The sequence below is a fragment of the Schistocerca nitens genome, chromosome 3 (genome assembly GCF_023898315.1).
Source record: "Schistocerca nitens isolate TAMUIC-IGC-003100 chromosome 3, iqSchNite1.1, whole genome shotgun sequence".
Lineage (NCBI taxonomy): Eukaryota > Metazoa > Arthropoda > Insecta > Orthoptera > Acrididae > Schistocerca > Schistocerca nitens.
This window is the reverse complement of record NC_064616.1, coordinates 609212634-609500991: the sequence shown is the minus strand read 5'-3', so window position 1 is coordinate 609500991 and position 288358 is coordinate 609212634. Positions and strand designations below refer to the sequence as shown.

At 42.4% G+C, this 288358-nt stretch overlaps 1 protein-coding gene and 1 pseudogene across 3 annotated transcripts; both read left to right on the top strand.

The window, feature by feature from the left end:
• Nucleotides 1–113649: 113649 nt before the first annotated feature.
• On the top strand, nucleotides 113650–283311 carry LOC126248546 (lysosomal-associated transmembrane protein 4B-like). 3 transcript variants are annotated; one of them, XM_049949609.1, is made up of 6 exons: nucleotides 113650–113778; nucleotides 245104–245268; nucleotides 251296–251449; nucleotides 265692–265777; nucleotides 274952–275108; nucleotides 279197–283311. In XM_049949609.1, the coding sequence occupies exons 2-6, from the start codon at nucleotides 245170–245172 to the stop codon at nucleotides 279397–279399; spliced, it is 699 nt and encodes a 232-aa protein (XP_049805566.1). In that variant the 5' UTR covers nucleotides 113650–113778; nucleotides 245104–245169; the 3' UTR covers nucleotides 279400–283311. The 3 variants fall into 3 exon arrangements, with proteins under 3 accessions (XP_049805566.1, XP_049805565.1, XP_049805567.1); XM_049949608.1 differs by having other exon boundaries at nucleotides 113733–113809; XM_049949610.1 differs by lacking the exon at nucleotides 245104–245268 and having other exon boundaries at nucleotides 113733–113809.
• LOC126249892 (5S ribosomal RNA) lies at nucleotides 155039–155156 on the top strand (annotated as a pseudogene).
• Nucleotides 283312–288358: the final 5047 nt, after the last annotated feature.

The window sequence follows — 288358 nt, the reverse complement described above, 5'->3', positions numbered from 1 at the left end:
ATGTTGGTTTCGCGGGAGGCATGCCAGAGATAAATCCCTGCAGCCACACTATCCTCTGTGTCCTTGGTGGCTCTGATGGATAGAGTGTCTGCCATGTAAGCAGGAGATCCCAGGTTCGAGTCCCGGTCGGGGCACACATTTTCATCTGTCCCCGCTGATGTATGTCAATGCCTGTAAGCAGCTAAGGGTGTTCATTTCATTGTAAACTTAACTCTCATTACCTATCAGACAAAATTATCACTTGGAAAAACTATTATCTCCCAGTATTTCCATCAATTTGCTTAAGATTCTAGCCTGAAGGGTGATATACACATGAATCTTGCTTACTCTTTCCACACACTATGTTTAAAGCTGTAATTCCCTAATGTTAGTAGAGGCTGTACCATGACATTTCTATGGGTAGATAGTTATCTCCATATACTGATTGCACAGTACACAAACACTCCTATAAGGGGCATTCAAAAAGAAATGAACCGGAGACATAATTACAGAAACCAGTACCTGTACGTTAGAAATATTGACCCTGGCTGTTGAGACACTTATCCCACTGTGACACAAGGCAGTGAATAGCTGTCTCATAAAGTTCCTGGGGCTGTGACATTAAAAGGTTCCACACATACAATTGGAAATTGTCATCCAAGGTGAATCGTTTCCCCCTCAAAGCCTTTTTAGAGGGACCAAAAATGATTCACTTCCTGCAGCACAGGACAACAGTGAATGCCCAGCATTACTAACAAAGTTTCGCCACCCTTCGCCAAGTGATCAACTCAAAATGACCAGGCAATCTCACCCGTGTGGTCATTCTGCTCCATGACAATGCAAAGCCTTATATGGCTGACACAGTTGCGGCACTCCTGAAGAAATTGAAATGGGAAGTTCTTGGCCACCCTCCATACAGTCTGGACCTCTCTTATACCGTTTTTGGTGCCCTTAAAAGGGCTCTGAGAGCCAAACAATTCACCTCAGGCGATGATGTCCAGCTGTATGTGCGGTACTGGTTAACATCACAACCCCAGGAATTTTATGAGACAGCCATTCCCTGCCTTGTGTCACAGTGGGACAAGTGGATCAACAGCCACACTCAATACTTTTAACATACAAGTACTGGTTTTTGTAATTGTGCCTCCAGCTTGTTTCTTTCTGAATGCCCCTTCAATGATACCACAATATACCCTACTTGCCTGCAGGACCTACTTTTGGTTCGGTGCACATTATAGTAAGTTCCTCCATATCAGGCAATGTTGAACATCTACGAGCAGTAAAAACCCAACCACATATTTCACAGTCTTTCAAATAAATAGTGCAGACACTGACATTGCTTTAACACATGGCCTACTGATGTAACACTTAAGTTGATGCATTGTTGTTTTAATCAACACAGGTTTCTTGTCTGAAACTGGGCCATGGGCTGACTGTCTCAGGACCAAAAATCGGGCCCATATATATCATCATAATAATAGGCACTGAAACTACACACTATCTGATGTTTAATTTACAGAAATTACAATTAAAACTTAACTCATTAATACATCAAAAAATTGTATATTTTTAACAGTTTCTTCTACTACAAGAGTTAGGCCAAATTATTTGCTTAAATGTTGAAATTAAAAGATATAGTTAGCTATCTTCAACTTTCATGTGATTTTATACAGCAGCATACTTTACCTTTTTTAAGATATTCCTAAATTAAAGTATGCTGCTGTACAAAATCACATGAAAGTTGAAGACAGAATGTTTGTGATTATCGCCACATAATGAATCCAACACAGAACGTTGAACCCCCTACTTGCTTGTAGGCCTTACTTCTGGTTCAGTGCAAATTACAGTAAGTTCCTCCTCTCCTTTTATGGGATAAACTTTGTTACCCACACCACCATTCAACATCTTACTAGAATTAGAAATGACACTGGTTATTACTACTGTCATTTACATTACCCTTACCTGTTATTAAAGCACATTTATATACACGTGGCTCTTCATCACTACCCACTCTAGCGTGAGCCAAAACTGGATCATTATCTGGTTTAAATGGTTTGATCCAGAATTAAAGTCATCTCCTCCATTTCTTTTACTTGAATTTCTCCTACCATTTCCGTGCCCATTCTGGCTATCCTCCAACCAACCGTTCCCTGAATTTCTACTATAATTACTTCTGTTCATCTTATTGACCTGAAATTCTCTCCATGATTGATTATTGTCATCAAAATTCCTCCTACAATCTTCCACTTATGGCTTCACCCTCTCCACTTTATCAACATAAATCAAGAAATCACTAATATTACCCCTAGGGGCAGGTACAAGCAATTCTCTAACTTTCTAAGACAACTTAATTTCTAAACCCATAATTCTTGATTCACTACCTAGCTATTTGTCCAAATATTACACTTTGTTTATCTAAAGCTGACAGAAACCTTTCACAGTACCCTTCCCAGGGTCAAATCTCTCTCCTCCCCAAAATTCACTCAAAATTCTCTGCTGCTTCTCTTTGCACCAATATTCATCTAAAAATGCTTTCTCAAAGCTGTTCCACAAAGTACAGTTATCAGCTACCTGAGCTGCCCATCCATATGATCCCCTTTCAAAAGATCTCTCACAAAAGACATTTTCTCTTTGTCATTCCATGGTTCAGGCAAATCATTAAATTTCCTAATGAAATCTAGTGGATGAACTTCCCCATATGATTCAAAATTATTTAATTTCTTCTTACAACTAACAAATGAAGGACTGTTTGGGACACTAGATACTCTATGCTTTAGATTTTGTACCTTTTCCATCTTTTTCTCTGTTTCAGTCAATTTTGAATCTACATTTTTATTTACCTTTACCAATTTTTCCTCTGCCACTACTGCACACTTGGTTTCTACCTCCATTTCTAAATCATTTTTAATCTGATCGATTTGGTTCTCAAGTTTAACCCTATTTTCAGCACAATATTTCCTGACAGCTTTGACTTTATCTTCACACTGTTTTTCAGAAGCCTCCACCCTCCTGCTATAGTCATCACAAAGTTTATTTCTTTCTTCTACACATTTAATGTTCATTAATGTTAATTTCTCATTAGTATTCTGTACTACTTTCTTTACTTTTCATCACAATCTTTCCCTACTGCCTCAACCGTCTTACTTAATTCTGAAAGACTAGAGCTAACTACCTTAATTTCCATTTTAATTTCTTTCTTCAATTCACCTTTTAGTTAGTCATGTCAGTTTTAATACTACTAATGTCTTCTTTCATACTATTTTACACCCTACTAATGTCTTCTTTCATACACATACTACTCAAACTACTCATAATTTGCATTAACATCACTTCCACTTTTCCGTCTGCCATAGACTTTTTCACTTGCTGACTTTCGCTACTAGATTCCTGCTCCTTAACCTAAATGATCTCACCCACTTCAGTACTGTTTTCGTCCATTTCGCTCACATCACCATACAATGTATATGACACTTGTATTATTCCATTTACAATAGGACTTTTGTCCCCATCATTCAGAGTTACATTCATGCCGGATTTATAGCCACTATCATCTACAGAACCAGTCCCCATTATGTCTTTGTGTTCATTTAAAAACTTAACCTCCACAGCTTCGTTATCAACTTTCCCATCACTTCCCTGTTGTTCATTCTCATCCATCACACTGTCATGTTCATAAAGGCCACTCGTTATGTATCACTTAATACAAAACAACCTTTGCTATGAAATTACCTTATTTTTATTCACTTGTCTCCTGTTGCTCTGCTGCTGCTGCTGCTGCGGTTGTCATCTCAATTCGTTGTCTGCACGGCTGCTGCAAGTTGTAATTCTCTCGGCGAGCATCTTGTTTATCCTTGTCAGCTGTGCCCACCTGCATGCTGATTGGCTGCTCCTGTATTCTATGGCTGCTTCCATAGAACCTGCTCGCTGATTGGCTCCTGTCATACTGTGGCCATGAAACCCAAGCATTGATTGTCTGTTGCATCACTGTACTGTAAACCGCCCTTGAGTTCACTGTTCAAAATTCGCGAGTCGTAGTTTAGCACACCCACATGCAATATTCCGCACCTGGGGCACTATATGTAATGTTTGCCTGCTTCATTTCTTCATTGTTGATGTACTGCATTGCTATAATGGCTGAAAAATGGGGGTAGAAGTTGAACACTGACTACTTTAAATGATGTAGCTGACGGGTGCACATTTGCATTTCATAGTTCGTTACTTTGACTGTTCATGAACCCCCAATAATACAGAGTTATATCGCCAGTGCACTATTTTTTTAACTTTCAAAAAGCCTCAATAATAGTTTGCAGGCAAATATCAACATACTGGTACAATAGTTTAATGTTGAACATCTACGAGCAGTAAAAAACCAACCACATATTTCACAGTCTTTTAAATAAATTGTACAGACACTGTCATTGCTTTAACACATGGCCTATTGTTGTAGCACTTAAGTTGATGCACTGTTGTTGTTCTCATCAACACAGGTTTCTTGTCTGAAACATGGACCGACTGTCTCGGGACCAAAAATCAGGCCCTTATATACCATCATAATAATAGGCACTGAAACTACACACTATTTGATGTTTAATTTACAGAAATTACAATTAAAACTTAACTCATTAATATATCAAAAAATTGTATCTTTTTAACAGTTTCTTCTACTACAAGAGTTAGGCTGAATTATTTGTTTAAACAATGAAATTAAAAGATATAGTTATGCAGGCAATGCTTTTGACAAAATTAATAATTACCTTGGAATTAATTAAGGCCTGGCTTTGCTAACATGTTTCTGAATAGAGCCAAATCAATCCTTTAATAATACTATTAGTTGTTCCTCCAAATGTTTATAATTATTATAGAACCTATATTTGTCTATAAGTCAACAATAGAATTTAAGTTATGAAACAATTACTGATTTCACCCTATAACAAAAGATACTAACTAGTCAAAATAAATTTGAAAATCAATTACATACATAAAACTAAACACAAAATTAGATCTGGTGGTATATTCTTTAATACGGGGGGGCCAACCTTTCTCTCTCATGAAAATGCAGATTGTACATATGTATTTTAATGGTAATTAGTTCAAAAGTGAAAAAATGAATTTTAAGGAGGCAGGTGGCAAAACAAGAGGGGAATTAAAAATATCCCAGCTTCCTTCATCACATGCTACACTTTATCTCTTCAGTATTTCTTTCAGCTACATCTCTTCCACTTTCCGAGCAACATGAATTTTGTCATTAAAAAATAAATAAAAAATAAAAAGAAAGGGAGAATGTTCTCTGCTTGGGACAATTTTCTCTTGTTTAATTCATATGAAATCACAGAATGTAATTCTTGTTGAGCAGCTTCCCTGACTCTTTTACTCAAGCTGAGAACATTCTCAGGTGAAGTATATTCTCTGACTCAGTCTATTCATGTGAACCTAAGAATGTTCTCCATAATTCCAAGAATAAAGTACATTCTCATTTTATTCATATGGCCCAAGATATTCTCCTTCTTCCTCATCTTTTTTTACGAGATATCTCTCCTTCAAGAGTGTTCTGCCGTTGTTTGTACTTGTTTTCATTCCACATTTGGTGGCTGAGATATATTGTTTTTTCCCGCATTTTACTGTGTTTAGGATGCCTTTTTCATTTTGCAGATAATGTCATTATTAACAGTCTCATCTTTCCATGGGAGTCCTAGCATTCTCATGTACAACTTTACCTCAAATGCTTCCAGTCCTTTGTCCTTTGCCTGTCGTATCACTCAAAGTTTAAGTATCACAAAACTCTCTCTCTCTCTCTCTCTTTCTCTCTCTCTCTCTCCTCTCTTCTCTTCTCTTCTCTTCTCTTCTCTTCTCTTCCCCCTCCCCACCCCCCCCCCCCCCCACACACACTAAATTGATGAAGTTTCCAGAGCAGTAACAACTTAATGCTCTATAGGCACTGTCAACAACAAATTATAAGCAATTAGTGTTTCTTCTAAGTTAGAACCTGCTGCTTTCACATTCATTTATCAAATTTCTGAAAACATTTTACACAAGAAAAGTTGCTTTGCCATACACTTCCACACAAACATTAGTGTTAATGAATACCACAAAACCATAGGTTGCTTACCTTATCTTTACCATAATCCAGTGGTAGCCTGAAATTCAATTTCCTGTCATATTTGCTTTATTCTTTAAGTAGACCCTTCTTCTGTGTATGTATTTAAGTCGTGTCATCTTGAAATACTGCAATATTTATGTGCGTAGACTTTTGACAAAACTAAGTAATGTAATTTCCAGTTTTTCCAGTTGCTGAAGTTATGCATCAAATGAAGGTATCCTGTATTTTTCCTGTTGCCTGTATGATCATTGTAAGTTGTGTACTTGGTATATAGAATTTTCACCTGTTTTTACTGTCACAAAGCAAAACCTATCTCAACTGTGTCTGGGCCCATAACCTGTAGTAATGAATAGGAATTAGACTTTAAGTATGCTGAAGAAAAAATGATAGCTTGTCTGACAGGTAATGACATTTATTCAAATGTGCTTCACGAAGCACATCTGCTCAACTCATCAATGGAAAAACAATAGACTGAGCAAATACAGGATGCATCTGAAAAGTCTGGAGGTGGGACTTGGTGATACCAATATGACCTGGAGACCAAGACAGTCAGTGAAATGGTCTTCATCATCTTCCCCACCTACAAAAAAAGCTGACTGACACAATCCAAGATTAAAATGATTTTGATTGCCAATTTTCACAGGAAGGGCTTGACCCATCATTAATTTCTACACAAATGTCAGACTGTCAATGCAGAACATTACAAGGGCATTTTGAAATGGTTGCTGCAATACATCCACCAGATTCAGCCAGAACTGTCTCAGAGTGGACAGTGGAATTTCTTCCACAACAAACCCCATCTGCACACTAGTATCTGCATGCTCAACTTTTTCGCTAAATACAAAGTGACTGTGCCTCAACACCCTCCTTATTCTCCTGATATGGTGCTAGTGGACTTCTTTTCATTTCCCTGCCTTAAATTAGCCATGAAAGGCTTACACTTTGGAGATGTTGTAAATATCCAACAACCTATGACCACAGTGTTTCAGGTGATTGCACAAGAAGCATATGCTTTGAGTTTCCAACAGATTCACACCTTATGTCAGAAGTTTGTTGTAGCTAATGGTGATTACTTTGAAGGCCAGTAAAGGTATCTTGTTTGTAACACTTACTTCCTTTATCTTCTGAGGCCATTCAGCAAACGTTTTGGACACACCTTATATACTACACAAAAAATAGATACATTCATCACTGACATCAGATATTACTTTTTTATTAACTGTTTCTCATTTCAACAGAATTCTTCTGATGAAAGGCAATTTACATGGTTAACTGCCAACAGCATTAATTGTGATTAAATCAATGTCCTCTCCCTGTGATTTCCAATGCACACATTGGAGCTTTGAAAAATTCATGAATATGAAAGAACACTCATTATGTACATTCTATCAAAACAGAAGTGGTTTCACAAATAAAGAGGATTGACTTCCAATATCGAAAGGAAAATGAAAAGGCAATTTCCATACCAGCAAATGTATTATTATTATCCCTAAGAAATAATTAAAAGTGAACAGATGCATCTAGAAGGAATAAAGCAATGTCATACTGTTGTAACAGAATAAAAAATGAAAGATAAATGACAATAAATGCCAAATTGGTTTGAAGTACTGGGGCTCTACAGTTTAGTGAGTATTCCATTAAACAGGTGACAACAATGTATGTGGACACATGCAGACTGTTAATAGTGACAGTCTACAGACCATGAACTGCAAATATCAGTTTCATCAAGCAGTTATTGAAAGTGTAAATAAGGTTATGCAGACATATCTGCATGGTCTTTATTTATAGATACTTTAGTAGTAAGTGCCTATCTGATAGTATTGATGAAGAAGACATAGATTTTTTTTGATATCCATCTTTGGATTATTTCTCACAGTGAAATTTCCAAGAAAGATTGATGGTCATAGCAAAAAATTCACAAAAAAATGTTGTTTTAGATTCAAATACTAATCGTGATTTATATGGAAAAGAAATAGTAAGACCATAATGGTGAAGTTTGATGATGAAACATGCCAAGAAGTTAATTTTAGACTGTAGAAAACAATGTACAGCAGATATAATCATTTAAGATAAAGATACTTTTTTTTACTATATCTTCATCATTTACCAGCCATGGCTGGACAGAGTGCGTCACAAATACAATGTTTATCAACTAACATTTATACAACACCATATACAAAATTTATATTAAAAATAAAAGAAAATATTTATGCAGTGCACAAAAACACATAGAACATAGCGAGAATGAAATATAACTAAACAGGAAAGTAAAACTTCATAGCAGCAAATGAAAATACCATAAAGCAAAATGTCACACACACAAAGTTTCATTTTGGTAAAATATGTACTTTAAGTAAAACACAAAATTAAATGTGTAGTTAACATAAGAAGAAGATTAAATTTAGGCAAAATTATATATAAAACATAACAATATTTATTATTTTGGCCATTCAGTAGAACCGCTGTTGAAAAACTCTTCCAATGAATATAGTGGATGTTGGTTCAAGTCCTGAGCAATTTCTTTCCGAAATAATTCAGGTGGCAGGGATTTCACTTCTGGAGGCAGTTGATTGTACATTTTTAGGGCGACTGTTGGAAAGCTGTCTTGTGTACTTGATAGGCGACACCTTGGCATTTCAATGTTCCTCTTACAGCGAGTGTCATGATTATGTATTTCTTGTCTTATGCTAAAATTCCCTTGATTTTCTTTTATATATATGAGGCAGAAAAACACATACTGGTTAAAGACAGTCATTATGCCTAGCTTGGTGAAAATAGGCTTACAGTGGTCCAGTCTTTTGCTAGAGGATTTGATCCTGATCGCTTTTTTTTGTAATAGCAACACATCTTTGCTGCCTGAGGAGTGTCCCCACAACAACAGTCCATAGCTAATGTGGCTGTGGAAGAGTGCATGGTAGACTATTGTGAGAAACTGGTCAGTTATTACCCTCTTCAGCTTCCTCAGGAGGTATATCACACGAGAAAGTTTGGTGCATACATATGCAGTGTGATCATTCATGGAGAGTTTGCTGTCAATCTTGAAGCCCAGTAGTCTGACAGTCTCCATGTTTTCTTGGTCTTCAATGTTGGTTAGACTGCATATCAAATGTTGGGTTTTTTCTTCATTGATCTTCATTTTGTTTATTACGAACCATTCTTTTATTTCTTCAAACATCAAATTTGATGCACCAAGAGCTTCTGCGGCTGTATGTCCTTTGGCAATAAGGGTAGCGTCATCTGCAAACTGCAACATTTGACTATTACAGCTCATATCATTGACATATATGAGGAATAGGAGAGGTTCTAAGACTGATCCTTGGGGCACTCCATGTTCCAGTTTTTGTTCAAGAGAAGTTGCTCCATGCACTGATACTACCTGCTTTCGGTTTTCCAAATAAGATTGGAGTGTTGATAGAACAACACCTCCTACACCATAACATCTTAACTTGGCTGTTAGTGTTGTGTGTGAGATGCAGTCAAAGGCTTTGCTGAGGTCACAGAGTGTCAGTGCCACACTCTCTCTCTCTCTCTCTCTCTCTCTCTCTTCAAAACTCTGTCAAATTGTTTTTAATAAGTCCAGTGTGGCTGTCACTGTTGATCTCCCTTTGCGGAATCCGTGCTGTGTGTTTTGGAATAAGTTGTTTTCCTCAAAGTAATTCAGTACCTGGCCGTGCATCACAGACTCAGTAACTTTGGCTAGTACTGGTACCACTGAGATTGGTCTGAAGCTGGACACCTCACAAGGATCCCCCTTCTTATATATTGGTACTATGCGCGCCAGTTTAAGGAAGTCTGGGAAGACACCAGAAGATAGACATTTGTTTATTGCTATGGCTAGTGGCTGAGCTAATTCTGCAATAATTTTCTTTAGCAGTGTGCAGGACATGCCATAGATGTCTACACTTTCTGAGTGTTTGTAGGAGTTAACAATTTTTATCATGTCTTCAGTGTGTACTTCCTTCCAGTTTTGAATACTGCAACTGTCTGCATTTCTTATGTTTGCAGTTGGATCTAGGTCAGAGTGTGGAATTTCACTCACTGTCTTTTCCACTATTCTGACAAAATATTCATTGAAGTTATCAGGGCTACACGAATTTAAGCAGGAGGTAGTCTTCTTTCTGTTCTCATTTACAAGATTCCAGGCAGCTTTACAAGGATTTTGGGCCTCTTTGATGTATGTATCATTTTATTTCTTTTTTGCTTCCTCTACTGCCTTCCTATAAGCTTTTTTGGCTTTTAGGTAGTTGCGGTGATGTAATTCTTTAGCTGGAATGTCTAAAGCTGATTTCATTCGGTCCTTGCACATTGTTACAATACACTTCAATTTATTGAGCTCGGCGGTGTACCATTGTTTCACATTGATAACTTTCTGCCTGCCTTGTGATTTGTCCAGAGGGTTCTTCACTGGTCTTACCGGAAACATGTCATCAAATATTGCTTTTAAGGTTTGTAACAGACATAAGAAAGAATCACTGCCTACTAACTCTGCAATTTTCTGCTGCCAGTTTATACAAGATAGAGCTGCTTTGAGATCATTTAGTCTCTCTTCTTTAACAAATCTTCTTTTGAATGTGTAATTTGAATGCCATGTGCTTATCTGCGGTTTGCTCCTCATACTGGTTTCCATTACTAGTGCACAGTGATCTGCTATCATAGGTTCAACTACACTGAGTTTATAATCCCAGATATTGAGGTTGGTGATTATGGTGTCCAGGCATGCACCACCCCTTGTTGGGAGCTTATTTGCAATAAACAACCCATAACTGGTAATTAATCTCATAAAGACCCTCTCTCTGGCATCTCCACCACCTATGTGTATATTAAAATCTCCTCACAGTGCGATTTTTGACTTTAGGTGTGTTAGGTAACACAAACAGTTCTCCATATGTCCAATAAAATTCTCAAAGTCGCCATCTGGTGAATGGTACACAGAAACAACAACTAAATCAATATTTGTTAATAACAGTGCAGCTAATTCAAGATCAAAATCCACACAAAAAGTGTTTAAATCAATTTCCTTGATGCTATGATCTCTGTTGGCATACACAGAGACCCCACTGTGGGTTGCAGTTCTTCGAAACCAAGCACTGGCCATGTCTAAGTATTCAACAGATTTATAGAAATCAGCTTCTGCTTCAGCTAGCCAGTTCACAAATACATAAAACATCTGGTTTAATTTCTTCTATAAAAAAATTATAGGAGATCCATTTTGGTTCTTATGCACTGCACATTTACACTTGCAATGATTATAGGCATATTGTTTTCAGTACTAGAAACATTCTTGTGCAGTGATCCTTGATCCTTGTTTTTAACTTCATAATCTATTTTATTGGCATAATGGATGGTCTCCGGAACAAAAAACGCTTAATTGCAACATTTTTGGGCCATACAGCAGTGTCCATTAGCTTGTCTTTTAGATGAAAGTCTACACCAATCTTAAAACTACTATACAGGAAGAACACTGGGAGAACATTTACAAATCAGAGATTGTTGATGAAAATTTATCTATCATTGAACATGTGGCAATGCTCTCCCTAATGTTCACACCTGGCACTCATTTTCTCTAGTGGATGGTGCAAATGCTTCAGCAGAGATGCATGTGCATGCACCAAATATTACATGTGCATGAGCACCCTGGCAACATGGATTGTCTCCCAAGTCACCTCTTAGCTGTAGGATGGTTTTTCCAGGCTAAGTGCAGCCAGAATCCTTTTCCCCACATATGGCACTCTTCCTGTTGGACATTGAGTAAGTGAGATTAGCCACTGCTACTGAGTGATAAGTAGACTTTAATTGCACAACTCCAGAACTTAATGGCTTGCATCACAGTGCTACCAGGTAAGTGTATGAGCAGCCAGAAAACCATGTACCGGCAAGTTCATCTTGTCTGTCTACATGGCATGAGCATTGCAGGCTGCTCATATAATCAGTGAGAACCAGTCAGCCCACCCACCTTAAATGTAATTTGGAACCTGCAGCCCCTCTTCCTCTACAGTTATTCCAGGTGTGACTCCAGGAATCACTTCTCGACAGGTGTTCCAAGACCCACTAAATCATGCAGTTTGTGTGCCCATGAGAGCCTGTTCATGAGTCCTCACTTATTTTAAACAAGTCACCTACTCATGTGCATGTGACCTGCAATCGTGTGAAGTGACATCATTGTATTAACCCTTGCACATGAACTTGTAGTTAGATTCATTCACTATCTAATGTACTTATGGTTGAACATTGTACCCTTTTCATTTGTGTAAAAGTAAATTCACATAGAGATGACCCACCTGAAACTGAGGGATTGAAATGTTGTATATAGTTGTTTTAGTGTCTAATGTGTAGACACAAGTCATTGAGAGCAGTCTCAAGCTATGTGCCAGTTTTGTTCTCTGTCCTGTGAGGGTGTACTTGTAACTGTGCCTTTGTTTTGGTTCATTAATGATTTTGATTCAAGCGGGACATGGTAGCTCAACCACTGTACGTGTGTCTTCACCCACATTTCATATAATCTCTTGTCAACATCATGGTTGGCATGCCAGTATGTTAATTCATTATATATCAATCATAGCAGATACATCTTATCCAATAAATTTCATTCGTATGTCCGTACATTTAAGTTGTTTTTCCTCCTTCCACAGCACACACACATACCCTTCAGAAATCTGCTTGTAGGATATTTCCAGCTGTACTGGCAAGTATAAAACTAATTTCTACAAACATATTACTTCAGCACTTTGAATCTGGCTTTTTGCTCCTAAAATTGACAAGGTGGAATGAAACAGAATTGGGGACAAGGAATGGATAAAAGGTGGGCTTAATGTGTCTTCTTTGCAGGGGCATAGATAAGGGAGAGGATGAGGGGCTCCTCCAAATCACTCCACACCACCAAGAGCCATTTTTTAAGCAGGTTTAAAGCTGCTCACATTAAAATACAGAATTTATTAGTTGCAATGAATATGGCATGAAATACTGACTGTTAAACACTTCAGTGACAGACTGCAAAGTTTGGCAGCAGAGAGATGTGGTGCAATATCTATAGAGGTGCATCCACTTCAATTGAGTCACACCACATAACAACAACCGAGTTTCACACTATGCTGGTACATCAAAGAAAATGGTCAATTCATACATGGCTCAGTTTGGATGGCATTTCTCATTTTCCATTGTTACTGGCACACACATGGGCACACTGGGACATTGCTATGCACCTGCAAATACTCTATTCAATTCTGCATAGTTCTACACTGCTCTGGATCATTCTGTACTGCTCTGTGCCATACATCCATTCATGGCACAACACAGAGCATCTAGTGTAGATGTCAATTTCTAAGTTGAGCTTCGGCTCCCTACGTGTTATCGGTACACTTCATGTCAATTTCTTATGTTTATAACTGCTGCTGACTTCAATGTTCTGACAGCTGTAACACTATAGTAATGCAGAAAATTATCAGAGTAATGAGTGTGTTTGTACATGAACAACTTTATGATTTATGCTTTCACATAAACTTGTTAATTCTGTAAGCAATTTGCACAACAGCTGCTGACTATTTGTGTGTACACATGCTTAAAGTTGCATCATGTTATAGCAGCCTTCTGTCCCACCTCAATGTGATAACAAAATTCTCATCCATGCTTTCTCCACACCTCACATTACTCTAAGATCAAAGTTTTGTCACACCGAGGAAGTTGCTTTCTTTGGCTGCCAGAGAAGTTATTGAGAAACTATGGAAGTAGTACAGCATCTGATGGTCTCTGGAAGTGCCTTACCAGCAAACATGGCAATTCTTTTAGCAATAGAGGACATAAAAGTACCAAAAATAAATAATGTATTTTACTGCATCAATTGAATTAAGTTCATAATTGTGCTCCATATAAATCACACACCACTTGAGATTATAGACAGCCTCCTCAAGAGAAAGAAGAAAGTGGATAGGTCAGTGTAAGAGTATGCTTATTATTTCCTGGTATCTTTCTTTTTTTACTTTTAATTATCTGATGTCATGATTTATCTATTTATTCATCTGAAGAATAATATACGTTGTAAGGATGTCACCAATTCCTTGCACAATGCTTCTTTTACTTAGTCCTAAATGTTGCAGAAACACTAATCTTCAGGCTGACAAATGATCTGCCCCTTCATTCTCATGCAAAGTGCTTTCTCACTAGGTCAGCTATACTGTGAAAGAAAGCATTTGAAGTGGCCTGTCGAATAACATGAAGTTTATAGATGAGAAATACTCGTTACTTACATCAACACCAGTAGGCATTGGAATTTTTCTAGTAGAGTGCTTTTATCTCCATTCATTTGTATCTATAATGATTGAATCCTGTCATGTCACCAAGTCATTCTTAAGAACCACTGAACAGCTGTGACATGTCCTGCGCTCGCCATCAAAGAAATATACAAGCTCACTGCAACTGTTGATGGGGTGCCACAGGGCTCATTCCAGCAGAACAGCTTTCTGAGTATGGTCTTCCTTGTCAAGCAATTAGCAAGAAACCATCATCTACCACCTCACTGGCAGTCCATGACTTGTGTGTGCAACATGCATCAAACTGCTGACAAGTTGCACTTACCAACAAGGTTTGCCACTGGCATATTATCTTGGCTCAGTGTGGACTCAGTTTAGCTTGTATGAAATTGAGTGTATTGAGTTTTTGGCTCACTAGGAACTTGTTGAGTGTCAGGGTCAAGTAGTTATGGGCATCCTATAAATTTTCTACAGATATATTTAAACAAGATTGTGTTCTTTATTTTTAAGGGTATTTTCTATTCGCTACTGACTAGTGGTCAAAAGTTCCATATTAATTAATGTAGCCATTTCAATGGCAGTAGTGGTGTTTTTTGCTATGTCCATCTGTGATAACTGGTAGCCATCCTTATTGCTAATGTTTTGAGTATTGCATGTTTTGGTTGTTCTTATTTAGAACATACTGTGTTTCTTGAAACCTCTGTTGAGACAGCATTTTTTTTTTTAATTTTTTAAGATCATCTGGATTTAAAATCATAGTGCTTGTAATGTAATGGTTTTAAGAAGACAAATGTAAATGAGATCATAGATCTGAGATTTTTAATGTGTTTCAGATGTGGCATTGACAACTGGCTACTGTGAGAATTAAATCTGATATACGTCTGTGAAAGTCATTCTGTTCTGTATTTTCTTTTAATGGCCATGTTTCGAGGACACTAAAAGCCATGTGTTATATTGTGTGGTCAACTGGCAGGGAGCTCTTGATTTTGATTTGTCAGTTCAGATTTTATGTGATTAAAAAAAATGTTTCTTGAATGTTGTTCTACACCTCACAAGTCGGCCGCAGTGGCCAAGTGGTTCTAGGAGCTTCAGTCCGGAACCGTGTGACTGCTACGGTCGCAGGTTCAAATCATGCCTCAGGCATGGATGTGTGTGATGTCCTTAGGTTGGTTAGGTTTACGTAGTTCTAAGTTCTAGAGGACTGATGACCTCAGATGTTAAGTCCCATAGTGCTCAGAGCCATTTGAACCATACCCCACCCAACCCAGCACCACCACTCCTACCACCATAGTGTCAGCATTTTCAGTTGATGCAACCCTTTGTCCCAATACTAAATATTGAAAATTTAAACAGTTTATGACAGTTCAGCTGCTGATATTAATGATATTATGTGATACTTATCTGAATGAGTATTTAGTACTTCAACAGAACTGAATACCACCCCCCCCCCCCTTCCAAGAAGGATCTATGCCCCTGCTTCTGCCTAATTCAGAGGATCAGCTCCAAACTAAGAACTGACACTTTGTGACCTTAAACATTGCAACATACTTCAGTCTGTTAACAAAACATGCAAAAAATACACACTGAAGACAGCAATTAACACTTCAAGAATAACAGTAAATAATCTGGAGCACTGTTAAATAATATTCAAATAAAAAACACTGAGGAAATTTAGTTCTGTTTTGCAGATGACAACTTTGGCAGAGACATTGCAATCACTGACCACCTGTTCCAGAAGTTAGTTCCTCACTGAGGCAGCAAATGTTGCACCCACTAACCAGCAACAGTATAAAGATGCATTAGATTTATTCCAGCTGCCACTGTTTGCAAATACCAGTAGACATTGGTTTATGAAATACAACACCTGAGAACATTATAAATGAAATTGTTGCTTAACATTATTTTGGTTATGGTAATTTTTCAATCATAACATTATAATCTTGTGCTAACTTGTTAGTACTGCCATTCTTCAGGTGATCTTTGTCATTAGTCAATTGTGCAAGGGATATTTTGTAATGAATATGCAGTAGTGACACCCATCTATAAAAATGGAAATAAGAACACCACCTTTAATTTCAAATCCACATCACCCCCTCAAGTGTTTTCAAAATATTTTTAAAAATTGGTCTGCAATAGGTAATAGGTCAGTGGGAATGCAACAAACTAATTGCCTCTCAGTTTCACATACAAAGAGGGTTTTCTACAGAGACATTCATATATAATCTCACAAATCAAGTCCTGGTAGAGCATAACATCAATAACTATCATGTTTGTAGATTGTGTGACCTTACCAATGCCTGTGATTGCAGGAACTGTTGCGGCACAAAACTATGACATACTTACAGTGCCTATTGTTGGAGTTTCCTCACTGCTGACAAAATCATCAAAGTACTGCCCACTAATGATGGCCATGCAGCAATGCTACATGTAGAGCACAGAATCATTGTTGTGTCAGTCTTTCTATGCAACACCACAACAGCAGTAGCACAATAAAACAGCCACTGAGGCCCTATTTACAGTATATGCACCTATTCAACCACCAAGGCCTTGTCTAGTCAAGTCATTTGACCGTCATACAGATGGTCCATACATTCAGTATCCACTAAGCAATGATTCACTCACTCATTCATTCATTCATTTATTCATTAACTGCAACTCATAAATTGAGGTCCATAGTTCAGAGTTGCCCCTGCTGCCCTAAGGCCCTAAGTAACTGCTAATTACAGTCATAATCTGTAATGAAAATGGGTGGCACTCAGCAACAAGGCCATGACTGCCAGCTACCACTGCTGCTGCTCTGTCATCAACAGCTGACATCTCAGGCCACTTCTCAGAAATTTCTTTCTCAAGATAAGGCCTATGTTTTACACTAGCAGACTTCTTTTGGCAAGTAATGTACTTGTAGTTTTGCATAAAGACTAAGCAGCCCACTTGGGTGCTATTATCATTTTCGTCCTCTATATGCATCTTTGACATCCTCATTTCATTCTTTATTGCCTCCCACTGTGTGATAACTTCAGCCAGTGCTAGGCTGAACATAATTGGTAGCCATTTCCTTCCTCACTTCCAGGAATACCTCCCATTTTTTCTGGTTCTTCTTGTTACTCCAGTCTCTCCATGCTCTCCTGCAGTTCTATACTACTTCCTTACAGTCACTGTTCCAACAGTCACTGGTCAGCCAGAACATTATGATCATCTACTTAATAGCCAGTATGTCCAAATTTAGCATGGATAACAGCAGTGACATGTCATGGCATGGAAGCAATGAAGCCTTGATTGATCACTGGAGGGAGCTAGCACCACATCTGCATACACAAGTCACCTAATTCCTGTAAATTTCGAGGAGAGGGTGATGAACTCTGTTGCCATGTTCAATCACATTCCAGATGCTTTTGATTGGGTTCAGATCTGGCGAGTGGGGTGCAGCACATCAACTGGAATTTGCCACCGTTTTCCTTGAACCACTCCTTCAAATCCCAGCCTTGTGATAGGGTGCATTATGTTGCTGAAAAATGTCACTGCCATTGGGAACCATGATCGTCATGAAGGGGTGTACATGGTCTGAAACCAGTGTACAATATTCCTTGGCTGTTATGGTGCCTTGCATGAGCTCCAGTGGACCCACAGATGCCTATGTGAATGTTCTCTAGAGCATAATGAAGCTTCCACCAGCTTGTCTCTGGCCTGCAGTGAAGGTGTCACGAACCTGTTCCTCTGTAAGATGATGTATTTGTGCCCTCCAATTGATATGATGAAGAAGTTAGCAAGATTCATCAGACCATGCAACACTCTGCCTCTGTGCCAGTATCCAGTGCCCATGGTCATGTGCCCATTTCAGTCATAGCTGCCAATGTCGTTGGCAGTGGAGGCGCATCGTTAGGAGTGTCTGGTGCACTGTGTGTTCATATATACTTGTACTCTGCCCAGCATTAAAATCTGATGTTAGTTTCAGCACAGTATCTGCCCAACCCCATGATGTCTGTATGTGATTTCATCTTGGTTTCACCAAGTCTTGAGGTCACTCACCACAGTACAAGACATGCACTTTCTGAAATGCTCTTTCTGAGCTTCTGGGCCATCACAATCTGCACTTGATCAAACTCAGATAGATCGCATGCCTCTCCGATTCTACACATGGACAGCATAGTCACTGATATTACATGCACTGTGCATGTGTCAACTAGCAGTCATACCTCACCAGCTGACACTGCTATCACCTGGATGGTTTTATATATAATATAGGTCAGTGGTCATAATATTCTGGTTGATCAGTGTAAAAGCTTATTTTTCTTTTCTTCCTTTCATGGTAGTTTAACTTTTAGTTTGGTTTTCTAGTTAGTCTGTTCAACCTGTGACTATATGCTCCTGTTTCGAATCCAATCGTTTTTTATTTTTGTGATTTAGTAGTATAATTCTATTCTTGTATTTCCTGACCTTGGTATTCATTGTATATTAAGTGATTATCTGGTTGATTACTTAATGGCCAATCTGGAATTCAGCAATACTGGTGTATGTCTTTTTCTTATTTGGCTTTCTCTGAAGTGTGTTATCATCAGTGTGTTGTCCTCAGTCTCATTTTCTTACTTTTTCATTCCAATCTGTAGATTACAATTGCTTGTGAGTGCCTGTACTTGCCTTTCTGGTATGCTTCTCAGTATATCATGACCTACCAGTAAATCCTGTCACTTTTGAGTCATTTCTGTTGTGGTGTCACCGCTAGACACCACACTTGCTAGGTGGTAACTTAAATCGGCCGCGGTCCTGTAGTACATGTCGGACCCGCGTGTCGCCACTGTGTATTCGCAAACGTAGCGCCACCACAGGGCAGGTCACAAGACACGGACTTGACCTCGCCCCAGTTGTACGGACGACATAGCTTGCGACCTGACGTATCAAGTCATTCTCTCATTTGCCGAGAGACAGATTAAATAGCCTTCAGCTAGTCCATCGCTACTACCTAGCAAGGCGCCATGTGTATCATTGCTAATTGCTTACTACTATGCAAGAGATGTATTTCAACAAGAACAAGACTACATTAAAGTTAAGTATATTAAAATCTCTCTTCTTTTCTTTATAGTTTTCATCCAGTCTCCTGTTTCAGAATTTACGCCCGTCTGCGTTAGTTTCGCGTGCACCTAGCCACTCATTGTGTCGAGACCTTAGGGAATCGACACAACATCTGTCCTTACTGTTAGTCAGAATAATGTGTCTGTTTACTATTGTCTACATTGTGTCGCTAGTCTGGGTAGTCAATGTTGATATTCTTTCTGACCTAATTTTCATTTCAGTTACACCACCTTCTTATCCCTTGAGTACTACAAATCTTTTACTGAAGCACATAAATATGCACCTTTTTTCCCTCTCTTTGCTTTCTGGTTTTCCTTTCAGCACTATGAAGCCTTCCAGCTTCACTGAAACTTTACTTCTTTGTCTAGCATCTTGCACTGTTTGTATTCCAATACTTCTCACTTTAATACGTTCAAGTTGTTTGTTGTCTATTTAAGTTTAACAGTCCTGGTTATTGTCTGTATTTTTATTGTCCCTTTAATCACTTTTGAATATTGTTGAATTTGATGAACAGAGAATTCCCCCACTCTCTTCCAACCACCACCCCACTCACACTGGGGTAACCTCAGTTTGATTTGTGCCATACATTCAATGAACAAAAAGAATGTTTGTTGGAACAACAACTATATGACTGTGGTCATTGAATTCAGAGCTCCAGTGGTGTGGAGGAACAGGTGTCTTTTCTAGCCACCCCTAACCTGGAACATAGATGCTCTGTTACATATTTCAGTATCTTTTCTGCCTTCAAGACATTTGACTGGATTTAAAATGGAATACTAAACAGGGGCTCTTACTAGGTATTATCATTTGGAATCAGATGGACCAAGTTTTTTGCATTTATTTTTTCAATGGCACCGTTATATTTGAAGTAAATTACTGAAATCCTGTTCTTCCTGTAATGCATCAACTGAGTCACTTTCGTAATTCATACTGTAATTGTCATTGTGAGCTTAATTACGCTTTTATTAGGTCCCTTTCTAAGAAAGGTATTAAAATAGATAATGTAATTATTCAATATTTTAACTTCTGATTCTTTTTTCTGAGTTACTCTAGAAGATTATGTTTTAAAGAACATATGCATCCATCTGCCTGAATAGAATATTCTGTCAGTTTTAATTTAATATGTGCATATATCTGGCTAAACAGAACATTCTGCCAGTCATAATTCTTATTTCAAAAGTGTCTCTCCATAGATTCTGCAAAGTTTAAATTCACTAATCCGATTGTATTTGAATGTGCTACTGGTAATCAGGTGCAGATCAATGGCTCAGTTGCCGCCCCCCCCCCCCCCCCACTGTTTCTCTCCTTCCTTCCTCCAAATATCATTTACTATCAGCGCGACAGATAAGGGCCCAGGTTCGAGTCCTGGCTGGGTCAGAGATTTTCTCCACTTAGGGACAGGGTGTTGTATTGTCCTAATCATCATCATTTCCTCCCCATTGATTCACAAGTCACCGAAGTGGCAAAAACAAATCGAAAGATTTGCACCCGGCGAACGGTCTACCCGACGGGAGGCCCTAGTCACATGAAAACATCATCATCATTTACTATCACCTTAACATTTAATGTGCCACAGGGTTTTTAACTATAATTACAGTGAAATATATAAAATGTTTTAAGGTAATTGTAATAATCTGATGACTTTTTTACATCATTGGCAGCCACACTGGTTTTGTTTTAATTTCTTGTGTAATGGGTGGGGGTTCATGAGCCCCATGACCCCCTCTTGGATCCATGCCTGAAGGCAGTATTCTTTTTTAAAAAGACCTTAAGTATCATTTTACCAGATGACTGCTTTTTATCTTTCCTAATTAACAGATTACTGAGAGTTTTATTAAGTATCAGTAGCAATGTGCATAATGAATAAGCATCTTTGGAGAGGAGAAAAAGCACTTATCATGCACTGTGAGGATTGATATTAAGTACATTTATATTCTTCTTACAAATAAGTGATACCACAACATGTATCCAAGAAGTGCAGTGGTTCTCTTAACTGAAGTTGCAAGCATTACAATCAGCTAGAGATAACTAAATTTTTTAAAAAAAGTTACATACAATGAGAAGATGTAGAGATATATGTCACATTATCATCAATTATCATCCTCTTAAACTTTTGAGTACATAAATGAAGTGTACCAAAGATATAAAAATGTTCATATGTTTATCTGCTTTTACTATTTTTCATTCATTAATATCTTACAGTAAACGCTGTGGGGTAGTTCTCCTTGAAGGAAGAAAGTATTCATTACTCAGAAATATATTTAATAATAAAGTGTCTATGTCCTGGGCTGTTATGTATAATACTTTAGAAATCTGGACTTACTGACAATGCACAATGAAAACATTGATCCTAAATGCAGTTTTTGTCAATGCTATATCAAAGTAAAAAAAAAAGCTGAAACTTTCATCAATATAATATTCCAAGGAAAATTTACTTAGGTCATACAATGCTCCGACTATGCATGACTCAGAAATAAATGAAACAATTAAGCATCAAAATATTAGTCCATTCTTCAAGTGACCTGAAGAATTTAACAGATAACAACATTAATTGTTATTAAATTGCAATCAAATCTTTTTAAAAACAGTTTATTATCACAAACCATAATTACATATAATTTCAACAGGACATTGTCAGTTTCAGCAATTATCAACCATCTTCAGATTATAAGAAGGAAGCAGTAGTTCGCTCTGAAGTACTTTGAGAAATGAAATGATAATTAAATAGACACCCTAGCTGCAAACAGGCGTTGATATACTTCACTGGGGACATGTTGAAAATGGGTGCCCCGACCGGGACTCGAACCCGGGATCGGCTGCTTACATGGCAGACGCTCTATACATCTGAGCCACCGAGGGCACAGAGGATAGTGCGACTGCAGGGACTTATCCCTTGCACGCTCCCTGTGAGATCCACATTCCCAACATGTCCACACCACTACATTCGCAGTGCGCCTAATAGATGTTTGCCCATCATACTCATTACTCGTGGCAGATTAATCTACCAAGTCCCGTACGAGTTTGGGCATAGCGTGTGCGTTCACACAAGAAGGTCAATGGCCAGGAAGCCATATTTTAACTATATATGACGGTAGTATCTGTTCCTGAAAGAACACATACCGTAGATGACCATGCAGCTTTGCTAGAAATGAAATGATAATTAAATAGACACCCTAGCTGCAAACAGGCATTGATATACTTCACTGGGGACATGTTGAAAATGTGTGCCCCGACCGGGACTCGAACCCGGGATCTCCTGCTTACATGGCAGACGCTCCATCCATCTGAGCCACTGAGGGCACAGAGGATAGTGCGACTGCAGTGACTTATCCCTTGCATGCTCCCTGTGAGATCCACATTCCCAACATGTCCACACCACTACATTCGCAGTGCGCCTAATAGATGTTTGCCCATCATACTCATTACTCATGGCAGATTAATCTACCAAGTCCCATACAAGTTCGGGCATAGCGTGTGCGTTCACACAAGAAGGTCAATGGCCGGGAAGCCATATTTTAACTATATATCACGGTAGTATCTGTTCCCGAAAGAACACATACCATAGATGACCATGCAGCTTTGCTAGAAATGAAATGATAATTAAATAGACACCCTAGCTGCAAACAGGCGGCGTTGATATACTTCACTGGGGACATGTTGAAAATGGGTGCCCCGACCGGGACTCGAACCCGGGATCGGCTGCTTACATGGCAGACGCTCTATACATCTGAGCCACCGAGGGCACAGAGGATAGTGCGACTGCAGGGACTTATCCCTTGCACGCTCCCTGTGAGATCCACATTCCCAACATGTCCACACCACTACATTCGCAGTGCGCCTAATAGATGTTTGCCCATCATACTCATTACTCGTGGCAGATTAATCTACCAAGTCCCGTACGAGTTTGGGCATAGCGTGTGCGTTCACACAAGAAGGTCAATGGCCCTCGGTGGCTCAGATGGATAGAGGGTCTGCCATGTAAGCAGGAGATCCGGGTTCGAGTCCCGGTCGGGGCACACATTTTCAACATGTCCCCAGTGAAGTATATCAATGCCTGTTTGCAGCTAGGGTGTCTATTTAATTATCATTTCATTTCTAGCAAAGCTGCATGGTCATCTATGGTATGTGTTCTTTCGGGAACAGATACTACCGTCATATATAGTTAAAATATGGCTTCCCGGCCATTGACCTTCTTGTGTAAATGCACACGCTATGCCCGAACTTGTATGGGACTTGGTAGATTAATCTGCCATGAGTAATGAGTATGATGGGCAAACATCTATTAGGCGCACTGTGAATGTAGTGGTGTGGACATGTTGGGAATGTGGATCTCATGGGGAGCGTGCAAGGGATAAGTCCCTGCAGTCGCACTATCCTCTGTGCCCTCGGTGGCTCAGATGGATGGAGCGTCTGCCATGTAAGCAGGAGATCCCGGGTTCGAGTCCTGGTCGGGGCACACATTTTCAACATGTCCCCAGTGAAGTATATCAACGCCTGTTTGCAGCTAGGGTGTCTATTTAATTATCATTTCATTTCTAGCAAAGCTGCATGGTCATTTACGGTATGTGTTCTTTCGGGAACAGATACTACCGTTATATATACTTTGAGAAAATCACATTCTCATGGCCATTTTTAAAAGTATTTCAACAACTGAAGCTTCCATCACAAATGAGATGACATTCTTTCCAAAACAATCATACCTGTTTAATAACTTTTACTTCACAAAAGAATTTCTTACCAGGCAGTATTAAACTGTTTCTAGGTATTAGGTAAAATAAAAAAATGCCACAATAACTTAGCAAAACATAAACCAGTAATGGCTCTTCTACAGATAGCTATCAGCAACGAAACCCCACAAATACCCTTACCTTTGTTGTTGACAGTATTTCAAGAGAAATATTGAAATACTTTTATAAATGTGTAAGTCCAGTCTTATGTAACATAGTTGATACATCTCTGCAAGAAGGAATTTTCCCTTATATACTAAAGCTGACTGCAGTGATACCATTCTTTAAAAATGGTGATGAAGGTAATGACACCCACTATCACTCAGCCTCCATTTTAACTATCGTTTCAAAAATTTTCAAAAATTTCATGCACAGAACGACTGTTGATCATCTAAACTTCCACAAGATCCTCAATAAAATCCAATTTGGGTTTCATGCTGATCTTTCTATTGAACAAGCAAATATTCTCTTTTAACAGTCAGGTTTTGGAAGCCATTAACAAAAAAACGTCACAAACAGGTATTTTTTGCAATCTTTCAAAATCCTTTGATTGTGTAAACCATCAAATTATTTTGAAAAAGGCAAATATTATGGTTTATTAGGTTCTGTCAATTTGTGGCTTCAGTCATATCTAAAGGATTAAAGCAGATTTTAATGTCGAAGGGCTTATCTGGAGAACATGTATCATCTGAGTGGGGCACCTTAAGTTGTGGGGTGCCACAAGGCTCTTTCTTATTTTCATTAATGACCTCCCACTTTATTCCAATACAAATAGTATATTTACCCTTTTCACAGATGATACCACAATTGTTGTTGACAAATTATCAGATAATATTCTTCAGCAAATTGTGAAGAAAGTTTTCACTGAAATATTAAACTGGTTTTCTTCAAATGGTCTCTCACTCAGTGCAAATAAAACCCATTATATGAGGTTCCATACACTATAAAGAAACCTTCAAGAAATTGACATAAAGTGTTGAGATCAGTCAATACAGAAAGATGAGAATACGAAACTCCTGGGTGCTTATACAGACAGCAAATAATTGGTCGACATACCTTCCTCATGTTTCAAAAAGACTTAGTTCAGTAACATTTGCTGTGCAGATTATTGCATCAGTGGCTGAAGCAGATAACATTAAGACTTCCTGCTTTAACTACATTCATTCATTAATGTCATATGCAATTATATTCTGGAGGAATCAACTTCTCGCAAAAATAAATAAATAAATAAATAGATAAATAAATAAATAAATTACTGCACAAAAAAGCCATTGGAACAATGAATGGTGGTCACCATAGACATTCTGCCAGGTACTTAATTCAAAGGATGAGGACTTTTACCACTGCTTCACAGTATACTTTCTCCTTGTTGGCTTTTGTCTGTAATAACTTTTCTCTCTACAAAAACAACAGCAAATATTGAGTACAAAATAAGAACCAAAATTAGTCTGCATATTGAACTAAAAAGTCTTAACTGAGTTAAAAAGGGAGTTTATTATTCCAGCAATTAGCTGTTTAGTGCACTCTTATCACATATTAAATATCTTCATAATCAACTGTGCAAATTCAAACAAACTCTCAAAGAGAACCTCTCAGAGAAACATTTTTATATGGTCAATGAATTTCTGAGACAAAATGAATATCACTGCTAAACTTACAATTACTTTAGAACTATACTTGATTAATTTTGTGCCAGTACATAAAAACTAAACATGGTTGTAATGCTCTACTTGACAATCAGTGTAAACTACAATGTCTTTGTGATATTTTTCATCTTTTTTGTCACTGCTAGTGTTATAAATGTTCTGGAACTAGTTTTGATTAATGTTGTGTTAGAAATTCTGTTTTAAACACAATTGTGTTGCTCCACTCAAGAGGAGCATATGTGTCATCATTATTGTCATTTTAAGCATATGTTAAGTTTGATATGTTACCATTCTAATACTTTTTGGGCACTATCATAGCCAAGGGAAAATTGTGTTTTTTTATTCATATAATCAATTGTTGGAATATTTAGCATAACTTTGCTCCCTGTATATATTACTCATACTCCCACAGTAAAACATTATTTCCCATTAATTCAGCATGTGTTCTGTAACTAATATTTTATTTACACTATATCATTATTATCATATAAGTTATATTTCAAGTCTGTACAATATGACACTTTCCATATCCTTGTGATTCACTAACTATCTGGATCTATTGAACATAAAATAAATAAATAAAAAATAAATAAATTGACACAACAGTTCTATGCAACAGAACCACAGTATAAACCACAAGAACTGAGAAACTGGTACACACCACACCTGCGCAAACTTAGGTAAGAAATTATGGTGCACTATGACAGACTGCAACAGAATCAAGCTGAGATGGAAGCTTACTCAACAGTGACAAGGGTTTAGAGATCACAAACTAGAACAAAAACTAGAACAGCCAAGACGAAAGCCAATGACAGTTACATATTCAATTTGACAAATTAGTGTAAAGCAGCATGGAAAGTTATCAGAACAAATATAAGCTCTGAAAAGAAAAAGCACTGCAACATTCCAATCCAACCAATCACCTTAAATGCACACTTTACCAGTTCTGGCTCAAAAATCTCACTGAAGATGCAAATAATGCTGTAGTTTTACTTCCAGCTCTAGATAGTAAGCAACGTGACAACTTCTGATGGACTCATGTGTCCTACAGCAAAGCAATTGCCAAACTTAGTAATACAAAAGGAGAAGACTTTTCTGGACTTTCAAATCATCTAATAAAAAATATAAAGAAAGAAATTCTACTGCCAGTAACCAAAATCATCAACCAAATACTACATGAAAGAATCTTCTGAGATTGTCCAAAAATTATTATTCTAACACCTATCTGCAAGAAAGGTGATAAAGTATCCTCTCATAACTATCATCTCATTTCACTCATACCAATCACATCAAAAATTATACAACATTGTATGCACAAATGAATGAACCAGCACTTCAAGCAAAAGTGTCTACTTAGCTCCTCACAATATGGTTTCAGGCCTCATCTTCCCACTGCCAAAGCAGTTGAGACTATCATTACATAAATATATGACTATTTTGAGACTAAGAAAACAACCTGTGCAGCTCTTCTAGATTTGAGGAAAGCTTTTAACACCCTCTCCTATAGTATACTTATAAAAAAGCTCCAGTACAATGGAGTTGGAGAGGATGCTCTTCACCTTACTGATTCATACCTAAGCAGCAGAAAGCAGATAGTAACTATAAAACAAACAAAGGTCAGATCCATTACCTGTTATAAAAGGTGTTCCACGGGGCTCAGTACTGGGATAATTCCTTTTCACTGTATATATAAACGACTTACCCTCATTTTTCCCTTGTCAGGCAGAACTGTATGCAGATGATACAACTCTAATCACACAAGTTGATGATTCAGAGGAAATGTGACATAATGTAAATATAGCAATAGACTGACACACTAACAGGTTCCAGGTAAATTATTTACAAATTAATAACAAGAAAATTGAAGACATTGTTTTCAATTGAAGTGTCTCCAATGAACATCAGAAAACAATCAAACTATTAGGGTTCCAAATATATCAGAAACTCAGGTGAGCAAGTTATGCAGAAAAATTGTGCTCAAAACTTTCTTGAGTAATTTACTTGCTGTGCAAACTAAGAAATAATGTAAGCGAAACCCTATTAGTATAAGGGGCATTGAAAAACAAATGTGCCAGATGCATAATTACAGAAAACTGGACCTGAATCTTAGAAGTATTGACCCTGGCTGTTGAGACACTTGTCCCACTGTGACAAAAGGTGGTGAATGGCTGTTTCATAAAATTCCTGGGGCTGCGATGTTAACCAGTTCTGCACTAACAGCTGGACATTGTCATCCACATGAGTGCGGGAGGGATTATGCTGACATTCTTCTTTGACCAAAATGGCCCCCTTCTGATTCACTTCCTGCTGCATGGGACAACAGTGAATGCCCAGCATTACTCACAAACCTTGACCACCCTTCACCAAGTGATCAAATTAAAACCACCAGGCAATCTCACCCATGGGGTCATTCTGCTCCATGACAATGCAAAGCCTCATATGGCCAGCACAGTCACAGCACTCCTTCAGAAATTCAAATGGGAGGTTCTTGGCCACCCTCCGTACAGTCTGGACCTCTCTTCCTGTGATTACACCATTTTTGGTGCCCCTAAAAAGGCTCTGAGGGGCAAACGATTCACCTCAGATGATGATGTCCAGTTGTATGTGCGGTACTGGTTAACATCACAGCCCCAAGACTTTTGTGAGAAAGCCATTCACCACCTTGTGCCACAGTGGGACAAGGGTCTTAATGGCCGGGATCAATACTGCTAACATACAGGTACTATTTTCTGTAATTATGCCTCTGGCTCGTTTCTTTTTGAAAACCCCTTTTTTTGAATTTTGGATTTTTCAACTCCCACCTTACCTATTGAACTCTTCTGTGGGGTAATTGCCCTAGATCAAAAACTGTATTCATGTGGCAAGAAGAGGTTACCAGATGTATAGCAGCACTGACTCCAGGAGAATCCTGTAAAAATCACTTCAGAGAGCTCAATATTATGACAGTCCCAAGCCTCTATATGTGTAGTTGCCTTAAACGGAGTAGTTAAACGGAGAACGCATGTTTGTTGCCCTGCTTTTTTATATTCAGGTCCAGGAACTGTAAACAATTGTCAGTTTCATACTCCACGGTAAATTCTATTTTATTATATGCGTCGTTGAACTTTTTTACTACTTCCTCAATGTCCTCACGGGAACCATCGACAAGTAACAGAGTGTCGTCTACATAACGTTTGTAATAAACAATTTTATCCATAATGTTATCGTCAGAATTTAGAACTTTATCTTCAAGATCATTGATAAAAATGTCTGCCACAGTTCCTGAAATACTGGACCCCATGGCCAACCCATCGTCCTGAATATAAAATTTTTTATTAAACGTAAAATAATTAAAACTTGTAATGAGCTGTAGGAGTTCAATGAATTCAATTGTCTCTTGCGTTGAAATTTTACCGTATTTAAGGAAATTTCTCTTAATGATTTCTATAGTCTCCGTTTATAGAAAACAAACTACGACTGATGCCGTGATCCCGAATGATTCATGCCATCCGCAGGCTTATAAAGAAGCTGCTTTCCGTAGTCTCGCGCATAGGGCAGTCAATATACCTATGAGTGAAATAGATAGGGAGACTGAAATTAATACCGTTAAGAGAATAGCGATGAGTAACGGTTACAAAATAGATATGGTTAAAAAACTGTTACGGAAAAGTAATAAGCACAAAAAGAATAAACATGATGGAGAGAAAGTGAAAATTATCACGATGCCATACTACGGAAAAGTCTCACAAAAGATAGCAAATATTTTTAAGCCATATGTCAAAATAGCTTTTCAGACTAATAACCTAGTGAGGTATAGCCTTAAGCATGATATTGGCAAGAAGAGAAATAAGTTTGAAAGATCGGGAGTTTATAAGATTCAGTGCAGAACTTGTGATGTAAAATGTATAGGGCAGACAGGAAGATAATTCGCGATCCGGTACAAAGAACATAAAGATGCGTTCAGGTTAGGAAATTATGACAAATCAGCTGTTGCGAACCATATATATGAAACAGGCCATCCCCTTAATAGCATAGAAGACAACGTAGAAATATTGCATGTAGAAAAGAAAGGGAGGAAACTTGATTTACTAGAGGAATTCGAGATAGCTATCCACGAAAAGAAACAAAGCAATATTCTAAATGCACAAGATAATTTTAAAGAAATGAGATTTTTTAGCGGGTTTTTAGAATTATTTTAGGGCAGATATGCGACTTTAAACTTGTAGCATGTCACTGACGGAGTTGCGAGAGGCTAACGATGGCAGACCAATGCAATAAGGAAATCAGGCGCCCAATAGCATAGAGTTACCGTCAAGCACACAGCTGTAACCATGCCACAACACCTAGGCACGTCAGTCCACAACAGCTCCCAAGCCGGCGCAGTGCGACAGCATATCTGGTAGCTATGGGACGGCCATTGACTTGTGTCAACAACTTCAATGTAAGACGAGGACCCACAGTCCAATATACTTTTAATTCTGTTTTACTCTATGGACTTCCCAACTATTTGTGATGGTATTTTGTCTTTTTAGTCCGTTTAATTTTATGACATAGACTTTACAACCTGATGATGAGAGCATTGTCTCTTGAAACGCGTTGTTAAAATATATGTATAAGAATCGTGGTTGAATGCTAACAGTGATAACCAGTATAATGACAACTGCTACCTCGACTCCATAATGGATTATATTAAAATTAGAGAACTGGCATCTGAGGCTGGCTGCAGAACCATTCTACTGCTGCTATCCCACATTTTGCGTAGGGACCTTGAAGATAATATTCAAGGAATTAGTGGTTGTGCAGAAGCTTTTACACAGTGGTTTTCCCTTACTCTGTTTGCATGTGGAATAGGAGAGGAAATAACCAGTAGTGGTACAAGGTACCACCATATGGTGATTTGCTTAGTATGTATGAAGATGTGTATGTACATGTACTTTTTATCCTAATTATTCACTTTAGATTCGAGTTGTTTTTATTCATCCCAGAAATCTTGCTGCGTTCACACTTAGACACAAAAGACAAAGAAATGTACAACGTGGAATGTATCATGTTTAAACCAACCATTTAACATGCTACAGCCATGCTTCATTATTTTGTTATGACAACAAAAGAATCATCATTGCAACATGAATTTGCACATATTTGTCATTTTTCCATTTGGTAAAGTATTTCATACTCTTATTAGTACAGACATGTTTTCTGCAACTCTGAATATGTGGGGCAATGATTTGCCCTTACAGTTAGTTAGTTCAGTAAATACTAGGATCTGAGGATATCCTAAATTCATTACTATGCAAAAACATATATGGCATGTTGAAGCTGAAGCTTAAAAATCAGCAATGAAGTGAGTTTTGTAGACTGATTATTCCTGATTCAGTGAAAGTCATTAGTTTATCATAAGTTTCCATTGCACAAAAGTTATTAATTAATTATGATACAACTTCAAGACACTGTCCCTTTTTACACTTCGTCTTGTTTCTGAAACCCATTTTGATATTACTGAAGCCCAAAATTTTCTGAGCATAGTGATGTTCTTAGATTTCCCATATTTTGAATCTCATATAATTTCTTTTCCTTATTTTGCTTAATGTGACTTCTGCATAACCATAATCTTTGATGCAGCCTCAATATAAATGTTTTGTTCATTATTTCTGTTCATTTGTGTCACTGTAATTAATCTATGGATGTAATTTAGAAAATAATGTTTTTTGAAAGAACGGAAATGATCCAGCTTCACTTGTAATACTTGTTCATGCATAGGGTACTTAAGTTTGTAAACATGTAAAACATGGAGAGAAGTCCATTTTGCAATAAAACTGTCTTGGATGGATTAGAAAAGTTTGGTTTGGTGGTTGAACTGTTAGCCTCCTTTGTTGCAAGAGTTAATCAGCAGCTATCATGCATAGTGTTCACATCTTATGTGCTGAATGAGTGAAGAAGAGCAGCCAGATTATTCAGTATAGCCTCGCATGTGAAAGAAATTTGGCTCATTATTCATGGCATACATTGATTAGCTCTGCGCTATGTAAATTCAACGCTAAGAAGAGAATTTTCATAGCTTGTTATACAGCAAGAGTCATGGATATATTTACCATATTTTTAAGTAGCTACAGGAGATTGTCACAGCCACTGCCTTCATCTCAAATATCCTGTTGAGTACTGTAAAATGTAATGTAAAATAGCTGAATGGTCAGCGTGATGAACTGCCGTCCTAAGGGTCCCAGGTTTGATTCCCATCTGGGTCGGGAATTTTCTCCACCCAGGGACTGGGTGTTGTGTTGTCTTCATCATCATTTCATCCCCATCTGGCACGCAGGTCGCCCAATATGGTGTCGAATGTAATAAGACCTGCACCTGCCCCATACAGGGCCTCCAGGCCAATGATGCCAAACACTCATTTCCAGTTCCACTGTAAAATATCATGGATCAGTTATTTGGTTTCTGATCCAAATAATAATGTTGTTTTGCTTAAACTTTGTGTTGCAGATCAATATTTTATCCATAGTCATTTACCTACACAGGTTCCTATTCCAGGTGCTATGATATTTCCCAGTATCCTATTTTACTGAAATGAAACTTAATTATTTTCTACAACAAAACTTAATAATTTTTGCAGAGTAGTAAATTTCATAATTAACCAGTGACCTTATTTTTCAGAGGACTCCATGTGTCTTTTTTCCTATAAAAGGAAAGTTATAGTCTCATCAAAGTACAATTGCAAAGAGATGATCTAAAGGTTTTGCTTATATGTTGTTCTTATTGTACTCCCATTACAGTAGTACAGTTACATGAATAAAACTGGGATAATTCAGAATAGTTTACTTACTAATAAACTTGATAGGCCAGCACAAGGAATAATTATTGGGCAGATTTTTAAATAACAGTATTAACATTTTTGTGTGTATATAATTAAAAGTGTTTCTCATATTGTGTATTAACTGAAGTGTTCAGCCTAGAGCTGAGTCTACTGATAGGTTAGTTTCTGGGCTGTTGAGCCAGATGTAAATTTCATATTATAACTATGGCATTAGTGAAGTACACTTGCCAATTTTGTAACATTTGTGTCCCACAATAAGCAACTGCCTACAATTATTTTAACTACACTACAACCAGGTATCACATGCCCCATTTGGACTAAATAATATAAGGAAGTGAATGCTCCTTGGGAATATGAATGATAATAATAAGAACAAATAATATAATTACCATGCCTGAAAACCATTTCAGTGATAGCATTTTTCTTTAATTACACTGGTAAATGACCCTCCTGTTCAAGTGAGTAGTGTTCAATGGTTAGTAAACATTTACCCATAATGATTATTAGATTTCTGCTTTAATATATGAACAGTAAGTGTTACCCAGAACCAGTTATTGCAAAAACAGTCCATATTCCTTCTGTATAGTTCATGTCAAACCACTAATACTTTGCTCACCAAATTGTGCTACTGCCTCATATCTCTTATGCAAAACAGAATTTCAGGATAAGCTTAAGTCAATCTGAATAGTTAACTTCCTTTATGAACTGTCCCAGTACTTGATACAACTTTGTCTAACTAGGCTGGTGGCCATTCTCTTTTACTTAGTTGCAGTTTACTTATAACTAATAGAATCTTGGTTCAAATATTGTTTGTTCTGCCATTGCCACGTTTCAATAGTAATCTTTTGAGATATGAAAAGTAGTCTGATTCCTTTCCATTACAAACAGTCATGGTTAAATAACATTCCTCCCATAAGAGTAGCATCAGTGGAGAATTTTTAATTTAGTAAAACCAGTATGTTATGTGGTGATACCACAAAGTGAGCACAATGTTAATTCTGCACATTCAGCAGTGTCAACAAACACTGCCACACCTCTGGCAACTTCATGCAGCAACTCAAGATAGGATCATCAGCTATGTAATGCTCCCACCATTCTCGTTGACATACTGAAATTATGTTTCATTAAATCCAAAACCATTTTTGGATCACATGTTGTCAGAGATGATATGGAGAAATTTCATCGTATAGTAGCTCACTTAAATAAAATTCAAACTGTGTGAGCTGAAGCACTGATGCAAATTAAGAGTTATGCAGCATTAAAAGACAAACAACTGACAACTCACAGTAAATTGGTGACAGATAGTTAGTGGACAAGTCCCCCAGACAGTTGTTCATGACACTGAGAAGCACACAGTTCTGCCATGAGACGCTCAGTAGCTCAGTACGGGCTTTTGTTAAAGTTTTGAGAACATACCTTCACCGAAGAGTCAAGCAGTATATTGCTCCCTCCTACGTATATCTCACGAAGAGACCATGAGGATAAAATCAGAGAGATTAGAGCCCACACAGAAGCATATCGACAATCCTTCTTTCCACGAACAATACGAGACTGGAATAGAAGGGAGAATCGATAGAGGTACTCAGGGTATCCCCCGCCACACACCGTTAGGTGGCTTGCAGAGTATGTATGTAGATGTAGATGTAGATAGTTGCTGCCTGAGAATTCTATTCACATGTTGTGGCTTAAACAGCTGCCACCTAACATTCAGACAATTTTAACAGCAGATAATTTTAAAGTTTTCTTGCTGCTAAGGCTGAAGCTATTGCAAAAAGCCTGCAAGACAGTGTTTTCAGTACAGAGGCACAGCCATGCAGGATAGTCTCTCAGTCTGACTCGTCTTGTCACAGTCCGCGCAGCTCCCTCTGTTGGAGGTTCTTGTCCTCCCTCAGTCATGGGTGTTTGTGTGTCGTCCTTAGCATAAGTTAGTTTAAGTTCGATTAAGTAGTGTGTAAGCTTAGGGACCGATGACCTCAGCAGTTTGGTCCCATAAGACCTTACCACAAATTTCCAATTTCCTACAAAGGCACACAGAAACATAATGGATGGACCTGGTATGTGCATGATGGAAGAGTGGCAGCACACTGGTCCTTAACCTTGGTAAACACTACAGTTCACATACCAACACCAGATGAGCTGACATGCAGCATGCATGAGCTGAGTGCACAGTTAAAAGCACTGAAATACTCGCAAAACGAAGCAGCAAGAGCATGTCACAATTGGTGCAACAAAACTTTCTGTCAAGAACAGGATGTCAAGGAACAGGAAGATGGCATTAACTGGTGCTGGTACCATCAAAAACTCAGATTGGCACACAAATGTGCAGCATCTTGCCAACTCCCAGACCTGACAGATGACAGCTAAGATTTGCCAGTGACCATTATAGACACTGACATAGACACCACCCTTCCTTCTCACCAATCATAACTACTGTACCAAATTCAAAGGACACATTTGTTCATGTACACACCCACAGAGTTCAACCAGTTGTTCCTCACAAGAAGACATCCACATATAATTTTTCACACTGACCTCTTCTCTTTGCTCAAGTCATCACAGCAGAAGAGACAGATGCTACACTGTCATCTACATTTGGTCAAAATAAGCCATCAGCATTTGGTGGCCTTGCAACATCAACAGGCACTTCAGGGGGTGAGTTGTTTGGCCAGTCAAAGCCTAGTTTCTTTTCATGGCCTGCATTGACTGGAAACACCCTCTTCAGTTCAGGGTTTGAAAGACCAGCTGCTAATACTGGAGCTGCCATGGTGAAGATTACTCCTGTCACTCGTTCAGATACCATGATGAAAAGTGGAAAAATCCATACTATAAACATGAGACACTATTGTATTACTTTTAATAAGGAGTTATGAAGACATGATTGCTACAATGGCCACAAAACTTCAATTGGTAGGCAACTCACGGAGAAACAGATTCACATATGTTCCAGGGGGCAGTTCCTGCCTGCTATTTCTGACAGACAATATACTGATAACCAAATTCCTGGTGGATATGGGATCACACCTCAGTGTGCTACCTTGACACAGTTCCAATGTAGAGGATACAGCTACTCCACAAGTATTAAGGGCAGCTAACACCTAGTCCATTTAAATGTATGTAAGAAAATGCAGGGAGCTGGATCTCAATATGCACAAGATTTTTCAGTGGTGCTTCATAATAGCAGATGTCATGGTCCCAATTATAGGAGCTAATTTCCTCCACAACTTCCACCTCACTGTTGATATCAATAACAAGAGACTTTTGTTGTTAGCCAAGTGGCATCAATGCAGGTAAACCTTCCTTTTAACAACATTTTACAAGATTTTGTAGAGTTCACATCCTCCTCAAAGGCACTGAGGACATGCAAATATGACATCATACACCATACTAGGACATTTTCCAGCTTGCCAGTAGCAGCAATGTGATGCTGGTTCACACCTGAGAAGTTTTTAGCAGCCCAAGAAGAAAATAAAATGTATAATACATGCTGGCATAATGGGACCTTGCATAGTTGGTGGGTGTTACTGCTCCACACAGTTTTAACAAAATACAGTATGTGGTGTTTGTGACATGACTGTAGAGCACACAATGGAAGGACAGTGCCAGGCAGATACCCTCTTTTGCATGTAGCGTACTCAATAATGCAATTGCAAATGCTCAGATATTTAATTTCATTGACTATGAGACACCTTCCTCACAAATATTGATCACTCCAGCAGATGTCAAGTAAACAGCCATCATTACCCTGTTCAGCACTGATACACAGGACTTAGTTTGAAGAATGTGACACAAACCTGGCTATGATCCATTCACCAAGTTATTAGGGGCTTGAAATTCCTGCTCTGTTACATGGATGATATTGTGTCATTGATAGGTTGTATCGACCATGATTAACACCATCTTTGGACTCTTATTGCTCTGCTGAGCCTCCATGTTAGTTTTTAGTTCTGTTCTGTATCTCAAGCTGTGTACACATTTATGACTAACTATGAAATATATCTATATTTCGAATTTAATGTGGGTAGTTATTGCATTCAACCAGTAATCATATCTCAGTCCCATACTGGTGACCCCAAAGTTTATGCAACTCGCCATTGCTTCGGTCAAGCTTGCCAATAACATGGTGCCTGGCTGCAGTATGGCACCTCCTACCTCAGATCAGTAGGCCTTCCAAGATACACCAAAGCTGCAGAACAACTGAGAGAAAATTTGGAATACATTTCACATAAATTTTCTCAGCATGTTATAGTCTTAGGTGTAGATTTCAATTTACCAGATATAGACTGGGACACTCAGATGTTTAGGACGGGTGGTAGGGACAGAGCACCGAGTGACATTATACTGAGTGCACTATCCGAAAATTACCTCGAGCAATTAAACAGAGAACCGACTCGTGGAGATAACATCTTGGACCTACTGATAACAAACAGACCCGAACTTTTCGACTCTGTATGTGCAAAACAGGGAATTAGTGATCATAAGGCCGTTGCAGCATGCCTGAATATGGAAGTTAATAGGAATATAAAAAAAGGGAGGAAGGTTTATCTGTTTAGCAAGAGTAGGCTAATAGAAGGCAGATTTCAGACTACCTAACAGATCAAAACGAAAATTTCTGTTCCGACACTGACAATATTGAGTGTTTATGGAAAAAGTTCAAGGCAATCGTAAAATGCGTTTTAGACAGGTACGTGCCGAGTAAAACTGTGAGGGACGGGAAAAACCCACCGTGGTTCAACAACGAAGTTAGGAAACTACTGCGAAAGCAAAGAGAGCTTCACTCCAAGTTTAAACGCAGCCAAAATCACTCAGACAAACAGAAGCTAAACGGTGTCAAAGCGTAAGGAGGGCTATGCGTGAAGCGTTCAGTGAATTCGAAAGTAAAATTCTATGTACCGACTTGGCAGAAAATCCTAGGAAGTTTTGGTCTTACGTTAAATCAGTAAGTGGCTCGAAACAGCATATCCAGACACTCCGGGATGATGATGGCATTGAAACAGAGGATGACACGCGTAAAGCTGAAATACTAAACACCTTTTTCCAAAGCTGTTTCACAGAGGAAGACCGCACTACAGTTCCTTCTCTAAATCCTCGCTCAAACGAAAAAATGGCTGACATCGTAATAAGTGTCCAAGGAATAGAAAAGCAACTGGAATCACTCAACAGAGGAAAGTCCACTGGACCTGACGGGATACCAATTCGATTCTACACTGAGTACGCGAAAGAACTTCTAACAGCCGTGTACCGCAAGTCTCTAGAGGAACGGAAGGTTCCAAATGATTGGAAAAGAGCACAGGTAGTCGCAGTCTTCAAGAAGGGTCGTCGAGCAGATGCGCAAAACTATATACCTATATCTCTGACGTCGATCTGTTGTAGAAATTTAGAACATATTTTTTGCTCGAGTATCATGTCGTTTTTGGAAACCCAGAATCTACTGTGTAGGAATCAACATGGATTCCGGAAACAGCGATCGTGTGAGACCCAACTCGCTTTATTTGTTCATGAGACCCAGAAAATAGTAGATACAGGCTCCCAGGTAGATGCTATTTTTCTTGACTTCCGGAAGGCGTTCGATACAGTTCCGCACTGTCGCCTGATAAACAAAGTAAGAGCCTACGGAATATCAGACCAGCTGTGTAGCTGGATTGAAGAGTTTTTAGCAAACAGAACACAGCATGTTGTTCTCAAGGAGAGACGTCTACAGACGTTAAAGTAACCTCTGGCGTGCCACAGGGGAGTGTTATGGGACCATTGCTTTTCACAATATATATAAATGACGTAGTAGATAGTGTCGGAAGTTCGATGCGGCTTTTCGCGGATGATGCTGTAGTATACAGAGAAGTTGCAGCATTAGAAAATTGTAGCGAAATGCAGGAAGATCTGCAGCGGATAGGCACTTGGTGCAGGGAGTGGCAACTGTCACTTAACATAGACAAATGTAATGTATTGCGAATACATAGAAAGAAGGATCCTTTATTGTATGATTATATGATAGCGGAACAAACACTGGTAGCAGTTACTTCTGTAAAATATCTGGGAGTATGCGTGCGGAACGATTTGAAGTGGGATGATCATATAAAATTAATTGTTGGTAAGGCGGGTACCAGGTTGAGATTCATTGGGAGAGTGCTTAGAAAATGTAGTCCATCAACAAAGGAGGTAGCTTACAAAACACTCGTTCGACCTATACTTGAGTATTGCTCATCAGTGTGGGAACCGTACCAGATCGGGTTGACGGAGGAGATAGAGAAGATCCAAAGAAGAGCGGCGCGTTTCGTCACAGGGTTATTTGGTAACCGTGATAGCGTTACGGAGATGTTTAATAAACTCAAGTGGCAGACTCTGCAAGAGAGGCGCTCTGCATTGCGGTGTAGCTTGCTCGCCAGGTTTCGAGAGGGTCCGTTTCTGGATGAGGTATCTAATATATTGCTTCCCCCTACTTATACCTCCCGAGGAGATCACGAATGTAAAATTAGAGAGATTAGAGCGCGCACGGAGGCTTTCAGACAGTCGTTATTCCCGCGAACCATACGCGACTGGAAAAGGAAAGGGAGGTAATGACAGTGGCACGTAAAGTGCCCTCCGCCACACATCGTTCGGTGGCTTGCGGAGTATAAATGTAGATGTAGATGCCTTCGTCTGCCCCCCCCCCCCCGCCCCTCCCGCCGCCGGCCGTCTGCCGAAGCTGACCCCTTATATGAGGACAATGAACCACCCCGTATCATAGTTTGTGCTTGTGAAGCATCTATTCAAGTTACATCATGTGTCCGACGACAACTCTAAATTCCTATGTCTCATCACACACCACCATGATCACTCGGAGTTAATTTGTGATCACTCATCTTGCCACCACCTCCACTGAAGTACGAGTTTGCAAAGGAAACAATATTGGACCAACTCGCCTGCTCACCACAAGAATTAGTCATCAAGATCTTGTACGAGGAGCACCTGGGGGACCGAACTCTATCACAACTCTGACGCCGCCTTCGATTACTTGTGATTGAACATACGATGCCAGATGTTACTCTGTGGGTGGTATGGTCGACCAAGTTACCTACCGACCTACAGATTCACCTGCTACCACACTCCTTCGAGTCAATCGGCTTTCGTCATCGCATCGCAGACCAGCTGTATGCACTGCTACGGCAACACCAACCAGCACACCACTCACCAATGGTTGGCACAGCTGCTCCTGTTTAACGGCCATCTGGGGGCAGAGGCAGCACTCGCTCCACCTTCACGCTCTCTACACCGCCTGGCAGTATCCGCTCACTCTCTCCTCCATCTGAGCACTCAAGAATTGCTCGCATACCATATGTGCCAGTGTACATCCTAGAACAAATCACTGAGGACAAGCCTCCTCCACTGCCGCAGTCGCCACCACCACCACATCCGGCTCATCCATATTGTTGGTACCACAAGATTTTCGGCGATGATGCCAAGAAGTGTTGATTACCTTGCTAGCACCCAAACGCCTACGGCAGGATCTAGAAGATGCCAAGTCCTGCAGGGAATCTCACAGGCGTTCTCACACATTGCACTCCATCCACTCGCCCACCTGGTCGAGCAGCAGTTTATACGTGATTGACATATCATCATGGCTCATCTACCTAGTCGACACAGGTGCTGACGTGTCTATCATGCCCACATCATTGGTTCCTCCCACCTTTTCACCGACGAGGTCACTTCTACGAGCTATCAACGTTACAAAACTCAGGCTCTGTCAAAGTTACAGTGCGCCTATCTCCTTCTCTGTGTTTTCTGTGGACTTTCTACATCGCCGACATCAATGATCCAGTTCTCGGTATGGATTTTTTGTCACATTACAAACTCTCTCTGAATGTGGTTCAAGGCTCAATGCAACATCATCCCACTAAAACTCAGATATTGTGCTCCCGCACTTATGTTCCACGTTCTGTTTCTCTTGTGACATGTGAGTTAGTACATGAGTGCTCTGCCCTCACGGGTGACATTTTGACCTGTGTCACTAACCTACTGTCAGAATACGACTCGGCGGCACAACTCCGCCAGGAAAACGACGAGCTGCAAAAACGAATAGCGCACACTTACAATGAGCTCGTCATGGCTCGTACCTCTCTGCTGAAACTGCAGTCCACAGTGCCACCACCTAATCGTGTTTCTCCAGCAGACACCAGCTTGGACACTCAGCAGGTTAGTCCAAAAACATTAACTGTGTGTGACGATTCGCGTCTGGTAGACACCGCACCCACGACGCTCGCCACGTTCAGTGCCATGTGTTTCAAACCCTGCTTCTAATGACAGTCGCGCGCGCGATACGACCACGCCCAACACGCAGGCACCCGCCCCGCATGTTGATAAACATTCACCTTCTTTCACGCGCCAGCCATGTGATTTGGCGGCCATCGCTGTTCCCCGCGCGATGCCAACGCATCTCTCGCCCTCGCCGGTTACCCAAGGCAAGGCTGATAACAGACAGTCGCTGCACGTCCCGACCCGCTCCGCACTGCCCCCGCAGTCGACCTCTTCAATCAAGCGCACGCCGCGCTCACGTAATAGGCATGTGACTTATGTGCTGCCTTTTCCCACTCACGCTAACGTTTACACCTTGTCTCGCCCCAATCGTCCAAAAACTTCACGTCAGAACGTTGATCAGGCTCGTGTGCAGTTCTCAGTTTCTTCCGTCACTGACGGAACAACACGCCAGATATTTACCACTGCTGGCCCTCCTATTAGGCACAAGGTTAGACGCCTCAACCTCATTAAGTTGCACCTTGCCCAGCAGCAAATTAACGAACTTTTGGAGGCAAGAATCCTGCAACTGTCGGACAGAAACTGGTCTTCATCAATCCACTTTGTCACCAAACACGACGGTTCTTTCTGAATGTGCGGCGACTGCAGACACTTACACGCTCATACTGTCATGGACAATTACGCAGTGCTGAAGATAAACGATTTCACTCATATGTTATCGGGCGCCACAATATTCAGTGTTATTGACTGTAAACGTGCCTATCACCAGATTCCCGTAGCACCGGAAGACATTGCAAAGACAGCTATTATCATGCCGCTCGGTTTGTTACAATACAACTTCATGCCGTTCGGCCTAAAAAATTCGGTACAAACATGGCAACGTTTCATCGACTCAATCTTCCGACAGTTCGAGTTTTTAGCTTTTCATATCTGGATGACATACTAATTTTCAGCAACTCCTCTGAGGAACACGAAAATATTTTATCCAAGGACCTCCAGACCTTTAACTTCAACGGCGTCGAGGTCAACAAGGCCAAATTCCAATTGTACCTGTCTTCTGTCACATTTTTGTGTTACACCGTCTCCACAAACGGAATACAGCCTCCCAAATTCCGAGTGCAGACCATCATGTCACTGCCACCTCCGGCTCCTTACAAAGAACTCCGACATTTCTTGGGTACAATCAATTACTACCGTCAGCATCTGCCTTCTGCCGCCTCCGTGCAGGCCCCTCTGGCAGACTCACTGTTGGGCAAACAGACTTCAGGCCTTAAACCAGTTCGCTGGATTGAACCTATGCTAGAGGCCTTCGAGACTCTAAAACCTTCCTTAGCTCAGGCCATGACACTCGCCCATCCCGACCCGTCGGGCGAGTTGTTCATCAGTATGGACACCAGATACATCGTGGTAGGGGCAGTTCTACAGCAGCGCAAAGGTGACATGGTTTCTTCCCTTCATTCCTTCTCTAAAAATGGTTCAAATGGCTCTGAGGACTATGGGACTTAACTTCTATGGTCATCAGTCCCCTAGAACTTAGAACTACTTAAACCTAACTAACCTAAGGACATCACACACATCCATGCCCGGGGCAGGATTCGAACCTGCGACCGCAGCGGTCGCGCTGTTCCAGACTGTAGCGTCTTTAACCGCTTGGCCAACCCGGCCGACATTCCTTCTCTAAAAAACTGTCTACAGCTCAGAAGAAATATTCCGCTTTTGATAGGGAACTTCTGGCGGTCTATGAAGCCATCAAACACTTTCGCTCCGATGTTGAGGGGCATTTCTTTCTTCATCCTTACTGATCAGAAACCACTAGCAGACACTTTCTGCAACCCTCCCGAGGACCCACCCCTCGGTGTTTCCACCACTTTGATTTAGTCTCTCAATTCACAACAGACTTTCGCTACATCAAAGGCACAGAAAACATCCCCGCTGATTTTTTTCTTGTGGATCAATGCTGTCTCACGCATCATCAACTTTGTTGTAACTGCGACCAGGACGGTCGCGGTGTAGCAATGACGGAAGGCTTGGCGGGACCCGTGGACAGGCCCACGAACAACAACACAATGGAAGAGGACGGACACAACCAATGAAGGACAGAACGAATACAACAAGACCGAACAACAGAGTCACAAGGAAACAAACACATCCACTCGAACATGAACCAGGATGTAAGCAGTCTAGCGCAAAGCGAGGTGTAAAGCGACGTAAGCGAGATCAGACTGACTGGCTGATCAAGAGGCCAGTGCTCAAGTTCGCTATCGGGGGAGCCGCTATTGGCCACTGGGACCACATGTTCCACTGTGGCACCCCCACAAGAAAAGCGGGCCACGAGGCGTGCGCCGCCACAGCTTATGGTGCAGAGACCTCTATGGGTCTTCGACGTCCATGACGTCTGGCGCAGATTCAAATTCCACGGCGCACGGTATCAGATCCCTCCGCCATGAAACTTGCCCGTAGGGACGGAAACGCCCCGGACGGTGCCGAGGTGGGCGGCAGTGGGAAGAGGAACTGGGCGTATCAGCTGCTAGTGGTGGGGAGGAAGGGATAACCGAGGTATCCATGACACCCGATCCAGAGTCTAGGGTGGGGGAGGGAGCCGTCGATCCACCCGGAGGCGGAGAGGGCCGGCGGCAGGCCTGTGGGGAGACGGCAACCAGGGGCTGGGACGGTGACTCGAGGACCACATCCATACCCGAAGGAGGTAGGGAAAGAGGCAGTGGCGCAAGGCCCGAGGCAGCACGAGGGCGGAGCTGATTATGATGGCGCCACTCCAACCCTTTCGACATCTGCACCAACGTAACACGCCGCCCACGGGCCGCGAAAACCGTGGCGGGTGTCCAATCTGCCTTGTGCCCATACTCACGGGCCCACACGGCCGTGCCAGGGGCATATTGCTGCGAGGGCTGGGAGTGGGGCTGGGAGGAGGACGGCATCAGCAAATGGAGCAGGGGCTGCGGCTGTCGCCCATGAAGGAGCTCTGCTGGACTGTGACCGAAATTGGCGTAGTGCAACAGGTGCTCAAAAACAGGGTGAGGGCCGACGTGGTTGGAGATGTGTCGACCGCCTTAGTCAACTGGTGTTTAAAAGTGGTGACAAGCCTCTCCATCACGTCATTGGGCAAAGGGTGAAATGTGGGGCTACGGATATGCTTGATACCGTTGGCCTGACAGAAGTCGTGGAAGGAGGATCCTGTGAATTGGGGACCATTATCAGAGACCAACGTGTGGGGCAGGCCCTCAATGGCTGGCGCCGAAGAGACACCAAAGGGAAGGCGCTTGTACTTATACAATCTGAAAGGCGTGTTGATAACCATGATGTTCTCAGATTCAGCATCCAATGGCAACTGGTGGTATGCCTCGGCCAGGTCGATCTTGGAAAAATACTCTCCCCCGGCAAGCTTGGCAAGAAGGTCTTCCTGTCGGGGAATGGGGTAAGTGTCAACGAGGACTGAGCATTGACTGTAGCGCCGAAGTCCCCACACAGCCGAAGGGACCCATTGGTATTCCGTATGACCACCAGTGGTGTCGCCCATGCACTATAGGTTACAGGTTCCAGCACGCCAGTGGCCTTGAGCCGATCAAGTTCCTGCTTGACCGCTGGCTGTAAGGCCACCGGAAGGGGCCCGGAAAAAGCGAGGCTGTGCATCCGGCCGGAGGGTGATGTGCGCCTGAAACCCAGAGGCACAGCCGAGATCCGGTGCAAACAACGACGCAAAAGCGGAGCACAGATCGTCCAAGTCCTGAAAGGGAACAGCCGTGGAAACGACCTTAACTTCGTCGGAAATTGAAAAGCCAAACAGTTGAAACGCATCCAGGCCAAAAATATTGGAAGCGGACGGATGGTCGACGACAGAGAGGTTAAGGAGCCGCGGAACATGCTTGTAATGTCGCCTGGACGACGAACTGCCCATGAAGAGGAATGGAACCGTCTCCGTAGGCGACCATACGACGAGAGGGAGGCGACAACGCAGGAGAGCCCAGCGGTGTATATGTCGCCATATTAATCAGGGAGACGATGGCCCCAGTGTTGTCCTGAAAACTGACATCCTCTGTGAAAATGCGGATCGTGAGGAAAAGCTTCCGCGGTGATGGGTCATCCTGTGGAAAATAATAAACTTGCTTAAAAGCAAAAACTCACATGGAATTGATGGCATTTCCAGCAAAATACTAAAAGCTTGTTCTCAACAGATAAGTAAGATTCTCAGCCACCTGTGTAATAGCTCTCTGGAACAGGGCATTTTCCCTGATAGACTGAAATATGCTATTGTTATACCTTTGCATAAAAAGGGGGATAGATCTGATGTCAACAATTACCGTCCAATCTCCCTTCTAACAGCTTTATCCAAAATTTTTGAGAAAGTAATGTATTCAAGAGTAGCTTCACATATCTGTAAAAATGAAGTACTAACAAAATGTCAGTTTGGTTTTCAGAAAGGTTTTTCAACAGAAAATGCCATATATGCTTTCACCAGTAAAATTTTGAATGATCTGAATAACCGAACACCACCCATTGGGATTTTTTGTGATCTCTCAAAGGCTTTTGATTGTGTAAATCATGAAATTCTGCTAGACAAGCTCAAGTATTGTGGCATGAGTGGGACAGTGCACAAATGGTTTAATTCGTACCTAACTGGAAGAGTGCAGAAAGTTGAAATAAGTAGTTCTCGTAACATGCAAAGATCAGCACATTCCTCAAACTGGGGAACTATCAAGAATGGGGTTCCACAAGGGTCAGTCTTGGGTCCTTTGTTGTTCTTATTATATATTAATGACTTGCCATTCTATATTCATGAAGAGGCAAAGTTAGTTCTCTTTGCTGATGATACAAGTATAGTAATCACACCTGACAAACAAGAATTAACTGATGAAATTGTCAATACTGTCTTTCAGAAAATTACTAAGTGGTTCCGTGTAAACGGACTCTCACTGAATTTTGATAAGACACAGTACATACAGTTCCGTACAGTGAATGGTATGACGCCATTAATAAATATAGACCTTAATCAGAAGCATATAGCTAAGGTAGAATATTCCAAATTTTTAGGTGTGTCCATTGATGAGAGATTAAATTGGAAGAAACACATTGATGATCTGCTGAAACGTTTGAGTTCAGCTACTTATGCAATAAGGGTCATTGCAAATTTTGGTGATAAACATCTTAGTAAATTAGCTTACTACGCCTATTTTCACTCATTGCTTTCATATGGCATCATATTTTGGGGTAATTCATCACTGAGGAATAAAGTATTTATTGCACAAAAGCGTGTAATCAGAATAATAGCTGGAGTCCACCCAAGATCATCCTGCAGACATTTATTTAAGGATCTAGGGATATTCACAGTAGCTTCTCAGTATATATACTCTCTTATGAAATTTGTTATTAACAACCAAACCCAATTCAAAAGTAATAGCAGTGTGCATAACTACAATACTAGGAGAAAGGATGATCTTCACTATTCAAGATTAAATCTAACTTTGGCACAGAAAGGGGTGAATTATACTGGCACTAAAGTCTTTGGTCACTTACCAAATAGTATCAAAAGTCTGACAGATAACCAACAAGTATTTAAGAAGAAATTAAAAGAATTTCTGAATGACAACTCCTTCTACTCCATAGAGGAATTTTTAGATATAAATTAAGAAAAAAAAGAAAAAAATATTAAAAAAATAAAAATAAAAAATAAAGAAAAACAAAAAACACAAAAAAAAAAATAAAGTTGTTATATTAACTTAAGTATGTTGTTAAATTAACCTAATTATGTCATGTATTGGAAAATTCGACTCGTTCCACATCATTACGAAATATCGTATTCATGATCCATGTAACTAGTATTAATCTAATCTAATCTAATCTAATCTAATCTAATCTAATCGATTGCAAAGCATGGCCTGTATCTTGAGGCCCAGGAGGGGCAGGACGGGATCGAGTCGAGCGACTACGACAAACCGATCGGATGTGGCCCTCCTTGTTACACAGCGTGCACGTTTTCCAGTGGAAGGGACAGTCAGCCCGCAAATGGGCAGTAAAGCACTGTGGGCAAGACGGAAGGGGACCGCGCGACCGGCGGCAAGGGGTGACCGAAGGCGCCGACGCCATAGAGACGTCAGAACACGAAGAGTCCCGACGGCGCTGGCCCCTGTCGGCTGGGCCACGGCGACGTCGCGAAGGCGGAACCCGCTGGGGGGCCGCGATCGCTACCACCTGCGGTCGTGCCATAAGACGCTCGTTAGCCGCTTGAGCAATTTCAAAGGAGTGGGCAATGCGGAGAATGTCTTCCAAGGAGGGGTTGTCGAGTTTCAATGCCGCAGTACGGACCTCAGGGTTGGGAGCTAGCTTAACCACCACATCCTGGATCAGGGAGTCTGCGTACAAAGCCTTACACTGCTGATTGGCACATGTAAAATCGCATAGACGGCTGAGACCCTGTAAGTCTGTGACCCTGGAACGATACAATTGACCAGGCTGTTTATGGTACTGGTGGAACTCCAGCCGAGAGGCGACTACATGGTAGTGTTGGGAATAATAGTTTGTCAGCAAAAGGCAGATCTCCTGGAAAGAGAGAGCCACAGGATCGGACAATAGTGCCAACTTGCAGAGAAGAAAGAACGTGTCCGGAGAGGCCCAAGACAAAAACAATGACCACTGCAAGGAGTCGTCTGTGACTTGAAAAGCCGTGAAATGTTGTTTCAGCCTATGTATGTAGTTTTCCCAGTCTTCTTTAGCGTCATTAAAGGGTGGAAACGACGGCGGACGCGGGAAAGCATCAGACACCCAAGGACCCTGAACTTGGTGCGGTAACACGTCCCGGGCATCGACTTTGTCCATTAGCAACTGCAGCGACATTTGGAAGATGTCTAACTAAAGCTGCTGCTGCTGCATGAGGTGCTGCTGTTGCTCCAGCAGACAGACCAACTTCACCTCCATACCAAGAACGACCACCGTTTACCTCATCACCAAAATGTTGTAACTGCGACCAGGACAGTTGCGGGGTAGCAATGATGGAAGGCGCGGCGGGACCCGCGGAGAGGCCCGTGAACAACCACAAGGGAAGAGGACGGGCACGACCAACAAAGGACAGAACGAATACAACAAGACCAAACAACAGAGTCACAAGGAAACAAACACGTCCACTCGAACACGAACCAGGATGTAAGCAGTCTAGCGCAAAGCGAGGTGTAAACCGACATAAGCGAGATCAGCCTGACTGGCTGAGCGACAGGCCGGCACTTAAGTACGCTATCGGGGGCACCGCTATTGGCCACTGGGACCACGTGTTCCACTGTGGCGCCCCCACACTAAAAGTAGGCCAGGAGGTGTGTGCTGCCACAGTTTACGGTGCAGAGACCTCTATGGGTCTTTGACGTCCATGACGTCTGGCGCGGATTCAAATTCCGTGGCACGTGGTACCAGAAATGTATCCAACCTGGCTGCTCTCCAGACCTCTGATGAAGAATCTCGAGCTCTCCTCACGGATCCTCTAACTTCTCTTGTGTTTACCAAAGCCAAGTTCGCCGGTGGTTTGGACAAGGTGTGGTGTGATTCTTCTACCAGCCCACATTGCATGGGCAAGGCTTCAACCCCTTGCATAACGTCGCTCACCCTGGTGTCCGCGCCACCACATGGCTTGTATCCGAGCGTTTTAATTGTAAAAATATTTAACGGGACTGTCAGACCTGATCATGCAGATGTTTCTGCTGTCAGTGCAACAATATTGGCCACCACACCTCCCCTCGACTAGGCAAGTTCAGCATTCTGCAAGGAAGATTTCGTCATGTACATATCGACCTTATCGGTCCACTACCACTGTCGGAGGGCCACAGATATATTCTCTCCACAATTGACCACATGTCTCACTGGGTGGAATCTGTTCCTTTACCCAACATCACTGATTAAACCGTGGCCAAGGGTTATGTCTCCTTATGGATTGCCAGGTTTGGTTGCCCGACCACCATCACCACCGACCAAGATCAACAGATTGAGTCTGCCCTGTTCACCATTTTATGTAACCCTCAAAACTGCTCTCAGGTGCCATGACTGCCTCTGGTCGAAGGCACTTTGTTAATCCGTTATTTTGCAATATTACAAATAATATTTCAGGTTTAAAAATCTGCTAGGAGCTAGTAATATTAGGTAAGAAAGCTTATTTTGAAAAATGAAGAAACTGCAAGACAGCTGCTTAATCCACAGTGTTTTATTGTGTACACAACTGGGTTTAGAACACTTAAAGTTCCACCATCTGGTATAAATTGTAATAATAAAAACATCCTGTTACACATGAATTGGAGGGGATCTTAGAGTGTGAAATATCAGATAAGGAACTGTGTTGCTAAATTCCTAAATTAAAATAAATTAAAAAGAGAGCACAGGACGTTACTTACAAGTAAAATCACTTAATCATCTGAGGTCATCCTCATCTCAATGTTGTCTGTCAAAAGGATAAAAGGTGCCTAGGAAAATCTGAGAAAAATTGACATGATTACTGGACATCAAAAGTTACTAAAATAACAAAACATGTAAAATGCAATAAAACGTGGGATGCTCAGAATGATTAAAATTTATTTTGTATTTAATTTTTTAGCGTAAGAATGTTGAATTTTGAGAGTTGAAAAATCCACAAATTAAGCCGTACAAGACAGACACATCCTATTTTACTTTCACCATAACACATAATAGAATGGCAACATTATCTTGAACAGTCTGGAACCATGCTATAAATGGCTCTACGTGCTCACAGCATTGTGTAAAATGTTAACTGATAATACATATTGCCACTGAGAAACGATAATTAAAAACAATAAATGTCCACAAATAAATTTGGTACCCTTAATAAGCTGACAATTATTGATACAGAAACCCACACTGGATGTCACAATTACAAACATTAGCTCCAATTATAAGTAATTTTTTTCAGCAAACTTGACATAATTTATCATAAAGCGCACTGCTATACTGTTATGAAAATGGTTAAATTTCTGGAAGAGATACACCTGTATATGCAAACAAATTGTTTCTCTTGGGTACATAAACTTAGGCACGACGTTCATTATCCCCCCAGGGGGCTCACCACTCTTTGGCTGGTTCGTGCTTGGCTACCACGGGGCTCCAGCCTTTGCCCCATTTTTTCCCTTCCATGCTGCATGTCTATCCTCTTGCCGTTCTTTTACCCCTCCATTGGGAAACATGTCTGGGGTGTTATTGGAAATGCTCTGCATTGAAACTTCCTGGCAGATTAATACTGTGTGCCACATCGAGACTCAAACTCGGGACCTTTGCATTTCACAGGCAAGTGCTCTACCAACTGAGCTACCCAAGCATGACTCATGACCCATCCTCACAGCTTCAGTTCTTCCAACACATCATCTCCTACCTTCCAAACTTCACAGAAGCTCTTCTGCTAACATTGCGGAACTAACACTCCTGGAAAAAAGGATGTTGCGGAGACATGGCTTAGCCACAGCCTGGGAGATGTTTCCAGAATGAGATTTTCACTCTGCAGTGGAGTGTGTGCTGATATGAAACTTCCTGGCAGACTAAAACTGTGTGCTGGACCAAGACTCAAACTTGGGACTTTTGCAGAAGAGCTTCTGTGAAGTTTGGAAGGTAGAAAACGAGGTACTGTTGGAAGTAAAGCTGTGAGGACAGGTTGTGAGTTGTGCTTAGGTAGCTCAGATGGTAGAGCACTTGCCTGGTAAATGCAAAGGTCTTGAGTTTGAGTCTCGGTCTGGCACACAGTTTTAATCTGCCAGGAAGTTTCATCTTCTGAAACATTAGAAAATGTTCCATACCCCAGGTATAGCTCTCCCCCTCTCACAACCTACTGTATCGGCACTCTTGGACACAGGAGTAGTTAAATGCATTCCATAAACTTCAGGACTAGCAGCTCATGCCATGTTTTTTACACACCCTCATCATGATGTACCATTAAATTAATGGTAGACTGCAGCTAGATTGTCATCAGGGTAGCATTGCAGCAACAGGTCAGAGGAACATGGCAACCACTGGTATTTTTTTACAAATGCTCACTCAGTCACAGCAGAACTGGAATGCAATAGATAGGTAAGTGTACATGATATACAGTTGTACAACACTTAAGAATCTCAGTGGAATTTCACCTCTACACTGATCACACACCATTAATAGCAATTTTTTTACAGAAGTTATGGACCATGGCTTGCCAGGACAGTGTTGGCATGCAGAATACATCTCGTAGTTCACCACTGATGTGAGACAAATCAGTGGCAAACACAATGTTGTGTTGGATTTCTTCTTATGCCACTGGACTAGCACGCATGTTCCCAAAGTAAAAGTAACATTGCGGTGTGATATGGTTCACAATGTGTAGCACCCATACATACCACAAGTGTCTGGACATCAGGTATTTCAAGGCCCTCCGTAGCATAGTGCATCATGGAGTCTAGGTGACAGTCACGGGAATCACCAAGAAATTAATTTGGTTAGGCATCACTAAGTATTGATGTGAGTGGGTGCAATCCTGTGAGAACTGTCAATGTTGCAAAATTGGCAGGCATACCTTGGCACTGTTAGGTAACATCGACCAACTGATGGTGTGTTTTATGAATGTGCATGTGTCTAGTAGTACTGCTACCAAGTGCCAGCCAGCACAGCTACTTCTTGAACATTATAGATGGATTCATGAGCCATTCCCATCATAGACATGGCATCAGAAACAGTGGCCACATCCCTCATCATGAACTGGATCACTAGATTTGGGGTGCCCCAAACCATAACAACTGATTGTGGAAGGCAATTTCAGTCTCAGTTGTTCCATGAGCTCCTACGTCAATGGGGTTGCAATGATATCAGAACCACCAGCTACTATTCTCCTAGCAACGGAATGACAGAAAGGTTCCAAGGAAATGACCCGTTGCACCGAATCACTGCTGCTAGTGCAGTTAGACCTAAGAACAGCAGTTAAAGAGGACCTGCACTCCTCTACAGTACAATTGGAGTGTGGTGAACAATTATATCATTCAAGCTCATCTCTACAAAGCCACAACATCTTCCAACTGCAGGGGCCACATAAAAGATCAAACAGTATCTACAAAGGAGGATGGCACAAATACAGCCCATGGCACTGCAGATTCTTGGAGATAAAACTGTCTTCATTCACACAGAACTTCAGACATCATCATAAGTCTGGCTGAGAGATGACGCCATACAGCCTACCATAAGGTCAGCATACACCATACACTAGAAGTTTCTCCAGAGAGCTATACACGCCTTCAAAATAGAATGGTTGAGCAAAAAAGAGACAGTGCCAAGTGAACACCACAAACTGGCATACATAGAGGAGTGAAATATGTTTAGTCACCTACAGTCACAATGTCAGTACCCACTGGCAGGGAAGGTACACATCACTTGCCTCTAACATGTTCTCAGACTCAGAAGAACAGGATGAAGTTTCAGCCACTCCACCAAATCGGTGCAGGCTGGAGACACTATCACCACCATGATCAATGGTGTTCACATGAGCCACAAGAATGATAAAACACCAGTTTCTATATCTACATCTACATCTACATAGACAATCTGCAAGCCACTGTACGGTGTGTAGCAGAGGGTACCCTGTACCATTGCTTGTCATTTTTCTTCCTGTTCCACTCGAAAAAAGAGCAAGGAAAAAAATGACCATCTGTAGGCATCTGTATGAGCCCTAATTTCTTGTATCTTCATGGTCCTTATGCATGATGTATGTTGGTGGCAGTAGGATCATTTCGCAGGCAGCTCCAACTGCCAGTTCTCTAAATTTTCTCAATAGTGTTTCTCAAAAAGAACCATCGTCTTCCCTCCAGAGATTCTCATTTGAGTTCCCAAAACATTTCCATAACACTTATGTGTTGTTTGAACCTACAGGCAACAAATCTAGCAGTCCACCCCTGAACTGCTTCAATGTCCTTCCATACCTAGTGCTCCCAGTTTCAAACCAGCAGGGGAGGAATTGTAGTGACCTTGACAGTTAACACACTGGTTGGGAACAATGAAGTCTGATTATATGTGTGATGATATTTTTAATCTTTCAGTTCCTTTCCTTGTTTTGCTAACTAAGAACTATGTTTCTGTCAGATGTTGGAAAGTATAAATTCGCTGTACAAAAAATGTATGATGTTCTGGCTACTCTCAAACTACTGTTTGTAGATGGCTTAGGTGTAGGAATACCAGAATTATGTGCCACTGATCTCATAGCATTGACAAAGCAATCTGGGATATTTTAACTTCCCCTCTTTTGCTGCCATCTGCCTCCTTAAAATTCATTTTTTTTCATTTTTGACTAATTACCATTAACATACATGAGTATAATGTGCATTTTCATAAAAGAGAAAGGTTTGCCCTCAGTTTTAATTAATATAACACCAGGTCTAATTTTGTGCTAAGTTTTAAGTATGTAATTGATTTTCTAATTTCCTAATTAGTATCTTTTGTTATAGGTAGGGTGAAATTATTAATTGTTTCGTAACTTAAATTCTACTGTTGACATATAAACAAATAAAAATCCTGTAATAATTATACACATTATGAGGGACAACTAATAGTATTTCTAAAGGATCTGTTTGGCTCTATTCGAAAACATGTTAGCAAAGTAATTAACAGTTTTGTCAAAAGTATTGTTTGCATAATTATATTTATTAATTTCATGATTTAAACAAATAATACGTTTTAACCCTTGTAGTAGACGAAACTGTTAAAAATACACAATTTTTCAGTGTATGCAGTTAATTTAATGAATTAGGTTTTAATTGTAATTTCTGTAAATTAAACATCAAACATTGTATAGTTTCAGTGTTTATTATTGTAAGGATATATAAGGGCCCAATTTTTGGTCACACGACAGTCAGTCCATGGCCGAGTTTCAGACGATGAACACGTATTGGTTAGACCAACAATAATGCATCAACGTAACTGTGAAATAAGTGTAATACAAATAGGCAATGTGTAAAAACAATGACAGTGTCTGTTCAGTATGTACCTTATTATCCCCAAAACACTGTGAAATGTGTGGTTAGGTTTTTACTGCTTGTAGATATTCAACAGTAAACTATTGTAGCAGTATGTGGATGTTTGCCTGCAAACTATTAATAAGGCTTATCGAAAGTTAAACAATAGTGCACTGGCCATATAACTGTGTATTACTGGGGGTGTTGTGAACAATTAAAGTAAAGAACTGTGAAATGCATCTGTGCACCTGTCAGCTATATCATTTATGTATTCAGTGTCAAACTTCCAACCCCCAATTTTTCAGCCAGTATAGCAATGCAGTACATCAACACCGAAGACTAGCAATGAGATAATAAAGCAGGCAAACGTCACAAGCAGATGGCACGTTTGGCTACATAATTCCTTTTTTGTTCTTTGCTTTAAAACCCTTCACATTGCATGTACAAAGTAACAGTCAGGACTGTGATTTTGAAGTTCACGCCACACCACTGGTATTCCAAAACTAAATGAGTATTTCCTCCCTTTGTCCAGTTTTCTATATCTTCAGCACTAATGCTGCACACAATATGAGGATCCCCAAGTCCTTGACTGATCTCCTGGTTTGATTCTGAAGTACGTCTTGTAAGCTTGTGTTAAAAATGAGGATATGATTTTTTTCCATGCATCTTCACAATAAAGCTACCAGACATACAGATAAATGAATTTGGATTATTTACATAATTCATCATTTCCATTATTGTATACTGAATTACATATGATAAAGATAACAAAATAGCAGTATTTATATGTTAATTTCTTGCTTAGTAGAGCAAGATGAATTCACAATACAAAATGGTGTAAACAGCTTACGGTGGGCTATAATATGCCTCAAAACAGTCAGTTAGTTCATGTAAGTAGATTTACTCCAATAGATGACATTTTTGTAATGACATAATGATTTGTGCTTATACAAAATACACTATGTGATTAAGAGTAGCTGGACACCTGGCTGAAAATGACTTACCAGTTTGTTGCACCCTCCATCATTAATGCTGGAATTCAGTATAGTGTTGACCCACCATTAGCCTTGATGACAGATCCATGTTCACAGGCATACATTCAGTCAGGTGGTGGATAGTTTCTTGTGGAATGACAGCCCATTCTTCATGGAGTGCTGCAGTGAGGAGTAGTATTGGTGTTGGTCAGTGAGGCCTGGCACAAAGGCTGCATTCCAAAACATCCCAAATCTGTTCTATGGGATTCAGGTCAGGAATCTGTGCAGGCCAGTCCATAACATCGATATTACTGTCGTGTAACCACTCTGCCACAGGTCATGCATTATGAACAGGTGCTCACTCATATTGAAAGATGCAGTAGCCATTTCCGAATTACTCTTCAACAGTGGGAAGCAAGAAGGTGCTTAATACATCAGTGTAGGCCTGTGCTGTCATATTGTCATGCAAAACAACAAGGGGTGCAAGACCCATCCATGAAAAACATGAACACACCATACAACACTGCCTCTGAATTTTACTGTTGGCACTACACACGCTGGCAGATGACGTTCACCAGGCATTCGCCATACCCACACTCTGCCATCAGTTTGCCACATTGTGCACAATGATTCACCACTCCACACAATGTTTCTCCACTGTTCAATCATCCAATGTTTACGTTTCCTACATCAAGTGAGGTGTCGTTTGGCATTTACTGGTGTGATGTGCGGCTTATGAGCAGCCACTCAACCATGAAATCCAAGTTTTCTCACCTCCTGCCTAACTGTCATAGTACTTGCAGTGGAGCCTGATGCAGTTTGGAATTCCTGTGTGATGGTCTGGATAGATGTTTGCTTATTGCACACCCTCTTCAACTGTCAGCAGTCTCTGTCAGTCCACAGACAAGGTTGACCTGTACGCTATTGTGCTGTACATGTCCTTTCACATTTCCACTTCACTATCACATTGGAAACAGTAGACCTAGGGATGTTAAGGAGTGTGGAAATCTCACATACAGACATATGACACAAGTGACATCCAATCAGGTGATCACATTTGAGGTCCGTGAGTTCCACATAGTGCCCCATCCTGCTCTCTCACGATTTCTAATGACTACTGAGGTTACTGATATGGAGCACCTGGCAGTATGTGGCAGCACAATGCACCTAGTATGAGAAACATATGTTTTTGTGGGTGTCTGAATACTTTTGATCACATAGTGTAGTCAAATAAATAAAAATCGGAGATATTAATTCTGTATGAAGTGGCATGCGATACAATTCTATTGGCTTCTTTTTCTGTGACATCACATGTAAATTACTATAAAAAGACCTCAAAACCTAAAACAGTCAAATTACTGTAGACCTATGTTATATGTTTGGTGAAGCAGAAATGTTACCATCTCCAATAATTTCAAACATATTCAAAATAACTTACACTTATTATTTCAGTTTGACTTTTAAGTATTTAGTGGTTATTCTGAAAATGATATAAATATTGTGCAGAGTAAGAGGAGAAGATATGAAAGTATAAAACTTTATTACTTGAAAAGGTAATAAAATTGAAAAAAGAGTTTAATCTTTTATGAAGTTATGATTTAACAAACATTTATGCTGCTTTCATGATGTACCAATTAAGTAGGAAGAAATCATCATGAAGAAAGGTGTCACAGAAGAACACCACTTATGGAACATAGTACTTTATAGAGAAATTCATAAGATACTATAAAGTACACTTTTTGTATAGCACCGAACACATTCACTGGACAATGGTAATACAGATTACAGAATAGACTGAACATTCATTTGCAATCACTTAAATAATAGTGTTTCTTTGGTGGCTCACCAGAGGACACTAGGGGCCCACTCACATGGCCTCTATAAGCAAGTCTGTGAGCTGTATGGACGGCTGATCTCTGAAATCACACACACGATGAGTGAAGGTACAGCACCCCTCCCTTGCATGGGTGGGAAAGCCACACACATAAAAATACCAGGCACAGAAAAATACATGGTTGAACCATGTCATTTGCCATGGTTCCTGTTTTTCCCTTGGTTTACTCCTGTTTGGAGTTTCTGCACTTTCCTAGAGAGCCTCCGTGAGCGCACTGCTAGGGCCTGCTGGGAGTAGGTGCTGTGTGCCATGCTAAGGGTGAACGAGGCAGTTGAGATGAGTGTTTGACCCTGGACAACCGTTCTGCAGCGGGAGCTTGGTCCCTCTATGCTAAGTCTGGATGGGCCCAAAAACCCAGGGCGTGAGGACACAAGAGGCCGTAAATCTGAGGACAACGTTTGGTTTCCATTCATTGACTGGGGAAGCTATGAAGTCCGTCTGTGGCTGTGAATAACCTCCAGAACGTGGTTTCATCACTGAAAGTAAGATTTTTCATCTAGTTAGTAGAACCGTTGTCGTCTGGTGGGGCCAAGGTCCCGGTGTTGTGGGAGCTATTAATAACTGTGTGGAAACGTTTCTCTGCTTTGAGTCTGTGATCAGAAATTGCATTTCGTGTGTGTCACTACCCCCTTGCATGATTGTACATTTGAATGCCATGCTGAATTAAGGCACGTGTCCTAAAGAAACAAAAAAAAGGAAAAATTTTTTGGCTGTGCACCTTCTGCAAGCCGTTGTTTTCCCACGGACAGCGTAGGTCACTCTTTGCATAAGCATGTTTTAAAATGTTAAATAACCTTGTACTGTCTGGTGGAGGGATAGAGCCAATTTTATGGATGTCTGAAATGCGAGATTATGTTAATGTTTGCCAATATCTGTTCGCCTTTCTTGGGCATTATGGTGGAGTAGATAATTAACCTCTTATTTCATTCTCCTGGAACATTGAGTGGCAATAGACACTCGGGCAACTCTTACCCCAGCGTGACTTGGGAAAGAGGATGGCTCCACCAGGAGGAGGAAACATTTACCCGAACTGGAAAGGGAACTCATCTAACATGAGCCACTAGGTTGGACAAAGACTAGTTGGCGATTTTTAATCATTAACCAAAGCTTGCTGGCCAGTGGACAAAAATTACAGAGGCAAAGGTAGCTTTATTTGTCCTCACAAGAATTGATAACTTCTGCAAATGAGATTCTGGCAGAACTACCACCGTAGATCAATACAGGACTTCGGAGCTGAGGAGAGCAAGTCAACAATAGTCTCTACCCAATAGGCCCAACATTTCAGACATCAGTCATGGCTAGGCAGATTAGCAAATAGAAACTCTAGCACTACCTTAAATATAATTAAATAGAGCACTTAAATGCCACAGGGACAAAACTCCTTAACACAAGAATATATACACAATAACAACGACTAAACTGGTTGGGAGAATAGTTTATTGATTGACCCCATAGAAAGAGTACATCAGTGGTACAGACAAAATGCCTGGTACACAAAAAACACATGGTACAGAAAAATGTATGGTGCAGAAAAAAAGCACTCGCACATGAGAAACTCTGGTGCCAAAAAAGAACTGGTAAAGGAAAAGCACTGGCACCAAAAAAGAACTGGTAACCAAAGAGTACTCGTACTGAAAAAACACCAGTTCAGAGAAAAAAATGTTCTGATCTCAAAAGGCACTGAGCTTATGAGTCACGGAAAACAGCAATGATTGTGCTGATGTCCATTTCATCACCTGACAACAGTGGCTGCTGCAGCATGTGGTAGGCAGGCACTGGCAAGTAGTGACAGAAGTGATGAGGGGGCAGTCTGGTGCACTGTCCCTCCTCTTGTGAGAGGCCATAGCGCAGGACTGGGGATGGCATCTCCACTGCGATGTCCTCATCGATGTCTGCGGTTGGCACCTGAGGCAGCAGTGGAGGCATCGAAAATGACAGCTGCACAGGAATCAGCAACATAGGTGGCAGCAGCTGCAGATCAGGTGCAGAGGGGTCTGCACCAGTGATGGCAATCAAGGAGTGGGGGTGGAGGCTGGAACCCCAGACAGTGATCTACCAGGCAAAGATCCCTGCTCCGGTGTGAACTGGATCATCTTCAATGCAGGAACAGGCAGTAGCGGCGATGGGGGTGGGGGAGGCAATTGGCACCCTGGAATAGATCCCACCACGCACAGTCACAGCTTGTCGAAGTGACAGGATGTCTACCCACCAGGTGTGCAGATGTTGCTCAGGTATCGATGCCAGAGATGCTTGATGATGACAGGAACTCATTTCAGCCTGTGGCCATGAGCCTCGACAGGCGCACCTGACCAGAAAGAGTAAACAGCAGTTTCTGATCCAAGATTAAAGATAACATGAAATGGGATTGCTAAAGTCTCCTTTTCAGTCTGAGAATAATGCTGCTGAGCAGGAGTTAAAGTCTTAGAAACATACACAATGGTTTGTTCTGACCCGTCCATATATTTGTGCACTAACACCATGCAAAGACTGTGTTGACAGGCATCTATAGCCAAAACGAGATGCTGACCTATCTGAAAAGTGCCCAGACATGATGCAGATTGAAACCTATATTTAAGGAAAGTGAATGCTAGGTAACAATCTGGGGACCAGAAAAAAGGCACATTTTTATGCAAAAGTGCATGCATGGACTGAGCAACAGTGGATGCATCCAGTAAAAACTTATGGTAGTATGCAACATTACCTAGAAAAGCCTGCAGTTCCTTAATGAAGGTCAGCTGTGGCAAAGCCACAGTTGCATCAACGTGGTGATGCAACAGCTTTACCACTGTGTGAGAAACATCAAAACCTAGGTACTCAGTTGATGACTGAAACAACTGATACTTGGCAAGGTTGAACTTGTTACCTGCAGGTTGCAAAACAGAAAACAATGATCGGAGATTGCTAGGGTTGTCTTCAGTGGAAGAACCCAAAACAATGATATTGTCAATGTAATTGATGTAGCCAGGTGCAGAGGCTGTCAGCTGTTCAGAAAATGCAGAAAAATTGCGAGTGTGCTAGCAATGCCAAAAGGCAAGTGTTGATACTGGTATAGGTGGAAAGGAGTATTGACAGTGAGAAGACACCTAGTGGCTCATCCAAGGGGAGCTGGACGTACACTTCCAACAAATCGATCTTGGAAAAGTAGTGGTTCCCTGACAATTTTGTGAGCAACTTGTAAGGGTGGGGCAAAGGGTATGTTCCTGTCAAGGGCTGTACATTAATTGTGACACTGAAGTCACCGCAGAGGTGAAGCTTACCTGTCAGCTTCCTAATGATGACCAGTGGTGTAGCTCATTCACTGGGAGAAATAGACTAAGTGACATCAGATGGTCCAATTCGGCCTTGACAGCATTGTGCAATGTGACAGGCACCTGTCAAAAAAAAAAAAAAAAAAAGGGTAGGGAGAGTGGACTCTTTCATGGTAATGTTAGCGTGAGAACTGGTAGCACGGCAGAGCCTCGGGGAAAACAGAGATGAAAATTCAGAGCAGAGGGACTCTAGTTGCTGATACAGAACTTGATCTGACACTAAATTTACCTCATTGGCAATGGAGAAACTGAAAGCATCTAATCTGACCAGGTCAGCAGTAAGGGAATAATCCACAACAAGGAAGGTGAGAGGGCAAACAACAGATTTGTGAGAGACATGCTGTGGAGAACTGACCTAGGATCAGAATCTGTTGTTTAGTGTAGCTAACCAACTTCCATGAAACCTGTCTTAGGGCTGGGTAGCCCAAGTCCACATATGTTTGTGTGTTTACTAAAGTCACTGGTGTTACTGTGTCCACTTGCATTTTTAGCAGTATATTAAACACACACAAGTCAATCAACATTTTTTTAGGGGAAACAGTCATTGTACAAATACATTTTATGTCCATCAGTATTACTGTGTCTGCCATGTTTGAATGCAATGTGGCCTTTCTTTCAACACTTGTTGCAAACCCCACAATGCTTAGGGCAAGACAGTAGGGGGCACACAGCCACTATTATGATGCATCCTGTCGCTGCAGTGGCCGTAACTGACACTGCCCCGTGCAACGCTGAGTGGAAGGTTTTACTGCTGCAACAGCTTCCCCATCATTCTGAACACTTGCAGCATGCTAAACATGGGCTGACTGCATAACTTCCAACTCCTCCCCCTACCCAACAATCAGTTTGCCAGTGATAGTTCAAAGGACTGTCCTATATTGAGGACATCCATAAGCATCAGATTCTCACACTAAAGTGCTTTTTCACAGACTTCTATAGATGGGGCCAGATGAATAATAACATCATGCACCATGTGATCAGCATAGGATTCATGATGGACACTAGTGAGAAATTTAGAATGACTGCTCAACCCATGTAATTCTGCAGCCCAGGCTTTGTAAGATTGGTTTGGGCATTTCTGACAACAGCAAAATTCTACATGCATCACAGTGACATGTGTTCTGTCACAGTAATAAATTGAAAGAAGGCTGGGCAGTTCATTGACTGATAAGCAGACCAGTTCTTGCAAAGGCACAAGTTGACACAACAACTGATAAATGTGCGGTGAAACCCAGTAAGGAAAGAAAGCCCTACATGGGTTTGCATAGTTTGCATGAAAAACCTGGAAATGTTGGCGTAAACATGTACCATAGGAGTCCCAATCTTCAGCCAATTTGTATTATGCCATAAAGGGCATTGGTTTAATGGATGGGTGAGTAGCATGCCACAAACGCACAGATGTTACTTGATTTAGAATGGTGACAAGAGCCTGCTGTTGCTATGTGAAAGCTTGATGCTGGGCAATGATAAATTGGAGTATTTCTTCCACTGAGACATTCATCAGGTAAATTAGCACTGAAATTAACACACAGAGAAAACATAACCCTCACTCTTCATCATGTTTGCTACACCAAGAACATAGGTGAATTATGGAATGTAGTATTTTATAAAGAAAAACATAAGTCACAATGAAGTACAGGTTGTGTGTAGCACTGAACATATTGACTGGACAACAGTAATACAGGTTACAGAGTAGGTCGAGCTCTCACTTGGGATCACTTAAATAATACTTTCTTTGGTGGCTCACAAGAGTGTGCCAGGGGGCTGACCCAGGTGGCCTCTATAAGTAGGCCTGTGAACTATATGGATGTGCCATCTCTAAAATCACACATCGTGAGTGAAGGTACAGCATATGGTGAATTATTAAGATATAATAAGAATTATTTTGAAATGAAATGATGATAACATTCTGTTAGGGTCACTTGCTACTAATGATTGTCATGATTGTGTAACTGATGAAATGATAAATATTTTGAATTGTTATGAGCAGTAATAATGTATTGTGAAAAGTAAGGTAACAAAGTTGTGACTGTGATACTGCTCCTGTTGTGTCTAGGAATCTTACATACTCAGTTCATTAGACAAACAATCCAACAACTCGTATTAATGAGTTTTATTACAATACTTAACTTTGATCTGAGAATTCTTGTAGTCCTTTATACACGATCATCCACAAGTGCAATTATGCAGATGTGTTGCAAACAAAGGGTGGCATACAAAATAATCAGTCTTCTTCAGAATAGACAAACAAAAGTAACACTTCTGGTCCTAGTGACTGCTGCTAATAAAAAATGTATCAACTGAACTTCAGTGACTGCTGATCTCTAACTGTGTTACATAGAGATTGCTAATGAAGAGGCTACAATACATCGGCTAACAAAGTGGCTAAAATTGGAGCTGCTACTGAAGTGGGCTGCCACTACTCAGGTGTGGCACTTATGTCGTCCTCACCTAGGGGCCACTGCTGTTACATTGTCGTCCTGGAGGTAGGTCAGCCAGTGTGCAATTGGCTGACCTCTTCTCACAACCTTCTCTTCTCTGTCATTCCTGACTGGCATGTCAGCACTGACTTTATGCCATAACAGCTCCCATGAAATGTACTATATCATAAGAAGCTGTTAAGGATGAATAAAACAGTTTTTGGATGGTGAAAATTACAGTCATGTCTGAAGCACTTTGTAAACTGAGTTATGAGGGAGACAAGTGAAGTAATAACAATTAAATACTAACCAACAAATCTGTTTATGAAATGGGATAATACTGCAGAAAAAAACACACACACAACATATTTTACCATGAAAAACACATATTTTGATAGGAATGGTTGACCCAAATTAACAGACAATTGGAAAAAAGAAAATGAAAGCCATGATTGTAAGAAATACAGAGAATACTATTTAAGAGTACAAAAAATGTAATACTTTACCATCACGTATTTCAGTACTATTTTACAGCTTACTTTTATTTATTATAAGAATAGATTATACTCTAATATGACAATTGTATGTAAGTTCTGATAGAATAAAAATACTGTAGGAGTAAAGAAGACCACTTACCAAGAAGGAGAAGTAGTGAATCGCTGACAAACACACACAAAAACGAAATAAAACTTGTTAGTTTTGGAGTAATCTTCTTTTGAGGTATTGTAAAATACACACACACACACAGAGAGAGAGAGAGAGAGAGAGAGAGAGAGAGGGGGGGGGGAAGGGGGAGAGACATATCCCACTATGCCCATACATCAGCTGGATGTACACAGCCAGTGATGCATCTCAGTAGGTACATGGGTGACAGAGCCAAGGGGGTGCAGCTTACACTGAAGGTGGTGTAAAGAAGTGAACTGGGAGGGGGTGATAGGATGGAGGGTGGAAAACTGTTGGATGGAGGGTGTGGGAACAGTAGGTTACCAGGGTCTAAGACCAAGATGGTTAGAGGAGTGGAGGACGTGCTGAATGGATAAGGCCCATCTGTGTAGCAGAGAGAAGGTGGTGGTGGAGGGAAGAACCAAGATGGGGTTTGGGTTTTGAAATAGCCACTGAAATTGAGCATTTTATGTTCAGCAGTATGTTGTTCTTAGTAATAGTTTTGCAGTAGCCATGCATCCCAGTGGACAGCTGATTGATTGGTTTTCATACTGACATAAAAAGCTGTGCAGTGTTTGCAGTAAAGTTGGTATATGACATGGCTGCTTTTACAGTTCACCCAGCCTCTGATGGGTTAGGATAAGCCTGTGACAAGATTGAAGTACAATGTGCTGGGTGGGTGGTATGGACAGCCCAATGGCAAGGAGTTGGGAGTGGGAGTGACATATGGACAGATTATGATGTTTTGTCGGTGGTAAGGATGATGGGACATCACTTTAGGAGGAATAGGAAGGATCTTTGGCAGAATGTTCCTCATTTCATCACATGATGTTACATAATCAAAGCTCTGGCAAAGAATATGGTTCAGTTGTTTCAGTCCAGGATGACATTGTTTGATAAAGGGGGGCACTCCTTTGTAGCTGATTCTTGGGGATGATGGGAGGACTGAGAGTATGTAAGGATATGAAACGGGAAATACATTTGCAGACTAGGTTTGGTTGGTAGTGCCTGTCTCTGAAGCGCTTTTTGAGACCTTCAGCATACTGCACAGGGGATTTTTTGTCACTGTATTTTTGGAGAAAAGTGAATAATGAGCACTACTGAGTATGGTGTTGCTTCATAGAATTGAATGATGTAGATGAGAGCTAAGAGATGACCACAGTGATCTAGGAAATGGAGACAGATTAAAGGAAACCAGGAAAAAAATGAATGAGTTATCAATTGTGGAGTAGAGACAGTGTGGCCAAAACTTGTCATCCTCATTTTTAATTATTGCTGTTATTGTAGCTGAAGTGATGAATAGTATTATTAGTCACTGTTTCTGTTAGATAGAACTTAAATGTGTATCACCATTATTACCATACCATTTATATCTATCAAACTGACAAAAGAGATATGTTAACTATTTTGTATATGTACATGACTAGATATGGCATGATTTGACCGTGTTTAAATAATTCTGTCATGTATTAAACAACTGATTAGCTTTTATGATTCTCAGAATATAATAATTTAATAATTACTAGCATTTGTGCTAAAATATATTGTATTAATTATTATTATTATTATTATTGTCATTGTTATTATTATTAATGTTTTGTAATTTCATACTACTAGTTTTCATTACTTAATTTGATGTAATTAAATATTATTCACAACATAGTTTTCCCTACTTCACAGGACAACCAAGACAACAGCACTTTACCACAATATTTGTAACTGATAATGATGCACCCATGCTGAACTGTGTTTGCCCTATGTCAATACCTTTAATCTGTAAGATCTCATACCTTCTTGCACTGATGTATGCATACTCTGGCAAAATATTATGCGTAAGTTTAATACATGATATTCTGGGTGAGTGCCTAATGTACCAGAGCAAAACTCATTTAGTTTAACACACATTCCTTAAGATCAGTGAAGTATATGATCCAAAATCATTATATAAAAATCTGTCACAACAGACATTAATATTTTGTCTTTCATAATTTCGATGTTACATAGGTTTCTGACTGCTATCACACCAATTAGCAACATGTTACTGTATAACAAATTTGATGCATGGTGGTATTTCAAAGTTTATCAAAGAAACAAATAATTTAGAATATGAAGTGATAGATGTAAGTTTTCTTCGTATAGAAGCAGTCTTTGAAGTTTTAGCAATACTGATACCAAGTCAAGGACTAACAGCTGTATCAGTGTACCATTCCCCTAGTAATAATGAAGAATTATTCATAGAAAATCTTGAAAAACTAATAATAATGCTCTCAAAATGTAAAAACTGTAGAGTTCTGATATTTGGTGATAATAACTTACATATTAGGTATAAGTCCAAACATGTAAAGTGCCTATTAGACACATTAAGCTCACTAAACTTTCAGGCTCGGGGCATTCTTAGCTAATATAATATGCCACTTACAGTCAAATAAAATTGAATTTGGTATTATAAAGCTTTGGATATCAGATCATGCAAGATTGTGGCTTAGACAACCTCTAAACAACAATTCAGACAGTTGTTAAGCTGAACTATGAAGAGTAGTAAGATCAATCAATGAACACAAATTGAATCCACAGTATTAATGTTCCACAACAATATTTATGTAGTAGTTGGTTATAAACTGGCTTTCAGCTTCTCAGGCCATCATTGTTGTTGTTGTTGTGGACTTCAGTCCACAGACTGGGTACTTCATGTTTGAGTAACGACTGCAACCTACATCCTTCTGAGTCTGCTTAGTATATTCATTTCTTGGTTTACCTCTATAATTTTTACCCTCCACACTTCCCTCCAGTACTAAATTGGTGATCCCTTGATGCCTCAGGATGTGTCCGGTCAGTCAATCCCTTCTTCTAGTCAAGTTGTGACACAAATTTCCCTTCTCCCCGATTCTATTCAGTACCTCCCCATTAGTTACATGAACTACCCATCTAATCTTCAGCATTCTTCTGTAGCACCACATTTCAAAAGATTCAATTCTCTTTTTGTCTAAACTATTTATTGTCCATGTTTTGCTTCCATACATGGCTACACTCCATACAAACACTTTCAGAAATGACTTCCTGACATTTAAATCTATGCTCAATGTTAACAAATTTCTCTTCTTCAGAAACACTTTCCTTGCCATAACCAGTCAACATTTTATATCCTCTCTACTTCAATGATCATCGGTTATTTTACTTCCCAAACACCAAAACCCATCTACTATTTTAAGTGTCTCATTTCCTAATATAATTCCTTCAGCATCACCTGATTTAATTTGACTATATTCCACTATCCTTGTTTTACTCTTGTTGATGTTCATCTTATATCTCCTTTCAAGACACTGTCCATTCCATTCAACTGCTCTTCCAAGTCCTTTGCTGTCTCTGACAGAATTACAATGTTGTTGGCAACCCTCAGAGTTTTTATTTCTTCTCCCTGGATTTTAATTCATACTCCAAATTTTTCTTTTGTGCCCATTACTGCTTGCTCAATATACAGATTGAATAACATCGGGGATAGGCTACAATTCCACAACCACTGCTTCCCTTCCCTCAAGTCTTATAACTGCCATCCAGTTCTTGTACAAATTGTAAATAGCCTTTTGCTCCCTGTATTTTACCCCTGTCACCTTCGGAATTTGAAAGAGCGTATTCCAGTCAACATTGTCAAAAACTTTCTCTAAGTCTACAAATGCTAGAAATGTAGGTTTGCCTTTCCTTAATCTATCTTCTAAGATAAGTCATAGGGTCCGTATTGCCTCGTGTATTCCAATATTTCTATCAAATTCAAACTGATCTTCCGTGAGGTCAGCTTCTACCATTTTTCCATTCATCTGTAAAGAATTCATGTTAGTATTTTGCAGCTGTGACTTATTAAACTGACAGATCAGTAATTTTCACACCTATCAGCACGTGCTTTCTTTGGGATTGGAATTATTATATTCTTCTTGAATTCTGAGAGTATTTCACCCATCTCATACATCTTGCTCCCCAGATGGTAGAGTTTTATCATGGCTGGCTCTCCATAGGCTATCAGTGGTTCTAATGGAATGTGTCTATTCCCAGCACCTTGTATCGGCTTAGGTTTTTCAGTTCTCTGTCAAATTCTTCGTGCAGTATCATATCTCCCATTTCATCTTCATCAACATCCTCTTCTATTTCCATAATATTGCCCTCAATTACATCGCCCTTGTATAGACTTTCTATATACTCCTTCCATCTTTCTGCTTTTCTTTCTTTGCTTAGGACTGGTCTCCCAGCTGCGCTCTTGATATTCATACAAGTGGTTCTCTTTTCTCCAAAAGGCTCATTAATTTTCTTGTAAGCAGTATCTACCTTACCCCTAGTGATATATGCCTCTACATCCTTTCATTTGTCCTCTAGCCATCCCTGCTTAGCCATTTTGCACTCCCTGTCGATATCATTTTTGAAACGTTTGCATTCCTTTTTGCCTGCTTCATTTACTGTATTTTTATATTTTATCTTTTTGTCAATTAAGTTCAATGTCTCTTCTGTTACCCAAGAATTTTTACTAGTCCTCGCCTTTATACCTCCTTCATCTTCTGCTGCCTTTTCTATTTCATGTTTCAAAGCTACCCATTTTTTCTCTACCGTATTTCTTTCCTCTGTTCTTGTCAATTGTTCCCTAATGCTCTCTCTGAAACTCTCTACAACTTCTGGTTTCGTCAGTTTATCCAGGTCAATCTCCTTAAATTACTACCTTTCTGTAGTGTCTTCAGTTTTAATCTGCACTTCATATGCAATAAATTGTGGTGAGAGTCCACATCTGCCCCTGGAAATGTCTTACAATTTAAAACCTGGCTCATGAATCTTTGCCTTACCATTATGTCATCTATGTGAAACCTTTCAGTGTCTTCAGGCCTCCTCCATGTATACAACCTTCTCTCATGACTCTTGAACCAACTGTCAGCTATGATTAGGTTATGCTCTGTGCAAAATTCTACCAGGCAGCTTCCTCTTTCATTCCTTACCCCTAGCCCATATTCACCGACTACATTTCCTTCTCTTCCCTTTCCTACTATCAAATTCCAGTCCGCCATGAGTATTAAATTTTTGTCTCCCTTAACTATGTGAATAATTTCTTTGATTGCATAATACATGTCTGCAATCATCTGAGGAGATAGTTGGCATATAAACTTTTACTACTGTGGTAGGCATTGGCTTTGTGTCTATCTTGGCTATAATAATGTGTTCACTATGCTGTTCATAGTAGCTTATCTGTGTTCCTATTTTTTTACTCTTTATTAAACCAACTCTTGCATTACCACTATTTGATTTTGTTTTTATAGCCCTGTATTCACCTGGCCAGAAGTCTTGTTCCTCCTGCCACCAAACTTCACGAATTCCCACTATATCTAACTGTAACCAATCCATTTCCCTTTTTAAATTTTCTGACATACCTGCCTGATTAAGGGATCTAACTATCCACACTCCGATCTGTAGAACGCCAGTTTTCGTTTTCTGATAATGACGTCCTCCTGAGTAGTCCCTGCCCGGAGATCTGAATGGGGGACTATTTTACCCCTGGAATATTTTACCCAAGAGGATAATAATAATAATGGCGTGTGACGAGGGCCTTCCATCAGGTAGACCACTCGCCTGGTGCAAGTCTTTCGATTTGACGCCACTTCGGTGACTTACACGTCCATGGGGATGAAATGATGATGATTAGGACAACACAACACACAGTCTCTGAGCGGAGAAAATCTCTGGCCCAGCCGGGAATCAAATCCGGGCCCTTAGGATTGACAGTCTGTCGTGCTGACCACTCAGCTACTGGGGGCGGACACCCAAGAGGATTCCATCATCATTTAACCATACAGTACAGCTGCATGCCCTCGGGAAAAATTATGGCTGTAGTTTCCCCTTGCAGTACCAGCACAGCAAGGCTGTTTTGATTTATGTTACAAGGCCCGATCAGTCAATCATCCAGACAGTTGCCCCTGCAACTACTGAAAAGGCTGTCGCCCCTCTTCAGGAACCACACATTTGTCTGGCTTCTCAACAGATACCCCTCCATTGTAGTTTTACCTATGGTATGGCTATCTGTATCGCTAAGGCATGCAAGCCTCCCCACCAGCAGCGAGGTCCATGGTTCATGGGGAGAGGCCATTGTTAGATAATTTAATACTAAACAGATATTCCTCACAACTTTAGTGAGGATTCATAACTGCACAAAAATTTTTGTACAAAGACCATTGTACAAATATACGTGACATTTTATGACTATAACAATACTAAATACAAGCGTAATACAATACCTGAAAAGACTCTGAACAAATAAATCCTATATTACACTATGTTCAAATAGTAAAAATATATGAATGTATAAGCCAGAAAAGTTGTACAAGTGGGTAATGGCACAAAAGGTGAATGTGATGGATAGACACCCACATTCTATAGTCTTCTTTCTCCCCACTCTTTTTGATCCATCCATCACATTCACCAGTTGTGCTATAACTGACTCGACAACATTTTTGGCTTATACAGTCATATAGTTTTAATATTTGAATATACTGTAATATAAGTTACTTGTTCAGGGTCTCTTTAGATATTAATTACGTTTGTATTTTGTACTGACATAGTCATAAAATGTAACATACTTTTGTACAGCTATGAATCCTCAATGAAACTGTGATGACTATTTGTTTGGTGTTAAGTTATCTGACAGTGGCCTAAGAAGCCGAAACAGGTTTATAACAAACTATTAAATAAATATTGTTGTGGAACATTAATAATGTGTATTCAAGTTATTAATATATCTACATTCCTCCAAGAACAGGTGGAATATTCCATAAATATAAATTGAATCAGTTAAAAACCAATCTAATCACATAAATTGGGATTCATGATATGTCTGCCAGTGAATCAACATAGAAATTTTTAGAATTATTAGTAGAAAACCTCGACTCATGTTATCCCAAATATCACAAAAAACACAGAAAGAAGAACTGGAGTAATAAAGCTCAAGAACTGATAAACTGGTACATGCCACACCTGCAGAAACTTAGAGAACAAATGACGGTGCACTATGACAGATTGCAACACAGTCAAGCTGAGAAGGAGTATTAAACAGCAAAGAGAAGGGTGTATAGATCAGAAATTAGAGCGGCCTAGAGGAAAGTCATTGACAATTACATACTCAGTTCAATAAATAAGTGTAAAACATTCCAATTTAACCACACACCTTAGATGCACACTTTACCAGTTCTGGTTCAAAAAAAAGAAAAACTCACTGAAGATGCAAATAAAGCTGTAGTTTTGTTTCCAGCTCTAGATAGTAAGCAACATGACAATTTCTGCTGGTCTTGTGTATCGGTATCCTATAGACAGGTTAGTGAAGCAACTGCCAAATTTTGCAACACAAAAGCAGAAGATTTCTATGGACTTTCAAATTATGTAAAAAACATATATAAAGAATGAAATTCTGCTGCCACTAATTAAAATCATCAACCAAATGCTACATGAAGGACTGTTCCCATATTGCCTAAAAATTACTGTTGTAACACTTATGCATAAGAAAGATGATAAAACATCCCCTTAACACTATTGTCTCATCTCCATCATATGGATCATATCATACATTACAGAATATTGTTTGCACAAACAAATGAACCAGCACCTCAAGCAAAATAATCTACTTAGCTCCTCACAATATGGTTCCAGACCTGCTTTTTCTATTGTCAAAGCAGTTGAAACTATCATCACAAAAATATATGATTCTTTTGAGACTAAGTGAGAGGAAATAGAAATCAGATTGTAACTATAAACAAACAAAGGTCAGACTCATTACCTGTTACAAAAGGAGTTACACAGGGCTCAATACTGAGTCCATGCCTGCTCATTGTATATGTAAATGACTTAACCTCATTCTTGCCATGTCAGGCTGTATTGTACACAGATGTTACAACTCTAATCACATAAGCTGACATTTTAGAGGAGCTGTGACATAATGTAAATATAGCAATGGACCAATGCACTAACTGGTTCCAGGCTACTTATCTACAAATTAAAAATAATAAAACTGAAGACACTGTTTTCAATTTAAGTGTCTCCGACAAAGATTAAAAAAGTAATCAAACTGTTAGGTTTTGAGATAGATCAGAAACTCTGCTGGGCTAGTCACACAGAAAAATTGTGTTCTAAACTTACTCAGATAATTTATCTGCTGTACAAACTGAGAAAAAAATGTAAGCAACATCCTACTAGTATATGCACATTTTGCATTTTTCCGCTCCCACCTTACCTATGGTATTCTTTTATGGGATAAATGACCTGGCTCTAAAATTGCATTCAAGTGGCAAAAAAAGGGTATCGGATGAATAGCGACACTTACCCCAACAGAATTTTGCAAAGATCACTTCAAATAGCTCAATACTATGAGGATCCCTAGCCTCTGCATGTATAGTTGCCTTCTTAGTGTTAAGGAAAAATTAAATAATTTCAACATTAGGATGTCTGTATATGGACACAACAAAAGAATTGGGCTAGCTAAGGTTCACAACAGCCGCAAATATCTAGGCCTCAGATTTTTCAATAGACTCCCAAAAGCTGCCCATTCTGTTCCCTATAACACATTCAAGAACGTTGTAGCAGAGTTGTTTAAGAAGGAAGCATACTACTCCATAAAAGAGTATGAGGAATCAGATTTAAGTGACATGAAGTCCTGACTACTGTCGTACTAAGATGTAATAAATTACTAGTTACAGGTTTCCTATATATATATAATCTTCACATTATATGTAACAATGTATCACGAAATTTTTATGTACTTCATGTCTAGATCTACATCTACATCCATACTCCGCAAGCCACCTGACGGTGTGTGGCGGAGGGTACCCTGAGTACCTCTATTGGTTCTCCCTTCTATTCCAGTCTCGTATTGTTCGTGGAAAGAAGGATTGTCGGTATGCTTCTGTGTGGGCTCTAATCTCTCTGATTTTATCCTCATGGTCTCTTCGTGAGATATACGTAGGAAGGAGCAATATACTGCTTGACTCTTCGGTGAAGGTATGTTCTCGAAACATTAACAAAAGCCCGTACCGAGCTACTGAGTGTCTCTCCCACAGAGTCTTCCACTGGAGTTTATCTATCATCTCTGTAACTCTTTTGCGATTACTAAATGATCCTGTAATGAAGCGCGCTGCTCTCCGTTGGATCTTCTCTATCTCTTCTATCAACCCTATCTGGTACGGATCCCACACTGCTGAGCAGTATTCAAGCAGTGAGCGAACAAGCGTACTGTAACCTACTTCCTTTGTTTTCGGATTGCATTTCCTTAGGATTCTTCCAATGAATCTCAGTCTGGCATCTGCTTTACCGACGATCAACTTTATATGATCATTCCATTTTAAATCACTCCTAATGCGTACTCCCAGATAGTTTATGGAATTAACTTCCAGTTGCTGACCTGCTACTTTGTAGCTGAATGATAAGGGATCTATCTTTCTATGTACTCACAGCACATTACACTAGTCTACATTGAGATTCAATTGCCATTCCCTGCACCATGCGTCAATACGCTGCAGATCCTCCTGCATTTCAGTACAATTTTCCATTGTTACAACCTCTCGATACACCACAGCATCACCTGCAAAAACCCTCAGTGAACTTCCGATGTCATCCACAAGGTCATTTATGTATACTGTGAATAGCAACGGTCCTATGACACTACCCTGCGGCACACCTGAAATCACTCTTACTTCGGAAGACTTCTCTCCATTGAGAATGACATGCTGCATTCTGTTATCTAGGAACTCTTCAATCCAATCACACAATTGGTCTGATAGTCCATATGCTCTTACTTTGTTCATTAAACGACTGTGGGGAACTGTATCGAACGCCTTGCGGAAGTCAAGAAACACAGCATCTACCTGTGAACAGCAAACAGAACACAGCATGTTGTTATCAATGGAGAGACGTCTACAGACGTTAAAGTAACCTCTGTCGTGCCACAGGGGAGTGTTATGGGACCATTGCTTTTCACAATATATATAAATGACCTAGTAGATAGTGTCGGAAGTTCCATGTGGCTTTTCGCGGATGATGCTGTAGTATACAGAGAAGTTGCAGCGTTAGAAAATTGTAGCGAAATGCAGGAAGATCTGCAGCAGATAGGCACTTGGTGCAGGGAGTGGCAACTGTCTCGACAAATGTAATGTATTGCGAATACATAGAAAGAAGGATCCTTTATTGTATGATTATATGATAGCGGAACAAACACTGGTAGCAGTTACTTCTGTAAAATATCTGGGAGTATGCGTGCGGAACGATTTGAAGTGGAATGATCATATAAAATTAATTGTTGGTAAGGCGGGTACCAGGTTGAGATTCATTGGGAGAGTGCTTAGAAAATGTAGTCCATCAACAAAGGAGGTGGCCTACAAAACACTCGTTCGACCTATACTTGAGTATTGCTCATCAGTGTGGGATCCGTACCAGATCAGGTTGACGGAGGAGATAGAGAAGATCCAAAGAAGAGCGGCGCATTTTAGTCACAGGGTTATTTGGTAACCGTGATAGCGTTACAGAGATGTTTAATACACTCAAGTGGCAGACTCTGCAAGAGAGGTGCTCTGCATCGCGGTGTAGCTTTCTCGCCAGGTTTCGAGAGGGTGCGTTTCTGGATGAGGTATCGAATATATTGCTTCCCCCTACTTATACCTCCCGAGGAGATCACGAATGTAAAATTAGAGAGATTAGAGCACGCACGGAGGCTTTCAGACAGTCGTTCTTCCCGCGAACCATACGCGACTGGAACAGGAAAGGGAGGTAATGACAGTGGCACGTAAAGTGCCCTCCGCCACACACCGTTGGGTGGCTTGCGGAGTATAAATGTAGATGTAGATGTAGATGAACCCGTGTCAATGGCCCTCTGTGTCTCGTGGCTGAATAGCGCGAGCTGGCTTTCGCACGACCGTCTTTTTCGAAACCCATGCTGATTCCTACAAAGTAGATTTCTAGTCTCCAGAAAAGTCATTATACTCTAACATAATACGTGTTCCAAAATTCTACAACTGATCGATGTTAGAGATATAGGTCTATAGTTCTGCACATCTGTTCTATGTCCCTTCTCGAAAATGGGGATGACCTGTGCCCTTTTCCAATCCTTTGGAACGCTACGCTCTTCTAGAGACCTACGGTACACCGCTGCAAGAAGGGGGGCAAGTTCCTTCGCGTACTCTGTATAAAATCGAACTGGTATCCCATCAGGTCCAGCGGCCTTTCCTCTTTTGAGCGGTTTTAATTGTTTCTCTATCTTCGTATGTAAATAATTGCACAAATGACATGTAACATGTTCAAAGTTGAATAATTACAATTCTAATTCTAAAAAAGTGTGTTATAGGATATAATAACTGTATTATTTATGTAAAACTGCTACTCAGATTGTTCTGGATGACAACACAATAACACAAAACTGGATAAGAAATGTGGATGATGTACTTATTAAAAAAATTGACTACAATAACTTGTTCAACCTATTTTTCAAGATTTTATGAGACTGTTAGTATTAAAAATAACAATGTCATTAAAAATTAAGGTAATTTCTTTTGGAATTAATTGTTTTGTAAACCCACATTCTAAAAATTTATGTAAAAGAACGTAAGTAAACAAAATTTTGTTTTCGTAAAACTTGTCCCTATTTTTTTGTAAAATCTATTTTAGTACCTGAATCTTTGTGTATGTGAATCTTTTAATTATAAGTTCAGTTTCATAATGATTTGTACCACACCATGTAAAATGATAATTGCTATGTGCTTGCATAAAGAATGGCAGCAGCAGTTGCAGGGTGATCTATTTGATTTTAGTCCATTGTTTAGTTAATTTTAGTCCACTGTTAGCCTCTAGCGTGGAGTGGTATTTTCTGTGACCTTTATTATGAGAAATATAGATATTATAATGGATAAAAAACTGATTTGTTCATTTGATGAAGTGCATGGAGAAGACCCCGTATCCAGGAAACCCCATGCATGAAACAGATATTTATCACTCTATCGTTGACTTAGCAGCAGACAGATGAATATGAGTTTTGTAACATTCCGTTACAATTCCACTGAAATTTGTAATAAGCTTCATTAATTATCTAAAACTAAATGCAAATTATTGATGTTTAAGTCAGTTCTAAGTACCATTTGTAGCAGTTATGTTACCAGCTATACTGTGTGATTCAATCAGTCTCTTCCATTACAGCACTAAAATTGAGCACTCCTTGGAAGACTTTCCAATCAGTTATAAAGATGTTGAAGCAGCATACAGTGTGACCCACTCATGCAGCAGGTCGTCCAGCATGTCTGTATTGGATGGCCCACCCGACCGGCCTACACTGCTTCTTCATTCTATGATATGAACTTCAAATTCATCATGACATCCCACACTTAATGCAAGAAGATGACAGTTGCTGGGTGGTTGGGCCAACATATTCATAGCAATAGGTGTTGCAGCTGCTCCATCAGTCTCATTGGGGGACCAATCAGATGAAGTAGATTTCCTGCTGTTCCTGCTGTTATATCTACTGTCACACTTTAGTGGCTATTTGTTATGGTTAGTTCATCACGCAACAGTTTTCCAAGCACATCAGTCAGCCCCTCCACAGTTTTGCTCTCCATGGTCTGTAACTGCTTAGCCATGGGATCACATCCACACAGATTTTTCAGATTCCTTCCTTAGGACTATGTGGTTTATTGTGGTAGACTCCTTTTCTCATTTCTGTGGTATCATCATGCAGGCAACATCATCACTGATGGTGGGGTCCCCTTCAAAATAATTGTTGCCAGAAAAATAGTGCCCCACACATTGGTTAGAACTGACTGGAAAGTCTTCCAAGGATTGCCCCATTTTGGTGCTGTAATTTAAGGGACTGAGTTCCAGTTCCACTTATTGAACAACACATTACAGCTGGTAACACTACTGCTACAAATGGTACTTAGAATTCATTTAAAAATCAATAATTTGTATTTTGCTTTAGATAATTTATGAAGCTTATTACAAATTTCAGTGAAATTGTAACAGAGCATTACATAACTTGATTACAGGCAATGGACATCAGCTCATGTCACGCAAGTTCCAGTGATTCTACATTTGCAGTGACATTAGTCATTCAATGACTCCCCTTTCCATAGAGCTTCTAATGACTTACCATAACATTTCATTAACACTTTTTAAGCACAAATGGTAAGAGCTATATGGTCAGCTAAACCAGACTCAGGTTTTACCTTTTTAGGTACTTACAGCTCTGAGTTCAAACATGATTTTAGCATAGCAGAATTATTGCATGGATGTCATCATCATACACCACTTGATCACCTGAGTGAGATGAAGAGGATGCAAAACCACTGGGTGGAACTCACATTAGATCCAGGGGTCCACTGTAGCACAACAGGAATGACAATTTTGGTAGAAACTGTGCATGGGATACTATGCAGTCGCCACAACCAGCTTGAGTTGCTGCACCCTGGCGAGATGGCTCCACCATGCAGAGGGTCACCTCAACTGTGAAAATCCCTGCACCAGGCCCTATGACAGTCTCGGTGTAAAAGAGCAAGTTAATCAGCCGTGATTGAGCATTAAGAGGTTAACAAGTACAAAAAATTTGATAAAAAGAGAGGTAGAAACTTAACACTTAACATATACTTACTACTACGTGTAAGTATTGAAGCAGAAGCATAGTGTTTGACTTAAGTACTTGACTGCCTAGTGCATGGAAAAGGTTGAAGAAAATACATGTAGTAGCTGTGAATGGATGTGTACTGGAAATTAGTATACCTGAATTAATGTTAAACGTAACTACATACAATATCTGCAAAGTACAAACATTCCTGCAACACTTTATACCATAAGCAACACCATTACAGTTTCAGCACTTCTGTCATTGTCATTATTTAAATAAACTGTTTAGTTAATAGAAAATCAGTTTCACATAAAAGCAGAAGCATTGAGTTGTTGACAGACACTCAAAGAAAGAAAGAAAACTTACTCTATTTCAGAGTAATCCTTTACTGGGCTAGAGTAAAATAAACACAGAAAACGCACACATTACACACACCTATGTCCATATGTAGTGTCAGCTGTACATGCAATCCCAGAGCTGCATTTCAGCAGATGGATGGGGTGAGGTGGAGATTGTATCAGGTGGGATGGGTAGAGGGAGAGAGATGCAGAAGACAGGGAGATGGGTTGATGGTGGATTGTTAGTGGCTCACAGGGAGGCAGTTGTGTTGCTGGCTGTTAATGTGAGAGGGATGGGTTGCTGGTGCACATGCTGGACATGTGATGCATAAGCACCCAAGCTCCTGGTGAGTGGTGCACACTAAAGGTGACAGGGGGAGATGATTTGGGAGGGGGTGATAGGATGGAGGAGGGAAAATTGTTGGTTGGAGGGTGCGGGAGCAGTGGGTTGCCAGAGATTGAGGTCTGGATGGTTATGGGAGCAGAGGAAGCATTGCAAGAAAGTTGTCATTGAAACTGAATGTGTTATGCCCAGCTGCATGTTGTGAAACTGGATGGTCAAATTTGTTCTTGGCAACAGTTTGACTTCCTTTCTTTCAGGAGTGCTAGCTCTGCAAGGTTCACAGGAGAGCTTCTGTAAAGTTTGGAAGGTAGGTGATGAGGTACTGGCAGAAGTAAGGCTGTGAGAACGGAGCGTGAGTTGTGCTTGGGTAGCTCAGTTGGTAGAGTACTTGCCTGTGAAAGGCAAAGGTCCTGAGTTCGAGTCTCGGTCTGGCACACAGTTTTAATCTGCCATGAATTTTCATATCAGTGTACACACCACTGCAGAGTGAAAATCTCATTCTGGAGTTTGACTTCAGCCATTCATCATGATGGACAGCTGATTGGTAGACATTATGACATAGAAAGCAGTGCAGTGTTTGCAGCAGAGCTGGTATGTGATACGGCTGCTTCCACAGTGCCAACCTGTGTATGGGCAATCTAGATTGAAATTTTTGTGGCCTCCAAAATCTACCAAAGCTAGTCTGGTTCAGTTACATTGATGACATCTTCATGATCTGGACTCAAGGCCAAGGCATTCCTTGAGGACCTGCACACCTTCTCTCTGATCCATTTCAGCTGGTCCTCCTCAAACCAACTTTCCACCTTCCTGTAATCAAAGCCCTGGTGAGGGAAATGATTCAGTTGTTCCATTTCAGAGTGATATTGGCAGATAACTGAGAGTGGGGAGGGGTTAGTCCTTTGTAGCTGATTCTTGAGGATGGTGGGAGGACTGGGGGTATTTAAGGATGCAGCACAGGATATCTGTTTGCTGACTGGGTTTGGGGAGTAGGGACTGTCACTGGGCAAGGGAGTTCTTATCACTCAAGGTATAGTGTCCACATGTGGACAGGGATTAGTACCTCCATTTTGACAACTGTCATCCCTTCCACAACAAAAAATCCTTCCCACACAACCTGTCCACATGTGGACACTATACCTTCAGTGATAAGAACTCCCTTGCCCAGTGACAGTCACTACTCCCCAAACCCAATCAGCAAACGGATATCCTGTGCTGCATCCTTAAATATCCCCAGTCCTCCCACCAACCCCAAGAATCAGCTACAAAGGACTAACCCCTCCCCCCTCTCAGTCATCAGCCAATATCACTCTGAAATGGAACAACTGAATCATTTCCTTCAGGAGGAGGAGGAGGAGATTAGTGTTTAACGTCCCGTCGACAACGAGGTCATTAGAGACGGAGCGCAAGCTCGGGTGAGGGAAGGATGGGGAAGGAAATCGGCCGTGCCCTTTCAAAGGAACCATCCCGGCATTTGCCTGAAGCGATTTAGGGAAATCACGGAAAACCTAAATCAGGATGGCCGGAGACGGGATTGAACCGTCGTCCTCCCGAATGAGAGTCCAGTGTGCCAATCACTGCGCCACCTCGCTCGGTCATTTCCTTCACCAGGGCTTTGATTATCTAACACCATGTCTTCAAAGGACGGAAATCTTTACCCGGGATCCTTCAGACATATCTAAAAGTGGTGTTCCATCACCCACTCCTCCTACACAACATCTTAATCCGTCCATGTGTCACTCCCACTCACAAAACCTGTCCAATCCACCCAGCTAGCATTTCATACTTCAGACCTCTATCACACACCATCAGAGGCCGAATGACCTGTGAAAGGTGCCATGTCATGTATTAACTCTGCTGCAAACACTACAGAAATTTTTATGTTGGATGACAACCATCCTGCCGTCTAACAGGAAGAAAGGGCATTTCCAGACTGTTGCTAAGAACAACATGCTGCTTGATTTCAGTGGTTTCTTCACAACCTGGGCCATCTGGATCCTTTCCTGCACTACCAGCTTCTCTGTACTACACAGATGGGAGTTATCTATACAACGTATTGTCTGCTTCTCTACCTATCTTGGCCTCAATTTCCAGTAACTCACTGTCTCTACACCCTCCACCCAATAGTTTCCCTCTCTTCCACCCTATCACCCCAGACCAATTTACTTCTCCATGTCACTTTCAGTGTGAGATGCTCCCCACTGGCTCTAAAACATGTACACCTGCCAAAATACAGCACTGGCAATGTGCATCCAACCAAAGCAGTGACTTAGGTATGTGTGTGTGTGTGTGTGGGTGGGTAGGTGGGTGTGTGGGTGAGTGGGTGGGTGGGCGGGTGGGTGGGTGGCTGATTGGGTGGGTGGGCACACGTGCATGTGTGTGTGTGTGTGTGTGTGTGTGTGTGTGTGTGTGTGTGTGTGTGTGTGTGTGTGTGTGTGTTCTGAATGTATTTTAATCTAGCTTGAAAGAGATTACTCTTAAAGTTAGCAAGTTTTCTTTCTTGCTGGTGTGTGCCTGTCAATGATTCCTTTACTCATAAAGTATTTACATTTTACCAGAACTTTCCTGCAGCTTTCATATATGAGTATAATGTATTCATAAAATAAAGAACTAAGTGCTACTATGTACAAGTCATCATATTAAGCTGTAAAACAGTATTAAAATAGATGATAACAAAATATTACATTACTTTTTGTACTCTTATATAGCATTCTCTACAGCTCTTACAATGGTGGCCTTCATTTTCTTTTCCCTAATCGATTGGTTCATGGATCAAATATGTTTATTATTGCAACACTGTACATTTATCCCATTTTATAGCCAGATTGGTTAATTAGTATGTAATTATTATCATTTCATTTGTCTTTCCTCAGAACTCAGTATGCAAAGTGCATCAGATATGACTGTAATTTTCACCATTCAAAAAGCTGTTTTATCCACAACTTAGCATCTCATAGCCGCATGTATCAATTCTACTGCATTTCATGAGAGTAATAATTTCATTACCTTACTTCCTAGAATACATCACTACTGCTCATAACAATTCACAATAACTTCTCAAAGGATTACACATTTTTTTCCATTTCACCATCTGTTGAACTAATATGGTTTTATACTTTTATATTATCCATTCTTACTCGACTTGCACTTTACAACATTTTCTCAAGTATCCCTAACAGAATTTTTTCATCATTGTACATGTTCTTGATCTAAACAAAATTTACATCATTTTCTCAATATACACTAAATACTTGAAAGTTAAAGTGAAATAATAAGTCCAAGATGTTTTGTGCACGTTTAAAATCAATGGAGCTGATAACATTTCTGATTCACCATACATATAACATAGGTCTACGGTGATTGACTGTTTTAGATTTTGAAGTTTTTTATAGTAAATTACATATTTTGATTCTAAAAATGAAGCCCATGTAGTCATATCACATGCCATTTCTTTCAAAATTAATATCTTCAATTTTTATTTATTTGACTATCCATTGTCAGCATTAATCATTACATCATTACAACAATGTTGTCTATTGGAATAAATCTACTTACAAAAACCTGTTGATTGTTTTAAGGCATATTACAGCACATTGTAAGCTGTTTACATCATTTTGTATTGTGAATTCATCTATACAGGCCGTAACAGCCGGTCTGTAAAAAAGGAAACTAACATCTAAACTATCATTTTGTTATCTTTATCATATGTAATTCAGTATAGTAATGGAAATGAGGAATTGTGTGAATAATCCAAATACATTTTGTTATATTTTTGGTAGTTTTATTGTGAAGACACACAGGGAAAAAGTGTAGTCTCATTTGTAACAAAAGCTTACAAGGCATACTTTTGAATCAAACTAGGAGATCAGTCGAGGACTTGAGCTCCTCATACTGTGTGCAGTGTTTGTGTTTAAAGCATAGAAAATTGGACAAAGGGAAGAAACACTCACTTGGATTTGGAATATCAATGGTATGGTGTGAACATCAAAATCAGTCTTGACTGTTACTTTTGTATACGCAGTGTGAAGGGCTAATGCAAAGAACAAAAAAGGAACTGTATACTCAAACTTTCGAATTGCAATGAGACCAGTGGCACATAGTTCTGGTATTCCTACACCTAAGCCATCTACAGACAGTAGTGTGAGAATAGTCAGAACTTCATATATTCATTGTGCTGTGAATTTATACCTCATGGCATGTGACACAAACATAGTTTTGTATTTAGCACAGCCGGCTGGTATGGCCGAGCGGTTCTAGGCACTTCAGTCTGGAACCGCGCGACCACTATGGTCGCAGGTTCGAATCCTGCCTCGGGCATGGAAGTGTGTGATGTCCTTAGGTTAGTTAGGTTTAAGTAGTTCTAAGTTCTAGGGGACTGATGACCTCAGATGTTAAGTCCCATAGTGCTCAGAGCCATTTGAACCATATTTAGCACAGCAAGACAAAGAACTGAAAGACTAAAGATATCACCACAGATAGAATCAGACTTCATTGTTCACAAGCGGTGTTTCAACTGGCAAGGTCACTACAATCCCCCTATCCTCCCCTACTCGTATTTTACCATTCTGAAGACTTGTATGATCCCTGCTGGCCACAGTGCTGATGGTGTCTGCAGCCTCCACGAATTTGGTGGAGTCACCTAAACTTCATCCCATTCCAAGCCAGTGGGTATTGACACTGTGACCACAGGTGGCTGAAACATACTTTGTTCTTCTGTATAGGTGTTCAATTGACACCATCTCTGCTTTATAATTCCATTCTATTTTGATGGTGTATGATGGCCTTCCCCCCATGAACCATGGACCTTGCCGTTGGTGGGGAGGCTTGCGTGCCTCAGCGATACAGATGGCCGTACCGTAGGTGCAACCACAACGGAGGGGTATCTGTTGAGAGGCCAGACAAACATGTGGTTCCTGAAGAGGGGCAGCAGCCTTTTCAGTAGTTGCAAGGGCAACAGTCTGGATGATTGACTGATCTGGCCTTGTAACATTAACCAAAACGGCCTTGCTGTGCTGGTACTGCGAACGGCTGAAAGCAAGGGGAAACTACAGCCGTAATTTTTCCCGAGGACATGCAGCTTTACTGTATGATTAAATGATGATGGCGTCCTCTTGGGTAAAATATTCCGGAGGTAAAATAGTCCCCCATTCGGATCTCCGGGCAGGGACTACTCAAGAGGACGTCGTTATCAGGAGAAAGAAAACTGGCATTCTACGGATCGGAGCGTGGAATGTCAGATCTCTTAATCGGGCAGGTAGGTTAGAAAATTTAAAAAGGGAAATGGATAGGTTAAAGTTAGATATAGTCGGAATTAGTGAAGTTCGGTGGCAGGAGCAACAAGACTTTTGGTCAGGTGATTACAGGGTTATAAATACAAAATCAAATAGGGGTAATGCAGGAGTAGGTTTAATAATGAATAAAAAAATAGGAGTGCGGGTTAGCTACTACAAACAGCATAGTGAACGTATTATTGTGGCCAAGATAGACACAAAGCCCATGCCTACTACAGTAGTACAAGTTTATATGCCAACTAGCTCTGCAGATGATGAAGAAATTGATGAAATGTATGACGAGATAAGAGAAATTATTCAGGTAGTGAAGGGAGACGAAAATTTAATAGTCATGGGTGACTGGAATTCGTCAGTAGGAAAAGGGAGAGAAGGAAACATAGTAGGTGAATATGGATTGGGGGGAAGAAATGAAAGAGGAAGCCGCCTTGTAGAATTTTGCACAGAGCATAACTTAATCATAGCTAACACTTGGTTCAAGAATCATAAAAGAAGGTTGTATACCTGGAAAAATCCTGGAGACACTAATAGGTATCAGATAGATTATATAATGGTAAGACAGAGATTTAGGAACCAGGTTTTAAATTGTAAGACATTTCCAGGGGCAGATGTGGATTCTGACCACAATCTATTGGTTATGAACTGCAGATTGAAACTGAAGAAACTGGAAAAAGGTGGGAATTCAAGGAGATGGGACCTGGATAAACTGAAAGAACCAGAGGTTGTAGAGAGTTTCAGGGAGAGCATAAGGACACAATTGACAGGAATGGGGGAAAGAAATACAGTAGAAGAAGAATGGGTAGCTCTGAGGGATGAAGTAGTGAAGGCAGCAGAGGATCAAGTAGGTAAAAAGACGAGGGCTAATAGAAATCCTTGGGTAAGAGAAGAAATATTGAATTTAATTGATGAAAGGAGAAAATATAAAAATGCAGTAAATGAAGCAGGCAAAAGGGAATACAAACGTCTCAAAAATGAGATCGACAGAAAGTGCAAAATGGCTAAGCAGGGATGGCTAGAGGACAAATGTAAGGATGTAGAGGCTTGTCTCACTAGGGGTAAGATAGATACTGCCTACAGGAAAATTAAAGAGACCTTTGGAGAGAAGAGAACCACTTGTATGAATATCAAGAGCTCAGATGGCAACCCAGTTCTAAGCAAAGAAGGGAAGGCAGAAAGGTGGAAGGAGTATATAGAGGGTTTATACAAGGGCGATGTACTTGAGGACAATATTATGGAAATGGAAGAGGATGTAGATGAAGATGAAATGGGAGATAAGACACTGCGTGAAGAGTTTGACAGAGCACTGAAAGACCTGAGTCGAAACAAGGCCCCGGGAGTAGACAACATTCCATTAGAACTACTGATGGCCTTGGGAGAGCCAGTCCTGACAAAACTCTACCATCTGGTGAGCAAGATGTATGAGACAGGCGAAATACCCACAGACTTCAAGAAGAATATAATAATTCCAATCCCAAAGAAAGCAGGTGTTGACAGATGTGAAAATTACCGAACTATCAGTTTAATAAGTCACAGCTGCAAAATACTAACGCAAATTCTTTACAGACGAATGGAAAAACTGGTAGAAGCAGACCTCGGGGAAGATCAGTTTGGATTCCGTAGAAATGTTGGAACACGTGAGGCAATACTAACCTTACGACTTATCTTAGAAGAAAGATTAAGAAAAGGCAAACCTACGTTTCTAGCATTTGTAGACTTAGAGAAAGCTTTTGACAATGTTAACTGGAATACTCTCTTTCAAATTCTGAAGGTGGCAGGGGTAAAATACAGGGAGCGAAAGGCTATTTACAATTTGTACAGAAACCAGATGGCAGTTATAAGAGTCGAGGGGCATGAAAGGGAAGCAGTGGTTGGGAAAGGAGTGAGACAGGGTTGTAGCCTCTCCCCGATGTTATTCAATCTGTATATTGAGCAAGCAGTAAAGGAAACAAAAGAAAAATTCGGAGTAGGTATTAAAATTCATGGAGAAGAAGTAAAAACTTTGAGGTTCGCCGATGACATTGTAATTCTGTCAGAGACAGCAAAGGACTTGGAAGAGCAGTTGAACGGAATGGACAGTGTCTTGAAAGGAGGATATAAGATGAACATCAACAAAAGCAAAACGAGGATAATGGAATGTAGTCAAATAAAATCGGGTGATGCTGAGGGGATTAGATTAGGAAATGAGACACTTAAAGTAGTAAAGGAGTTTTGCTATTTAGGGAGTAAAATAACTGATGATGGTCGAAGTAGAGAGGATATAAAATGTAGACTGGCAATGGCAAGGAAATCGTTTCTGAAGAAGAGAAATTTGTTAACATCGAGTATAGATTTAAGTGTCAGGAAGTCGTTTCTGAAAGTATTTGTATGGAGTGTAGCCATGTATGGAAGTGAAACATGGATGATAACCAGTTTGGACAAGAAGAGAATAGAAGCTTTCGAAATGTGGTGCTACAGAAGAATGCTGAAGATAAGGTGGGTAGATCACGTAACTAATGAGGAGGTATTGAATAGGATTGGGGAGAAGAGAAGTTTGTGGCACAACTTGACTAGAAGAAGGGATCGGTTGGTAGGACATGTTTTGAGGCATCAAGGGATCACAAATTTAGCATTGGAGGGCAGCGTGGAGGGTAAAAATCGTAGAGGGAGACCAAGAGATCAATACACTAAGCAGATTTAGAAGGATGTAGGTTGCAGTAGGGACTGGGAGATGAAGAAGCTTGCACAGGATAGAGTAGCATGGAGAGCTGCATCAAACCAGTCTCAGGACTGAAGACCACAACAACAACAACAACATGATGGCCTTAAGGGAGGTTGTATGCTACATCTCTCAGGCAGACTTTTGATACTGTCTGAATTTCTCTGTGTACAAAGACAGTTTTATCTTCATGAGTTTGTAGTCCCATGGGACATTCTTGTGCCATCCTTCTTTGAAGTTGTTGGCTGAGTTCCACCATGGCCTCTGTTTCATTGGAAGATGCTGCGCCTTTGTAAAGATGGGTTTGACAGGAAGTTATAATTGTTACCCATTCTCTGGTTGTGATGCAGAGCAGTGTAACACTAGCAGTAGTCATTCAGTCTACTGTTCATCACTGCACATTCAAGCCACTTTAATGGTTCTGTTGCTATGGTTTTGTTGCTAGCAGGACGATAGCCGGTGGTTCTGATATGGATGCAACTGCATTGATGTAGGAGCTCATGGAAGAACTGAGACTCAGATTGCCTCCAGTGTTATAGTTTGGGGCACATCAAATTTCATGGCCCTGTTCATGATGAGGGATCTGGCCACTGTTTCTGCTGCCATGTATGTGATGAAAATGGCTGGCAAATTTATGTATGATTGTCAATAAGTAACTGTGCTGGCCATAGCTTGGTATCAATCTTATCAGGTCCACATGCACATGCATAAAATGCACTGTTATTGTGTCAATGGTATCTAACAGTGCCAAGATGTGCCTGCCAGTCTCACTCCACTGGCAGTTCTCAGAGGATTGCGCCCACAGACTGCAATACTTTTTGATGCCCAGCCAAGTTACCTTCTTGGTGACCAACTTGACTGTCACTGTGACACCAGGGTGCACTATGTTATGGAAGGTCTTGAATATCCAATGTCGAAACACTTGTAGTATATATGAGTCCCGCATGTTGTGGATCTTGTCACACAACTTCTCTTAAGTTGAATGTGGAATTTTACTGCTCAAGGAGTTGTTGCTGATTGCTGTCTGCCTGTTGCTGCCCTGCAGTTTGTTTCCACAGAGCACATTGCATGCTACTCCAGCAGCATGAGAAGAAGTCAGCCAATACATTGTGTTTGCCAGTGGCTGGCCTCGTGTTGCTGATGAACTGTGAGATGTAAAATAAATAAAATAAATAAATAAAATAAAAACATGTAAATGGTGTGTGATCAGTGTAGATAGTGAAGTGCTTTCCTTACGTTCAGCCTCTGAAGTCTTATACCTCCATGTAGATCATGTGCAGTTCTCTGTCTATCCCATTCAACTTTTTCTGTGCCGAGTGAGCATTTGTGAAAAAAATGCCAGTGGTTGCCATATTCCTCTGACCTGATGCTGCAATGCTGCCCCAATGACAGTCTGGCTGGTGTCTACCATTAATGCTAATGGTGTAAGGAGCACTGCCTGAGCTGCATAGTCCTTGAGTTTATGGAATGCATCTAACTGCTTTTGTATTCTCTGGTGCGCCCACAATAGTTCTTATGTGGGGCTACACCTAGGGTATTGAGTATTTGTAATATTTCGAAAGATGGATAGTGACTTGTAAATAGCCATAGACAAGATCAAGATTTGACTATGTAAAAAACCTGCATAATACCTACTTTTACTTGAAAGAAAAACACCTGACTATACTATTTTAATTTTTTTATTTTTCCTTTCCCTGAGAGCTGGGGTTGTGTGTGGGGGGGGGGGGGGGGGGGGGGGGGCAGGCCACGCCCCCCCCCCCCTTGCCCCCAGGTGTGGACACATTTGCTGTGTCCACTTCACTTTTCGACTTATAGACGCACACTGAAGCGCCAAAGAAATTCGTATAGGCGTGTTTTTTCAAATACAGAGATGTGTAAACAGGCACAATATGGCACTGCAGTCAGCAATTCATGTATAAGAGAACAAGTGTCTGGCACACTGGCACATTTGATTGATTGGTTACTGCTTCTACAATGGCAGGTTATCAAGATTTAATTGAGTCTGAATGCGGTGTTATAGTCAGCACATGAACGATGGGACACAGCATCTCCAAGATAGTGATGAAGTGGGGATTTTCTCATACAACCATTTCACGAGTGTACCGTGAATATATTGAATCTGGTAAAACATCAAATCTCTGACATTACTGCGGCTGGAAAGACATTCTGCAAGAACAGTACCAACCACGGCTGAAGAGAATCAATCAACATGACAGAAGTGCACCCTTCTGCAAATTGCTGCAGATTTCAATGCTGGATCATCAACAAGTGTCAGAGTATGAACCATTCAACAAAACATCATTGATATGGGCTTTCAGAGCTGAAGGTCCATTCATGTACCCTTGATGTCTGCGTGACACAAAGCTTTTTGCCTCTCCTGGGCCTGTCAACACCAACATTGGACTGTTGATGACTGGAAACATATTGTGTTATCAGACGAGTCTTGTTTCAAATTGTATCTAGTGGATGGACCTGTATGGGTCTGGAGACAACCTCATGAATCCATGGATCCTGCATGTCAGCAGGAGACTGTTTAAGATGCTGGAGGCTCTGTAATGGTGTAGGGCACATGCAATTGGAGTGATATGGGACCCGTAATATGTCTAGATATGACTCTGACAGGTGACATGTACGTAAGCATCCTGGCTGATCACCTGCATCCATTCACGTCCATTGTGTATTCTGACAGACTTGAGCAATTCCATCACAACAATGGGACACCCCACACGTCCAGAATTGCTACGGAGTGGCTCCAGAAACACTCTTCTGAGTTTCAGCTCTTCCACTGGCCACCAAATCCCCAGACATGAACATTATACCATATCTGGAATGCCTTGCTACGTGCTGTTCAAAAGAGATCTCCACCCCTTCGTACTCTTACCGATTTCTGGACAGCCTTGCAGGATTCATGGAGTCAATTCCCTCCAGCACTACTTCAGACATTAGTCGAGTCTATGCCATGTCATGTTACAGCACTTCTGCGTGTACTTGCGGGGGCCCTACATGATATTAGGCTGGTGTACCAGTTGCTTTGGCTCTTCAGTGCATATGTAGCTTTTAAGATGTCTGTTAGTGGTGCTTGTAGTTCCATGGCTTTTGGCAAGTGTTGATGGTTGTAGTTTAAGTTTCCTAAGAAATTTCTTATTTTCTTGTAGGTTTATAGAACAGGCATGTTTTGAATGGTTGACAGTCTCTCTGACAGTGGAAAATACATGCTGCTGACACTCTGAAACCAAGAAAGTCAACTTCCTCTTTGCATAGACAGCATTTGCGTCTCTTTATGACTATTCTGTACTGCCAGAGTTGTGTGATGTGCAGTTCTTGTTTTTCCTGTGAGGTGGAGAATGTTAAGATGTCATCCATGTAATAGAGCTTAAATTCCAAGCCTCTGATAACTTGGTGGATGAATCACTACCAGGTTTGCATTACTTTCTTCAAACCATAAAGCATGTATCAATACTCAGACAGGCCAAACGGAGTGTGATGGCTGTTTGCTTGTCATCTTCTGGGTGACCGGTATTTGTGAGTAACCTTTTTCACTATCAGTGACATTAAATGTCTCGGTATTTGCAGTTGCATTATTAAAGTCTGAAACCTTGTCTTAAAGTCAAATACATCCCTATCTCTAGCTGCTTAGTTTAGTGCATCACCCCACATTCAACCCATGTGCTCAGCTCCTCCTAGAAGAATCCCATCGACTCTGCCAATCTTTCCTCCACATCAGAGAGCAAACCACTCTAACACGTCACCGGCAATTGCAGTGACACATCTGTCATCCCCTACAGGGAAATAAACACTGTGATTGGCAAAAAAAAAAAAACATGAGGAAAACTCTGTGACACACTTTCCATAAATTCAGTTAAATATTTGAAAGAATTCCATAGTTTCATTGAATAATTTCTCTTTGCATTATCACCTCCTCCATAACAACCAATTTTTGCCATATGATATCACCAAAGTATCTTTGTCACATGCACTGAAGATACACTCACTTTTCCTAATGATCGAAAATTCAATCATTCTAGCCTCCAGTTTCCACCAACATCAATTTACTCCTTGCTTCCAATATAGGCATGGAACACCACCAACCAAATTAAATACATAAACTACAGGACAAGAAGTTAAAATGATACCTCCCACAGTGCCTGGTCCATGACTCTACTAGTTGCTGCCAACGTGAAAAAAGCCCTTTCCTTCCTGCCAACAGTCCTTTGCCATGCTGTACAATGACATCCTGTACACAGTTTTATATCCTTCTATCAAATCTCACAGTGAATTCTCATCTTATGGACTCATTAGCCAAAATCCCTTCTTCACTTATGTTGCGATATCCGTGACTCAAACCCAGAGGTCTGGTCCAGAACACAGATTTAATCTGCCAGGAGGTTTCAAAACACTGTACATTCCACCGGAGAGTGAGATATTCACCGATTCATCTATCTTCAGCCAATGCAGCTACAAACATCTAGTACCTACATAAAAGAGCCAATGCGTTCCTGGATCACGCCTCTTTCCCAGCGCCCACAGTCGACATAAACCCTGAAAAGAACATGATCGCGTGGTGCAAAGTGATAATTAGGGACCATTGGCGGCGCCGGATGCTGCAGTGTGCGTACCAAGTGTAGCAGCATCCGATGAAGGCGATCATGTAGATGTTTTGCCGTTGATGGTCCGTCTCGTGGGTGGGATCGATAGGACACGAGAAAGAGTTGCAGCGCCTGTTCGCGTGTGTAGGTGGTGCGAAACTTGGCCATGTGTTGTTTGAAAGTACGTACGAATTGTTCTGCTTCTCCGTTGGATTGCAGGTGAAACGGAGCTCTTTTTAGGTGACGAATGCCATTTCGTTCACAAAACTGTTCATCTCACGTGAAGTGAACTGTGGTACGTTGTCCGACACACTTGGCAAACCTTCTATGCAAAGTATGGAAGACAACACTCGAATGGTACTACGTGATGTGGTAGAGGCCATAGGCACTGCAAATGAGAACTTGCTAAAAGAGTCTACCACTATGAGCCAACGAGTGTTCCAAAATGGTCCTTCAAAGTCTATATGCACTCGTTGCCATGGCGATTGAGTATTAGGCTACGCTGAGAATGTCTGTGGCGGAGCGGATTGGTTTTCAGCGCATTCCCGACACTGTGACGTCTTTTCAATGTCGACGTCCATGCCGTGCCAAATACAGTGCCGGCGCCCTAACTGTTTAGTGCTAACAATTCCCACATGTCCTTGGTGGAGCAATCGCAACACACCCTTATGCAACACTCTGGGAATAAGCACACAAAATTGTCCATTGTCATTTGCAACTAGAATCACACCCTGTATAACTGAAAGGTTATTCCGACGTGCAAAATACCGGCGCAAAGCTGAATTCTGGATACCGTTCAATGAGCGAGGCCAAGACGTGCGAATGTAATGCAACAAAATCTTGAGATCTGGGTCTGCTTCCGTGGCCTGTGCAATTTTTTTGTGGTGCAAGGGGAAAAGAGTCCAGGAATTCAAAGTCCTGCGCATCGATTTGGCAACAAGATGCGGCAGATGCATCACAATCAGAGTCTGGGCTAATCGGAAGACGAGATAGGGCGTCTGCATTTCCATGTTTTGCCGTATGTCTGTACACAATTTCATACTGATACTGCGAAAGCAACAAAGCCCGGCGTTGCAGATTTTGAGCAGTGCGTGTAGGAACCGGCTTTGACGGATAAAACAAAGACTGCAAAGGCTTGTGATCTGTCACTAAGAAAAACGTGCGACCGTTATGTTCCTCTGGTGTACGCCCTGAGGAAACACGTTCCGTGATTCTTCACCCAAAGGAATGTACAAGTAAGCATCACGCAAATCTATCTTAGAAATGTAATGTCCTGTACCAAGACCGTCCACGAGTTCCTCAGGGCGAGGTAATGAACAAGTGACAACTATTGTCTGAGGGTTGACTTTAAACTTGTAGTCAACACAAATGCGAACGCCACCAGAAGGCTTAGGCAACAAGATGAGAGGACTTGCCCACTGACTAGCTTGAGTGGGCGCAATTATAGCATTATCTTGCAATTCTTTCAATTCACTAGCTACTTTGTCTCTTAATGCAATTGGAACGGGGCAGTCCCGGAAAAACTTAAGCTGTGCATTGTCTTTCAATGTAACATGCGCTACAAAGTTATTAGCTTTTCCCACTTCTTCTGAAAACAGTTAAGGAAATTCTTTAAGCAAGCTAGCCACACTGTATTTTGGTGCAAAAGCCGATGCTAAAGTCCATTGTCTTGGATGCTAAGGCCAAACAAATCAATGGCATCTAATCCGAATATGTTCTCAATGTCTCTTAATTTCAACACAGTAAAATTAACTTTCCTAGTGTAAGATTTGTAAGTGGCAGGCAAACTACACTGTCCAAGCATTGGAATTTCCTGTCAGTTGTAAGCAGTGAGGTGCTTGCTAGATTTAGAAAGGCGTGATGAGCCTAATTGTTCGTACGTGGCACGATTAAGCAAAGTTACTGAGGCACCTGTGTCTAACTGAAAGTTCACACGACGGCCAGCAATTCCTAATGAGACAAAGAGTTTGTTAGAATGTCGTTGCACAGCGCTAGGGCGAGAAGAAGGCACAACCTTAATGTTACTTTCGTCAGAACCTGTTGTAGGTTTGGAAAACACACCGTTCACTGTTCGTGCGTGAGCCTGTTTTTTCTAGGAGCGGGTGAAATTGGCGTTTTGGTGCCGTTGCAAACAAACTGCTGGGACATGGCCTTTTTTTTCCTCACGTGTAACACGTTGAATTACGAGATGGGCAATCCTGTCTTTTATGCAGTCCGGAACCGCGAGACTGCTACGGTCGCAGGTTCGAATCCTGCCTCGGGCATGGGTGTGTGTGATGTCCTTAGGTTAGTTAGGTTTAAGTAGTTCTAAGTTCTAGGGGACTTATGACCTAAGATGTTGAGTCCCATAGTGCTCAGAGCCATTTGAACCATTTGTCTTTTATGGCGAGAAAAACATCGAGATCAACACTTCATTATATTCGCGGGCCAGTTTACATGTCTACGTGGCTGTCCGCGCGGTTGTGTACGCGCTCGTTGTTGTGGCTGCTTGGGGAGGTAGCGCACAAGGGGCGCTTGACCCAACAAATCGGGACCTGGTCAAACTTGGCCGATATGTCACCCAAATCATGTTCCTCTACGATTTTCGAGACTTGGGGAAGCGATGGATCAGAGTACTTTAGGATCTGTTCCCGTATTCTACTATCTGGAGCGTTGAACGTTATCGCATCGTGGATCCTGAGATCACTGTAAAAGTTGCCACAACTATACTTAAATTTACACTTCCTAGTCATGCCCGTTAATTCTGTGTACTGCTGTACGGCTGTTACGGCATTTTCTGCGGGCGAAAGAACTGATATCTAGCTGGTCGTAGTATTGAGTTAATGCAGCGATTACTTTTTCATAGTTGAGATCGTCAGAATACGCAGTTGGGAATTGTTTTTGTATTAACGTGAACACTGGGGACCCTACAATCGAAAGGAAGTATTTTAACTGTACAGTATCTTGAACACGATCAACTTGACAATGTGCTTGGAACTGAGTCAGGTGTTTGAGCCATTCCTCTTCTGTGTCCTTGAATTGCCGGAACGTTGGTATGCTGGTCGGCGGCACTTGTTGAGATGGTTGGTTGGTCGGTTGTGCGACCGACGCAGCTTGTGTAGCCAGTAGTTGTACCGTCGTCAATGGGGTAGTAATTTGTTGGTTCCGCAACTGAAAACCTTGTGTTAGATCCATCACATGGGCCGTCTGCGACTGAGGCGCGGTGGCAGGGGGTGGAAAATTCATGGTTTACACAAACACGTTATAACAAAAAGCAAGCAAAGCCTCTGAAAATTGGATTTTGATTAGTTCTGCGGCTCTGCTCCTGGAATACATGCAAAAACACAACAACAAATTAGCAAACACTTGGACATGAGCACCCATGCAAACTAAAACACAAGAGAAGCAAGCAAAATCTTCGGCCAAGTTCATTATCTTCAATCGGCACTGAATTATCCTTGGTGCCACTGTTGTGTCCTGTACCCTAGGAAACAAGGGAGAGGATGGCCGGTATCCTCTGTCTACAGCACAAATACACAAGTGGATTAAGACGGTCAGCAGCGGCTTCCTAAATACTGTCAGCGGCGGCTACCTAAATACCTCCTGTCGAGAGGGCGTTGGCGGCGTGTCGCTTCTACATCTACATCTACGTTTATACTCCGCAAGCCACCCAACGGTGTGTGGCGGAGGGCACTTTACGTGCCACTGTCATTACCTCCCTTTCCTGTTCCAGTCGCGTATGGTTCGCGGGAAGAACGACTGTCTGAAAGCCTCCGTGCGCGCTCGAATCTCTCTGATTTTACATTCGTGATCTCCTCGGGAGGTATAAGTAGGGGGAAGCAATATATTCGATACCTCATCCAGAAACGCACCCTCTCGAAACCTGGCGAGCAAGCTACACCGCGATGCAGAGCGCCTCTCTTGCAGAGTCTGCCACTTGAGTTTGTTAAACATCTCCGTAACGCTATTACGCTTACCAAATAACCCTGTGACGAAACGCGCCGCTCTTCTGTGGATCTTCTCTATCTCCTCCGTCAACCCGATCTGGTACGGATCCCACACTGATGTGCAATACTCAAGTATAGGTCGAACGAGTGTTTTGTAAGCCACCTCCTTTCTTGATGGACTACATTTTCTAAGGACTCTCCCAATGAATCTCAACCTGGTACCCGCCTTACCAACAATTAATTTTATATGATCATTCCACTTCAAATCGTTCCGCACGCATACTCCCAGATATTTTACAAAAGAAACTGCTACCAGTGTTTGTTCCGCTGTCATATAATCTTACAATAAAGGATCCTTCTTTCTATGTATTCGCAATACATTACATTTGTCTATGTTAAGGGTCAGTTGCCACTCCCTGCACCAAGTGCCTATCCGCTGCAGATCTTCCTGCATTTCGCTACAATTTTCTAATGCTGCAACTTCTCTGTATACTACAGCATCATCCGCGAAAAGCCGCATAGAACTTCCGACACTATCTACTACGTCATTTATATATATTGTGAAAAGCAATGGTCCCATAACACTCCCCTGTGGCACGCCAGAGGTTACTTTAACGTCTGTAGACGTCTCTCCATTGAGAACAACATGCTGTGTTCTGTTTGCTAAAAACTCTTCAATCCAGCCACACAGCTGGTCTGATATTCCATAGGCTCTTACTTTGTTTATCAGGCGACAGTGCGGAACTGTATCGAACGCCTTCCGGAAGTCAAGAAAAATAGCATCTACCTGGGAGCCTGTAACTAATATTTTCTGGGTCTCATGAACAAATAAAGCGAGTTGGGTCTCACACGATCGCTGTTTCCGGAATCCATGTTGATTCCTACATAGTAGATTCTGGATTTCCAAAAACGACATGATACTCGAGCAAAAAACGTGTTCTAAAATTCTACAACAGATCAACGTCAGAGATATAGGTCTATAGTTTTGCGCATCTGCTCGATGACCCTTCTTGAAGACTGCGACTACCTGTGCTCTTTTCCAATCATTTGGAACCTTCCGTTCAAATGGTTCAAATGGCTCTGAGCACTATGGGACTCAACTGCTGAGGTCATTATTCCCCTAGAACTTAGAACTAGTTCAACCTAACTAACCTAAGGACATCACAAACATCCATGCCCGAGGCAGGATTCGAACCTGCGACCGTAGCGGTCTTGCGGTTCCAGATTGCAGCGCCTTTAACCGCACGGCCACTTCGGCCGGCTGAACCTTCCGTTCCTCTAGAGACTTGCGGTACACGGCTGTTAGAAGGGGGGCAAGTTCTTTCGCGTACTCTGTGTAGAATCGAATTGGTATCCCGTCAGGTCCAGTGGACTTTCCTCTGTTGAGTGATTCCAGATGCTTTTCTATTCCTTGGACACTTATTTCGATGTCAGCCATTTTTTCGTTTGTGCGAGGATTTAGAGAAGGAACTGCAGTGCGGTCTTCCTCTGTGAAACATCTTTGGAAAAAGGTGTTTAGTATTTCAGCTTTACGCGTGTCATCCTCTGTTTCAATGCCATCATCATCCCGGAGTGTCTGGATATGCTGCTTCGAGCCACTTACTGATTTAACGTAAGACCAGAACTTCCTAGGATTTTCTGTCAAGTCGGTACATAGAATTTTACTTTCGAATTCACTGAACGCTTCACGCATAGCCCTCCTTACGCTAACTCTGACATCGTTTAGCTTCTGTTTGTCTGAGAGGTTTTGGCTGCGTTTAAACTTGGTGTGAAGCTCTCTTTGCTTTCGCAGTAGTTTCCTAACTTTGTTGTTGTACCACGGTGGGTTTCTCCCATCCCTCACAATTTTACTCGGCACGTACCTGTCTAAAACACATTTTACGATTGCCTTGAACTTTTTCCATAAACACTCAACATTGTCAGTGTCGGAACAGAAATTTTCGTTTTGATCTTTTAGGTAGTATGAAATCTGCCTTCTATTACTCTTGCTAAACAGATAAACCTTCCTCCCTTTTTTTATACTCCTATTAACTTCCATATTCAGGGATACTGCAACGGCCTTATGATCACTGATTCCCTGTTCTGCACATACAGAGTCGAAAAGTTCGGGTCTGTTTGTTATCAGTAGGTCCAAGATGTTATCTCCACGAGTCGGTTCTCTGTTTAATTGCTCGAGGTAATTTTCGGATAGTGCACTCAGTATAATGTCACTCGATGCTCTGTCCCTACCACCCGTCCTAAACATCTGAGTGTCCCAGTTGTAACGGAACATATTAAAGGCTTTACTTTAATGAAGTATGCGATCCCTTACAAATTCAACCAGTTTAATGAGTATTTATGAATATAGAAAAGTTATTGTGTATGTTAACAATGATTGCATAACATGTCTCCATAAACAGTCAACCCATTAAATTATACTGAATAACTGACCCACACAAAAGTTAATATCACTTGATCACTGATACAGCAAATGTCATCATGTAAAAACACTAAGTTCATCTTAAATAATTAATATGAAGTACGAAAAATAGTGGCCAACATAGGTATTTTGGATCTCCTTAAATAAAAATCACCCAGTGAAACCTATTTGTTCACTAGGAGCGTTTTCACTCAGTATTCACGTAATCAATCCTATTTTAGACGAAAACCAATGTAATTCTTAATAATTCATGTTACTTACTTATTTATGCAAATTAGAGAAGTCAATTGACAAACTTCTAAAAAACGACCTTTTTGTAACAAAGAATTATTCTGTCAAGTCAACAAATCTGTCTGTCATTTTAATAACATGTTAAATTATGTCACTCGATGCAAATTAATAACTTTTCTGCACAAATTATGATAACAGATGTACATGTGACTTATAAACTATATCTCTTTTAGTAGTTCTTTGACAGTGTTATAAATACAGGCAGTCGGAGGCAGTCAGGGGCAGTCGGAATGTCACTTTGGTGAAGTGTGTTTCTGTGTTATTGTTTGGGATGGAAAAACAATGCAAAGAACATGTAAAGGAAGTACTACTTTGTGTTGTGTTATGGTCTTTGGTGGACAGTGGAATTAAGATGGCCACCAAAGTAATAAATATTTGATGTTTACATATGTGTTGGTTTCGTTTGTTCTTTATCATCAAAAGCACATGAAAAACACGGGACCTCATGTTTTTAACCCTAGACAACCAGATTTAGAGCCAGCATCAGCATCGAGACACAGCAGCGATCCAGCAAGCAGCAGCGATTACTACAATTCATTGTAATGGCGCCAACCTAACATCAAGTGCTAACAAGCTCCGTAAATGGGAGTGAAATAGTGCGATTACAGCAACTAGAGATATCAATGACTAGGCGGACCTTTACAAAAGTGGGGGCTCGTCCGGGATCTTTAAGTCCATCGATGATAATAGTGCAGCGATAAATTTCGTAAGTGCTTAGCATTCCAAAAAAGTTTATTTGTGCAGTGTGACAACAGTGAAAATATGTCAAAAATAAATAAATAAATAAAGTGTGTTTGTGCGACTACGAAAAACTCATCACACCGCTCGGAAGATTAACGTCTGGATTATGTCAATGGAATTTATCAATCAAGACTTCAGCTTCGATAAAACCGAATATAAGTGAAGAAAGCCAACAAGAACACTGATCACGACATCATAGCATAGCTACATAAAGCAAGGTATTTTGTTGTTGTCATTTAAAATAATTAATTGTTAACATGTCTCTACCTGAGAGTGATGAGATCGTAGGAAATGTGAAAATTGAACCAGGGGATGGTGAACAATTAAACTTAACAGAGTGGCTAGCAGTGTTTGCAACTCAAATAAGCTCGCAACTTAAACAATCAAGTGAACAAGTACGTTTGGATTTTAAACATTCAAGTGAATAAGTAAGTATGAAACTTAAAGAAAACACAGATAGACTGGATAAGTTAAGTTTGGATTTTGATCTATTAAGTACTCATCTCAATGAGAAGTGTGAGGAAATTAAAACTACCCTCAGTAAGGACACTAGGGAGCAGCTGATATACTTCAGAAAAGAATTTCAAGATAAAGTTGAAAGCTTAAATGAAAACATACAAGCTAACACAGACAGCATTGCTGTCATCTACAACAGAGTAGATACTGAAGCTAAAAGATTAGATCAGAGAATAGACAAAACATCAGAAAACCTTAAACAAGAATACAACCTGTATACCACTAATGTAGATACAAAAGTAGAAAATATACACACTAAATATACACAATTGGAAGATGCATTGATGTCAAAACAAATGTTTTACAATCAAAATACAATGTATGGACACATCCAAGTGAAATGCTTTCCTGGTGAAAATCTGCACCCTATTGACTTTATTCACCAATGTAAAGATATGTTTGTTGTAGGAATGTCAGATAACATAAAAATTAAGTTAGTTAAACGGTTTCTAGAAGGGGAGGCCCTATCCTGGGCAAATGAGAATAATGATTCTTGGAATACTTTTGAAGAGTTTGAAGCTAAATTTATTTGCAAATTTTAGTCACAATCCATACAAGCCAGATTAAAGTCAGAATTTCTAAATGGACCAGTGTATAGAGGGAAAGTAGGGGGAATGCAAAAATTTTGCAGAGATCAGTTGAAAAAAACTTGCTCACTTGAATAACTCTTTTGATATTATGACACAAATTGATGTTTTAAAAAGAAGATTACCAGAGAGACTGCAGTGGGAATTGGTCCATGGACCAGACGATTCAATGGAAGAGTTCCTGAAATTTGTAGATAGATTAGATAGGGCCTTGGAAAGAGAAAGTAACCAAAGTTTTGGCTCTGGCAACAACCAGTATGGGGGGTGGAACAGGAATGTAAATAGAGATTATTATGGGAGGAGAAACTTTGAAAATTCTGGAAATAATGCTCCAAATAGGGGAGATAGGAGATATGAAAATGATTTCAGAAACAATACACAGGAGGGAGGATGGAGGAGAGATAACAGGAATGATAGAAATAGGTATTGGGGAAGAGAACCAGATAGAAGGGGGTTTCTTGAAACTAGTGAACAAAATGACAACTACAAGCAGACAGACCGAGGGAACCAGCCGGGAAACGGTGGACAGTCCCACTAGATGTCCGTAGTTTTGGGGCTAGACAATATTATGACAGGACAACACATAACCGAAACTGGAAAAGGAGAGGATACAATGTAAAGAGTAAATACCATGAAAATACTGATGTTGTTAGAATGAATAAATTAGAATTTAATAAAAGGTTTTGGGATACTATGAGTATAAGTGATACAGTTAATAAAAACAGTATTCAAGCACAGGTAGTTAGTGAAAGTGCAGAAGTTGAAGGTATTGCAGAGTTCCATAGTTGGGCTGAAAAAGATACTGGTGTTAATAACAAGTCAGACACACCACAAGTAGAATCTATTTTGGGGGTTTATTTGATAAGAAGGGGGATGACGAAGTGTTTAATGGAGCCAAAGACTCAATTGCTGAGATTCAGATACATAGGGGGGAAACTGAAGATGGGGTTGTTGTGGAGAAGGAGGAAGAAGTAATAGAGGGACATTTAAATAATGATCCTAAATCAAGTGATGTTATTGATGAGAGTGTGGAGGAAGAAATAAAAGTATTTGTAGAATTGAAAAGTGATGATGTGGTAAAGGTAAGTGATGTGACAAACATGGTTAATAATGAGGTTAATTTAAGAGAAATGCAGACTAGGGAATGTGTATCTGAGGACAAGCTATTGCCTATTGGGAACTATGAAACATTAATCTATGAGAATGGTAATAATAATAATATTAAAGAAAATATAAAGGGATTGAATGTAAATGTGTGTTTTCAAGAAAAAGGGGAAAAGTTTTTAGAAGTTTTGTGGAACAACTATGGGAACTGTATATACAAAGATGCCTTTTGGAAAGAATTAGCAAAGGTAAGTGCAACCTTGTATCCTATATGGTGGATAAGGATCCGTAGTGGACTTTATAAAAAATGGGGTGAAAACAATAATTTGTTGAGTGGCAACACAGTGTTAAGAGGAACAAATAAAAACAAAGGTTTATATTTAAATGTCAATGCTTTGCAAACAGAGAGGGATGTGGCTAAATGTAGGAAAGAGACATTAGACTTAGGAACTAAAGAAATTGAAAATGATCTATTGTTTGAAAATACTAAAATAGACAAAGATGTTGAGCTAGGTTGTCCATATGTTAAAGTAAACAATGACATTGGTCCATTTGAAATAAAAGAAAGCCCACATCCTAATGCGTATAGACTTATCTTTCCCAGATCAAGAAGGTTATTTGGATTAAGAAACATCACTGAATTGAAACCATATAAACATGATTAAGCACATTTCCCTGTTTGAATACAATTACTTCCCCAGTTTCCATAAAGCGTTTTACCAGGAAAGATTTTTACTGGGTGTGTCAAATAGCAACTACCACTCATCCTATAGACCCTGGAAAAGTTCCAGATCTCTGAGAGAATGTTTTTATATTTGTATTGTCACTATTGAATATTAAATTTTGAGACATCTTCTTTACTTGCAATGGGCAAGAAGGTGACAAACATTTATTACTTTCTTTTTGTATTGTTGAATATGGGACATACTTGCACCAAATAAAAGACAATGTAAAAAAAAATTGTTGTGCAAGACTCTCATTTTGTTACTATTCTTTTCTTAGGCATAAGATTTGTGTACAATTTTCTACAGCTAATCAGATGTTCAGCAAGTTTGATGTTTGTGTTATGTTGTGACCAATTTAAGTGTCCAATTTTAGTATTAATATGTTATTGTACTGTCTTGACTATGTGTCTCAATGGGAGACAAGTTTTTTAAATATTTCCTTTTTTTTCAAATGCATTCATACATGTGACTTCTCTAGTGTTTGTGTTTATATATCATGTCCATACTTATAATTATGTTCTTTGTTTTCATTTCCTTTATGTGGCTCAAAACGAGCAGACAGTTGCAATATTTTCCTATGGACATCTGACCTGTCCATCTATGTAATATATTTATGTTCCTTCTATTATCTTGATTATTCTGTGACTCAATGAGAGCTGACTTTGAAATAATTTACATATATTTTTTACATATCTTAAAATCACATGTGATATATTTGTGTCTGTTTTTGATCATTTTCCATGTGGCTCACTGGGAGCAAAGATTAACATTTTTTTTACTTTCATATATTACTAAATATTTTTATGATGCTGTCATACTGAGAGCCATAACACAAAGTGCATTTGAAACAACACAACTAAAATATTTGCAGGAAAAAGTCATTTTGAAACGGTGTAACGGTCGTTGTATACATACACGTTATGCATAGTAATTCACACATTTGTCCTAGTCGGCTAATATCATTAACATTCTGTAAATGATATTACCCGAGGGGGGTATTGTAACGGAACATATTAAAGGCTTTACTTTAATGAAGTATGCGATCCCTTACAAATTCAACCAGTTTAATGAGTATTTATGATTATAGAAAAGTTATTGTGTATGTTAACAATGATTGCATAACATGTCTCCATAAACAGTCAACCCATTAAATTATACTGAATAACTGACCCACACAAAAGTTAATATCTCTTGATCACTGATACAGCAAATGTCATCATGTAAAAACACTAAGTTCATCTTAAATAATTAATATGAAGTACGAAAAATAGTGGCCAACATAGGTATTTTGGATCTCCTTAAATAAAAATCACCCAGTGAAACCTATTTGTTCACTAGGAGCGTTTTCACTCAGTATTCACGTAATCAATCCTATTTTAGACGAAAACCAATGTAATTCTTAATAATTCATGTTACTTACTTATTTATGCAAATTAGAGAAGTCAATTGACAAACTTCTAAAAAACGACCTTTTTGTAACAAAGAATTATTCTGTCAAGTCAACAAATCTGTCTGTCATTTTAATAACATGTTAAATTATGTCACTCGATGCAAATTAATAACTTTTCTGCACAAATTATGATAACAGATGTACATGTGACTTATAAACTATATCTCTTTTTAGTAGTTCTTTGACAATGTTATAAATACAGGCAGTCGGAGGCAGTCAGGGGCAGTCGGAATGTCACTTTGGTGAAGTGTGTTTCTGTGTTATTGTTTGGGATGGAAAAACAATGCAAAGAACATGTAAAGGAAGTACTACTTTGTGTTGTGTTATGGTCTTTGGTGGACAGTGGAATTAAGATGGCCACCAAAGTAATAAATATTTGATGTTTACATACACTACTGGAAATGGAAAAAAGAACACATTGACACCGGTGTGTCAGACCCACCATACTTGCTCCGGACACTGCGAGAGGGCTGTACAAGCAATGATCACACGCACGGCACAGCGGACACACCAGGAACCGCGGTGTTGGCCGTCGAATGGCGCTAGCTGGGCAGCATTTGTGCACCGCCGCCGTCAGTTTCAGCCAGTTTGCCGTGGCATACGGAGCTCCATCGCAGTCTTTAACACTGGTAGCATGCCGCGACAGCGTGGACGTGAACCGTATGTGCAGTTGACGGACTTTGAGCGAGGGCGTATAGTGGGCATGCGGGAGGCCGGGTGGACGTACCGCCGAATTGCTCAACACGTGGGGCGTGAGGTCTCCACAGTACATCGATGTTGTCGCCAGTGGTCGGCGGAAGGTGCACGTGCCCGTCGACCTGGGACCGGACCGCAGCGACGCACGGATGCACGCCAAGACCGTAGGATCCTACGCAGTGCCGTAGGGGACCGCACCGCCACTTCCCAGCAAATTAGGGACACTGTTGCTCCTGGGGTATCGGCGAGGACCATTCGCAACCGCCTCCATGAAGCTGGGCTACGGTCCCGCACACCGTTAGGCCGTCTTCCGCTCACGCCCCAACATCGTGCAGCCCGCCTCCAGTGGTGTCGCGACAGGCGTGAATGGAGGGACGAATGGAGACGTGTCGTCTTCAGCGATGGGAGTCGCTTCTGCCTTGGTGCCAATGATGGTCGTATGCATGTTTGGCGCCGTGCAGGTGAGCGCCACAATCAGGACTGCATACGACCGAGGCACACAGGGCCAACACCCGGCATCATGGTGTGGGGAGCGATCTCCTACACTGGCCGTACACCACTGGTGATCGTCGAGGGGACACTGAATAGTGCACGGTACATCCAAACCGTCATCGAACCCATCGTTCTACCATTCCTAGACCGGCAAGGGAACTTGCTGTTCCAACAGGAAAATGCACGTCCGCATGTATCCCGTGCCACCCAACGTGCTCTAGAAGGTGTAAGTCAACTACCCTGGCCAGCAAGATCTCCGGATCTGTCCTCCATTGAGCATGTTTGGGACTGGATGAAGCGTCATCTCACGCGGTCTGCACGTCCAGCACGAACGCTGGTCCAACTGAGGCGCCAGGTGGAAATGGCATGGCAAGCCGTTCCACAGGACTACATCCAGCATCTCTACGATCGTCTCCATGGGAGAATAGCAGCCTGCATTGCTGCGAAAGGTGGATATACACTGTACTAGTGCCGACATTGTGCATGCTCTGTTGCCTGTGTCTATGTGCCTGTGGTTCTGTCAGTGTGATCATGTGATGTATCTGACCCCAGGAATGTGTCAATAAAGTTTCCCCTTCCTGGGACAATGAATTCACGGTGTTCTTATTTCAATTTCCAGGAGTGTATGTGTTGGTTTCGTTTGTTCTTTATCATCAAAAGCACATGAAAAATACGGGACCTCATGTTTTTAACCCTAGACAACCAGATTTAGAGCCAGCAGCAGCATCGAGACACAGCAGCGATCCAGCAAGCAGCAGCGATTACTACAATGCATTGTAATGGCGCCAACCTAACATCAAGTGCTAACAAGCTCCGTAAATGGGAGTGAAATAGTGCGATTACAGCAACTAGAGATATCAACGACTAGGCGGACCTTTACACAGTCTATATCTGGTAAATTGAAATCTCCACCTAAGACTATATAGCTATATAGCTTGAGAGTGTCGCTGGCCTCTCTCGTGATAGGTGCACTTGCTCGAGCGTCTACTGTCGATCTTGTCGCTACATCTTTGCCGACCTGCGTGTTGGCGACAGCTTACGCCAGCACAGTGGTAGTGTAAGATTTTCTGAAATGCTCATGACCAAATTGTGGGCAGCAACAACAAGGAAGAATGGCTCTGAGCACTATGGGACTTAACTTCTGAGGTAATCAGTCCCCTAGAACTTAGAACTACTTAAACCTAACTAACCTAAGGAAATCACACACATCCATGCCCAAGGCAGGATTCGAACCTGCGACCGTAGCGGTCGCGCGGCTCCAGACTGTAGCGCTTAGAACCGCTCGGCCACCCCGGCCGGCAACAACAAGGAAGCTTTGGCACTATATACAATGAGCCTAAACATTATCACCACCTGCTTAATAGAATACCGGTCCACATTTGCAACGTAATATGGCACAATCCCATGTGGCATGATGCAAGAAGCCCGTGTTAGGTTTCCACTGGTGTGTTGAATCACATGTCTACGTACTGGTCACACAGTTCCTGTAAATTATGGCCTGGTGCCTTGTGGACAGGAGCTGGCACCTGACAATTTCCACGAAGTGTATCGTCATTCCAATTAGGAGAATCTGGTGGCCAAGAAATCAACATGAGTTCTCTACCATGCTCCGTGAATGACACGATTCTGGCTTTATCCTGCTAGATTCTAGAAGATGCCATCGACGCTGGGGAAGACATCAAGCATGAAAGGATGCAGGTGGACTGCAGTAATTTCACGTAATCCTCAGCTGTTGTAGATATTTCTATTACTACTACAGGTAATGTGGAAACCAAGGCGAATTTCCCCCACAGCATAGTGCACCTCCACCGGCAAGCGTATGTGGCATGGTGCACGTTTGTAGTAGCCATTCGTCTGGATAACGGCGTATTGGGATACAACTATCACTTTGTGTAGCAAGAAACGTGACTCACCCTACCAGGCGACATTTCTCAACAGATTAACGATGCAATCTCGATGACCCAGTACTCACTGCAGTCATAAATGACAATGTCGTTGTGTCAACATGGAAACACGTGGGAGTTATATGCTGCAAACCTTCATGTTCAACAAATCCTGGACTGTGTACTTCGAAACACTTATGTCTGCACCAACATTTTCCTCTGCTGTAGATCGCCACCATCCTGCTTTACTGAGTGGGCAAGCATCCGACCTCCACGTTCTGTGATGAGGGGTGGATGTCCAGCACCTGGCACCTATTCTTCGTTTCCTTGTCTTTCAACCAGTTCCCATAGATGCTCATGACATTAGAACTGTGGTGAACGTTCCCACATAGGGAAGGAGTACGTGTCGCAATAATGTTGACAGTTGAGAGTTAAAATGGTTCAAATGGCTCTAAGCACTATGGGACTTAACATCTGAGGTCATCAGTCCTCTAGACTTAGAACTACTTAAACGTAACTAACCTAAGGACACCACACACATCCATGCCCAAGGCAAGATTCGAATCTGCGGCCGTAGCAGCAGCGCAGTTCCAGACTGAAGCTCCTAGAACCGCTCGGTCACAAAGGCTGGCACAGGTGAGAGTCCCGTGTTTAAAAATTTGAAGGTCAGTACGCCCATGGAACACTATGCTTCCCATCACCATAACATCTGGACCACCAAAATGACCAAGCTCGACCATTTTCCTAGGTGCATTGTGTGTTCCCACCCCACGCCACATGAAGGTATGCCAAGCATTGTGGAACGTGATCGCATGCTGGTTAAGTGTTATGGTGATGGGAGGCTGTAGTATGCGTACTGTAAGACCTTCAGATTATTTGACCTGCCGCTCTAACGAAGTAGGCGAGTGTCAGCAATATGTCTCGTGGTCTTATCGTGGCGTATTTATCTTCTGCCGTTAGGTCAGACGATAGAAATGCCACTTGCACGCTTAGAGTAGCATATTGACGGTGACCAACTTTAAACAGAACTTGATTAATTGTCACACACATATATTAAAATAATAACAAGCATAAAAATTACTTAACTTGGTTCTGGATGCTATTTACAATTGACAATCTGAAGTTCCTTTGGTATTGGTACGTTAATCTTATTCTCACATATATCTCTGATACTTGACAAAAGTGTCTATACATTTATCTTCATGGCTATGTACAGGAATCTTATTAGGCGCAGACTGAAACTTGACTATAGACTGGTACAGACAAATGTAGAACTCGTACAGACTGGTACAGACTAATGCAGACAAATGCAGACTGTGCAGACAAATGCAGACTGACTAATCAGAGATCTGTACACTCGGTATAATACCTCGCGCGTTCATGTATCACTGCGCGAGTGTGATCCGCGAGGAGAAAAGGTTCTACATTACCAGCAATCTCATTGGCTGCGTTACATATTAATATGCAGATCAGGGGAAGCAGAATTTGGTCCATCTCTATGGCAGCACCATCTTGTAGTGCAGAGACGGACGAGCACTGCGCCTGCGCTGTTGTGCTTAGCGGGGCGCTCTCTAGTGGGAAAGTTGTGTACGCGCTGACTACGCGGAACTATGTACACAACAGAGGCATAATGTTACATGGATGTAGTCACCATCAGATCGTCGAACAATTTACACTGATCAGTCATAGTTATTGTGAGACTGTCATCCTTTCCCAAGCACGTCCTTTCAGGGGTGCACTCGGCCCTGCTTCAGTTTTAGGGATGACAATGCTCGATCACATCAAGCAGCACAGGTGGAGGAGCAGTATTTTGCGAATTGACTGGCCTGCCCGTTATCTCGAATTAAATCCCATCGAGCATGTGTGGGATGCGTAGAGGAGACGCACTGCAGCACATCCACATGTACCAACTAATAGTCGGCACCTGCACATGTGGAGGAACGGAAAGCACTACTACGAGAACTCCTCACTAACCTTGTGGCCAGCATAGGAGCACGTTGCAGAACATGCATTGCCGTCCTTGGGATCATGCAGCCTACTAAGAACCACATCCCGCCTTTTTTTTTAATGTCCAAGGGACCATCAAGAATCTCAGAGACTTCCGTGTAATTATTGTCTCTGGATAAAAGTGTCGTTTCCGTTCGTCTCATTGCATATTTCCTTCAGTTACTGTCTATACTTTACTGTTCATTCTACGCGTGGTCCAAATTTCATCGAGCTATGAACTGACTTGGCAGTGACACATCACGCGAAAGCTACTTTACTACAGTGTATATTTTCACTTGTTCCACAGCCCTGAAGGCTCTCTCTCACGACAGATATGTGAATGAATGAATTCATGTATGAATGAATAAATGTGGCTGTTGTCAGACAGAGAGGTAAGAATGACCTGTTCAGTACGGTAGGAAAAAAAAGAAAAAATCGATTCAGCAGTTCTCGGCGGATCGTTTACCATTTATGCCAACTACAAACAGCTTTCGGGTCACTGACCTTTTATTTGCGTTGGAGTGGAGTTGTTTGTGTTCTCTACATTCGTTGGACTACTTTATTCTCTTAATGACGGCTTTTTGCAATTCCTGTGATTTCCCGGGAACTGAGAAACGGTGTATACACGTTGTGTTCAGGGGTGGACTGGATCGGGAGGGGGGGGGGGGGGCGGTGGCAACAGAACTGCCATGCGGCTGCCATCTACCACTAACATTGTCAAACCAACATGAACATGCCGATACGGAATAAGGCCAGGAAAAAGAAGAAAGACAGATACCTTAACATGCCTGGCCATTTCGCCGCACATTTTTCTGATGTTGATGTGGTCTTGCACGGCAGCGAATGTGGCTTCTTTCAAGTATAAACCTCGCACAGTTGTATATTCCTGGTGAGTAACAGAAGACCATATTACTTCGCGAACGGTGCATCTTATCGAAACGAGAGTCTCGGCACATGGTGGAATGCAGAGTGACATGTAATTATCTTCCGTGGTTAATATTCTTAAGTATTTTATCAGTCTAGATGCTGATGCAAGAATTGTATTCTCAATCATAGCTTTCTACGACTATTCAAAAGTTTGACCACCAGAAAAACAAGCGTTTATCTCTGTACTCGTGTTATCATGAGCTTTCGAAAACCATTAAGAAACTATGGCTTTCCAACAAGAAAATATACTTAGCCTAATTCAATATTTCGGTTAATACAGGGTTTAAGACTGTTAGCCACCTATTGCGTATCCCTCTGCATTAGGGTATCCATTTCATTTTTATTAAAAAGCGAGAAACTTTAAAAACTTTCTAAAAGAACCTGCAGCAACTGCGGAAAAAAAACAGGACAAAAATATTGTATTGGCAAAATTTAATAGACACAGATATTTACCCTTGCATCATGGACTCAGATGATCCCAAATGCGCCGGCCGCGGTGGTCTCGCGGTTCTAGGCGCGCAGTCCGGAACCGCGCGACTGCTACGGTCGCAGGTTCGAATCCTGCCTCGGGCATGGATGTGTGTGATGTCCTTAGGTTAGTTAGGTTTAACTAGTTCTAAGTTCTAGGGGACTGATGACCTAAGGTGTTAAGTCCCATAGTGCTCAGAGCCATTTGAACCATTTTTTTGATCCCAAATGGCCGGCCGCGGTGGCTGAGCGGTTCTAGGCGCTTCAGTCCGGAACCGCGCGACTGCTACAGTCGCAGATTCGAATCCTGACCCCGGCATGGATGTGTGTCATGTTCTTAGGTTAGTTAGGTTTTAGTAGTTCTAAGTTCTAGGGGAGTGATGACCTCAGATGTTAAGTCCCATAGTGCTCAGAGCCATTTCAACCATTTGATCCCAAATGATTGTTTACAATTATTCTGCCACACTGTCACGATGATTTTCACTTTTATGTGTTTCATCAAGAGGGGCATTTTCGTTTGAACACTCATGCGATGTTTCTTCATCTTAACGTGATTCACAATGTCAGACCTTTCACCATGTCAAAAGCAAAGTTTGATTTGATATTACAGTTTCTCCTCGACCAGTGGAAAAAGTAAACTCACTGTTGTGCAAGTGGGTCTTCCTAGCGTATTTACTTGCGCAATGCCCAGTAATTAACAGTAAACGAAACATGCGGTAATGTAAAATACTTAAGAAAAGGGGAATAAAAAAGGCGGGTCATTTGAGTGGCCGTAAAGAAACTTTCGGGAAAGCGGAACATTTTGAAAAAAAAATCAGGAGTATCGTGAGAAAAACGGGACGAATGGACACTCTACTCTGCCTACTATTATTTGTCGTAATCTCGTTCTGATATGTTGAACCATTCGCGAAATGAAAAGGGTACCATGTCTTACGTGGCCTGCCTGATACTGTGGCGATGGACTATTAGCAGCCGGCCGGTGTGCCGAGCGGTTCTAGGCGCTTCAGTCTGGAACCGCTCGACAGTTACGGTCGCAGGTTCGAATCCTGCCTCGGGCATGGATGTGTGTGATGTCCTTAGGTTAGTTAGGTTTAAGTAGTTCTAACAAGGGAACCTCCCCATCGCACCCCCCTCAGATTTAGTTATAAGTTGGCACAGGGATAGGCCTTGAAAAACTGTACACAGATCAATCGAGAAAACAGGAAGAAGTTGTGTGGAACTATGAAAAAAACAAGCAAAATATACAAACTGAGTAGTCCATGCGAATGGTAGGCAACATCAAGGAACGTGTTAGCTTACGAGCGCCGTGGTCAGCGTGAGCAGCTGCGGAACGACAGGTCCTGGGTTCAAATCTTCTCTCGAATGAAAAGTTTAATTTTTTATTTTCAGATAATTATCAAAGTTCAGGCACTCACACATAATCAACTTCGCTCTCCAAAATTCCAGGACTGTTCAGATTTGCTTGGACATATACAGGATTTGACGATCTACGCACGGAAACATTTGAAAACGTAAAAAACATATGTTTTGACAGATCACAGGGAAAACTGTGCGACTGTGAAACTGTTGCATTCATTTGATGCAGTTTATGTGACAAACTCTTATGTTTTCATCACTTTTTTGGGAGTGATTATAACATCCACAAGAAAACCTAAATCGGGTAAGGTAGAAGAATCTTTTTACCCATTCGCGAAGTGTGCAAGTTAGGTGAGTCGACAACATATTCCTGTCATGTGACGCACATGCCGTCACCAGTGTCGTAAAGAATATATCAGACGTGTTTTCCTGTGGAGGAATCGGTTGACCTATGACGTTGCGATCAAATGTTTTCGGTTCCTATTGGAGAGGCACATCCTTTGGTCTACTAATCGCACGGTTTTGCGGTGCGGTCGCAAAACACAGACACTAACTTATTACAGTGAACAGAGACGTCAATGAATGAACGGACAGATCGTAACTTTGCGAAAATAAAGAAAGTAAAATTTTCACTCGAGGGAGGACCTTTCGCTCCGCAGCTGCTCATTCTAACCACGAGACCACGGCGCTCATCAGCATACATTGTCCTTTATGTTGCTTATCTTCCACATGGACTACTCAGTTTGTATATTTTGCTTATTTTTTCATAGTTCCACACAACTTCTTCCTGTTTTCTCGATTGATCTGTGTTCAGTTTTTCAAGGCCTATCCACTGTGTCAATTTATAACTAAATCTGACGGGGGTGCGATGGGGAGGTTACCTTGTAAGTTCTAGGGGACTGATGACCTCAGATGTGAGTCCCATAGTGCTCAGGCCATTTGAGTCATTTTTTACTATTGGCAGCTGCGCAGAGTGGCCGCTCGGTCTGAGGCGCCATTTTACGGATTGCGCGGCCCCTCCCACCGGAGGTTCGAGTCCTCCTTCGGGCATGGGTGTGCGTGTTGTTATTAGCATAAGTTAGTTTAAGTAGTAAGTAGTGTGTAAGTCTAGGGACCGATGGCCTCAGCAGTTTGGTCCCTTAGGAATTCACACACACTTTTTCGACTATTGGCCATATTAATCTGAATGATTTCGGAAATGAGTGTTAATTTTAAGGATGGAAAGACTTTTAAGATATGGCTGAGTTCATGTAACTACCACTTACATCTGCGTTATAAAATTTACCTATCATTTGCTATGACATCCGTTTTAAGGCATATTTTGTGCAATAATGTTTTGGAATCTTAGATATTTTATCTGTGTGTGTGTGTGTGTGTGTGTGTGCGCGCGCACACACACACCTGTACGATATGTTGTGAAGCGCACATTATGTATCATTTCAATTTTCGACTTTTATTATCCACTAGCGAACGGTGCGCTCATAGAATGAACTTTGATACGAGCCTCACTGTAGGTTCTTATGTAACTAATTTTATTGCATCAAACGATATGCTTGTGCCTGAAAATAGTATTGTTCTTGACTCAGCTTTTAACGTAGGTTCTCACAATTTTAAGGTAAACCTAGCCGTCATTTGCAAGGTTTATAACTTCATTAGGCCTGAAACACCTAAAAATGGACACCCTTAACCTAAATGCCCAGCGCTCACTAAATTACAACTACATTCAAGACCTTCGACATAGACGGAAATTCACATTCAAAGCTACCATGCGCAGACGACTGCTGCGCACGGAGCGCCATAGGTGGAATCTGCGGATCTGTCGTCTCTGGCGCTCGTGTCTAGGGAAAGCAAATTATGGTGCCGATCGGGTGTGTCGATCGGTTGCGCTCGGCTAGCCTCGAGTCTGTAGATTGTGGCGCTTCTTGGTGGCAGACAGTGAAAGCATATATTGATCACATTCGCCTTTAGGTCAAGGAGCTATTTCATTCGTTCCGCGCGAGATTTGAAACTGTATGTTAACTGCCTAGTCCGCTTTTGCAGTTTTGAGGACCTATAGTTTAGGGTAATGAAGGACTTTACAAAAAATTCCTCGAAAATATATCCGCAACTACCAAAAACAGGTGCCTCCCCAAACTGGCAGTGATTTTTCACGAGAAAAGTGTTCTAGTTCTTATTATCTTAACTAATACTATACGTTTCTGACTGCAGACAGACTGGTCAGAATCCCGTGTTTATCGCCGATGGCTTCACAAACGTCATGGACACGGTTTTTCGTCATTAACTTGTAGCTGAATTTTATCTTTAGGTAGCGGAACTTTATGTAGTTTTCTCGGGACGTTCGTATCAAGCTACAGCAGCTTACTAGCAGTTCCGTATTTGTATGTAACTAACTGAATCTGCAAATAACACAAAGCCTGTTGTAATTATATTTCACAATCCTGGAGGTGCAGAAGCATTTATTTTTAATGGATTGCACTGGAATGGAGAATCAGAAACAGCTGACTTGTCTGTGTGTGAAATATTTTATATACATGAATGTCTAAAGGACACTGTAATGTGAAGATACAGACACTGTAGCATATACTCTGTAACTATAAATGATGCACCCATGCCTAGACGGGCTAAAACAACGATAGAATATTTCTCTCTCCCCGTGCGGGAATCGCGAAATACGCGAGTAAGGGTTGTGGACTCTCCGACATGTGGAAGTTTGGTCCTGAAGGCGTGCTTGGATAGAAGTAGCTAGTTGTTAAGGTGAGTGCTCGGGATAACCTGGAAACTGACATCAATCTAGATTTGCAAAATGAGAATCAATTTCATATTGAGAATTGGGAAAAACTTATTGTATTTCGCCCGGGTTCCCGGGTTCGATTCCCGGCGGGTCAGGAATTTTCTCTGCCTCGTGATGGCTGGGTGTTGTGTGCTGTCCTTAGGTTAGTTAGGTTTAAATGGTTCAAATGGCTCTGAGCACTATGGGACTCAACATCTTAGGTCATAAGTCCCCTAGAACTTAGAACCACTTAAACCTAACTAACCTAAGGACATCACACACACCCATGCCCGAGGCAGGATTCGAACCTGCGACCGTAGCAGTCCCGCGGTTCCGGACTGCAGCGCCAGAACCGCTAGACCACCGCGGCCGGCGTTAGGTTTAAGTAGTTCTAAGTTCTAGGGGACTGATGACCATAGATGTTAAGTCCCATAGTGCTCAGAGCCATTTTAGCTTATTGTATTTACTCTCGGTAGGAGTGACCCAGGAAACTTCCCTGCCAAAAATGTTTCGGATGAAGAAATTGTCTGTAAGGTGCAAACTGTGTTGCAAGAATTCAGGATTATTGTTTATTAAGACTACTTTAGTACCGCACAATAATGTGAGTTTAGGATAAAAACTGCCTGTGCTGTCTGATTGCCATTAGTATTTTTGCTGATAAATAAAAATCGTCGCTGCTAATGGAAATGAGTTTAAAAAGGCAAGCAAATTGTCAAATAACATATTTTAAAGGTTGAGAATCATAACAAAATAAGTGACTATGTTTCTTTGATATGCTTTGTAAACTTACAATTTTTTTCAGAAATGAGATAAGTACTTACATTACACGTACATAAAATGAAACATTCTGCATCAGAGTGTTCAAATAAGTAAATTTATAATATCACCAGTTTCAATTTTTATGCAATTTAGTATAAATTTCCCACATGATAAGCCTGATGTTTTACGTATGTGAGTAAAAGAAAGTTGTGGCAACATTGTGCATTCCATTTCTGGGATAGCAAGATCTGAAGCATTTAAGATTAAAAACCAAGAAGAATGATATTGAAATGTAATCTGTAGTAAAGATTTGCAAGTTAAATAGAAAGCTGTATTCCTTAGCTTCTCAGCTGATTTTCGCTCTTGTAAAGTAAAGAAAAAAGTTACGGCTATTTTGTAAGCTTTGTTAATTTTTTATTAAAAAAATTTATCATCGTGCCTGTTTCTTGGGGAATTTGGCGGTGTAAGCTTTTATTACTGCCACATGCTGCGGGAATTGCAGCTATATTTTTCCAGTTTTGAAATGAGAGCAGTATATTATCATAAACACACGTATAATTGTAAAGACAAGTGAACAGTACAGAGACACTGACAGTGAGCGTATTGCAAGCTTCCGCTATCTGCCACCAGAAAGCGCTACGGGCTGGACACACGAGGCCAGCCGATTGGCATCTTGAATAGCTGTCCCTAGGGCACAAGCCCCTCCCCGGGCTTCTGCAGCGCTCCGTGCGGCGCGCAACGGAACTGGAATCCCGGCTGAGCTGGCGCAGCAGCTTCAGTTGCGTCCCAGCCGCCAACGCTTAAACAACGTTGGAACCGAATCAGTTTTGCAGGTGCGCCGCTCCAGGCTCCGCCCACCACCTGGTAGGAGGCGAGCAGTGCCGCGAAACGCTAGACCCATTATATGTTCTCCTCTTTTTGTTTTCGATCTTCCTTATTTCCCTTCTTCCCATCATTAGAATCATCATAAAGATAGCATACGGATTAAAAAAATAAATGTTCAGCAGCCTTTGTCGCTTTTATTTTTTTTTCCAGAATGGCATTTTATTTTTATAGTGAGACGAAATAACGTTTTCTCAGCTCATCTTTTAATGTAACCCTCGATTTAAATTTAATGCAAATTTCCGCACAAATAGAGAATCACCAATAACCCGTGTTTTTGACAACCACTGCTTTGTCATTGACTACGTGAATGTGGATAGTTCATTTCTCCTTTTTATCCAACGTATTCTTATGCACATATATTTTGAGTTCTGTATTATAGCTAATACTTTTTATCAGAATTCACATCCCGCACGAACTACCCCGTTTTGTTGACCTGCGGTTATGACACAAACTTCTTTTTATTAGGACCCCAGCTGTTCATTCTAATGTGCCAAGGAACATGGCACATACCGTGGCTCGTATGTTTCTTTTCAATATCAATAGCTTTCATCCTGTTATTCAGGCACCGGCCGATCATCTATCATGTGTAATCTCTGAATCGAAACAACCTGTTACCTTCTTTTTCTATTCTTTTACTTTTGGTGCGCGCGCATGTCTGACTGGCAAAGATCAATAAACAGCTGTGCTGCACAGAAACTTCGCGAATTGACATTCGACACTCGTCACATAATAACGGCCATCTTGATGCAGTCGCATATGTCTGAATGCAGAAGAAATAATCACGGACACGCATCGCTCACACATTACAGCGTATCTGTTTCTTTTTCGCATATATGAACTATCAACTATTTCCTTCGAACGTAAAAGAGCCACAGTGCTTTCAGCAGATATCTCAAGCGGTTTGCGACGATGGTAGTGGGTATGACAGATGAGATTAATGTGACACACATTACTTACTGTTTCGTAGTAATGTACGTGAATGTAAAAATTAAAGACTTTTTAAAGGGTCCCTGGTTTCTTCACTGATAAATCCTGACACGCGCAAGTTGTGCCAAAGTAGGAGCAGTGCAGTTGGCTGACAGTCTACTGCTGGAACCGCGCCAGGATCACGCATATGTTACGTGTTTTGGCGTTACCCCGGTCACCTGTTCTGTGTACTAGTACAAGAGAGCCAAAGTCGATTTCGTGTTTCGTTCTGAACGAAGTCATGTTTACGTGATTGGTACACTGTGGTACGTTTTTGAACAAATCTTGAGAAGAGAAGATGGGTTACCACACAAAAAATATACGGTGCTATGTAAAAAAGACGCATTGCCGTTCATAACTTCGTCACGAACAAAGATACAAGGCAGGAAACGATGCTGGTTAATGTCTCCCTGGTAATTAAACACATTTGCGTTATACATTCTTCTATGTTGTTTCCAGACAAAATGTTATCTTGGGTGGTAAAGATAAAGAGGATACCCTTTATGTAAATCACAATTCCGAGAAAAACACGTAGTGCTGAGAGAGAATACTTTCTGAAACGCTTTAGCTTCATTTAAACAGTGTCATCTGGTTAACATTCATTTGAATTCGTTATGGGTGAAAAAACTGCATAGCGGAAGGATCAGACCGAAAACTTCGAATTCGCGGTTCAGGTGTATTTCAAATCACCGCTGCACGATCATTCTAATAGGTAACGAAGGTTTTTGTTGATGTCAGCTAGTTTTTGGGTGAAGTTCAACTATATGAAATCAGTACCCAAGCCACTACTTTGTGCAGCTAGTTTAAACTTCTTAGCCCGGGGTAACAATTTCCTCTATTGATTCTACAGATCCAATTTTTGATATACACCTTCCCGTCTACGTTTGGATTCCAAGATTCGTTATTTGTGTGTACAGGTCGGGACTAAGCATGAGGCGGGCACAATTTCGAAAATTAAAATCCAGCAAGATTGGAGTGTTTCAACATAGACAAATGCGACTGCTCCTTCGAAGCCTTCTGGGAATAAACATAGAAACAGGTTACCGACGCGGAAATAACATGAAGCAGCCACCTTACGCACCAGAACAGCGCGATACAAACCCCGTGCATCCCTGCCTCGTGTTCTTCCAACAGTGGTGGCAGGATGCTTGTTTTATATCTACGTCCATAGTCCAGAAGCCACCACAAGGAATGCCGGAGGGTACTTCGAGTACAACAGTCATTTCTCATTTCCTTTTCGATTCCTGAGTGGTGCATAGGAAAAGACGGGCTGAAATTTATACAAATGGCTCTGAGCACTATGGAACTCAACTGCTGTGGTCATCAGTCCCCTAGAACTTAGAACTACTTAAACCTAACTAACCTAAGGACATCACACACACCCATGCCCGAGGCAGGATTCGAACCTGCGACCGTAGCAGCAGCGCGGCTCCGGACTGGAGCGCCTAGAACCGCACGGCCACCGCGGCCGGCGAAATTTATACAGTTTTCTCAGCACTGTCATTTCGCAAAATGTATGGGGGGGGGGGGGGGGGAAGCAATATGTTATGTTGCCCGATTCCGTGATGCACAATACCTCTCCTGTAGCGTCTGCCACAAGAGTCTGATGAAGATCTCCGTGACGCTCTTGCGCCTATGAAACAAACCCATGACGAAACGTGCTGCTCTTCTTTGGATCTCCTGGATCACTTTTATTAAACACACTTGGTAAGGGTCTCACACGATCGGCCCGTGCTCAAGAATCAGTGGAGCGATTATTTTGTAAGGTACTTCTTTTGCGGATTAACTGCGTTTACTTAAAATCCTTCCAAACAATTTCAGTCGAGCATCTCCTTTTCTTACAACTACACTCATGCTCATAAATTAAGGATAATTGCAGAATGTGGTGCCACACAACGTGGCACTACACAGAACTGGCGCTAATAGCATAGGCACATGGGGAACACACACGATACAGATCTGTAAGTCCACGGTATTGGTGATAAGGTGCTACAAAACGCCATCTCTCCTGCGCATGTACCCCGACATCAATATGAGATATGATCAACATGCACACGTACACAGGCCGCACAATGGGTTGGCATATTCTGGATCAAAAAAAATGGTTCAAATGGCTCTGAGCACTATGGGACTCAACTGCTGAGGTTATTAGTCCCCTAGAACTTAGAACTAGTTAAACCTAACTAACCTAAGGACATCACAAACATCCATGCCCGAGGCAGGATTCGAACCTGCGACCGTAGCGGTCCTGCGGTTCCAGACTGCAGCGCCTTTAACCGCACGGCCACTTCGGCCGGCGCATATTCTGGATCAAGTGGTCAAGAAGCTGCTGGGGTATAGCCTCCCAATCTTGCACCAGTGCCTGTCGGAGCTCTTGAAGTGTCCTAGGGGTTTGAAGTCGTGCAGCGATACGTCGACCGAGAGCATCCCAGACGTGCTCGATGGGGTTTAGGTCTGGAGAACAGGCAGGCCACTCCATTTGCCTGATATCTTCTGTTTCAAGGTATTCCTCCACAATGGCAGCTTGGTGGGGCCGTGTGTTATCATCCATCAGAAGGAAGGTGGGCCCCACTGCACCCCTGAAAAGGTCGACATACTGGTGCAAAATGACGTCCCGATACACCTGACCTATTACAGTTCCTCTGTCAAAGACATGCAGGGGTGTACGTGCACCAATCATAATCCTAAGCCACACCATCAAACCACGACCTCCAAACAGGTCCCTTTCAAGGACATTAGGGGACTGGTAACTGGTTCCTGATTCACTCCACATGAAAACCCGGCGCGAGTCACTGTTCAGACTATACCTGGACTCGTCCGTGAACATAAGCTGGGACCACTGTTCCAATGACCATGTGCTGTGTTATAGACACTAGGCTTTACGGGCTCTCCTGTCACCAGGGGTCAGTGGAATGCACCTTGCAGGTCTCTGGGCGAATAAACCATGTCTGTTCAGTCGCCTGCAGACTGTGTGTCTGGAGACAACTGTTCCAGTGGCTGCGGTAAGATTCCAAGCAAGGCTACCTGCAGTACTCCGTGGCCGTCTGCGGGCACTGATGGTGAGATATCGGTCTTCTGGTTTTGTACACTGTGGACGTCCTGTACTCTAGCGCCTGGACACGTTTCCTGTCTGCTGGAATCGTTGCCATAATCTTGAGATCACACTTTGTGGCACACGTAGCTACGACCTGCTCTGTTTGACCAGCCTCCAGTCGCCCTGGTATTCTACCCTTCATAACGTCAGCAGTATGTATTGTTTGAGCCATTTTCAACACACAGTCACCATTAGCGCGTATGTGGACTGCTGCCAACGCCACCATGCGACGACCGCAGATCAGATGCACCGCATGGTCATACCCCAAGGTGATTTGAACCCGCAAACCGCCCACCAGAGCGTTGTTTCTCCATGTATCAGCATTATCCTTAATTTATGAGCATGGGTGTAGTTTTGTGTAGTCGTTTTCCTTGAGCTGGCTCGGAGTGTGTACGCTTTGATACTTTACGTTTGCTACTGTTTTCACTGACTGATCGCAAGTAATGTAAATGAATATTTTCGGGTATTTCGTCCTATATAAAGGTAATACGTCGTATTTGTTTACGTTGAGGGTCAACTCGCAATAACTGCACAAAGCAGGTCTCCCAGTATTTCACCACAATTTTTCCATAGTTGCAACTTCCTTCTATACAAACGTGTCTTCCACGAATACCCTTGCGTTATTCTCAGAGTTACTTTTACATCTGACTTCTTTGCTTTGTTAAGAACTAAGCTATGGCCTTCAAAGGGAAGTTTCCAGTACGGTCCGAAGTAGTATTAAAATGGTTCAAATGGCTCTGAGCAAAAAATGGCTCTGAGCACTATGGGACTTGACTTCTGAGGTGCCCGGCCGGTGTGGCCGTGCGGTTCTAGACGCTTCAGTCTGGAACCGCGTGACCGCTACGGTCGCAGGTTCGAATCCTGCCTCGGGCATGGATGTGTGTGATGTCCTTAGGTTAGTTAGTTTTAAGTAGTTCTAACTTCTAGGGGACTGATGACCACAGATGTTCAGTCCCATAGTGCTCAGAGCCATTTGAACCATTTGAACTTCTGAGGTCATCAGTCCCCTAGAACCTAGAACTACTTAAACCTAACTGAGGACATCACACACATCCATGCCCGAGGCAGGATTCGAACCTGCGACCGTAGCGGTCGCGCGGTTCCAGACTGTAGCGCCTAGAACCAAACGGCCACTACGGCCGGCGGCTCTGAGCACTATGGGACTTAACATCTGAGGTCATCATTCCCGAGAACTTAGAACTGCTTAAAACTAACTAACCTAAGGACATCACACACATCCACGCCCGAGGCAGTATTCGAATCTGCGACCGTAGCGGTCGCGAAGTTCCAGACTGAAGCGCCTAGAACCGCTCGGCCACATCGGCCGGCGAAGTAGCATTAGATGAACAGCCAACAAGACAGATGTCACATTTTCAACTGTTACGTCGTGATATTAGCTACGAAAATTGAAACGACATCGCTAATAAATTACATCATTTTCAAACGATAAGTGGCACAATACACAGAACACTGGCTAACAATCCAAGGAAGGATGCAAAGCTGAACTTTTACAAAGAAATGCCTACACATATTGTAACATATGGAAGCGAATCATGGACATTAACTAAGCAAGATAAAAGAATAATGCAGTCGGCTGAAATGGAGTTCTCAGGGAAAGGTAAATAGTATATCCTCAGAGATCAAATACAAATACAAAACAGTATTATAAGCGACCTTAATGTGTACAGTACATCTACATCCATACTCCTGAAGCCACCTGACGGTGTGTGGCGGAGGGTACCTTGAGTACCTCTATCGGTTCTCCCTTCTATTCCAGTCTCATATTGTTCGTGGAAAGAAAGATTGTAGGTATGCCTCTGTGTGGGCTCTAATCTCTCTGATTTTATCCTGATGGTCTCTTCGCGAGATATACGTAGGAGGGAGCAATATACTGCTTGACTCCTCAGTGAAGGTATGTTCTCGAAACTTCAACAAAAGCCCGTACGAGCTACTGACCGTCTCTCTTGCAGAGTCTTCCACTGGAGTTTATCTGTCATCTCCGTAACGCTTACGCGATTACTAAATGATCCTGTAACGAAGCGCGCTGCTCTCCGTTGGATCTTCTCTAACTCTTCTATCAACCCTATCTGGTACGGATACCACACCGGTGACCAGTATTCAAGCAGTGGGCGAACAAGTGTGCTGTAACCTACTTCCTTTGTTTTCGGACTGCATTTCCTTAGGATTGTTCGAATGAATTTCAGTCTGGCGTCTGCTTTAACGACGATTAATTTTATATGGTCATTTCATTTTAAATAAACGAAAAAATAGACCATGGACGCATAAAATGGAAACAACATATCAATAGATTGGGGCAAGACAGATTAGTTAAAGAAGTAATCAATTATAAACCGACAGGGAAGAGAGATGGAAGACGATCGAGGAACAGATGGCTTCAGCGAAGACGAACAGGCTGTAATCCTACTCAGTGAACTGAAGAAGAAGAAGAACTAAGTTTTGAATTTTATCTGTTAGGAAAACATGAATCCAGTAAAGGAACCTGTTTCCATATCCTGTAAGGTCATAATCTATTCACTAACAGATAGAACAAAACCGTACAGAATGTGTTACGGGGGTAACCCTTACCGACAGCCATCTAGATTTGATGGACGAACAGAGCGAACAGTGTTTCACAAGATCAGTGTTTACAGAATCAAAAAAATAGTTCAAATGGCTCTGAGCACTATGGGACTTAACATCTGAGGTCATCAGTCCCCTAGAACTTAGAACTACTTAAACCTAACTAACCTAAGGACATCACACACATCCATGCCCGAGGCAGGAATCGAACCTGCGACCGTAGTGGTCTCGCGGTTCCAGACTGCAGCGCCTAGAACCGCACGGCCACTTTCTTTCTCCTCAGATAAAGTTTTTTAAAATGAAAAATTTGTATTTGCTGCTGTTTTGTAATGCTTTCTCTCTAGTCCACTGCAGTAGTAACTTTCTGCAGCAACAGGCGCCAGTACTGCAGCCCCATGTAAAATGTCAGACACCGATGTTCGTATTAGACAGCGATCTGTGATACAATTCTTGAACGCAGAAGGTGAAACGCCCACTCACATTCATGAAAGACTGAAAAATGTGTATGCTGACAGTGGATATCAGAACTGTTAGGCGACAGGTTCGACAGATTCCTCGGTGTAATGTCATCGATGTCATCGACTCGTTGAATGTTGTGTGGAGATGCTGCAGTCAGCGGCCTGCCGTTCTGCATTTCGTCAGCCAATGGTGTTTGCCTTCCAGCTTCGTTACAGTGATGAACCCCTCGTCCAACAGCGCTGACAGTGCAACAGTGGATATCAGCACTGTTTGAGGATGGATTCATCGCTGTACCGTCATCGATATCATCGACTCGCTGAATGTTGTGTGGAGACACTGCAGTCAGCAGCCTGCCGCTCCGCGTTTCTTCAGCCGACGGTGTTTGCCCTTCAGCTTCGTTACAGTGATGAACCTCGTCTAGCATTGCTGATAGTGCAACAGTAGATATCAGCACTGTTAGAGGATGGATTCATCGCTGTAACGTCATCGACTCGCTGAGTGTCACGTGCAATCACTGCAGACAGTGCCCTGCCGCTGCGTGTTTCGTCAGCCAACGGTGTTTGCCCTTCGGCTTCGTTTCGGCGACGGATCTCGGCTGACAGTGCGGATAGTGCAATGATGGATATCAGCATTGTTAGACGGTTGGTTCCTCGCTGTAACGACATCGCTGTCATCGAATCGCTGAATGTTGTGTGGAGTCCAGCGGCAGAGGCCGAGGTGAGTGGGTGCGCCTGGAGCGATAGCGGCAGCACCAGTTGTCTGTTACAGAGTAATTTAGTGTAGTTTGTGTTCTTTTTTTCACGTACTTCTGCTAAGAAGTCGACTGTATCTATTTATTTTACTGTGTAGACTAGTGTTTAGCAAATTATTCTAAGTTTTCGTCTTATCGTAAATCTTAGTTCATATCCTTGAGTGAGGCAGATTCGTCGAGTAACTTTCCGCCACCAGAAGCACCACGTCACCCGTCACGTGACTCAGTTTGAATCAGGTGACCGTTGACTACAGGGCTCCGACAGTCAGTCCAGTGGCAAAAGCGGATGCGAGTGCACGCGCATGGAGCGGTTGTGGCACCAGTAGTTGTCTGATACAGAGTAATTTCGTTTAGTTTGTATTTTTTTTCACATAATTCTGCTAAGAAGTTAACTACATCCGTGTATTTCACTGTGTAGACTAGTGTTTTGCAAATAACTCTTAAGTTTTCGTTTTTGCGTAAATTTTAGTGCATATCCTTGTGTAAAGTGGATTCCACGTGTTATTTTCCGCCACCAGAAGCGTCACGTCACCCATCACTTGACTCAGTTTGAATCATGTGACCGTTGACTACAGAGCTCTGACAGTCAATCTAGAGGCAGAGGCCGGGGCGAGTGGACGCGCCTGGAGTGGTAGCAGCACCAGCAGTTGTCTGATACAGAGTGATTTAGTTTGCTTTGTGTTTTTATGTAATTCTTCTAAGAAAAAGAACTATATCTATGTATTTTAGTGTGTAAACTAATGTTTAGCAAATTACGTTTCCGTTTTGCGTAGATCTCACAAGGGGAGGCCACGACGTTGGGATCACGGATATGTTATTTTGCTATTTACAATTCGTAATTACATTTTTAAGGACGACGGACAGGCTTGAAAAGTCCAAGTCAAACCTCGATAATTAATGATGCGAATGTCGTTATTTATAATAAGTAATATAGTAAGTCACAGAGTGCTAGACCAAAAGAGTAATGTAGAATTGCTTGTCGGATGTGCTCTCGATATCACACGTTGCGCGATGTTATTTGTCATACAAACACGGAAAACATGAATCGAAACTTCAAGCAAACACACGTCACACGTGTTTTTTTTTCGTTATGTTACCTGTCAGATACCATATAAATTAAATAATGAGATCAGTGATGAAAAAAATAGATTAAAAAGTAAGTGCTTGCGGAATTTCTTCTTTTTGCGTTTTGTTCGTTATTGTTCGTTGTATTTGGTCGTAGCGGACGTCACATGACATCTGTTGAAGTTCGTTGTTGGTCCCTTCACTCAGTTACAAAGACCAGCCAGCTCTGTGCCGGTGTGGGATTCTCACCGTCGCCTCGACCACTACCCTGTTGCCCTGCACGAACGCTAACAGCATGACCACAATGAATTCTTACGGCCAGTCCCTTTGCACAGATACATGATTTACATAATAGATGCCTGAAACTTCTCTTGCGATTTTCTCGGAATTGCCAGAGTAGTGCATCTTACTACTATCACATTATGTTGTTCTAATGGCCTACTAAAGCTGTACACAGTTTGAAGTAAATCCGTGATCCCGGCGTCGTGGCCTCCCCTTGTTAGTGCATATCCTTGTGTGAGATGGATTCCTCGTGTTGACTTCCCGCTGTCAGAAGCGCCTCATCACATCTCTACATTTAAATCTCGTGTTAGCACACAGCATATAGTTTGGATCACTGCACTGGAGTTTGCTCAAAGCTGTGGGAGCATCAGGACGCCAGTTACGAGACCTGCAACACCTTTGGTGCCGTTGGAATAACCTGGTCCCCTGGTTGTCGCTGAGTCTTCCAGTACACAACATCTGACCAGTCGGTCCTCACTCAAGAGGGAGTGGCAGACAGTGGTGGGTTCTTATATCACTGGGCAGAAGGCGAAAAATGGAATGGACCACACGGCTTGCTCCTTATGCCTTAGCAACAAGTACAAAGTGCTACCCAGTGTTCGTAATATTTCTGAGCCAAGACTGTTGCACCAGCGGCCAGCCCTCCTACCCAGTCCGCAAAATTGCAGAGGCTGGGTATGCTAGTCGTTAAGCGGAACAAACAATGGTAGCAGTTACTTCTGTAAAATATCTGGGAGTATGTGTGCGGAACGATTTGAAGTAGAATGATCATATAAAATTAATTGTTGGTAAGGCGGGTACCAGGTTGAGATTCATTGGGAGAGTCCTTAGAAAATGGAGTCCATCAACAAAGGAGGTGGCTTACAAAACACTCGTTCAACCTATACTTGAGTATTGCTCATCAGTGTGGGATCCATACCAGGTCGGGTTGACGGAGGAGATAGAGAAGATCCAAAGAAGAGCGGCGCGTTTCGTCACAGGGTTATCTGGTAAGTGTGATAGCGTTACGTAGATGTTTAGCAAACTCAAGTGGCAGACTCTGCAAGAGAGGCGCTCTGTATCGTGGTGTAGCTTGCTCGCAGGGTTTCGAGAGGGTGCTTTTCCGGATGAGCTATCGAATATATTGCTTCCCCCTACTTATACCTCCCGAGGAGATCATGAATGTAAAATTAGAGAGATTCGAGCGCGCACGGAGGCTTTCCGGCAGTCGTTCTTCCCGCGAACCATACGCGACTGGAACAGGAAAGGGAGATAATGGCAGTGGCACGTAAAGTGCCCTCCACCACACACCGTTGGGTGGCTTGCGGAGTATAAATGTAGATGTAGAAGCTCCAAAATTAGGCAGGTGATGGAGCATCTCAGAGATATAGCATGCAAGGCGGGAAAGAATGCCAGTGTACACTCCGTATATTAGCCAGGGGATCTTGTCCGTGGCGTGGAAGAGACCGTGCCAGTGGCTATAAAGAACCCTGGATACAACCGGCTGCAAAAAAGTGCCACATTTTGCCACGAAAGACGACTGCCGCTTTGGTTCTGAGGCCTAATCAGAGGCTCAGCGGACTCCGAACGGCACTAGATGTGAATTTCTCTGATGAAGAATTGTAAAATTCCCCTTAATAGGTAAGTCGTGCACTACACACAGTAACCAGCTACGAGGTGCATTCAAGTTCTAAGGCCTCTGATTTTTTTTCTCCAGACTGGAAAGAGATAGAAACATGTGCATTGTTTTAAAATGAGGCTGCGTTCATTGTCAATACGTCCCAGAGATGGCAGCACTGTACGGCAGATGGAATTTTACCGCCAGCGGCGAGAATGAGAACTGTTTTAAATACTTAAAATAGCGACGTTTTCCTTACTTGAACAGCGTGCAATCATTCGTTTTCTGAATTTGCGTGGTGTGTAACCAATTGAAATTCATCGACAGTTGAAGGAGACATGTGGTGATGGAGTTATGGATGTGTCGAAAGTGCATTCATGGGTGCGACAGTTTAATGAAGGCAGAACATCATGTGACAACAAACCAAAACAACCTCAGGCTCGCACAAGCCGGTCTGACGACATGATCGAGAAAGTGGAGAGAAATGTTTTGGGGGATCGCCGAATGACTGTAGAACAGATCACCTCCAGAGTTGACATTTCTGTGGGTTCTGTGCACACAATCCTGCATGACGACCTGAAAATGCGAAAAGTGTCATCCAGGTGGCTGCCACGAATGCTGACGGACGACCAAATGGCTGTCCGTGTGGCATGTGGCCAAGCAATGTTGACGCGCAACGACAGCATGAATGGGACTTTGTTTTCGTCAGTTGTGACAATTGATGAGACGTGGATGCCATTTTTCAATCCAGAAACAAAGCGCCAGTCAGCTCAATGGAAGCACACAGATTCACCGCCACCAAAAAAATTTCGGGTAACTGCCAGTGCTGAAAAAATGATGGTGTCCATGTTCTGGGACAGCGAGGGCGTAATCCTTACCCATTGCGTTCCAAAGGGCACTACGGAAACAGGTGCATCCTACGAAAATGTTTTGAAGAACAAATTCCTTCCTGCACTGCAACAAAAACGTCCGGGAAGACGCACCCGCACATCGAGCTAACGTTACGCAACAGTTTCTTCGTGATAACAACTTTGAAGTGATTCCTCAGGCTCCCTACTCACCTGACCTGGCTCCTAGCGACTTTTGGCTTTTTCCAACAATGAAAGATACTCTCCGTGGCCGCACATTCACCAGCCGTGCTGCTATTGCCTCAGCGATTTCCCAGTGGTCAAAACAGACTCCTTAAGATGCCTTCGCCGCTGCCATGGAATCATGGCGTCAGCGTTGTGAAAAATGTGTACGTCTGCAGGGCGATTACATCAAGAAGTAACGCCAGTTTCATCGATTTCGGGTGTGTAGTTAATTAGAAAAAAAAATCGGAGGCCTTAGAACTTGAATGCACCTCGTACTAGGGTAGCAGAGTACGTGTAGTGTGCTCATGGGGGGTTATCTTACAGAAACTCACCCTTGGATCACAGATGAATTTCGTGCCAAAGTTGAAGTTACATCAGCCACAGTGTTCTCAGAGAATGCTCGTCCTCGCAGATCAGACACAGAAAAGGTTAATATGATATTATCAAACAGCAGGAGCACCCAAGGAAAGGTTCCAGAATTAGTAGACTTATTGAAGGCTATAGTGCCCAGACAGTATTAGCAACAGAAATTTCGTCGGAACTGGAAGTAAACAGCAACGAAATACTAAGCTCAAATTGAAATATTTCTATTAAGGATATGTTAGTCACCAGTGGTGGTAGCTCATATATTGCAGAAAAAGAACTCGATAATATCTAGCGAGATTATCACAGATCCTAAAAGTTTATTAGCTGTTTAAAGTTAAGCATCAGAGGTCAGTCAGAAATGGCAATCAGATGCTTTTATAGACCGCCTGGCTGAGGAGCTGTAGTAGCAGAGAGCTTCAGAAAGAACTTAAAGAATACCATTAATAATTTTCCTGGTCATGCTGTAGTAATGGGGGGGGGGGGGGGGGTGACTCGAATATCCCATGTATAGAATGGGAGAGTTGTGTTACCAAAACTGGTGCCAGAGACAGGATTCGTGTGACATTATTATGAATGTCATGTCCGAAAATTACTTTGAGCAGATAGTTGGACAACCAGTTCGTGAAGGTAACGTCCTAGACTTCTTAGCAACTAACAGACACGAAGGAGGATCTGCAGCGAATTGACGCATGGTGCAGGGAATGGCAATTGAATCTCAATGTAGACAAGTGTAATGTGCTGCGAATACATAGAAAGAAAGATCCTTTATCATTTTGTTACAATATAGCAGGTCAGCAACTGGAAGCAGTTAATTCCATAAATTATCTGGGAGTACGCATTAGGAGTGATTTAAAATGGAATGATCATATTAAGTTGATCGTCGGTAAATCAGATGCCAGACTGAGATTCATTGGAAGCATCCAAAGGAAATGCAGTCCGAAAACAAAGGAAGTAGTTTACAGTACGCTTGTTCGCCCACTGCTTGAATACTGCTCAGCAGTGTGGGATCCGTACCAGATGGGGTTGGTAGATGAGATAGAGAAGATCCAACGGAGAGCAATGCGCTTCGTTACGGGTTCATTTAGTAATCGCGAAAGCGTTACGGAGATGATAGATAAACTCCAGTGGAAGACTCTGCAGGAGAGACGTTCAGTAGCTCGGTACGGGCTTTTGTTGAAGTTTCGAGAACATACCTTTACCGAGGAGTCAAGCAGTATATTGCTCCCTCCTACGTACACCTCTCGAAGAGACCATGAGGATAAATCAGAGATATTAGAGCCCACACAGAGGCATACCGACAATCCTTCTTTCCACGAACAATACGAGACTGGAATATAAGGGAGAAACGATAGAGGTACTCAAGGTACCCTCCGCCATACACCGTCAGGTGGCTCGCGGAGTATGGATGTAGATGTAGATGTAGAAGTTAATCAGTGGGCGTATGAGAGATCTGAGATAATCCTTTGATCTCTCAAGTAAACAGACAGCCCAGTTGACCTAGTCCAATTTAATGACAGATACACACATCAAAAAAAGTTTTGCATCACTCCAGTTCACAGGACTCCTGAAGATAGACGTTGAATGTGGAAATTGTATCACAGACAAAGTCCCTTTGACTGTTCAGAGATGTCACTAAACCCGCCCAAAGATGTAAACAACCATGCATGCGCAGCGCCTATTAGACGGAGGGGGTCCGACAGCCGATCAGTTCCAGTTATTCCATCAGGAAGGAGGTACACAGCTCGTGTTGTCTGTAGTTCACCCGTGCCTAGACGGTCAATACCGCGGTTCGATCACGTCCGCATTGTCACTTTGTGCCAGGAAGGGCTCACAACAAGGGAAGTGTCCAGGCGTCTGCGAGAGAATCAAAGTACAGACATGGAGGAGATACAGAGAGACAGGAACTGTCGATGACATGCCTCGCTCAGGCCGTCAAAGGGTTACTACTGCATTGGATGACCGCTACCTACGGATTATGGCTCGGAGGAAGCCTGACAGCAACGCCACCATGTTGAATAAATGGTTTTCGTGCAGCCACAGGACGTCGTGTTACGACTCAAACTGTGCGCAATAGGCCGCACAATGCGCAACTTCACTTCCGACATCCATGGCGAGGTCCATCTTTGCAACCATGACACCATGCAGCGCGGTACAGATGGGCCCAACAACATCCCGAATGGACCGCTCAAGATTGGCATCACGTTCTCGAATATGCCTTCTACCAATCGTCGGAGACGTGTTTGGAGGCAACCCGGTCAGGCTGAACGCCTTAGACACACTGTGCAGCGAGTGCAGCAAGGTGAAGGTTCCCTGCTGTTTTGGGGTGGCATTATGTGGGGTCGACGTATGCTGCTGGTGGTCATGGAAGGCGCCGTAACGGCTGTACGATACGTGAATGCCATCCTCCGACCGATAGTGCAACCATATCGGCAGCATATTGATGAGGCATTCGTCTTCATGAACGACAATTCGCGCCCCCATCGTGCACATCCTGTGTATGTCTTCCTTCAGGATAACGACATCGCTCGACTAGAGTGGCCAGCATGTTCTCCAGACATGAACACTATCGAACATGCCTGGGAGAGATGGAAAAGGGCTGTTTATGGACGACGTCGCCCACCAACCACTCTAAGTGATCTACGCCGAATTGTCGTTGAGGAGTGGGACAATCTGGACCAACAGTGTTTTGATAAACTTGTGGATAGTATGCCACGACGATACAGGCATGCATCAATGCAAGACGACGTGCTACTGGGTATTAGAGGTACTGGTGTGTACAGCAGTCTGGACCACCACCTCTGATGGTCTAGCTGTATTGTGGTACAACATGCAATTTGTGGTTTTCATGAGCAATAAAAAAGGCGGAAATGATGTTTATATTGATCTCTGTTCCAATTTTCTGTGCAGGTTCCGGAAGTCTCGGAACCGAGGTGACGCAAAACTTTTTTTGATGTTGGTATGTAAACAAACTGCTCACTTGACGCATGTTTTCTTTATTTAGGATGTTATTAATAGGCAATATTTGTCAAGATGACGGCAATTAATGATCATGATTATTACTATAATTTGCTCGCAAGATGTTGGCTTTGGTTCACTTTCACCCAGGTGATCAATACTTTTAGCGTAAAGTGATAACTCTTATTTTAATAACGGTAGTTTATGACCCAAAAAAATGCGACGCTTCCCCCACTATCGCCCCACTGCCCTCACTGTGCTGCTATTGGCCATTCCCACACCAGTGTCACCATCTCCTTCTTAGTTTCCTTCCAGCATCCTGAAACTGGCATTCTTAAAAAGGATTTCACTCAAGTTACAGCAGCAGCATCTGTAAAGCCAGGTGATATTGCAAATTTCCAGCATAGTATACCACCCGGCAGTTTTGGCCTAGTTTTCGTGAATGTTCAGCACCCAAAACTACTTTCTGCAACATACGACGCCATTTACGGTTTCGTGGCTAATTTTTGCCAATTTTTTTAAAAGAAAACCCACATTTCATTGCCCAGTTTTTAAGCTAATTTTACCGATTTTTTAAGATGACGAACATAAGTATGGATTTCGCTGCTATTTTATCAATTTCCAGGACACACTATTTTTCATCAAGGCACATCACAACAAGAAATACACAGCAGGGCTCTGTTTTACTTAAACCGAACTTATTATCCTCACTTTAGTGTGTGACGTAACCATCAGCTCCCCTAACACTATGTGATTGTACTGGACTTGTAAACAAAATAATGGCAGGAACATTTCTACAGAGAAAGGTACGTACTTCGCTAATATGTTCCAAACTTGTACCGCTACCATCAAGGTAAGAATAGGAGAGCTATGCATTCAACTTCAAAACAATAACTTTCTGTGTTCCACACAGTCTTTACCTTTGCACCACATCGCACATTCCAAAGTGCTGGTCTTGATTTCACGAAGACTGTGGAAAGTGGGAGACAATTTCTTCTTTATTTAAAACAAAGAAATGCGACAGCACTGCTCCCAGTCCGGCCGCACGCTACCGCTGCGTAGCTCCGACTGGAGCTTCCGCCACCACAGTCTCTAGCGCTTTATTAAGTCTGCTGAAATATGGCTTAGGATTTATAATAACTGTCAAAGAAACTTAACTATATCTCATAACTTTGCAGTTGAAAAAAATGCAGAATTAAAAGTCTAATCTGTGTTGACGATGTTTAACGTTTTATTCCACAAATCATCGATAAACTTTGGAAGCATTTGTCTGTTTAGCTTGATGCCACATGCTGCTTCAAGCTGTTTGTCTCGCGTCATTTATTACATAGTCATTCTTTAATAGATTAATAGACTTTAAATATAACAGACATACGTTAGAACCTGTTTTCGCTGCTGGTAGCTACATTCATTTGCTCTTTCTTGACTGGTATTTGTCGATAAAAAGTTTTGAGCTGCAAAGCGATGCCATAATTTTATTCACAGGACGTTATCTACAAGTCAACAGTGTAAATTTAAAGTGTCAATCCATCCAGTTTTTGGAGCACAAAACTCTCGCATGATTTGTCCCTAATTTAAAGTGTCTAAAGACGTCTTGCTGATTTACCAGAGGCAGTAGCGTGATTGCAAACAGAGAAAAGGGTGTGGCCCCAGCATCACAAACTGGTCGTACTGCGTGGGCAACACATTTTATATGAAAATAAAAAGACGTATTTAAAAAAAAGTTTATTTTTATTCGATACCTTCACAGCGCACTTTGGTAGGAGGTATGTTAGGAACCACCCTTAATATACGAGCACTGCTGTTTCACAGATGACTTGGTTTCTCCCCATATTCTCGCCTTTAACAATTCCTCCATTAAAAAACTTCAACCATGGATAAACAGGTGTACAATACAGTAGTAGTATCGCTTTTCTTGCTTTCCTATCCAACGTAACATATTTGTCAAAAAGATAAGAGACGGAACCTCTACTGCTGAATGTCTCCTTGTGAAAAACTGTATTATCCCAAACATTTCTCGGTGCAATCACTTCGCGATATGTGAACAACACTTAGAAGCAGTGGTGAAGAGAACTCCTCTCGGGCTCCTTTTCGTTGTCCGAGTATCGCTTCTCCCCCTCCCCCCCCCCTCCTTCTTAACGAATCCGCTGGTCTTTGATATACTGCACTGGCATCTACCTTATTTTAACAAGTAAGGCAGGCTCTAGGTGTCCCCAGTCAAGTCACAGGGCCCTGCTAATGCTCTCCAAATCCCGTCACGATGCGACAGCACTGTTCCATCAGTTAGAAGGCTGCCTATCTGTCACAGGCTATGTAGAGAGCTATCACAATGAGAAAAAATAGCATGGAAGACTATAGCTTTATGGAACACCTGTTAATGGTGGAAGGGAGTACCACACACTTCATCACTGTACTTAACTAGCACCGACAACATTTGAAAACTGTATTACATACACATCTGGTTCCACTGCTCTGCTGGATAACTGAGTATTTATTAGTAAGTAAACTACATTTCGAAATCAGGTGGGAGTGTATACGCCATGGAACACTCACACACACACACACACACACACACACACACACACACACACACACACACACACACACACACACACTTACATAGGACAGACAAACATTTGGAAAATATACGATAGTATTTTGAAATTAATTGTTTTCTGCATGGTTTGTATTCCACATATACTGCATCCAAAACCTGTCAGAGTAAGTATACCACCTTACATTGAACAATCATTGATCTTATAATCATTGATTGATTGAAATAAACACATCTCCATCTCACTAGTCTGACTACCTTACGCAAAGCAATACCACAGATCTACTCTTGCTCCACTGCAGCATACACCACTTCCTGCAAATAACATGCAGGGTGACAATTGTTGAATTATGTGAAATAATATTCTCATATCTTCTGACCGATTTGCTTTAGGACGTTCAAATTGCACTGTTGGCTGCAGTGCATGATGGGCATCAGTATGCGCATGCGCACGCACCTTGTTGTTGCCGGTTATTTGCACGTGAAAATGATGGTACAGCATGCCTGACCGTATAGCGCTGGTGAAGGCCTAGTATGCGAGCAATAACAGCCCAGCTGCGGCTCAAAGGAAGTTTGCAACTAAGTTCAGACTAAGACAACCGGTCCAAGTGTGCTAACAATCAAGAATTTGATTAGCAAGTTTGAGAGAACGGGTAGTGTTCGTGATTACAATTTTGGCAATGTCGCTCGTCCAAAAAGGATGAAACGCCTGAAAACATCGAGAAGACACATGCTATGTTTCAAACCAGCCCCAGGAAATCGATCAGACGTTCTGCACAACAGGTGAAAATGAACTGGGAGACACTGTGGCTAACTGTTGTTGAAAACCTGCATCTCTTCCCATACAAAATTCAAACCCATCAGCCATTAAGTCCCAGGCCCATGGAACAGCAGTTGTGTTTTGTCAACTGACGAACAGGACTTTGATTTAGCGACAAAGCCCACTTTCATTTAGATGGGTTCCTCAATAAGCAAAATTGGCGCATTTGGGGGACTAAGAATCCGCACTTCACAATCGAGAAGTCTCTTCACCCTCAGCGGTTGACTGTGTCGTATGCAGTGTCCAGTCACGGAATAGTCGGTGTGGTATTCCTCGATGGCACAGCGACTACCAAACGGTACGTGAATGTTTTGGAAGATGATAGTGTTGGGGCAAAGTTCTTTCTGAGCCACTCTGCATTCTTGCCAGATGTTCACAAAATGGCCGCGAATACGTCATCCGAGATGGTGTCGTGTAGACTTTGCAACAGCACGTGACGTCATCCAAGATGGCGGCTGTGACGTCTTCCAAGATGGCGGATTTTGGCAGGACGTTTGAATTTTGGTGGGAAGAAGGTCAATTGGGCTACTTCCACTAACATAACCCCATCCCCCAGAAAATGGCTGGATGTTCAAATTCCAACAGGACAATGCAACACACCTAAGAAAATGGCAGGAAGACAGGTCAACTGGGCTACCTCCACTAACCTAAGTCACCTGACTGCGACCTATTCCTAGGGATTGGTGGGAAAAGGACTGAGCCTGCACTGGGCTGCTGGAGAGAGGAAGGAGTGTACTTTATTTATTTTGGAACAATTTATTTAAGAATGGAGTATATTTATCACACTGATACAGAACACACGCTCTGGCATGCTACACAGCTTACATACCTGCAAACTACTCCTAAATAACTCATGTATAATGCTCTACACACAACCGTGCTAATTGTAAACTGTCAAAATAATACATTGCACAGCCTACAGACCTGCAAATCACTCGTAAATAATGCAATACATTTACGTCCAGAGAGCCAAACAACTCGTAAATTGTCAAAATAAGAATCCACCTACAAGACTCTGCAAACATGCTTGCTAATTGTCAACTGTCGAAATCATGCACCAGTCTTTATTTAAACAATTAGAGACACCACCACCATCCAGTGTGTTCACCACAAGGTCTCCACTACAACTGACGTTGTTTGTACACAGTACCACCACAAGAGGGCGCTGTCGTCTGTTCCGTGATGTAATCATGAATGGCAGCCATGACAACAGCTGATGATGGAAGTAACGTTATACAAGATAGCGGCAAACGGTGTGTTCACCATGAGGTCCGGACCTAGTACACAGTACAACCACCAGAGTGTACTGTCATCCCTTTTGTGATGTAATCCAAGATGGTGGGGGGTGGGGTGGGGAATGGCGCGAAAACGACTCAGCATTTGCTGGTCATAAGTTTTTATTTTGCATGCAGTGTCTCCACCACAAGATCTAGACTCCAACTGACTTAGTACACAATACTGCCAGCAGAGGGTGCTGTCATTCCTCCTGTGACGTAATCCAAGATGGTGGTCTGGAGGGGGAAAATGGCACCAAAATGACTCAACTTGTGCTGGGCTACTCGACAGAGTAAGGAAGGAGTGTACTATATTTATTTTGGAACAATTTATTTAGGGATGCAGTATATTTATCACGCTGACTACAAAACATGCTTTGGGTCTCGGCACACAACCAACAGACCTGTAAACTACTCCTTTATAACGCTCTTCAGACATTCAGACTTCTCCTAATTTGCCCAAATAATTTCAGTACAGACATGCAGACTCCTTCTAAATAATGCAGTACACTGATGTGTAGACATGCTCAGTACTCGTAAAATGTCCAAATAATGGATAGCGCAGCCTACAGACCTGCTCCCAAAACAATACAACAGACACACAAACAATGTACACAGACACCGTCCGCCACCCTCTGTCCAGTAGACCTGCAGCCCCGATAACTGACCTGGGCGTCAGCTGTCAAACCACACACAGATGCCCTCAAGCATGAGGCCCCAACATCCCTTTCGTACTTAGTACCTCAGAGATTCCTCTCGACATACATATTCAGCTAGGCACCATTACTGACGCAACCAGACGGGAGCGCAGATGCTCCAGGGGCCCGTACGCCGACACCGCGGTGAGCCACCGCCAGACGCAAGTCAGCGTGACCCATCGCTCTCATGCCACTGTAGGTGAAAGTTGTTTCTATTTTCGAGTACACAGTCAGTGTTATACTGATGTCTCAGAACTCCAAGGTACGTTCACGCCAGTCTCACGTGCGAGACACCTCTGGAAAACACATGTCCTTACCATTAATGACAGAGGAGCAAAGGGCGCATTGTTCCCAGTGCGACACGAGAGACCCATCTAACAGTGCTTATCTGCCCAGCATGACTGACGCAACGCCGCAAAGTGCGCACATAGCTACAAACCATCGCAACCACAACTAACAAGGTTCTCAAACTTATACTGATGTCACATGACTATGTAAAAAATAAGAACCAAGTCCACCTCACTAAAATTGTATGGTGCCCCACAATTAGTTAACGCTAGCTTTCTTGATGTCTCAGCATTTATGCACGAAAATACTTGCCCTAACAGAACCTGTTTACGAAAATAGCGCAGAATAAAGTCGAATGCAGTCGTCCTCTCGGAGCTAACGTGGTACCCCATCCATCACATCTTATCCTTCCTGCTTTCAACACACACAAATATCCCTTCCACTATGTAGAGGATCCTACATCCCAGCTCAAAGGATGTGAATGAATCGAGCATTATGACTGGCTCTCATCGAATTTACGAGCCGAATTACTGATGCCCCTGCCATCGAAGCACCATCTGCCTTTTTTCCTTCCGCAGACAACACTTTCAGCATTTGTTTTACACAGATCGCCCTATTGCACTGGCAATTAAATCTTACAAACTACCATACATATCGTCAAATACGGAAAAACTCTAACCCATTTCCACTGCTCTCCCACCGAGGACAGGAGCTTGAATATTAGAATGTGAACTCGACCTGCGACCCATAAGTATATCAACATGAACCCCACATAATGTCAAATACGGAAAGACTCTTATTCAATTACACAGCTCTCCCACTGAGGACACGAGCCTGAATATTAGTGTGCGAAACTGATCTCCAACCCAGCAATACATCACTGCGTACCGTGTGGATGTAGTAAACCCACAATTCGTACCCTGCGCCAAACAAAATCATACCTTTCACATATTTCGTACATGTACTGCGAAGATGGACAGTACTGTATATACTCCTCACAGCAATAGATATTTCCCGCAGCCGACGATTACAAGTCAGCCATCCCCGACGCACCAATGCGCAACCAAAGCCCCCTCAGCGGACCAAAGTCGCTGTCACCACTGTTCTACAAATTCGGGCTCATTTCCTCTCGGCACAAACGCGTTACTGTTTCTGCTCTGACCCTGCTTCCTTGCTTGCTCACTTTTCTACACACATCTCCAGACTCAGGGAAGTCAAGAACACATGTATTTTCGCATGGTTTGCCATAATATTACACCACTTTTGCGGTACTTCTAGATATCAAGCCGTAGGCAGCATCCTACCGATAGCTAGCGCAATATAATTCCCAAGATATAGACTGGAAATTATTTCTCTACAAACTCGAAACTTTAGGTAGGTGGGGCATGCTGTAAAACTCTGACTAACTAGAAACTTGTCATGTCTGTGAAGACATTTACTTAGCAACTCGAAACAAACAGAGGAAAATGATATTTCTACTCTCGAATACTGATGTCGGTGAAGTAGTAGATTCCAAATCATCCCTATAATTTATAAGGTCAACTAAAGCGTTTCTCATGTCTAGAGAACCGGCAAACGTGTCTTCCACATGCTAGATTCACACACCGCAATCGATCTTCTATCAACTAAATAAAGGCGTGAAATGTGCAGAAGCAGTCAACCGAACAATTTACATGGGAGGGAATAACGGTCCAGCGCAGACGCACCTCCATATTCAATCTTCCCAAATTTCAACGCAATCGCGAAAGCTATTCAACACATATTAAGTATTAGTTCGTTACTCGGTCGACTAGAGGACAACACGTTTAATTCTTCTACATTCCTACACTTCAACAGGCATCTCCAGTCTGACAGCTCCTACTGTTAACGGGAAACATGAATCACCCCCGCACAGGTCACCAGGGCTGCAGGCGAAGCACGCACAGGTAGAATGTTTATTCCAAGAAATCAATGACATATATATTCCATCCCTGCATGTACAACCAAATGTTATGATCATGGTCTCAGTTGAATGACATTCGACAGTGAGCAAAGTATCGGAAATACACTCTGTTGATGGCTGTGGCTCTGGAAATAGAAATATCAGTATCACTCGTATGACTTCACATAGTCTTCCCATGCTATCACAGTACTGTAAATCAAATTCATACCTTCCTTACGACTGAACGTAGTCATTCCCTTTGCATATGTCGGAACACAAACACATACTTTATAAGACTGATCACGCACACCCTATTGCTAAGTATAATACTTCATCAATAACTGATCGCTGGCGATACGAAATAATACTGAGAGAAAATCAACCATGGGTGGACATGTCTCATAAGTTTATCTTGCGAGTGCTACCACCGTTCCTGAAAGAGAGACGTAATGGGCCAGATGTTAAAAAAACTCGATCCCAACAACTACTGTATGTTACTGTCACAAGCGGTCATGTTTCTATAGGTGCACACAAGTATCCATGTTAAAAGCTATACTGGCTTTATATATCAAGGTACGACATTACCTCTGAATGAGGTGGTTTTACTATCAGGAGAAATATCGAGACGGTGATCGCTGGAGAGTATGTTATCAGACCAGCAATCCAGTTACACGTAGTCCACGGTGCAAGCTCGTTATAAAATCGCTGAATTTTGAAAGTGATTCGGTTAAGGGACGTCGAATGTAAGTGCTACTTGCGACTCCCTCACACTGCCCAGCTAGATATTTCTATAGTACTTGTAACATATTCTGACTTGATACCGTAGCAGAGGTTCTGCGATATATCCACTGAATTATAGGCAATGACTGATTGAGAAGGAACACAAACAGTAGTAGTAGATGATGTGCTGATTGATGCCGTAAGAAAATGTTCACTAACTTTTCAAACCTGTAATGTTACACTATCTGCTAGAAATGATGTCGATTATTTGGAATCAAGTCTTTCCATTCAACCACACACCTGCGTCGCATCACACCCACAAGTGAATCATATTTCTGGCACTCTCATATCTCGAAACGAGTCACCTTTCTCGAACCTGTCTGCTACAGTAAAATTCCAACCAGATTTTAGTCAGTCCCCTACGCATCTTGCAACTGCTCCCATTTCTACAGCTTTGCGCATGTGATCTTTCCAATTTCTGACAGAACTGAGCAGAAGTCGGAGAAAGACACATCCGCCACCTTCTGCAACCCATGCAGTAACAGAACGACCAGAGTTAGTGCAACAGGAGCGTGTTTTGACCATTTGATGGAAATGCAGGCATTGTGGAACGCCCTCAAACTACACTCCTGGAAATGGAAAAAAGAACACATTGACACCGGTGTGTCAGACCCACCATACTTGCTCCGGACACTGCGAGAGGGCTGTACAAGCAATGATCACACGCACGGCACAGCGGACACACCAGGAACCGCGGTGTTGGCCGTCGAATGGCGCTAGCTGCGCAGCATTTGTGCACCGCCGCCGTCAGTGTCAGCCAGTTTGCCGTGGCATACGGAGCTCCATCGCAGTCTTTAACACTGGTAGCATGCCGCGACAGCGTGGACGTGAACCGTATGTGCAGCTGACGGACTTTGAGCGAGGGCGTATAGTGGGCATGCGGGAGGCCGGGTGGACGTACCGCCGAATTGCTCAACACGTGGGGCGTGAGGTCTCCACAGTACATCGATGTTGTCGCCAGTGGTCGGCGGAAGGTGCACGTGCCCGTCGACCTGGGACCGGACCGCAGCGACGCACGGATGCACGCCAAGACCGTAGGATCCTACGCAGTGCCGTAGGGGACCGCACCGCCACTTCCCAGCAAATTAGGGACACTGTTGCTCCTGGGGTATCGGCGAGGACCATTCGCAACCGTCTCCATGAAGCTGGGCTACGGTCCCGCACACCGTTAGGCCGTCTTCCGCTCACGCCCCAACATCGTGCAGCCCGCCTCCAGTGGTGTCGCGACAGGCGTGAATGGAGGGACGAATGGAGACGTGTCGTCTTCAGCGATGAGAGTCGCTTCTGCCTTGGTGCCAATGATGGTCGTATGCGTGTTTGGCGCCGTGCAGGTGAGCGCCACAATCAGGACTGCATACGACCGAGGCACACAGGGCCAACACCCGGCATCATGGTGTGGGGAGCGATCTCCTACACTGGCCGTACACCACTGGTGATCGTCGAGGGGACACTGAATAGTGCACGGTACATCCAAACCGTCATCGAACCCATCGTTCTACCATTCCTAGACCGGCAAGGGAACTTGCTGTTCCAACAGGACAATGCACGTCCGCATGTATCCCGTGCCACCCAACGTGCTCTAGAAGGTGTAAGTCAACTACCCTGGCCAGCAAGATCTCCGGATCTGTCCCCCATTGCGCATGTTTGGGACTGGATGAAGCGTCGTCTCACGCGGTCTGCACGTCCAGCACGAACGCTGGTCCAACTGAGGCGCCAGGTGGAAATGGCATGGCAAGCCGTTCCACAGGACTACATCCAGCATCTCTACGATCGTCTCCATGGGAGAATAGCAGCCTGCATTGCTGCGAAAGGTGGATATACACTGTACTAGTGCCGACATTGTGCATGCTCTGTTGCCTGTGTCTATGTGCCTGTGGTTCTGTCAGTGTGATCATGTGATGTATCTGACCCCAGGAATGTGTCAATAAAGTTTCCCCTTCCTGGGACAATGAATTCACGGTGTTCTTATTTCAATTTCCAGGAGTGTAGATACAGGTACTACCATCCAAAGCAGACCTGCGTCCATTCACACCTATCCCCCCAACATGCTATCAGCGTTATTCTGTACCATCCAACAGAGAAAAGTTACGAACTCTAAAAGCTCCACTAACTTCGTTCGATATAGAACTCACCTAGGCGCCGTTGCTAGTGCGATGACGCATAGCTGCGATGTGGGTCCGGTGCAGAGAGAGAGTAGTTGCGATGCTTCCCAGAATAGCATTTCTAACGGGACACCCTGTCCATCATCGAATTTGCCTGTCAAACTGCTGCTGTTGCCGATGCAGGACGATCCTATTAAATATACAGCTTTTGATCCATTGCAGAGGGCAGTTTAAGGTTTCATCACCTGTACTGTAGGAGGATGGCCGTACCCCACAGACTATACTGTAAGTCACAAGAGACGCTCCCTGTGAGCCTGGGTTGTTGTTTGAAACATTGTGTTCTAACACGCTTTGTACACTGTCATACATTTGTTTTTCTGCCACGACTTCGATGTCTATGTCAGGTCCAAATCTGACATTGATTCACGGCCTCTCTCAGAAAACTAGACAGTGCACAATGAAAATCATATTGTTACTGTGGCTGTCATAACACGCCAAAAACACTGGAAGAGTTTTAAGACGCTGGCGTAGGTTTCCAAACTATCTTTAAACTCATCTGTCACAGTCACGGAATAGCTGATGACTCTACGTTCCATTTCGACTGATTCATCATATTGCAGTCATGTAAGCAATTCGGCGCTCTCTACCCCAGAAGGTGCAGTACATCCATCAAAACTCTTTCCCCAACTCAAACAAGCGATATCAGTCAGTCTGTAGGTGGTAACCAACAGCGTGCCAGTGCACGGATGGGATGGAAAAGACACCATCGATGTACTCTAATATTAAGCATCACAATTGATAGTGTGAACAATTTTTCAGTAATTTCAACACCGACCAATGATGTGACAGCATGTTTCACAATTTTAGTGTCATAGCCAAACCGCCCCTTCTCCACTTCGCGAGTCTCACTGTGAACGTGGATAGATGACTGTGCAGTACGTCCATTCATTATTAATTCTCGAACACATATATCATTAAGGTATACATGACAGCACTCCACATACTTCTAACACCTCGAGCAAAGTACTAAATTTACGATCTATCTCTCTGTGTATGGGAGTCACAGAGTACTCTCACCGTCTTAGGGTAGAATTAGAGACTGAAAGACCCTCCTCTCACTGTCACTGACCAACCCGACATGCAGCACCCTTACTGAATTAATCTGCAAACGACCAGAAGAAGACCGCTACACTCCACGTCTCGTGAATGAATGGAGCTTTCCGAGTCCTCACCTATCCAAGAGCATGAGATTTCTTGAGATGTGCCCATGTCGAGGGGCTTAGCATTTCTTATTGATGTTTAGTAACAGATTTCAAAGTGTCGTGATGTAATAGCAGACGTTAAGAAAAACAAGGAACGAATGATTTTTATGCCCTATAGAGCTCCAGACGGATGCAGTTCGATGCGTTTTTATGTAAATCAACCAAGCTATCAACTGTAAACTATTGTTCTAGTATCTAGGATCGGTACCTGGAAGGTATTGGTAAGAGAGAACATAAACACATGCACTCCTAAGGCTACAACGTTCTGCACTTAAAACGGGCTATAATGTTAGATCGCCTACGTTTCCGACCTATCAGTCATATGGAATGTAGCGCTGTTAATATTCCAATGTAAGAAATATATTTCAAGCGCATGACATACACCCTTCTTCCCAGTTTCTCTACGATAAACTATGTTATCGAACCATAATACGAAAAAACTACTTCCTTACTACCGTACATTTGCTCTGCGTGACACGAGCACAGTATAGGTTTCCGGAGATGTACAGCGTCCACTGCTCACATCCGATCACGGTTCATAAATTATATGATGCCTGCATCAGGCCTATATAAAATGATCGTTAGTAGCAGGGGTACCTCCTACAAGGAAACAGATAAAAGCATAGCAGCAGCGTCCGACATGTGAAAATTACAAGTCATTCCTTCACTAACTCTGCAAACAGCACATCTGTCAGGCAAATGTGTACACGGGTACCGCAGTGCCTCACAAGCACCTATTGCTAACTTAGTTATGACGCTGAAGTCTCGATTTTACACCCAAGATGCGACAGGGGGGATGGAGTACATCGCATAAGTCAAAGTTCGTTTAGAGGAATGTGTCAAGTTCATCACACATGAGATGGAAGTATTCTGGTGACCGACAGGTTTACCGTTAACGATCGCAAGTAGACAGTGCTTTAAACCATATACAGAATACGTTGCTGTATATGAGTAGCACGCAGGCCATGTCACGCGACTGATACATCCGCACAGAACAGTGGAAAAATATGCATGCCTCGCGGAATGCTCCCAGGACCCACAGTAGATCCAACTTTTAGCGTTCGAATGTCGATCCGCCGTGCATTATATACGAAGCAATGTTGAATTGCGGATCCACAATATGCCGCACACGGGATGAGGTTTGAAGGTGGATCCGCCAGGCGCAATGTACGAAGCGGTGTTGGGATGCAGATCCACAGCATACCACACCCGAGTTAGCCTTCGAGTGTGGATCTGCTGCAGACTATATATCCACAGAAACACAGAAAACAGTTCAAATGCTCTCCAAATGTGGAGGTGACTGGCTGCAGTCGAGTACAGTACTATATTACTATGACACTGAAATTGAGAAACATGCTATCACATCATTGGTCGGTGTTGAAATTACTGAAAAATTGTTCACACTATCAATTGTGATGCTTAATATTAGAGTACATCGATGGTGTCTTTTCCATCCCATCCGTGCACTGGCACGCTGTTGGTTACCACCTACAGACTGACTGATATCGCTCGTTTGAGTTGGGGAAAGAGTTTTGATGGATGTACTGCACCTTCTGGGGTAGAGAGCGCCGAATTGCTTACATGACTGCAATATGATGAATCAGTCGAAATGGAACGTAGAGTCATCAGCTATTCCGTGACTGTGACAGATGAGTTTAAAGATAGTTTGGAAACCTACGCCAGCGTCTTAAAACTCTACCAGTGTTTTTGGCGTTTTATGGCAGCCACAGTAACAATATGATTTTCATTGTGCACTGTCCAGTTTTCTGAGAGAGGCCGTGAATCAATGTCAGATTAGGGCCTGACATAGACATCGAAGTCGTGGTAGAAAAACAAATGTATGACAGTGTACAAAGCGTGTTAGAACACAATGTTTCAAACAACGACCCAGGCTCACAGGGAGCGTCTCTTGTGACTTACAGTATAGTCTGTGGGGTACGGCCACCCTCCTATAGTACAGGTGATGAAACTTTAAACTGCCCTCTGCAATGGATCATCTACATCTACATGATTACTCTGCAATTCACATTTAAGTGCTTGGAGAGGGTTCATCGAACCCAATCATACTATCTCTCTACCATTGCAATCCCGAACAGCGCGCGGGAAAGACGAACACCTAAACCTTTCTGTTCGAGCTCTGATTTCTCTTATTTTATTTTGGTGATCATTCCTACCTATGTAGGTTGGGCTCAACAAAATATTTTCGCATTCGGAAGAGAAAGTTGGTGACTGAAATTTCGTAAATAGATCTCGCCGCGACGAAAAACGTCTTTGCTTTAATGACTTCCATCCCAACTCGCGTATCAAATCTGCCACACTCTCTCCCCTATTACGTGATAATACAAAAAGAGCTGCCCTTTTTTGCACCCTTTCGATGTCCTCGGTCAATCCCACCTGGTAAGGATCCCACACCGCGCAGCAATATTCTAACAGAGGACAAACGAGTGTAGTGTAAGCTGTCTCTTTAGTGGACTTGTTGCATCTTCTAAGTGTCCTGCCAAGGAAACGCAACCTTTGGCTCGCCTTCCCCACAATATTATCTATGTGGTCTTTCCAACTGAAGTTGTTCGTAATTTTTACACCCAGGTACTTAGTTGAATTGACAGCCTTGAGAATTGTACTATTTATCGAGTAATCGAATTCCAACGGATTTCTTTTGGGACTCATGTGGATCACCTCACACTTTTCGTTATTTAGCGTCAACTGCCACCTGCCACGTCAAAAAATGGTTCAAATGGCTCTGAGCACTATGGGACTCAACTGCTGAGGTCATTAGTCCCCTAGAACTTAGAACTAGTTAAACCTAACTAACCTAAGGACGTCACAAACGTCCATGCCCGAGGCAGGATTCGAACCTGCGACCGTAGCGGTCTTGCGGTTCCAGACTGCAGCGCCTTTAACCGCACGGCCACTGCGGCCGGCCCTGCCACGTCGTACAGCAATCTTTTCTAAATCGCTTTGCAACTGATACTGGTCTTCGTATGACCTTACTAGACGGTAAATTACAGCATCATCTGCGAACAACCTAAGAGAACTGCTCAGATAGTCACCCAGGTCATTTATATAGATTAGGAACAGCAGAGGTCCCAGGACGCTTCCCTCACCTGATATCACTTCAGTTTTACTCGATGATTTGCCGTCTATTACTACGAACTGCGACCTTCCTGACAGGAAATCACGAATCCAGTCGCACAACTGAGACGATACCCCATAGGCCCGCAGCTTGATTAGAAGTCGCTTGTGAGGAACGGTGTCAAAAGCTTTCCGAAAAGCTAGAAATACGGAATCAACTTGAGATCCCCTGTCGATAGTGGCCATTACTTCGTGCGAATAAAGAAGAGCTAGCTGCGTTGCACAAGAAAGATGTTTTCTGAAACCATGCTGATTATGTATCAATAGATCGTTCCCTTCGAGGTGATTCATAATGTTTGAATACAGTATATGCTCCAAAACCCTACTGCAAACCGACGTCAATGATATAGGTCTGTAGTTCGATGGATTACTCCTACTACCCTTCTTAAACACTGGTGCGACCTGCGCAATTTTCCAATCTGTAGGTACAGATCTATTGGTGAGCGAGCGGTTGTATATGATTGCTAAGTAGGGAGCTATTGTATCAGTGTAATCTGAAAGGAACCTGATCGGTATACAATCTGGACCTGAAGGCTTGCCCGTATCAAGCGATTTGAGTTGCTTCGCAACCCCTAACGTATCTACTTCTGAGAAACTCATGCTCGCAGCTGTTCGTGTTTCAAATTATGGAATATTCCATTCGTCTTCCCTGGTGAAGAAACTTCGGAAAACTGCGTTCAATAACTGCTCTTTAGCGGCACAGTCGTCGGTAACAGTACCATCGGCACGGCGCAGCGAAGGTATTGACTGCGTCTTGCCGCTTGTGTACTTTACATACGACAAGAATTTCTTCGGATTTTCTACCAAATTTCGAGACAATGTTTCGTTGTGGAACCTTTTAAAGGCATCTCGCATTGAAGTCCGTGCCAAATTTCGCGCGTCTGTAAATTTTAGCCAATCTTCAGGATTTCGCGTTCTTCTGAACTTTGCATGCTTTTTCCGTTTCCTCTGCAACAGCGTTCGGACTTTTTTTGTGTACCATGGGGGATCAGTTCCATGTCTTACCAATTTATGAGGTATGAATCTCTCAATTGCTGTTGTTACTATATATTTGAATTTGAGCCACATCTCGTCTACATTTGCATAGTCAGTTCGGAAGGAATGGAGATTGTCTCTTAGGAAGGCTTCTAGTGACACTTTATCCGCTTTTTTAAATAAAATTATTTTGCGTTTGTTTCTGGTGGATTTGGAAGAAACGGTATTGAGCCTAGCTACAACGACCTTGTGATCACTAATCCCTGTATCAGTCATGATGCTCTCTATTAGCTCTGGATTGTTTGTGGCTAAGAGGTCAAGTGTGTTTTCGCAACCATTTACAATTCGCGGGGGCTCGTGGAATAACTGCTCGAAATAATTTTCGGAGTAAGCATTTAGGACAATCTCGGAAGATGTTTTCTGCCTACCACCAGTTTTGAACAAGTATTTTTGCCAACATATCGAGGGAAGGTTGAAGTCCCCACCAACTATAACCGTATGAGTGGGGTATTTATTTGTTACGAGACTCAAATTTTCTCTGAACTGTTCAGCAACTATATCATCGGAGTCTGGGGTCGGTAGAAGGAGCCAATTATTAACTTAGTTCGGCTGTTAAGTATAACCTCCACCCATACCAATTCGCACGGAGTATCTACTTCGACTTCACTACAAGATAAACCACTACTGACAGACACAAACACTCCACCACCAATTCTGCCTAATCTATCTTTCCTGAACACCGTCTGAGACTTCGTAAAAATTTCTGCAGAACTTATTTCAGGCTTTAGCCAGCTTTCTGTACCTATAACGATTTCAGCTTCTGTGCTTTCTATTAGCGCTTGAAGCTCAGGGACTTTCCCAGCACAACTACAACAATTTACAACTACAATTCCGACTGTTCCTTGATCCAAGCACGTCCTGTATTTTCCATGCACCCTTTGAGATTGCAGCCCACCCCGTACTTTCCCGAGGCCTTCTAACCTAAGAAACCGCCCAGTCCACGCCACACAGCCTCAGCTACCCGTGTAGCCACCAGCTGAGTGTAGTGAACTCCTGACCTATTCAGCGGAACCCAAAACCCCACCACCCTATGGCGCAAGTCAAGGAATCTGCAGCCAACACGGTCGCGAAACCGTCTGAGCCTCTGATTCAGACCCTCCACCAACGGTCCGCAGTCGGTTCTGTCAACAATGCTGCAGATGGTGAGCTCTGCCTTCATCTCGTAAGCAAGACCGGCAGCCTTCACCAAATCAGGTGGCCGCTGGAATCCAGAGAGAATTTCCTCAGATCCAAAGCGACACACATCATTAGAGCCGACACGTGCCACCACCTGCAGCTGGCTGCATCCTGTGCTCTTCATGGCATCCGGAAGGACCCTTTCCACATCAGGAATGACTCCACCCGGAATGCACACGGAGTGCGCACTAGATTTATTCCCCTCCTTAGCCACCATATTCCTAAGGGGCCTCATTAGGCGCCTAACATTGGAGCTCCCAACTACCAATAAGCCCACCCTCTGCGATTTCAAGGACCTTGAAGGCTGAGAATCATCCTCTGAAACAGGGCAGGCAGCTGCATCTGGCTCAGCCAGAAACAGTACCTGAAACAAAAGCTGTATATTTAATAGGTTCGTCCTGCATCGGCAACAGCAGCAGTTTGACAGGCAAATTCGATGATGGACAGGGTGTCCCGTTAGAAATGCTATTCTGGGAAGCATCGCAACAACTCTCTCTCTGCACCGGACCCACACCGCAGCTATGCGTCATCGCACTAGCAACGGCGCCTAGGTGAGTTCTATATCGAACGAAGTTAGTGCAGCTTTTAGAGTTCGTAACTTTTCTCTGTTGGATGGTACAGAATAACGCTGATAGCATGTTGGGGGGATAGGTGTGAATGGACGCAGGTCTGCTTTGGATGGTAGTACCTGTATCTAGTTTGAGGGCGTTCCACAATGCCTGCATTTCCATCAAATGGTCAAAACACGCTCCTGTTGCACTAACTCTGGTCGTTCTGTTACTGCATGGGTTGCAGAAGGTGGCGGATGTGTCTTTCTCCGACTTCTGCTCAGTTCTGTCAGAAATTGGAAAGATCACATGCGCAAAGCTGTAGAAATGGGAGCAGTTGCAAGATGCGTAGGGGACTGACTAAAATCTGGTTGGAATTTTACTGTAGCAGACAGGTTCGAGAAAGGTGACTCGTTTCGAGATATGAGAGTGCCAGAAATATGATTCACTTGTGGGTGTGATGCGACGCAGGTGTGTGGTTGAATGGAAAGACTTGATTCCAAATAATCGACATCATTTCTAGCAGATAGTGTAACATTACAGGTTTGAAAAGTTAGTGAACATTTTCTTACGGCATCAATCAGCACATCATCTACTACTACTGTTTGTGTTCCTTCTCAATCAGTCATTGCCTATAATTCAGTGGATATATCGCAGAACCTCTGCTACGGTATCAAGTCAGAATATGTTACAAGTACTATAGAAATATCTAGCTGGGCAGTGTGAGGGAGTCGCAAGTAGCACTTACATACGACGTCCCTTAACCGAATCACTTTCAAAATTCAGCGATTTTATAACGAGCTTGCACCGTGGACTACGTGTAACTGGATTGCTGGTCTGATAACATACTCTCCAGCGATCACCGTCTCGATATTTCTCCTGATAGTAAAACCACCTCATTCAGAGGTAATGTCGTACCTTGATATATAAAGCCAGTATAGCTTTTAACATGGATACTTGTGTGCACCTATAGAAACATGACCGCTTGTGACAGTAACATACAGTAGTTGTTGGGATCGAGTTTTTTTAACATCTGGCCCATTACGTCTCTCTTTCAGGAACGGTGGTAGCACTCGCAAGATAAACTTATGAGACATGTCCACCCATGGTTGATTTTCTCTCAGTATTATTTCGTATCGCCAGCGATCAGTTATTGATGAAGTATTATACTTAGCAATAGAGTGTGCGTGATCAGTCTTATAAAGTATGTGTTTGTGTTCCGACATATGCAAAGGGAATGACTACGTTCAGTCGTAAGGAAGGCATGGATTTGATTTACAGTACTGTGATAGCATGGGAAGACTATGTGAAGTCATACGAGTGATACTGATATTTCTATTTCCAGAGCCACAGCCATCAACAGAGTGTATTTCCGATACTTTGCTCACTGTCGAATGTCATTCCACTGAGACCATGATCATAACATTTGGTTGTACATGCAGGGATGGAATATATATGTCATTGATTTCTTGGAATAAACATTCTACCTGTGCGTGCTTCGCCTGCAGCCCTGGTGACCTGTGCGGGGGTGATTCATGTTTCCCGTTAACAGTAGGAGCTGTCAGACTGGAGATGCCTGTTGAAGTGTAGGAATGTAGAAGAATTAAACGTGTTGTCCTCTAGTCGACCGAGTAACGAACTAATACTTAATATGTGTTGAATAGCTTTCGTGATTGCGTGGAAATTTGGGAAGATAGAATATGGAGGTGCGTCTGCGCTGGACCGTTATTCCCTCCAATGTAAATTGTTCGGTTGACTGCTTCTGCACATTTCACGCCTTTATTTAGTTGGTAGAAGATCGATTGCGGTATGTGCATCTAGCATGTGGAAGACACGTTTGCCGGTTCTCTAGACATGAGAAACACTTTAGTTGACCTTATAAATTATAGGGATGATTTGGAATCTACTACTTCACCGACATCAGTATTCGAGAGTGGAAATATCATTTTCCTCTGTTTGTTTCGAGTTGCTAAGTAAATGTCTTCACAGACATGACAAGTTTCTAGTTAGTCAGAGGTTTACAGCATGCCCCACCTACCTAATGTTTCGAGTTTGTAGAGAAATAATTTCCAGTCTATATCTTTGGAATTATGTTGCGCTAGCTATCGGTAGGATGCTGCCTACGGCTTGATATCTAGAAGTACCGCAAAAGTGGTGTAATATTATGGCAAACCATGCGAAAATACATGTGTTCTTGACTTCCCTGAGTCTGGAGATGTGTCTAGAAAAGTGAGGAAGCAAGGAAGCAGGTTCAGAGCAGAAACAGTAACGCGTTTGTGTCGAGAGGAAACGAGCCCGAATTTGTAGAACAGTGGTGACAGCGACTTTGGTCCGCTGAGGGGGCTTTGGTTGCGCATTGGTGCGTCGGGGATGGCTGACTTGTAATCGTCGGCTGCGGGAAATATCTATTGCTGTGAGGAGTATATACAGTACTGTCCATCTTCGCAGTACATGTACGAAATATGTGAAAGGGATGATTTTGTTTGGCGCAGGATACGAATTGTGGGTTTACTACATCCACACGGTACACAGTGATGTATTGCTGGGTTGGAGATCAGTTTCGCACACTAATATTCAGGCTCGTGTCCTCAGTGGGAGAGCTGTGTAATTGAATAAGAGTCTTTCCGTATTTGACATTATGTGGGGTGCATGTTGATATACTTATGGGTCGCAGGTCGAGTTCACATTCTAATATTCAAGCTCCTGTCCTCGGTGGGAGAGCAGTGTAAATGAGTAAGAGTCCTTCCGTATTTGACGATACGTATGGTATTTTGTAAGATTTAATTGCCAGTACAATAGGGCGATATGTATGGTAGTTTGTAAGATTTAATCGCCAGTGCAATATGGCGATATGTTTAAAATAACCACTGAAAGTCTCGTCTGCAGAAGGTAAAAATGCAGACGATTCTTAGATACCGGTGGCATCAGTAATTGGGCTCGTAAATTCGATAAGAGCTAATCATAATGTTCTATTCATTCACATCCCTTGTGCTGGGATATAGGAGTCTCTACATAGCGGAGGGGACGTTTGTGTGTGTTGAAAGCAGGAAGGGTATCACGTGATGGATGGGGTATCACGTTAGCTCCACGAGGAAGATTGCATTCGACGTTATTCTGCGCAGTTTTTGTAAACAGGTTCGGTTAGGTCAAGAATTTCCGTGCATAAATGCTGAGATATCAAGAAAGCGAGCATTAACTATTTCTGGGACACAATACAATTTTCGCGATGTCGACTCGATTCTTATTTTTTTACATAGTCATGTGACATCGGTATAAGATTGAGAACCTTATTAGTTGTGGGTGTGATGGTTTATAGCTGTGCTCGCGCACTTCGCGACGTTGCGTCAGTCGCACTTGGCAGTTAAGCTCATTTAGACGTGTCTCTCATGTCGCGCTAGAAACATTGTGCCCTGTGCTACTCTGTCATCAACGTTAAGTGCTGTCCAGAGGCGTCTTGTGTATGAGACCGGCGTAAGTGTTTCTTGGAGTTCTGAGACATCAGTATAACACTGACTGTATACTCGACAATAGAAACAACTTTCACCTACAGCGGCGTGAGAGCGATGGGTCACGTTGGCCTGCGTCAGGCCATGTCTCACGGCGGTGTCGGCGCGCGCGCCCCTGGAGCGTCTGCCCTCCTTTCCGGTCACGTCAGCAACGGTGCCTAGGTGAACATGTATGTCGAGAGGAATTTCTGAGGTACCAAGTATGAAAGGGATGTCGCGGCCTCATGCTTGAAGAGATCTGTGCCTGGTTGGCTGTTGAGTGCCGCGTCAGTTTGCAGGGGTGCAGATAGCCTCTTGTGCGGTCTAGTAGACAGGGGGGGGGAGGGGGGGGGGGGGAGGGGGGCGGACGGTGTCTGCGTACGTTGTTTACGTATCTGTTACATTATTGTGTGGGCAGGTCTGTAGGCTTTGCTATGTGTTATTTGGACATTTTAAGAGTACTGAGCATGTCTACACATCAGTGTACTGCATTATTTAGAAAGAGTCTGCATGTCTGTACTAAAATTATTTTGGTGAATTAGGAGTTGTTTGCGTGTCTGCAGAGCGTTATTTAGTAGTAGTTTACAGGTCTGTGGACTGTATGGCGTGATCCAAAGCATGTGTTTTGTATCAGTCTGATAAATATACTCCACCCCTAAATAAATTGTTCCAAAATGAATAAAGTACACTCCTTCCTTACTCTCTCCAGAAGCCCAGCACCGGCTGAGTCTTTTTGGCGCCATTTTCCCCCTCCAGACCACCATCTTGGATTACGGCACAGGAGTGACGACAGCACCCTCTGGTGGCAGTATTGTGTAATAGGTCAGTTGGAGTATTCATCTGGTGGTGGAGACACTGCATGGAAAATAAAAACTTATGTCCATCACAAGCAGGATCGTTTTCTCCCCATTTCACCTCACCATCTTTGATTACGTCACAAAATGGATGACAGTGTTCTCTGGTGCTGGTACTGTGCACTAGGTCCAGACCTCATGGTGAACACACTATTTTCCGCCATCTTGGATAATGGTACTTCCATCATCAGCTGATATCATGGCTGTCATCTTGGATTACGTCATGGAATGGACAACAGTGCCAACTGACCTATCTACCCACCTTTTTCTTAGGTATTTTGCATTGTCCTGTTGGAATTTGAATTTCCCGCCATTTGCTGGGGAAGGGGAGGAGAGGTGGGTTAGGTTAGTGGAGGTAGCCCAATTGACCTTCTTCCCACCAAAATTCAAACTTCCCGCCAAAATCCGCTCTCTTGGATGACGTCACAGCCGCCATCTTGGATGACGTGCTGTTGCCAAGTCTACACGCCGCCATCTTGGATGACGTCATCGCTGCCATCTTGGATACATCTGGCAACAAAGCAGAATGGCTCAGAATGAACTTTGTCCCAATACCCATGATTTCATACCAATTATCCAAAGTGACCTTGATTTCGATAATATGTGGTTCCTGCAAGACTGAACTCAGCCCTACTGAAGCATCAGATCGCTTAATGTCCTGGAGGAGCAAATTTGGGGACTATTCTGGCTCTGGGGTACCCAGAGACCACTGGCATGGGCCTCGATTGGCCGCCATATTCTCCAGATCTGAACACTTGCGACTCCTTTTTGTGGAGCTACATTAAAGACAAGATGTACAGTAATAAACCCAAAACCATTGAGGAGCTGAAAACAGTCAGTCGGGAGATCATCGACAGCATCGATGTTCCAACACTTGAGCGAGTCATACAGAATTTTGCTATTCATCTACACCACATCATGGCCAATGATGCCAAGCCTATCGAACATGTCATAACCTAAATCCGAATATCTGTAGTGACATTTACATGTTGAATGAAGTGTGTGCACGTGGTAGTTTGTGGCTAATTTACGTTTTTTTTCATATAGTTCAATAATTGTCACCCAGTATGTTCACAACATTTAGATACTTTAGAAATACGCTCTGTGATGACTCTTGAGCTGTTAAGTTTAGCGTACCAACACCACACACAATGAGTACCACTGCACCCATACTGCTGCTTTCGATTATGTGACTGCCAAGACAGATTGTGCTGTACCTAGCCATCAAGTGCCCATCAGTGTATGTTAGTTTGCCACACAGCTGCTCTGATTGTATTTGAATGAGCCTCACCTTTGTACCTTACAATACATTATCAATTTCCACTACAACTTTGAAATCAGTGTCAGCTGTTATACTGACATTAACACATATGTACCCATTTGTGGTTAAATGATACAGAGTAGTGAACAGTAACATCGATTCGACAGCCCAATATTACATAGTTACTGACTACCAATTGTGTGAGTCCAACATTTGTTCATGTTATATGGCAGATATGCGAAGCAAAATCATCATCTTGTCGCTGCTAGAGTCAAATAGGTTGACATACTCCATTCGAATATGTAACGAAAAAATCTCTGTGAAAGACGATGTATTTCTCCAAGAAACATTAGTGTAGATTAGGGTATGTATGGAGGTATACAGAGAATCACTTTTTACTTGATTAGCGTGTGAGAGCGGGATGGAAGGGTAATCTATAATGTTGGTACTATGTACCCTCGACCATGCAATTTACAGTGGCTTGTAGCATATTTCTTTTAGATGTAGAAAGTTTGCAAGTGATGGAGGTGTCCACATGCAGGCAGGGAGACATACAGTGGGTCTGGTAGCTGACCTGAATGTAACTAAATTTATTGCACACTAACAAGACTATAAATCCCATACACTGTCATTGGAAGCATTAACCGCTGTAAAATGCCTTGTAGTAAGCATTTGGAGCGAGCTGAAGTAGAAAGCATATGTTGAACTCAGACTTTTGCTATAATCTTAGGAGAAACAACCCAAACATTAAGAACTGAGAGGTTGAATTAACGTGTCGCAGGCAAACAGCTGTAAACCCCGTCCGCATGTGCCCGGGAGGTCTGTGAGAATGTGAGGGTGGGGAGGGGAGGGGGAGGGAGGGTAAGCGATTGTATTGTATTGTATTGTATTGTATTGAACTGGGGACCTAGAAACCCAACCTCACAACAGGCTACAGCAGTCCACTCACCCCACCGCCGCCCCACACCGAACCCAGGGTTAGGTAAGCGATACTCTGACAACACGGGAGCTGAGAGGTATTCGCCTTGGGCTGCTTCTAGGTCATGTGGGCAAACATGTTACTCCCACGGACAAACATCCTGAGAAGTGACTGTACCGCGAAAATTTCGAGGTAATACACTATGTGACCAACAGTATCCAGACACCTGGCTGAAAATGACTTAAAAGTTCGTCGCGCCGTCCATCGGTAATGCTGGAATTCAATATGGTGTTGGCTGACCCTTAGGCTTGATGACAGCTTCCACCATCGCAGGCTTACGTTCAAACAGGTGCTAGAAGGTTTCTTGGGGAATGGCAGCCCATTCTTCACGGAGCGCTGCACTGACGATGTCGTCGGTGAGGCCTGGCACGAAGTCGGCGTTGCAAAACATCCCATGATGTTCTGTAGCATTCAGGTCAGGACTCCGTGCAGGCTAGTCATTACAGGATGTTATTGTCGAGTAACCGCTCAGCCACAGGCCGTGCATTATGAACAGTTGCTCCCTCGTGTTGAAAGATGCAGTCACCATCCCCGAATTGCTCTTCAACAGTGGGAAGCAAGAAGGTGCTTAAAATATCAATGTAGGGCTGTGCTGTGATAGTGCCACGCAAAACAACAAGGGGTGCAAGCCCTCTCCATGAAAAACATAACCACACCATAACACCACCGCCTCCGAATTTTACTGTTGGCACTACACACGCTGGCACATGACGTTCACCAGGCATACGCCATTTCCACACCCTGCCATCGGATCGCCATATTGTGTACCGTGATTCGTCACTTCACACAACGATTGTCCACTGTTTAATCGTCTAATGTTTACGCTCCTTACCCCAAGCGAGGCGTCGTTTCGCATTTGCTAGCGTAATTTGTGGCTCATCAGCAGCCGCTCGACCATGAAATCCAAGTTTTCTCACCTCCCGCTTATCTTTCATAATACTTGCAGTGGATCATGATGCAGTTTGGAATTCCTGTGTGATGGTCTGGATAGGTATCTGCCTATTACACATTACGACCCTCTTCAACTGTCGGCAGTCTCTGTCAGTCAACAGACGAAGTCAGTCTGTACGCTTTTGTTCCTTACGTGTCCCTTCACGTTTCCACTTCACTATCACATCGGAAACAGTGGATCTAGGGATGCTTAGGAGTGTGGAAATCTCGCACACAGAAGTATAACACACGTGACACCCAATCACCTGACCACGTTCGAAGTCCGTGAGTTCCGCGGAGCTCCCCATTCTGCTGTCTCACGATGCATAATGACTACTGAGGTCGCTGATATGGGGAACTTGGCAATCGGTGGCAGCACAATGCACCTAATATGAAAAACGTATGTTTTTGGGGGGTCTCTGGATACTTTTGATGACATAGTGCATGAAGGTTTTTAGAGAGACATTCGGCAGCAGAACTTCCATCTTTTGTTTTTTCGATGAATATGTTAGGGTGGATATGAAAGAAAGAAAGGCGATATTACAGTGTTGACTTGTAGATAAAATCCTGTGAATAAAATTGGGGCATTGCTTTGCAGCTCAAAAACTTTGATTGACAGACACCCGCGAAGAAAGAGCAAATGAACGTACCAACCAGCAACGAAAACATGTTCTAACGTATTTGTGTTATATTCAAAGTCTGTTAAATAATGTAACAGATGACGCTGAACAAATTGCTTGAAGCAGCATATGGCATCAAGCTAAACAGACAAATGTTTTCAACGTTTTTCGATGACTGGTGGAAGAAAATGTGAAACATCGCAAACACAAAATTGACTAGTAATTTAGCATAATGTAGCATTTTCTTTCAACTGCTCAGTTATGGAATATAATTATGTTACTTCGACAGTTATTATTTATGGACAACGGCCTTGCCGCAGTGGATACACCGGTTCCCGTCAGATCACCGAAGATAAGCGCTGTCGGGAGTGGTCGGCACTTGGATGGGTGACCATCCGGGCCGCCATGCGCTGTTGCCGTTTTTCGGGATGCACTCAGCCTTGTGATGCCAAATGCCGTTTTTCGGGATGCACTCAGCCTTGTGATGCCACTTGAGGAACTACTCGACCGAATAGTAGCGGCTCCGGTCACAGAAAACCATCATAACAACTGGGAGCGCGGTGTGCTGACCACACGCCCCTCCTATCCGCATCCTCAGTGAGGATGATACGGCGGTCGGATGGTCTCGATGGGCCACTTATGGCCTGAAGACGGAGTGCTTAAGCTATGTTGCAATAGAGTAAATAAGGTGCTCGGGACTTCGTGAGTGACTAAGTAACCTGTGTGGATAATGTACATTCTTCTGGGAGTTTTGTCTCTGTGTAAATGGGTGGACTGACATCTTAATACGTTGAATAAATTTACGCTGTTGACTCGTGGATAAAATACGGTGAAAAAAGTTATAGGATTACTCTGCAGGATAAAAATTTTGACCGACACGCACACTTTCCGCGCGTGATTGACGAATGGTTCTAGCTACAGAAAAAAAAGAATGCTTGACGACTCCATGGAGTGAGACAGTGTATATCTGATCACTATGATAGTGCAACTGAAACGAACGGAGAGCCATCTGACGTAACTGAAATGCAATTGAAGCACATTCTGTCGAAACGAGGGAAAATAAATACTGTAATTGTCAAACCGTAATTGAAAGCGAGTTTCGTAAAACATACGATGTCATATACTTCTGGAAATGTATAAATGGTTTGTGTTACTTAAAACTGATATATACTGCGTATGCGTTGCTAAGGTGTACACAGTGCACTACCACAATAACAGAATTACTCGTTCACAAAATATAGTGCAGACGACGTAACAAAGCTTAATGTGCATGTCTTCCTATGGTGAAAAACGTGCAAGTGTGATAGGATATTAATAACGTTTAATTTCAGGAACTTGGAAGCAAGTTACATTAAAAAATTCTTAATGTGTGTGTGTGTGTGTGTGTGTGTGTGTGTGTGTGTGTGTGTGTGTGTGCGTGCACATAGTTAAGATTGGCCTCCGATCTACCGTGCAGTGCACTAGCCTAGAATTCCACGGAAGTGGAGGCGTGACATATGCAAGCGCTGGACCTGCAGTTGCACTGCAAAAGTGCCCGGAATTTTTTTTTCACTGCAAGTGACTAGGAAGGATCAAAATTCAAGAGCATGCGATCTGCTCGAACATGTAGGACTACTGGCAGTAAGGTGCATTACGGGTTTTTAATCGAGATACATTCATAGCTCATAGAGGCTGGCTGTAGCGACAGAAACCTGACTTCTCTGCCCTCTCCGCGCTGGGTGGGTGTGGGAAATATTTAACGGGTGCGGTGGAGAGAACAACCGCCGGTCTAGACAACTCGAGCTCTGTACTCTTACTGCTCTTTTGATCCATTGCGCTAATACTGGCGGCAGGCGGGCTTCGAAAAGCACTGAAGTGGCGGGAACTTAGGTCGGTGGCTACGTAGCAGTAGCGTGCAGACGGACCGGGAGCGGTCCTGTAGCATTTTTTTCAGTTTTAAATAAAGAAGTAATTGTCGCCCACTTTCCACGGCTATCGCGCATCACGGCTATCGTGCGGTGTGATGCAAAAGGAAACGGCGTGCGGAGCATGGAAAGTTATTGTTTTTAAGTACAGTGCATGGCTCTCTATTCATACCCTGGTGGTAGCAGCACAAATGTGGAACATGTTGGCGACGTATATACTTTTCTCTGTAGAAATTTTCCAACCGTTACTTTTTTTACAAGTCCAGTATAACCATATAGTGTCAGAGAAGCTGATGGTTACGTCATACACTAAAGTGTTTGTGGTAAGTTGCGTTGAAGTGAAAGGTAGACCTGCAGCGTATTTCTTTTGGTGGTGTGTCTTTCTGAAAGAGAGTGGCTGTTTTCGCAGGAAATCGATAAAATTTCAGCGAAAAACTCTTATTTACATGTGTCGTCTCAAAAGATCGGTAAAATTATAGATGTTTTGCAGGATCCTGGGTGAAAATCGATATAATTTGTCCAAAAACTGTAAATAATAGCAAATTGGTGGTTTTAGTTATTAAACATTGGAAGCTACATATTTTATGAGTGTTTCTTTAAAATCGACAAAATAGCAACTAAACCTATATTTATGTGCACCGTTTTAAGAAGTCGGTAAAATTAGCTTAAAAATGGGCAATAAAATGTGCATCTTCTAAAAATACAGTGAAAGTTAGCCACGAAACCGTAAATAGGTTCGTATGTCGTATGTTGCAGAAAATAGCTTTGGATGCCGAACATTCACGAAAACTAGGGCAAAACTGCTGAGTGGTATAGTATGTTGGAAATTTGCTATATCACCTGGATTTCATTATGATCACCTGGATTTACTGGTGCTGCTGCTGCTTAAGTGATGCCCACATTAAGAATGCCAGACTCACAATGGCTAGGAGGAAACTAAAGAAGGATGGTGGAAGTGGAGGTGATGTGGCCAGTAGCAGTACTCTGGCGCAGTGGGTTGGTAGTGGGTTTTTTTAGGTCCTAAATTACTAACATGAAAATGACAGTTATCACTTTAAGCCAAATGTATTGACCACTTGAGTAAACATGAACCAAAGCCGCCATATTGCCTATAAATTATAGTAATAATCATGAACATTAACTGCTGCTGGCTCTACAGTTATTGTACTTTAATTACATCTTAAATATATAAACCATGTTTCCAAGTGAGCAGTTTGTTTACATAAGTATCACTAAACTGGACTAGGGTAACTGGCAGTTTGTTTACTTAAGAGATCAAAGGATTGTACCGAAATTGTCATATGCCTACTACTAACTTATCGAATCAGTTAACATGGAGGAAGATATCAATGATCATAAGGCTGTGGTAGAACTAGGACTACGGGGTTTATGAGGAATGTTAAGAAAACTAGGAACATATTTTTGTTTAGCAAGAGCGACAGGATACGAATTACAGAGTATGTAAGTAGTCAGCAGCAAATATTTAGTGATGAGGACGTTCAATACTCCTTAGACAAGTGTGTTCCGAGCAAAGTCTTAAGGGATGGGAAAGACTCACCATGGTTAAGTAGCCGTGTTATAAAGCTGCCCCATAAACAAAGAGAGCTTCATCTTGGGTTCAAGAAGTGTCAAACCTAGCTGACACACAAAATCTGATCGAAGCGAAAAGGAGTATAAGGAAAGCAATGAGAGAAGCGTTCGTCGAAATACTGAATTCGGAATTCTGAAACTGATTCACTGTGGAAGATTATAAAACAGTCCCTCCTTTCAATCACCGCAGGAACGTCGAAATGACAGATATTGAGACAGTCGATCGTGGAACAGAGAAGCATTTGCAATCCATTAGTAATGCAAAAGCCTCAGGACCAGATGGGATAATTATAAGATTATAAAAACATAATGGGTAAGAACATGTTCGCCTTCTAGCAGCAGTTTATCGTAGATCGCCGGACCAACGAAGGGTACCTAGCGACTGGAAAAAGCGCTAGTCGCTCCCATTTTCAAAATGGGCCGTAGGACAGATGCACACAGTTGACGTCAGTCTGTTATAGAATTATCGAACCTGTTTTATGCTCAGGAATTATGACTTTTATGGAGAACGAAAATCTCCTCTATAGAAATCAACATGGATTCCGTACACAGAGATCTTGCGAAACTCAGCACGCCCTGTTCCTCAGTGACATCCATAGTACTGCTGACAACGGCGCTCAGGTCGATGCTGAGTTCCTCGATTTCAGGTGGGGATTTGACACCGTCTTGCACTGCCTTTTAGTGAAAAAATACGACCTTATCAAGTATTGGACCAAATTTGCGACTGGATTCAAGGCTTCCTTGCAGACATATCTCGAAACGTAGCACCTAAATGATTAAAATAGACAGATGTAATGGTAGTTTCGGTAGTACCCCAAAATTGTGTGATAGAACAGTTACTGTTTGTAGATGTACACAAATGATCTAGTGGAAAACGTTGGTTGCTCTTTAAGACCGTTCACTCGCGATGCGGCTGTCTATAACAAATTAGCAACGCCAGAAGACTGTATAGATTTGCAGAATGAGCTGCAGAGGATTGATGAATAGTGCAGGCTCTGGCAGTTGACTCTGAACGTAAAAAAGTATACATATTGCGCATACATAGGAAAAGAAAGCCACTCCTGTACAACTACACTATTTATGAGAAACTGCTGGAAACAGTGCCTAGCGTTAAATATCTAGGATTAACTATCCAGAGCGTCTCTAACTGGAATGATCACGTAAAACAAATAGTAAAAAAGCAGATGCCAAACTGAGATTCGTAGGAAAAATGGAAATGTAACTCATCCAAGACGAAAGTGGCTTATAAGGCACTTGTTCGACCGATTCTTGAGTGTTGTTCATTAATATGGGTAGCTCAGGCAGGACTGACAGAAGCGATATAAAATATTTAACGAAGAGCGGTGCGTTTAGTCACGGGAACGTTTAGGCGGCGCGAGAGCGTTACCGAGAAGTTCAACAAACTCCATTGGCAGACGTTACAAGAGTGCTGTTGTGCATCACGGAGTGGTTCACTGTTGAAATTTCGAGAGAACGCTTTCCGGGAAGAGTCGGACAACATATTACTTCCTCTTACACATATCTCGCTTAATGAATACGACGAAAAAATTCGAGAAATTAGAACCAATGCAGAGGCTTACCGACAATCATTCTTCCAAAGCGCCATTCCCAATTGAAACAGGGAAGGGGGATCAGTACCATAAGTACCCTCCGCTACACACCATGGTTGCTTGCGGAGTATGACGTAGATGTAGATGTAGATGAGTCACTCCTGTCAGCGGCATGCCTCTCTGCTCTTCGTCAGCAAGCGGCATTTGTCTTTCAGATTCGTTACAGTGATGAACTCCTCTTCTAACAGTGCTCACAGTGAACAAAGGACATCAGCACTGTCGGACTATGGGTTCGTCGCTGTAACTCCTTCTATTCCATAGAAAAATTTCTAGTACTGTAATCTGTAAAAGGTGGTGAGTAGGAATTACTAACTCACATCTGTATACATTTTTCTTTTTAGAAAAGAAAACCTTAGAAATGTTCAGAATGTAATCATATACACAAATTAATTTGCGAAGTGAATGTAAAATTACTCGTTCCACATCATTACGATCTACCGTGCAAAATGATCCACGGGACATGAAACTAACTAACGTCATCGATGTCATTGACTCAGTGAATGTTGTGTGGAGTCACTGCAGTCAGCGGCTTGCCGGTCCGTATTTCGTCAGTCAACGGTGTTTGCTCTTCAGCTTCGTTGCAGCGACGAATCCCTCGTCTAACAGTGCTGATATCCATTGTTGCATCACTGTATACACTTTCCAGTCTTGCATGAATGCGGACGGGTGTTTCACCTTCTGCATTCAAGAATTCTGTCACAGAACGCTAATACGAACATAGATGTCGGCCATTTTGCAAGTAAGTATAAAACTGGAATCTGTTAATTCATTAAGTTACTACTGCAATGGACTGGACAAAAATCATTGCTGAATAGCGCCAAATTCAAATTGTTCACTTAAAAAAATTTATTTGGAAAGAAAAAAAATTTGAGACATTACTTTTTGAATCACCATGTACATCCAAACGGTAAATTTCCCGACATGGATTCTTTATCAAAAATTTATCTACTAAGTGCCTCTACGACCCCTACAAATCTGCTGTAATAGTTGTGAAACAGCCGGCAGCTGTGACCGAGCGGTTCTAGGCCCTTCAGTCCGGAACCGCGCTGCTGCTACGGTCGCAGGTTCGAATCCTGCGTTGAGCATGGATGTGTGTGATGTCCTTAGGTTAGTTAGGTTTAAGTAGTTCTAAGTCTAGGGGACCGATGACCTCAGGTGTTGAGTCCCATAGTGCTTGGAGCCATTTGAATTTGAAGTTGTGAAACAACTTGTAGATCGGTCAGATACCTCATCCTGTCCAGTAGTCTTTCCTCTGATGAGCGAATTAAGTTTATTTTCGGTTTTCCGTGATCGCTTCCATCTTAATATCTGCCATTTTAGCGTTTGTGCTGTTACTCAAAAGAGGAACTGTTAATCAACATATCTCGTCAGCGAACCGACTTCAGTATGTCGTACGGAATGCAACACGCTTCATCTGTCAGTAGCAGTCTGGCCTTCCGATACAAACACCATTTCCCGCGTCCGGCCATCCTGATTTAGGTTTTCCGTGATTTCCCTAAATCACTCCAGGCAAATGACGTGATGGTTCCTGTGAAAGGGCACGGCCGACTTCCTTCCCCGTCCTTCCCTAATTCGATGAGACCGATGACCTCGCTGTTTGGTCTCTTCCCCCCAACAATCCAATCCAATCCAATCCAAACACCATTCCTTTGCATAGTTCCATATACAGCGCGGACAGTCGACCCTAGTCTGATTGTACTCGCGTCACATTTATCTCGAGCGCGAGCTATTCTACAGTAGGATATTTGCTACGCACCAGCGTAGTGGAGATCGCGTCGGACGTCAGGAGCGTTGCGCGCAGTTTGAAGCGGTCGTGCATTTTCATCCATAAAAATGAAATCAGGGCCGAATGCGCCTCTGTAAAGACACACATGGGGAAGGAGTACAGCGTCACAATAACGTTGGACGGTGAATGTACGTTGTGCGAAGATATGAAGGGCAGTATGCCCAAGTAACATTATGGCTGTTCACACAATATCACCTGGACCACCTTAACGATCATGTTCGACATTGCTGGACTTCCTCTCCCTGGTGAGAGATGGCAGCACGTAATGCACCCAGGAACATTGTCGAGCATGATAGTTTTGGTAGTCCAGATGTGGGGAGGCATAATGCTGCGTTGGCATACTGATCTCAAAACTTACGAACACCGTACACTCACCAGTCACGTTATTGTGACTGTGTATTCCTTCTCCCTGTGCGTCTTTTCGGTGGTACATTCCACCTTGACTCCATTTTTTCATGAGAATGAGCGACCTCATCGAACTGCGCAGGTGGAGGAACGCTGGGAACGAGTGGTTATTTGGTGGATGGACTGGCCTGTCCGTTCCTTTGACTTAAATCCCATCGAGCACTTATGGGATGTGTTGGCGAGACGTATTATAGGCCTTCCACATTCACCGACGACCATCCAGCAGTTTTCAACGGTGCTGGTGAAATAATGGACCGCCCAACCACGAGAACTCCTTACGCACCTTGTGGCCAGCATGGTAACACGTTGTAGACATGCACTGCCGTCCTTGGTGATCACAGACCCTATTAAGAACCATGTCCTGCCTTTTGTAATGTCCATGGAACTATATAAATCTCAGTGACTTCAGTGTAATTACTGTTTTTGAACAACAGTGTCATTACTTTAATAAAATATTATCGGGTTCAAGGCTCATCAAGTGGTTAACTGCCCACGAGCTTTCAGCAGAGATCTCCTCTGCCATTGCCAAATGGTTGACTGTCGTTTGGACGCCACCGCCACGTTTTTCCAAGCACGGCAGTGATATCCACATGATAGTCAACCATTTGATAATGGCAATGAAGATCTCTGCCGAAAGCTCGTGGGCAGTTAACTACGTGACGTGGTTTGAAACCCGAGAATATTTCATCACTGGATATCGCTGCGAGAGCATAGATTCATACATAGTGTCATTTCTGTTCGTCTCAATACGAATTTCTTTGAGTTACTCTCTGTGCTATACTGTAGCAGCTATTTCTATGTATGGTCGTAGTTTCATCGAACTATGTAACTTGACAGTGACACATCATGCAAATATTACTTTCGTACTTCTGTTCTGCACACCACTGTAGATAAACAGGGTGACAACTGCTCTATAGGCACCATTTATTCTTATGTAAATACATAAAACTGCAACCACTCACTTTTTTCAATAGTTATGTATTATTCCATGAACCGGTTTTCGAATCTTTCCAGGTTCATCTTCAGAAGGTTTTCCGGTATTGTAGATTAAAAATGAAGAAATTGTAAAAAGGTGGGAATTTAAGGAGATGGGACCTGGATAAACTGACTAAACCAGAGGTTGTAGAGAGTTTCAGGGAGAGCATAAGGGAACAATTGACAGGAATGGGGGAAAGAAATACAGTAGAAGACGAATGGGTAGCTCTGAGGGATGAAGTAGTGAAGGCAGCAGAGGATCAAGCAGCTAAAAAGACGAGGGCTAGTAGAAATCTTTGGGTAACAGAAGAAATATTGAATTTAATTGATGAAAGGAGAAAATATAAAAATGCAGTAAATGAAGCAGGCAAAAAGGAATACAAACGTCTCAAAAATGAGATCGACAGGAAGTGCAAAATGGCTAAGCAGGGATGGCTAGAGGACAAATGTAAGGATGTGGAGGCTTATTTCACTAGGGGTAAGATAGATACAGCCTACAGGAAAATTAAGGGGACCTTTGGAGAAAAGAGAGCCACTTGCATGAATATCAAGAGCTCAGATGGAAACCCAGTTCTAAGCAAAGAAGGAAAAGCAGAAAGGTGGAAGGAGTATATAGAGGGTCTATACAAGGGCGATGTACTTGAGGACAATATTATGGAAATGGAAGAGGATGTAGATGAAGATGAAATGGGAGATGCAATACTGCGTGAAGAGTTTGACAGAGCACTGAAAGACCTGAGTCGAAACAAGGCCCCGGGAGTAGACAACATTCCATTAGAACTACTGACGGCCTTGGGAGAGCCAGTCCTGACAAAACTCTACCATCTGGTGACCAAGATGTACGAGACAGGCGAAATACCCACAGACTTCAAGAAGAATATAATAATTCCAATCCCAAAGAAAGCAGGTGTTGACAGATGTGAAAATTACCAAACTATCAGTTTAATAAGTCACAGCTGCAAAATACTAACGCGAATTCTTTACAGACGAATGGAAAAACGGGTAGAAGCCGACCTCGGGGAAGATCAGTTTGGATTCCGTAGAATTGTTGGAACACGTGAGGCAATACTGACCTTATTACTTATCTTAGAAGAAAGATTAAGGACAGGCAAACCTACGTTTCTAGCATTTGTAGACTTAGAGAAAGCTTTTGACAATGTTGACTGGAATACTCTCTTTCGAATTCTGAAGGTGGCAGGGGTAAAATACAGGGAGCGAAAGGCTATTTACAATTTGTACAGAAACCAGATGGCAGTTATAAGAGTCGAGGGACATGAAAGGGAAGCAGTGGTTGGAAAGGGAATGAGACAGGGTTGTAGCCTCTCCCCGATGTTATTCAATCTGTATATTGAGCAAGCAGTAAAGGAAACAAAAGAAAAATTCGGAGTAGGTATTAAAGTCCATGGCGAAGAAACAAAAACTTTGAGGTTCGCCGATGACATTATAATTCTGTCAGAGACAGCAAAGGGGTTGGAAGAGCAGTTGAACGGAATGGACAGTGTCTTGAAAGGAGGATATAAGATGAACATCAACAAAAGCAAAACGAGGATAATGGAATGTAGTCGAATTAAGCCGGGTGATGTTGAGGGAATTAGATTAGGAAATGAGACACTTAAAGTAGTAAAGGAGTTTTGCTATTTGGGGAGCAAAATAACTGATGATGGTCGAAGTAGAGAGGATATAAAATGTAGACTGGCAATGGCAAGGAAAGCGTTTCTGAAGAAGAGAAATTTGTTAACATCGAGTATAGATTTAAATGTCAGGAAGTCGTTTCTGAAAGTATCTGTATGGAGTGTAGCCATGTATGGAAGTGAAACATGGACAATAAATAGTTTGGACAAGAAGAGAATAGAAGCTTTCGAAATGTGGTGCTACAGAAGAATGTTGAAGATTAGGTGGGTAGATCAGGTAACTAATGAGGAGGTATTGAATAGGATTGAGGAGAAGAGAAGTTTGTGGCACAACTTGACTAGAAGAAGGGATCGGTTGGTAGGACATGTTCTGAGGCATCAAGGGATCACAAATTTAGCGTTGGAGGGCAGCGTGGAGGGTAAAAACGGAGACGGAGACCAAGAGGTGAATACACTCTGCAGATTCAGAAAGATGTATGTTGGAGTAGGTACTGGGAGATGAAGAAGCTTGCACAGGATAGATTAGCATGGAGAGCTGCATCAAACCAGTCTCAGGACTGAAGACCACAACAACAACAACATATCTATTTCTAGCATAAAGCTGGGTGCTGGCTCTATGACAAGAAGATGGAACATGCTTTAGTGTATGACCGTGAGTATTGTTTATCTGTCGATATGGATGCAAAATTTTAGTTTTATACTTACTGCGACAGTATAGGTTGCTTTTTTCTGTTCGTGTCCATCTGTCTGCTTTCATTGTGATGGCCAGTTGGTACATCGCTTCACACACTTTTACACAATATGTATGTATTTATAATGTGATAGCGAAACTTTGCCAGCATCCAGCATGTGCTATATAACTGTTGCTTGCTACAAAGGTCTCGACACAAAGTTATGAAATAGGCCTATTTTGCTCAGAGATGTTATTCGTTTTTATTTGCTTGTATTACAGTCGATATATGGGCAAATACATTAATCAGAACTGGCGTTAACATGAGAGCTAAAAATAAAGTAAATAACTACAAGAACAAGATTCAAGTGGTCTCTTATCTTATCTCTATTCGTGTTGTTGTTGTTGTTGTGGCCTTCAGTCCTGAGACTGGTTTGATGCAGCTCTCCATGCTACTCTATCCTGTGCAAGCTTCTTCATCTCCCAGTACCTACTGCAACCTACATCCTTCTGAATCTGCTTAGTGTATTCATCTCTTGGCCTCCGTCTACGATTTTTACCCTCCACGCTGCCCTCCAATACTAAATTGGTGATCTCTTGATGCCTCAGAACATGTCCTACCAACCGATCCCTTCTTCTGGTCAAGTTGTGCCACAAACTCCTCTTCTCCCCAATCCTATTCAGTACCTCCTCATTAGTTATGTGATCTACCCATCTAATCTTCAGCATTCTTCTGTAGCACCACATTTCGAAAGCTTCTATTCTCTTCTTGTCCAAACTATTTACCGTCCATGTTTCACTTCCATACATGGCTACACTCCATGCAAATACTTTCAGAAATGACTTCCTGACATTTAAATCTATACTCGATGTTAACAAATTTCTCTTCTTCAGAAACGCTTTCCTTGCCATTGCCAGTCTACATTTTATATCCTCTCTACTTCGACCATCATCAGTTATTTTGCTCCCCAAATAGCAAAACTCCTTTACTACTTTAAGTGCCTCATTTCCTAATCTAATACCCTCAACATCACCCGACTTAATTCGACTACATTCCATTATCCTCGTTTTGCTTTTGTTGATGTTCATCTTATATCCTCCCTTCAAGACACCATCCATTCCGTTCAACTGCTCTTCCAAGTCCTTTGCTGTCTCTGACAGAATTACAATGTCATCGGCAAACCTCAAAGTTTTTATTTCTTCTCCATGGATTTTAATACCTACTCCGAATTTTTCTTTTGTTTCCTTTACTGCTTGCTCAATATACAGATTGAATAACATCGGGGAGAGGCTACAACCCTGTCTTACTCCCTTCCCAACCACTGCTTCCCTTTCATGCCCCTCGACTCTTATAACTGCCATCTGGTTTCTGTACAAATTGTAAATAGCCTTTCTCTCCCTGTATTTTACCCCTGCCACCTTTAGAATTTGAAAGAGAGTATTCCAGTCAACATTATTCGTGTATTAACGTATAATACAGTCAATTTATGAGCAGGTACTTTAATCAACTAATAATTTTTTTTCATAGTGTGGGGCCATAATCATAATATATTTCTTAAAGTCAGTACCGCCACTAGTGGCCAGTGTTACATTTACACTTACACAATCATGATTTCGGCTTCAAAGTGCCATTATTAAGTGTTTTCTGAAAGCAGATTAGACAATAACAGTGAAATACATAACAAGTGATATAACCATATAAGAATCCATATTTATAATGCTTACTTACAAGTGTTATACGTTGCCTAAGATGCCATACTGTCGTATTGAAATACACTATTAGACACATTGTCTAAGAGTCGATATTTCTGGCAGAGCTTACTGCTTTGTTTCATCACTGAGTATACCATCTTGACTGAATGACAGGTGCCTAAGTGCCAAATTGTCTTGGTCAAAGAAATTACTGTTACAAGCAGGTGACTTTTTCATTTACTCTTTGGACTCTGTCCGGTAGGATAGGAAAAGTTAGGAGCAATTTATTTTCTTTGGTAGTTGTTACATTTTTGCAGTACCTGTTTATCTTAGTATACAATGAAGTTGCTTGCTCATAAACATAAACAGTAACAAACCTCTCGATAATATTCGCAGCATCCATAAATATAACAGTCCAGCTAATCACTGACGTTGTTTAAAGTACAGTTTAGTAGGTAAATATACAGCTTTATACATGAAATTAACACATGGCCAACTTTAAGTTGTGTCATTTTGCCTCAATTCAGAATTAATGCAATCCATCGCAATTACTTATTCTACTCACTCGTTAATTAAACAGTGAGGTTTGAAGCGATATTTATATCGTACGTATCATCAGGCACGTAAATCCTGTTATATGTGGTAGAACATTACTTGCGAATAAGTGTAAATAACACAGGAATGTGAAACATGTCTTGTACATAAAAGCATTTAAGCAAATAAAAGAATCAAACGATTTCACGTCTCCCTGAGCGGAGAAAATCTCCGACCCCGCCGGGAATCGAACCCAGGCCGTTAGGTAGATATTCCGTCGCGCCGACCACATTTTTCTTTTCTTTTCTTTTTTCTTTTTTGACGCAGGAAACACCGAAATATACACTCAAATGGCAGTGTATTCCTTCAAAAAACGAAAATATTCTCGTTTATTCCGAAACACTTATTGAAAGCAATCAATTAAAATGAAACAAAAGAAGTCATTTCGACAAAAACAAAAGGGAATCAGAAAAACGTATAGGAAGGAATGGGGCGTCAATTTTAACGTGCCCACACATTCTTCCTTCCGCCACTTCTACATCGTGGAACATCTAAATCCGTATAAGTGTCCACAAAAACAAAAAGTAAATAAAAAAGGGGGCATGGCAACTCATCCAAAGACTTGGCGATGAAAAACAAGATACAACGTATTAGAAAAAAATTCACGATAACGGGGCATCCGGAGCCACGTACAATGTGCGGTGGCCATATAGAGGGGAAAAGGCACACGGACCTGCGTCATAACCACTCACCATCGCGTAGTGGACATAACTGCCAACAAGCCACATGACGGTATTGTTTTTCGATCGAGGGAAGAAGGTTGAATCAGGACGCACGAGAATCTCCCCCGAGATAGCCGCCTCCGACGTCCTGAGGAGAAAAGCCAGTTGTCGGCGAAGCCATCTCCAATGGTCATGACCGCAGGAAATCAACCGATGAGATAATGTATCAGTTTCATGCCAACGATTGCAGCGATCCGTTACACTGAGGCCAATACGAAAAAGTCGCACGTTGGTAAGTACAATATCATGAACAACTTGGTACCACGACGACGCCACTTCCATCGGGAAAATCTGGAGGCTGATGTTAGACCAAACAATCTTCCAGTTCTTTTCTGGCGACAGGGCTTCCACAGAGAGAAGACTATGAGGAACTGGCCAGCGGCTTAACAGCATTTTTAGGGAGAGATTCGCTTGGGAAAGGATATTTACTCCTAAATAACTGACCTCAAGAAAAAATTCCCTGACGTGCCGTAATTTGTAACTAATTCTACCAATATCTACTGGAGGTGTTAAACTCGCCGGTCGGATACAGTCATAAAGGCGAGCTGTAAGTGACTGGGGGGCGCGTTGACATGTTAACACGGTGCGACGGATGAATAAGGCAGAAGCCTTAACCCGAATGTCAGGGAGGCCCACCACTCAGCTGCAAGGGGTAGACTTCTTTTTAATAAAAATAAATACAATAGTGTGTACCTCTTCACTCCGCTCCTGTCTCTAAGAAGCAAGTAATGAAATATTGCCTCTTTGACGCCCCCAGTAGGACCTTTTACTGCTTCTGTATTTTTCTACCAAGCAGACTTTTTTATATTCGTCTTTTTTTGCTGTGGATCTCTTGACTCACAAAGCACTTCTGACGTCTGTATTCTTCCATTATCGACATCACATTCTCTTCTTACCACTCCATCGCTCACACAGCTAGCGCTCAATAACAAAGGTAACCCACGACGAAAAAAAAAAAAGAAAAAAACCAAACTTGGAAAGCGAGAGCGCTCTGTGACACATCGAGGGAGCGCCGAAGCAAAGAGAGCGTTAAATTTCCTTTGATGATTCGCTGAAATATCGACAAACAGCGGAAAACGAGCGAGCACCCGTGAATATAACACGACCGAATGCTGTACTCTCACACTCGCCTATAGTTTACACGAGATAAAATGTTCGTTCGCTGTTGGTCGTTGGCTTGTGTTCGCTGGAGTTTTTCATGTGGTTTGATTTTATTGAATCATACTGCCACCAGCATGGTACAAATATAAAATGATATACATAGAGAAACCACACGATACATTGTTTGAACAACAATTGAAGCTTATTTCACAATATTCACAGAGGTAGAAAACTTTTGGCTACGGAACCTTTACGTATCAACTACAGACAAAATACACTGAGGTACAGATGGAGGTAATATCGCGCACGCAAGTTGTAAAAGGGCGGTGCACTGGCGGTGCTGTCATTTGTACGCAGGTGATTCATGTGAAAAGATTTCCGACGTGATTAGGGCCACATGAAGGGAATTAACAGACCTTGAACGTGGAGTGGCAGTTCTAGCTAGACGCGTGGGACGTAACATTTCGGAATTCGTTAGAGAATTAAAGCTTCCGAGATCCACAGTGTGCATTCTGAAGCACCGATTGCACACCAACTGGCGTAGCTCCGCGACCTCCATCAAGAAGGCGCTGACCCGCGAGCCAATGAAAAGAGCGGGCAGCGTCACACCTCCAGGAAGACACAGGTGCTAATGACCACGCAGTTGAGCACCCTACAAACCAAATATCATCATCATCATCATCATCCAGGAAGACAGAGTTCAGCGCCCCCTGTCAACGGTGACTTAACCATTCACCCATCGTTCGTTGGGCTCAGTTCTATTGCAGACTTCGAGAGCATCAGTACTGGGTAGAAGAAAGACGATATTTAGCCTGCGTTCTTCGAGTAGTAATAGTGTGTAAGTAACTGCGTGTGGGAGCACGGGAAGCACATCATGCGACCTCATAACGAAAAGTTAAGTTGTTTCTTTTCTTTTTAGAAAGGAAGTGATCTATTAATTTGAAAGTGCTATGTACAGATCGTTTTGGATTCCTGCCACCGGCCATAGCAACTTCTCTCCTTCCTTGTTTGTATCGGTGCTGACTCCCACAGTGGCCGATTCAACACACAGTGTCAAGAGTGTGTCGAGAATACCAAATTTCAGGCATTGCCTCACGCCGCGTACAAAGCAGTGGCCGACGGCCTTCACTTAACTACCGAGAGCACAGGTGTTTCCGTTGAGTTGTCAGTGCTAAGAGACAAGCATGATTGTGGGAAATAACCGCAGAAATCAATGTGGGACGTACGACGAATGTATCCGTAGGACAGGTTGGCGAAATTTGGCATTAATGGGCTATGGCAGCAGACGACCGACGCGAGTGACATTGCTAATAGCATGACATCGTCTGTATCGCCTCCAGCCGGCCGCTGTGGCCGAGCGGTTCTAGGCGCTTCAGTCTGGAACCTCGCGACCGCTACGGTCGCAGGTTCGAATCCTGCCTCGGGCATGGATGTGTGTGATGTCCTTAGGTTAGTTAGGTTTAAGTAGTTCTAAGTTCTAGAGGACTGATGACCTCAGATGTTAAGTCCCATAGTGCTCAGAGCCATTTGAACCATTTGTAGCGCCTCTCCTGGCCTCTTGACCATTTAGGTTGGACCCTAGACGACTGGAAAACCGTGACCTGGTCATATGAGTCCTGATTTCAGATGGTAAGAGTGGATGTTAGGGTTCGAGTGAGGCGTAGACCCCACGAAGCCATGGACCCAAGCCGCACGGTCTTAGGCGCATTGCCACGGTTCGCACGGCTCCCCCCGTAGGAGGTTTGAGTCCTCCCTCTGCAAGGGTGTGTGTGTTGTCCTTAGGGTAAGTTAGTTTATGTTAGATTAAGTAGTGTGTAAGCCTAGTGACCGGTGGCCTCAGCAGTTTGGTCCCATAGGAACTTACTACCACCATGGACCTAGGTTCTCAACAAGGCACTGTGCAAACTGATGGCCTGAGCACTATGCGACTTAACTTCTGAGGTCATCAGTCGCCTAGAACTTAGAACTAATTAAACTTAACTAACCCAAGGACATCACACACATCCATGCCCGAGGCAGGATTCGAACCTGCGACCGTAGCGGTCGCTCGGCTCCAGACTGTAGCACCTAGAACCGCACGGCCACTCTGGCCCTCCACATTGGCGTGGTGTTGAAGTGCTCTCATGGCCAGTAAGATTCCCAGATCTATACTCGATAGAACTGGTGTGGGTCAAGATCGGATGTCGACTCAGTTGGTGAGCCAGTATCCAAGATATCGAGGACCAGTTACAACAGTTGTAGGCCAACTTGTCTCACAATAGTATACAACGGCTCTATGACACTCTTCCAAACCGAATCACTACATGCATCCAGGTCAGAGGGGTGGTAAGTGGGCTCATACAGCCAAGATGTTTGTAAATTTTACTCGATTGTTTTAAATTACTGAAATATCGTCACATTCTCTCTCAACCCGTGAACTTCCATTTCGTTCGCTCCTCCTCTTCTGAGTGCCTCACTTTTTTGTCAGGCAGTGTATAAGTGGTTGATACTACCATTCGATACGAAATATGACATATCTGTCGAACGGAAGGATTACATTTGTTCGGAGGATTCAGAGAAAATTCGGGGAGTCTGTAAATGGAACTGCATACTTCACGCCAGTGCCTCACATTCTAGAACTCTGCTCTGCCGTCTTAGTCATCCTCATTTCTGCTCGACAGGAAAGAAAAGATATTCAGAGATGCTCCATTAATGCTGTAAGAGAAGTCTTTAGGCTATTATAGATTTTCGGATAATTTAAATGGGAATATACACAGAAAAGGTGACGTTATTCTAGAGAAACATTTTCGGGTTAAATTTAGAATATCGGCATTCGAGGAAATTTAGATAATCAATATTAGAGGACGACTGCCTAATAATTCTTCTACCTCCATCATATGTCCACGTTGGCAATTTAACTTTCAGTTATGAATTTCCAAATGATCATGTCGGTCCAGTCCAACAAGGTGACCAACGTTAGTAGTGTGGTACACTCGGTACAGGCAAGAATGTTGCTGATGTAAGGATCAGCGCTTTCGTATCCTCGGTGTCGCAATACAGCTGAGATAATTGCGCATGTAATATTCTGATGACGTCAGCATCAGCATTTCCTTACCTCCAAGGCCATATCGGGAATCACGCGCAAAGGCCAAGAATCACAGGAGGAGGGGAGGGGAGAGGAGAGACTCCCGCATGCCCCCTCCCCCCACCGTGTCCACGCTCTAATGCATAGCCAATGGCATGTAGTTTACATGTGCGTTGTCAGCATGAAGCACACCCCACCCTGCCTGACCCCACTCTGCAGTCAGTTGCATGTAATTTTTATGCGTGTGTCATCTGTGCCCCCACTCTAATGCATAGTTATTGCGTTAGAACTTCCATGGAAGCTGGAGTCTCAGCTGTAGTTCACATGCATGCTGTGATGTTCCAGGGATCATCACTTTAGCATCTGGCCATGAGCACCTGTGCCGTCATGAGAATAAAACACGGAACACTGTCATTTATTCAGTGTCACTACATCATGCTTCAATTAACGGGACTCTTGCGCTGGGCAAAGAAGAATTTCACAAGTCTATCTGTTGTAAACATCTATCAGAGAAATGTACTCACAGCTTTCTACATCAAGAATGGAAGAGCATGACAGTGCAGGAGTGTAAGACTGTAGACAGGAGAAATATTGTTCAACAAATAATGGCTTTGCAGCAGAATGGCAAGAACTTACATTATGTGATTGGGTCCACAAACACGCCATGCTTCGTACGTTGAAATTGTTTGCCATTTTTTTAAAAATGCCTTTCCAGTCTCCCACCACAAAAGAAGAGTAAGCAGTTTCAGTCAGTGTTCATCTGTCTATAATTGTTATTATGTTTTGTATGATGTTATACTTAGGGTTTATTTTTTTGTTGCTATTACAGCGCTAGTGGAGGTGTTCACAGCACCAGCATGTTGTATATTTTTAAAATATCCATACATAGCGCTCTCTCGCTGCATTTGCGTCTTGACTATGACGTTGTTGTAAGTATTTGAAAGGAATCTCACATCATGCTGCTAGGCATTCTGTTTTCTGTTCAAATGGTTCAAATGGCTCTAAGCACTATGGGACTTAGCATCTGAGGTCATCAGTCCCCTAGACTTAGAACAACTTAAACCTAACTAACATAAGGACATTACACACATCCATGCCCGAGGCAGGATTCGAACCTGCGACCGTAGCAGCAGCGCAGTTCCGGATTGAAGGGCCTAGAACTGCTCGGCCACAGCGGCCAGCCTGTTTTCTCTATTTACTTACTTTTTCCACAACACGACGTGATGGGAACCCTGGCGGTGATGTCCAGGTGAGTTCTGTTTGCAGTGTTAAGGATGTGACTGAAGCATCTTGTTGTTTTTGTTATGGTATTCTAGGTACTGTTATAAGCATATTGTCGGTAATTATGTAATAATTAATTATTGCTTAAGAAAGTGTCTATCATTTGATGGAAAGTACGCGTGCTCGCAGCAGTCAAGAGGAATACTGTAAATAAATACATCCAACACACCTGCATTTTCTTAAACTTTAAATAGACGGAGCGCCGCCTATGGCTCTGAGGCGCTTATCAGCAGTGCAGTGTGATATTCAGCAAGTAATCATTACAGCCAGAACTTCAACACACCGCCTACAATACCTTCCTCAATACCTTAACCACACGAGCATAGTCATAGGTAACTGTACCAAAGGTAATAAAGGTAAGTATGTCAAGAAGTTGATCATTACTCCCTGCTGCGAATCAGTGTAAGTACGAACGCCGAAGGTGATGAATAGGGGAAAAAAGAGACTATGCTTAACTAATAATGTATGTTTCCTTGCAGGTGAGGTGAAGTCATTCCAGCAACAGCCACCTGAGTTGGAAACAATACTGTTCAACCAAAGCTACCCTTTGATCAGCTGTAGGAGTAAGCGTGTCAGTGTCAGCATGATAATGAATAGGGAGTTCTATCCAGTGGCCGTATCTGAAAACCCTCGATTTAGTGATAGAGTAATATTATACATGGATGAATAGCGCTGACTATGTGATGTGCCAATGCAGATATCAGCCTTGTTGCTCAGAAATGTGTACTCTCCGTTGGTGACAGTGGATGAACATATAATCTCTGTAGGGGACTTCCCAAAACACTTCAAATATTTAACAGGAGAGTGTGCGTACATCTACAGAAAGTTTAATGAATGCCAGCTATGGAGTACAGCATGAGCAATAGTGTCAACAGAGGTGGCATTCATATGTCTACTGATTCTATAAGACATTGTGGAGTAATCTGCTGGAGTTAGCTTACCAAACTCCCCACCTATTGGAAAAAAACCATGGCCTGACTCTATCATACATGCTGTGGGTCAGTTGAGGTGAAAACGTATGATTCAGCATTACCAGATGTGGGCACAGAACTACAATCTTATTTAAGTTTATTAGACTCCCTGCATTCTAATTAAACGAATAGTTACTACCATGACTGAGTAGACGAAAAAACCGCACCACAAGGGTCTTATAGTAAGTGATTGATCCTCCATTGATGATGCAGGGAAACGAAAGAATAAGAAGAATGGATCATTACTTTCCGATTCGATTACAGACGTGCTTCGATTGTTGGGCCTTCAGGTTGTTGAAAAACTAATCTTGTTATAACATTGTTAACACATCCTGAGGGAGTCCATTTCGATCAAGTATATATTTTTTCAAAAAATTTGTTTCAGCCAAAATACCAGCTATTGCAGGAGATTTTGCACAGCATTGAGGGAATAACATGCCAGATATTCAACGATAACAGTGATATTCCACTGACTAAAAAGTAAAGTCAAACAGGGTACTCGTATTTGACGACATGACAAGGGAAAATCAGGATGAAATCCGGAGATATATTTGCTTTGATAGCCACGTGCAAGGCGATATACACTGTAGGACGAAAAAAAAGCACTACGAAGCAATTATCTGAATTGGACCAAAATCGGTAGATGTGACTTACATGTACAGACAAACAGATGATTACATTTTTAGAAAAACTGGATGATTTATTGAAGAGAAATAGTTTCACAGATCAAGAAAGTGAATAACGCGTTGGTCCACCTCTGGCCCTTAAGTAAGCAGTTTTTTGGCGTGGCATTTATCGATAGAGTTGTTGGATGTCCCCTGAGGGATATCGTGCCATATTCTGGCCAATTGGCGCGTTAGTGCGTCAAACCCCGAGCTAGATGGAGAACCATCCTCATAATGCTCTAAATGTTCTCAATTTGGAAGAGATACAGAGACCTTGCTGGGCTAGCTAGGGTCTGGCAGTGGCCCCGCTTTGTTGCCCTTCATGGAAAGCCATTCTGGACTGGCATTTCAGCAGGATAATGCCCGCCTGCACACGGCGAGAGTGTCTAGTGCTTTTCTTCATGCTTGCCAAACCCTACCTTGGTGAGCATCGTCGCTGGGTCTCTCTCCAATTGAGAACGTTTGGAGCATTATGGACAGTACCCTCCAACCAGCTCGGACTTTTGACAACCTAACGCGCCAGTTGGACAGAATTTGGTACAATATCCCCCAATAGAACATCGAAAAACTCTGTCACTCAATGTCAAGCAGAATAACTGCTTGCACAAGGACCAGAGGTGGTCCAATGTGTTATTGACTTGCTCGATTTGTGAAGCTCTTTGGATAAATCATCCAGTTTAATTGTAATTGTAAACATGTCTTTGTCAGTGCATGTACATCACCTCTACTGATTTCCGTCCCATTCACATAATTCCATCCTGGTGCATCATTTTTTTTTTGTCTTAGAGTGTATTTTATTTGAGCCAGACATACTGAAAGATCCAAAAGGATCTGGTCCAAGATAAAGTGAACTATATTATCGTTTTCAAACAGAACAATCTCATTCTAAAACATATTTGCCAAGCACATATAGGAACCGATATGTCCTTCATTGAATTCATTACCATATGGGAGGATTGCTGGAATAACATGCAGTATGGCTTTCTGGTTATAGCTGAAAATAGGAAATTGAATGTGGGACGGTATAGACAAAGCTTCGATGAGATTCTACATAAAAGGCAGTGCATAAAAACCTAACTGTGTCAGTATACTGTAGACTGTGGACAATTTTGCACATGTGTTGCCGACTCGTTCAAAGGGTGCAAAGCACAGTTGTCTATACGTTGACAGAAAAATCGAGGTAAACAACGCTAAATTAATGGTACTGGAAAAATCTTTTTGAGCCCGGGGTTACGAATGACTAGGTGTTGAGTGCTAGAATACAGCAATGTGAACTATATGCCGGTGAGAAAATTGAAGAAGTCAACACAAAACTAACGGATATGCATGGATATTAAGTCGATAACTGAGGCACTTGACTCCCATCATCACTATTCGTCTCAAACTATATATAAGTTGTATGCTATGCCAGAAATGACTTAGTGTACAGGCAGCATGTCGTCGATAATGTGTAAAGTCATTCGGATGGGGGAGGCTATTCGAGGGAAGTTACGATTGTTAAAGTTAGGGCAGTTGCAACGAGATCAGCATCTCTCGGAAACGTTTAAGACACTAACCGACAGTCTGAAAGAGCTTTCAAACACTATGGATGGAGGCAGAAAAGAAGAAAAAGATGATGATGAGGGACTATATGATATTACTGACTTCATTAACTGTTACAGTCATGCTGAACAAGACACAATATATGGAGTCAACAGGACGAAATCATGTATGTTATCTAAACATCCAATACGTTTAAATGAGAATGCAATACAAGTTGAGAATAAAGAATCTGAAAGAACGCCTGGCTTATTAGAGCCAATATTCTTAAAAACTTCGAACGCCCTGGGAGAGATAAAAGATGATGGTCAAATATTACACAAGACTAACGCACATAGCGCCTCAAGAGAACGAATTAAGGCCTCAAAGTGTGACACAGAGCGAGGTATATAGTGGTTAGCACATTGGACTCACATTCAGGAGGACGACAGTTCAAATTTCCGTCCGGCCTTCTAGATTTAGGCTTTCCGTGATTTACCTAATCGTTCCAGGTAAATAACAGGTTGACTCTTTTGGAAAGTGCACAGCTTGTTTACTTTCCCATACTTCCATAATCTGAGCTTCTGCTCCGTCTCTAATGATCTCACTGTCGACAGGACGCTAAACTCTAATATTTTTGATAGACAGTCTCCACTCCTTCCATCATGACTATGTAAGTGCAGACCAGATGTGGTTTAAATTCAAAGAAATATTATCGACGGCACTTGAGAGATGTACAACAAATAAATTAATAAGAGATGGTATTGCTCCACCATGGTGCACAAAACACGTCAGACCGATATTGCAAAGTAAACGAACAAAGCATGCCAAATTTAAAAGAACGCAAAACTCCCATGGTAGGCAAAATTTCACAGAAGCTCGAAATTTAGCGCGTCTTTCAATTCGAGATGCTTTTAATAGTTTCCACAAGGAAACTCTGTCTCGAAATCTGGCAGAATACCTTAACAGATTCTGGTCACATGCTAAGTCATCTGCGGCAAGACGCAATCAATACCTTCACCGCGCGTAGCAATGGCGATGTTACTGATGACAGTGCCACTAAAGGAGAGTTACTAAACACGGTTTTCCGAAATTCCTTCACCAAAGAGGGCGAAGTAATTATTTCAAATTTCGAATCAAGAACAATTGCCCACATGAGTTACATAGAAGTAGATATCCTCAGTGTAGCAAAGCAGCTCAAATGACTTAATAAAGGAAAAACCTCCAGTCCAGATTGCCTACCAGTCAGGTTCCTTTCAGAGTATGCTGATACAATACTTCCATACTTAGCAATCATATACAACTGCTGACTCATCGAAGGATCCTTTCCTAAAGACTAAAAAGTTGCAAAAGTCACACCAATACCCAAGAAAGGAAACAGGAGTAATCCACGTCGATTTGCAGTAGGATTTTAGAACATATACTATGTTGCAACATTATGAATTACCTTGAAAACGATTTATTGACAAACAGACAATATGGATTCAGAAAATATCGCCTTGCGAAACACAACTAAGTCATTTTTCTCTCGAAGTAATGAATGTTATAGACAGGGGACGTCAAATTTATTCCATATTTTTAGATTTTCAGAAGACGTTTGACACTATTTCTCACAACCGACTTCTAATGAGATTGCTTGCCTATAGAGTTTCACCTCAGTTGTGCGACTCAATTCGAGAGTTCCTGTCAGAAAGGTGACAGTTCGTAGTAACTGACAAAAAGTCACAGAGTAAAAAAAAAGTAATATCTAGTGTTCCCCAAGGAAGTGTTATAGGCCCTCTGCTGTTCCTGATCTACATGACGATTTAGGTGATAATCTGAGCAGCCCTCTTAGATTGTTTGCAGATGATCTTGTCATTTACCATCTTGTAAAGATGATCAAACCAATGGTTCAGACAGTATATCTGTGTGGTGAGAAAAGTGGCAGTTGACTCTAAAATGCGAAAACTGCGAAGTCATCCACATGAATACCCAAAGAAAACCGCTAAATTTCGCATAAAATGATAAATCACAAAATCTAAAGGCTGTAAATGCAACTAAATGCTTACAAATTACAATTACAAACAGTTTAAATTGTTACAATTACAAACAGTTTAAATTGGAACGACGACATTAATAGTGTTGTGGGGAAAGCAAACCAAAGACTGCGATTTATTCAAATGTTCAAATGTCTGTGAATTCCTAAGGGACCAAACTGCTGAGGTCATCGATCCCTAGACTTACACACTACTTAAAATAACTTAATGCTGAGGACAACACTCACACCCATGCCCGAGGGAGGACTCGAACCTCCAGCGATTTATTGCCAGAATACTTAGAAAATGCAACAGGTCTACTAAAGAGATTGATTACACTATACTTGTCCGACCCCTCTGGAATACTGCTGTGCAGTGTGGGTCCACATCTCATAGGATTGATGGAGGACATCGAAAACCTTCAAAGAATGGCAGTTCATTTTGTATTATCGTGGAATAGGGGAGAGAGTGCCAAGGATATCATACGTGAATTGGAGTAGCAATCATTAAAACAAAGGTGTAATTTGTTGATGCAGGATCTTCTCATGAAATTTCAGTCACCAACTTTCTCCTCAGAGCGTGAAATAATTTGTTTGCGCCCACATAATAGGACGAAATGATCATCATAATAAAGTAAGAAAAATCAGAGCTCACACGGAGAGATTTATGTTTTCCTTTTTTCCATACATTGTTCGAGAGTGGAATGGTAGAGACATAGCTTGAAGGTGGTTTGGTGAACCATCTACCAGGCACTTAATTATGAATTGCAAAGTGATCACGTATATATAGATGTAAATTTCCTTCCTTTTTTTTTTTCAAAGAATGGCAAACAAAAGAATGTAATTAAACCAGCATTAGCAGATTCACATAGCGCAGGTGAAGAGGTTGAAATTCAGTATAAAAGTCTTGGCAATCTGCCTTTAGAGAATGTGTATTACAATGACCCAAATGAAATCATGGGCCAATTATGACTACCTACAGCATCAGGAAATACAGGTCACACGAACGAAATAATATCAGTCGTATCAGAGCTTTGAGAAAGATGCATCACTGAGTAACTATAGAATAGGTTGTTCATGAGCTTTACAAGCCAGCACACAGAACATTCTGCACAGACATGTGATACTACGACGATTGGATGGTTAATGGAAGGCTGGTCTTATAGATATATGAGACTACTCACACCTGAATAAAGGTTTCAAGTATATTCTAATAGTCATGAATACGTATACCAAATTCGCATGGGGAAGGAGGTTTCAGAGGTTTCTGAACAATTGCTGCACACTAGAAAGAATCGCTGTACTGAAAACTTTTAAACCGACAATGGAGGTGAATTTTGCAGTAGGCATTTGAAAGCAGTAATGGAATGATATGGTATACACCACTCCTCGACATTCTCCCATTTGAAAGCTAGTATTGTTGAATGATTGACCGGGATGATAACGAAAGGGCTCTACCACAAATCATTGACGAGTATAATGCGTTACTCATTATACAATTAAGAAAAGACCAATTGATGTCCATGATAACAGACTTCTAATTACAATACACAACTTATTAAGATGGTGGATCCATGCAAGCAGAAGTTCCACGTAGGTGATTTGGTATGTATTTCGAAATACAGCATTGTGTTTGAGAAGTCTTATCTACCAAACTGGTCAACAGAGATATTTAGTTTCCAAAGTGCAGTTCATAAATCCAAGAACATACATCTGAAAGGACCGTGATACTGAAAAAATTACAGGAAGATTTTTACACAAATGAATTACAGAAAAGCTCTTAAACGGATATGTTCCTCATAGAGCAGGTCATAAGACCTCGATGGAACAAGGCATTAACGAAATGGCTCAGCTTCTTATCAAAGCACAGTAGTTGGGCGAATGGTCACAATTTGCTATATAATAGGACAACCAAGCCTCACAGTAGCATGACGTGAGTGCTAGGAAATGTATGAACAGAGGTGGGGACAGTATTCTTGATAATGTACTAGTCAAACTTCATATCAGTGGATGCAAGTTTTGTGAATCCGGAACGAAGTTGAAAAAGTGCCTAGCTCGTGGCGACCAGCGAAATTAATATCCTAAAGGATGTAAGCAAGGAGCACAATATTGCTTCTGGTACCAATAAAGATTGTCGCATTGCTGGCCAAACATTAGCTAATAAAGATAGAAATATATGTCGAAGAAAGGACATTGGTAGAGGACAATGTATTGTATCAGTTATGGTCAATAAGGCAATGCATGCCAAACTTAAATTGGGTGCTGGAATAACCTTGAATCAAATAATGAATGCAACTCATCAAACACTAAAGATGAACAGAAAAGCTACAGGATGTTTAAAAGATTGCATCCAATCAGCAGTGGCAGCTGCGAAAGGTGCCTTGAGGCAGAAATGAGGGAGATGTGTTAAAATGCCCAGGAATCTGCCAGTACCTAGAACAGCTGGTATAATAATTCCATTTCTGATCCCTGCATTTGTTGGACTATCAGCCAGTGGTTCATTAGCCGGGGGAGCGACTGCCACGACTCGAGCGGTAAATAATGCACAAATTGCAGAGAAGAAGCTGCAGGGGGCTAAAAGACATAATATGGCCACGGAGGTCATCGCTATCGATACAGGACTGTATTCAAAACCAAGGAGAGGGCTTGGACTGTACATAAAAAATTCCCACAGGACTACTAATGGTCAGACCGCTTACAAACATAGATCTGTTAAACTAGTCAGAAAACTCAAAATCCCAAGATTTCACTGTGTTTTTATGAGTGATGCATTGCCAGAAACGACGTAGAAATCCAAAGATGTGATATTGTCAATTTAAATGGTGTAAGTGGATAGGGAACTCACTGTGTTGCGTATGTTAAACAAACGTCATTTAGTGTGACGACTCACTCGGCGACTGAAGACCACCACAAGAACTGTGTCGTTACTTCACTGACAGGAACCAGGTGCTCTACAATTTTCAGCCCTACCAAGACTTCAGTTCATATCCTGTGAACATTTATGTTTAATGTTTCTCCTGACAATTGAATAAAAACAAGCAATATGCACATGACTGCATCATTTGAGGTGGAGTTACGATGTCGTTCAAGCTAATTCTAAACGAACGTTCATTTACATTAAAGGTGAACTACTTTCCTCCAAAAAATCGTCTGGAAACATACAATACCATAGCTAATGTCATTGAGGTAAATAAGAAACTCCATCTAGGAAGTAGGGGAGTTGTAGTAATACTCCTGGCTCCTACGACACTGACGATTTAAAGGCGTATGTAAAACGGTTAGTAAGAGGACTTGAGTTATATTAAAACATTAATACGGTTAAAACAGAGGTAAAAACAATGGAAGAGACAGTGGACTCCAGTCATGTGGGTTCAATATGATCGCTAATAGGTTTTTCGATGGGTCAAGTGCGGGAGCATGATACTGATAAAATTTACCAGCCAGCAGTCATACTGCCAGTCAGTACGATTCGTGGAGAGTGTAAAATTGCGACCAAGTCACACCTTAGCAACAGATTAGTCCACACTATATATGTAATTTTTTTCTACAGTGGGTTCAGGCTATAAAGTTGCAGAGATTCCAAGTAATCCAGTTTACATCCCAGTGACGTTTCAGACGTTAGAACAACTCGAGCTGAGTATTATAGATCAGATTGCTAATCTAGTCGATTTCCATGCTGAGGAAATTATAGTATACCTTCATCTGAAGCAGGATTATGGGTATTAAGTACAGATGCTGCATACCCAGCCATCAGAAGACCACTTTGCAGCGGAAGCTGAACGTGATAACACGCTAGAATTGCGAGTTTCTTAAATCAATACGACTGAATGTCACAATGACGATACTCGATTTATCAGTTCCAGTTCAATATGGCGAGCGTATCATTAGCCAGGAATATTTTTCCCACAAACCGTTTGCCTAAGCAATATATAAAAATAATGTTGAATACGAATTATTATTAAACATCAAGATGAATTGATTCTAAGCACGAGTTTCCTATACTTGGAGGGGATATTTACACCTAAAAAGGCTTTGGCAACATCAGTAACATCGCAATTAAGAATAATTCATTTGGCTTTCTGTTTCAAGAAAGAAGATACGATTGTAATAGTGTCGAAACTGACGTCACCAGAAATGTTAGTATCACACGCTGACTCTCAGGACATACGTCTCTGCATCGACATCGGATCTGACTTCTGTTCTGCTAGGAACAACTCGCTTTAATATTACAGCACTGCAAACATAAGGCTGACGGTGGTTTCGGATGTACACTTAGACCACAGAAGTTTAAGGAATTATCACCCATAGTGATGATAGATTGTTCAAAGCAATGCGAGGCAGTGAAGACTGGTTCAAATGGTTCAAATGACTCTGAGCACTATGGGACTTAACTTCTGAGGCCATCAGTCTCCTAGAACTTAGAACTACTTAAACCTAACTAACCTAAGGACATCACACACATCCATGCCCGAGGCAGGATTCGAACCTGCGACCGTAGTAGTCGCGCGGTTCCAGACTGTAGCGCCTAGAACCGATCGGCCATCTCGGCCGGCTAGTGAAGACTGGAACTGTGGATGTACATATTGTATTCGATTCATCACAAAACTTCCCTGTGGGCACCGCAGTGTATGCATTAATACTGCTCGACCGTCTCGTATATTACTCGCCGCTAACAGGAACTGTACAATGTGTAGTATAAATGTAAAGGTATTACACAGCATGTGGAGCGTTGCATAGTGAAGCTTCGAAGAGTGAAAACCGCTGCAGACACCCAAGGGTCTTACAATGAAAGCGGACAATTTGTGCTTAAAGACGTTGCATTAGTTGCATTCTCTGGCGCTAGACAAGTACCAACTACATATTCCATAATCGTCGGTTCACTCAACCGTTTAGTTCAGAGCGGTGCGCTAAATCTAAAAAATCGACGGCATCATTGACACTTTTTTACCACACAAATCGCCGGGATGATAAAGAAACGGCATATGAAGATATGGTTTCATCGCTCCAAACATATGATCATAGAGCTAGCACAGTTTACGTCAAAGGCCGTGAGAAGATGTCCCGAATCAAGAAATTTATAAATGTGTGTCTATGCCAGAATCAGGAAACAGAAGGATGTCTTGCCCACAGCCGGAGAGGACAAATGGACAACATGGATTTATGAACACTTCAGAAAATGTGCAGCTATTACTGAATTGGCTTACCAACAAATAAATCATTTCTTTAAAAAAAGCTTTGCTTTAGTTAAGTATTTAACACTTACGCTACCCTCCTGTAGAAAAAGAATACAAAGAGCCATCTGCAGTAGACGCTATGCAGCTGAGGCTGATACCCAGATGACCTTGCACCTGCGGGATGGTGTGTCATGATGTGTCATGATGACACTACCTTGATTAAGTTATCCATACTCGTTCGGAACACTACCGCTGTGCTGTGTATCTGCGCGTAGTGCTACACGGCAATACCCGCAAACATATCAGATTAGTAGTACTCAGCTGTACCGCTAATGCGAGCGTTGTATCACTCAGCACTATGCGAAGCGCGTGTTGGATTTTGAATATCTCTCGCTCCCATAAAAAGCACATGGGCGGGTAATTGAATGACAGTCAGTATCTAACAAACTCTCAAAGTATTGTCCATAAGAATCTATGCGTATGCTTATCACCTGTGACTTCGCTATTGACCACCTGTTGGAGTTGATGTACGTAGTATAGTCGTTGATGGCATTGTTTGCTTTATGCCGATGATATTCTAGATGTGGTGCCTGAAGATTCCTGAGCAGAGCTATAAGTCAGGGATATGGAAGTGTCTGAACAGATAGAGGAATGGTATGCAGATAATAAATCAACAAATTGCAGTGCATTTGACTATTTACAAGTATATTCTTCAGAATGGGACAATTTGCCTTTCAACAGAAACCCTACCCTAAAATTCGGACAGCATTCCAAAAGAAATATTAGTAATTATGGAAATCCTGAACTATAAATGGATAAATAAACGAGCTTCATAACCCACTTGACTACCGTGACTCAGAAAGCAAGTAAAATAATACAGAAATTTATCATTGTATGTACTGCCACTTACAGACTTCCACCGCATTCGTCAAGATCATATCATAACACCATCTTCACCGCATTCAATCTTTGGACATACTAACTCTGCTGTGAATACTGGGACTACTCTTAGCATACCAAGAGAAATGTGTTTATACAACTAACTGGAGCCTAGAGAACAACATCAGTTGATGCACTTACGTTCATTTAGGTAATCTGTCCATTTAATACACTGTTCAGTCACATTAATGTGACTACCGTCTATATTCAACATCAAAGTGCAATAACCATTCACAGACGGCAGATGGCAGCACTAGCAAGAAGGATGTATGTAGGATTCCGAAAACAGTGCAGTCATTGTTGTAATGTGGAAATGGAGCTATTTATCTGACATTCAAAAGGGCATGATCATTCATGACCATTTTCTCTTGGGCCAAATGTGGAAACCTTTACAATAAAGCTAAATTTTTTAGCTGTTCGTGTGCCACCGTGGTTAAAGTACACCGTGCATGGCAAAATAGTGTTACGCAGAACCAGCGGTGAGGCAGCTGTGGTTCACCATGGATCATAGATGACAGGGGTGAACAATGGCTTCAGAAGATGTGTGCGGGCGAATAGACGTGCAACTGTCGAGCATCTGACTGCCCAGATGAACCAAGATGCTACCAACAGCCTCTCCTCAATGACCATTCAGAGAATGTTGCTGCATGTGGACCCCCACAGCAAGTGCTTGGTTCATGCATCCATGCTGACTGCTGTTCATTGGCGACAAAGTCTGGAATTTGCACGCCAATATTGCAACCGGACGTCCACTGAGAGAGGACAGGTGGCCTTTTCAGATGAATTACCTTCTATGCTCCATTGGACGGATGACTATTGGCGCGCACGGCATGAAACGTCGGGAAACAAAGGGGTCCATGCTGGAGGAGGGAGAGTTATAGTATGGGGAATGTTTTCATGGGATTCCCTGGGTAATCTCGCCATTTTGGAAGTCACAATGGATTAACAAAAGAATGCCTCTATCCTTGGAGACCATTTCCACCCCTACATGCAGCTTGTTTTTCCTTAGCACGATGGCATCTACCAATAGGGCAATGCAATGTGTCACACAGCTCACAGGATAAGTACATTGTTCGAAGAGCACCAGGATGAGGTTACCATACTCCCCAAGCCACGAAACTCCACGGATTTAAACCCAATCGAGCATCTATGGGATCCCCTCTATCGGGCAGTTCGTGCTACGGATCCTCATCCGAGAAACCATTGGCGCTAGAGTCGGCATGGCTCCACATCCCTGTCGGTCCCTTCTAGCACCTCACTGAGTCTCTTCCTGCACGTCTCACAGCAGTCCACACTGCAAAAGGCGATTATTCAGGCTTTTGACAGGTGATCACATTAATGTGACTGGACAGTGCATAACAGTCATTTATTTGGATACATTGTACTGGCTCCACGACAGATCAGTAGAATCATTGTGTATCACGTCTTTTCAACGCTTCAACTGGAACAGTGTGCCACAGATACATGGCAGCTCGAATACGACTCAAAGGTCGTAAATTGCGTTATGCATGAACTGATCCCCAGTGCAACAGAAAAATAACATAATTTCCTGTAGCCGAACTGCGCATTTTCTGACTGGTTATGCTCCATACTCCAATATGTTAAAATAATTACTAAGCGCCCTGCAGACATATGTCACAAGTGAGATGGGGTCTCCAGAATATGTAGTATTACACTCCAATACATATATGGATGTAAGAAACCGAGCGTCATATAAATAATCGTACACAATATAAAAATAATTCCCGAGAAATCGGCTAAAGTTAATCAACTAGCGAACTTTATCCTCACAAAATCATGCAGTTCTGTCTACTGAAAAAGGACGGTGTAAGAGTGCATTTCAAAGTATGGAAATTGGACGTCTAACAAAGGCAACTGGACACTGACAACATAGATGTGACACAAATCAGTACAGAGTAGCGAAAGCTCCAGTGACATTATTAAGGGCGTCTGTCAGATTCATCAGTGCTGCAGAAATAGCACCGGACAAACACATCGCACCACTGAGGGCTTAGGTTAACACAAACGGCAAAACATGACGACTTTTGTAGGTGCGAGATGACAACAGAGTTCAAGTCGCTCAGGTGAGAGTCTTCCATTTCCTGGAATCGACAGACTCCACAAGTGATGGGCATTCTGCCTCTATGGCTTTGGAACGGCTACAATGCACTTAGTTGAGCACACATCGAGTTGCGAGTTTGTCTGATGCATTTCGATACGAACTGGCTCTGAGCACTATGGGACTTAACATCTGTGGTCATCAGTCCCCTAGAACTTAGAACTACTTAAACCTAACTAACCTAAGGACATCACACACTGTACGGACACGTGGATACTAACAGTAGACGATATGTATAGATAATTTAGGGGGCTGCTAATGTTGGGGACTGATGGGACTTGATGTAAATACCAAGACCACATAGCGCTGGTTATCAAGTAAGTCAGAGTTCTACTCGTATTTTTATCTCACCTTATATTTTACTTTGATGGTATTTCACTATTTAAGTTAATGCATATTGTTATTAGAAACTCGACGAACACACATTTGTTACATATTCTATTTATGATATGCTTATGGCAAAAGATAGTTAACTAGAGCGGGAAGTTACGTGTTTATCCTCTTTTGTGTTTTCAACGTACTATACGTATTAAATTTCGTGCGTGATTCTCTGTTTAAGATGGTTAATCTCGCGTTTCTGTAAGTGTAAACACATTCAGTCTGTAGCGCATTAGTTGGTTTTTTTTTTTTTTTTTTTTTTTTTTTTTTTTTTTTTTAAGCAACCTTCCATTAGTTTAGTAAGACAGCCAGTCAAGCTCCAGCTCTTGGCGGCTGTGATACGAGTGCGGTTACAGAGCAGAAAGTTAAGTGTTTATCCTTTCCTGTGTTCTTCACGTAGTGTATTTATTAAATTTCTGCTTAAGAGGGTTAATCTCGCGTCTTGTAAGTGTAAATCTCTTCAGTCTTTAGCGCAATACACTCCTGGAAATTGAAATAAGAACACCGTGAATTCATTGTCCCAGGAAGGGGAAACTTTATTGACACATTCCTGGGGTCAGATACATCACATGATCACACTGACAGAACCACAGGCACATAGACACAGGCAACAGAGCATGCACAATGTCGGCACTAGTACAGTGTATATCCACCTTTCGCAGCAATGCAGGCTGCTATTCTCCCATGGAGACGATCGTAGAGATGCTGGATATAGTCCTGTGGAACGGCTTGCCATGCCATTTCCACCTGGCGCCTCAGTTGGACCAGCGTTCGTGCTGGACGTGCAGACCGCGTGAGACGACGCTTCATCCAGTCCCAAACATGCTCAATGGGGGACAGATCCGGAGATCTTGCTGGCCAGGGTAGTTGACTTACACCTTCTAGAGCACGTTGGGTGGCACGGGGTACATGCGGACGTGCATTGTCCTGTTGGAACAGCAAGTTCCCTTGCCGGTCTAGGAATGGTAGAACGATGGGTTCGATGACGGTTTGGATGTACCGTGCACTATTCAGTGTCCCCTCGACGATCACCAGTGGTGTACGGCCAGTGTAGGAGATCGCTCCCCACACCATGATGCCGGGTGTTGGCCCTGTGTGCCTCGGTCGTATACAGTCCTGATTGTGGCGCTCACCTGCACGGCGCCAAACACGCATACGACCATCATTGGCACCAAGGCAGAAGCGACTCTCATCGCTGAAGACGACACGTCTCCATTCGTCCCTCCATTCACGCCTGTCGCGACACCACTGGAGGCGGGCTGCACGATGTTGGGGCGTGAGCGGAAGACGGCCTAATGGTGTGCGGGACCGTAGCCCAGCTTCATGGAGACGGTTGCGAATGGTCCTCGCCGATACCCCAGGAGCAACAGTGTCCCTAATTTGCTGGGAAGTGGCGGTGCGGTCCCCTACGGCACTGCGTAGGATCCTCCGGTCTTGGCGTGCATCCGTGCGTCGCTGCGGTCCGGTCCCAGGTCGACGGGCACGTGCACCTTCCGCCGACCACTGGCGACAACATCGATGTACTGTGGAGACCTCACGCCCCACGTGTTGAGCAATTCGGCGGTACGTCCACCCGGCCTCCCGCATGCCCACTATACGCCCTCGCTCAAAGTCCGTCAACTGCACATACGGTTCACGTCCACGCTGTCGCGGCATGCTACCAGTGTTAAAGACTGCGATGGAGCTCCGTATGCCACGGCAAACTGGCTGACACTGACGGCGGCGGTGCACAAATGCTGCGCAGCTAGCGCCATTCGACGGCCAACACCGCGGTTCCTGGTGTGTCCGCTGCGCCGTGCGTGTGATCATTGCTTGTACAGCCCTCTCGCAGTGTCCGGAGCAAGTATGGTGGGTCTGACACACCGGTGTCAATGTGTTCTTTTTTCCATTTCCAGGAGTGTAGTTGCTCATTGAACACCCAGCTATGTACACTATGTAATCAAAAGTATCCAGACACCTGGCTGAAAATTACTTACAACTTCGTGGCGCCCTCCATCGGTAATGCCGGATTTCAATATGGTGTTGGCGCTCCCTTACCCTCGATGACAATTTCCACTCTAACAGGCATACGTTCAGTCAGGTGCTGGAGGGTTTCTTGGGGAATGGCAGCCCATTCTTCATGGAGTGCTATACTGAGCAGAGGTATCGATGTGGGTCGGAGAGACCTGCACGAAGTCAGCGTTCCAAAATAGGATTCTATAGGATTCAGGTCAGGGCTCTGTGAAGGCCAGTCCATTACAGGGATGGTATTGTCGTGTAACCACTCCGCCACAGGCCGTGCATTATGAACAGGTGCTCGATCATGTTGAAAGATCCAGTCGTCATCCCCGAATTGCTCTTCAACCGTGGGAAGCAAGAAGGAGATTAAAGCATCAATGTAGGCCTGTGCTGTGATAGTGCTACTTATAACAACAAGGGATGCAAGCCCTCTCCATGAAAAACACGACCACACCATAACATCCCCGCCTCCGAATTTTACTGTTGGCACTACACACGCTGGCACATGTCGTTCACCGCTCATTCGCCATACCCATACTCCGCCATCTGATCGCCACATTGTGTACCGTGATTCGTCACTCCACACAACGTATTTCCACTGTTCAATCGTCCAATGTTTACGCTCCTTACACCAAGCGAGGCATCTTTTGGCATTTACCAGCGTGACGTGTGGCTCATGAGCAGCTGCTCGACCATGAAATCCAAGTGTTCTCACCTCTCGCCTAACTGTCATAGTACTTGCAGTGGATCCTGATGCAGTTTGGAATTCCTGTGTGATGGTCTGGATAGATGTCTGCCTATTACACATTACGTCCCTCTTCAACTGTCGGCAGTCTCTGTCAGACGAGGTCGGCCTCTATGCTTTTGTGCTGAATGTGTCCCTTCACTTTTCCACTTCATTGTCACATCGGAAACGGTGGACCTAGGGATATTTAGGAGTGTGGAAATCTCGCGTACAGACGTATGACACAAGTGACACCCAGACACCTGACTACGTTCGAAGTCCGTGAGTTTCGGGGAGCGCCCCATTCTGCTCTCTCACGATGTCTAATGAATACTGAGGTCGCTGATATGGAGTACCTGGCAATAGGTGGCAGTACAATGCACCTAATATGAAAAACGTATTTTTTGGGGGTGTCCGGATACTTTGATCGCATAGTGTAGCTCTTTAACTCATCAGCATCCATTGGTGACACATCAGAAGGGTAGCAAGTCGCATATCTAGGCTTGTTTGCTCTTATTGTTAACTTCTTCAGTTAGTTTTGCTAGGATGAGTAGGATGTGTGCATGCTATGTGCGGACGCAGGAGGAGCTGGCGGCAGTCCGCGAACAGCTGAATTTGTTGTTGGCTACGGTCAATCACCCTCAGGCTGCTCCCTCGTGGTGTAGCGGTGGGCTACGACCTGGCGCGTCGCATGGGACACCTCAGGTGTCACTTGTTTTGCCCACGAGCTCTGCTTCCGAGGCATCTCCTAGTGCACGCGACACAGTGAATTCGCCCTCGAACTAGGGTGAGTGGCAATTGGTAACGCGTTCGCGTCGCTCGAGGCGGAGAGCCAATTTGGTGACTGGCCGCCTGGCCACTCCCATTCACTCTGTCAGTGGACAGGTGGCTGCTCCTTCAGGAGGGTTCGAGGAGGGGAGGAGTTTACTGGTTATTGGGAGTTACAATGCTATGTGCGTTATGAAGCCCGTTAGTCAGATAGCGTTCAGGTCTAGAAAGAAAGCCAATGTGCACTCCATATTTCTTCCAGGGGTCCTCATCCGAGATGTGAAGGAGGCCTTGCCGGCGCCTATCAAGCGTGCAAGGTGCAGTGGTCTGCCAGTTGTGGTCACGTCGGCTCCAACGACGCCTCTAGCATTGGTTCTGAGGCAATCCTCAGTTCGTACAGGCGGCTGGCAGAGGTGGTGAATACCGCTGGCCTCGACCAAAGGGTGCAAGCTGAGCTCTCAATTTGCAGCATCGTTCCCAGAGTTGTTCAGGGTTCTATGATTTTGAGCCGAGTGGAAGGTCTCAACCAAAGGCTTCCTCGACTCTGTGCGGTCTTGGCTGCAGATTTCTGGACCTGCGTTAACGTGTGGGTATTTGTAGGACTCCCCTCGACCATTCAGGGGTTCACTACACAAAGGAAGCAGCTACTCGGATAGCAGAGTAGTGGAGTCACAGCAAGGGAAGTCAACCGCGTTCAGAATAAAGGCACTTCGACTGTTGCAATTTTATCAGTAAACTGTCGAAATATTCATAATAAAGTTCCTGAATTTACTGCCCTCCAGGAAAGTTCTCGCGCTCAAATTATTCTTAGGACTGAGAACTGGCTGAAACCTGAAGTGGAAAGCTTGGTTCAAATGGTTCAAATGGCTCTGAGCACTGTGGGACTTAACATCTGAGGTCATCAGTCTCCTAGAACTTAGAACTACTTAAACCGAACTAACCTAAGGACATCACACACATCCATGCCCGAGGCGGGATTCGAACCTCCGACCGGAGCGGTCGCGCGGTTCCAGATCGAAGCGCCTAGAACCGCTCGGTCAACCCGGCCGGCAGTGGAAAGCTCTGAGATATTTAGGGAGTTGTGGAACGTTTATTGGAAAGACAGATTAGAGGCCATAAGAGGGGGAGTTTTCATTGCAGTTGACAAAAATATTGGCCTTTTTGAGGTTCAAGTTGCGTGTGACAGTGAAGTCGTCTGGTCGCGTATAACAGGTGTACGTGCAACCAAGTTAATTGTTGGATTTTTTACCGGCCACCAGATTCTACTGTGACAGTTCTAGAGTCATTCAAAGAAAGTCTACGATCAATAGCGTGTAAATACCCAGATCATGCAGTACTAATTGGAGGCGACTTTAACTGCCGAGTACAGACTGGGATGTCGATGGATTCATTGCAGGGGGTGCAGACAGACAGTCATGCGAAATATTTTTGCACACGTTGTCTAAAAACTGTCTTAAGCAGTTAGCTCGGCAGCCCACACGCAATAGAAATATCTTAGACCTTTTAGATACAAATAGACCGTACCATACAATATTGCAAATCGTGGTCTGGAGAGTTATATGCCTTTTAAGTGGATAAGGATAGAAAGGACCCACCATGGTTTAATAACGAAATTCGGAGGATGCTGAGGAAGCAGAGGCTGTTACACTCCAGGTTCAAAAGAGGACGCACAAACGACGACAAGAGAAGGTTAGTAGAGATTCGCGGGTCTGCGAAAAGATGTATGCGCGAAGCATACAACTACCACCGCCACACCTTAGCAAAAGATCTGGCTGAGAACCCGAGAAAATTCTGGTGGTATGTAAAATCGCTAAGCGGGTGTAAGACTTCCACTCAGTCCCTTGTTGACCAGTCTGGTATGGCAGCAATACAAAAGCCAAAGTTTTAAATTTCACGTTTAAGAAATCGTTCACGCAGGAGAACCACACAAACATACCGTCATTTGACCATCGGACATACTCCCTTATGGACGACATAGATATAAGCTTACCTGGCGTAGAGAAGCAACTTAAAGAGTTGAAAACAAATAAATCACCAGGTCCAGATGGAATTCCAGTTCGAGTCTACGGCATACCTGGTTTGCATTTACCGCGAATCTCTCGCGCAGCACAAAGTTCCAAGCGGCTGGAAAAAAGCACAGACGACTCCAGTATACAGGGTGGTCCATTGATTGTGACCGGGCAAAACATCTCACGAAATAAGCTTCAAACGAAAAAACTACAAAGAACAAAACTCGTCTAGCTTGAAGGGGGAAACCAGATGGCGCTATGGTTGGCCCGCTAGATGGCGCTGCCATTGGTCAAACGGATATCAACTGCGTTCTTTTAAATAGGAACCCCCATTTCTTATTACATATTCGTGTAGTACGTAAAGAAATATGAATGTTTTAGTTGGACCACTTTTTTCGCTTTGTGATAGATGGCTCTGTAACAGCCACAAACATATAAGTACGTGGTATCACATAACATTCCGCCAGTGCGGACGGTATTTGCTTCGTGATACATTACCCGTGTTAAAATGGACCGTTTACCAACTGCGGAAAAGGTCGATATCGTGTTGATGTATGGCTATTGTGATCAAAATGCCCAACGGGCGTGTGCTTTGTATGCTGCTCGGTATCCTGGACGACATCATCCAAGTGTCTGGACCGTTCACCGGATAGTTACGTTATTTAAGGAAACAGGATGTGTTCAGCGGTCTAACGCACGGCTTTCCGGAGCGGGAAGGAGCGCCTTGTCCACGGCCCGAACTTGTGTCGAGGTCCGGTGAACCAGCCAGTCTGTGGATGGTTTTTAGGCGGTTTTCCATCTCCCTCGGCGGATACGGGCTGGTTCCCTTTATTCCGCCTCAGCTACACTATGTCGGCGATTGCTGCGCAAAAAATTCTCCACGTACGCGTACACCACAATTACTCTACCACGCAAACATAGGGGTTATATTCGTCTGGTGTGAGACGTTCCCTGGGAGGGGTCCATCGGGGGCCGAACCACACAGTAACCCTGGGTTCGGTGTGGGGTGGCAGAGGGGTGAAGTGGACTGCGGTAGTCGTCGTGGGGTTGTGGACCACTGCGGCTGCGGTGGGGACGGAGCCTCTCCGTCATTTCTAGGCCCCCGGTTAACATACAACATACAACCCTTGTGATCCATGCATCCTACGCGTTACTAGCTGAATTAGCCCGTAATTCTGGAAGGAGTATCGAAAACAGCAGCAGATGCGTCACCTACGATGGCAGCATCCAGTGCAGCCGGGTGTAGCGTCCTCCCTCGACCGGCCCGTATCTCACCCGCACACAGTGGCAAGTCCCCACGCCTAGCCACCTTCTGTCCGCGTCTGTCACAAAGGATCTACTCTCATGTCTCTTCCACCACTAGGCTGCTCCCACCATGAAACGCTCTCACCATACTTATTCACATTAATACACTCCTGGAAATGGAAAAAAGAACACATCGACACCGGTGTGTCAGACCAACCATACTTGCTCCGGACACTGCGAGAGGGCTGTACAAGCAATGATCACACGCACGGCACAGCGGACACACCAGGAACCGCGGTGTTGGCCGTCGAATGGCGCTAGCTGCGCAGCATTTGTGCACCGCCGCCGTCAGTGTCAGCCAGTTTGCCGTGGCATACGGAGCTCCATCGCAGTCTTTAACACTGGTAGCATGCCGCGACAGCGTGGACGTGAACCGTATGTGCAGTTGACGGACTTTGAGCGAGGGCGTATAGTGGGCATGCGGGAGGCCGGGTGGACGTACCGCCGAATTGCTCAACACGTGGGGCGTGAGGTCTCCACAGTACATCGATGTTGTCGCCAGTGGTCGGCGGAAGGTGCACGTGCCCGTCGACCTGGGACCGGACCGCAGCGACGCACGGATGCACGCCAAGACCGTAGGATCCTACGCAGTGCCGTAGGGGACCGCACCGCCACTTCCCAGCAAATTAGGGACACTGTTGCTCCTGGGGTATCGGCGAGGACCATTCGCAACCGTCCCCATGAAGCTGGGCTACGGTCCCGCACACCGTTAGGCCATCTTCCGCTCACGCCCCAACATCGTGCAGCCCGCCTCCAGTGGTGTCGCGACAGGCGTGAATGGAGGGACGAATGGAGACGTGTCGTTTTCAGCGATGAGAGTCGCTTCTGACTTGGTGCCAATGATGGTCGTATGCGTGTTTGGCGCCGTGCAGGTGAGCGCCACAATCAGGACTGCATACGACCGAGGCACACAGGGCCAACACCCGGCATCATGGTGTGGGGAGCGATCTCCTACACTGGCCGTACACCACTGGTGATCGTCGAGGGGACACTGAATAGTGCACGGTACATCCAAACCGTCATCGAACCCATCGTTCTACCATTCCTAGACCGGCAAGGGAACTTGCTGTTCCAACAGGACAATGCACGTCCACATGTATCCCGTGCCACCCAACGTGCTCTAGAAGGTGTAAGTCAACTACCCTGGCCAGCAAGATCTCCGGATCTGTCCCCCATTGAGCATGTTTGGGACTGGATGAAGCGTCGTCTCACGCGGTCTGCACGTCCGGCACGAACGCTGGTCCAACTGAGGCGCCAGGTGGAAATGGCATGGCAAGCCGTTCCACAGGACTACAAAAATGGCTCTGAGCACTATGGGACTCAACATCTTAGGTCATAAGTCCCCTAGAACTTAGAACTACTTAAACCTAACTAACCTAAGGACACCACACACACCCATGCCCGAGGCAGGATTCGAACCTGCGACCGTAGCAGTCCCGCGGTTCCGGACTGCAGCGCCAGAACCGCTAGACCACCGCGGCCGGCCACAGGACTACATCCAGCATCTCTACGATCGTCTCCATGGGAGAATAGCAGCCTGCATTGCTGCGAAAGGTGGATATACACTGTACTAGTGCCGACATTGTGCATGCTCTGTTGCCTGTGTCTATGTGCCTGTGGTTCTGTCAGTGTGATCATGTGATGTATCTGACCCCAGGAATGTGTCAATAAAGTTTCCCCTTCCTGGGACAATGAATTCACGGTGTTCTTATTTCAATTTCCAGGAGTGTAATTAGTACAAATAATTTGTCTTTACTTTCTATGTCTAAAATAAAATATTAATATATTATTCAGCAATAAATAAACTGAGGTGATAAAAGTCATGGGATACCTCCTAATATTGTGTCTTTTTCCTTTCGCTCGGCTTAGTGCGGCAGCTCGACGTGGCAACGATTCAACAAGTCGATGGAAGTCCACTGCAGAAATAGCCGCCCATAATTGCGTAAGTGTTGCAGCTGCAGGATATTGTGCACGAACTAACCTTTCGATCCGTCCCATAAATGTTCGATAAGATTCATGTAGAACGATTTGGGTGGCTACGTCATTTATTCGAAATGTCTAGAATATTCTTCAAATCAATAGGGAACAACTGTGGTCCGGTGACACGGCGCAGTGTCATCCATTAAAATTCCATCGTTGTTTGGGAACATGAAGTCCATGAATGGCTGCAAATGGTCTCCAAGCAGCCGAAAATAACCATTTCCAGTCAATGATCGGTTCAGCTGGACGAGAGCACCCAGTCCATTCCACGTAAACACAGCCCACACCATTAATGGAGCTACCACCAGCTTGCACAACGCGTCGTTGACAACCTAGGTCCATGGCTTCGTGAGGCCTGCGTCACACACGAACGCTACCATCAACCCTTAACAATTAAAATTGGGACTCATTTGACCAGGCCACGGTTTTCCAGTCGTCTAGGATCCACAACCGATACTGTCACGAGCCTAGAAGACGCGTTGCAGGCGACGTCGTGCTGTTAGCAAAGACACTCGCGTCGGTAGTTTTCTACCATAGCCCATTAACGCAACATGTCACCATGCCATATACTTATATGAATATGGTGTCTGTTCTTTCGGACATGTCCGAAAGAGCAGACACCATATCCATATAAGTATATAGTTCTGCCAATACCTGCCATGACCTTCTTCTTCCGTGCGGATGCAAGCACATTCCCCAAACTCTTACGGGACTTCGTAAGAATGTCTTCCACGAGTAATGAGTGTGTTGGGGTGGGACACTACGAATGTAGTGTGTGGACATACAAGGTGAGAATGTGGGTCTCGTGGGAGACGTGCGAGAGGTAGTCCCTGCAGTCGCGCTATCCTCTGTGCCTTCGGTGTCTCAGATGGATGGAGCGTCTGCCATGTAAGTAAGAGATTCCGGGTTCGAGTCCCGGTCGGGGCATACATTTTCACCTCTCCCCGTTGATATACACTCCTGGAAATTGAAATAAGAACACCGTGAATTCATTGTCCCAGGAAGGGGAAACTTTATTGACACATTCCTGGGGTCAGATACATCACATGATCACACTGACAGAACCACAGGCACATAGACACAGGCAACAGAGCATGCACAATGTCGGCACTAGTACAGTGTATATCCACCTTTCGCAGCAATGCAGGCTGCTATTCTCCCATGGAGACGATCGTAGAGATGCTGGATGTAGTCCTGTGGAACGGCTTGCCATGCCATTTCCACCTGGCGCCTCAGTTGGACCAGCGTTCGTGCTGGACGTGCAGACCGCGTGAGACGACGCTTCATCCAGTCCCAAACATGCTCAATGGGGGACAGATCCGGAGATCTTGCTGGCCAGGGTAGTTGACTTACACCTTCTAGAGCACGTTGGGTGGCACGGGATACATGCGGACGTGCATTGTCCTGTTGGAACAGCAAGTTCCCTTGCCGGTCTAGGAATGGTAGAACGATGGGTTCGATGACGGTTTGGATGTACCGTGCACTATTCAGTGTCCCCTCGACGATCACCAGTGGTGTACGGCCAGTGTAGGAGATCGCTCCCCACACCATGATGCCGGGTGTTGGCCCTGTGTGCCTCGGTCGTATGAAGTCCTGATTATGGCGCTCACCTGCACGGCGCCAAACACGCATACGAACATCATTGGCACCAAGGCAGAAGCGACTCTCATCGCTGAAGACGACACGTCTCCATTCGTCCCTCCATTCACGCCTGTCGCGACACCACTGGAGGCGGGCTGCACGATGTTGGGGCATGAGCGGAAGACGGCCTAACGGTGTGCGGGACCGTAGCCCAGCTTCATGGAGACGGTTGCGAATGGTCCTCGCCGATACCCGAGGAGCAACAGTGTCCCCAATTTGCTGGGAAGTGGCGGTGCGGTCCCCTACGGCACTGCGTAGGGTCCTACGGTCTTGGCGTGCATCCGTGCGTCGCTGCGGTCCGGTCCCAGGTCGACGGGCACGTGCACCTTCCGCCGACCACTGGCGACAACATCGATGTACTGTGGAGACCTCACGCCCCGCGTGTTGAGCAATTCGGCGGTACGTCCACCCGGCCTCCCGCGTGCCCACTATACGCCCTCGCTCAAAGTCCGTCAACTGCACATACGGTTCACGTCCACGCTGTCGCGGCATGCTACCAGTGTTAAAGACTGCGATGGAGCTCCGTATGCCACGGCAAACTGGCTGACACTGACGGCGGCGGTGCACAAATGCTGCGCAGCTAGCGCCATTCGACGGCCAACACCGCGGTTCCTGGTGTGTCCGCTGTGCCGTGCGTGTGATCATTGCTTGTACAGCCCTCTCGCAGTGTCCGGAGCAAGTATGGTGGGTCTGACACACCGGTGTCAATGTGTTCTTTTTTCCATTTCCAGGAGTGTATATCAACGCCCGTCGGCAGCTGACGGTCTTAATATAATTCTAATTTGTCACCATAGTGTCCTAAAGGATACGTTCATCGTACTTCCCATATTGATTTCTGCAGTTATTTCACGCAATGTTGCTTGTCTGTTAGCATTGACAAATCTACGCTCACGCCGATGCTCTCGGTCGTTAAGTGAAGGCCGTCGGCCACTGCGGTGAGGGGTAATGCCTGGAATTTGGTGCTCTCGTCACGCTTTTCACACTGTTGATCTCTGAATATTGAATTACCTAATGATTTCCGAAATGGAATGTCCCATGCGTCTAGTTCAGCAGTCAGTCTGTTCATTCCTGTCGCGCAGCCATAATCACGTCGGAAACCTTTTCACACGAATGACTTGAGTGCAAATGACAGGTCCGTCAATGCATTCCCTTTTTTACGTTGTGTACGCGATACCGTTGCCATCAGTACACGTTCATATTTGCATACTATGACTTTTGTCGTCTGAGTTACGTAAAAGTTTCCTGATGGAATTGACCTTCATGTTTTCAGTGTGTAATAGTATTCTAGTGTGACCATAACGCCCCCGTAAACGAGCAAACGTGTTTGTCAAATACGTTCTTGTGTAGGTGCGGATTTGTCAAAGGGGCCCGTACACGTACAAACAGTCTCTCAGATTAACCTCACATCGAAGCAGACCCTGTTCGGTTCTTATTTTCAAAATAGTGAGAACTGCCATAAATGCAGACAAAGCAGTCCTGGCATTGACTTTGACACCCAGTTTAAAGTAGAACAAGAAAACATGACGCTGGTCCAGGGAATGGCTTGAAATGAGAGATTTACCCAGGCGCCCTTTGTGCTCATGAATAGTACTGCGCAATATTTGGCAACTTTGAGGTAAAATATTATGTCAAAGTATAGGAGAGCATACTTTAAATTTTTTTTTCACTGTAGACGCTTTTAGTACCCACGATCTGGATGCTACAAGAGCTTCAGTGGCAGGAAGTACGCCCCGTAGCATGCGTGCACGACGAACCCCCTGCGTGTGAAGCGGGGGAGAGCTGCACATCAATACCTGACCGTGGCCGTAGCCGGGCTCCGCTGCTCATTCGCTGCCGCGTCGAGTATCGACTGGCGGAAGCCGCTGTCAGCTGAGCAGATTTGAATATCTCCTGCTCCGACAGCAGCTGGGGCGAAAGTAGGTCGGAAACTGCCGACACCGAGCATGAGAAACGCTGTTGTCGGATGGAGCCTACTCGGCACGAGTAGCTTTTATGATAGTTAACTGAATGTAAAATCACGGTAGTCAAGCTATATTAGCCAGAAAATTATCATCTGAATAGCACACACACATACTCATGAGCCAGAGTGTGCGAATGTGTGAGTGTGTTAGTATGTGTCTGTGAAAACTGAGACCTTTTGGTGATCGAGAACATTTGCGAAGAAACACAAAAGATGAATACAGAATCCAATCAGCAGCGACAACATTCGAGTTGAAGGAATGTGATTATGTTACTGTAACAACAGAGTTACACATGTGAAATGATTATATCTCACTAGCATATTTAATGCGCTGTATAATGCCGTAACTATTGCGTAAAAATATAACTTTCTGACTCATGAAATACAAAAAGGGAAAGAAAACTTGGCAGACGACAGCTGTGAAGTACATAACTTGAGGCACAATCGACACACAACAGAACCTGATTTTCTGTGAGGTAACTGTAATTCAATATTATCTGCATTCATAGTTGTTGCCCTAATTTTATGAACATTTAAAAACTGCTACATTTTTTCAATGTATCAGTCAGTAAATAGAAATCCACTTAATACGGAGTAAAAGGTGTTGGAAAAAGTGTGGATAAAATAAGTCACTGTCTCTTGAATAAGACTTGTTTTCCATACGAGTGCTTGCAAAAGTGTGTGATTTCCAAGTCACCATAGATGGAACAAACACAATTATAGCAGAATCAAGAACCAGAGAATGGTAAAGAGGAACAGTCTGAAAAATTTCGTGATCGGTTCCAAACAACATTGAAGACATATATAACCACCCTGTCATTTTTGGAGGTGCTACTGTTAGATATCGAACCAATAGGAAAACGAGGAAAAGCTGTAAGTGAGAACGATAAATGTCTGCAGACTATTAGGAATTGAAAATGACACACACGATTTGGGACAAAAAGTATTAGTGGATTTAAAGTGATGAGTGTGGAAACGGAAACTTGAATCCTCTCTATCACCGTTATTAAAATGTCGCGCTTACAGATATATGTAGGATAAGAAATAAGACGAAATACTTTGCAGTAGAAATTCACTGTATATCTCAGCTGAGCTGTGTACAGTAATTCGATGAAACACTGCACACTGGTAATGAGGTATATGAGACCTATAATATGCCTTTTTTTTCCTGGTTCCCCTCAATGATTCCAGACAAATGAAGAAAGGAAATTGAAAACGTTCCAAGTGTCATTTGTCAGGAGAATCAAAAAACAAAGTATTCCCGTCTGTACATAACTGATTTGTATTTTAAAAAACTGAGAAGGTGTTCTGATACCACAGAATTATTCTGTTCGTCGCATCACCGCAAAAAAATGAGACAAATTAGAAAATAAATACATTATTCACAACATTCTAAGTGCCATAACATGAAACTGTCTGCTTCTAGGTGTCAACAAGAAAGTTTTTACAAGCTGATTGTTGCAAAGAAGAACTCTTGGCGCAAAGAGATTCCGCCATGTATTAACACACATTTGAAAGACTTTCTCCACGGTTTGGCTCCTAGTGCAAGTCTAGGGACGTGCAGCAGAGTACTGAGAGCACAAAAGGGATGAAAACGCATTTTTCTTATAAAAAATGGTACTTATAAACTTTTGATAACTGCCTGACATTGTTAGCTGGGGACAACCAATGAATTAAATCTAAGGAAAACTTCAGATATGAAGTTTTTATTGCACAGATCGTGCCGTCGTTTTCGTAACCAGCAACTGACAGTGAAAACTGCTGCTGCGGTGGCCTTTTATAGTCCACAGTCGGCTTTTGATTGATCGGCAACCACGTAATACTGTCGCAGAGGATGTCAACGTCTGCGCTGGTGACGCCACCAGTCCTGTAGTAGAGTAAATACTGCGGCGAATCTCTCTGCCCCTTCTCTGCATCGAGAGCTCTCTTCCACACACCGCTAAGATTATATCCGATGTCACGGTTGAAGTTCCTGCCGCACATTCTTATTTCTACAACCTCTTTAGCTGTAGACTCCCAATACGTAGGAGTCTGAGACAATACTTTAGTTTCATCAAACAGTATTTTATGTTTGTTTGTGAGGCTATGTTCAGTAACTGCAGATTCTTACAGTTCTCTATTTTTAATATGCCGTTGGTGTTCAGCACAGCGGTCTGAAACAGTGCAGATGGATTGACCGATTTGCCCGCATCTCGTGGTCGTGCGGTAGCGTTCTCGCTTCCCACGCCCGGGTTCCCGGGTTCGATTCCCGGCGGGGTCAGGGATTTTCTCTGCCTCGTGATGGCTGGGTGTTGTGTGCTGTCCTTAGGTTAGTTAGGTTTAAGTAGTTCTCAGTTCTAGGGGAGTTATGACCACAGCAGTTGAGTCCCATAGTGCTCAGAGCCATTTTTTTTGATTGACCGATTTAACGCTACCGGACTCACAAGGAATGTTCTGTATCCCTGGGATTCTGATGCCGAGACTGTCCTCAACAGGGCGTAGTATCTCCACTGTCTTCCTAGAAGGTCGTAAAATAGATCTTATGCCTCGTTTTCCCAGGACTCTGCCTATATTACTTGATAAGGGCGCCGCAGAAATGAAGGAGTACAATCGGTGGCTTATCACGTGAATCCTACCCCATGAACCACGGACATTGCCGTTGGTGGGGAGGCTTGCGTGCCTCAGCGATACAGATGGCCGTACCGTAGGTGCAACCACAACGGAGGGGTATCTGTTGAGAGGCCAGACAAACGTGTGGTTCCTGAAGAGGGGCAGCAGCCTTTTCAGTAGTTGCAGGGGCAACAGTCTGGATGATTGCCTGATCTGGCCTTGCAACACTAACCAAAACGGCTTTGCTGTGCTGGTACTGCGAACGGCTGAAAGCAAGGGGAAACTACAGCCGTAATTTTTCCCGAGGGCATGCAGCTTTACTGTATGGTTAAATGATGACGGCGTCCTCGTGGGTAAAATATTCCGGAGGTAAAATAGTCCCCCATTCGGATCTCCGGGCGGGGACTACTCAGGAGGACGTCGTTATCAGGAGAAAGAAAACTGGCGTTCTACGGATCGGAGCGTGGAATGTCAGATCCCTTAATCGGGCAGGTAGGTCAGAAAATTTAAAAAGGGAAATGGATAGGTTGAAGTTAGATATAATGGGAATTAGTGAAGTTCGGTGGCAGGAGGAACAAGACTTTTGGTCAGGTGAATACGGGGTTATAAATACAAAATCAAATAGGGGTAATGCAGGAGTAGGTTTAATAATGAATAAAAAAATAGGAGTGCGGGTAAGCTACTACCAACAGCATAGTGAACGCATTATTGTGGCCAAGATAGACACGAAGCCCATGCCTACTACAGTAGTACAAGTTTATATGCCAACTAGCTCTGCAGATGATGAAGAAATTGATGAAATGTATGATGAGACGAAAGAAATTATTCAGGTAGTGAAGGGAGACGAAAATCTAATGGTCATGGGTGACTGGAATTCGAGAGTAGGAAAAGGGAGAGAAGGAAACATTGTGGGTGAATATGGCTCTGGCTCTGAGCACTATGGGACTTAACATCTATGGTCATCAGTCCCCTAGAACTTAGAACTACTTAAACCTAACTAACCTAAGGACATCACACAACACCCAGTCATCACGAGGCAGAGAAAATCCTTGACCCCGCCGGGAATCGAACCCGGGCGTGGGAAGCGAGAACGCTACCGCATGACCGGGTGAATATGGATTGGGGAGAGAAATGAAAGAGGAAGCCGTCTGGTAGAATTCTGCACAGAGCATAACTCAATCATAGCTAACACTTGGTTCAAGAATCATAAAAGAAGGTTGTATACATGGAAGAATCCTGGAGATACTAGAAGGTATCAGATAGATTATATAATGGTAAGACAGAGATTTTGGAACCAGGTATTAAATTGTAAGACATTTCCAGGGGCAGATGTGGACTCTGACCACAATCTATTGGTTATGAACTGTAGATTAAAACTGAAGAGACTGCAAAAAGGTGGGAATTTAAGGAGATGGGACCTGGATAAACTGACTAAATCAGAGGTTGTACAGAGTTTCAGGGAGAGCATAAGGGAACAATTGACAGGAATGGGGGAAAGAAATACAGTAGAAGAAGAACGGGTAGCTCTGAGGAATGAAGTAGTGAAGGCAGCAGAGGATCAAGTAGGTAAAAAGACGAGGGCTAGTAGAAATCCTTGGGTAACAGAAGAAATATTGAATTTAATTGATGAAAGGAGAAAATATAAAAAAATGCAGTAAATGAAGCAGGCAAAAAGGAACACAAACGTCTCAAAAATGAAATCGACAGGAAGTGCAAAATGGCTAAGCAGGTATGGCTTGAAGTCAAATGTAAGGATGTAGATGCTTACCTCACTAGGGGTAAGATAGATACTGCCTACAGGAAAATTAAAGAGACCTTTGGAGAAAAGAGAGCCACTTGTATGAATATCAATAGCTCAGATGGAAACCCAGTTTTAAGCAAAGAAGGGAAAGCAGAAAGGTGGAAGGAGCATATAGAGGGTCTATACAAGGGCGATGTCCTTGAGGACAATATTATGGAAATGGAAGAGGATGTAGATGAAGATGAAATGAGAGATATGATACTGCGTGAAGAGTTTGACAGAGCACTGAAAGACCTGAGTCGAAACAATGCCCCGGGAGTAGACAACATTCCATTGGAACTACTGACGGCCTTGGGAGAGCCAGTCCTGACAAAACTCTACCATCTGGTGACCAAGATGTATGAGACAGGTGAAATACCCTCAGACTTCAAGAAGAATATAATAATTCCCATCCCAAAGAAAGCAGGTGTTGACAGATGTGAAAATTACCAAACTTTCAGTTTAGTAAGTCACAGCTGCAAAATACTAACACGAATTCTTTACAGACGAATGGAAAAACTGGTAGAAGCCGACCTCGGCGAGGATCAGTTTGGATTCCTCAGTAATGTTGGAACACCTGAGGCAATACTGACCCTACGGCTTATCTTAGAAAATAGATTAAGGAAAGGCAAACCTACATTTCTAGCATTTGTGGACTTAGAGAAAGCTTTTGACAATGTTAACTGGAATACTCTCTTTTAAATTCTAAAGATGGCAGGGGTAAAATACAGGGAGCGAAAGGCTATTTACAATTTGTACAGAAATCAGATGGCAGTTATAAGAGTCGAGGGACATGAAAGCGAAGCAGTGGTTGGGAATGGAGTAAGACAGGGTTGTAGCCTCTCCCCGATGTTATTCAATCTGTATATTGAGCAAGCAGTAAAGGAAACAAAAGAAAAATTCGGAGTAGGTTTTAAAGCCCATGGAGAAGAAATAAAAACGTTGAAGTTCGCCGATGACATTGTAATTCTGTCAGAGACAGCAAAGGACTTGGAAGAGCAGTTGAACGGAATGGACAGTGTCTTGAAAGGAGGATATAAGATGAACATCAACAAAAGCAAAACGAGGGTAATGGAATGTAGTCGAATTAAGTCGGGTGATGCTGAGGGAATTGGATTAGGAAATGAGACACTTAAAGTAGTAAAGGAGATTTGCTATTTGGGGAGCAAAATAACTGATGATGGTCGAAGTAGAGAGGATATAAAATGTAGACTGGCAATGGCAAGGAAAGCGTTTCTGAAGAAGAGAAATTTGTTAACATCGAGTATAGATTTAAGTGTCGGGAAGTCGTTTCTGAAAGTATTTGTATGGAGTTTAGCCATGGAAGTGAAACATGGACGATAAATAGTTTGGACAAAAAGAGAATAGAAGCTTTCGAAATGTGGTGCTACAGAAGAATGTTGAAGATTAGATGGGTAGACCACATAACTAATGAGGAGGTATTGAACAGAATTGGGGAGAAGAGAAGTTTGTGGCACAAATTGACAAGAAGAAGGGACCGGTTGGTAGGACATGTTCTGAGGCATCAAGGGATCACAAATTTAGCGTTGGAGGGCAGCGTGCAGGGTAAAAATCGTAGTGGGAGGCCAAGAGATGAATACACTAAGCAGATTCAGAGGGATGTAGGTTGCAGTAGGTACTGGGAGATGAAGAAGCTTGCACAGGATAGAGTAGCATGGAGAGCTGCATCAAACCAATCTCAGGACTGAAGACCACAACAACAAAATCACGTGAATGTTCAACATTTTCGTTTTTCCTTTCCAAATTACCATTAGAAACAAAGGATTATTACTGTTTAACGACTTTCCATTACAATAGAACGAAAGAGCAGAGGGTTGGAGGAAGGAGTATTAATCATTGTCTAATCACGTCTAAGCCTGGACGTAATATACCTATAAAAGTCAAATATTTGTTCACAGTATCAAAAGTCACTTCCTACCTGGTATGACACATTTCACTCGTCAGAGACAATCAGGCTTCTATGACAATTTGCTATACCCAGTGTTGCCGACTGACACTGGCCAGACTGGAATAGAAGGGAGAACCGATAGAGGTACTCAAGTTACCCTCCGCCACACACCGTCAGGTGGCTTGCGGAGTATGGATGTAGATGTAGGTGTAGTGATGTAGATCTGCTCTCAGTCAAACCACTTTGTGATCTTTTCTGAACAACGGGCTTGTACAACTATAAATAAATTTTCTGTCGTCTGTGACGTCATACGAACAGTTTTCTAGTAGAAAACTGACGAATGTTTATTTCCATTCGCAAGAGTCATTACGATAATTTTGTCTGTTTGTCTACCACGAATTCAATTCCTGACGCACTATTTTGTATTCTTTCCACTTAATGGAAATGAAAGAGTGCACCTCTCTTGACGCAAGGGTTCTCCCATTACTGAAACGGCGTCTTATTCCTTATAAAACCAGGAGTGTATATATAAGCCAACCTTCTAGAAGATTCGAGGAGCCACGTTGGCATCTCGACGTGGAACCTCTTGAGCCCGTTACGCCTTCCACCATCTGATCGCTAGGCTTTTATTTCTCGCGGCCATTCGTAACCCTGGAAAATATGGCTCCTGTATTCGTCTATGAATTCTGCTGATTCACTACCTCTAAAATTGAATAGGACCCAAACTATTATCCTGATTTTGATGATACCTGCAGCAATAAACTTAGAATGTTCAGTCACGCAAGAAATAATAATCCCTTTTTAATTAATATTAAGTTATTTCGATAATATCCACATCTCAAACTCTGCCAGATCATTCTTTTATACGTGTAGCGAATCTTGTGTCTGTCAACATCTATTACAACCAGTAAATCACAAAATTAACCCATTGGCTAAAAGAGGCTGATTTTTTCCATCATGTACAAATTCTAGGGATTGATCGATGAGAGGATATGGAACAAAAAAGGTGTGATGAACTTATGTCCGGAAATGCATGGTTTCCATGGTAGAGACCGACCATTCATTCAATCATTCATTGTTACAGAGACTGCGGTCTAATAGGAGCTGTAGCAAGCAGCTACAGTTACAGTATGTGTTGAAAATGGTTTCCATGTGCCTCAATGCATGCGTGTACACACTGTAGCATATTCTGTCTCACAAGCTCACATCGGCCAGGCTGCATCCGAACTGTGTCAAAAGCGGCATGAATACGCTGCTCCAGTGTCTCCACATCTGGAATGGGCGCTGCATACACAATACTTTTGAGATGGCACCATAATCAGAAATCGCGCGGGTTGAGATCCAGTGAATGAGCAGGCCATGCAACTGGCTCCCCTCGTCCGATCCATAGACCAGGGAAGACACGATTGAGATGCGTCCGACGTGTCCGAACGTTAACGGCGAAGTGGATTGGAGCACCATCATGTCGCCTGTTAGGCGACGTGGAGGGAAGACTGGTCTCAAAATACGATCACCAATTATCCCGGTCCACACATTCCGCCTGCAACTATGCTGATTATTCACTGTCACCATACCATGGAGGTTCTGCATACTATCCCACAGATGACTATTATGAAAGCTGAAGATACCACTCTACGTAGGGGTGACGTCATCTGTGAATAGGATGGATGACACAAATCCCGGACTCGTGGTTTCCTGGTAAAGAGCACTGTACAATGGATGACTGGAAACGAGTGAGCTGGTTTGGCAAATCGCGCTATACTTTGTGGCAATCTGACAGAACGGTTTGGTTTGGTCAGTGCCTGGAGAACGTTACCTGCATCATGAGTAGTGCCAACAATTATGTATGGAGGAGGTGATACTACGGTATGGGTGTGTCGTTCGTGGTTAGGTTGTGGTCCACTTATTATGCTCAAGAAAACGGCAAATTCGGAAAGATATGAACAGATTTTATAGCACTGTGTACTGTGTACAGTAGAGGAACAGTTCTCAGACGATCATTGTTTGCTTCAACATGACAATGCACCCTCTCATACAGCAGTATCTCTGAGGAAATTGTTTGTGGACAGTTACGTTCTTGAAATGCGCTGGACTGCCCAGAGTTCTAACGTGAATCTAATGGAACAGCTTTGGGATCAGTCAGAATGTCGACTTCACTCCAGACTTTAGCGTGCAATACCATTACCTTTTCTGGTTTCTGCTTTCGAGGAAGAATGAAGTGCCAGTCTTCTACAGACATTCAAACTCCTCTTTGAAAGTGTCGCCAACAGATTTCAAGCCAGCATAAACGCAAAGGGTGGACACATCCAATATTAATATCCACTGATAGATGTCCGGATACTTTTGATCAGATAATGTATTTCAGGCGACATTCTTGAAGTACCATAAGAATACCAACAACTTTTTCATTAGAATGTAGAAGTACTGTACGCGTAACATAAACAAATTGAAAACTACCACAGGAACCTCTGACGATGTAAAGCCAAGACGCCTCTTTTAGACACGAGTAGTGAGGAAATGCAAGTTAACCATCAAACGTCTACGTTCCCATTCCCTTCGGTTGGGAGGCACTGGTAGGTGTCATGGGTTGCCAGATTAAAGATCTGATGATATCACAGAAACATCGCAAAATACAGGAAAACGTTTTAGACAAAAAATGATCGGTTTTGAGAACTCTTTCCAACGCCACTAATTTTTGTGCATTAAAAATTCTGAAATTGAGTTTATTTTTTCCCATTTTACATTACTTCCAAGCAACCCAATTCGCCTTTACTGTTTTGTCTAAAACACATTTCACCCAAAAAGTTCGAACTCACTGTTCTCGGAATAAAATATGTCTACATGATCTGAAACACCCCACATCGAAACGATTTGTAGCTGACCAACCACATCACAGTTTGTATATTTGGAACGAATGGTGACGAATGTCTGGGAAAGGTCTTCCAGACAGTGTGTAGAATATGACATGATCATATTTTTTATGATGTAGCTGTTCTCGCTTTCCGTGATTGCCAAGAAAAATAACAGAAAAAGTTGCGTTTATGCATAACACCATTCTGTTTGTTTGTTTTACCCAGCCATATTTCATGTCTTTCTGTGCTCTCTTTAGTGATCTTTATTTATTTTCTTTCTGGAAATAACTATGACATGTTTAGATCGCGTGGAGGTTATATGAACTTCGGCTTAAAGCTATTTACCATCATAAACTGGCAATAATTAGGCTACACAGCTAAAGATTCATGTCACATAATTGAGGAATTAAATGTAGTACGCTTATGCTTTGCTGAAAATTAGGCCTGGAATACGAACTTGGAAATAAGATAGTTACACAGCTGCTCACATACTTCACATGACGGTATGAGTAATTTTATACGTTCAAAAATGGCTCTGAGCACTACGGGACTTAACTTCTGAGGTCATCAGTCCCCTAGAACTTAGAACTACTTAAACCTAACTAACCAAAGGACATCACACACACCATGCCCGAGGCAGGATTCGAACCTGCGACAGTAGCAGTCGCGCGGTTCGGGACTGTAGTGCCTAGAACCGCTCGACCACCCCGGCCGGCAATTTTATACCTACTATGCACTCTGCAGCTTGCCATCTATAAATAACGAAACGTTTTCTATTTTTCTGTTTTGCGTCCACTTCAGACTGAAAATCACTGTAGAGTATTGCGTTATTTAGAGTTTTACTTACGGGGTTTTATTCTGGTGTCTTGCTTCCCCTGTGTTTTTACGCGTTAAAAGACTTATTTGTTTTTCTGTTGCAGTTTTCAACGGTTGCACTCGGATTTTATATATTTAATCAGAAAACCACAAGGTTTTTGTGGCCAATTCAGGTGTTGTAGCTGTGTGTGTGTGTGTGTGTGTGTGTGTGTGTGTGTCATGGAGAGGCAGAGAGAGTGAATGATAGGGAGAGATAGGAAGGGGGAGGATACAGGGACTTAATAAGAGGGTAATCATACGTTGCCGAAGAGGTTATTTGTACACTTCTTCTGTTGTGGAAGTGATTCAAATGGTTCAAATGGCTCTGAGCACTATGGGACTTACCATCTGAGGTCATCAGTCACCTAGAACGTAGAAATACTTAAACCTAACTAACCTAAGGACATCACACACATCCATGCCCAGGATTCGAACCTGCGGCCGTAGCAGTCGCGCGGTTCCGGACTCAAGCACCTAGAACCGCTCGGCCACCGCGGCCGGCTTGTGACAATGAGTCATCAGTGATGTGTAATGTGTAATTTCCTTGGACTATTTTTTTATATGGTAATACTCTTCTGTTGTTAATTTTTAACGTAATTTGTTGCTAGTTTTAAGAATTTTTAAGTCAGTTTCAATATTCATTGAATGTCGATTCTGTGTCGTTAGATGATCGACAAATGTTGAGTGGGAGATATTACTTTCTAATGCTCTTAGATGTTCTGTACGTCTGGTTCATAATTCCTACACACTTGACTCACATGTGTGGAATGACAGCAATTAAAAATAATTCGTTATATTTATCAGTACTGACGGTTGGCCTTCCAACTGTTTTACGTGCTGTGTAGTTAGCTCGGTATTCTACGTTAGGTCTCTGTCTCTTCGGTACGTCGTGTGATTTTCGTTTCTGGAAAGAGCTGTGACCTACTGGCCCGTGTGGGCGGCACGTGGCGCGCACAATGGCCACTCAGAGGGGCAGCCCGGCGCTCGGCTCCCTCTTCGATCGGGCTGCTGTGGGCGGTTTATCCGGCGTAAAACGGCTATCGGATGACCCAGGGAGCTGTGCAAAGCACTACCGGTCCGCGCCAGGCAGCGAGAGCACACAAACCTATATCACTGCTACAAATGCAGTACGCAACATGAACAGCCACACGAAATGTATTCGCAGTTGCGAATATGAACCACCTCCAGCTGTATAATGAAATGACGACAAAAAAAATTTGTGGCGAACTGGGACTCGAACCTGGATTTCCTACTTTAGGCGAGTGGTCGTCTTAAGCGCTTTTTTTTTAATGTCATTTTTTTCTTTTTTTTCATTTTGTTCGTCATTGATCGTTGTGTTTGGTCGTTGCGGACGTCGCAAGACATCCTGTTCAAGTTCGGTGGTTGATCCTTCCACTCAGTTTTTTTATTACAGAGGCCAACCGGCTCTCTGGCCGAACACGCTGAGCTACCGTGTCGGCAATTCTATCCACTGCACTAATTGCATAGCACCTCAACGGAAAATTATCAGAGAAGGGGGAAAACGTATGGCAGAAGAAAAATAAATAGTTACAAAATGTCACAATAGATGGCGCTGTAAGCATCATAATTTAATGGTGGTCGACTACAAATGAGAAACGAGTCATACAACAATGCCAAGGTATACACCGAGCGAGGTGGCGCAATGGTTAGCACACTGGACTCGCATTCGGGAGGACGACGGTTCAATCCCGTCTCCGGCCATCCTGATTTAGGTTTTCCGTGATTTCTCTAAATCGTTTCAGGCAAATGCCGGGATGGTTCCTTTGAAAAGGCACGGCCGATTTCTTTCCACATCCTTCCGTAACCCGAGCTTGCGCTCCGTCTCTAATGACCTCGTTGTCGACGGAACGTTAAACACTAATCTCCTCCTCCACCTCCTCCTCCTAAGGTATACGTCTGACGTTAAACAAACTGTACTACTCAGTGTGCATGGGTGTACAGGTGTGATACTGTTATTTACGTAAGCCCATCCAATATGGCAAGGTCATATCACATCGGATAGGAAATCGGTTTTTAATTGCCCTGAGGCCAAAAACCGCATAAAAAGCATCAACAACATCGGTTTTTGTCCTGAGGCCAAAAACCGCAAATAAGCATCAATCACATGGGATTTTAATTGTCCTGAGGCCAAAAACCGCATAAAAAGCATCAATCAGAATCAAATCGGATTATTAATTTCCGTGTGAATGGCGCAAAACGTGTTCAATATGCTGTCCACCGTTTTCTGCAACAAGCCGAAATCGAGAAACAGCATGTTCCACAACTGATTTAAGTGTTTCCGGGGTAACATTCAGAATGTGTTACGCAGTGCTTACCTTCAGTGCAGCTAAGTTTCCAGTCGGAACACTGAACACATCCTTCAGACAGCCCCATAGCCAGAAACACGGATTAAGATCAGGTGATCGGGACTGCCAGGCTGGAGGGAAATGGCGGCTGATAATTCTAGCATTTCCGAAATGGCGCTTCAGCAGCTGATTAACCGGATTTGCAATGTGCGGATGTAAGTCATCTTGCATTAAAATGATCCCATCCACATATCCACGCTGTTGGAGAGCTGGAATGACGTGGTTGCGCAAAAGACACTCACAGCGCTAACCAATGATAGTATAGGTAACTGGACCTGAAGCACTTAACTCTTCGGAAAAATATGGCCCTATGATAAATGATGCCGTAAACCCGCACCACACAGTGACCTTTTCAGGATGAAGTGGTTCTGTTTGATTTGCGTGTGGATTTTTCGTTGCCCATATTCGAAAATTCTATGTATTGACATATCCTGTCAGATGGACGTGGACTTCGTCTGTCCACAAAATCTTCCACGGCCAATCATTGTCCATTTCCATGCGAGCAAGAAATTCTAAAGCAAAGGTCTCTCTTGCTGGCAGGTCAACAGGAAGCAACTCGTGCACATGGGTAATCTTGAATGGGTAGCAAAGAAGAATGTCCAATGTTCGGGCAATTCTCCGTGCACTACACGTTTGCACAGCACCACTCGTATCCTCCTGCATTGCTGTGGCAACTGCTTCCACTGGCGTCGAATCAATTCGGTTCCTCCATCTACCAGGTTGCACACCAAAAGAACCTGTCTTTTCGCATTACCGAATCATGTTCTCCAAACCCTGGGCAGTCATCGGGCCGACGCCTTTTTTCAACCCTTTCAGTGTCCGGAACTTCTGCAGAGCGACGTGTGCACAGTCATCATTCTTGTAATACAGCTTTACAAGCAGAGCGCGATTCCGAATTGAGACAGTCATGGCGAACGTCGCAGTCGAGAAAGGAGGGAAAGCCGTGTACCTGGCGCGTTTATACCATCTTCAGTGGGTCGTGCGCATGACAGGTGTTTTCATTTAATTATTCTGACACATACTTCGCAATCTATTGATCAATTTTCGCACTATTTTTTTTTCTTCTGACATACGTTTTCCCACTTCTCAGACAATATTCCGTTGCAATTTGATGTCATTCTGACCAGCGGTGTTATTTCTAAAGCGTTTTGAAAGTTTAATTATAATCACCCTGTACCTCAGCTCCCTTTCTATCGTTCCCGTAGGGGCCGTCAAAATAAGATTACACTAATTACAGCGCGCACAGAGGCATTTGTGCAGTACTCTCCCCGCGCTCGAAACGCGAATAGAAAGGAAATAAATCCTAAAACGCTGAGACTTAGTAGGTTCCGCCATGCACTTTTCAGCGACCTGTAGACTCTGTATGTGGATGTGGACAGCGTCTGCCGTAAAATATCTAGGCCTAACTATCCAGAGCGACCTTAAGTGGGATGACCACATAAAACAGATAGTGGGAAAGCAGACACCAGACTCAGATTCATCGGAAGAATCTTAAGGAAATGTAACTCATCCAGGAAAAAAGTGGCTTATAAGGCGCTTGTTCGCCCGATTCTTGAGTATTGTTCATCTATCTGGGATCCTATCAGGTAGAACTGATAGAGGAGATGGAGAAGATCCAACGAAGAGCGGCGCGTTTAGCTGCCGAGAGAGCGTTACGGAGATGCTGAACAAACTCCACCAGCAGACGTTACAAGAGAGACGTTGGGCATAATGAAGAGATTTGCTATTGATATTTCGGGACAGCACTTTTCAGGAGGAGTCGGACAACATATTACTTCCCGACACAAACTGCACATCTAACGTATTGACGCCGGCCGGTGTGGTTCAAATGGCTCTGAGCACTATGGGACTTAACATCTTAGGTCATCAGTCCCCTAGAACTTAGAACTACTTAAACCTAACTAACCTAAGGACATGACACACATCCATGCCCGAGGCAGGATTCGAACCTGCGACCGTAGCAGTCCCGCGGTGCCGGGACTGCAGCGCCTAGAACCGCAAGACCACCGCGCCGGCCGGTGTGGCTGAACGGTTCTAGGCGCTTCAGTCTGGAACCGCGCGACCGCAACGGCCGCAGGTTCGAATCCTGCCTCGGGCATGGATGTGTGTGATGCCCTTAGGTTAGTTCGGTTTAAGTAGTTCTAAGTTCTAGGGGACTGATGACCTCAGATGTTAAGTCCCATAGCGCTCAGAGCCATTTCAACCATTTGAACGTATTAGCCACGAGGAGAAAATTCGAGAAAATAGAGCCAATACAGAGGCTTACCGACAATCATTCTTCCCACGCACCATTCGCGAGTGGAACAGGGTTGGAGGGATTAGAAAGTGGTACTGAAAGTACCCTCCTCCCCACACTATTAGGTGGCTTGCAGAGTATGATGTAGATGTAGATGTAGACGATGTTCATGACAAAAATAACTGAAAGGAATCGAAAATTAGCAATATTCTGCATGCACCCTGCCTGACAAAAAAGGCGAAGAACGCACAAGGGCCTGAGGAAAGGAAATAAAACTCCACAGTTTGAGAGGGTATGTCATGTCATTTTAGTGATTGCAAAATCGAATCAAATTTTCAAAGAACTTGCCAGTACGAGCCCGGTTATCAGTATAACGTTCCATCCTCTCTGGGCTGGATGCATGCAGTGATTCGTTTGACAAGTGTGTTGGTATACGTTGCATCCTCTCCTGAAGCAACATGTAACTGGTTCATGATGTCCTACCTTGGCACTGCGACAGTGTTGACGTCCGAGCTGGTCCGCACCTGTTCTACCGGAGACAGATCTGGGAGTACATAATATACGAATGCATAGGTTCGCGGAAAATTTGTACTGATAAAATTTTCTCGGTCTTCCAGCAGCGTCTAGTGGTTTAAAATCCACATTACCTTATATGGCGATGGAGCGAGCACCAGTGACGTCTCTGAAGACAGCGCGGTTGTATAAGGACGGCAGCAGCAATCATGCGACAGTCACCACTTGACAATGGCTGAGGCGAACTCGACCGAAAGTTCGTGGATTGTAAACCACTGGATGCGACTGGAAACCCGAGAAAATTTTATCAGATCTGGGATGTTTATGGCCATGTGAGTACCTCAGCATCACCAGACATTTTGTAGAGACACTAGCATGTGTGGACGAGCACTGTCCTCTTGAAAATTGGTTCCACGGTACTAGCCAACCACGATATTACTGCACTTGGCCGTTACCGGAAACACATGGTGAGTTTATAGTAAAGAAGCACAGTCGTGACTATGATAAACACATCGCACTGAAAATGCTTTCAGGTCAGTTACGAAAACACTATCATGTGGTGCAGCGTGTCCTCGTGAAATATCGTCAGTAGTGCAGTGTGATGTTATGCATAATCATGAATACCCCTGAGAGTGGAAAACAGAAGAAGATGTCGCGAAATTGAAAACAGTCAGGTTAAAAAGAGCTTAAATTCAAAGACGTACGTTATTCAGTAAGAAAACCAATAGGATCAGCTAATTATACTTCTACAGAAAACAATCTTGCGGGCGGCAAAAATGGAAGGGAAGTTTGAAGAAACAGAAAAATACGTTTTGAACGGCTAAGGATGCGAAAGAAACTGGAGAAAAAGTTAAAACCCCAAGAAAACAAAGGCGTGTTGGAAAAGTTGTTGCTCTAAATGGCTTTGGCAGAGCACTTATTGCAAAAAAATTTTTGGAGCGTTATGTACAGAAGCAGGATTTTCCAACATTGAGAAGGTTGCGTATATTTTCGAAAACTGACATAAATTTTAAGTGAATAAGGAAAACATTTTGGAAAATTTTGAACTAGACGAGATTTCGTTTGAAAAAATGTAAAAATAAGAGAACCATCCAATCAATACGGCCGGCCGGAGTGGGCGTGCGGTTCTAGGCGCTACAGTCTGGAGCCGAGCGACCGCCACGGTCGCAGGTTCGAATCCTGCCTCGGGCATGGATGTGTGTGATGTCCTTAGGTTAGTTAGGTTTAATTAGTTCTAAGTTCTAGGCGACTGGTGACCTCAGAAGTTAAGTTGCATAGTGTTCAGAGCCATTTGAACCAAGCCAATCAATACGTTCCGACATTGTGGCAAAGCGTGCGGAATACTTGAGAGCAATCAGAAATAATGAAAAGCGGCCAAAGAAGTCGGTGGTATTCACGGACGAAACGTGGGTGCGTGCTCACTGTACAATGAAAAAATTCTGGCAGCATTAAAAGTTATGGATATTATGACTATTAGCAGTGCAGGCCAAAGAGCTATGTTGTTGTCCAAGCATGAGGAAGCAGTGAGTTTCATACAATATGCAGAGTTAGTTTATGACCCGAAATCTAAATTTCAAAATTACTACTATCATATAAATGGGGATAATTATCACAAATAGAAGAGAAATTATTTGCTATCATACCAGTTGGTAGTATTGTTGTTCTTGATAACGCATTGTATCATACCGTTTAGACAAATAAAGCTCTCACGACTGCAACTCGCAAACAGCGATAATTGAATGGTTCATTAAAAAAAAATCTGATTGAAACGAGCTTAACAAGAAATGAGCTTTCATAAATTGTGTGTTATAATAAGCCAAAACCTGTTTTTAATGCAGATACCGCTTCGAATTGTAATGGATTTGCTGTTCTGAGGATCCCACCACACATCTGTGATCTGAACTCTATAGAACTAATCTGTAATACAATGAACAAAAAATTGGAGAAAAAAATTTCTTACATTAATTTAACTATACTAAGACAAATAATCATACAGTCTTTATCTAAAATCCAAACATGTAAAGGGAATTGAAAATGAATATTAGCGCAAAGATGGCGTAATCGAGTGCCTGTCCAAAACAATCGAAGAATGACATCTCTCCATGTCGCCGCCATACTCACCGACAGCGGTTCTCAGGGGTGGAGCAGAAACGCGATTCATCGCTGAACACAATGCGTCCCCTCTCCTCATCAGGCCACGTTTTCTGATCACGGCACGAACAACACTGATGCACCTCGATGGTAGTTCTACGTGGCACTGAAACTGCAGCTCTAATCATTTAAAATCGAGCGAGGTGGCGCAGTGGTTAGCACACTGGACTCGCATTCGAGGGGACGTCGCTTCAAACCCGCATCCGGCCATCCTGATTTAGGTTTTCCGTGATTTCCCTAAATCGCTTCAGGAAAATGTTGGGATAGTTCCTTCGAAAGGGCACGGCCGATTTCCTTCCTTATTCTTCCGTAGTCAGAGCTTGTGCTCCGTCTCTAATGACCTCGTTGTCTACGGGACGTTAAACACTAATCTCCTCCTCCTCCTCTGATCATTTAATATCCGCCTATGGTGTTAACGTGTTCGTCTAGGTACTTAACTTTTTTTTGTTGGGGAGCATATTTTAGTAACTTAGGTTTCTTGTCTCCTTTACGGTGATTAAAATTCAGGGAAATGGAACGCATAATAGAAAACTATATTTGGAGACAATTAGGGCTCGTTTACTTGAGGCGGAAGTCCAGGGTTTAACCCCCCTCGACGACTAAGTCATTAGGACGGAGCACAAGAGCGTTTTACGAAAGGATGGGAAAAGAAATCGGTCATGCCCTTTTAAAGAAATCAACCCGGAACTCGTCTTAAGCGTGTCAGTGAAGTCACGGAAAAGCTAAATCTGAATGGCTGGACCGTCGCCCCGAATGCAAGTCGCGTGTCTTATCACTGTGCAGTTTCGCCCCATCTTTGCTGTCCAAGCCATCTTGAACTGGATCCCCCATGGTTTTGCCAATCCCTTTCATGGATTTGATGGATGGTTCCTACTGACATCTTTGCTGTCCAAGCCATCATGAACTGGGTCCCCCGTGGTTTTGCCAATACGTTTCATGGAATTGATGGTTGGTTCCTACTGACATCTTTGCTGTCCAAGCCATCTTGCACTGGGTCCCCCATGGTTTTGCCAATACGTTTCATGGATTTGATGGATGGTTCCTACTGACATCTTTGCTGTCCAAGCCATCTTGAACTGGGTCCCCCATGCTTTTGCCAATACGTTTCATGGAATTGATGGATGGTTCCTACTGACACCTTTGCTGCCCAAGCCATCTTGCACTGGGTCCCCCATGGTTTTGCCAATACGTTTCATGGATTTGATGGATGGTTCCTGCTGACATCTTTGCTGCCCAAGCCATCTTGCACTGGGTCCCCCATGGTTTTGCCAATACGTTTCATGGATTTGATGGATGGTTCCTACTGACATCTTTGCTGTCCAAGCCATCTTGAACTGGGTCCCCCATGGTTTTGCCAATACGATTCATGGATTTGATGGATGGTTCCTACTGACATCTTTGCTGTCCAAGCCATCTTGAACTGGTTCCCCTGTGGTTTTGCCAATACGTTTCATGGAATTGATGGATGGCTCCTACTGACATCTTTGCTGTCCAAGCCATCTTGAACTGTGTCCCCCATGGTTTTGCCAATACGTTTCATGGAATTGATGGATGGTTCCTACTGACATCTTTGCTGTCCAAGCCATCTTGAACTGGGTCCCCCATGGTTTTACCAATACGTTTCATGGATTTGATGGCATGGTTCCTACTGACACGGTTAGCAAACATTTCTGCCTTTTATGTATATAGACTGAAGCAGCGACTGAAAATTTGTACCAAGGCCGACTATCGAACCCGGGTTCGATCCCCAGCCTTGCTCCAAATTTTCACTCGCCGATGCAGTCCATATATGTATGTGTTGAGACCAGTAAAGTCTCTGAAGTTGTGTCATCTTCCGATTTGTTTTCCTGTTATTAAACTTTGTAAAATATAATAGTGTTTTACACTGAACGATTATTATTATTTTCATTAAGACATTCGATAGTTCAAAATTTTGATATTCCTGACACTTCCCTTAAGAAGCTTTTGCTACGTAATAAATTGTACCATGAGTTTGCTGCCCCCGACACAGACGTCCATTTTGAATGAAAATACGAGTAATCAAATATAAGAACATGACGACTGCACAGTCACACGACACTAGATTTGCATGCGGGAGGACGGTCCAGCTATCCCGATTTAGCTTTTCTACGATTTCCCTAAATCCTTAAGGCGAATGCCGTGATGATTCCTTTGAAGGGGTAAGGACGATTTCCTTTTCAATCCTTCTTTAATCCGATTGTGTATTCTGTCTCCAATGACCTCAATGTCGACAGGACGTTAAATAATAACCTTCCTTCATCCTTTTACTAACCCACAACGCTTATCACCAAAAGTCCGTGGGTGATCGTCACCGAACTTTAAGGTTTGAGTAATGTTAACCTTCATTAAATACAGTATTTAGTAATGTCCACATATTAATTGTAAAATGATGAGCATCGTTGGTTGCAGAGAGCACAGGTTTGAGAGACGTGGTCGATCAACCCACAGCAATGATAAGATGTCGGTGATTACCAACACACACAGTTACGCAATTTTATCTTACATCTGATACAAACACATATTGATTCTTAAATTTGACACATGCATGGGAGTTTCACGCGTTATTGACTTGATCACCAAGCCACACATACTATTTTTTAGATTAATAGCAGCTATAGGGACATAAAGTCGTATGACTGAACAAGAGCATTAATCAGTCTTAGTGAAGCTCAGACCACGTAAAAGCCATGTCCTGTCCTCCACACAAATGCTGAAGGTACTACAAAAGATTAAAGGGTGGTAGCAAATAAATGGTGCAAAAAGTAATGAAAATGAAGGTTTTACGTCCCGTCAACGATGACATCATTAGAGATGAAGCATCAGCTCCAACGGGGAAACAAAATCGGACTCTGTAATTTCATTGTTTGAATAAATATCCCAGTTCAAGATACAGACTTTCATTTACAGGGTAAAATAAACTCCACGCACTCGGACACCAACACGAGTTTATATGGGTTCCAAAAATATATATAATAAAATTTTATCCCATGCATATTTTCGGTAGAAAATGAACGTAGAAGAAAGGCAATTTGGTAACACTGTAAGCACATCAGTTTAGTGGTATGTTCCTATGGTCCAAAGTTGATGCAATGGATATAGTATTTAATTAAGAATTCTAGAGTTCGAAGTTTCGATTCTAGGTATACTTTTAATTTTTTAAAATAATTTTGATCTTCCAAATGATGCTGTTGAATATACTGTTTCTTAAACGATACACATCCTAAAACTACAGTTTTTAACGGTTAACAACAATTATTGACCCGACATATTATAAATATTGATTAAGAGTAACAATCATTTAAAATTAATAACCGATCATAGGATGTAATTAACTACAATGTTTGCCAATATGGAGATGTTAAATACACATACTACGAGCATGTGCTGAAAAGTGGCAATGCGATGGAAGTGGCTGAGTTTGGCCACTGTTTGGAGAACGTTACCTGCCACCATGTGTGGAGTTAACAGTCAAGTACGAAGGTGGTGGTGTTATGATATGGGGGTGTTTCTCGTAGTTAGGTTGTTGTCTGCTTATTACACTTAAGTGAAAGCTGAATACCAAAGGATATGGACGTATTTTACAGAATTGTTTACTGATTGCAATGGAGGAACAGTTAGGAGACGATTATTGTTTGTATCAACATGACAGTGCAAACTATCACAAAGGAGCACACCTGAGGCAATGGTTTATGAACAATAACATTGCATAAATGTACTGACCTGCCCACAGTCCCTACCTGAACCCAATGGAACATCTTTGGAATGAGTTAGAACGTTGACTTCAGTTCAGACCCCAGCGTTCAACATCATTCCCTTCTCTGGTTTAGGCTCTTGAGGAAGAATGGGCTGCTGCAATAGACATTCAAAGACTTGGTTGAACCGCGCGACCGCTATGGTCGTAGGTTCGAATCCTGCCTCGGGCATGGATGTGTGTGATGTCTTTAGGTTAGTTAGGTTTAAGCAGTTGTAAGTTCTAGGGGACTGATGCCCTCAGCTGTTAAGTACCATAGTGCTCAGAGCCATTTGAACCATTAGACTTGGTTGAAAGTGTCCCTAGCAGAGATCAATGTGTCAAAAATGCAAAGGTTGAACACATCCTGTAAGTAGTGGAACAAGAAGGACGCCATCCCAGGATGCATTGTTGCAAAATTTATTTAAAATGACGGATCCAAGATGGCGGCAATAGATATGGCAACATCGCAACAATGTCATGAAAGGAAGTTCAAATTTCGGCGGGAAAGTAGGTCAACTGGGGTACCTCCACTAATCTAACTTCTTCCCCTCCCTCCCCCTCACTTCCCCCTCTCCCCCAGAAAATGGTGGGAAGTTCAAATTTTGGCGGAAAAAAGATCACTTGCGCTAATTCCAGTAACCTAAGAAAATGGAGGGAAAATATGTTACTTGGGCTACCTCCACTAACCTAAGTCATCCAACCACCACCTCTTCCTTGGAACTGCTGGTAAAAGGACAGTCTGTGCTGGGCTGCTTGATAGGGTGGATGTAAGTCTTTATTTTGCATGCAGTGTTTATTTAAACAGTTTGAGGCAGAAGCCCCATCCAGTGTGTCTACCATGAGGTCCAGAGTCCAACTGACCTAGTACACAGCACTGCCACCAGAGGGCACTATCGTACCATGGTGGTCTGGGGAAAAATGGCAGGAAAAGGACTCAGCCTGTTCTGGGCTGCTGGAGAGAGGAAGGAGTGTACTTTATTTATTTTGGGACAATTTATTAAGAGACGGATTTCACGTACTTCATTTATTACACTGACACAAAACACTTGATCTGGCGTGCTTGGGATCACAATACACATCCTACAGACCTGCAAACTACTCATAAATGACCGAAATAATGCAGTACACTGATATGTAGACACGAAAACAACTGGTAAATTGTCAAAATAATTAATGTAAAAGGCTCTGCAAACACGCTCACAACGCTTAAACAGCCGAAAATAATGCAGTGCACAAACACTCAGTGTACGTAAAAACCACTTTTGAACTATCATCAACCGCGACGTATCAGCGAACTGTTCTGACACGTGCACATACGCGAAAACACTGACACCACACATGCGCTTTGCAGGGCCAGCCAGACGCAAGCTAGTGCCGGAGAGAGGAATGCAAGGGCGTGAGACATCACTCTCACGCCGCTGCACAGTGGGCCAGAATCTTGAAAACGTGGCCAAAAAGGAAAAAAAAAAGTTTAAAGATGGGGATTTTGGACTATCAGGTTGGCAGCAGCAATGCTGGGACAACTGAATGCGGGCTGTGCGGACGATCAGATGTTCATTTGTTCGGTAATATCTCAGGTCAAATGCGGCGGTTCATTGTTAGCGTGCGCGCAGCTGGCCAGGCTACAAAAACAGTCGTGTTGTTGAAGGAAGTTATTTATGTTTTGTGCAAGTGAAACCAATACTTTCAATATGGAATGTATTCCAGGTGGTATTTACTAGTGAAAAAACACTTATATCACTATTAAATCATCAATTATCCACGTTTACATTTCAATTAACGTACTACATGGTTCAAATGGTTCAAATGGCTCTGAGCACTATGGGACTTAACATCTGTGGTCATCAGTCCCCTAGAACTTAGAACTACTTAAACCTAACTAGCCTAAGAACATCACACACATCCATGCCTGAGGCAGGATTCGAACCTGCGACCGTAGCAGTCGCGCGGCTCTGGACTGTACTACATGGAAATGAATAACAAAATCGTAAAATGCGCTTAAAAATAGAGATAAATTACGAATTCCACGACATTCCGCTTTCTTTTGCGCTGTGTACGCAAGTATATATTATTACCTTTGTAAATTAAGCTTCAAATCCTGCGACTAGTTGCGACTCTGGCTTTGAGCCACGTTTTAAGCGACACTTGCAAAATCTCATTGTTCAGACATCTTCAAAAATGACAGTAGAATCAATTAATTATGAGTTTTATTCGTACAATTTAAATTACAATCGACACGTAGAAGCATTGTAAAGAATAAAATAATTAGAAAAATGACGAAAAGTGTAACACAGATTTTTTTTTTATTTCAGTTTCATCTGATCCAGCGTATTCCAGAATCGGATTTTCGAGGAAAGATATTTTTCTAATAACAAAAGATATTTGTCAAATGATTTGGAAGGGGTCATAGAACATTTGGAATGGTCGTTGACAGAAAAAAGTGGACATACAATTAAAATTCCCTATGATATGAGGCCTACCATTTCTATTTTGTTAACAAAGTTAAGAAGCAAGTGTAAGGAAGCAACTCGGCGACAAGGATATTTTTTCAAGCAGAACGAAACCTGGTTAAATACAATAGTATATATTCCGATTGATTCGAAACCTGCAAGTGTGACTAAATCAACAGGCCGACCTACCACAAAATTTGAAACATTATCTGATAGGTCTAAAAGAAGTTCAGTCCTGTCGAATTATTGTTCGCCGTGCAAATTAGTCTTCGATCTTCGGGGCACCCAGATGCTGCGAAGATTGTGAAAGACGTCACACTCTCAAGTCCATCCAAGGTGAAAAAATACAAGGCAGGCTTGCGATTTTCAACATCATCGCCATCCTCATATGATGCAAATGAAGGTCTAGCACTCCTTTTCGACTTGAAATTGTCAAAAGAATCTTACCAGCATTTGAGAAATGGGGCTAAAGCAAAAGGCTTAAACATACTATATCCACCGTATTCAGCTGTTTTGGTAGCAAAAAAAGCTTGCTGCCCTCCAGACGTAACCCTCACTTTTACCGAATCAAAAGCTGAGGTACGCTTGCAAGCTTTGTTAGACCACACTGTTCAACGTGTTCTACTGCTGAAACGAGACGATATTTTACCTATGAGTGATTCGGAAATATCTAATATGGCCCTTATTTGTAAGTGGGGCTTTGACGGAACCTCCGGGCAAAGCATGTATAAAATGAAGTTTTCAGATTCGAGTATTTCAGATGCAACTTTATTTTTCACTTCGCTTGTTCCACTGAAACTTGCAGGTGTAAATGAAGAAACTAAAAAAGAAAAGATCTTATGGATTAATCCGAAGCCGTCTTCAACCCTCTTTTGCAGACCACTGAAGTTAGAATTTACAAAGGAAATAGAGCAAACGTCTTTAAATGAGAAAGCGTATTACGACAAACAGATCGAACAACTCCAGTCATTCGAAACAGTTATTCATGGGAAAGACATTTCCATTAAATACAATTTAAGCATGACCATGGTAGATGGTTAAGTGTGCAATGCTATCACCAACACGAAATCTGCGCAGCCGGCCGGTGTGGCCGTGCGGTTCTAAGCGCTTCAGTTTCGAACCGCGTGACCGCTACGGTCGCAGGTTCGAATCCTGCCTCGGGCATGGATGTGTGTGATGTCCTTAGGTTAGTTAGGTTTAAGTAGTTCTAAGTTCTAGGGGACTGATGACCTCAGAAGTTAAGTCCCATAGTGCTCAGAGCCATTTGAACCATTTTGAAATCTGCGCAACGGTGCTATCTCTGCAAGGCTACGTCTGCCAAATTTAATAACATTGACGATGTTTTGAAAAAACAAGTTACCGCAGATTATCTGCAGTACGGACTATCAGCTCTTCACGCCTGGATTCGATGTTTTGAATGTTGTATACATTTGGCATACCAAATGAAAACAAAAAAGTGGCAGGCACGTAAAGCAGAAGATAAAGAGGAAAAAGCAATACTGAAACCCAACATTCAAAAAGCTTTCAAAGAGCAGCTTGGAATTGTAATTGACATGCCGAAACAAGGGTTTGGCAGTACGAATAACGGAAACACCGCTCGACGTTTTTTTGAAAACACTCCAACATCAGCGCTGATAACTGGAGTTTCCGAAGAACTAATCCACCGTTTCCATGTAATTTTGCAGACGATTTCGAGCGGACGTCAGATCGACGTTGAAAAGTTTCGAGCATACGCCTTAGCAACTGCCAGGCACTACGTGAAAGAATACCCCTGGTACAACATGCCAACAGCAGTCCATAGATTGTTGATTCACGGTCCAGACATTATTTCTTCGGCCATTTTACCCATCGCTCAACTATCGGAGGATGCTCAGGAATCAACCAATAAGTTGATAAAGCAATATCGCCTGAGTTTTTCTCGAAAGTTTTCAAGAGTTAAGACTATGGAAGACGTGTTCAGGAGATTGTTGGCAACGACAGACCCCTACGTTTCTTCCTTACGCAAATCTTCGCCGAAGAAACTGAAGAGTTTGTCGCCAGAAGCCGTTGCCCTCTTAGTTCCTGTGGCGGAAGACTATGAAGATTCAGATGCAGATGCAGATAATGAGGAAACAGTGTTTGAGGATGATGTCGATCCAGTTGAAGCAGAAGATGAAAAAGAGTAAGAAAATGAAAACTTGTAAATTAAGTTATAAAAAATTTACAAAATAAATAATTGTAATTAAAATGAAATAATTTTTTGTAATATTTTACACCATCTTGTAACCTATATTTGGTCCTTTCTTCGAATTTTCCACTTTTTTGGTTTATTTTTTAAGCTTTAACTACAATAACCCCTAAATACTGACTTTTATATTAATAAAAATATATAAATATAAACAAATAAAAAGACATAGATTTTGACCGCCATCTTGTATCCACCATTTTTAAATTTTTTGAACTCTGTCATCATCAGTAACCTCGATAATTCCCTAAAAATTACTTTTATACGTAAAAAATGATAGTAGTGTACATAGAGCCTGGCATCTTGGGTCCGCCATTTTGTTTTTTTTTCACTTTTTGATATCATATTCTTAATCAGAAACTCCGTAAACCCTTACATACTAAGTTTGGTACAAATTGAACAACTACTTATATTTTGACCAGCTTTTGGGATTCTGACCCACTGTTCGCTGCCACCTGCAGCCAGCAGGTGAAAGTCGCACCTATTTTTGGGTATACAGTTACAGCTCTTCAAGTGTTATACTGACATCACATGTCTATGTAAATAAGAGCCAAGTCACCCTCTGGATGCGCATGTGTTCACCTAACCACTGTGGCTGAGTCGTACCTACCAGTCCAGCACCGAGAGGTGTTTGCATAGCGGCGCACCCTCGCAGACACGATTAAAAGGTTCTCAATGTTATATTGACGTCCCAGGTCTATGTAAATAAGAGGCAAGTCTCCCCTCTGAACGCGCTACAGAAATCTGTTGCAATGCTTCCCAGAATAGCACAGCGTGGATTGTTCCTAGGGATCCTAACGGGACATGCGAGACTCATTGGCCGTGCGCACATGTTTATCTGCCCAGCAAGGCTGATGCATCGCCACGAGATGTGACTGTAGCATGGCTGGAATTTTCGGTGTCCTACAGCTACTGGTCTGGTGATGTCCTAATGCCACAATGTCAGATGAGGAACAGCATCACACCAGAGATGGATGGTCTGCTTCAACTTGCCTTTGAACACCTGAACAAAGACTACATCACATTGCACTCAGAACTTTCCGTAGAGAACTTGCCCCCCATCTTGTTCGAACCAGTCTGTAGAGGCTCCACATGCACATACATAGACGTACAGAAAACAGAGCAAATGCACTGCAAATGTGGAATATGTAGGTGGAGGTGACTGCATGCAATCGAGTTCAGTGCTATACTACACCTGCCGATCAGAAAAATAGTGCGTTTGCGCTAGGTGTTGGCAGCTGTACTACATTTACAAGCAATTTTAGAACACGGAACGAGCGGTAATGTCATGATCACATGGGTAGAAGTGACATAAAAAATCGATAGAATTGCGAAAAATTACGGAAAATATGTATAAATTGAGGGGAAATACACTGAAATGCAGGGATATTGAGGAAGTACTTGCGTGTCTTCTGGATGGCCCAGAACAATTATTGAATCCGAGAAAACATCGACATGGCTGTGAAGGGAACCAGGGAAACAGTCACTCTCTTTTCCGTCGAGGCAACATTCTACTGTACGTCTATTGAGGTAACAGTGATACACGCGTGGTGATTACTGTATCTGACGCTTTTCAGGAAAACAGAGAACCATCTGCCTCTAAATTTACATGCATCTGCGTTAAAGGATAGAGAGTGGACAGGGTGATCGATGGAGATGGAGCTGTAACGAGGTACGATTTAATGGCAGATGATGATGCATTCTAGAGAGGGAGATGTTGCTGCAGGCCATTTGCCCAATTTTTTTCCGCTGTCCTCTCAGGATGCATCAGTTGCGTGACATTGCCTGCGTTCGACTCGCATACAACCACGTGTTCTGTATGTGACTTAGAGCACTGTCTACTTGCGATCGTTAACAGGAAACCACTCGGTCATCAGAGGACTTCCATCTCATGTGTGATGAAACGTGACCATCCTGTTTTGATACATTCCTCTAAACAAACGAAGATTTATGTGATGTACTCCATTCCCCTGTCAAATCTTGGGTATAAATTTGAGCTGATTCTAAGGTAGCAATAGGTGTTTGTGAGACACTGCAATCCCAATGTATATATCTGCTTGACAGATATGCTGTTTACAGAGTTAGTGGTGGCATGATGTATAATTTCACATGTCGGATGCCGTTGCTATGTGTTTATCTGTTTCCTTGTAAGAGGTATTCTCCGTTACTAACGATCATTTTATATAGGGCTGATGTGGGTATAGTATAATTTCTGAACCATGATCGGATCTAAACAGTTGACGCTCTACATCTCTGGAAAGCTATATTGTGCAAGTATCACACAGAGCCGATGTTTTAAGGAAGTAGTTTTTTCATTTTACAGTTTGTTACCATAGTTTATCGTAGAGAAACCTGCAAGAAGGGTGTATGTCATGTGCTGGAAATATATTTATTACATTGGAATATTAACAGCGACGCATTCCACATGACTCATAGGTCGGAAACTCATGCGATCTAACAATATAGCCAGTTTTACGTGCAGAACCTTGTTGCCTTAGGAGTGCGTGTGTTTATGTTCTCTCTTACCAATACTCTCCTGGTACTGATCTCACACACTAGAACAATACTTTAAAATTGATAGTGTAGTTGATTTACGTAAAATTCTTTGAACTCCATCTTGTCTGGAGCTCCATCATGCATATAAATCACCCATTTCTTTTTCTTTTTAACCGTCTGCTATTACATCACAACACTTTCAAAGCTGTTATTATACACCGATAAGGAGTGCTAACCTCCTCGACATGGGCGCATCTGAAGAAATCTTGTGCACTTGGATGGACGAGGACTCGGCAATCTCCATTCATTCACAAGATGTGGACTGTAGCGGTCTACTTCTGGTCAGCTGCAGATTAAATCGGTAACCGTCCTGCAGGGTAGGTTGGCCAAAGACAGTGCGAGGGGCTCTTTCAGTCTCTAATTTTATCCTAAGACTGCGAGAATGTCTTGTGACTCCCATCGACTTAGAGATAGATCTTAAATTAAACACTATGCTCGAGGAGCTAGAAATATGTACAGCACTGTCTGGTATACTTTGATCATGTATATGTTTGAGAATTAACAAATAATGGACATACTGCACAGTCGTCTATCTACACTCCTGGAAATGGAAAAAAGAACACATTGACACCGGTGTGTCAGACCCACCATACTTGCTCCGGACACTGCGAGAGGGCTGTACAAGCAATGATCACACGCACGGCACAGCGGACACACCAGGAACCGCGGTGTTGGCCGTCGAATGGCGCTAGCTGCGCAGCATTTGTGCACCGCCGCTGTCAGTGTCAGCCAGTTTGCCGTGGCATACGGAGCTCCATCGCAGTCTTTAACACTGGTAGCATGCCGCGACAGCGTGGACGTGAACCGTATGTGCAGTTGACGGACTTTGAGCGAGGGCGTATAGTGGGCATGCGGGAGGCCGGGTGGACGTACCGCCGAATTGCTCAACACGTGGGGCGTGAGGTCTCCACAGTACATCGATGTTGTCGCCAGTGGTCGGCGGAAGGTGCACGTGCCCGTCGACGTGGGACCGGACCGCAGCGACGCACGGATGCACGCCAAGACCGTAGGATCCTACGCAGTGCCGTAGGGGACCGCACCGCCACTTCCCAGCAAATTAGGGACACTGTTGCTCCTGGGGTATCGGCGAGGACCATTCGCAACCGTCTCCATGAAGCTGGGCTACGGTCCCGCACACCGTTAGGCCGTCTTCCGCTCACGCCCCAACATCGTGCAGCCCGCCTCCAGTGGTGTCGCGACAGGCGTGAATGGAGGGACGAATGGAGACGTGTCGTCTTCAGCGATGAGAGTCGCTTCTGCCTTGGTGCCAATGATGGTCGTATGCGTGTTTGGCGCCGTGCAGGTGAGCGCCACAATCAGGACTGCATACGACCGAGGCACACAGGGCCAACACCCGGCATCATGGTGTGGGGAGCGATCTCCTACACTGGCCGTACACCACTGGTGATCGTCGAGGGGACACTGAATAGTGCACGGTACATCCAAACCGTCATCGAACCCATCGTTCTACCATTCCTAGACCGGCAAGGGAACTTGCTGTTCCAACAGGACAATGCACGTCCGCATGTATCCCGTGCCACCCAACGTGCTCTAGAAGGTGTAAGTCAACTACCCTGGCCAGCAAGATCTCCGGATCTGTCCCCCATTGAGCATGTTTGGGACTGGATGAAGCGTCGTCTCACGCGGTCTGCACGTCCAGCACGAACGCTGGTCCAACTGAGGCGCCAGGTGGAAATGGCATGGCAAGCCGTTCCACAGGACTACATCCAGCATCTCTACGATCGTCTCCATGGGAGAATAGCAGCCTGCATTGCTGCGAAAGGTGGATATACACTGTACTAGTGCCGACATTGTGCATGCTCTGTTGCCTGTGTCTATGTGCCTGTGGTTGTGTCAGTGTGATCATGTGATGTATCTGACCCCAGGAATGTGTCAATAAAGTTTCCCCTTCCTGGGACAATGAATTCACGGTGTTCTTATTTCAATTTCCAGGAGTGTACATTCGCAATGACACTCGTGAAGTAGAGAAGGGGCAGTTTAGCAATGATACTGAAATTTGGAAGCATGCTGTCGCATCATTGGTCGATGTTGAAATTACTGTAAAAATGCTAAAACTGTTTGCACTATCAACTGTGATGCTTATTATTACAGTATGTCGACAGTGTCTTTTTCCATCCCATACGCTGTTGGTTACCACATAATGATTGACTGACATCACTTGTTTGTGATGGAGAAAGAGGTTTGGTGAAGGGGCAACACCTTCTGGGGATGGCTAACACTGAAACAGTGACCGCGTACATGACTGCAATATGAGGAATCAGTCGAAATGGAACTCAGAACCATCAGCTATTCCATCACTGTGACAGATAAGTTTAATTGTAGAGGTCGTCAGTCACCTTCAGACAGCAGTTTGGAAACGCTCCACAACGCCGCCAAACTTACAGTTTCCTTGTGTTGCAACTGTCTTTTATTTAAAATCATCCATTGTGTGTGATGTGTTATGGTAGCAGCAGTAACAACTTGACTTACACCATGTTACGTCTAGTTTTCTGTGAGAAGTAATGGATCAGAACGTGCTAATGTCAGTTTAAAACCTGACTCAGACCTCGAAATCGTTGGAAAAAAAATATATGGCAGTGTACAAAGAGTGTTACAGCAGAAACTAATTTTTCAAACATTGACACAGGGTCACAAGGAGCGTCTCTTGCGACTTATAGTATAGTTGTGAGATACGGTCATCTTCCTACAGTACAGGCGATGCAACTTTACACTGGTCTGAGCAATGGATCAATACCTGTATATTTAATAGGATCGTCCAATGTGCTCAATTCCGGCACGCAGACAGTATTGGTTTTCCACATATGGGAGGAGAGAGATGCAATAAAAGTCTCATGGAGTTCTCTATCGGATGAAGTTAATGGAGCTTTTGTAGTTCGTAACTTTTCTCTGTTGGATGCTACAGAATAATGACGATAGCATGTTGGGGTGATAGACGTGAATGGGTCCTGAGGGACGCGGATCTGCTTTGGACTGCAGTATCTTTATGTAGTTTGGGGATGCACCACAATGCAGTAGCAAAATCCTTGTCCTTCTCCCAGTTCTCGTGCTGTCTTTTATACTATCTCGTGTTGCAGGAACAGGCTTCGTTTGATGCTGACCTTACACACCGTACATTGTTGCCGGAGCTACGATAACTTTTTCCCATTTCCACCGAATAGCCAAAACACGGTCCTGTCACAACAGTCACACTAACAGTTTACATTGTTCCTGATCATAAACCCGAGGTATTTACTTGAGACGACAATTCCAAATTTTTGTCATTTATGATGTAACAAAAATTCAACGGACATGTCCGAAAGAACAGGTACCATATATAAGGTAAGGCTCACCGGCCATTTGACCATCTTCTGTGCAGATGCTCAAACTGGGCCCGAACTCTTATGGGAATCGGCAACAAGCCACGAGTAATGAGTATAATGGGCAGGGGCACTATGAATATAGTGTGGGACAATAAGTTGGGAATGTGGGTCTCACGTGGGGCGTGCCAGAGATAAGCCCCTGCAGTCGCACTGTTCTCTGTGTCCTCAGTGGCTCAGATGGATAGAGCGTCTGCCATGTAAGCAGGAGATCCCGGGTTCGAGTCCCGGTTGGGGCACACATTTTCAACTGTCCCTCTTGACTTATATCAATGCCTGTATGTAGCTATGGATATTGATTTCATTGTAATTTCTTTCTAATGAGCTGCATGGTCACCGATGGTATCTGTTCTTTCGGACAATTACCTAGTGTTCTGGCTGTCTAAAGCATTTAAAGAGTATATTTCCTCTCCATTTCATAATCACCTACTAAAACTAAACTGAAAACTAAAAACTCCCTCCGAACGGGCCTCGGAAGACTCAACGGTACTGCCCGACCGCCGTGTCACCCTCATTGGCGTCACCAGATGCGGATATGGAGGAGCATGTGGCCAGCATACCTTCCTGCCGTTGTCAGTTTTCGTGACCGAAGCCCTCTCTTCTCAATCAAGTAGCTCCTCAGTTTGCCTCATAAGGGCTGAGTTCACCCCACTTGCCAACTGCGATGGTCATCCATCCAAGTGACAGACAAGCCCAACAGCGCGTAATTTCGGTGGTCCGGCGGGAACCGATGTTACCACTGCATCAAGGCCGTTGACAATCACCTACTAAATAATACTTAAATATAATTATAATGCTCTAACACATGAGACGTGAGCACAGAGCACAACCAAATACAATCCAACTGACTAAATACCATTACAGTTAGGGAAGAAGACGTTTTGACAAAATCATTATAGCAATGCAACTACATATTTTCGTAATACGCAAGAAGACTTCATAGTGCACGGAATACAGATATACCAAAGACGGAGATTGGCAAGCTTCCATACACACACACACACACACACACACACACACACATATACACACACACACAGAGAGAGAGAGAGAGAGAGAGAGAGAGATGAAAGGGGTTGAGTGAAAGGCTTTCTCTAAGTCTAAAACTACTATAAACGTGGGTTTGCCTTTCTTTAACCTATCTTCTATGATACGCCTTATGGTAAGTATTACATCAGGTGTTCCTACATTTCTTTAGAATCCAAACTGATCTTCCTCAAAATCAGGTTCTATCAGCTTTTATAATCTTCTGTAACTAATTCGTGTCAGTATTTTACAACCATGACTTATTAAACTAATAGCTCGTTAATACTCACACCTGTGATCACTTGCTTTCTTTGGAATTATTACAGTTTTCTTGAAGACTGGGGGTATTTCACCTATCTCATACGTCTTCCACATCAGGTGGAGTAATTTTGTCATGGCTTGCTCTACAAAAGCTATCAGTAGTTCTGATAGAATGCCATCTACTCCACGGGCCTTGCTTCGACCTAGGTCCTTCAGAGCCATGTTAAAATCTTCTCGCAGTACCATTCCTCCTATCTCACCTTTGTCCACTTCCTCTTCTCTGTCTATAATACTGCCTTCAAACGAGTTTACCTTTTAAAACTCCTCTAAATATTCCTTGCATCTTTCAATTTTTCCCTCCTTTGCTTAATACTGGTACTGGTTTTCCATCTGAGCTCTTGATATTGATACACCTGCCTCTCTTTTCTCCAAAGATCTCTCTTACTTTCCCATATGCGGAGTCTGTCCTTCCCTTAGTTATACATGCTCCTATAGCCTTGCATTTGCCCTCTACCCATTTCAACTTAGTTATTTTGCACTTTCTGTCACGCTTATTTTTTAGACTGTATTCCTCTTCGCCTGCCTTTTATATTTTCTTCTTTCCCCTATTAAATTCAATAACACCTGTGATTATCAAGTTATCAAGGAGCCCCCCCCCCCACCCCCCTCGCAGAACCATGGAGACCTTGACGAAGTGGGGTGGCTTGTGTGCTTCAATGATACGGTTAGTCGTACTGTAGGTGCAAACGCAGTGGAGAGGTACTTATGAAGACACAAGACAAACATGTGGTTCCTGGAGAGGGGCAGTATCCTTTATAGCGGTTGCAGGTGTTAAATGATTGACTGATGTGGCCCTGTAACATCGGCGTACATGGTCTTGTTTTATTGTTAGTGTAAACAGCTGAAAGCAAGGGGAAATTACAGTGTAATTTCTTTTCCCGAGAGTGTCCAACTCCACTGAATAGATTAACATTGATGGCATCCTCTTAGATAAAATATTTTTCATAGGTAAAACCGTCGTCCATTCAGACGGCAGGGAGAGCGGTGTGCTGGCCAGATGGCCCTCCATATCCGCATCCGCTGACGCCAATGTCTGAGGGTGACACGGCGGTCGGTCAGTACCGTTGGGTCTCCCAAGGCCTGTTCGGAGGGAGTATTTAGTTTTCAGTTTTAGTTTTAGTAGGTGATTATGAAATGGAGAGGAAATATATTCTTTAAATGCTTTAGACAGCCAGGACACTAGTTATGATCGGTAAATATTGCAGCTTTCCCAAAACGTTTGTTTTTGTACGTAACTTCGAGTATGCCTAGATCAAATGAAATAAAAAGCAGTATTAGCCTGATAAAATGTAATAAAAAGCAACAGTATCCTGTCAATGTAATTCATTATGTTTTTCTAGACTAGAACATAACGCATTCTCTTGTTGTTCCCTAAAATGACGGTTGGTGAGCTGACTCATTACTGAAAAACTTCTAAACAGGTTTGATGTACATTTTAGACACAGAAATATTGTAAGTTATACCCTTTGCTTATTCTGATGGACATTTTAAACGGAAAATACCACTGTGACACTTGACGTGAACAATGTGTGACTGTTGTTACCTTCTTACCACTAAAATTGTGCTTGTTATCGTTTGCTTTGTTCATGCTCTGATTTAAACCTAGGATGAAATGCCAACTACCTGCGTAGAGTGCTATAAGTGTTTTCTACAGGTATGTAACAATTTACATGCTGAAATACTGTAGCTTGGAGGCCTTTAATTTGAGAGGCCACATTCATGTTTTAGGCATAAACTTGATATCTTTATTTACGGATGTACTGGATATGTGAAGACCTCCGTGGATCTTGCCTCTGGTGGGATGGCTTGCGCGCCTCAGCGATACAGATAGCTGTGCCGTAAATGCAACAACAATGGAGGGGTGTGTGTAGAGAGGTCAGACAAACATGTGGTTCCTGAACAGGGACAGCAGCCCTTTCAGTAGTTGCAGGGGCAACAGCCTGGATTATTGACTGAGCTGGCCTTGTGACATCAACGATAACGATCTTGCTGTGCTGGTATTGTAAATAGCTTAAAACAAGGAGAAACTACAGCCGTAATTTTTTCCTGGGGCATGCACCTCTAGTGGATGGTTGAATGATGACGGCATACTCTTGGGTAAAATATTCCGGAGGTAAAAAAACAGTCCGCCATTCGGATCTCCGGGCGCGGACTAGTCGGGAAGATGTCGTCATCAGCAGAAACAAAACAGGTGTTCTACGGATCTGAGGATGGCTAGAAAATTTAAAATGGGGAATATGTAAATTGAAGTTAGATATGTGGGAATTAACGAAGTTTGGTGGTAGGAGCAGCGGGACAATAGAAATATCTAAAGTACTGCAGAAAAGACGGAACAAGATTTAAGTATTGACTCGCGACCGACAAGAAAAGACAGCAGAAAATCATTCTGTATGTATTGAATTTCCATCGTTCTTCTGAGGCTCGAGGGCTGCAAGGGAGATTTTTTTTTTCCACGACCTGATTCTGCCACAGTGATTTACGGTCACCAACGTTTCTCTATATCAGCTTCGACCATCGTCTTTCATACGGACAGGAACTGTTTTTTATGAAATAAGGCTGGACTGGATCAGCATAAGGTCATATTTCAAAGGCAAAATGATACAGGCAGACATACGCGGTTTCTGACATTTTGTAACATGGACCTCCAACTGCTGCGTTCAAAATATAGAAGCTAGTTTGTTAATGCAGTTAAGGGAGACGTATGAAGCAATGACTAATCGTCTGGATGAAAATTTTCATTAAACTAAAGAACAAATGTATTTTTATGTACTGCAAGTAGTAATCACATCTTCCTCTAGTTCGTCTTCAATTGACACGATTTCACTGTAGTACGAGTTGTCGTCCGCTGCTTTCGATGCAAACAGGAAAACAAATTTTTCGATCAGCCCCTTATGATTTTTTGAGGTAGGTTTTCCAGCATTAAAAGATATTTCTTTTCCCTTCACCGCCCCATTACATTCCTCTGCCAGCACATACTTAACTCACAAGTTTCAATTCTCCCTCACCAAAGTCGGCGTCCAAATCATTCTTACTTCCCCACCACGCTTCATCTACGCTCATACATGGTGATGGTCTAGCAATACTTTGAGATCGAATATCTCCTACCATCTACAGCTGCATATGTATCTACAGTCCCTGGCCAATTTATTAGACGCACTACAGTTTTTAAGAAAGTTTTGATTTCTGTCTAACGAAATTTGTTTTTTTAATACATAAATTTCGAAAAATGATTGTGTGTAGTCTACTTCATAACTAAGGCGATATAACAAATAAATAAAACGTAGAATCTGTTGAAAATATTTTATTTCAGTAATTACAACAAAAATTAAAATATTGTGAAACTGAAAACATTAGTTTTAATATCTTGTTGAGTCACCTTTCGCAGCTACGAGAGCCTTAATACGACGTGGCATGCTATCGATGCACAACTGTGCTGTGTCCTGCATTTGTGGATGATGATAACACACATGGATGATCCTATCTAAGAGCTGTGTTTTTGTTGTGATGATGTCTTTTGCCACGTCCCTCTTCATTAGTTACCATACATTTTCTGTGGGATTTATGTCGGTACTATTACCTGGCCAGTGGCCGAGCGGCTCTAGGCGCTACCGTCTGGAACCGCTCGACCGCTACGGTCGCAGGTTTGGATCCTGCCTCGGGCATGGATGTGTGTGATGTTCTTAGGTTAGTTAGGTTTAATTAGTTCTAAGTTCAAGGGGACTGATAACCTCAGAAGTTAAGTCCCATAGTGCTCAGAGCCATATTACCTGGCCAATCTAACAGAGGCATATTTTGTTCCTTCAGAAAGGGTTTAACTGACGTGGCTGTGTGACAGGGAGCTCCATCCTGCATAAAAATAAATGGTTCCCCATTGGGGAACCATTCTCTGAGCTGTGGTATTAACCGCTTTTGCAGAACTTCCTTGTACTGGTCGTACCTCATTATGCCTTTAACCACGTAAAGACGTCCTGTACCCTTGCCACAGGTGACAGACCAAATCATCACCTTAGTTGCGTGACGGTCTGAATAGTGCAGTCGGAATGAAATTTTCCTCCTGTTCGACAGCGCACATAGTGAGATTTGTTAGTTAAAATTTCAAACGTGCCTTCATCGCTGAAGCATATCTGTAAAAATCAAAAAACATTATTAATATACTATGAATAAATGTACCTAGGTTATACCATATCGTAAATAATAATTTTAGAGTTAAAATACCTATCTCCAGAAATCCGCATCCGTATGACACCACTGTTTAGCCCACTTCAGACGCTTTTCTTTCTTATGGCTGTTAACTTTGGTTTTCTAGCAGGTCTACAGGCCTTGAAATCAATATCCTTCAACTTTCTGCGAACAGTGCGTTCAGATTCATTCATATTACCCTCTTCCAGTTGAGATTTTATCTGTTTCGTTGTTGCGAATCTGTTTTCTAGGCAAATTCTTTTGCAAAATCTTTCTGAACTTCGGATGAAAATTGGTTTTCTTCCACATTTATTCTTTCTTCTGGGGCTCAATTTCTCACCTGAATCGATTTTCTTCTTTATGTGCCCTACGCTAGCTTCTGACATTTCCAACCTTCGTGAAATTTCCCGATTGGAATACATTTTCGTATTAACGAGGACTTTAATCTCAGTTTTTCTACGTGGTGAAGTGTCCTTTCTTTTACCCGTTTCTAAAGGTCACAATTAGTAATATCTAGCTGTTAAACAATCAACTGTGATGTCGATATTACGAAATTGATAATCAAAGCGAACAAAGTATTACACCAGTTACACGCGGGAACGCCACTGAACAGGTCCTTTCTTGTACGCTGTACTCTGCACATTGATACCTACAATAATTTAACAATCCAATGTCACGTAGCAACAATAGATACAAAATTCAACACTGTAATAAGTACCCTGAATAACTGTCATAAATTTTCCGATTAATCGCATTAAATATAGTACTCAACACATAATATTACAAATAACATTAAAAATGTGCAGAGCGTCTAATAATTTGGCCAGGGACTGTGTACTCCAGAAGACACCTCGTAGTGCATGGTGGAGAGCGCTTCTGGTATCACCGCCTTCACCCAATTTCTATGTTTCGTTCGCGAATGGCACGTGGGAACATTTAATTTTAAGTAGACCTTCGTATTACCTCTAATGATTCTGACTTTCTCCTTGTGGCCATTTCGTGAGATGTGTATGGAAGGAAGTAATATGTCGATCGACTGTTCCCAGGACGTCTGCTACTGGAATTTGTTGAACATCTCCTTAAAGCTCTCGCGCGCAGTAAATGCCGGCACGGTAGCTCAGCGTGTTCGGTCAGAGGGTTAGCTGCCCTCTGTAATAAAAAAACTGAGTTAATGGATCAACGACGAACTGAAACGGGTGTCTTGCGACGTCCGCCCCGAGCAAATACAATGAACGAAAACGAACAAAACAAAAAAAAAAAAAACTGCCGGCACGGTAGCTCAGCGCGTTCGGTCAGAGGGTTACGTGCCCTCTGTAATAAAAAAAAACTGAGTCAATCGATCAACAACGAACATAAATGGATTTCTTACGACGTCCGCCCCGAGCAGATGCAACGAACAAAAGCGAACAAAATGATATTAAAAAAAAGTAAATGAAACCGCGAGGAAACACTCCGCTCTTCTCTTCTATTAATCGAATCTGGTATGGGTCCCAGTTCCGACGAACAGATGTTTTGTAAGCTATTTCTTTAGTGGATGGATTACATTTCCTTAACATCTTTTCCAATGAATCTCGACCTGCCATCTCTTTTTCCAGCAATTTCTTTTATTTAATCACTCTACTTTAGGTCGCTTTGGATGTTTAATTGCAGATATTTACCGGTAGTTACTACTTCCAATGATTTTTCGCCAATAATGTAATCACACAGTAGTGGATTTCTTCCCCTATTTGTGAGCAATAAATTATACACTGAAAGCCAAAAAATTATCACCACTGCCCACCGGGAGACTGAATACCGCCTGGTAGCATTGCAGGTACGTGACGTGGTAAGGAAAGAATATAAGTGGAGCGGAGACGAATGGGAAATCATTATAGAGCTGATATCGTCTGCAGATGGGGATATCCACTGACATAAGCGATCTTGACAAACGTCAGATTGTTATTGTCCAGCGCCCAGGAACAAGAATCTTGGGAACGGCGACATTGGTCGGCTGTTGGGATGCATCTATGGAAAGTGACTGAAGGACGGTGAAACCAGAGTAAGCGACGAAGTGTTGGACGTCCACCCCACACCGCAGAACGTGGAGGTCGGAGGCTTGCCCTCTCTATAAAGCAGAATAGGCGCGATCTACCTCAAATCTGACGACAGAATACAGTGGCGGTGCAGACTCAACGTAGTGTTTCGGAGCACACCGTTCAGCGTTCATTGAACATGGAGTTCCGATGCAGGTGACGTCTCCGTGTATCCTTGTTGACCCAATGACAGCGTCAATTACAATTGCAGTAGGCACGAGATAATCGAGACTTAATTGATCAATGGAAATGTGTCACCTGATAGGACGAATAATGTTTCTTGTTACACCCAGTCGACGGTCGTGTCTAGACAGACGGTCAACCAGGTGTATAGCTGCTCGAAATATTCAACGCACCACTGACGCAGGCTGGCAGAGCAGTAGCACTCTATAGGGGACATTCACCTTGGATTCATTGGGATCTGTGGTAGTAACAGGAGGTACCGTGAGCGCTGTGGACTGCATTAATATTATTACAAACCACCTGCGTCCCTCCGAGAAGATAACTGTCCGTCTCATAAAGCCAGAATCGTGCAGCAGTGGTTTGAGGAAGATGATAGTGAACTCACATTTACTCTTTGGCCATCAAATTTGCGTGATATGAACCCGACAGATCACATACGGGTAGCTATTAGGCGCCCGATCCGCGCCCATAAATCGGTGGCTCGTAATTTACGAGAATGACGTGACCTGTTCGTAGACATCTGGTACCGTATACTTCATCTTATATGTCGGGTAAAAGTCAGATAACCAGCCCCACATACTGTTGACGGGTAATTTAATACTGACGGCCCGCCGTGTCACGCTCTGCCAATAGCGTCAGTAGGATGCGGTACAGAGTGGCATAGAGTCAGCACACTGGTCTTGCGACCGTTGTCAGCTTCGCAGAACTTGAATCCGCTACTTCTCATTCAAATCTTTCCTCAGTTGGAATTAAGAGACTGAGTGCAACCCACGAAGGAAAAATCCCTGGCAGTAACGGGAACGGAACCCACGGTGCTGCCTCGATACTATAAAATTTCTTTAAAATTAAATCACTATCCCTCGAAGATCCAAATGCGTACTCTAATCCACACACGAGATACCTATTAGATTTAAACCAATGAAATGTACGTGGGATTTCGGAATACAAGGTAACATAAATCTTCAGAGTCAAAGCTGAGGATCCAAAATTAAGTATTTTGAGGGCAGAGCACAATGGCCGAAAATGAATACTTCTGGTGGTACGAGATTTCGAATGATCAACATGTGTGACGGGAGTGTTTCTGAACTGCTTTCGTTTCTGCATCGACGTTGATGGCAGTACTTAGAAAAACAACACACAATCGTCTTTGATATGTTCATGGTGAGATTTTTTATGATGGCATTACATGAAATCGCTGGTGTATGGAACCCGCAGTAGAAACTGAAGCGGAGTTGGTTGTTAGGCTCTCAGCTGCCTGTCTTACTGTACGACAGATGAAGTCTTTTTTGCGCTATTGTAATGCTTGCATAGAAACTAACTGTCAACCCTTTACACAGATGCCACGAGCTTATAAGTCGTAGGTTGTTTGCGTAAATAAGAAACTACATTTCCTTACTTCAGGGTAATCGGTTCATAGTCGTCTACCATCTGCGTAATTTCGACCCAAAAAGTTTGGGGCACACTACATTATGGTATCATCTTTTACATTGCACGTGTAAACATGACGTCGTAGAAGTAGTGCCACTAATAATTGTAGGAAAACACTTATTTTTCTTTCTTCTAGATATAATCACAGAATATGCTTTTAATCGTGAGTTTCAGCCATACTTTGGTTATCTACAGAAATTATAAGTCTAAGGAAACATTTTGTGAAGAGGGTCTCCTTAACATGCGTTTTCGCGACACTGTTTGTCAAATGCTGCGTAAAACTTAGTATTTCTGAAGATGATTAACGTACACCTGAAAGAGGTTACTATTAAAAGCGTGTCTTGAGACCGTGTCTAGAAGAAATAAAAATAATTGTGTAACACATGTCAAACAGTTTCCCCCATACACAGAATTTCGTATTTTCATTGGTAATTGAGTTGGACTCAGCGGGCGCACTCAGGACGTTTCAGTGTATAAGAAAACATGTGAGTACATATCATAGGTCTTCCAAAGCATAAACAAGTTGATAAAAATAAGTGTAAAGTATATTAGTGTAGGGCGGGAAAGAGGGAAAAACTTGTGAGGCTGTTACCAACTTGGTGGCCATTTTGAAGGCCGCCATCTTGGATGCAACTCACAATTTTCAAATGTAAAGTGTGTCCTGTGGTATATCAAACAGATAGTTAATCGCACGAGAAAAACAATGATATCTTACATTTGAATATAGATTTAATCAGTCTGGAGTTAAGACTAATGTTTTTCCTGATGTAAAAGCTGATAGCGTTAACAGAAAGTGAACGTACTGAGATCGTCCTGATGTTAGGAGATGGGACGACCAGTGTTATAGCAGACAATTGCAATTAACGCTACCCATATAGACCACCCAGTACCCACAGTGCGATGCTGAAACATCTCGGATCAACAGCTATTCCAGTATCGTTCAGTAAGAGTCAGAGCATGGTACTCGATCTATCTCGCAGGACATTTAGGTCAGCTGTACATCAAAAAGAGAATTTTGGACACAAATAAATGGCTCCCTTAAAAAAATGCAAATGTTATATCATCCCTCGGACCAACCGGACAGTCGGTTTCAGTTTGCAGAATGGGTGACATTCGAGCTACACATGAACCATCATTTTTCTTATGATGTAATGTTTATAGATGAGCTATTTTATATGTCAAGAGAAAGGTAAATAAACAGAATCACCGATACTCGTCAGATACCAACCCTAAGTATATGGATCCACGGAAGGTTGTTGGCACATCGAAAGTAATAGTTTGGCGTGTAATTTGGGGTTTTCGTATTGGTGGGTCTTTCTTCCTCTCTTTATCTGCAGTAGTTACACGAAGATGTGCTGCCGTCGCTACTATCTGAAGAAGGGACATTTCTAACTTCCTTTCAGCATCATACTGCATCACATCATTATAGGCTAGCTGTCCGGGCTTACCTAGATATCCACTTTCCCAGACGTTGACAGGCGGTAGGCGTCTGGTGCAGTGGCCAGCACGTTCCTTGTACTTAGATCCATTAGATTCCTATTTCAAGGTAATCGTGTATGCGCTGAACAACAGAAACCTTACACACCCCAGAAAGCTGATTGTTGATGCTTGTGTTCAGATTCTGGTACGTGTGTTGGTTGAAGTCCACGAGGAATAGGTGAAGCGACTAACATCAACCTTACAAAGTGCTCGACAACATGTCGCGCACATTGTGTATTCTTTATTTGTTATCACCAGCATTTACCTTGCTCTGTACGAAATACAGAACAAATAAAACCATGCTGAAATGAAAGACCCCATCGTTTTTACGATATTGCAGTGCCTGTGTTGTTAAGAAGAACGGTGCAATGCGGTGACTACAACCGTTATGAAATACATGAAATGTATTCGCAGTTGCGAATAGGAACAACTGTCAGCCGTGCAAGGGAATGACGCCAATGAAAATCTGTGCTGGACCAGGACTCGAGCCTGGATTTCTCGCTTTACTCGAGCGGTCGTCTTAACCACTTTGGCTGTCCGTGCACGACTCACAGACGGACCCAAACTCCCATATCTCGTCGTTCAGCCTCCCAACCTGCAGTCGTACAATTATGTAATTCTCATACAGAAGAGGACATTTCAACTGAAAGTCGCTGCCTGGTATCGGAGGAACAGTACACTACTGGCCATTAAAATTGCTGCACCAAGAAGAAATGCAGATGATAAACGGGTATTCATTGAACAAATAAATTTCACTGGAGCTGACATGTGATTACATTTTCACGCAATTTTGGTGCATAGATCCTGAGAAATCACTGCCCAGAACAACCACCTCTGGCCGTAATAACGGCCTTGATACGTCTGGCCATTGAGTCAAACAGAGCTTCGATGGCGTGTACAGGTACAGCTGCCCATGCAGCTTCTTCACGATACCACAGTTCATCAAGAGTAGTGACACGTATTTTGACGAGCCAGTTGCTCGGCCACCATTGACCAGACGTTTTCATTTGGTGAGAGATCTGGAGCATGTGCTGGCCAGGGCAGCAGTCGAACATTTTCTGTATCCAGAAAAGCCCGTACAGGACCTGCAACATGCGGTCGCGTATTATCCTGCTGAAATGCAGGGTTTCACAGGGATCGACTGAAGGGTAGAGCCACGGGGCGTAACACATCTGAAATGTAACGTCTACTGTTCAAAGTGCCGTCAATGCGAACAAGAGGTCACTGAGACGTGTAACCGATGGCACCCCATACCATCACGCCGGGTGATACGCCAGTATGGCGATGACGAATACACGCTTCCAATGTGCGTTCACCGCGATGTCGCCAAACACGGATGCGACGATCATGATGCTGTAAACAGAACCTGGATTCTTCCGAAAAAAATGACGTTTTGCCATTCGTGCACCCAGGTTCGTCGTTGAGTACACCATCGCAGGCGCTCCTGTCTGTGATGCAGCGTCAAGGGTAACCGCAGCCCTGGTCTCCGAGCTGATAGTCCGTGCTGCTGCACACGTCGTCAAACTGTTCGTGTAGATAGTTGTTGTATTGCAAACGTCCCCATCTGTTGACTCAGGGATCGAAACGAGGCTGCACGATCCGTTACAGCCATGCGGATAAGATGCCTGTCATCTCGACTGCTAGTGATACGAGGCGGTTGGGATCCAGCACGGCGTTCCGTATTACCCTCCTGAACCCACCGATTCCATATTCTGCTAACAGTCATTGGATCTCGACCAACGCAAGCAGCAATGTCGTGATACGATATACCGCAATCGCGATAGGCTACAATCCGACCTTTATCAAAGTCGGAAACGTGATGGTATACATTTATCCTCCTCACACGAGGCATCACAACAACGTTTCACCAGGCAACGCCGGCCAACTGCTGTTTGTGTATGAGAAATCGGTTGGAAACTTTCCTCATGTCGGCACGTTGTAGGTGTCGCCACCGGCGTTGATCTTGTGTGAATGCTCTGGAAAGCTAATCATTTGTATATCACAGCATCTTCTTCCTGTCGATTAAATTTCGCGTCTGTAACACGTCATCTTCGTGGTGTAGCAATTTTAATGGCCAGTAGTCTACAATACTGCAGAGCCTGTGTTGTAAACAATAACGATGCAACGTTCCTTCGGATGTGCATACATGAATGCAAGAGACATATGGAAGTTTGGATCTGGCCGTTGGTCGTGAATGGATAGTCAAAGTTGTTAAAGCGATCGCTCCCTATAAATGCGGGTTCGAGTCCTGGTCCACCACAAATTTTCATTGCCGTCATTCCTTCTTACAGTCAAAGGTCGTTCGTATTCGCAAATGCGAATACATTTCACGTAATTCATGTACCATCGTTTTCCCTGCGTAAACCTCTATCCGTTTGGTATATCACAGGACCCGTTTTCCAAACGAAAATTACAAGTAGCATCCAGAATTGTGGCTCTCAAAATGGTCACTATGTTGGTAATATAGCCTCACAGATCTTTCCCCCCCCTATTCCATGTCATGCTACTTGTCTTTAAATTTGCCGCGCAGGATTAGCCCAGCGGTCTTGGGCGCTGCAGTCATGGACTGTGCGGCTGGTCCCGGCGGAGGTTCGAGTCCTCCCTCGGGCATAGGTGTGTGTGTTTGTCCTTAGGATAATTTAGGTTAAGTAATGTGTAAGCTTAGGGACTGATGACCTTAGCAGTTAAGTCCCATAAGATTTCACACACATCTGAACATTTTTTGTCTTTAAATTTCTTTTAATTTTATAATGGTGGTTCCGTACTTACAGACCAGCCTGTATTTTAGTAACAGTGCTAACAATCGTCTTTTTAATTGCGTAGGTCTCCAGATCATCGCTACCGTCTCTAACCGTGCTCTGTTTGCTTTGTCTTCCAGAACGAATAGAAGAGGACGAGACGAAAGCACATAAAACTACGCTGGTGATCCAGAAAGCAGCTGGTAATGACGGTGCGAACCCAGGCAAACACGATGATACTGGCAGACTGCTGCTGCGGCTGCTCACTGCGCACGGGAACCATCCTCATAGCGCTCTGGTACCTGGTCAGTCTCTCAGCGAACATTCCTTTCTATCTTCTGCAGAGTAAAATAACGCGGAAAACAATATTAGATCTCCTGCCTAGCGTGAGAAGTTGCCTCCATTATTTTTTCGAAAAATGGACGAATGTAGCTGACATTTAATGTTAGGTTCCACCCTGGGGGTGTAGTAAAAAAGGCGACTGCCTGCGGTAAGCAGCATATCCTGCTTCGAATCGCTATATATCACAAATTTGCACTTGCACAACAAATTCATCAAGTTCAAGTTCAAAATATCTTACCCATTTTCAGTGATACCATTTTATGTATTTCATCATCGATGCATCCAATGCAGTTCTTAAAATTTCAGTGGATATACAGTAGAAGAAGAATGGGTACCTTTGAGAGATGAAGTAGTGAAGGCAGCAGAGGATCAAGTAGGTAAAAAGACGAGGGCTAGTAGAAATCCTTGGGTAACAGAAGAAATATTGAATTTAATTGATGAAAGGAGAAAATATAAAAAATGCAGTAAATGAAGCAGGCGAAAAGGAATACAAACGTCTCAAAATGAGATTGACAGGAAGTGCAAAATGGCTAAGCAGGGATGGCTAGAGGTCAAATGTAAGGATGTAGAGGCTTATCTCACTAGGGGTAAGATAGATACTGCCTACAGGAAAACTAAAGAGACCTTTGGAGAAAAGAGAGCCACTTGTATGAATATCAAGAGCTCAGATGGAAACCCAGTTCTAAGCAAAGAAGGGAAAGCAGAAAGGTGGAAGGGGTATATAGAGGGTCTATACAAGGGCGATGTCCTTGAGGACAATATTATGGAAATGGAAGAGAATGTAGATGAAGATGAAATGGGAGATAAGATACTGCGTGAAGAGTTTGACAGAGCACTGAAAGACCTAAGTCGAAACAAGGCCCCGGGAGTAGACAACATTCCATTGGAACTACTGACGGCCTTGGGAGAGCCAGTCCTGACAAAACTCTACCATCTGGTGACCAAGGTGTATGAGACAGGTGAAATACCCTCAGACTTCAAGAAGAATATAATAATTCCCATCCCAAAGAAAGCAGGTGTTGACAGATGTGAAAATTACCAAACTATCAGTTTAATAAGTCACAGCTGCAAAACACTAACACGAATTCTTTACAGACGAATGGAAAAACTGGTAGAAGCCGACCTCGGCGAGGATCAGTTTGGATTCCTCAGAAATGTTGGAACACCTGAGGCAATACTGACCCTACGACTTATCTTAGAAGCTAGATCAAGAAAAGGCAAACCTACGTTTCTAGCATTTGTAGGCTTAGTGAAAGCTTTTGATAATGTTGATTGGAATACTCTCTTTCAAATTCTGAAGGTGGCAGGGGTAAAATACAGGGAGCGAAAGGCTATTTACAATTTGTACAGAAACCAGATGGCAGTTATAAGAGTCGAGGGACATGAAAGGGAAACAGTGGTTGAGAAGGGACTGAGACAGGGTTGTAGCCTCTCCCCGATGTTATTCAATCTGTATATTGAGCAAGCAGTGAAGGAAACAAAAGAAAAATTCGGAGTAAGTATTAAAATCCATGGAGAAGAAATAAAAACTTTGAGGTTCGCCGATGACATTGTAATTCTGTCAGAGACAGCAAAGGACTTGGAAGAGCAGTTGAACGGAATGGACAGTGTCTTGAAAGGAGAATATAAGATGAACAGCAACAAAAGCAGTACGAGGATAATGGAATGTAGTCGAGTTAACTCGAGTGATGCTGCGGGAATTAGATTAGGAAATGAGACACTTAAAGTAGTAAAGGAGTTTTGCTATTTGGGGAGCAAAATAAATGATGATGGTCGAAGTAGAGAGGATATAAAATGTAGACTGGCAATGGCAAGGAAAGCGTTTCTGAATAAGAGAAATTTGTTAACATCGAGTATCGAGTATAGATTTAAGTGTCAGGAAGTCGTTTCTGAAAGTATTTGTATGGAGTGTAGCCATGTATGGAAGTGAAACATGGACTATAGCTAGTTTGGACAAGAATAGAATAGAAGCTTTCGAAATGTGGTGCTACAGAAGAATGCTGAAGATTAGATGGGTAGATCATATAACTAATGAGGAGGTACTGAATAGGATTGGGGAGAAGAGAAGTTTGTGGCACAACTTGACTAGAAGAAGGGATCGGTTGGTAGGACATGTTCTGAGGCATCAAGGGATCACCAATTTGGTATTGGAGGGCAGCGTGGAGGGTAAAAATCGTAGAGGGAGACCAAGAGATGATTACACTAAACAGATACAGAAGGATGTAGGTTGCAGTAGGTACTGGGAGATGAAGAAGCTTGCACAGGATAGAGTAGCATGGAGAGCTGCATCAAACCAGTCTCAGGACTGAAGACCACAACAACAACAACAACAACATAAACTCTTACGTCAGGCTAAGTCTTCAACATCTCAGCACTCTAAATGTAAGTCTCCCAAACACCATATCGTTTCCAACGATGTACGATGTACTTTTCGTGTAAAAAGGAAGCCCAGGTACGCTCAGTGGGCAATTTTTGGCCCCGTCGTCGCTTCAGTAGGTCCTCACCGCCAGATACTCGCACAAGCAACATAGTCACCATTGGATGTGGATCTTTTGAGGTCTAAATGACAGATGATTCTCGGTGAGGATGTACACGTTCAGGTGGGCTGAAGTGTATCCCGCTCTTTATTAAAAGCGCGAACATCTGTTAAGTTACGCGCACTGTGAGAACCCTCATTTATTTACAGCTCTCTCTTGTGATGGGATTAACAGTGGCTTGTGTGTGTGTGTGTGTGTGTGTTTGAGTTTGAGAGAAAAACAGAGAGTATATGCGTTTGTGACTTTAAGAGAGATTGGTAACAGATGTAATTATTACTCTAACACTAGAAGGACAAATAAGCGAGTAAACGTTAAACGTTTAGTGTGCGCGATAGCAATACTGAAATTCTAATATAATATATAGTGGTCTGAAAGCAAATAACAATCAGAGAAATCGATAATTCAATTAGATATCGAGTTATGGAAAATCACTGTATAAATACACGTTAGCAACTCAAAAATTCTCGTCGTTCAAAAATGAAAATAATGGCTCCGAAACGCCCCATAACTTTGACCTCAGCGATGCCGTGTCATCGCGAGAAGACTATGGTGGTTCCACATCCGGAATCCATGCGCTTCTAGTGATACGGGGTAAAGTACTTAATTTACTCTACCACTGATTGGGAAGGAGACGTTTACTGACGAATCCAGTTCAATTCTCAGCATTGTTTCACTTGTAAAATGCGATGAAGGAAAAAGGAACCTGACACCAAGGAGAAGTTATGCAACATAAACGAAAGTTGGTAGGCGTAGTTCTAGGCACATCTGAAAGATTATGTAGATTCACATTTCGCGCCAGTCGCATAACAGTGGCGGTAGTAGAGCCACAGTGAGGATGCAAATCCAGTTTTCTTTAAATACACGCTGTATCGGTCGTGGGTGTTGGTTACCTTTGAGACTGGACGTCGAAAGTTGATGTTCAGAAACATTTTATAATCCGTCCACTGAAACAATAAACATACGCCGCTAACAGTAAATGCATTATTTCTAACTGGTCCCTTGTAACTTCCGCAGAAATCTCTACCCATGCAAAAGAAGGTAACAGCTGAAAGCTATTAGGTTAGGAGCCACATAAATATTAGTTGCGTACTTTCCTCGACAGGAAAATATTTAAGTTTAATACATTCACTGTTTACATACTTTACCAAATGTGCCAGGGCTATTGGGAAAGTAAGTTCCGATCGGTTGCGAAATGGAAACCATTGTTAAAACCAAAAATGTTTTGTTTGCAGCAGTTAGCTACACCTTCCAGCCACTTCTCTACACAGTCACCTCTCCGACTTAGACATTGGCCTTAGAGTCGTACCAACTTTCCAACTTTCCAATACCCTCGTCATAGCAGGAAGCCGCCTGTGCTTTCCGTCAGTTCTCTACGCTGATCTACAGCTCGTTATCTGTGCCAAAACATTGGCAGCTTTGGTGAAACTGACTGGGAGCCAATTACGGGCTGTATTGTGGGTGATCAAACACTTCCCATCGAAAATGCTGCAGGGACATCTTCATTGCCTCTACAGAGTGCGGCCGAGAATTGTCACGAAGCAAGAACAGCATGACAGTTGTATTGTGTGGACTGAATGACATCAGGTGAAATCTCTCACCGGACCCTCATACTTGGCGGGAGACACTATTTTCAGGGCATCTTTCCATGCTCACCGTGCGCACAGAACTGAAAAGAGCGACGTGACGCGATCGTCGTGCATACTAGAGGCGCCGTCCAACACATAGGAGGGGCGCTCGAAAAGTTCCAAGCCGGGATAGTTACCGTAATATCTCACACAAACACCAACATCTACTTTTATGGTAACCCTTTCGCGACTCTAGCTTCGTTAGTTTTGCCGCTAGAATGCGTTGTATACCGTAGTATGGCGAATATCGAGAGAATCAAGACCGTGCTGTGATTGAATATCTTCATTTGAAGTGAATGACGCCCAAGGAAATTGCAGAAGACATGCGGAATACACTTAATGACAGTGCTCCGTCTTATGCAACAGCTAAAAACTCGGTGTCCGACTTCAAACGTGGAAGAACGAGTGTGGAAGATGCGCCAAGGAGCGTAAGGCCTGTCACCGTTGCCACTGATGTAACAGTGACTGCAGTTCGCGATACGATTTTGCAGGATCATCGAACAACATTCAAGCACATTGAAACCATATTTGGAATCTCCCATGGGCGTGCTCATGACATTGTTGTGGATATTTTGGCAATACAGAAAGTTTCATCTCGGTGGGTCCTGAAAGACTTCAATGCAGATCAGAGACGGAAGCATGTGCAGTGTTGTGAAGAAATCGTCCGCCAATTTGAAGGAGATGAAGACGGCTTTCTTGCAAGGTATGTGACAATGGACAAAATGTGGATTAACCATTTTATCCTGAGACAAAACAACAGTCGTAACAATGGAAACATCCTTCATCCACTACTCAAAAAAAATCCGGGTGAAAAAATCAGTCGGTAAGGTGATAGCATCGGTTTTCTGGGACGCAGAAGGGGTGCGTATGGTGGGTTACTTGCAAAAGGGCGTAGCTATCAATACATCATACTATTGCACTCTCCTGAGCCGGTTGAGAGAAGAGATAAGGAAAAAAAGGCGCGGAAAATTGGCGAGCGCAGTTCTTTTCCGTCAGGACAACGCACCGGCGCACAAGCCCTCGCAACGCTGGAAATTGTGCGTAAGTGCGGGTTCGAATTGTTACGTCATCCACCATATTCTCCAGATTTGGCTCCATCAGACTTTTCTTTTCACAAACCTAACAAAATATCTCAAAGGACAACGATGATGCAGTGATTGATGCTATGAACGCTTGGTTGGACTCGAATTCGAAGACCTTTTATTTGGATGGTTTGCAGAAGTTATCTGAGCGTGCCCGAAAGTATATTACTGTACAGGGGTATTATATTGATAAATAAATTCGTATTATGAAATTTCTGTCATTCTTTATTTGTTAGGTTAGAAACTTATCGACCCCCCCCCCCCCCCCCCCCCTTCGTATGTGCAAAGCTTCATCGGACTTACACAATGTTTCAATTTCATAACCGATCGGAACCTACTTTCCAAACAGCTCTCGTATTACATAACGAAGATACACAGGCAGACAAATATTTCGACATCATTGGTTTCCCAGAAGCATTGCACCTGAGCTAAACACCGGAATTGCCAACTGGTAAAGGATCAAAGCCTCAGAAACACGTCGCAATTAAAAAATGAAACTAAAATTTTAGTGCCTGGTTACGTTCCATTTTTATTTATATTGAAATCAAATAGTATCGGAACCGCCATGCCAAACGTGTGTATATGCAGAGAGAATGTCTCTAATTATACAGTAAACTTCAGTTTCTTCCAATCTTCCTGTGTCCAGAGAGTTTCGATTTGGCTTACACTCAGCGTGTGAGATATTACCGATACTTCATACGCCATTCACATAAAATTAATAACCCTACGAAATGCTGTGCCTGCAGGCAGCCAGCCTGGTGCAGCTGGCGACAATGGCGTACCGGCTACACACAGGGGACTACATGGGTGGAGCCAACGACCAGACGCTGCAGCGCATGTTCAGCAGTGACTCCAACTCGCTGCTGCCGCACCCCTACGTGGACACCGTCGAGATCATGTGTAAGTGCCACCTACCTGCAAAGCCACTGTACTCTCTCTAATAATAAGGAACCATAAAGAATCCAAAACTAAAAAGAATGAGCACGAACTGCAACATACGTTCAGCACTGCCGCCAGCTTGCTGTTGCTGCACTCCTACCTGGACTTAGTGGAAATTATGTGTGAGTCCCACCTACCTGCAAGCCATTCTACTCTCATTAATAATAGAGAAACACATAGATTCCAAAATTAAATAAGAATGAGCACACACTGCAGCACATATTCACCACCGAACTAACTTGACGCTGCAACACTCACTGAGTGGAGTTTATTTGTAAGTTCCATCTAGCTGAAAATCCACTCTACTCTCTGCTACAATAGATAACGACACAGAATAACGAAGAGCGCACACTGCAGCATATGCTCAGCACTGAGCCCAGCTCGCTGCTGCCACACACATATCAGGACTCCGTCGAAATCATGTGTAAGTCCTACCTAGCTGTAAACCCACCATACTCTAAGTAATAATAGAAAGCCACACAGAATCAAAAACTAAATAACAACGAGACCTCACTGCAGCACTTACTCAGCAATGAGACCAACTCACTGCTGTTACAGCCCCACCTGTACTCCACTGATATTATGTGTGAGTCCCATCTAGCTGAAAATCCCACTCTACTCTTTGTAATAACGGAGAACCACACTGAATCCTAAACTACGTAATGCCTGTTCACCACAGAGAGCGACTTTCTGCTGCTGCATCCCTATCTGGACGTATCTACATGCAAATCTATACTCTACAAGCCACCTTACGTTGTGTGGCAGAGGATTCTTGAGGCACCACAATTATTTTCGCCCCTCCTCTGTTCAACTCGTCAGTGGTATGTGGGAAGAACGACTGCAGGTAAGCCTCCGTATAAGCTCTAATTTCTCTTATTTTCTCTTTGTGGAGATTACGCGAGACTTACGTGCGAGGATGTAATATATTTCTCGACTCTTCTTCGAATTTCAACAGAAATATTCTCTGTGGTGCACGATGCCTCTTCTGTAGCCTCTGCCATTGTATATTGCTGAACATCTCAGTAACTTTCTCGCACTTACTAAACGCACATATGACGAAACGCGTCGCACTCAATTGGATCTCCTCTTTCTATAAAGATGTAATACGCCAGGAAGTTTAAAATCAGCGCACATTCCGCTGCAAAGTGAAAATTCGTTCTGAAAACAATCCCCCAGGCTGTGTGTAAACTATTTCTCCATAACATCATTTCTTCCACCAGTAATAGTCTCGCAAGGTATGCAGAAAAACTTCTGTGAGGTTTGGAAGGTAGGAGATAAGTACTGGCGGAAGTAAAGGCGTGAGGGGATGTCGTGAGCCGTGCTTGGATAGCTTGCCGGCGAAAAGCAAAGGCCCCAGTCCGGCACACAGTTTTAATCTGCCAGGAAGTTTCACGTGTTGGTCTTCCTGCATATCACGTTTTGTGGAAGTGGGAGGTTTTGCGACTATAGAAATGGAAGCTACGTTTCGATGTAGCGAAATGGAAGGAGGGTTGGGGTTTAATGTCTCGTCGACGACGAGCAAACGGGAGCGTAACTTACCCATTATTTAATGCAACGTTCCACAGGTATGAATGTCCTGCGGCTTGCGTGTAAGATAAAATACACTCTGAATTTTCAGCCACATAATTTCTGTTCTTCAAGGACAAATTCAATCCGCTATTTTGCCACTTGATTTGAATGTAATGCGTGAGGGTGTCGTCGTGAAGTGATTGAAGGAGGATACAAGATGACTGAGAAAAACTTTCTAGTTGGTGTAATGAATGGCAGCTAGCTCTAAATGTTAAGAAATGTAAGTTAATGCAGTTGGGTTGGAAAAACAATCCCGTAATGTTTGAATACAGCATTAGCAGTGCGCTACTTGACACAGTCAGGCCGACTGAACACAAGGCGTAACGCTCCAAAGTGAAATGAAATGGAACGAGCATGCGATGATTGCAGTGGGAAAGGCGAATGGTCGACTTCAGTTTACTGGGAGAGTTTTAGTGAAGTGTGGTTCACCTGAAAAGGAGACCGAATGCCGAAAAACAGTGCAACCCATTCTCCAGTTCTGATCGAGTGTTTCCGATATCACCAGGTCAGATTAAAGGAAGACATCGAAGCAATTCAGACGTGAACTGCTAGATTTGTTATCGGTAGGTTCGAGTAACACGCAAGCATTACGGGGATGCTTCGTGAAGACAAAAAGGAATACCTGTAGAGATGGCAACGTTCTTTTCAAGGAACACTATTGAGAAAATTTAGAGAACCGGCATTTGAAGGTGACTGCAGAACGAGTGTATTGCCGTCAATGTACGTTTCGTCTAAGGACCACGAACTTAAGATAAGCAAAATTTGGTCGCGTACGGAGTCATATATACAGTCGCTTTTTGCTCGTTCTATCTGCGACTGTAACAGGAAGAGAAATGACTAGCAGTGATACAACGTACTCCCTCCACTCACCGTACGCTGGTCTGTGGTGTGTGTGTGTGTAGATGTAATATAGTAATTCCAAACTAAACGCACACTCGCTCCTTTCCCACTAGTCCGACCTGGAAGCACGTGACGGTCGTGGTTAACTGTCACAGCTTGAGGTGTTCCTTGAAAGTCCTGTGACTGTCTTTTCGTCATTCTCCGAGTTAATTAAGTTAAGTATGTCTTATTGTAAATCAAAGGATGTTTATAGTTGAAACTTTCATCCGTAATGTGTTATTGAAGAAGACAAATGAAATTTTTCATGAACGCTCTTGAACTCTAGTCTTCATACATAAAGAAATGTTCTGAAGTTGATGACTAAAAGGCATTCCGGTGCCGATGTCTCTAATCTAAGCTTAACCGTTAGCTTTTAGTTCGAACTCCTGAAACGCCAGCAAACATTTTGCAGGAAATTACTTCTAACCCGAAAAACTTGTCAGGCGGCTTTCGCCTAGCGTTGCTACCTCTGGATCACGGTGTCCCGGTTTCGATTCCCGGACGGATTGGAGATTTTCTCTGCCCGCATCATTCATGAAAGAGGCTAGACTGGACTGTGTACAGACTGGGAATGTGTACGGGCGCTGATGACCGCGCAGTTGAGCGCCCCACAAACCAATCATCATCATCATCAGGCGGCTTTCACAACAGACAAGTGTTCAACGTTCGTTTTATCATTCTGATCTTACGTCCTTACGTCTCAAATCACAACTGTGTTTCATGTGTTTAAACATTTGTTCCAGCTGATAATGAAAAGAGGCTAATCACTACAAGCGGTTACTTAAAAAGGTTGTGGATGACGAACTTGACCCGACACTGAATTTTATGAGTGATGGAGGTTTCTTTCACCTTCCTCGCCATGTGAATAGCCAGTAAAATTGATATTGGTCCATCTAAAAGCCTCACGTTGTGCATCAGATTCCTCTTGATGATCAAAAAATTGAAGTTTTGTGCGCAGTTTCAGGTTGTTGAATTATCAGTCACATATTCTTTGAAACCAATGTCAGTATAGACATTTGTCTTAAAATTTTCGAAACGTTCTACTCTCAGTCAAAGGAACATGGAAAGCAATACTGCTTCTTCCAACAAGATAAGAGTTACGTGCCGCACGCCTCGTCAGTCGCTGTCACGTATTCATGAAGCCTTCATTAAGAACGCAGTAAGAAAAGGTTTGTAGCTGCCTCATTCGTCATTCTTGCCTCTTTATAACTTTTAGCTATGCAAATATTTAAAAGGAAAAGTGTATGAAAATAACTCTAAAACGTTAGACTTACTGAAGGAGCAGAGTGACTATTTCCGACATACTTAATAATTTTTAAATCGTTGTGATTTTTCAAATTTTTAATAGTATTTTCTGCAGTTAAATAAAATTTTTTTCTATGACTCAATGTTCGTTTTACTGATGTTGGGTCGCTTTTATCTCGTAACGTAAGGCACCAACCTCTTAGTTTTGCAATAGAAGCTACCAGTTAGGTGAAAAGTACAAAAAAGAACGTCAATACAAAAAAAAAGAACTCTCAAAAGCTTGCTGAGCTAGAGGTACGCACAATCGCGTCCTAAGGCTAACCCACCTGTTTGATTCGGAGAGTTGGCACTTTCAGCGACGCTCCAGACTGCAAAAGTCAGCTGCCTCACTTTCACGGCACAAGTTCCGACGTTACGATATTGCTGGCGATACATTCGTACACTTTGAATGAAATTATAGACCAGCGAATAGGTTACTTTGCCAACAAATAAGTGCCAAACTCGTCTGTTAAAAGCGGACAACAGAGTCCGCCAGAAAAATTTATACACACTTGAAGGAACGAAAAGTATTACTTATGTGTTTATTTTACATTTAATAATTGATCACACATGTTGTACAACCTTGAGTTTTCAAATGTTCAAAATGTTTACCGTTGGCGGCTATACACATAACAGAACGACGAGCAGTCGCCGCAACTATGCCGGTCAGTGTTACAGTGGAGCTGCACTGTCGCTGTAATCTCATGGTGAAGTTCCTACAGCGTGCGTGGCTTACGTCGATAGACGTTATCTTTCACAGTTCCCCACAAGTAAAAATCCATAGGTGTAAAATCTGGCGACCGTGAAGGGAACTCAATGGGCCATCTTCGTCCAATCCAATACCCCAGGAAATTGTCGTCCAGGAAAGTTCGTACGGATAGGTGGTAGCGCCCTGTCCTGTCAGTAGAAAACCTCTTCATCAGCTCCATAAAGCGCAGGTATACCTTCCAAAATTGATGTGCGTAACATTTCCAGGTACACTTCTCCAGTGAGAGTAGCATCAAAGAAAAAGGCTCCTACTAAGCCCCTAGATGATAGTCCACGCCACACATGAACCCCTGGTAGATTGGCCGCTTTATCCACATAAACATGCGGATTTTCCGGTGCCCAGTACATACTGTTATGCCGATTCACGGATCCATTAGGATCACATTGTGCCTCGTCTCTCCACACAAACTTCGTCACAAATTGTTCGTCTTCAGTTACAATTTGCTGATACCATGCGCAAAACTGCATTCGGCGATCAAGATCGTCATCATTAATCGCGTGCAGTAATCGTGGAAAGTAAACATTCCACTTTGCAGCTTTCAGAATTCTTCGTACACCTGTACTACTAATTCCCACTTCACGTGCACATTGCGTAGCAGACTTCTGTGGAGAATTAGGAAACTTTCCCAGACGAGAGCCGACGAAGCAGGACTTATAGCTGTACGCTATTTCCTGATCTTACTTTGTGAATTCACAAATGGTTCCAGGTTCCATGCAATTCAAACTTGTCAATGATCCGTTTAATTGTTCGGCGAGTTGGCGGTTTTGTTTCAAACTCCCGCCTCCAGTGACGTTGCATTTCAACGGCATTATCAAACTTGAAAAACCACTTCACAATACATTTTCGTTGCTCGAATGTCAAGCATGCTTCAGCCATCTTGTTTTCTCAATACCGATATGAAAGTACTAATGTCTGTTGAAGCAAAGACCATACTACACCTTACTCCCAACTCACATCGAACGGCAATATCGATATCTCGATAGTGCCTGACAAAGAGTGTATACATTTTTCTGGAGGACTCTGTATACTGTGTACAACAATGAACTTGATTTACACAAGTACCACATTCAGAATCAAAGAGATATGTGTGTCACACAAGAATTCAAGGAGCGTTTACGAGAGATTTTCTGTAACTAATAGTCACGCCAATGGTCCTTTATTTTGTTTTAATTGTAAACATGGAATATTTTCATACTTTTTTTGTCCAAATCAACTTCAAAATCCAAATACTTGAAAACTGTTTGTCATATCAAAACGAAATCTTACGTATTTATAGAAATACTGCTAAGTCAAAAATTTTTCATTACAAAATGATACATTCAATAAGCAAGCAAGGTCATGAAATAGAGACTCAGTATGTTACCATAACGTAATAGAGTACTACACCTTCTTACACATTGTCTAAAGGTAAACCTTACAGTCTGCGTAAGTAAATGAGTTCCTTTTAGACACCTTCAGATCATAGTTGTCTGCATTCTGAGCTTTGCAATCAGCGCAGACGCAGAAAACTGTAACAAAACATTTCTTGTAAATTGGCCGTTCTTTCTGTATAATCTTTGGCAAATTCCGCAGCGAGCCTTGTCATCTTGCTCTTTGTTTCATCTCTGTAGATTATTCAATGACCGATGTCTGCTAAATTCGGAATATTATAAAAATATGAACGGGCCACATACCTCCACCCGCTTTCCTTGAATACTTGCGAACCATCTGGTCAGCATCATTTACTACGTATGCAGTTTCATTGTAACATGTCACTGGCAGATTTTGTTACATGTCACTGTCAATTTGTACATCTGGATGCAGGGAACTGAGAACTATTACAATCATACCTGGCTTTCCACGATACTCTGTGAACGTCATATTGTCGTTTTTGAAAGCTACAGTTCTGTATACGTTCTCGCGAGTTTTCTTCATACACTCAGACACTTCACCTCCCGTTTTGTTTATTGTAACAAGCAAGATCGTCAGATTTGTTTTCAAATACAGTGCAAATGTGTGCACAAGGAATGCAAATATTTTGACAGTTTGCTATGACTATCGTGCACATCCGATACGAGAGCAAGCTTATCGTTTTTTAGTCGCTCCAATCGTGTCAACTACAAGTCAAACCTGAGGCACATTATGATTTTCCAGAAGCGATAATCTGACATCACGGATTTGCAAAACTGTATTCTCATATTCTCTGACCAAAGAAGTTTCACTTCTATTTCTTCTGATTCAGCGGCATCCCTACCACATAGAATAGCAAGAAATGCATCAAGTTGTCCTAACGGCAATGAAAACTCTTCGCCTTCCATTGCTGTACGCACCTCCGTTTCAGTGCATTTGTGAATGTATTTGAGAACAAGTTCATCAATAAAACAGTACACGTTCCTAGAAATTTTTTACTTCTTTCCTTTTACACTACTATGTACACATGTGGGATTCATCATTCTTCATCGCTGCCCTCGAACTCATCTGGACACCCTGCTGTACCTTGTTTTGTATTACAATGAAAATCGGTCGAATTACCGTTTATATCTTCTCCCTTGAATTCAACTTCTTCGGTATTATTTATCAAAGCAAATATTTAATTATCCGTGAGACCGTGAAGACAAACCATGCTTCTCTGCTACACAGTACCTGTTTGCTTTACTTGTTTAACGCTTCATTCCGTGAAAGACGCTGCACTTAGTTTCATGTCTGCGTTTCAGTAGCAGAAACAATAAAAGCTACCAATAATGTGTAGCAATCGGCAGTGCCTAGCTTATTCAATGGGAAAAAAGTCCTGTCGGCAGTTCTAGGTACTATTTATTTTTTCTCAAAAACTATGGAACTGACACCGTCGATTTTTGTTTCAAAACGAACTAGACCATGACCTGTTAAAATGTGGGACTTAGACACACCTCCAAAACAATTAAAAGAAGGAGAGGAGAAAAAAGTGTGCTATGGGACAAAAATGTTCCGTCGGTGATTCCAGTGTTAGTGTATGTCCCACTTCAGAGATAGGATAGAGTCCATTCCTCGAGGACCAAGGGGTGTCTCTCCCCTCAGACTGCATCTTACTTTTTAGTTTCGCCAGAAGCATCCCTACGCAAACCTTCTACAACATTCGAGATGCCATTTTTACCCTTTTCCATGACACGGCTTCCGACCACTTTGGCGTTCTCATACGTCCGTTCATCGTCTTCTCGCGGAACAATGGCCAGCCGGCATAAGTGGCCGTGCGGTTCTAGGCGCTGCAGTCTGGAACCGCGAGACCACTACGGTCGCAGGTTCGATTCCTGCCTCGGGAATGGATGTGTGTGATGTCCTTAGGTTAGTTAGGTTTAACTAGTTCTAAGTTCTAGAGGACTGATGACCTCAGCAGTTGAGTCCCATAGTGCTCAGAGCCATTTGAACCATTTTGAACAATGGCCAAATATGGCCTTCTTACACCTCCCTAAATTCTGCTAGACCGAAAATTCCATAACGATCAGACCAAAAACTTGCTTTATAAGTGAACTGCATCAATAAATTGCAGATGTTCTACAGAATATCTTACAACATGTTATACAGTAATTTAGGCTTCCTCGCGTTTTAAGGTATTACGTAATATTATGTCTGAAAATTAGTGTGGTTCAAATGGTTATAATGGCTCTGAGCACTAAGGGACTTAACTTCTGAGGTCACCAGTCCCTTAGGACTTAGAACTACTTAAACCTAACTAACCTAAGGACATCACACACATCCATGCCCGAGGCAGGATTCGAACCTGCGGCCGTAGCGGTCGCGCGGTTCCAGACTGAAGCGCCTAGAACCGCTCGGCCACCCGGCCGGCAAAATTAGTGTGGACAGGGAAATAAAATGCCATTGCCACGCCTCAGTTTCGCTCATACTGTCTAAGAACGTAACCTACAAAATTCTATCTTCTTCTGACAATTTGTGTATGGGAGCCCCTCCTTTGAGGCAGCTGAAAATTTAAAGCTTTGATTATGTGTAGCGGATTTTTTTTATTATTTTTCAGTGTCCCTGTTTAAGATTCCCGCTTGTAGCTCAGAAGATCGTTTTGCTCGAATTAGACACATCGGAAATATTTTTCTCGCACCAAGTCATCATTTGCTACTAGCAGGTTCCTACAGACGAATGCTTTTCGTAGCAAATGTAAGACTTTTTATAATTTTATTTTATAGCAGACTACCACTACTTATGATTATAAGGAGACAGTAACAGTCCAAACTGTTCTGATTCAGAAAGTCGCAATCGCTGTTATTCTTGTTTATAGTTATTTCATCTTCTTCGTCCCGCATGGGCTGAAGGTGCTGTCAGCGATAGCATCTACACACACTCTTCTTCGAAAGATGTTTAAAATGATAAAAATTGTTTTTAATTATTAACAGATTGTTAAAATACTGTTTTATAAATTAAAATACAGACGACTTCCTTGGAGTTTTCAAAAGTTTTTGATTGTTATTTATTTCAAAATTGATGTCTTCCATTGACTTTGCTGGTATTGGCGATATTGGTGGGGTGTGGTTTGTGAGTATCAGGGAGTAGGAATGCGCAGGAAGTGGAATTTGGTAATTTTAAAGATGAAGTTGGCAACGCGTATGGATTGTGTAAAATGTGATGGACGTTTAGGACTTTACGTGCCAGAGTATTTGCTGTAGTATTAAATTTCATTTTAAGTCCTAGGCATGCCTCGACCTTTCAAGGCTAACATTACCAACCTGCTATCACATTTTTTGCGTCAAACGTTTAATTTACGGGTATCAGCCACAGTATTCATGTGATCTGGTTGTAAATCCGTTAACAAACTGCGGTAGTTTCACTAAATGTTATGTACGTTACGACATTCACCTCGTCCTCATGAGCGGGATATGAGCTGTCATTGGTAACAATTGCACCTACTTTTCACTCAAAGAGATTTATGGTATGCGGGGGGGCATTCAGTAAGTAATGAAACACTTTTTTTTCTGAAAGCAGGCTGGTTTTATTCAGGATTCCAATACACCATATTATTCCCCACTCTTTCGGCCACAAAACCCTATTTTTTAACGTAAGCTGCGTTCAATGCGACGGCGTTACGCCACCTTCCTGGGAGGGCTGTGTGCCCGCATTGTACCACTCTACTGGTCGACGCCGGAGCCAACCTGTTGCTGCATCAATAACCTCCCCATTATCCACTTACTGCGGCCTGCAGACTGCATCCTTCATTGGGCCAAACAGATGCTCTTGATGGTCTCCTGTTAGGCGAGAGTAACCTAGCGGGGACACTCCTTTGAGGACCGCAACTACTAGACGAGTGTTCCAGCACTACCAACGGACACGTCCAGCTCAGCAGCGATGTGTTTGTCATCCGTCGATCACGTAGAATGAAGGTGTCCGCACGGTCCAACATTACAGATGCACAACTGTATGCGGCCGGCCGGTGCACTGGAGGTCGGACAGGTTTCGCGACCTTGTTGCAATGATGGCAGACGCCTCGTCCAACGACTCGCCATGCTTTTTTTCACTGACAGGTCTCCGTAGACATTCTTCAACCGTCTTCGATTATCTGCGATGCTCTGGTTTTCCGCCAAAAGAAAATCAGTGACAACTCTCTGCTTGGAACGCGCGTTACAGACGCCATTTGGGAGCTGCGTTTAGTTCAAAAAATGGCTCTGAGCACTATGGGACTCAACTGCTGTGGTTATCAGTCCCCTAGAACTTAGAACTACTTAAACCTAACTAACCTAAGGACATCACACACATCCATGCCCGAGGCAGGATTCGAACCTGCGACCGTAGCAGTCCCACGGTTCCGGACTGCGCGCCTAGAACCGCGAGACCACCGCGGCCGGCAGCTGCGTTTAGTGCCGTCACCTATCGGAACTTACTGAAACTGTTAAGGGCTCAAGCGGGAATACTCGACGATGTCCAATAACAAATTGCACTTTTTTTTAACAGAAATTGGCCGAAAAAAATGTGTTGCATTACTTACTGAACGCTCCTCGTATTCAACAGTGGTTTAGAAACATTCAAAATGTGGTGTGGAGTGATGGGAAAGAGAAACCTGTATTAGGGTGTTAGAAAAGAAATAGAGGAGTGGAAGAAGGGTCACAATGACTTGCAGTCGATAAGGATTCTTCAGCTAAACCTAAAAAAAATGCTGAGGCGTAAGTCATGGGGTCGGTAGCTGTAGATGGTTCTTCCTATAAATTATTGGGAGGATTGGCCTAAGAAAACGCTGGTTGGATCTGGAGGTAATCTGGTTGATGAAGGGACCTCTGGGATTTCTGGAGGGTTGGGTGTATGGCTAAGAAGAAGTTGTCATTTTACTAGAGGAAGCAAAAGGGAGGTAGGGTTTAGGGATATCAGCATACTGTGTAATGATGATTTTAGTGTAGGCATCACGTTGGGGACCGAGTGCGTGGTAGTGGATTTTCTTATGGGCTCACACTGTGAAAGTAGTTAATGTTAACCACCGTTATTAACTGTAAAACAATGCACTTATGTACAGAATTTGCGTTGGTAAAAAAGTGATTACGTGCGCCAGCTGCATGAATATTAATAAATATTTCCCTCGTAGCTGTAATCGCGGTATGTATCAACTTCCTGCGCCTCTGTCTGGTACCTCCATTGTGTGGAGGCAGAACTTGAATCATACACCTCGTTTATTAAATTGTCCCGGTAGCCCTACTAATCTTCAGCGAAACGACCGTTATACGCAAAATAGTAGCTAAGCATGTGTGAGGCTCATGAATGTGGCTTCATGTAGTAGTAGTAGCAGTAATAGAGCACCTTCATTCATCAGTGGACGACTTCTACGAGGATATTGGACACATCGTGATATTACAGTTTAAGAAAAAATTTACAGGCCTAGTTCAAACCACCACGTATGTACCTGAAGTAATTAATTTGACATATCGAGCAAACTGTAGAACAAAAATGTCCTGAGTAAATGTATACACGATGAAAAAATTGCAAATTATATAACATTAAAACGTGTGTTCAATTCCTTATGCTGTAAAAATGAAATTTCAAATGGTAAGTATCCGAAGAAGAACAGCCATAACAAAGGAACAAAATCACAGCCTGTAGACCAACTCCACGAAATCTGTCAATGAAGATACCTTGCAAAGAATAAAGGCGAAATGTGTATGGTACAAAAATTATATTTCATTCAGTTGTGATTAGACAGTCCCAAAATAATAATTATCGTCATACCGTAATAATAATATTTCATTTTTCTCCCAATAAAACTGCAATGTCCTGGATGTACGATGAATACGACGCTAAGAACATCACAAATCATCGATGCTTCATACTTTGGTTTAAAAGCATAATGTAACTCATAAATGTGTTCTTAACTTGTTGTTGGAAATTAAGCCGAGGCTCAAAGAGAAAATTAAGGTTTAATCACTCAACAAAATTTCAAACTTCCTGGCAGATTAAAACTGTGTGCTGGGCCGAGACTCGAACTCGGGACCTTTGCCTATCGCGGGCAAGTGCTCTACCAACTGAGCTACCCAAGCACGACTCACGCCCCATCCTCACAGCTGTACTTCCGCCAGTACCTCGTCTCATACCTTCCAGACTTTACAGAAGCTCTTCTGCGAACCTTGCAGAACTAGCACTCCTGAAAGAAAGGATATTGCGGAGACATGGCTTAGCCACAGCCCCGAGTTCGAGTCTCGGCCCGGCACACAGTTTTAATCTGCCAGGAAGTTTCATATCAGTGCACACTCCGCTGCAGAGTGAAAATCTCATTCTGGGAACAAAATTTCAGTTAATAGAAAGTGCAGTCGTCGTATTTGCAGTCCAGATTAGCAGCTGCTGATCGAATTACATTGCAGTGGGAGTAGCTGGTTGTGGTATTATGCTAAAGGATCAAATGGCCATTTATTAATGTCTCGCAACAGCAAGAATATGGAAAATACATGATTCAAATACACTATGTGATCAAAAGTATCCGGACATCTGGCTGAAAATGATTTATAAGTTCGTGGCACCCTCTATCGGTAATGCTGGAATTCAGTATGGTGTTAGCCCACCCTTAGGCTTGATAACAGCTTCCACTCTCGCAGGTACACGTTCAATCAGGTGCCGGAAAGTTTCTTGGGGAATGGCAACCTATTCTTCACGGAGTGCTGCACTGACAGGTATCGATGACCTTCTGTGAAGCCTGGCACGAAGTCGGCGTTCCAAAACATCCCAAATGTGTTCTACAGGATTCAGGTCAAGACTCTGTGCTGGCCAGTCCATTACAAGGATGTTATTGTCGTGTAAGCACTCCAACACGGGCCGAGCATTATGAACAGGTGCTCGATCGTGTTGAAAGATACAATCACCATCCCCGAATTGCTCTTCAACAGTTGGAAGTAAGAAGGTGCTCAAAACATCAATGTAGGCCTGTGATGTGATAGTGCCACGCAAAACAACAAGGGGTGCAAGTCCCTTCCATGAAAAACATAACCACACCGTAACACCACCGCCTACGAATTTAACTGTTGGCACTACACACGCTGCCAGACGACGTTCACTGGCCATTCGCCTTACCCACACCCTGCCATCGGATCGCTATATTGTGTACCGTGATTCGTCACTCCACGCAACGTTTTTCCACTGTTCAATCATCCAATTTTTATGCTCTTTACACCAAGCGAAGCGTCGTTTGGCATTTACCGGCGTGATGTTTGGCTTATGAGCAGCCGCTCGACCATGAAATCCAAGTTTTCTCACCTCCCGCCTAACTGTCATAGAGCTTGCAGTGTATCCTGATGGAGTTTCGAATTCCTGTGTGATGGTCTGAATAGATGTCTGCCTATTACACATTACGACCCTCTTCAACTGTGGGCGGTCTCTGTCAGTCAACAGACGAGGTCGGTCTGTACGCTTTTGTGCTGTATGTGTCCCTTCACGTTTCCACTTCACTATCACATCGGAAACAGTGAACCTAGGGATGTTTAGGAGTGTGGAAATCTCGCCTATAGACGTATGACCCAAGTGACACCCAATCACCTAGCCACGTTCGAAGCCAGTGAACTCCGCGGAGCGCCCCATTCTGCTCTCTCACGATGTGTGATGACTACTGAGGTCGCTGATGTGGAGTACCTGGCAGTAGGTGGCAGTAAAATGCACCTAATATGAAAAATGTATGTTTTCGGCAGTGTCCGGATAATTTTGATCACATAGTGTAGAATTATGCAGCTAGACAGATCACATGGGAAACGAGCGATTTACGGAAACAGAAATTTTTTTAAGAATATCATCTCGCAATGCAAGAACACTTCTGATTTCCCACATAATTTGACTGCTTTCTTTGAATATGTATAAACCGTAGGTTTGTACGAGCTATCTCAAACATATTGTAATTTAAGACCGGAGGTGCGAGGTCTCATTACGGATGTTATACTCAAAATACATGGAAGCTTCTTTGGGAGATGGATTTTCAAGGAGGCTCTGAGTCCCATGAAGAGATCACTGACCATGAGTATTCTGAAAGGAAAATGTTGTACGTTCTTCAACAGGTTATGCAGTTCGCTAAGATTTTAAATGTCTGTTTTCCTGTTGTATGGATGCTTGCATATTTATGTTTATGACTATTAATATATTTTTATCTACGTATTTAATTTTATTTCTTCATTATTTAACGAAAACAGTTTTCTAACGAAGCAGAGATTGGTGTGTCTTGTTATATTATGTCAGTTGTACTATTTAAAAAAGTAAATGAAACTTATTACCTTTTGACGTATATTTCAGATACATTCTCGCTTCTGATCACCAGCATCGTACTGAACGTAATAGAGGCTCTGGCTTGTGCTATGCTTCTGTATGATGGAATAAAGGTATGTGAAGTACATTAATATCAAAGTAGTCCAAATTTTAAAAGAACGACTTGCTCTTTCATTGGCTCCTTTTCTGCACACACTTGTATGAGAGGATATACAAAGACGAAAAACTGAAATAGAGACACCTAGCTCGTAGCATGTAGCAACATACATTTCGGCCTGATAACAGCGACATGCAGACGCATGAAATCCTTGAAATATGAAAATCGTAGGAGAGGCATCTTCATACATTATCGCCCAACAGCCTCCGACAATTAACGGAGATTGGTCAAAATTTGGTCCAAGGCCTGCAATCTCGCTTGATAGTGTCCCAGATATTCTGAATAAGACTGTGGTCAGGTGAAGTGGGGCGCCACACAAGCAACCACATGTCTGTGTGAAGGGCTGCAGCAAACCAGTCTTTGGACTGAAGATCTCAGCAACAACAAATATTTTTCTGCTTCAATCAGCGTTAAAACTTCGACTCAACCAATTTTCACAGTGAAAATGCACTAAGATTGCCGCTTTTCCCCATTGTTCCTTCTGCCTCAACTTGAAGGAACACAGGTGCGTTTTACGGCTTAGTAATTTCGAAAATTTGGCAGTAGCCATGCAAGGTTGCACACCATGAAAGCCGGCCGCGGTGGTCTAGCGGTTCTAGGCGCTCAGTCCGGAACCGCGCGACTGCTTCGGTCGCAGGTTCGAATCCTGCCTCGGGCATGGATGTGTGTGATGTCCTTAGGTTAGTTAGGTTTAAGTAGTTCTAAGTTCTAGGGAACTAATGACCTCAGAAGTTAAGTCCCATAGTGCTCAGAGCCATTTGAACCATTTTTTGAACACCATGAAAGTGGCCACTCTTTGTTGGAAACGGAAGAAGACCTCACAATTTTGCACGTAAAGGACATAGGTAGCAAACTGGATATATTGAAACAGTTTGAAAAAGGGTAGAAAATTACGGTTTAACGTCCCGTCAACATCGCAGTCATTACAGACTGATCGCAAGGTCGTAATTATTTTAAGAATAGGGAAAGAAATCGGCCGCGTCTTTCCAAAGGAACCATTCCACCAGTTGCTTAGAGCTATTTAGGTAAAACATGGAAAACCTAAATCTGGATGGCCGGTTGCGGGTTTGAACCGTCGTCCTCCCGAACAAGAGTCCAGCGTGCTAAGCACTGTACCACATCGCTCTGTGGTACGATATGAGACTACAATACATAGCGGTAAAAATAAAAATGTATTAACAGATTACAGGAAACGCAAACAGCTTCCTTTTTTTTCAGTTTTATAACTTTGTTATAATTTCAGCCTGTAGTTACCTACTTCAAGTGTAGTAATACTATCGACATTCAGATCTCCCAGGCATCTCCGTAGCGATGTACATTATCTTCGATCATTGTCGAGAGTGCATTTGATTTCTTGATTATGCGCATAAGTGTTTCGGTCGCGCTACATGTGTGTGTGTGTGTGTGTGTGTGTGTGTGTGTGTGCTGGCGTGTTTTCCCTGGAGGTATAGGGACTGTGCGTGTGAGTTGGGGTGGCACTGCCTATATTCAAGAACTGCACATGCCATTTTGTTTTAGTTTATTTTACCGACTGGTCGGATTTTGTTTAATCACATTGTAGGACGACATCCTTACAGGGGAAATAACCACGAATTTTTAATATTTATATTTTTATATTTATCGTTTTTATAAGATTTTTGTAGAATAATTCAGATGCATCTTTAAAACATGTCATTTCAGTCCTTTTCCATTGGGAAATGTGGCTGAGCTACATTTTAGCAGTGATTTTAACAATCACAACGTCGCACCGATAATGGATAAAACCCAAGTTCCTGCTTGACATGTGACAATGCTGCATGGAGATGGGGCGTGGGAAAGTAGAAAGGTGACAATATTAATGGCTGAGCTAGTCCTCTCACTAAATAACTACTGGTATAAGACTTTTGCATGATGCACATGGTCGGCTAGTTGGCTGTAGTTCGCCAGTGAGAAACCGTGAAAAACCCCGTATAAACATCCCCTACACTAGAATACGTCCATCAGCTCCCTGAACGGTGTCCTGACGACACGTAGGATGTACCGCGTTTGTAATTTTCTGTGTAATCGCATTCTAGTTTCCTCTAGTCGCAACGTTCATTGTGGTTCATTTGTTCAAGCCATCTTTTTCGTGCTTCGGGTGTCCAGTGGGGGCGCACCACAAGGAATTATCCGAATCGGACGGAAATAGATAGCTGTGATGTAAATGTACACACAAAAAAAGATTACAGTTTCAGAAAAATTGGATAATTTATTCGAGAGAAAGAGCTACACGAACTGAGCAAGTCAATACTACGCTGGTCCACCTCTGGCCCTTATGCAAGCAGTTATTCGGCTTCTCATTGATTAATAGAGTTGTCGGATGTCTTCCTGAAGGATATCGTGCCAAATTCTGTACAACTGGCGTGTTAGACCATTTTATTTTACTTACTTATTTATCCTTCTTAATTACAGGCTATTATCTGAAAAACTAAATCAGGTCACACAAATCACATTTCCTTGGACAGTAATAATTATGTATTAACTATTTATTTCTGATACTTAATTTTTAAAATACTACATCTGCTTCTACTACTCAAAGCTACAATAAAACCCTAAACCAGTTACCCACAAGCACTACAGAATTTGTTCTCTGCTTGTTCATTTCTTTTGGTACATTTAATTTGTAGGTTGTCTCCGCTACTGGATCCGCCCTCATACTATTCCGGTCAACAACCACTGTCTCCTTATCGCGGGGCAGTATGTCAGCAGCGTTTGCACCTTACCAAGTAATCCCACTGATCACTGTTTTGGCTTATAGTTCATTCTTCTATGATCACTTGCACCAACAATTGTAGATTCTTGGGACACTATTTCATTCGGTGGTCTGTAGAGTATGTTGTCTAGCCTGGATGGCAGCTTGCTGACTTGTGCTTGAGTGCCTCGTGCAGTCTTCCTTGGCCTTCCTGAATACTGGGGCTGCAGTATCGTCCAAGATGCGCCAGGTCGACTCGCTCCTCAGTGCTGCTTTGTGATCCAACACCCTTAATATCCGACGTCCACTACCCGCCACGTCTTCATACAGCGCGCAGTCCCACAACGTGTGTTCTGGTGTGTCCACATTGCCACAGTCGCAGCTATCATTCATCTGTCCTCTGATTTTGTGTAGATAAGTAGCATACGGGCCATAGCCAGTCAAGTATTGTATCAATCTATTCGACGGGTTGGAAAATCTCTTTTTTTAATGTCTCCCTGATGTTAGAGAGAAATTCGTATGTTCTCCTGCCTGTGCCTGAAGTGCCCCATTCTTTTTCACACACTTGTAATATCGATCTTTTATTGCCTTTTTTTTAAAGACGAGGGCTAATAGAAATCCTTGGGTAACAGAAGAAATATTGAATTTAATTGATGAAAGGAGAAAATATAAAAATGCAGTAAATGAAGCAGGCAAAAAGGAATACAAAAGTCTCAAAAATGAGATCGACAGGAAGTGCAAAATGGCTAAGCAGGGATGGCTAGAGGACAAATGTAAGGATGTAGAGGCTTGTCTCACTAGGGGTAAGATAGATACTGCCTACAGGAAAATTAAAGAGACCTTTGGAGAGAAGAGAACCACTTGTATGAATATCAAGAGCTCAGATGGCAACCCAGTTCTAAGCAAAGAAGCGAAGGCAGAAAGGTGGAAGGAGTATATACAGGGTCTATACAAGGGCGATGTACTTGAGGACAATATTATGGAAATGGAAGAAGATGTAGATGAAGATGAAATGGGAGATAAGATACTGCGTGAAGAGTTTGACAGAACACTGAAGGACCTGAGTCGAAACAAGGCTCCGGGAGTAGACAACATTCCATTAGAACTACTGATGGCCTTGGGAGAGCCAGTCATGACAAAACTCTACCATCTGGTGAGCAAGATGTATGAGACAGGCGAAATACCCACAGACTTCAAGAAGAATATAATAATTCCAATCCCAAAGAAAGCAGGTGTTGACAGATGTGAAAATTACCGAACTATCAGTTTAATAAGTCACAGCTGCAAAATACTAACGCGAATTCTTTACAGACGAATGGAAAAACTGGTAGAAGCGGACCTCGGGGAAGATCAGTTTGGATTCCGTAGAAATGTTGGAACACGTGAGGCAATACTAACCTTACGACTTATCTTAGAAGAAAGATTAAGAAAAGGCAAACCTACGTTTCTAGCATTTGTAGACTTAGAGAAAGCTTTTGACAACGTTAACTGGAATACTCTCTTTCAAATTCTGAAGGTGGCAGGGGTAAAATACAGGGAGGGAAAGGCTATTTACAATTTGTACAGAAACCAGATGGCAGTTATAAGAGTCGAGGGGGCATGAAAGGGAAGCAGTGGTTGGGAAAGGAGTGAGACAGGGTTGTAGCCTCTCCCCGATGTTATTCAATCTGTATATTGGGCAAGCAGTAAAGGAAACAAAAGAAAAATTCGGAGTAGGTATTAAAATTCATGGAGAAGAAGTAAAAACTTTGAGGTTCGCCGATGACATTGTAATTCAGTCAGAGACAGCAAAGGATTTGGAAGAGCAGTTGAACGGAATGGACAGTGTCTTGAAAGGAGGATATAAGATGAACATCAACAAAAGCAAAACGAGGATAATGGAATGTAGTCAAATCAAATCGGGTGATGCTGAGGGGATTAGATTAGGAAATGAGACACTTAAAGTAGTAAAGGAGTTTTGCTATTTAGGGAGCAAAATAACTGATGATGGTCGAAGTAGGGACGATATAAAATGTAGACTGGCAATGGCAAGGAAATCGTTTCTGAAGAAGAGAAATTTGTTAACATCGAGTATAGATTTAAGTGTCAGGAAGTCGTTTCTGAAAGTATTTGTATGGAGTGTAGCCATGTATGGAAGTGAAACATGGACGATAACCAGTTTGGACAAGAAGAGAATAGAAGCTTTCGAAATGTGGTGCTACAGAAGAATGCTGAAGATAAGGTGGGTAGATCACGTAACTAGTGAGGAGGTATTGAATAGGATTGGGGAGAAGAGAAGTTTGTGGCACAACTTGACTAGAAGAAGGTTGGTCGGACATGTTTTGAGGCATCAAGGGATCACAAATTTAGCATTGGAGGGCAGCGTGGAGGGTAAAAATCGTAGAGGGAGACCAAGAGATCAATACACTAAGCAGATTCAGAAGGATGTAGGTTGCAGTAGGTACTGGGAGATGAAGAAGCTTGCGCAGGATAGAGTAGCATGGAGAGCTGCATCAAACCAGTCTCAGGACTGAAGACCACAACAACAACAGCCTCAGTTCCAAGCATCCTTCGTAATTCCATTTGATTGCCTTCCTTTAACCAGTAAAAGGCTCCCCTTTACCTAATTTCCAAGTCTAGTGTGTATATTCGTAGAATTACTAACAAAGCGTCATTTGAGGGTAGTGCAGTAGGCTCTCGTTAATCTTACAATTGGTAGTACTCTTCGCTGAACTCTTCTCACTAATGAGGGTAGCTTCACTAGCAACAAACTGTGAGCCTAAACGCTCGTACCATGCCTTATAGATTGGTGGTATACTCTGTTTTCAACGGAAGCCGAAATTGCCTATTTGCATTGGTTATAATTTTATTCATCACGTTTGTACCTTTTCTGCCAGCTTCCTCTATATGATGTGCAAAGTTACGACTTTTGCTAGAAATACCCCATGATATCTCGCTACTGCGATACTCATAATTGTTACATCATTTAATTTTATTTTAGATTTTCTTACTAGGTTCCCTTTTAGCAGGAGGTATGTTGTCTTGTTAGGTGCTAGTGATAGTTTAACACTTCGACACAAGCCTTCAAGTTCATGGAGCGTCGCATTACATTTGTCTTTATAATTCTTCTGGAGTTATCACTTACAACGAACTGCATGTCATCTGCAAATGCTACCAGTCCGCTTACTGGCAGTTTCACAACGCTTCTGGACTCTCCAAATTCCTAGGGCGACCAAAGAAAGACGGCCACCACAGGTTATCGAAAGCACCAGAAACATCAGTCGTCGTCGCTAGAGCGTACGTGGAATGAGTGTCTGTCATTAGGGCGAGCGCCGTATTTATTGCGTCTTCTGTTGACTTGCCTCTTCTAAAGCCATACTGCTGAGGGCTCATCCCGAGTAATAGTCTATGATGTTGTAATATTGTGCACGATAGTTTTTCAAATATCTTGCCGAGAACGTTCAAAAATGTATTGGTCTATAGGATTTAGGTATCACTGGATCCTTATCTTGGACTTTACTTATTATTACCACTTAAGCCTTCTTCCTCGGTCCAGGGACGCTTCCTTGCAAGATATAATTCTTGTACATTCCGCGCAAGTAACTATCTAATTGGTTACATAGGGCTTGTGTTACTTTGGTAGGGATTCCGTCCGGTCCCTAAGATATTTTCTTTTTCAGTCTTAAAATTATTTGCCTATTTTCTTCTTGTGCTAGGGGGTACAGACGTTTGTTGTGTCTATAGCCTTCTCATAACATTTTTCGTAACCTACGCTGACCATCTTCTTACCTATCGTTAGGAAGTGGCATTACCATTAGCAGGGCAGCTGACTGTCCCAACTTTCTGTTACCGTCCCATCATTCCTTTTGAGTATGGATAAGACTATTGGTGTTTTATATGGTACACACCAGGGATCCGTTTCTAACCTCCACGAATTGCTTCCATCGTTGCATTTCTGTTTTCCATAACTCTTCCTGAAATCATTGTTTAACATACCTGTATCTATGCAGACTAGGGACTCTTTCTTCGTGGGTCATGCTGCCCTAGTATAGCTTCCTGGCTCTTCTTGTTTCATATCTTAATTTCTGCAGCGCCACGGTCCAGATGCAAGGTATTCCTTTAGAATGACCTCTGAAGACAGGTACCGATCCCTCCGTTGTTCTATGCGTAACCACTGTTAGTTCTTGCGTTTTCAAAATGGTTCAAATGGCTCTGAGCACTATGGGATTTAACATCTGAGGTCATTAGTCCCCTAAAACTTAGAACTACTTAAACCTAACTAACCTAGGGACATCACACACATCCATGCCCGAGGCAGGATTCGAACCTGCGACCGTAGCAGTTGCGCGGTTCCGTACTGATGCACCTAGAACGGCTCGGCCACCGCGGCCGGCAAGTCACTGTTATGGCCATGTTAAATTATATTATTGCTACCAAAGGAAGTTGCCCTTGTGTGACTATCTGGGCAGTTACTACCATACTGGATTTTTTTTTCTTTATTATTATTTTGAAACCTGTATTACAGGCAGGCCTGCAGCAGCATACTACGCCGCTCTTTGGCCGCAGAGAAACACAAATATACAAATGAAGACATTTAGAGAAAAAACATGGTGGACATATAAACGGAGACAAACACTTTTTAAAATACAAGGTGCCGTTCACGGGCGTAGAGTCCAAGATAAAATTGTTCAGACACTTGGACACAGACAGAGACGAAAATTGTCACACGTGAACGTAGGTGCACAAAACGAATAACACTGAAGCACTTAAGCATAAAACGACGGCACACACAGAACACGAGGCGTTGATCTCCGGCGCGCGAATGTTCACTAACCCTAACCGTGTACGAGCCCGCGGACCTGCCAAGAGAGGAGGAGGGGGGGGGGGGGGGGGAGAGGGAGAGGGGAGAGCAGATGCCATGGGCAGGGAAGATAGGGGGAAGGGAGGAAGATGGCGGGGGAGCCCGGGGGAAGAGGGAAGGAGGGAGGGGATTGGGGAAAAGGAAAGAGAAGGGAGGGAGGGTGCCTAAAGGAAAGGACACAGGAAGTGGGGGGAGGAGGATCAAAGTTGATAGGAGGGGTAGATGGAGGGGAGGAGGACATCATCAGGGAGGGGGAGCTGGCGGAAGCCACCTTGGGAGAGGGTGAGGAGGGTGGAGAGATGGAGACCGGGTGGGACGTAGGAATACAGGTGCGACAGCGGGTGGAGGTGGGAGAGGATGGGTGAGACAAGCGGATGAGGAGGATCGAGTTTGCGGGAGGTGTACAGGATCCACATCCTTTCAAGAAAGAGGAGGAGGTGGGGGAAGGGGATGAGATCATACAGGATCCGCGTGGGGGAGGGGAGACGGATGCGATAGGCGAGGCGGAGAGCATGGCGTTCAAGGATTTGGAGGGATTTATAAAAGGTAGGGGGGGCCATACTGGATATCCTTCCTGGCTTTGTATACAGTTCTTGGAGGCACAGTACATCTAAGTGCAACATCCATGCCCGAGGCAGGATTCGAACCTGCAATCGTAGAAGTCGTGGGGTCCAGACTATAGCGCCTAGAACCGCTCGGCCACCCGGGCAGGCGTTTTTCTGGTGCTTTGGCTGATATTTGCAACTTTGTTTTTGCAGCGTGTGCAGGAGTCAGCCCAAACAAATACTGCTTATCCGTTCTTTAATGCGATACCCAGTGTCGACGGAAAGCGTCGTGTTGTTTCCCGCTACAAACAATTTTTTTAAGAGGTATTTTATGTGCCCGTTCGATAGAGCGGTCCCAAATTAGTCTAGTGCGATATTCTGTTTAGCGATATGTATTAACAGGGACAGTAAAACACGAAGAATAACCAGCAGCGACTAAGCATCGCTACTGCATGGCAGTAGCAGTCAGAGGGGGCCAGGGTGGTGTTGTTGCTGCTGGAGTACTCATTCCTCGTGTTTTACTTTCCCTGTTAGTACATGTCGGTGAACCGAAACGAACATCGTGCTGGACTAATTTAGAACTGCTCAATCGAATGGGCACCAAAATGCTCTTTAAAAATAAGTTTGTTTGCAACGGGAAACAAACCAACACTTTCCGTCGACACTGAGCGTCGCATGAGACAAGTGATTTGTTTGGGCTTAGTCCAGTTACACATTGCAAAAACAAAATTGCACCTATCTACGGAGATACCAGAGAAAATGCGCATGACGACTCTTAGGAGAGATATTCTGCATATTACACGCACGCATACTAGCCAGTGAGTGAGTGAGAGAGAGAGAGAGAGAGAGAGAGAGATAGAAGAGAGGAAGAGGGAATATGCACGAGCAATAGAGAGGTAAATTGACTGTCAGTGAAAGGACAAAGTGAGAGAGAAACTTCTCAAACAAGAGAAATGTAGCGTGAATGGATCATCTGTTTTCCATATCATCTCTTACGAAAACGTTTCTTAGCATGTATCTTACTTCTTTTTACAGGAAACTATCAGATTTGCGCTACTATGGGTGATCATCAAGGCCATAGTTACTTGTTTGAGCTCACTGGTGATGGTTCAGATGTCTACTGCATTTTTATCAGATGATGAATTCTATCTCCCTGGTATCATTGGACTTCTGATATGCGGTATATTTATGGGTGAGTATATGAAACAAGAAATATATTCTACTGCTATGTCTGTAAACTGATTTTATACTGGCATATACGATAAAATATGTGATCATCTTGAAGTGCTTGAAAAAAAAAATACTTATGGCGGCGGCAGTACCAGGAGTGTAACTAGAGTGACGAGAGAATCAGAGCAATTGTCTCAACTGAAGCCCCATCCCCTTGACTCACGCTTCTCCCCACCCGCTTTCCTAACGTCTACCTCTCGTCTCTCAGAGTCACCCCCACATCCAAACACTACATCATCACCATAGCTGCGCTCCTCCCATTTCAGTCAATAGAAAGAAATTAAGAACAACATTTTTCTAAAACTCTCAATATGAATTCAGTTTAAAGAATTTTTCACCAGACACGTTGTATATTTATTTACTTAGCATCTTTAGTGGTCACTGGTGTTCATTCCTCATCTTTATATGTTCTGAAGTCGACTGCTCCTTCCCTCGTTAGTGGAAGCCGAAGTCGATAAAGACTTGTTTCCACTTTCACGCTGCGCAATTTTTCGACATTAAGGAAACCACTTTTTTTCGTTTGCTGCATTGGTGTTTCTCTGTACTTCATTTCGCTTTTGCAAGACTTCACAAACGTTCTCTTCGTAGAAATACTTCTGCGTTTTCACCTGTGTCGCACTCAGCACAAACTGCTGAGCGGTAAAAATGTGAAAGCAGTCCCCTAAATGAATCGTTCCGAATGTCAATGAAAATTTAAGTGCATAGATGTCATCGTACCTTCCGCTCCAACGCGTTGCGTTGAGTAGTTTCTAGCGTCATCTTGCAAGTACTCACGGAACTAATTTTTAAATCCATCTCCCGCAACATGTTGTGTCCATAAAATTGACAGGTGCCCTCAACTGTTTCTATTAACAGCGCTGTTTCTTGATTAGGCTCTACAGCGTCTTTAAGGACTAAATTTTAATTTTAACTTAAACAGTGGACAAAATAGGCGTAAGACACTAATTTCTTGATACTTTTTGTACATCGTTGTGTAATAGCCGCTTCCGCAACATTTGCTGATATTTAGTTCCTTTCATTACATAGATTCAAGTATGCGCTGTTCAGCGTCTAAAGCAAATTATTCTTCTTCTTCGTAAATGATTCTCATATGCTTACTTCCTGAAGTATTTTCAGGATAATCTTAAATTTTTTTAAGGCAGCGAAAGATTTTACTTGACTGATCGATTCTGGTAAAACCTTAATAGGAAAAAGAAACTATGGCCGTGAAAATTTTAGTTTTTCTTTGTGTCTGACTTCTCTTGCCATCAAGGGAATAATTTCGCTTCCGTTGATTTGTAGACATGGGTAAGTTACAAACAACGTTCCCTCCATGTATTTTATTGTGCTACCTTCAGAATTAAAAACAGTGCATTCCAGTCAACGTTGTCAGACCTTTCAGAATGAACAAATACTGTGTACGGAGGCTTGCCGTTTTTCAGTCTGTCTTCTAAGACAAGTCGTTCCTACGTTTCTCTGAAATCCAAACTGACCTTCCCCTAGTTCGGCTTCCACCAGTTTTTCCACTCTTCTGCAAATAATTCGTGTCAGTATTTTGCATCCACAACTTATTAAATTGATAGGTAATATTCATTGCTTTCAGTAACTGCCTACTTTGAAAGTGGTATTATTACACTTTTATTGGAGTCTGTGAGTATTCGCCTGTCATATATTTTGCAAATCAGGTGGAATAGGCTGTGATTCTCTCCCAAGAATCTCAATATTCTGCGTGAATGTCGTCTACTCCAGGAGCATTGTATCGGATTAGGTCTTTCAGTGTTTTGTCAATTTTTTCTCGCGGTATTGTGTCTCCGATCTCATATTCATTTACTTCCACTTTCTGTTATATAACATTGCCTTCAAATTCATTACTGTCGTACAGCCCTTTTTTTATTGAATTTTCTCATGTTAGCTTTAGAAAGCTTTCATCTTCTCTTACTCTTTACACGTTTTAGATTACCTTTTTCTGCTTGGTACTGGCTTGTCATCTGAGCTCTTGATATTCATATAGCTGCTTCTCATTTCTCAAAAGGTCTATTTAATTTTCCTATAGCATTTCTCTTTCCCCTAGTTATCCACGCTTCTACAGTCTTGCATTTAAAAAAAATGGTTCAAATGGCTCTGAGCACTATGGCACTTAACATCTTAGGTCATCAGTCCCCTAAAACTTAGAACTACTTAAACCTAACTAACCGAAGTACATCACGCACCTCCATCCCCGAGGCAGGATTCGAACCTGCGACCGTAGCGGTCGCGCGGTTCCAGACTGAAGCGCCTAGAACCGCTCGGCAACACCGGCCGGCCAGTCTTGCATTTATCCTCTAAACATTCCCGTTTAGCCATTTTGTATTTTTTTTGTCAGTCTCATCTTTTAGGCGTCTGTATTCCCTTTCGCCTGCTCCGTGTGACGCAGTTGTTTATTTCCTGCTATGGTCAGTTGAATTCAATATCTCTTGTGCTATTCAAAGGAGAGAATAAGAACTGAATATTCTGCTCTTCACATAATTCACGTACTGCGCTGGAATAAAGTTACGTACATTGTTCTCACATAAAACTCACTTTAATACTGACAATAGAGCTACCTGCACAGTCCTAATATAACACGTAATTTATAAAATTGTGACCCCAGAATGGGGTTCGAACATGGAACCCTGCTTTTCACAGGCAGTGCTCCACCAACAGCTCAATCCATTAATGTCGTAGGGAACGACACCTCACAACGTAGATCTCTACGAAAGAGTAGGTCAGCATCATCTTACTAATTCTGATGATATTTCAATTGTATCAAACTGCACAGTATCCTTAATACGGGAATTCTAGGCCAGACTGGTAGCAGGGAAATCACTCTAGAGTTTCGAGACACTGTGATCACACAGAAGACACTGTGTATTTTGCTTTACATTTTGATTCCACTCTGTTCAGATTTTCCCCTTAAGTTATACATATTTTATGTTTATTCTCGATTCAAGAAGAAGATTATTTTACACATACATTCAAGAAGATTTTACATAACATGAACTTTTTCATTTTTCAGTAACATTTCAGATCGCAAGAAGACCTCCCAGTAAGAATTTTATTTACCAAAGATTTTTCATTTTATAAGAAGATTTTAAGTTTCCAATAATATTCTAGTTGACAAGGAAGTTCAGTTTCGAAAAATATTTTAGGACTGAAGAAATCTAATTTTCTTCCTAAATTTTTAATTTCGGAGAAGAATTTTGATGTTCACAGAAAATGTTCGATTCCAAGAAAAGTTTAGTTTTCAAGTGAAATTCAGTGGATGTTGTTGAGAAGACGCTTTATTTAGCGAAGCACAAACGCCGGCAGAAGGTTTTTTTGTAGAGGGCAATGTAGAGGAGGTTAAGGCCAATTAAAAAGACCAAAGGTAAAAATTTAAAAAATGTAGTGCAGTGGTGGGTCACTGGACTTGCCAAAAAAGCTAAAAAGAGGAAATTAGTAATAAAAAAAGGAACAAACCATAAAAATAACGAAAAACGAAAAAATACCGTAGTTGGTAGCGCAGTGTCCACAAAAGGCAGCAGCCAGTTTCGGGTATCAGTCCGTTACATTGCAACTCGTCACAAACGTTCATTATTCTGATAAAAGATACAATAATGCTGTTTTATTATATCAGCAATCGATCTTTTATTTAAAAAAAAGAAAATTTAATAAGTGTTCATTCAGGCACATCTAAGAACATAAATACAGCCCTTAATAAACGATTTTAGTGAATTCAGTGTGTTGCTAATGACATAGATTGATTAGTTTTTCAACAAAGCATAGAGTTATGCAGCTGTGAAAAGAGCCTTCCAAGACAAATGACATTGACATTATACCACCCCATTTTTCAAAAGGAAGCAAATCTTCTCCATCTCATGGTTGTCAGTTTCACAACTTATATTTCATTGTTCTCTATTTACATTAATCCACTTTACTGCTGATGTATGACTGTCGTGTTTAATAGTGTAAACAGTCACACGGAAAGAAACACTTGGTTCAATATAGCACCCTTTACAAATTTGCTAACAGACAATTTAGACCTCTGCATAACAGCACTTTCTTCTGTTCCAGCAATCAGTGCTTATTTCATCCTGGTTGTCTACAGTTTCTATAGAGGTCTGCGACAGAAGCTTGCACCCAAAGTGCATATTGTGAAGAAAGGTAACACAGTAAACAAGCAAAAATCTAATGGCGCAAAAATGAATGGTGCTGCAAATGCCAGGCCTCCGATTCAAGAGGGCGAGAAGAAATATGCTAATGTGAGCGAAGCTTAATCAACACGTACTACCTGTGAATGTTTACGCTAATCTATTTCTTCAACTACATCTGAATGTCGATATTATTGTCAAAAAGGAATTCTTATGTGTCCAGTTAATTCACATGTAAATTGTTGACATTAAGGAGACTGTCTGTTAGAGGGAGGTCATGGTATGCAGTCAGAAATGGGAGAACTATTAAAGATAATAGTAAAACTGCTGATGGTGGATTTGAAACAATCTGTTCCAAATAATGAATAACATACATTACACTTAGAAGAGGAAACCCGTGAGAAAAGTTTCCTGGTTATGACTTGTAATATCTAAAAAGTTTTACTATCTTCACAGCTGCAACCCCCCATGAAGTAAAATGTAATACAGTTCCAGATGCTACATGAAATGGTTGTTGACTATCCATTAACCTGACGGGATAGTAGATGTGTTGTCTTCATAATTCTCGCCTCATAAAAGACCACTGAATTTCTTCTTAAAGAAGGACTGTGAGTCCATAACCACTGTCATATTATCCATTACGGTATGTTTACCAAAGTGTGACAGTACTGGTATCTCTGTAATTTCAGATGTGGTCTTATAATTGCCAGTGACTGTCAAGAAAATTGTTATGATGTATGATGGCAATGTCACATATTTAATTTGGGAATGTTCATTCTATAACAAAACAAAAACAAGTACTAACATGCTCTTTGCGTTTGGTGTTATTGAATAATTTAGTTTTCTGAAACATTCAGTCAGAGTCTTCCTAAGTTAAAATTGAGCGTAATCCAATACGAAAAACCATGTGTTTTCATAGATGATAGAGGCACATGAAAAAGTGCGATATTTACATTGTATTTTCGACGTGGGTTAGATATAGCCTAAATAACATGTAGTTAAAAATACTGCAGGAAGTATACATTTATTTTGCCAAAATAACCAGTGGAAGTTCATTAACACATCCACTGGACATAAATGAAATGATCTGCTTCCAATCACGAAAAACTTTCCCACTGTTTTCATTCATTAAAAAAAATTAACTGTGACTGTGTGTTGCAGTCGTGGTGTATAAGCAGTTTCAATCAGTTATTACAGAAATTGTCATACCACTTAGTAATCAATGTATGCAGTGAAAAATAAGTAAAAGAACACTTAGAATTTATTTTTATCTGAAAAGGTTTATACTCCATGTCTCCTACATTGCATCACTGGATCTCATATAAGCAAGCACGAGACTCAAACTACTTAAGACAAATATTTTAAAACAATTGTTGGTATGTTTAAATATTCCAACTACACACTCTTCACAAACACTTGATTTCATGTATCTCTCCATGCTGGGCACTGACCAAATTATTTTTGATATCAGTACATTTTGAATGGAACATTTGTGTTTCTTAATTTAAATATCATCTCAGTTCCTTAAGTCATAAAATTTCTCTCAGATCCAGAAACACATTTTCCATGTCAAGCAAAATATGTGATGTCATATAAAATTCCAAAAGTATATTATTGCATAAGTGATACAATCAGACTTTACAAAGTGGAAGCAAGTCATTTACACCTTGCTTTGAATATTTTTAGCTCTTTGGAGACATTTATGTATACCCTTTAAAACCAAATGAGAAATACACACTTAACAACCATCTAATACCATCACCAATAAAATATAATAGCACATATCTGCAGCTTGTCCTGTGTTTTACAGTTGAAGACATGTTTCTCATGGGGTAATAAACAGCACATAGCATAAATCTGACAGAATGATGGGAAGATTAATGGTAATGGATTTATTTCAAGTGATCTTACATAATCAATATGTAGTAATTATATTTCTGTTCAATTATTCTGTGTACTTTGTACTGTCAATGGAATATATTAATCTTGATGTCAAGAGATAAACATAATAAACTCTCGATGTTCACACCTTGCAATATGTATAAAAATTGTGTGAGTAGCTGGTGTTCTTTGTAGAAGATAACTGTAATATCTTATAACAGTATGTAAAAGACACACTACCCTTTGGTGTTATTTCCTTATTACTCACTCAGTTACCTGAAACATGAACTATTATTTATATCTGCAGCTTGTCCTGTGTTTTACAGTTGAAGACATGTTTCTCATGGGGTAATAAACAGCACATAGCATAAATCTGACAGAGTGATGGGAAGATTAATCGTAATGGATTTATTTCAAGTGATGTGACATAATCAATATGTAGTAATTATATTTCTGTTCAATTATTCTGTGTGCTCTGTACTGTCAATGGAATATATTAATATTGATGTCAAGAGATAAACATAATAAACTCTCGATGTTCACACCTTGCAATATGTATAAAAATTGTGTGAGTAGCTGGTGTTCTTTGTAGGAGATAACTGTAATATCTTATAACAGTATGTAAAAGACACACTACCCTTTGGTGTTATTTCCTTATTACTCACTCAGTTACCTAAAACATGAACTATTATTTATATCTGCAGCTTGTCCTGTGTTTTACAGTTGAAGACATGTTTCTCATGGGGTAATAAAGAGCACATAGCATAAATCTGACAGAGTGATTTCAAGTGATGTGACACAATCAATAGGTAGTAATTATATTTCTGTTCAATTATTCTGTGTGCTCTGTACTGTCAATGGAATATATTAATATTGATGTCAAGAGATAAACATAATAAACTCTCGATGTTCACACCTTGCAATATGTATAAAAATTGTGTGAGTAGCTGGTGTTCTTTGTAGGAGATAACTGTAATATCTTATAACAGTATGTAAAAGACACACTACCCTTTGGTGTTATTTCCTTATTACTCACTCAGTTACCTAAAACATGAACTATTATTTATATCTGCAGCTTGTTCTGTGTTTTACAGTTGAAGACATGTTTCTCATGGGGTAATAAAGAGCACATAGCATAAATCTGACAGAGTGATTTCAAGTGATGTGACACAATCAATAGGTAGTAATTATATTTCTGTTCAATTATTCTGTGTGCTCTGTACTGTCAATGGAATATATTAATATTGATGTCAAGAGATAAACATAATAAACTCTCGATGTTCACACCTTGCAATATGTATAAAAATTGTGTGAGTAGCTGGTGTTCTTTGTAGGAGATAACTGTAATATCTTATAACAGTATGTAAAAGACACACTACCCTCTGGTGTTATTTCCTTATTACTCACTCAGTTACCTAAAACATGAACTATTATTTATGACAATTTGCCATCCTTTTTTTACATGTTTTTAGAGCTAGATGACCAAGTTCTGGTTGTATAGAATTATCATAGATGTTTTAAGAAACTTCATACAAATTTCTTATTCTTTTGCATATTTGTTATGTAAGCCGGAAACTAACTCGACTAGTATGCAGTTCATGGACATGAATTTCCATATGTTCTGTTGTAATTCATGAAGCAAGTTTATTATGGAGGCAGTGTACTGTTTTGTTTTTCTGATAACCTACTTCCTTGCAAATGTGGCTATATCTTTCTGTTTGTTCTGTCTGGCTTTAAAATCAAATTATTTTTATAATTATGGTGATCATTGGAATTTGAAACTATGCTCTAAAGATTCCCATAAATGTACCTGAACTACAGATTTACTATTTAAAGTCAATGTATGAAGTGTAAAAACATGTAATTAACTAGAATAATAAAGCAAGGTCAGGTGCTAATCTATAATTTTGATGCATTTCAACTAAATTATTCTGTTGATCCATATGTTTAATATTATTAAGTTCCCCTAACATCACATAGACAAAAGGAAATTACGAAAAGCTCAGTATGTTCTACATAACAGAGACTTATATTTGGAGGTCATCCAATTGCGTGTGTTAACTTTATGAATAGTGCTTTTGTCCTGTGAAGACACTGTCTAATTTAACACAGGTTTAATGTTGTATGTTTAAAGCATGCTAATAAAGTAACCTATTTCTGCACTGTGAAACAGAATTGCATTATTTCGTAGTAAATTACTGATCCTCTTATATAACATCCGTTCCTTTCTTTGCCACATATTAACCAGGTCTTGATTCACATTACCAAGCGTAACATACCTGTTATTTAATGTAGATAATTGCAGAGTCTCTGTCTCTATTTAGGGTAGAAACTGCCATAACAGTGTTGACTAATTACTGTACAGGGCTTGCTTAATGTCACCACAGTACACAAAGATCAATAGATGTGAATTACGAGTACTATATATGGTTTTAGATCACATGAAACACATTTATTCCAACGAAAACAACCAATTATGGATGAAATTATTTAATTAGATAGATATATAATCTACACACCAAGCAGTGGCAAAACACACACATAGAAGACAGTTGTGATTGGAAAGCTTTTGGCGCCAGTGGCTCCTTCTACAGGCAGAAGTATTGAAGGGTAAGGAAGAACTCGGAAGGAAAAGGGGAAGATTTTGGGAAAGTCACCCAGAACCGTGCGACAGGGGAGACTTACATATAGGCTGAGAAGGACAGACTGATTGTTGGAGACAGCACCAGATGAGATCTGAAAACCTGAGAGATCAAAGGTGGAAGACAGGGTAATATGCAAGACATAGGTTACTACTAAAACATCGTGCACGACTTAATAAGAGTGAGTAAGCTAAGTGCACTATACGTAACGGAAGTGGGAGGGGGCAGTGAGAAATAGACAGGAAAGACAATGAAAGATGTAGAAAACTGAAACGGAGTGAAGCAGAGTAGTTACAGTGAGTAAAAGCTGAGACGGACGAAATTAACGTAAATTAAGGCCAGGTCAGTGGCGAGAACCAAGGACACGTTGTAGTGGTAGTTCCCAACTGCAGCGTTCTTGTGGGGGAAGAATCTAGATGGCATGTGTGGTGAAACAGGCGCCAAGGTCACTAATGTCATGCACCACACCTCTCCTACAAACCGAGCTTGCTCGACCTCCTTAATATCCCACAGCCTTCACCACTGCCTCCCAGACCAAGAATAACCCATAATCCCAAGAACGAGTCGCAACAGTACAGTGTCCTTAACCTCTCATCTAAAGCACTCTCCCCTCCTGAATTATCTGTATTATCTAAGGGCCTCACTTCCAGCCATAAACCTACATTTGATCATGCTGCTTTGGTGAAGAACTTCCTTTACTTCACTTGTAATATGCATTGGAAATATCACTGTGCAACTCAACCCCAAAATCTTTCCAACAGCAAACCTAACATTGAACCTTGCCTTGAACAGTTCAGACCATGATCCCAACTTGATCCACCACCACTGCCTCAAAATCATCCCTTAAAAGCCTTCCAAGAATTTCTTACATCCAGCATTGACTCACAACCCTTCCTCAGGTCTCTGAAACGTGACCCTAACGTGTCCACCACGTAACTCCAGGCTCTATGTTCCATAAAAACTGATGACTCCATCATTACCCTCCCAACACACAAAGAATGTACCATTGTAGTAAGTCAAGGTCTACCCAGCTGTCTGACACCTCTACATACAACGACTGCCATCAAGATCCCATACCTGTTATTCAAACTGACCCGCACTCCCTCCTTAAAACCTCAAGCCCCTCACAAGGACTAACAACTCAATCCATAGAACTTCTCACCCCACCCAGACCACGCACCCCCACCTTTTACCTTCTTCCTATGATCCACAAACCCAATGATCCTGGTGATCCTATAGTTGCTGGCTTTAAAGCACCCACTGAATGTATATCTGCCTAAGTTGATCAACACCTGCAACCCATAGTACAAAAACTCCCTTCCTACATCGAAGATACCAACAATTTCCTAGAACGTCTAAAATCCGTGCCCACTCCACTCCCATCACACACCTTGCTTGTCACCATTGATGCCACCTCCCTCTATACCAACATGCCCCACGTACATGGTCTCTCTGCTGCTGAACATTTCATCAGTCAGCACCCACCTAATTCCAAACATACGGCATCCTTCCTACTCACATTAATCAACTTTATATCTACCAATAACTACTTCACCTCTGAGGTGTCAAACATTCCCTCCCATACAGCCTTGGCATCTTAGGCAAACGTATTTGTTCAGCTGAGGACTCTTTCAGCAATACATCACCATTCTCACTTCAGCCTTCACTGCACGTAATTAAGCCAGCAGCCTAGTTAAAAAGCAGGTTTCCAGGGCCATCGCATCCAATCCTGGTACTGCTGATTCCTTCACAAAACAGCTTCGGAGCACAGCAGTAGTGACTCAGCATTATCCTTGCCTGGAATATGTTAATCAGCTACTTCGACAGGGCCATGACTTCCTAATATCATGCTCTGAAATGAGATCCATTCTGTCCGAAATTTTGCCCACCACACATAGAATAGCTTTCCACCGCCCTCCAAATCTCCTAAATATTCTTGTCAGAACCTATGCTCCTTCTGCACTCATCTCCCTATCCTCTGACTTGTAACGATATTTTTGAACGTTACTACTTAACGTGTGTTGGCCTGTAGTTCATCTATGTTGTGGATGCTGAAAATAATGAGAACATCTCGAAAATTTCAAGATTGACAAATTATTTATTGACATCAGCTGATCGACAGAACTGACATAAGTGCAAAACAACTGACGAATCTGACTACTTTCGCAGCCTCGCTGTGTCGCATTAAATACTATTTTAACAGTCGCTAGCATTGTTAATTTATTACAAAATGTAACTTACAACTAAAAGCAATTTCATCTAAACTATCTGCTGTTACATTTGCGCAGGTTATAAAATATAATGTCAAATAACATGATAATTTTATCATCATCCTGGTTTTATGTGTGAGAATTAATTCACAATCTGATTTCAACAATTATTTTGATTTTCCTTTAATTTCGTAATTAGTGACTGAATGGATTTTGTTGCTAACATTTGTTCGAAGTGTACACATTGTGCTTCCGCAGGTTACATAAATTAAATACACCCATGTTTTCCCAAATATCGGAATTTCGTAAATTTGGGTGGTGTAACTAACAAGAGATAAATATCTGCGTAATTTACAAGCATCATTAATTACAATGATTTACATAAAAATGAATAAAGAATGAAATTACATCACTGGATAATGATTGTTATTTTTATTTGAATCGTAATGAGGTTTTTGGGTTAGTGAATTTACAAATTGCAATTATGGTAATTAGGGGCATTAGTTATTAATGCTAACATTTCTACAGCCTCTTAATATTTGTTGCTAAACATTTATTACTTCAATTTCACGATCTGATATTTAATTTGGCATATGTACATATTTTTGTTAATGACAAAAATCTATTAACAATCACGGGATTGCACGTCATTCCAGAATATTCTATATGTATTTACAAAGAAGAATATGTTTTTTGGGCCAACTGAGCTGAACGATACCTATAAAAATACACATAACAGGCCCTAGGAAGCACTGAATCGTACGATAAATAAACGGCTGCAATTAAAAAATGTGATATCGGACAGTTCATAATGATCTTGGGGGAGGCTGTTGCATCATACACTCCCCCAGCCACTCTTACAAGTATTACTTGTACGAATGGCTGCTAAATACATATGGACGATCTGGCATTTTCAAATCAGAATTTTTTCAAACCATTTAAATTTTCTTAGTATTAGTTTTAATAGAAAAATCAAATTTTATTGTTCTTAGCTGTCACTCCAGTCACTGCTTCACATTGCACATCTTAAGGAACTGGCAGCACAGAATCATCAGTCCTTTTGCACTGTCCATCTTGTATCTGCAACCCCTCTTTTTCTGGCAGTTTCTAAGCTGCAATAGCACCTTCCACTATTACTTTCACAGTTTTTAGCTTTCACTTCCAGGTCAGGTAAAGATCTTGGAAACAGTTCTCTAGGGAGGAACAGCGTTGGACTCATTACTCAAAGTAGTTGTGTAGGTTACAATTATGGTCACATCCGGTATAAATATATTAAAATCATTCACATATTATCCTATACTATTAGCATATTTATAAACAAAATCACACAAAGATAAGCATATCTAAACTGTAAAGATTTAACTATATACAGGTTAAAGTCAATGAACAAAAATAAATTATATAATATCCTCTCTTTCTTATTAGTATTTCAATATATTACACTATACAGTATATCTGACCTCCCCCCCCCCCAGATCTCATTTAACTCTTTATCATATCAAACATAAACTCACAGACTGTTCTGCATCACATAATCTTGTAATGACATACTTTTCACAACATGTCTTTTGTCACAGTCCAACTTGTCCGTTTAATAACATGTGTACATCTTTAACATTATCCATTTCTACATCTCATCAGCAAATTCATAAAATCATGACCATGCCTGTATTTCTCATAGAAACACCTTTGAACTACTTCATGCTATCACTTCCCACAGATAAAATACATGCTCTACAGAATAAAACTACAATACTATCCGTTATCATCTCTACTCCCAGATTCTATTCTGTCATGAAAATGCTAACAATAACTTATCTATAACTATTATACACTGTACAGTACACACACACACACACACACACACACACACACACACACACACACACACACACACATGGATCTAGAAAATTGTCGTTTACTCCCAGAACTATACATTGTCCCACCAGTTACCTTCTGAACATCATCACAGGTTCATAAAGCTAATAACATACACAGAAAAAGTAAACATTATTTACTAATACAGATTGTCCACAGAGTGTGATGGCCAGAAAGTAGTTTCTTAACAACATTTACAATACTTATTACATACATAGTAGACACTTTAGCCTATTATCATCTTTATCTCTACAAAGCTGTTGTAAGTTTCTCACTATGTTTTACACAACACATTTCTCATGAACTAGTTTTAAAATGTCCTTTTCACTTATGTTTCTGCTAGCATAGTATTAACTATTGTCTGAAATGCTTAAAGAATCATTATTTACACATCTTAAGAAATAAAAAATATATTATAATTTTATTGGTCAATCATTACTGTAAGAAAGTCAAATGTAGTACATAGTTTACATT

Excerpts from the sequence above, each read along its gene's own strand:
- LOC126248546 (XM_049949609.1), top strand. The coding sequence starts at position 245,170 with ATGACGGTGCGAACCCAGGCAAACACGATGATACTGGCAGACTGCTGC. Across the intron at positions 265,778-274,951 it reads TTCTGTATGATGGAATAAAG|GAAACTATCAGATTTGCGCT; the intron begins GTATGTGAAGTA and ends TTCTTTTTACAG. Across the intron at positions 275,109-279,196 it reads GATATGCGGTATATTTATGG|CAATCAGTGCTTATTTCATC; the intron begins GTGAGTATATGA and ends CTTCTGTTCCAG.